This window comes from Trachinotus anak, unplaced genomic scaffold (assembly GCF_046630095.1).
Source record: "Trachinotus anak isolate AG129_WGS33_773 ecotype Australia unplaced genomic scaffold, CSIRO_AGI_Tana_v1 ptg000010l, whole genome shotgun sequence".
NCBI lineage: Eukaryota > Metazoa > Chordata > Actinopteri > Carangiformes > Carangidae > Trachinotus > Trachinotus anak.
In genome coordinates, this window is record NW_027273861.1 from 20,898,446 (window position 1) to 21,186,803 (window position 288,358).

The 288,358-nt window shown below is 40.9% G+C and overlaps 11 protein-coding genes and 1 long non-coding RNA gene across 30 annotated transcripts; 5 read left to right on the forward strand and 7 right to left on the reverse strand.

Annotated features, from left to right (window-relative positions):
* Positions 1-8,980: 8,980 nt before the first annotated feature.
* Positions 8,981-21,765, reverse strand: tdrd5 (tudor domain containing 5). Of its 4 annotated transcripts, none has more exons than XM_071486094.1 (18): positions 21,459-21,765; positions 20,182-20,415; positions 19,804-20,015; positions 19,112-19,418; positions 18,699-18,871; positions 18,164-18,247; positions 17,687-17,743; positions 17,308-17,470; positions 16,369-16,544; positions 15,812-16,029; positions 15,328-15,537; positions 15,158-15,224; positions 14,534-14,734; positions 14,162-14,296; positions 12,464-12,529; positions 11,744-11,929; positions 11,442-11,622; positions 8,981-9,663 (listed from the first exon to the last, which is right to left on the reverse strand). In XM_071486094.1, the coding sequence occupies exons 2-18, from the start codon at positions 20,408-20,410 to the stop codon at positions 9,596-9,598; spliced, it is 2,733 nt and encodes a 910-aa protein (XP_071342195.1). In that variant the 5' UTR covers positions 20,411-20,415; positions 21,459-21,765; the 3' UTR covers positions 8,981-9,595. The 4 variants fall into 4 exon arrangements, with proteins under 4 accessions (XP_071342195.1, XP_071342196.1, XP_071342194.1 ...); XM_071486095.1 differs by having other exon boundaries at positions 11,518-11,622; positions 20,182-20,418; XM_071486093.1 differs by having other exon boundaries at positions 20,182-20,418.
* A 1,237-nt stretch (positions 21,766-23,002) lies between these two features.
* nphs2 (NPHS2 stomatin family member, podocin) lies at positions 23,003-26,113 on the forward strand. Its single transcript, XM_071486111.1, has 5 exons — positions 23,003-23,529; positions 23,842-23,945; positions 24,680-24,752; positions 25,131-25,213; positions 25,307-26,113. The coding sequence occupies exons 1-5, from the start codon at positions 23,262-23,264 to the stop codon at positions 25,568-25,570; spliced, it is 792 nt and encodes a 263-aa protein (XP_071342212.1). The 5' UTR covers positions 23,003-23,261; the 3' UTR covers positions 25,571-26,113.
* A 436-nt stretch (positions 26,114-26,549) lies between these two features.
* On the reverse strand, positions 26,550-43,949 carry axdnd1 (axonemal dynein light chain domain containing 1). Its single transcript, XM_071486104.1, has 27 exons — positions 43,807-43,949; positions 38,349-38,419; positions 37,660-37,817; positions 37,461-37,564; positions 37,220-37,313; positions 36,705-36,790; positions 36,538-36,594; positions 36,198-36,306; positions 35,595-35,716; positions 35,170-35,310; positions 34,840-34,944; positions 34,315-34,435; positions 33,860-33,961; positions 33,559-33,725; positions 33,244-33,313; positions 32,440-32,659; positions 32,028-32,244; positions 31,627-31,720; positions 30,588-30,778; positions 30,201-30,291; positions 29,805-29,948; positions 29,387-29,470; positions 28,750-28,794; positions 28,437-28,538; positions 28,238-28,329; positions 27,655-27,794; positions 26,550-27,541 (listed from the first exon to the last, which is right to left on the reverse strand). The coding sequence occupies exons 1-27, from the start codon at positions 43,818-43,820 to the stop codon at positions 27,420-27,422; spliced, it is 3,063 nt and encodes a 1,020-aa protein (XP_071342205.1). The 5' UTR covers positions 43,821-43,949; the 3' UTR covers positions 26,550-27,419.
* Positions 38,413-62,192, forward strand: crb1 (crumbs cell polarity complex component 1). Of its 6 annotated transcripts, none has more exons than XM_071486097.1 (14): positions 38,906-39,411; positions 42,630-42,866; positions 43,844-44,039; positions 44,198-44,337; positions 44,747-44,929; positions 47,533-48,498; positions 49,985-50,535; positions 50,747-50,912; positions 51,495-52,434; positions 53,152-53,196; positions 53,841-53,966; positions 55,130-55,256; positions 59,385-59,654; positions 59,794-59,933. In XM_071486097.1, exons 1-13 carry the CDS (start codon positions 39,336-39,338, stop codon positions 59,622-59,624), a joined length of 3,993 nt encoding a protein of 1,330 aa, XP_071342198.1. In that variant the 5' UTR covers positions 38,906-39,335; the 3' UTR covers positions 59,625-59,654; positions 59,794-59,933. The 6 variants fall into 6 exon arrangements, with proteins under 6 accessions (XP_071342199.1, XP_071342198.1, XP_071342200.1 ...); XM_071486099.1 differs by having other exon boundaries at positions 53,844-53,966; XM_071486098.1 differs by lacking the exon at positions 59,794-59,933 and having other exon boundaries at positions 38,413-39,411; positions 59,385-59,787.
* On the reverse strand, positions 61,179-164,945 carry dennd1b (DENN/MADD domain containing 1B). 3 transcript variants are annotated; one of them, XM_071486105.1, is made up of 23 exons: positions 164,804-164,945; positions 164,121-164,185; positions 145,141-145,184; positions 125,915-125,964; positions 124,776-124,895; positions 119,363-119,432; positions 117,522-117,602; positions 116,151-116,210; positions 112,700-112,753; positions 111,966-112,076; positions 104,050-104,150; positions 101,648-101,693; positions 99,901-100,002; positions 90,946-91,071; positions 86,834-86,935; positions 81,021-81,111; positions 79,660-79,700; positions 78,238-78,273; positions 77,658-77,714; positions 76,186-76,275; positions 68,076-68,161; positions 67,377-67,599; positions 61,179-66,422 (listed from the first exon to the last, which is right to left on the reverse strand). In XM_071486105.1, exons 1-23 carry the CDS (start codon positions 164,818-164,820, stop codon positions 65,532-65,534), a joined length of 2,664 nt encoding a protein of 887 aa, XP_071342206.1. In that variant the 5' UTR covers positions 164,821-164,945; the 3' UTR covers positions 61,179-65,531. The 3 variants fall into 3 exon arrangements, with proteins under 3 accessions (XP_071342206.1, XP_071342207.1, XP_071342208.1); XM_071486106.1 differs by lacking the exon at positions 116,151-116,210; XM_071486107.1 differs by lacking the exons at positions 61,179-66,422; positions 67,377-67,599; positions 68,076-68,161; ... (1 more) ...; positions 77,658-77,714; positions 78,238-78,273 and adding an exon at positions 78,280-79,491.
* Positions 164,946-165,038: 93 nt separating this feature from the next.
* Positions 165,039-175,301, forward strand: cunh1orf53 (chromosome unknown C1orf53 homolog). Its single transcript, XM_071486112.1, has 4 exons — positions 165,039-165,200; positions 167,130-167,175; positions 171,574-171,675; positions 173,293-175,301. Exons 1-4 carry the CDS (start codon positions 165,145-165,147, stop codon positions 173,362-173,364), a joined length of 276 nt encoding a protein of 91 aa, XP_071342213.1. The 5' UTR covers positions 165,039-165,144; the 3' UTR covers positions 173,365-175,301.
* Positions 175,302-177,491: 2,190 nt separating this feature from the next.
* lhx9 (LIM homeobox 9) lies at positions 177,492-194,676 on the forward strand. Of its 3 annotated transcripts, none has more exons than XM_071486110.1 (6): positions 177,492-179,845; positions 183,611-183,849; positions 184,693-184,895; positions 186,265-186,659; positions 190,260-190,462; positions 193,715-194,676. In XM_071486110.1, the coding sequence occupies exons 1-6, from the start codon at positions 179,683-179,685 to the stop codon at positions 193,769-193,771; spliced, it is 1,260 nt and encodes a 419-aa protein (XP_071342211.1). In that variant the 5' UTR covers positions 177,492-179,682; the 3' UTR covers positions 193,772-194,676. The 3 variants fall into 3 exon arrangements, with proteins under 3 accessions (XP_071342211.1, XP_071342210.1, XP_071342209.1); XM_071486109.1 differs by lacking the exon at positions 193,715-194,676 and adding an exon at positions 191,095-193,285 and having other exon boundaries at positions 178,990-179,845; positions 186,268-186,659; XM_071486108.1 differs by lacking the exon at positions 193,715-194,676 and adding an exon at positions 191,095-193,285 and having other exon boundaries at positions 178,991-179,845.
* A 6,144-nt stretch (positions 194,677-200,820) lies between these two features.
* nek7 (NIMA-related kinase 7) lies at positions 200,821-273,588 on the forward strand. Of its 5 annotated transcripts, XR_011692067.1 has the most exons (12): positions 200,821-201,178; positions 220,632-220,719; positions 227,221-227,361; positions 228,339-228,401; positions 232,262-232,372; positions 236,210-236,318; positions 237,778-237,885; positions 244,513-244,607; positions 252,535-252,648; positions 270,215-270,328; positions 272,268-272,408; positions 273,490-273,588. XR_011692067.1 is itself a non-coding variant. In XM_071486117.1 (11 exons), exons 2-10 carry the CDS (start codon positions 220,660-220,662, stop codon positions 259,439-259,441), a joined length of 840 nt encoding a protein of 279 aa, XP_071342218.1. In that variant the 5' UTR covers positions 200,823-201,178; positions 220,632-220,659; the 3' UTR covers positions 259,442-259,471; positions 270,215-270,311. The 5 variants fall into 5 exon arrangements, 3 of the variants coding, with proteins under 3 accessions (XP_071342217.1, XP_071342218.1, XP_071342216.1); XR_011692066.1 differs by lacking the exon at positions 273,490-273,588 and having other exon boundaries at positions 272,268-272,588; XM_071486117.1 differs by lacking the exons at positions 272,268-272,408; positions 273,490-273,588 and adding an exon at positions 259,403-259,471 and having other exon boundaries at positions 200,823-201,178; positions 270,215-270,311.
* On the reverse strand, positions 259,506-271,855 carry LOC139625997 (uncharacterized). Of its 3 annotated transcripts, XR_011692064.1 has the most exons (13): positions 271,467-271,855; positions 270,082-270,117; positions 269,930-269,947; positions 269,428-269,697; positions 269,084-269,317; positions 268,869-268,982; positions 267,273-267,407; positions 266,993-267,151; positions 266,377-266,523; positions 265,614-265,695; positions 265,332-265,369; positions 261,947-265,122; positions 259,506-260,516 (listed from the first exon to the last, which is right to left on the reverse strand). XR_011692064.1 is itself a non-coding variant. In XM_071486113.1 (12 exons), the coding sequence occupies exons 1-12, from the start codon at positions 271,528-271,530 to the stop codon at positions 265,073-265,075; spliced, it is 1,347 nt and encodes a 448-aa protein (XP_071342214.1). In that variant the 5' UTR covers positions 271,531-271,855; the 3' UTR covers positions 259,506-265,072. The 3 variants fall into 3 exon arrangements, 2 of the variants coding, with proteins under 2 accessions (XP_071342214.1, XP_071342215.1); XM_071486113.1 differs by having other exon boundaries at positions 259,506-265,122; XM_071486114.1 differs by having other exon boundaries at positions 259,506-265,122; positions 266,436-266,523; positions 271,467-271,854.
* Positions 273,589-273,741: 153 nt separating the features above from the next.
* Positions 273,742-287,944, reverse strand: LOC139626398 (uncharacterized). Its single transcript, XM_071486712.1, has 10 exons — positions 287,893-287,944; positions 287,762-287,797; positions 287,612-287,629; positions 287,109-287,378; positions 286,765-286,998; positions 286,550-286,663; positions 284,969-285,103; positions 284,689-284,847; positions 274,579-274,725; positions 273,742-273,898 (listed from the first exon to the last, which is right to left on the reverse strand). Exons 1-10 carry the CDS (start codon positions 287,942-287,944, stop codon positions 273,813-273,815), a joined length of 1,251 nt encoding a protein of 416 aa, XP_071342813.1. The 3' UTR covers positions 273,742-273,812.
* On the reverse strand, positions 275,178-280,698 carry LOC139626375 (uncharacterized). Its single transcript, XM_071486694.1, has 7 exons — positions 280,499-280,698; positions 278,217-278,252; positions 278,067-278,084; positions 277,565-277,834; positions 277,224-277,454; positions 275,462-275,596; positions 275,178-275,191 (listed from the first exon to the last, which is right to left on the reverse strand). The coding sequence occupies exons 1-7, from the start codon at positions 280,560-280,562 to the stop codon at positions 275,178-275,180; spliced, it is 768 nt and encodes a 255-aa protein (XP_071342795.1). The 5' UTR covers positions 280,563-280,698.
* On the reverse strand, positions 281,823-282,878 carry LOC139626741 (uncharacterized). The gene is made up of 3 exons (XR_011692399.1): positions 282,796-282,878; positions 282,514-282,551; positions 281,823-282,304 (listed from the first exon to the last, which is right to left on the reverse strand). It is a non-coding gene; the product is annotated as an uncharacterized lncRNA (long non-coding RNA).
* Positions 287,945-288,358: the final 414 nt, after the last annotated feature.

Genomic DNA, 288,358 nt, shown 5'->3' on the forward strand with positions numbered 1-288,358 from the left:
GAGCAGCTTCGGTTCATGATAGTTTACAGCTGCAGAGCAGAGATGAAGCTGCTGGTTGTACAGCTCCTCATACGTCATGCGTGTTCATTCAGCTGGAAAACTGCCTTCACTGCTGTGGGAGGCAATGTTACCCTTAGTTGCCCAAAATACAGACACAGATTGGAAAGAGTAGTAGTGGAAATAATGCGGCTTTTTATAATGAAAATAAGTCGACGAATTAACAGGATGAATGTGAAACAGAGTGGGGGTCTTCATTAATAAATACGTTTTCAAGGGATAGTAGGGTTTAAGGAACCGCTCTGCAGATACTACAGAAGGGTGAGATGATGTGACACTTTACATGGTGCACTTACTGCTCATTGCTCCTTTTGTTGTTTGTTTTTTTACTGAGGCTGAGGTGCCAAACTATACACTAGTATACACATACACAAACAAGCATACGGTATTTTACTCCTTAAAACCAAAACCATCCACAACCTCAACTTCTACAAAAAATGTTTTTAGTCAAGAAATAAAGGTTCTGAAGCACTAAAACATGATTAATTTCAAGGATTCAATTTGTATTTTTCTATTGATGTGTTTTTATCTGAAAAATCTTCTACTTTAGTTAAGGCTTTGAGAAAGAGAACAAAAAAGCCTCTCCTAGATAAGAGCATGAGAGCATCAATAGTGCAGTATCAGCTGGAGCAGAGGTATTGCCAGTGCTTTGCGGGTGTGTTTGATTTAACTGATGGTACTGACTCTGGGGGAGGTGCACTGAACTGCCCAGGTGTGACACTAGATCTGAGCCTCAAATTGCTAGGTCAGTCAGCAGTGACTTTTCCTCTTTGCCTGCAGGACCGCATTCGTACAGTATTACATTTTAGTCAGACTGGCACTAGCTCATGCTTGAGTGAATAGATCACAGAAAGTGCAAAGTTCAAGGTTCAGAGGTGTTCATTGGTTTAAAAAAAAAAAACCTGACTGCATGTAACATTCCAGCAAATATAACAATACATAATGTTTAACTTTGGTTGAGAGAGGTTGATTTGGTGGTTTGGCATGGTGGTTAACGCTGTTGTCAGCAAGCAGGCTAACAGTTTGTGATGAGTATTAATGAGTCTGATTTTAACCATTTGTTTTAATAAGAGCCCGAGCAGATGAGCTTAACATCGGCTTGTTGGAATTCATTGATTGGTCTGCCAGACAAGCTATCCATTACAGTGATGAGCTCGAGCCCGAGGTTTGTGTCCCACAGTCAAGTTCACAGATGAAGAGAAACAGGAGATACTGTTCCATGAAGGACATTTTAAAGGTACATTTTATTTTGATTAAACAGAAGCAGGCTAATGGTGAGCATAAGCAGCAAAAGCCACCGTCATAGAATAGACAGAGAAAAGAGTCCAATCTACCAAGACTTTGGGATGAGGGAACTGGAAAAGCTAAAATGCTAAATAATTTCCAGGTTTTAGGACTCAGCTCTGTAGGTGCTGCCTCTATAAAATCTAATCAAGCAGTGGATATGGTGTGTAAATAACAGTCAGTATGCAATGAACATGCATCCATAAAAATGATAGTTACTGTACACACATGTACATATGCACACACACTAGCCTTCACATGGCCAGCTGTTTGCGAGTGTGTAAAGATGGAGCAATATCTCTATGGCAACCTGGGAAGTAAGAGGTCACTGTGTGTGCGCGACAACAAAGCTAATGCTATTTCCTGTGCTCCAGGCAGCTCTGACTTGATGCTTATCAGGACGAGCCCATCCCTGGTATTTTAGTGTACTGACTGGTGTCTCTCGGGCCATGTCCACACTAATGTCAATACAGATCAGTTTGCATGTCAATGTTTTCTGTTTGAAGTTAGTTTTGTAAAAGTTTCCTATCCACACTAAAAAACACACAAAGCAAAAAGTGCTTGAAACTCATCTGTTGGATTTATCTATATATGTTTATGTCACTAGAGTTGCTTTCCTCAATGTCAACCAAGTTGCTTTCAACGGTCAAAAGTTCCAAAGATTAATCACATAGTTGTCAGTTACCAGACATCAAACCAAAATCTCTGCCTCACTATGAAAGCTAAAATAGAGATAAGTTACTTGCCAAGAACTGTCTCCAGTGGTGGAAAGCAACACCAATGTTAACTCCTTTGTCACTTCTTCTAGCCCGGGCCCGTCTCTCGCTGACCTGACCCGACCGTAGCCTCCAATCATTGCTGGAGATGTAGCGTTGCTCAGAGGGTGTATTATAACTCTTACAACGTTGACGGAAGCTCTCGTCAAGCAACAGTCGCTACTGCCCACTCACGGCAAGAAACTATGTTGGGTGGCAGCACAAGCTTACAAATAGCCCTTTAAAAGGATTCAAAGTACCACTGTACTCAAAACCTTTTGAAATGTTTTATATGACTGTTTTTCAGTTTTCCCCAAATTTGAAGATCCCACCTCCCCATGCACTGTGGTTCCCATCATTGCTTACTCCATCAGGAAGGTGTAGACAGGCCTTGAGCTTCCTCTGTTAGTCATGGAGTTGCCAAACACTTCATTTTACGACTTGACATAAGTGCTTCACCAGCAGGGCATAACATATTCCTTATCTTTTACATTTAGCAAGATTGGTGCTACACAGGGTTTTATTTTTCACAGTCATCAGGATGTACTATTTACTGTACTCAAGATTTCCAGCTGGTCAATGTGACTTTAAAATATAACTTTGTAAACACAATGATCACTGGTGACATTTTAATTTCCCCTGTCCCTGCAAAGATAAATGTGGACATGGAGAGGAGGACAGAGGAAGCAAAGAGACGCAGGGGGTGGGGGTAGTGGGAGAGAAGCGAATGACAAAAATAGGGGGTAAAGAAGAGGACAAAGAAGGGAGAGAAAAGAGAAGAGAGCAGCACAGACAGAGAAAGAATTGAGAGGAGCAAAAGGAAAAAAGGAGTAGAAACAGGAAGGAGAGAGGAGTAAAGAAAAGAGAGGAGGATGAAACAGGAGAGAGGAGGTGAGAAGAAAAGGAGAGGCATGTGGGTGATGATTGATCATGACTAAGCATTATTCTGCTGGCTGTAAGTGAATCCATTCATCAGGTGACCTGCTGCTCTTCATTCAGTGCTGCTTTCTCTGAACACATCGTTTCATCATTTAAGCAAAGACAGACAACATCAGTTTAAGATCGATTACACATAGGCTGTTAACATCCACACCTATCTGTGCTAGCTCAAGTGCAGATGTGCAACTTTTCAAATCACAGCAAATGAACAGAACACAATAAGTCGACAGCAATCACACACACACACACAGGAACTCGCACTGAGTCATATTGTTCTCATTTGGTGGAGTGACTAATTAGAACGTCCCTCCATTGATCCGTTCATCTATTTTCTCCGCCACTGTGGGTGGAGGACATGACTGCAGAACACCGATAAAGTTAGCCAGATGTCCTTTTCCCCAGAACATGTCCTCTACCTGGGGTCTCCATACAGTTGGATATGAACATACTATGTCCACAGTGGGGTGTCCAGAAAGCAGCCTGATCAGACACCCAAACCATATCAAATGGTTCCTTTTAGCTCAAAAGAGCAGTGGTTCAACTCCATGTTCCTTAAAGCCCCCATCATGTTTTCAGGGATTAGTCAAGACACCCTACAACTAAACCTCGGTATGGTCACTTGTGTCTGCCTATGATCTAGATTCTAACCCTTGCCTCATGGAAATAGGTTCAAATTGGGTTCAGATGTTAAGCCTTCAGGCTGCTGGTCAATTTCACCCTTGTTAGTCTTATCCTCTCATTTTATCCACTCATGAACAAATCCCTCAGATACTCTGAACTCCTTCACTTGGGGAAGCTGCTCGCTCCTTGCTCCCAAGCCAAAGCAGGTAACACACAAGCCCGGCTGGCAGCAAACAATCTATGTTTCTATTCAACGACAACATACAACAATGTTGTCATTGAATGTAATGAGATTTTGCAGAATCAACCAGTATCAACTTTCTGTAACTCCTTGTTCCTGATTTTTTTCTATACGATAGCCATGTTGAATAGGGTTGTGTCCTTCAATGAGTGTCTATACTGAAGGTTTGTGGCGTCCCACTGCTGACAGTTACAGCTCTGCAGCTGTGGAAGACAGAGCACTGCTGCTCTGTTTGTGATGTTGTCTATATGAATGAGTTTGAGCCTGCTCATCCTAGATATGTTGTACAGCTGACTGTCTTTTGTTCTATAAATCCTGTGTAATGCACCACAGGGACTGCATATGGAGTGAGAAGAGAGGGTTTAACTACAGAGATTCGCAGTACTTAATAGAGGGCAAACACTCTTTACAGGAACATTCATACAGAGTATATCGTTTCTACCTAATTATACAATTTATATATTTTATTATCTTTTACAGGAACAATTTTCAGCACAAACTGAAGTTTTTGTTGAAGCAGAGAAGGAAAGCGGAAGGGGGGATGGGGTGAGGAAAAGATGATGAAGGAAGGACAGGATACAAGACAGAGAGAGGGAGAGTGAGAGAGGTCTATGGGGACAAACAATACCCAGTGATGGTGCATATTGTCTCTGTTGTCACTGAGCGTGGCAGTTTGATGCATGGCATTGCTGGACCAAAGACAATTCTGCGAATGCAGACAGCCTGGCATATCTGCATATCGATTATTTGTGGCTGCCATAAATATGGTTTAATGGAACTGTCAGTGTGTGCCATCGCATATAAACTAAGCCCTGAGCACAGCTGCAGCTGGACCCTGCTGGCAAACAACACTGGCCACATCTGCATCCAGGTGGAGAACAGCCGGAAGTGTAGTGTTTCCATTCTGAGATGCTGCTCTGGTTGAGGATGTCATGTCGCTCACCAAAACATAATAGTTTCCCAGGCTGATCCTCTTAAAACCAGATTTGCTATACAGGAGGAGGTCTAAACTGGCACTTCACAAATTAAAATTTAAACTGGGACACCACCAGAAAGTGCAGTCATAAGAGAGACCATCAAGCATTAATCTTCACTCATCTTCTCTCCCTCCATCCTTCTGTCCTTCCCACAGACAGCTCTTGTCTGCCCCCCAGGGTCTCTTCAAGGCATCCATTAATTCACAGAGCGATAAATTCTCACACTTGGAGTGGCAGGAGGCACAGCTGGAAGCGTGCCCCTTCTTTTGTATAAAGGCACACTCTAAAAAAACCCAAAACTACAAGAAAAGGCTCCTACAGCCTCTGCTATAACGCCACCTTTTATCTAGTACAGTATCAACTCAACACTAACAGTGCTAGCTAGCTCCAAAATTGTAGAGTCCTACATTTCCCATAACTCAACACAACACAACACTGTTTGTTGCTTGGGTTATCTGTTCAAGTGATAGGTTGGTTTATTTGACGTGGGGTTGTGTGCAGTAGTCATGCATAGTCAGTGTATTACCTGCAGTAGATTCAGATCAGCCCTTTAAGACTATTGTGAGTGCTGTGATTACAGGCCATACAAATAATCATGCCTTGACAGCAGTATGTCATAGGACAAACTTATAAAGTTGATTGTACTCAAGTGCTGTTTGGATTTGGGTGAAACAGGAAAACTTAACCAAGTGTAACATATAAATCCAACATGCAGAGTGTAAAAGCTTCATTTGGAGTGCTGCCTTCTCTGATATGTGCAACTAGAGGCCTGACGGATTGGTAGGAGAATGAAGCTCCTCTCCACTCTTCTTCCAATTGTCCTAAAATTAATGCAGCAGATAAGAATTTTGACACAGGGATAAAAATAAAGGCGCCTCTCTCCCAGAAATTATCTCTCAGCGGATGAGTGTGACTTAATACACACTCATTTACACACAGCATATAAATTCACACGTACACAGCTTGCGCTCACACACAAACTTCCCCAAATACTACACACCTTATTAGAACGCACACACTAATATCCAAAAAAAAAAAACCACACATACACACAAAGGTAAGCTACAAAAATCCAAGAACACACCAAATACAAAGCTTGCTACAAACTGAGCCGAGCTACAGGGAGGATAATAAAGAGAATAAAGAGGAAGGATGGCTAGAGGGAAAGAGGAAGAGCAGATTATGCAGCTAATCATTGCTGTGCATTTTGGTCAGGGTGTAGATCTGGTGAGCAGTCTGAAAAATTGAAAACCCGTGCTGGTGCCAAAAGAAAAATATGTAAGATCCGAAACCATAGAACTTCCTCGCTGAAAAACAAATAGCTGTTAAACAAAAGACACACTAGTCCACTGGCCAAACAGGATGTTTCTGTCCTTTGTATAACTGTGATTTGGAAACATATTGCCATGCACAGTAACCAGTTAACTGATTTTCTCTCTAGTGAATGTGAAAAGAAAAACATCATTATTCTGTCTACTATCAATAACTACAATAATATTGATTACAACCACATATTCAGAAAGACTTGGGGAACATCTAACTAAAAACACACTGACATATTTCAGGCAGTAAAACACACCCCCAGAAACCATATTTAAGGTCTTGCACAGTCAACATTTGACTGTCCCAGTAGTAGTGAACAGCCATGGTTAATATCCGTCTGGCTGTGACCTGATGATGTCATCACTGATCCACCTGATTGATTTTGTGATTAGACTATGACAGCTTTTTAGCCAGCTGACAGCCTCCGCTCAGGTGGGAATGTAAAGGAGAGCGAGGGCTTAATTACTGTGTAGTCAGCAACAGTAGGAGATTTTGTGATTGATCAAGAAAAGAAATTAAAATTCAGGTTAACAGAGCATCAATGGAGGAATTACAGTGCTCAACAACAAATGTATGAGAAAAGTTGAGCTCCTATCAACTGAAAGTACATAATTTAAAGAAGTTAGTTTTTTACACTGAGAAGTATTAAATTTAATGATTATTGATCCCGAATATTTTGATGATGCTTCTTAAAATTGACTGGAAAAACATATGGAAAAAAAAAACGTAACCCGTATACTTTTACAACATACAAAAAGCAGGCTTTCAAGAGTGCCGTCAATAAAATTGCTCTAGAATAAAAATATGAATGTAAATGGGGGAAAAATACAACAACAAAAAAAAAAAAAAAAAACAGAGACAAACACCCGAATGATCAACAGTACCAGTCACCAAGCCTGTGAGACAAAGGCAGTGTTCTTCTGACAGTCTGGCTCAGGGTCTCGTCTGTAAATCAAAGCCATCAGATCTTCATGCTTCATTCAGCTCACAGATGCTCTGCTGCTGTCGGCTGCTAATTCAGCTACAACAACATTACGCTGCTCCTTAATAAGGTTTACTGAGTGTCTGCCGTACCAAGCCTCAGCCTGTATTAAGCAATGCTTTGCAATGTGTGTGTGCGTTGGTAAAAGCTTTTTGTGGTGAACTGGTGCTGAAAAAAAGTGGAGTGTGTGATTAAGAGCACGCTAGTTAAACACTGCCGTTGTATGTCTGCTTGAAAATAAGGACAAGTCGAGTACGTGAAGGCCAATATTTGTCATTCTGTATTTGTCCTAAAAATCAGTGTGTGTGTGTGTTCACTGTTTCAATGATTGTCATGTACTACACAAAACTAATACTCTGCATGTGAGCTTATATGCAGAGATAAGGCTTTCCTCTTGAATTACAAAAAAAAGGACAGGTGTGTAGGTACAGTATTCATATATTTATCCCATATGTAAATGTAGGCTACAAGTTGTAATTTTACATCTGGGATGAAAAGTGTGTGTGTGTGTGTGTGTAGCTGTGTTAGAGTGAGAGGAGGAGCTCTTCTCATTAGGAGCCGTTTAAAAAGCTAATTGGCTGAACCAATGAAGGTCAGGGAGCCCAGCAGGGAGCACACTAATGATCTAGGACTCCACACTCTTCTTTAACCTTTACCACTCTATGAATAATTTGCTTACTGAGGTTTAGCTTTTAGTTTCAGTCTGTCTATGGGTTTCAGGAGGATACACGCACAAGCTTTTTCATTACTTCTATGGGAAAATGAAATTTTCCAGGTTTTGGAATTGTGAGGACAATCTGAATCTACATTTGGATAGCCCCTTAACTGTCAGCTCTGCTCAGTTTAAGGATCTTGATTCACAACAATGAGCATCATTGAGTTTCGAGATTATCGTCTTGTTTTGTTTTATTCATTGTTCCTAGCTGCTGACCTTGTCTCTTTAGTCATTCATATCACCTCAGAGACATGGCTTTAAGGTGCAGCTGTTCACACGCAGCCTCACTGGAAAAGCAGAGTCACGCAAGTCAAATGCTGAAAAACAGATTTGTATAAATGAAAAAAAAAAATGTCTGACTGAGTCAGCAGGATGAGGGAAAGTATGGATTAATTGCCTGGCTGAAGGTCACATTGACACTGTCCTAAATAGAGCCAGGGAGGAGGAAATGCACTACAGCTGCAGCTTCACTGGAGCTACAACACAAAATCACAACACTGACTGGAGCATTTTAGAAAATGTTTTTCCTTTTTTCAGATCAAATAGTAATACAAAGAAACACCTTGTTCTGATGCTCGTTAAGATTTCCTGGATCACAAATTTAAGTCACTCACTGGATTTGGAGATAAATACAGTATTGTATCCGTTTCAGCAGCAGGTTGTAAGATTCAGCTGCCAAACAAGAATAAGTGTGTAAAGCCGTACTAGCAGCTCTGTGAGGCTGTACTAAGTAACAGTGCTGCTTTGTGCTAAACGCTAATGCATGCTAAGCATGAATGTATTATAGGAAATGGATAATGGACTCCTCCTGAGAAGATGCCAAAAGAAAGTTGGAAAGTTAGATAATTTCTATGCTACATGTGTGGATTATATTAACCATTTAATTTAATACTGTATGTTTAATATTACTGCTGTAATTAATTTCCTGCACACACTTTACTGAGTGTTAAAATATTTCAAGTTCTGAAGAATAAGAAAAAATGCTTGGTCTTCATGTAAAGCAATGTGTTTTATCCACTGAAATGAAAAACATCTTATAAAACCCACTACTTAGAATCACATGACACAAATTGAAATACTAAAATATATTAGCAAATAAAATTTATTTCCCAAAATAAAATGAGATTTGTCACGACTTACATGTTTCTCTTATGTTCTTTATAACAGCATATTGAAATGTTTTAACCCTGTCCAGAACAACAACGTAAGGAAATTAAACCATTTAATGCATCTCAAGCATCTTGATGGCCCCTGGGAAATTTATAAAAAGCTTGACCCAAACAAAAGTTTTTTTAAAAACAAAAAGCATTCACAAGCTTATTCACATTTATAAAAGATCGGCCTTCCATTTCCTGTATTTTTTCCATTTGTCTTCCAAGACTAAACTGTTAGGAGAGAGGTACAATTACAGCGATATCAAACTAACAGAGCCCAACATACAATTAAACTGATCGAGATGAGATTAAAATGACATGAAAATTAACTTCTCATAAAAATGATTTTAACACTTTTTACTGTCTGAGTATAACTCGAGTCCTTGCTGACAAAATGATTCCATAACTGGATTCTCCAAGAGTGTCAAGACATTTTATCAGTTGTGTACTTCTTCAAGATTACTCTAAATATTCCTTCCTTTGTGTTTTGAGTCATTCATGCATTTGGGTTAGGAGTTGGTTTGGGGTAGACTGCAGGAGGAACGACCTACCTGGCCCCAAACAAAGGAAACAGGATGCCACTGTTTCGCAGGTGGAGTGGAGAAACAGGTACACCTGGACAATGGAATTAAACACAATATCAATATAAATATTCTATTATACTAAATATTACAATGTTAACATATGCATTACTACGTATTATAATTACAGATTCATATGAATAAATACTTTGCCTCCATATTATGAGTGACAATTGGTTGTGATTTATCATACACAACTCCATAATTGACTCTCATTTTATTTATTGTGTCACAGGAGAATATTTGTTGTGCTGATCAAAGTTCTCTTGGGCATGCCCTAACCACTTCTCGAGTATCAGTGTAAAAAAGCTTCCCAGAGGAAGCTCTGCCACAGCATTACCTCCATAACAACCAATGGGTCATCATTTTGATGACGCCCCAGGTTAAAAGTGAGTCACGATGCCCCTACAGTGAGTAGTGATCTAATGTGTGTTCTGCTGGACCAGCAGCAAGTGATGTCAGGGAGCACCAAGCACACTCTCAGTGCCCTTCAACATTATGGCAGCAAAGCAAGAACTTCAACCACTGGAGGTCAGCAAAAGCAAGATTCTCAGCTCAGTTTTAAGTCACTCTTTTGAAAAAACAAAACAAAACAAAAAAAAACCCTAACTACATAGGTAACCTATGAAACGGTCATTTTCAGTTCTGCTCCATACTCTGCAGAGACTTCACACTGTGTTTTCTCTGAGGAGCAGCTCAACAACAAGCTGAATGCGGAACCTTTCACAGGTAAAAAAAAAAAAAAATCTGCTGAGCAGACAAACTCAGCTGTAGGCACATCAAGAGAGATGCAAGAGAATCGCATCGATGGACAAGTGCCGGGGCTGCATTCGCGTGATAGTGTAATTTTTTTTGTTTGTTTTGGGTTCCAGTTACTGCAATGTCAGGTTTTTCAGGGAACCTAACATACAATGTCTGTGGTCATACTAAGACAAAACATAGAGAAGAGGAAGAGGAAGCTATTTAGTACAGCCATTAGCCTGTAGTTAATACACGTTAACTAGTTATTATATTACATTACATTAACTACAGGGAATATCGTCAGCAGAATGTCAAATTTTGCTGCCTTTATGTAGTCACGTACATTTTCAGAGCAGACACACAAACATCATACGTGTCATTTGAGCCGTCCTGCACCAATTCCAGTTTCTATCTTGTGTTTTTATCTGTATTTGTGCAGCTGTGATTTGAGTGCTATGTGCACTCAGCAACGCTGCCCTTCGCAAAAAGCGATTTGTGGATATATCTGCCTTGACCCACTCTTGTTTTGCTTTTTTCATTAACACTGGGCAAGTGGTGGAAGCATGGTGGAACTGCGATGTATCGATATCAGGACAAATGCAATGAAAGCAGCTTGTTGGGTCAAATAGCTCTGGTAACAGGTCTAATTGAATCTGTGTCAGGTTCTCAGTACAGGTACATCCACCACTGCAAGCAGAAGGGTGGAAATCAATACGCCCTCTCTGCATCCATGGATACACTCTAATTTCATTGAAGGTTTTTTTATGTGTGTGGCAGAGAGAGACGGAGCCAATGTGTGCACATGTGCAGGTTAATGAAGGTCATCGTATAATTACGTTAGAAAATGGCTGTGTGTGCAACAGAGAAGACAAGTCTTTGTGTGTACATTAGGAGATTTGTTCCACAGTGTTATTATTTTACAATACGGAGGAAATAATAACTACTCTTACAAATGATTAAAGGCCTATGTGAGGACTTGACAAATCAAATGTTTATACACGTCACAACTTGTGCGCATTGGGTACTGTACCTCCCTCAAAAAATAAATCAGTATGTGCTTTGCTTATCTACCCTGAGTGCGGTTCTGCATTTGGCCCAGGTCAGGGGTGTGGAGGCTCAGGGTCCTCAGGATCGGAGGTGGCCTCACCAACAAGGGGGCAGCAACCTTTGGCTGGTGCTGCTCTTCAAGTGTTGGACAGCAGGAGCTGGAATCAATGCTGGATGGAGGTGTCGGAGGGGTCATGCTCAACGGCTGAAAACAGAGTAAAGTTTCATAAATGGCCAAAAAACAACTATCACTTATTTTTGAGTTTTTAAAGTGCTTTACAAAGATTTTGCTTCCAGAAACCCAAAGACAAATGGTGCCTCCTCACTTTAACTTCAGCTTTACAGTGAAATGGGGTTGTCTTGGGTTGGGTCACATCAGGAGAGGCAAGACAGCTGGAAGTGGGACTTGTAGGGTTGGTAGAAGGGGACTGATTGGTCAAGGCCCAGCCCAGTTCACTACAGCTGAGGGTTTCATCATTTAGCAGAGCACTGAACGGGTTGACCTGCTTAACCTGAAGAAGACACAATAATAAGACTTCATCAGTGCTTTGTTCAGGCTATTCTGTTTTTGTCAACACAAAATCTTTTTGTCCAGATACAGACAAACAGCACTGTCTATCTTTATGTTGTAACCCATTTATTCTTTATAAAAATTAGGTGATTGCAGTGAAAGAGGCTACGCAAATCAGAGATCCAAAATCCAATAACCTGAGCTCTATTCCACAAGTCAGTTAAGATGAACATTAATAATTCAGTCTTAATCCTTTTAAGGGAAGTCATAAAATCTGTTTTGTTTATTGATGTTTTTTGGTGAACACGCATGATGAATCAAACCTGTGTTTACACCTCAAGATTTCTGCTCAGTCTTTATCACATTAAGTTTCAGCTGCTCCAAAATGCTTAGTTTACCTGTTGCTGTGACTGAGGTGTTGAATAAATAAGCAAAAACATGATGCCACACAAAAGCTAAAAGCAGCATGTCAAATTTAAGTTTTGCAAATACACAGAATGAAGGCAGCGGTGGAGTCAGTGTCAGGTGGTCATACCTGGATGTGTGGGCTGACCTCATTGTCTTCAATAAACTCCAGGGCGGGCAGCTCTTCCTCTTCTCCCTGAGACACCAAAAAAAACAATTAAACTCCTATATACTTAAAATTTCACAAACAAATGGTCTTTAGTTGGATTTGCTACATGTCGATTAATACGTCCATAAATCTACATACAGCAGATGTGCGTTATATTGTACATTGGTTATTAATGTGACAATAATAAACATTTACATAGTGGCTTTTCTTCAATGAACATAAAAAGTCCTGTGACTTTAGTCCAAACAGAAGATATTCATTCACTGCAGCGGATTTGTGAGCACGTTGACTGTAACTATAAGTGTAATATATGGTTCAAATAACTGCTTAATTTCCTGGAGCTGTTTGTGTTGGAGTCAGACTGCCTCCACCAAATTAACGACTGCCTCTATTACCATCAGATGAAACTCATACTTTAGGGAAAAGAGGCGCTCTTAAACGCTGCAAGTCATTTTCAATTAAGCTACTTAATTTAATTTATAGACTGTATAGATAAACAATAGAAGAGATACTGTGGAGATCTGTCAGGCTTATTAGGTGACAGTGAATAATGGCTCAGGCATATTAAAGTACACATTTAAGTAATTATTCAGAGCAGCATGTCGCAATCTTGGGTTACAAATTAAGTCAACATTCAGATTTATTACCCCATCCACAGTCAGCAGAGGCTCATAAAACAGTTCAAGTTTGTTCAAAAGTTTAAAAAAAAAAAAAACATCCGCTGAAGACACATTTCACATGCGACATCGCTCACATAAGCTTCAAGTTTGACATTTACCAGGTGGGATCCAACTTTCAAATCAGCTCCATGTTGACAGAATCAAACCCTCTCATCACAGGATTATTACAGAAGTGGTAACATATTAACAATTTCACCATCTATGAACGGTATCTGTGGGTAACAGGGGGGCTGCTTTATCCATGGGGGTTCAGTTCTTGCGAGCTAGTATCCATCAAACAGCCTGCCATGTTATTTAATGGTCAACAACAAGCTGTGACCTTCCAACAGCCTGGCTATACATTTAGCGGCACTGGACCGCTGCCGCCACCGCCACCTCCCACCCCTTCAGCAAAATGTATGTTTGATCTGAATGCGTGCAGTGACTGTGTGTTTGTGTGTGCATGCCAGTATGTGTGTTGAGGGTGCTTAGCGCTGCAGTGGGTCTGCAGCACTGACAGTATGGCTGGTAAGATAAGAGCTATGGACAGCGAAAAATGAAAGTCTGGTTCCAGCGACATTATAAGACTGGCTAAGAAAGAGGAAGTGAGAGAGTGCACTCATAGATAAGAAACAATTGAGACTTGCATTCGCCACGCATTTGCAGCACACTGCAGACAGTTGGTGGCGGTAATGCACCACAGCGTTCTTTGCTAACCGAAAAAAATAAATAAATAAATAAATTGGGAAATAGAAGGGGAGAGCAAGAGAAAGGCAACTTCTCTTCAAAACAAGAATCCATTTTGGTGGAACAGGTGCAGTAGCTGCGCTTGCTCTGCACAGTCTGCACAGTCACATATTTTAGGCTGCATGCGAACATTGTCCGTGTGGACCCTTGCGGATGTGGGCGGATGACAACATTTATACCACCCAGAACGAAGCAGACCCATGTGGACGCACAAAGTATGAATTGGCCTTTAGGCCCTGTGTGTCAGGATTACCTTCAGTGTGGCTGACATGGACTGTTCAGGAGTGTTTTCTGGCTGAAGGCAGGAAGTCCTCTCCTCTCCTATCTCCGGCAGGTGAACCTTTCCCTCCCCCAGGTAGAGACTCACTGGACTGACCTGGACACACAGCTGAGCAAATAATAGCAGTGAATTATCTGACGTCCTAGCCCGAATCAAAAATATTAATGATACAGCTAACTGTTATTACTCTTCTTCATAATGTGGTGCAAATCTCATACAGCAATTCAGTACTGAAACACTGATGTTTGATGGATGCTCATGTATCTTCAACATATTTAAAAGGACACCTGCCAGTTTATTGTAGTCATGACACAAAAAAGTTGTTTATGTGTGTGTGTGGCTCACAGCTGCACTGGCTGCAGGGCTGCAGGGTGTCCCATGTCCCTGGCTCAGCAGAACGGTGTGGATGTAGATGTCGTTGTTGGTGTGTGTGTCACACAGGTAAAGCTGCAGCACATCTCCAGTGTAACATTCCAGAGCTCCCACCAAGGTGCAATCAGAGCACAGCCTCTGGAAAGAAGCTGTGGCCACAGGAGTCCAGCTGCCCTGTGAGATGAATGGTCACAGCACTGAGGAGCACCTTGCTGGGTTTATATTTATTCACATATGCAAGAGTAAAACTTTGTGCAACTGTAAGTAGTTAGATTTAAGTAGAAACCACTTTCACATATGATTATTTCAACAATAGACCCCCTGACTAGTGTTAACTATTTCTGTTCATTTCCTAAGAAACTTTTAAATGATCATAAAGGGGCTGTATCTGCGAGTCACATGTTTTTGAACTATCACGATGGCTCTTTAAAAGTCTACAAAGTTTAACATGAAGTTCAACACTGTCTACAGTACTCAAAGAGGATAGAAGGTGGATAAAGCTGACATTTTAGCATTTACGAGATGGTGATGCAGAACTGTGCATGAAGGTTTGTCAGCCACTTGTGAATATAATATTAGATCATCTATCAGACTCACAGTGGTGGGTTTAATTCCAGCGAGTGATGATGGAACAGCTTGTGCTGGAAGAACTGAATAACATGACCTGAGAAATGGAGAGATGTAGCGAGCTCAGCCAAAAAATACACAAACTGACCAACTTACGAGTAGGACTAGATTGATTGCTTCAGTGTTTGCAATGCCCCTACTTCAGGAACTTGAGGCTGGAACTCTGCACAACGGTTGTATCGCCAAAGTCAACGTAGTACACTTCAACTTGAGTGGGGCTGATGATCCGATGGATCACCACCCGGTAGAACCACATTCCTTTAGGCGACACGCAGCACACCTGGCCCCGTCGGACAAACCGCTCAGGGAGGCTGTAGCGCTCCGACACCTCAGGACAGGTGTAACATCGCCTGTAGCAGAAAAGCAGAGAGGAAGGGTGATAGATTAGTGAGACCTGAGTACTCTTTTTTTTTTTTTAAGATCAGACATAGCTATATTGTTTGACTTAGAGGGAGCGTGTGCCAGACATTATGAAATGCTTAACACAGAAGGCCATTAAGCATTAGATTACTGATTAGACTGTTCAGTTCTGAAGGGGAGCCCTGATAATACAGCTGGCACAACAGATACAGGGAGTGTTAGTGTATTATCTTTGAACTAAGCTGCCACCAACATTTCTACCACCTCATCTCAATCATCATGTCATCCATAGCTTGCGCCTCCTTGCTCTCGCTGAAGCGGATGTAGAAATGTCCTGGCGACTCCACCTTTTCCACCAGAACTTCTACCAGCTCTCGAGCACCACGACGCGTCGGCGGTCTGAGGCGTTGACTCTGCAGGGCATCCAGGGGCACAGCAGGGCTGCTATACACCTGAATGGCAGGATACACCTCCTCCACCACCTACAGGCATTGATTTAAAAAGTGAGAGTGGTTTGCAGGACACACCAGTGTTACTCTATATTCAATATTACTCTACAAAACATAGTAAGTGATATAATGTATTACAAAAACTTAAGTAAATAAGTAATAAGTAAATAAGGTTTCAGGGCATCTAACCTGCATACACTGATAACGTAGCCATTGGTGCCTGCTTGTTAAGTGCACTGAAAATCAATGGTTTGCATTGGCATCACAGCTCGTTTATGCTCTTTATACTTGACAGAATATTCATTTTGGTTTCTCTCCTGTCCTTAGAGCCTGGAAATGTAAAATTATGTGATGAAAAAAAAATACCATTACCATTTCTTGGTTCTTGGAATTGTTACTGGTCTCCATCTCCTCATTCTCATCATCTGCTGTGATATCATCGTTGTCTGCTCCCATCTTGCCTTCCCATGGAGACTCTCCGCAGCTGAAGTAATAGCTCTTAAATGGCAGCTTCACACCATTACCAAAACTCCCAGATTCCTTTGAGTCTGCAAAATTAAGAAAAATAAATTTCACACTTAGTTAAATGCCATTGTTCCACAAGAATGTTCATCATATCTCAGACACCACCATTTATTGCAACAGGTCATTAGAAACATATTTGACTGCAGAAACAGACTGATATCCTGATGATACACTGGTAGTGGATAAATAAAGAGACAGAAAAAAGATCAACGTAACATTTACAGCTACATCAGTCAGTGACTGCAACCACCAAATTAATTGTCCAAAATTTTCCACAATTTTTCCAGCCTATCCTTATTCCAAGTGTTTGTCTTCCCAAGTGAAATGTCAAGGTGTGATGACTAACATGATAAGCAAAGTGTTGAGTGTAGATTTTGTACATCAAACCTATAGAAAATAAAGAAGTAAGTAGTAGTTACGGTGATACTGAAACTGGCTTCATAACCTGTCTGATGTGCTTGTTGGATAGGTTAGAAAAGTCCCACCACCAGACATATTAAGAGGGGGTCTCTGTGAGCCTACAAGGACAGCCACTTCACGCTGTGATTGGCCAGCTGTGTGGAGGTGAGAAAGGAGACAAGGATTTTAGTCCCCTATGCCTCTTTTTTCATTTTTTACTCAACTCTGTCCCTTCTGTTGAGGGCTTTCTGGAGAGACTGAAAATGTGCCCATCTTAAATAAATATCATGTCTCCCCTCTCTCTATGACAGCTGGCTTTTCACTCCACCATCCACAAACCATAACCCGGCCTTTACTACTGGTATTTGAACACATGCACATACACACCTGACTGTGCGCTGTCACTGTCCTGTATGTCCTTGACTATCCAGTGGTGTGCGTTGTCACCCCCTTCAGGTTTTAGATGGAAGGTGTCACTCATGGCACCAACAAGTTCAGTGACACTGACAAAGCCACTCTGTAGCAGCGGCAGCTCCTCGCCAAAAAGCTTCTGAAGAGCAAAAAACACCACAAGTGAGCTTCCCAATAACTTCACCATGTATCTTTCCAGATAAGTCAGCTGCTCAAAAAGCAATAAACAAAATCCAAAACAGTGAAGCCAATGCTTTTTTAATTTTGCTGGATCTGGGAAGACTGAATCCTGTTCCTCAAATGAGATGACTAATTTGTCTGAAACTCTAATGTGATGATATGAAGGTTTTTTTACCTTATACTCAGCAGGTAGATCATGCACTGATAATCCAGCGCTGGTCTGAGCTACAACCTGCAGAGTTATGAACATATGAAGTGTTTCATTATGAGACTTGAGACCATGTGTCTTGGTCATCTTATCACCAAAATTCTTCTTTTTTTTTTTTTTTTTTTTAATTTCTGAACTTGTTTGTTTTTCCCCATTCAGGGAGGAGATGTGGAAGTTTGCAACTTTATTTGAATTCTAGTCAAGTTCACCCTTACATTTCAGAAAACATCACTTCTTTAGATTTATGGATTTATAAAACTGATTTTTTTTTTCCTTAAAGAGAGCAACTAAAACAGGCCTGCACCTTGCCTCCAATCATACAGTTAGTGACCGCTTAATAGACCTTGAGGTAATTCTTGCCATGAGAGCAAAGCATATTAGAGACTTTTAATCAGCAATTAGCGACACTAAGACACCTGCTTATAAACTAGCAGGAAGTCTGACCTTTCGCAACTTGTCCTTCAGCTCCTGACTGATGGTGCCAGCTACTCCATTCTCCAGGATTTGCTGCCGAAGCTCCTCTTCCAGCTGATGTAGAATTTAAGTGGCAAGAACAAAGATAACTGTACTTAAATTAAATAAGTGCACAGTAAATTTTCCCTCCACCACAGTTCATTTAATCGTTTAAGTGATTCAGTGATAAAGTATGTGTTGCATTTCTGCTGTTGTTTGTCAAAATGAGCCCTTATAAGTAACACTGTGAATGCTTAACAAGGCTCCATGTGACCAAAACAAAAGTTTAAGGGTTGCAACTGCAACACAAAACAGAGGATACAGCATACACAAGAATTTTCTTTTGCTTCTTATAGATATCAGTTTTCTCTAAGTTGCCATTTGATAAAGTTTTGGTTATGTAACAAGACCTGGGAGGAACAGAATACTGAATATTGTTCCCTGATATTTTCATGTCTTGTTTTAAGCAACTCATACATATTTCATGTGCAGATACTACATTTCTGTGTTTTAAATGAGAACAAACCTTGAGGACACGTTTCTGAAAAAGTTGACCTTCCTGGCAGAGCTTTTGTTCAACTTGCTGGTTCTTCTCAACCATGTTTGGCTTGTTACTGATAGTTGTTGACTCTTTACAGTCAGGGCCCATGGTCTCAGTGGAGGGCTGGTGCAGAGGACTCTGCTTTACTGGAACTTTAGCTGACAAGCACGAAAGCATTTCAAAATATGAGGAACTCCCGCTTAGTGCTTTCTCTGCAAAATAATTTCATACACAGAGTTTGGACAGTGTGTTGGTTTGTCATCACTGACCTAATAACCCCACTGACACATAGCCAATCCATGCACTTTGGACAGATTAAACAGTGATCCAATTTCAAAAGAGTATCCAAAAATGGATGTTTTTACCACCAATGCAAACCCACCTCTCTAATAACACACCTGGGGATATTGTTGTTGTCTGACCTCTGGTGCCTGGCCCTTGGGATGCTGGCGTGTCAGTTCTAGGCGATTCTGGCTTTATAGGTCCAGCCCTCCTAGATAAACTGGACGCTCTGAGCAGTGGCCTGGGTAGCATGTGTTCTCTCAGGGTCAGAACTGAGCCCAGCCGTCCTTGCTGGATGAGGACCATGTCCCCCGCTGCCTCCAGCATCTCTCCTGTGGAGTAGAAGCCGTAGTTGTGGACACGCAGGGGGTGGCCGAAGCAACGCAGGAAGCTGGTCTCCAGCTCAGATAACCTAAGAGGACCCTGGGAGAGGAGCTGCATCATTACTCAAACAAGACAACATCTTGCAATAACAGGGCAACCTGATTTTAGTTAGAAAAATTTAAAAAAGACTGAGCAGTCAGTCTGGCCTCCCTGCCTCTGATTTAGTTGAGTATATGTTTGAATAGTACAAAGCACAACTCATTTAAACAATCTAGACACCACAAGGCTTAAAAAATCTCATCTCATCTTCATATTTTTATTCCGTTTCAAGGGAAGGAAAGTTGGCTTGGACAGTGTCATTCTGGCTTTTGTTAACTTTGATCAAACAGCTGAAAAACTCACTAACCAAACAGACTCAAACAGAAACACTCAAGCTTATTATGGAGAACACACACAATAGGCTTTGGTGACAAACAAATCATACCTGAGAGAGCAGGAGGCGGAGCTGTGCCCTGAGCTGGGCTGGGAGAGCTGGAGGAGCACGACCTCTTCTGGGAAGGACCACAGAGGGAGGCAGCTGACAGTAGCGGGGCGAAAAGCAGCTGACACCTCCCCTCCTGACTTTCTTGTTGGCCTTAGACGTGCGCTGCTTGGCTACCAGCTCCTCAATGTTCTGGGTGGACTCATTGCTAACAGCTGTAACGGTGGGAACGAATGTCAGAGCATGAAATATGAGACCTTATTCAGATGTTTGAAAGGCAAAAGAATGAGGGCCTGTGCATTAAACACAGTTTACTTAATTTTGATGCAATGTACTGAAACAGTATTCAAATACACGCTGAAATGAATAAAAAGACTCTACCCTTTAAGAATGGGCTACCATCTGCTCTGAAGTTGACAGACACCACGTCGGGCATCTCCTTCACCATATCCATGATGTTTCTGAAGCCCAGCTGTTTCAGGGGCATGGGATGCCCTAACATTGCAGCATAGTCTCGCCTGAGCTGATCAGGCTCCAGGCCCATCTTGGAAGAAATGAGCAAGGAGCGAACATCCTTCTTGAGCTTTGACATAATCTCTTCCTGGTTCATCTTGGCTGCTGACATGTGGAGAACACAGCAGGGAGCAAAATGTAATTTAACATTTTGTACATCCTGAACCCTGCCAGGTCTTACTGTGGCGTAAGTGTTGTTTATTAAACAGCGATGATGTGATGATGATGAAGAAAACTCCGCTGACACCGTCTTACTTGTATATAAAGAGGTTTATTACAAAGAAGTCCAGCATCGAATCAAGCACCATGGATTGCATGAGAGAGGAGTCGAAGCCAATATGATTCTCCTCTGAATAACTGCTCTAACTCCCCGTCTATATGGGTTGGTTGTCTTCATGAACCTAAGACAACGTATATGATCCATACCATAAAAGGCCTCATTTTCATCTCCCAAAACCCCTAGACCTAAGACCAAAAAAGGCCACATTTTCCTAAACAGAGAAGCACCCATCTCCCAGTGCATCCTCTGACCTGGGGCCCCTATCTAAACATACCAAACTTCAGATACTACATAAGCACCAGAGAAATGAAGTTCACAATATGCTAAAACAAAGTCTCAAATACTGGATTGATTTCACTCAGTCTTGCTGCTAAAATATATGGAATGAAACCATTAAGTCAAAATCGTATGGTCAAATTTTGCTTTATAAAAATATACACATATAGATGGATGAAAGTGATGGTAGCAGTTGAGGTCACGGCGCCCATCCAACCTTTTTGCTTTCAGCCATTTTTAAATTGCTACTTTATTCATATACCACAACTGCTACTTGGCATTTCATGTCATTATAGGTTCAATAAAGCACATTCAAGTAACACTACTGTCCCATAAATCGATGTAAAAAAGTAAAAAAAAAGCAAAAAAAGCTCTGATCTGGTCTGCACAGACACGCCATCGACAAATGCACATGGCTAACAAAGTAAACTGCTGTAGCAAAAGTTAACGTTAGCCTCCAGCTAGCAGAGCCGTAAAGCGTCTGTAACAGTTAACTCTTGCAATACTGACAAAACTCAATTTGCAGCGTATTTAAATACAGAGACACTGTAAGTAAATGGCTCCAAAAGTATTGTGGACATAACTTTACCCTGAGTCTTCAGTGTCTCTGCAGCATCCTCCCACGACGTCTCGGTTTACAGTTAGTTTAACCTCCACACCTGTTGCTAGCAAACCGTTGTGGACCTTTAACGTGTAAAAAAAACAAAAAACAAAAACAAAAAAAAAAAGGACTGCGTGTTTCTTGTCAACAGGAAAGTTAAACCAAACGTCCAAACCTATTTATTTTACTTAAAAAATAATAAAAACACGAAGCTGTTCTCCCGATTACCTGTCTAGTTCAGAAAAAAAACATCACTGCGGTATTACCGTGGCAGCGCCCTGAACAAAGATCGTTTGTTGCAGAGAGGATGATGACTACCTCAACAGAAAAGAAAAACCATCACGGAAGTGTGCACTGTGGCAAAGTTTGTGATCAGAGCAGTAATATTTTTTTTAGCCTTGGTAGTTTACAAAAGGATTGGGCATGTGGTGTCAGTACTATAATATACTATAATTCGCTTTTCTAGTGCCATATTTATTCACTATATTTATTTATTCACTAATCACTCTACTTATTTATTCACTTTTCAAGAAATTTAGCCCCCAGTTCAGCATTGTGCTGCTTGATCTGAGGCCCTCCCTTGTCTCTTACGGGACTTCCACAACAGAAGGACAGGTGGCCCACATAATTAATTTTCAGTGTAATTAGGGTTGCATTAGGGAGGATAGTGTGTGTCTTTTCCTGTAAAAACAGAGAAAAAAACTACATCAGCTCTTTGGAAAGGAGAGGCCTGATTCTGCACATTCCCACTGAAGAAATACCATGACCCCCTGAACTCCACTGACACAACTGGCCCAAAGGTAAACTATGACTGCTGGATTCCACACATCTCTAAATGGCAATGGTTTTTACCAGGGAAGAAGCACAAGAGAAGGATTTGGTCATATGAAGGTTTTAATGTAATTTGTGTGTATGGTCTGTGTGATGTGCACTCAAATAGCAAGTCTTGTTCACAGTTTAATAACAAAAATGCAACTATCCCCCACAGGACAGCCACTGGCGTGTGTCTCCACCAACTTTCCAAAGCAAATATGTTGGTGATTTTATGTGTATAAGTACAAATATATACAGTGGGTATACTACCATGCACATGTCCACTAAAACTGTTAGGCAAACTCTTAATTTTATACTTAAAGGGAAGAGGAAAATGTGGGAATGTGTAGGATTATTTTTACAGGCACCGATAGATTTTGATGTTTCTAAGATATAATGAAATGCTTCCAAGATGTAACACCTAGGAAAAAATTAGATTGACTGAATGAGACAAAAACATGATGTTGCTGTGTTTTTTTTTTACTCTTGTTAGAGCTTTTGGATAAGAATAAAAAGAGAATAATGCCAATAAATAAAACAGAATATTGCTTTAAAAAATCCAGCAACCCCCAGACGTTTTGATTTTCTGACAACAGATATCGAAAGTCATAGAAGTTCACTGACCTAAAATTGTTTGAAAAACAGAGAGGGTAGCAAGTGGCACTCCCACTGCCATCCTCCACTCCCACATTCAAACAGTCATCCTGATTCACCGTCCACATATTGTCTCATTATCACAGTAGACAGCAGCACCGCTGACTCCACTTACAGACCTCCAGCCAGAGGATTCAACTCACACCAGTAGAAGCTGCACAGTTTTTCCTTCCTCTCTGATTTCTCCCAAGAAGACAATCCTCCACTAACCCATCACAAAGAAAAATCTCAACAGCCATCACTTCTGTGCTCTTTACTCCAGAGCATCCAGCCAATATTGAGAAGTCCTCCAATGTCCAGGCTAGTCATCTATCAAGATCCAGAATGAGACCTCGGAAGGAGAGTGAGAGGGGAGCCAGTGTGCCTCCCAGAGGTCACCGGCAACGGGCATCGAAGGCAGCTCGCCTCCCCGAGGCATCGTCAGTGAGGAAAGAGGGGCAACAGAAGGAAAAACCAGGGACGAATGAGGTGAAGGTAGAGCAGGGGACAGAAGTGAAGTTGAAGTCCACTGTGGTGGACATAGACAGCGTGAGAGATGACAAGGTCAAGGAAGAAAACCTGGGGCTCCTGGAAGCAGCAGAGCAGGAAGAAGGTAAGTTGAAGTACGGAGAAAACACTGGCATTTTTATTTCTTTATTTCTGCTTATGTTATAGAAATTTGTGATGTTGACTATTTTGTCTGCAACTTGTTGCTGTTGTGAGTTTACTTTTGTTATGGTATTGGTAAAACTGTGATGTAAAGTGGTCTATCTTTGAAGTTTATTACAGTGAAATGTTTAGTGTTAGCCAAAGCTTTTAGTCCACTTTCTGAGTTGAGTTTAATGTAAAAATAGTTGTTTACTGCCAAGCTTGATTCTGTGTTATGGCTGGAGTTCTTCATACGAAGCACTGTGGCTCTCTGCAGGTTTGAAGCACAAGAACCTGGGAGTGTTTGAGTGGCTGCTGATGGTCTTTGTCTTGGCTCTGGTTCTCCTCTTCCTCCCTCTGTCCATCTGGTTCTGTATCAAAGTACGAACTACACCACAGTCCAAACAAGAAACCAAACACTGATCTACTTCACAACAATCAAGATCCTATACAGGAATTATGTAAATAATTAGGTTGAAGACAACTAGGCACATGCAGTTTGTGATGGAGACATAAACAGGTGTGGATGTCAAGGGATGGATGAAGTTTATGTTCAGGTTCCAACAATCTGAGAGAATTTGATATTGATTTAAGTCCAAGCTGCTTAAAAACCAATTACCTGAAACTGGTGAAATTGAGTATTTGAATTAATCTCAGTTGCCACAATCTAATTTAGCATGGAAGGAGCTGTGACAATTGTATCATTCATTGTATATTAATGCTCAAAATGTTGTTTCCACTATTTTCATTTCAGCAGGAAGTGAAATGTTTGGAGAAATTTGTGAATATTGCAGTTTTTAACATGAAAATGGGCTATTTTAGAGAGTCACACTAAGCACTTTCCCCTCATAGCCGTTGTTTGATTTCTAATCCAATGCACTATAGTACACAGCCAATACAACAAAGTGTTTATGTAACGTGTCTGTGAAGATTCTCAGTCATCCAGGTCATGGTTATCCATGGATGTCCTAATGCTTTCTGACTGCACTGCATTTTATTGTAAATAGGGATTGTATGACAGCTGGTTAACTCATGTTGTATATAAATTGGACAATACTGCCATCACTGTTTTCCATTCATGTGGACTGACTGATGTCTGTTATTTCGATTGGCAGGTAGTGAGAGAGCATGAGAGAGCTGTGATCTTCAGACTGGGTCACCTTCTGCGCGGAAGACCCAGAGGTCCAGGTCGGCACAGATCACTGTAATCTTTCACACTCAACTGTCAGTTGTGATTTCAAAACTGTACTTTTTTTAAAATGTTGTTTACATTAAGGATGCGTCAAAACAGTTGAATTGCCATTTCTGGAAGAAGATATGTGTCAGTGTTTGAATTATTGTTGGCTTTGGTTACCTAGTGATCATACAGCTACAGGTTCATGGCAAATTTGGAAACCTTACAGTTAGATAAACTTAAAATCATGTTAAAATAAAATGAATTAACTGTTTTAATCTGCGATCCACGTTTTATATAACACAAAACCTATGGGGAAATTATTAAGAAGAAAAACACAATAATTTATGTTAGAAATCTATAAAACAAATCTTTCTCTCTCCTCTGTCCAGGCCTTCTCTTCTACCTCCCACTCCTTGATGTGTGCCACAAGGTCGACATCCGACTGAAGATGCTGAAGGTTCCTCCCCACACGGTACAAAACACACAAGTGACATATTCGCATTCAGCTTCATATGTGAAAATGATTGATAATGAATGAACTGTTTACTGTATGTGAACCTTGCAGGTGGTGACAAAGGACTTGGTGAGGCCAGAGCTGGGTGCGGTGTGTTATTACCAGATAGAGAATGTGGCTCTGTGCAGCACAGCTCTGTCCAGTCTGACCACGGTGTTGCAGACTCTGGTGCAGGCAGCGGTCAGAGACGTTCTCGCCCAACACACATTCAGCCACATCCTGCTGCACAGGAGGAGGGTCGGCCAGCAGATACAAGCAGCTGTTGACTCTGTTGCTTGTCGCTGGGGCATCCGGGTGGAGAGAGCAGACATGTAAGACTGAAGACAGAAAAGTCCCCACAGAGTCTTCTTTCACTCTTACTTTGTGAGCAAGTGCTGTAACACACCTTTTTTTGTGGTAACCATTATAGCTGCATGTATTCCAGTTAGTGAATAACAGCATTTCATTGGAATTCAAGACCAAAAATCACAAACCACATGCCACATCTTGTTGCAGCGAAGCATTCTAGTCTACACTGTGACAGTGGGTGACCCTGTATAATTGTGACACTAGTGTAAAGCAGTGGCTGCAGGGAGAGGCTAAACAAAAAGTGGATGTTCACAACAAAAAGTGGATAGTACTGCTTCTGAAAAATGCATCACTTTCTGTGTGGAAAGGATTTTTCCTCTGCATGCAATGATTTTTCCAGGTAAACAGCAAACAGGAATGTTGAGATTTGTAGTTCCTGCTGACCAGGCTGGGTTGTGCTTGTGTTTGATTTTCTGTCAGAGATGAGCTCAGTTTTCCTGTGGAGTTACAGCAGAGTCTGGCTGCTGAGGCTGAGCTCAAGAGACAACAGCAGGCCAGAGTAAGTAACCAGTAACTTAATGATTTTATATTTTATATATTTCATTTTTATATTTTGTATTTGCATGTTTATGCCTCTGACTGATGTTTACCTATTCCTGTGAGGTCATTTCTGCATCCTCAGTATTTGCAAAGGAAACACTTTACATACGGCAGCCCTTCTCTCCTCCAGGCAAAAGCAGCAGAAGGAGAGACGACTGCCTGGGAGGGGTTCAGGGCCTCCTTCCGTCACCTCCATCCTGCCCTGGTCCTTCCATTCCCCCCAGATCTCCTCAGTCTGACCTCTGATCACTCATCCCTACCTCCACCACCACCTCCTCCTCCTCCTGCTGTAGAAGAAGAGGGAGGAATGACAGAGGAGGAGCCAGAAACAGACTCACCAATGATGTGACAGTCAACAGATAAAATGTTCACTATTATAATTATTATTTTTAAACACCATGAAATGATTCAGGAGATTTTAACCATATGTTCAAGAAAACACCTTAAGCCATTCAAGCAATGTTTGAAATATCAGTTTATCAAATTTCTTTTCTTCAAGCAAAGTCAGTGCTTGGAATTTGGGTGGTTTAGACTGCAGAGCTTTAGCACTGAAGGTTCAGAGTCTCGCATTGACAATTTACATGTCTTGAAAACAAGAGGCCCAAAATCAAAATCTAAGTAAAGACTCAAATTAACACTTTGTGGCTGTATGCCTCTGCCAATGGTTGCAATCTCTCCTTCCTGAGTTACAAGTGTTTTTGCAGAACTTTATGATGTCACAGTGAAATTGACCTTTGACCATTTGGATGTAAAATGTCATCACTTTATGGTTTTATCATATTAGACATTTGTGTCAAATTATGTCAAAGTTAGTGTATGAATTCATGAATTATGGCCAAAAATGTTTCTTTCTGGAAGCAAGTGAAAATAAAATTGCTTTTACATCACATCAAAAAACATATCATGATGTTAAACAAGGCCACAGCAAGCCATAATATACATGATAACATCACTAAGTGACATTCATTTTCATACAACAGCCATGCAATTCGAATAAAGATAACCTCCTGATACTGGAAATATTAAATGCTTGGGTGGCAGAGTTGGTTAATGACCATATAAGTTTTCTCCTATGTTTTTTTATTCACATACGCTACACGAATTTGAAAACCTGTGAGATAATACATGGACTGGTATTGTGTTCCAGTCTAGTCCTGTTCCAACAGAGAACACACAATACATAAAATCCTACAAGTAACTTGAAAAGCAGTTCACCAGACATTAATTGGACAGTCCCAAAACACAGAGTCGTAACATCCTCTAATTGGATGTCACATTAGCGTTTCTTGGTCCTTTTGGTGCTGCTTGTTGGTTTGGTCTCAGGAGCTGCTTTCTTTGGAGGAGCAGGGGGTGTTACTGCTGGTGGGGAAGGTGGTGGTGGTGGTGTTTTCTTTTTCTCTGCAACACAAATCATCAGAGAAAGACATGTACTGCTTCTACACTTTCACACTGTGTGTCACTGTCTCTCCTCGTCAGTTAAAAGTCAGTCAAATCAGTTGTTTAGTCGCTACCTTTACTACTTTTGGGTTCCAGACTGGGCCGACCCTGCAGTTGTCTCTCCAGGTCCTGAATTTTCTCCAATGCTGCCTGCAGGGCCTCCTCAGCTTTCAGGGCTCGCTGCTCAGCACTCTGGACCTGCAGCTCGGAATCACTGTCAAACACATGGAGAGAAATCTGGATGTCCTTTGCACGTACGTAAGTTAATATAGGTCCTGCCTCAATTTCTGAGCAATAAAAGAAACTTGGCTGATGTGTGGACATTCAACAAAGTTATTTCCACAGTGACTGATGGTGACACCTAATTATTTTTATAAATGGATATTCAACTATGGTGGTAACTGCTGCTCATAGCTTCCCATTTCTTGTTTTAAATAAAAAAGAAATAATCATTCAAAAACTGCATATACATCAATATTGTCACTGTTGTCCTTTTTTGGAAAAGTCATGGAAAAAACACTGACAGTTTGGGAAAACATAAGAGAGTAAAACCCAGGATTTTTACACCAAAAGCTGATCTGGGTGACATATTATCACAGTATTGGTAATATTTCAAAAATATTAGTGTCCCACACAATAATAAGGAAATAAACTTACTGCAGTTCCTGCTGCAGCAATGCTACTGTGGTCAGATCTCTAAAAGCTTTCTGAGCGTCATCCGTTGCTGGAGACACGACCAGTTCATCAGTCTGACAGACAGACAGGGACATGCAGATGGTCAGAGAGACAGACAGACATGCTCTGTTTAATACAAGGAGAAAGGCGTGTGTGTGTGTGTGTGATTTAATTGTCTGACCCCATTAAGATGGACACTGCTCTCCCCCAGTTTTCTTTGTGTGATGTGTCCATCATAGCCAATCAGCTTCACCACTGGTGTCTCACAAACCGTTAGCTCCCCCTGCAGGACAACAATAGTGTGGTTGACACAAAAATATGTGGAGCAAAATACAGTATGTTTCCCTGTAAACGTCACACCATGAATCTTAAATGTCTACTTTCACTGTTCCAGACAAGACCAGGATCTGTATTTTTTAGATCAGATTTCTTGTTTTGGCTAATGTGCAGACTATAATTTATTTAAGTACATTTCATGAAAGATGGATCAATACCTCACAAACTTCTTCTTGTTGTAATTCATGTCCTTCAGCAGTGCTCTGTGGACACACAAGTGTTCCATCAATGATGATATCATCATCTTCATCATCATCATCATCATCATTATCCAAACCAAACATGACAGGTCAGGGAATTAAAATTCTAATAGCTGTCATTTTTCAACCAACATGATATTTATTTATTCATGGGTTTAGCCAATCAACAATATGCACTTCATTATTACATTTTATACAACAAAGATTATATCAGCAAACAATCACTTGAAACTAGGTATAAAGACAATGACAGAAGGTTCAGAAATGCAATACTAGACTAGTAAAAGTGTAGATGTCCAGCATAATACAACCTTAACAGTTCAGTGCCTTCTTAGTGACACTTTCGAAGGGCAGGTATTTGACACAGCAGATTCAACCTTGATCCTCTGCTTAAATAAGACAGTGTCTAACTACAAGAACAACCTGCTTTACTTTATTATCAATGGCAATGATGCTTATTCTCTTCCATCAACCTTTCACTCTCCAGAAGATTTTTGCTATGATTGGTTTAGAAGTGTTCAGTCACATTGAACCATGTTCCATTTTCTAAATCATATTGTCAGCTTGTTGTTGAGTTTCACTCACTCCCACTCACATCTCTCAGTTCTGCCTGAGTCTCATCTTTGGCCTCTGTGACCCCACTGTCTTTTGTAGGCTCTGCAGAAACCTCTTTGTTTACCTGTAAACACACACACACACACACACACACACACACACACACACACACACACACACAAGCACAAGCACACACATCAGACCTTAACTACAGTCATCTCTGATATTTGAACAATGTCAATTTGTCTCTTCTGATGTCAGCTCCTCTTCATCATAGTATCAATATCAGTAACCTAACACCAGGCTTTCAAGTGAAGGTGAGATTTCTCCAATAATGCAGATAACTATATTAAAATATATAAGCAACAATAGTCACACATCTTGAGCAGATTTGTTTCTCTTTGATCGTGAATCAATATAACACATTCATGTGGGTTGTATTTGAGTTGAATCCTCACAAGAGTCTCCATGCTGTCTGCTGGAGAAACTGGAACATTACTCCTGGAAGTGGTGGCAGGCTGCCTGACAGGCAGCTCCACAGGACCACCTTTCACCCCTGAGAGCAGGACTGTACAGGTCTCCTTCCAATCAATGCATTCCCTCTGAGAACATACACAAACATGCACACACATTATGCAGGTTTGCTGAACTGAGCTTACCATTAAAGGACTCAACTACAGTATGGCTCCCCCTGGTGAAATGTTGTAATATCTGTTTCATGCAGGAGTAAAAGAGCTGTATTTTAAGCTCTTGTGCCTTATGTGAAAAATGTAAAAACATGCAGCCCAGGCATTACTGGTGATTCTTTGTTATATTTTTGGTATTTTGGTAATAATCTGGTGATTATTGTGTACCTGCAGCTTTCCACACTCATTCATCTCGTTTTCAGCTTCAGCTTGATGTGGGTCATGCAAAGTCTGCTCCTCCAGAATTAGCTTGCAAAAGCTAGATTCAAAAACAAACATTTCCTGATGAGTAAATCTGATGTTGATCCTCTCCTACTTAGATATCTTGTGTCACACTTATCTCCAATCTTAAACATTCTTTAGCTCTCATTTCATTTCTGTGTGTTATTAGTAAGTATGTATACTCTGAAGAGGTTATTACTGTACTCTAGTAAAGTTCAGTGCTGGTATAAGGCAACAGAGTTTACTTATTTTAATGCACACTGACTGTTAGTTACCCTGTTTGACAGCATCTAATTAACTTTCATTTGTAACACAGGTAACAACCTCTGGTACCTGGTGATATATCCTGAAAAATAGTCCAGTTTCTCAGCCAGGATCTTGGCATCCTCCTCCAGTGTCTGCAGTGAGATGTTTGTAATGTACTGGTATTCTGGCTCTTGGTTCTGGTCCTCACTATGGTCAGGTACCATAAGGAGCAACAGGTCCAACATCCAGCGGGTCTGAGCCATGTGAATAGAATTGACCTAGTAGGAAAGGAAACACAAAAATTCAAGACAGCATCTTGTAAATCTTTGATGTTAAAATGATGAGAAAAAAAAAAATCAGAAATATCTGAAATATCAATCTCCTCCTCCTAAAAAACCACTGTGGGCATGGGACAGGGACTGAAACCACAACCAAGCTGGTAGAGCTGCTCAACCAGTATGAAAAGAACAGCAGAAATCATCACACTGTGGAGGTACAGGGTAACAGTAACTGCATGAATGCATGACAAGGTGGTGTTGGAAAAGATGAACAACAAATGAGTTATACAAAGAGAAAACTGAAATCACTGGAGCACTAAAGAAGGTAGGGTGGTACCTGGAATTATGTAGAGTAAATGGCACAGAAGATCCACAAGAGAAATGTGGTTTAGAGCCACTGCTGCAGAAAGAACTCAGGAAGTGAAGCTGACAGTACAAGAACAAGGCAGAAAGAGGGAGGAGCTGGAAAGTGAAAAAAGAAATGTGGACTCAGTAAATAGATCACCTTTAATTTCCAACTCAAAATTGCAAAACATCAGATGTTAAAGTTTGAATGGAAATGGCATCATTAAGGAAAAACTTCAATATTTCTGAATGTAGTCACTAATTTGTTGTTGATAAATAATTCTGCAAAATCAAGTCATTCACAAAATATTTAGTAAAGTGAATCTAGCATTTTTAGTCACCTATAGCAGTTGCTGAAACTCAGTGTCTTAGGAAGGGTTTTGGTCATTTCACTGTGTTGTCCATGCAATATCTGAGCACCACATTTCATTGGGCTGTTTCCTCCACAACAAAGGCCAAAATGTATGCATTTGAGAGTTTGAATGAGCCTGGTTGGTACTCACCTCCTCACTGAGTCTCTGATTCTCACCATCAGTGAATTTGGACAGGCTGGACATGAACTCCTGCACTTTGTCTAACACCTTCTCTGTCTCTCCACTGTTTGAACAAACAAACACAACAGAGCATTTTAGACCAATGACAAAGAACTACCAGAGAACATTTAAATTTCACTTTTAAAACACATAGCCTCAATGTATTAAAATTATTTGTGAATCAAGAGTTTTTTTAAACATGCAAACACATAAAGAGTAATAATGTTTATTATAATGTAATAATGTTGTTAAATGAGGCAATGAAATCCATCTTTTTAATTTTGAGACAGATCAGTGTACACAGTTTAAACTTTGAGAGATATAACTGTGAGACGCCTATTTAGGGTAATGCCCCTGAAGGTAAAACGTACTATATGTTGGGCTTGGTTTTGTCCCTTTTGTTCTCTGTCTGTGTGCTGGAGACCTTCTGTAAGGCTTCTTCAGCCAAACCCTGCCAATTGCGCAGTGCCTTCTCTAGCTTCAACCAATCAGCGACAGGCATCATTTCTGGACAGGTAATCACCGCGCCGAGCTTGGAAACCCAGGACTCCATAGAGCTGAGCAGTAACATGATCTGTCCATGGACCCCTGAAACAGCAACATTTAAGTGCATATCATGAGGAATCCCCCACAGTGACACCCGTTAAAACATGAAGGAAACACAAGAGACAGCTGTATGAAGGTACTGTGACTATAGGCTGTAGGCCTCAAAAATCACCATTTTAACTCATTTAAAATTTCTCAAAAACAATTATTCAAAACTGTATCTCTATTGGCCCTCACCACTCTCTCCACTGACTTGTGTGTCCAGCTGTTTGAGGAGCTCAGATAGGACCCTGCCCAGCTGGCTTCCAAGAGGCTCTCTATCAGGAGAAGAGTGTCTTCTAAAGAGCTGAAGGCTCTTATCCAGCCATCTTTCCTGGACATGGCCAAGGTCGCCCAGTGTCTGCTGGCAGCAAAACAGCTTCTCACCTTGGTAGTGCCCACACTGGATGGCCAACATCTGAAGAGAAGCAGAACACAGAGGAAGACGTTAAGACATACCACTGACATATATGACCAACATATACAGTGGATATCTGGAATACAATCTAAACAAATCTAAACGACAGAGAAATACTGGTCTAAAGATTGTTTGAACGTCAATGCTAAGCTAAGAGCTGTGAAGATAACCTTTCATAGTTATTTTTTTGATTTTAAAACAGATGACACAGATGAGTAACGAGTGATCAGTGGTTGACACATATGACACAGATGAAATAAAAGAGACAGATGACAGAAGTGAAACACAGCAGAGAGGTGACAGCATGACATAGACGATAATCAGACGTAACAAGTGATGATAATTATGAGAGATGAGGCTGGTCCCAAGATGAAAGTGATTAGATGATGTGACTGGATCAAGACATGACAGAGCTGACACAGATCAAATACATGATGACAATGAGATTACTGTTAGAAATCAGAAAGATGTCAGAAATACTTCAGATTGATGAAAAAGGTGAGATATATCAGGTAGATAAAATCAATGACCACACACACACACACACACACACACACACAGAGGAAGTAAACATGGTGTCTTACATTTGACCAGTGCGTTAAATCAGCATGAATCTTTTCCAATGAAATTTTCTCATATTTTTGGTCAGGACACCTTGAAATATAGAAAGAGCATCATTGACAGAAAACACAGACAGATCAATGCCCTCTTCTACAAATTGCTCTTACTCTTCTGAATTAACCATCTACAGTATACTGGGCGATCAATCCCAATAAAAGTGCTAAATTAGGTTATTACAGTTTTTCGAAAATTATATTTAGGTTTTCTTTAGCTAATCATGTGATAAAGTAATAGATAATCATAACATAATCTCCTTTGGTATCACAACTTGTCCTTACTTGTTCTGTGTGGTGCAGAAGGCGAGCCACTTGGCAATGCCTTGCTGGATGGCATAGATTTCTTCAAACTGAGCATGCTCGGTCTTCTTCATCTGGGACATGAAAGCAGTCAGCTGTTCTTTCCAGTAGTCAGTAAGCTCCATGATGATATTTAGGTCCTCTGTGTCCTACAGCAGGATGGTCACTGTCATAGTCAGGGTTTAATTGAACCACCAGGGATACTCAAAGAGTAATCTATGGCTTTGAGTGTTTTTGCTTGAGTGATACAAAAGATGTCAAGAGGTAGGAACTGCACTGTTACCCTTGAAGTCAGGTAGAGGATGCAGTGCTCTGCTGTCTTGAACCAGCTCTGCTTGTAGACATTCAGCCGACTGACCAGCTGCAGCTTCTTCAGACTGATCACCTGACAATCACAGAGAAACATGCTGCACTTGTTGGGATCAACAATTCATATTGTTTTTACTGAGCATCTTCGATCCTTACAACCCAAAAATTATAGTGATGGAAATTTAAAGTCAAAAAATATTATCAGCCATTAACAAGCACATTGTGAAATCTTATTGGTAAATGTAGTGGGGATGGCCTTTTCATGCCATCTGCTTTAACACTTTATATTATTAGCTGGGGCCTCCAGTAAAGCAGCCTGTATCAATTCATACTAATAATTTTCTCATTTCTCCTGATTCCACGACCAAAGCCAGTAAATCTATTATGTATCATGTTGCCGACACATGAGGTGAGTCATGGCTCACTCACCTTGAAGGCGAGGCAGATGGTGATCTGGCTCCAGCAGTCTCTCTCCTCAGTCATCTGAAGCAGCTGAGCCTCAAGGCGACCTCTCTGCAGCTCATACAGCTGGTGGTAACCCTGGACCACACTGAAAAGAGAACATGGACCATGTGAAAGGGAACACTTGGTTAGAGTTTGTTCTTTTGTACTGCATGCTTACTGAATTTCGGCTGCACTTAGGTTTCAACATAATATTTTATAAAAAATCAGCTTTTTGCTTTCTCGTTGCATTTATTTGAAACTTAAATTTACTTTTCTTTAATAATTAAGGATACAGTAACTACTACTGTATACAAGAAATTAGGGATGTACTGCACTAAGTAAAATAAAACAAAGTAAAATTAATTACAGAATCTGTAATTCCTCATAAGTGAATAAGATCAGTAATGCTCATAATGTTCAAGCCAGTTCGTTTGGAAATGTATCAACTTGATGAAAATGAGACTTGGACTGAATGAACTCCAGTTCGGTTCAGTCCTACGAGGGACTGACTCTGAGTTGGTGTGCGTCTGATTGAGCGCCTCAGCCAGCTGCCGGTGAGCACGTTCTGCCTGCTGGGAAACAAATGCATCATGGTCTCTGATCTTGGATAGTTCCCTGTAAAGAGAACCGCCATGCATTAACACACATACACATGGACTCAGGCATAAGCACACATAGATTTCTCATCTTCACACATTCTAATGAGTGCTATTATTTTCATTTCTTGCGGTTATTATTTCCTCCTAAAATAGAGATCACTTCATCAACACCTTCCATAGCTTGAGAGCACACAGTAACTTCATTTATCATAACCCAGCTGCCTGACCCTGACCCACGTACATGCTGAGCTGCTGGATGGATGTCTTGATGCGGTGGATCTCCTCGGTGAGCCGGCGGTCCAGAGCCCGTTGTGCCACTGCCTCCGTGTGCAGAGCCTTCAGACGGCGGGGGATTCGCTCCAGCAGGGACTGGTAGCGCTTTCTGGATATACAAACACAAGAGCTGCTGGTAAAGGGCCTTCCTGCATCATTACTGGAAAAGATTCTCTGAAAATGTCGAATTTCTCCCAAACTATCTGCCAAAGTATGTTTCAGAATTCACTTGAGGTAAAAAAAAAAAGAAAAGGTAACACAGTTTATAGTTTTATACAGTATACAGGAACCATGTTTTACTCTATATCAGTTCTTATTTACATCTTTCCATATCTGGTTTTAACGGGTTTCAAGGCTTGTAAAACTAGGTGTGCTAATGTGCTGACAGCTGACCTGAGCTTGGCAAGCAGCTGTCCCCTCTCAGCACACCCCACGCTGACCTGCCTGATCAGTTCATGGAAAACAATGTTGTAGATGTTCTGCTCAACCTGCACCAGCTCCAGCAGACCCTCCATCTGTAAGACATTTCAATGCACTGTTTCAAAAATGTACAGATGGCTATATTTCTAGATACATTTTACATATCTAAGTATGTTGTGGGTAGGGACATGAATGTTACTGACAGAAAGTAGCACACTCTACAGTACACTCTGTACACTGTTTTTGACAAGCCAAGAAGTAATCCACACAAATATTCAAATCTCTACAAACGTAATCATTTCAGGTGATAAAACCATGCAGCTGTTTTGCGTAAGGATGAAAGACAATAAATAAATAAAGCTGTACATGACAACAAAAGATGTGTAGGATTGTTTAGCCTTGGCAGAGGTATTTGTCTAATGAGTGTCATTCTAGTTCTAAATGTTTTGGCCCATTCTGACATTCAAAAGTTGTACCAGTATGTATAATTATCTGACCATGAATGCAGCACAGCACAACAGTCAGCCATAGCCAAACACAGAAGCCTGTGTACATTCTGCTTATCTGTCTGCCTACCTGGCAGAGCTGAGTCAGCTCCTCACTCTGCTGATCCACTCCGGCCTTCTCCAGCATGTCATCCATCATCCTCATCAGCTGAACCACTTCAAGTCTGCCACTGGGCCTCCTGAACACACACAGCATACACACAGATCGGTATTACTACACCATTATAGGTTTCCCTCGACGATATTCACCCCTTATCTTACCAGCACTTTGCCTACGTAATGGTACATATTCTTATTTCCTCCTACTTTTAAGCTATACCATTACTAATTCAGACAACAAAATATCCTAGTGAAGACTACTCAGCTAAGGTTTATCTGTAAATTAGATGAAGTCTTATTCTTTAACTCACAGTGAAGGAAAGACCCGTAGCTTCTGTTCATCATCCTGCAGTTGTACTGTGAACGCACTGAGTAAAAAGATGCAACATGAGAGTTGACAGACAAACTTCCAATTTGACTATGATAAAATGAGGGTACACAATTAATAAAGTGGATGAATATAATAAAGCAGACTTACTCCTCATAGAACTCAAGGCTCCGCAGCCCTTTGTTTTTCACAATGTGATATTCTTCGGGGATCAGACTTTCTGAGATGCTCAAGTTCTGAAAGACAAGGTAGCTTTGATTATAACCTTACACTGCAGAGCCTACTTGTATAGATGTAGATGTGGGGCAATAAATATAAATTTAAACTAAGAACTGTTAAGTAAATCACAGTACTTTAAGACAACTTTACATCCTATTATTATTAAATATGGATGTCAAAGAAGAGACAACATATATTTTTCTTCCTTTTTCCGTTTTGGGGGACTGGACAATGAAGAACTGTGGTTGCTGTGTTGAGTTGATATTTTGCTTATTTGTCACATATGGTTGATTTTGTTACATTGTAAAGTACTGTTTTTGATATTGTGTTGTCCCACATACTTACAACAACTTACTAACACTATAAAGTAAGTTGTAATAAACTGAAAACAGTCATAAAGGGTTAAAAGGCCAAAGAGCCAACCCATCTTAGCTGAAGAAGCTTACCTGTGTGTCGCCAGTGCCACTCCTGTCAGTCAGTGGTGGGAGGGATGTTGTCTTCCTTTGCGTTACCATAGCATCACACAGGAATGAAATATCCCTGTATAAACACAGTTCAAATAAAAAATTGTTTGTTGTTGTTGTTTTTTATCTGATTAAAAAATTAAAAGTAAATCTCCAGAGAGAAACTTCACAGTTGTAACAACATTGTTTATGTTGCTGCATGTATCTTGTTTGCCTAGCTGACCTGCCTGCTCCAGTCAGGGACGTTGGCTGCTCCAGAAAATATTTGTATTTCTTGCGTCCAAGTGGATGATGCCAGACTGCATCTGGCCGTCTGATCCCACAGCCCTTTAAGATACAAAGCTGTCTTAGGAAGGCTGGTTTGAACTGATTTCAGTCACACAGAGATAAACCTCTTATATAAAATTGGGGCTTGAATGTACCTTGCAGTGCCGATGGTGTGCAGTGAGCCCCAGTGTGCTCCTGTTGGAGACAGTGGAAGTAAGGCTGACCAGCAGTTCATCTGGGATGATCTGGTTGTTGACAGAAGGAGGTTGTCTATTCCTGCTGTCTGCTGGGTCTTGAAAATTCAGTTCCGCTACTGAGAAAAATAATATAATAAAATTATATATATATATATATATATATATAATTTATTTATTTATTTTTTTTGGATGGTGGACTGAAAGTGTGACATGTTGTTTATTAGTTTCCATCAAGAATTTTTGCTTAACTCAACACAACCTAAATGTACGTATATCCAGGCATTCAGCTTTTTTTTTTTTTTATAATTGTCTTTTCTTCCATTTTATTTCATAATTGTAACTTCCATCTCTATTGTTTACTACACTGTAGTTATGCTAAACAAAGCGACAACATATGATTTTGTTAGTAAGACTGAGGGGGCAAATTGTAACTTGTATTTATATTTGAAAGACACAAAGTGAGCCCATTCTGTAGTCCTGACTGCAAACGTTTCAAATATAGAACTGGTGAAATGCTTATGTGGATCTATCTTACTCGATGTGTGAAATGATGTGTGGCAGTGTGAGTGATGTTCTCTTTTGTTTGTTTATCATCCACCTGTTAGCCCATGCTAGCCCCCCCCCCACTGCCTGTACAGTCACTTCACCTCTGGTGTCCAGCGTCTGCTCTGGCCTCGATGAACCTGGCGCTGAACTGGCTCTCATGGGCACAGACATCCTGGAATCACGGTGGAGATGTTACATCAAGATCTTGGCGATTAAATTCTCAAACTTTGAAATAGTCATTACAGGCAGAAGCTAGTTTTATTTGCCAGGACAAAACCGTCCCTTCCCCCTTGACTTCGGCTTCGACTTCCTGGTCGCGTTGCCATGGAAACGCCTTGCGCGGTTATTTTATTTTTTTTAAATCTTACATTTACACTGACTTTTTGTGGCCTTTAGAGTTGTACCGCTTGGTTGTTAAATATTATATCATAAAATATTTTACTTTTCAGAAAATCCGTTCAACTTATAAAACTGGGTGCACAGGGTGAGTGGTCGGTCTATTCAAAGTAGTTAAATATCAGTACTTATCAGTCACGCAGGACTATTAAAATAAATAAATAAATAAATAAAAATCACTGAACACTTCGCAGGAAATAGTTCACAAATATAGCCATTACTGCCTTGGTGTCTCAAAGGTTACCGGCAACTTTTAAGGTGGAATGTTTTCTTTCGTGTTACTGAATGCGCAAGTTGACGTCGTGAACCAATCAAGACACCTTAAATACCAAAGTGACAGCGTTGACCACTTAGAGTGTCTGTGTGTTTTTGGCTCTCTTTCCTGACACGCAGTAGTGACAATTGGATCTACCAGCGCCTAAAAAAAAAAATAAAAATACATATATATATATATATGAATTTCAACCGGATTATGCGAGTTGTTCCGCACTTGTGTGTTGCATCTTTCAACGCCGCGCTGTGGTCCGTTTTATTTCATGCGCGATGGAGGCTCTTAATGTTGCTCCAGCGAGAGAAGCGTGCATCAAGTGGATCAGGAGTTGAGAACAGATGCGTCGCCGCAAGGAGAAGCGGAGAGATCCGTGCATGAGAAGACTTCAACACAACGAGCAGGATGGTTTCCTGGCACAATTATGGATTTAATCAGTCATCATCATTTTGAATTACTTGCCTGCACAATTCTCATCTCATCACTGTTTGTGATAGACGGTGAGTTAGCGCTGCTTTCATCCCGTGCTTCTGAGTTAAGTTTGATGTCACACTGTGCTGTATCATCATGCATTTTCTGTAATCAAGTTAAAATCATGTGCTGTGCTGATTTATACGTGTTAAACATTGGCCACTCTGTCTTTTTCTATTTGCCCAGCTTCAAACTAGAGTGAGTTGGTGTTGCATCCCATCATCACGCCATGCAGGATGCATTCTCTCAAGTACAATATTAATGCAAAACACGTTTGTTTTATTAACACTTCAGTGCAGATGTTGTTTTCTTGAACACTGAGAGTAATCAAAGCAGTGTACAATTTGGTACTGGCCTCTGTGTGTTGAATTTGAGGCTTGCATTTCAACCAGCCCATGCTTGGAATTTCAATTACAAGACTGTGAGGTGACATCATTGCCTATAATGATCTCTATACACATTTTAAAGAATGAAAAGCTAAAATGACTGAAAGAGGACTAACTACAGGGGGGCAGTGTAGTGACCCATGAGGGAACAGGGGAATTGGTGGGGGGGTTGGGTTGTGTGGATAAGTGATGGGACAAAAAAAGGGATGTCTCTACAAAACACCAGTAATGACATCTTCTTATCACCACTGAAACAAACAGACAGACAGATACAGCGGCAACATGCATCAGTCCAGAGGAGATGTCAGGTGCCCCACATGGGCTATTTGAGGGCCTCCAGATAGGACCAAACAAAGACCCACAGAAGTAATTTGCATCTGAAAAAGACCTTACATGCTGTGGGAGGGGATGTGTGGTTGGCTGGAGATGGGTCTCAAATAGGCAACAGGCCTGGTTCTGAATACTCTGAACTCTGCCTCAGGGGAATAATACTGAAAGACCAGTGAATTCAGCAGAAAGCAAATCTCACAAAAGACACCACCTGCCTTGATTTTCTGTATCATACATGGTCAGTCATAGACAATTTCTTTTTCCATTGTTAGAAGCTTTTATTTTTTAAGAGTGACTGTGTCATAGTCTGTCTAACATATATATGCTGCAACATGTGTCTCTAATCTGGTCTGAATTTAATGGCTGATCCTTGTTGTAGTAAGTGCTAATATAGGCATATGGTCAGAGCATCGCCACTGATGATCCATGATCTCCATCACACCCCTGGGGCACTTGGCCCATACCTCTGTCACGCTGAGTCCAAGTCTAGACATGTATAAGCTGCTCCTGGAGAACCGTGCATGCTGCCTGTGAAATTGATTGACCTCAACCAGTGACTGACGATTGGTGCATGAGTTGGTGAAGATGGAGCACCAAGTGTGATTGTGCTCTTCTGAGTCTTTAGAGTCTGCACTCAGCCTGATTGGGCTCTTGAAGGATGATTACTGTGCGTGATTATTCTTTGTTCATATCACCGTGGCTACATTTGTGGCCCCCAGCTTCATAATGAAGTCCAATCTTTCTTGCAACACCCTTATACACTTTCAAGTATTGCCATATCCATCCAATATCCATATATTGCTTTCAAGGCTTTTAGAAATGCGGTGCAGTCGGATTATCATGTAATAGAAGCAACACTTGTGCAGCTGATTTGAAGCTTCCTTTTTGTGGCATCATGCCTCTGTGTCCCCTAATACACATTCCTCGGATTACGTGGATCATTGCCTCTGAGCTGGTCCCATTTGTTCTGCCTGGACTACGGCAATTTTGAGATACCTTGGTGGTAGCTATTTGTCTTTGATGTTTTTCTTGCATATGTAAGCACTGTAGGGGGCAAGTCTCAAGGTAGATGAGATTTTAGAGGGAAGAAGAAGATAAAAGGCAACACTTCATCATGGGGTTGACGTTCTAAAGATGTTTGGCTTCAGCTCAAAGTGAAACTATTTAGACTATTGAAATTTTTGCCTGACCAACTTGTACATCTTTATGAAATCATAATGTGCAACCACACTCTACTCACACCCAACTCACAACTTTCATTTAAGTTTTAAGATATCATGTATACTCAGCTGAATTTGGAGAAATGAGTCAAACTGATATAGAATTCATTTGTAATATTCTCTTTCTTTTTTTTTCTAAATTATAGAAACGTAAGTGGAGCTTTGGGGGGGAAATCTGAGGAAATTTGACAAAACTGTTCTAAAATTGCTGTTGTTTGAAAAATTACATTTGGGATTTGGGGCTCCCATAACTTCCTTAAACCACAGCAAGGTTTGGAATAGCCTTTGTCCTTGAAATCAACAGAATCAGCAAGTTTATATTGATAGTCATGATTAATAAAGATATTTTTACTTTTACAAGGGAAGTCTGGAGGAGTCTGACTTAAAAGCAACATTTTTAACTCTTCTTTCAAGTGTGGATCTTGTGGGCTGACTATTTATTTAGCGTGCTTAAAACAGTCTCCTGAAACACATTTCCATTTGTATTAATATGAAACAATTGCAGTGTAATTGTTTGAAAATATGTGATAACATTTATGATAATGAAAAGTTTATAATTGAAAGCACAAGACTCAGTTTATAACAAAAATATGAATAGCATGTGATTTGAGTGAGGTTAATGCGAACAACTCTCTACATAATATATATTAGTCTCTAAATAGAAAACAACGTGTTCGACACATGATTAAGTCATACAGAGCTGGAGAATGATTACTTTTCATCATTATTGCTGGGCAGGATGAAGCGCTGATCCTCTAATTAGTATGGATAGCATGCGCTGACTGAAAAGACACTCACATACAGAGCTCTAGCCATGTGGCCTTAATGCGCTGCTGATTAAAACACCATAAAGTGTAAAGCGGTAAATGCCTCTAATTACTCTCTAGCATTCAATCTATTTCTATGGAAATACATTTCCAAACAGTGGAATTGGTTACCATAGCAGCCAGCCATGACGCCTTGAGAGGCCCTTAATTGAGAGCATGTCTTCTTTTTTTTTTTTTTTTTTTTTTGTAATAGATAGCCATAGCTTCTTGAAGAGTCGGACCTCGTAACTGAGACTGAGCAACTGTCTTAATCTGATACTTAATACTTGAGTCACTTGTAGATACACCCACATGTTGCAAAGTAGAGTGCATGTTATGATAAGTCTAGCCTATATATCTTTCTGCTCTAAGATTAAAACAATCAACAATGTGAACAGTGGCATATTACAAATAATTTTTTTAACAGGACAATTGAAAATACTGGTTCAGTGGTAAAAATAATGATGTTCTGTGATACTAATATATAATTGTGATCTGTTCATAGGTGCATCTCCTGACAGGCTGCCTCAAACTGTGGACCTGTGCTCACCAAATCCGTGCCAAAACAGGGCAATATGCAGGGTCCACAGGGACGGCTACTCGTGCTTCTGTGTGCCGGGGTACCAGGGGGCTCACTGTCAGATTGATGTGAATGAGTGTATTTCACAGCCCTGCAGGAACGGAGCCACCTGTGTGGACAGAGTGGGCAGATTCTCCTGTCTCTGTTCTCCTGGGTTTACTGGTGAGTGGGAACTGTGCTGTGTCTCCCAAGAGCGTCTTAGGAGGGAGACAACATTTCACTCCTTAAAAAGCAGAAGGCTTTGTCATTTGTTAGGGGATTCCTAATAAATTTAACTCAGTAGAGAAAACTGCTGTGCTTTCCTGTTGTACATATTATGTCACTTCTGTATGGTCTGTCCATGCTTTTTACATGTCAGTCTGTCCCAGTGAGAGTACAATATAATTGAAGAGACACAAAAGGTGTAACCTTGAACCACCTCAAACCATGGCATCTAATGAAATGAATGGATGGATAATTAATAATGTCTCACACTTTTTCTAAACTATTACTATGAATGCCCGTAAGTCTTTTATTTTTATTACTGTCTTAAATCTCACTAAATCTACTTAATTGAATTAAGAATAAGTGAACTGGTTAAACCCTTACTAACGAATCATTCTGGTGAAAGGGCCACGATACTGTAGCACTGTGACAAAAAATAAGCCTGGGATCATATGAGTTATTTAATTGTTCACACAGCTAGTTTTTTAGGCAACAAAAATGTAACCTTACTAGGTGTCTTCCCCCATGTGAAACTTGAATTCATCATCAGATTGTTTAACATCTCAGCCAAAGGTAGTGGTTAATGACATGGACTACAATCTTAACTAAATACATCAGTGAGCTGTCGGACTTTTCTATTCTGAATTCCCCCAAGGGATAAATAAAGTTTCTTTCTTTCTTCACTTTGCATGAAGATAATGGTTGTTTTAGCATAACAGTGCAGAGATGTAGTACACTACATACAGTAGTGTTTTTAGGTTTGTCCGCCTCTCAGTGGGAAACATCTGCAGATCCTTGCTGTGAGATAAAAGAGCAGTCAACACATGATCACAGCCAGTCCACATAAAAGCTGTACTCATTTTCACCCTCTGCCCTCACTCTGTGTTATTCTGCTTACCTGCCCTCTGACATCTGTATTGCTTTGATGTGCACAGGGTCCACTTGTGAGGTTCAGATTGATGAGTGTCAATCACAGCCGTGTCTCAGTGCTGGCAGTTGCCATGACTACCCTGGTGGCTTCACTTGCACCTGCCTGCCTGGTTTCCAAGGACACCGGTGCGAAATCAACATTGATGAGTGCCAAGAGCGGCCATGCCAAAATGGGGCTTTGTGTATAGACGGGGTGAATGAGTAAGTAGCTCAGCACCTGTCGAGATATAGCGTATTCCAAGTTTAGACAAGTTGAACTATTGTGTATAATTACAAAATTATGTCTACTAACACAAACTGAGAAACTACTGTAAATAATCTAATTTGTGAATCTTAATCTTGTTGTGTGATTGTGTCAGATACAGCTGTGACTGCTCTCACACAGCCTTCAACGGCACACACTGTGAGACACCACTACCACCATGCCACTCTGAACCCTGCTTCAACAGTGCCATCTGTAAGGACGACCAGGGTAACTACACCTGTGAATGCTGGCCAGGTAAATGAAATGCTTTGGTGCAATTAACAGGGAAAATTATGTATTTCCGAGTTACAGAATTTTACATTTCAAAGCGATTTTTAAATGTCAAGATAGTTATTGTAATCAAGGGGGAGAGACTTGGAGATAAGAGGGAGGTATACTCAAAAAAGTAGTGGAATCCAACCATAATCAAGCTTACAGCTGCATAAAGCTGTATACAAATTTGTATCCTCACTGTGGTATGTTGTTGTTCAGACTCTCTGTGTTTACAGGTGTCTATGTGCATGTGAACGTATCTATGACAATAAAACTATGATGAGAGCACCAAAACTAGAATCTACCTTGGACATTCTATCACGTAATCTACATGCGATGTCAGTCATAAACATTATTCCCATCTGTAACACGGTCTGCTTCCTCATTTCAGGGTTTGAGGGGCATCAGTGTGAGATAGACATCAATGAGTGCAGCAGCAGCCCCTGCATGCATGGAGGCCGCTGCATTGAGAGGTCGTGGCAGGCCCTGTATGGCAGTGAGCCTCTGCTTCCTGAATACTATGACCAGCAGCGTGCTGCAGGCTACATCTGCAGCTGTCCGCCAGGAACAGCAGGTAATTTATTCTGAATAACCAAACTGAATTAATTATACACAGGTCTGCTCATATGGCAGTAGATAGTCTCCAGTACATTTGGGACTTATGTTGTTCAGTCTGACATACCTGCAAAGAAAAAAAAACAAAAAGATGTATTGTTTCAGTGAATAGTGTGGCTGTTCAGAGGTCTTATCCTTGGGGTAAGAAGTTTCTGCCTAGAGCAGCATTAGAGGGTGAATGTGTTGCTACTTCAAAATATTTTTAAATGTATGCCACACATTACATGCATGCACTGTATATTAACAGTTCTACCAGCTGAGTTCATCCAAACAGATCATCTCATCCCTCATGGTATCTTGTCATGCAGATAGGTTGAAATATTAAATCATTTAAAAGAAAATATCAGCCACTAAGGACCAACCCACTACAATGGGTTTCAATAGATTAGTTTGTTGTGTTCAGTACATAAAAATATTATGTTTACATAACTCAGTCCAGATATTACAGAGCAATAGCAATATCTTTAAAGTTTCTAGAAACAACCTACAGATAACTCATAGTTAAAAAGTTTCTCTGCCAGTGGGATTCCTACTGCACACATGGGTAAACTCCAGGACAGCTCCAGAATCAGCATCGTTGTGACAGAAAACAGTTGAAAGAGATGCTGTAAAGTCTGTTGATGACCCTATAACTTTGGTGATCTGACTGTGTAAAGACAATATTCTGAGTCTGGTTTGGCATTTTCATTATTTTAGGGACCCTCAATGGCACAAATATTTTTTCATACCCCCCCCCCCTTATTTATTTATTTATTTTTTAATTAACAAAACCCCAAGCTTTCATAGTATGGAAGATTTGATAATAACAACTGCACACAAATTTAGACAGGCAAAAAGAGGTCAGGTGGAAAACAAAACTTACAATCAGGCAAGGGAGACCTGTGAAAAAAAAATCCAAGAAACACACAGGAAATTCAACAGGAGAACACAGGGACAAGACAGAGAAAACTGGAGCAAAATAGACAAACTCACAGACAGAGACTTAAATACACAAAGGAGGCAACAAGGGTAATTGAACACAGGTGAAACACATCAGGACGAGGCAGACAATCAACAAGGAGGGAAACGCAAGTCAAAGACAGGAAGTAAAAACACAGTGGTACACAAGAAACTCTACTACAAAATAAAATCAAATTTCAAAACAGTCCACACTAATTACAAAAGTCCAAACATAAGGAGTCCTTCAGGGCAGACCATGACACTACAGGAAATGTAATTGGTATTGTATTACATATAATAATATTAATGTATTCACAGTGTATCTGTGCTTAGAGAAACTTTGCATTGTTGCATTGTTGGATGTTCAAATTATACAATTCAGTCACAGAAGCAGAAAACTGTAGTTCTCCTGCTTACACAAGACTTGATCTAGCGATGTAGGTAAGACTGTGAGCTGTTGCCTGCTGAGAGTTGTGTTCTAAAAATTGATTCCGCGCCAGTTGCAGTGGCAGTGACTCAGTAAGGTGGCCAAATAGCATTAGTTTAATCCCCAGGATCTGGCTTTGCTGGTCTCCTGACTGGAGCTATTCAGCCTTATGTGGTTGTAGAGAAGTTGACAAGAGCGGACTTCCACCGGCGTGGCCTGTAGACACACAGACTAATATGGTGCAGTCAGACAAGTTTGGGGCTGTTCTGGGGGAAAAAGTGACGGCATGATGTGGACACCTGCACCATGGATTTGGGGAATTTTGTTGCTTGGAACAGGTAAAATCAAAACATGTTTTTGTATAGCTAGATATTTAGTATTGGTGTTACATAATAGGAATTTAAATCCTCTGGTATTTTACTACTTCCTTCAACCAATATAAAACAGATAAATAACTTAATGGTTTAACAACATACACTTGAAGCAGCATTCACCTGTTGTTGCAGTGTTTTTCTACACTGTAGTGTGAAGTTGTAGCTCCATAGGACAAAATGCCTACTGGTGTGTTAGTTTTAGATTTTAAATCTGATAACATCAACACAAACAAACAGCGTTAGGAGAATAACACTTGGAAACTTGATGTCCTTTGTATTCCTATTATGTAATAACAGCTGAACTGAAGTGAACTGTAATAGTTGGGTTGATCAGGTGGGGCTAACCTGACTACATGTGTATCAGAGGAGGAACATGGTAGTTTACACTATTTCAAAGGACTAAAGACATCAAAAAAAAAAAAAAAAAATCAGGAACCATGATATACATGAGGAGCAGATATTGCCATATTTTGGAGGAAAATGGGGGAAAAACAACCTTGGCACATGTCAGTGTCTACGCTAGTAATCATTATGCAACTTGCCCACGTAATAGCTCAACACAAGTGCATCAATGTGACTTGTTACGGTTAAACTCACGGCAGTGGATTTTTCTTCAAGATTATTCAATAAAGAGAAATGGCCTGAGTTTTCACCTTTTTAGTCAGCAGCACAACCAGAATCAGCCCACAGAACACAATTTACATCTGCACTCAAGCTTTTCATTTGCTTCACAACTGTACTTCAGGTAGTTTAAAAGGACTTGTGTCTTCTTGCTTGACAAAACACAAACTAAGTGACATTATTGTTTGCTTGTTCTGACAGGTTCCCTCTGTCAGGAGGTGATAAACCAGTGTGATATCAGTCCCTGTCAGAATGGGGGCAGGTGTGAGAGCCATGTTGGGGGCTACATTTGCCACTGCCTCAAACAGAGTCATGATGGCAGTCTTTATGGAGGTGTAAACTGTGATGTGAGGCTGGTGGGCTGTGAGGGACACGAATGCCAGAATCAAGGCTCCTGCTCTCCTTTCCTATTGGATGGGACTCACGGTTACACCTGCTCCTGCTCAGCTGGTTACACTGGACCCCTCTGCAAGACCCCCACCACATTCTCCTTTGAACGCAGAGGCTACCTGCTGCTTCAGAGTCCCTTGGTGGATGCTGAGGTCTCTTGCAACATCACCCTCAGCTTCAAGACTGTTCTGCCCAGAGCGGTGTTGTTCCAGCGGTACAACAGGGGCCTGCTGCTGAGCCTGGAGCTGGAGGGAGGCCAGCTTCATCTCACACTGAGGAAGGAGGTTTCTGCTGGTGCTGAGGCAGAGAGTCCTAGCCACACTCTGGAGCTTCCACACAATGTCACAGATGGAGAGTGGCATTCTGTAGAGGCTGTGCTTGGAAACTGGGTGCTCAGTTTGAAGCTCTTGGATGACACTGGGAGCTGTGGGAGCCAGTCCTGCCACAGGGTGGCCTCAGTCCAAAGCACCCTGGCTGGGGTGGTGTCTCATCCTCAGAACACTTTTATCGGAGGAGTGCTTCAGGATTCAAATGGCCCCAATGAGGCCTCTCCACTTCCAGCATTTATTGGCTGCATGCGGGATGTGTTTGTGGACTGGCAGCTTGTCGTCCCTGAGGAATGGCTGAGCGACTCTGCTGTTAATGTGTCCCCTGGTTGCAGCCACAGGGACCGCTGCCTGGATGTGCCTTGCCAAAACAGCGGACAGTGTGTCAACCTGTGGCAGAGCTACCAGTGCTGGTGTCCAAGGCCTTATGAGGGGCACGACTGTGAGGAGGGTATGTCTACAACTGGGAAACAATAGACCACAGTATAGGTGGAGAAACTGGAAAGTCAAATAACAACAGTGTAAAAACTGTTTTCTCTAAATTAGTGCTGTCAAATAAGGTGTATTGCGGGGCGACCCGATAGCCAAATGGTCAGGGCGCATACCACATGAGCAAATGCTCTTGGCAGGTGAGTCGCCGGTTGGACTCCCGACTGGCCCGACTCTTTCCTGCTTGTCATTCCCCTCTCTCTGCCACTTTCCTGTCAAATCTCCACTGTCCTATCAAATAAAGACACAAAAGCCCCAAAAAATATCTTAAAAACTAAATAAAAATAATAAAAATAATAAGGTTTATTGCACAAAAATAAACAAAAAAATGTGAGGAAAAGTTTGATATATCCAGTCACCAAAAGCAGATATAAGACTCACATTTATGCTTTTGGCTTTTTGAGATAACCTAATTAATTGAGATCAGAGGGAAAGAGTATGAGGACACTCTCATCAGATTTTATCAGTGGTTAAAAAAAATAACATCTTCAGTTGCTGATATGTAACAGAAGACAAGGGAGCAGAAATGAGGCCAATCAAAAGCCACAGTAAAGGCCGGACGCAGAGATCCTCTTACCTGACGCGCTGGATTAAGGCTGTAAGAGATTCTATTTTGGAAATACACACAGGAACATTCAAGGAAATTGCCCGCCATTCAGTGAGCTGAGGAAAACTTCGATCAATACATCAGAAACTGAGTGATAAGTTGAATGAAAAAAATAATAGTTTGCATTTTTCATTAAAGTTTGAAAATATTGACTACCTTGAGTTTTCCACTGAGGATATCTATACACTTACTCACAGTCATTCAAAGTATCCTCATACATACAAATCCAAGCTTTTATGTAGCTGTTATATGACCTATCATTTTCTGCATGACCTCTGTGTGTTCTCAGTGTCCTGGCTGCCTTATCAGGTGGACAAACCACAGTAGAAAGTGCTGACAGAGGACACAGGTCGAACAGTTTATGAGGGCTGGTGGCTGCTTAGATTTCCTCTTTCTTTGTCTGTTCCTCTTGGGACCTCAATGTACACTGCTTAAATGTCATTTCCCCAGTTACCGTAGTTATAATTATGCAAGCAGCCAAATCTATCATAATGCTCTTTTAATTATAGATATTTCAATTACATGCTCAGCACCGAGAAGAATAAACAAACTAGCGAACTGAATAAATAGTATTAAAAGACGGTTCTGAGCTCTTTTTGTGTATTTGATTGAGCACGATGTTTTTCCTTCTTTCTTTGTGTTTTCAATGCAAACAAAGAATTGTAAATAAATTCTGTTCTTCTTATAAAATCCCTTTGAACATAACACATGCTGGCCAAGATGAAAAGTTTTGAAGATGTTTTCCGGATGCTGACACCCAGCCAACTCACTTTCCTCTCATCGTTAAACCTGACAAAACATTTTGTTGTCTCATCTTGATGACCTTTCTCCTGTTTTGCAGAGCATGTGACAGCGCGCTTTGGGAATGAGGATTCTCACAGTTACGCTGCGTTCACAGTCACTGATGATCTCGGTCACGACCTCTCCATCTCCCTCTTCCTGCGTACACGGAGGCGCAATGGACTCCTCCTGGTGCTCGCCAACAGCAGCAGCCAGTACCTGCACATATGGTTGGAGGACGGCAGGGTCACAGTTCAGCTCCATAACTTTGAGAGTCTGAAGGCAGAGAGCGCGATTGATGACGGGGAGGTCCACTTTGTGAGTGTAGAGGTGGTGGAGGATCGTATGGCGCTGTACATAGCGGCTCAGAAACAGGGTGATGTGGAGATCAGGACAGTTGATGTCCAAGCAGGAGACACTGTTTATGTGGGAGGTCTGTTGGAGAGCAAAACGACTTCAGAGTTTGGGGGATATTTTAAAGGCTGTATCCAAGACCTGAGGATCAATGACAGTAGGCTGCAATTCTTTGGGTTGGACACCTCGGTGAGAACTTATCCTTTGGAGGTTATGGAGAATGTGACCTCTGGGTGCTCAGGGGACAACGCCTGTAGTGTGAGTAAAACACTTGATTACAAATTGATTATTAATCTTTGTTAACCTTTTATTGTCTGCCTTTCTCACGTCTGATAATGTCTTTCTTTAGTGAAAAACAGTTTCATGCCTATAAAACATTCACATATAGTTAAAACTCATATCTAGCGCACTGAAATCAATCAGCAACATTTGGTGTAAGTAAGACCCTGTATCAATTTCTCATCCTCAGAGCAACCCTTGTCTCAACGGGGGGATGTGTTACTCCAAGTGGGACGACTTTACCTGTACCTGCCCCCCCAGCACAGCAGGGCGGCACTGTGAAGAGGTCAGATGGTGCGAGCTGTCCCCTTGCCCCACAGACTCAGAGTGCAGGATGCTGAGCCAAGGATATGAATGTAAGTAATTTCTAAGTTACATAAAATCCCTCAAACCCAAGCTGTTAACTCTCAGACCTATATATGAACATTATCTAAGCTTTGACCCTGTTTCTGTAATTATCATTGCTGACTTATTTGGTCACCACGTAACATACACTTGGTTATATAGCAGCCTCAGTCTTCCCACACAGTAAACCAAATGTGCTCCATAAACCAGGATTGGCCTCAGGCCAGATTATCCTTTTTTTGCTGGGATTAGTGATGATTTACCGTGTCGCCAGTCTGTCCTGTAAAGCCACCCCATGTTCAGTGATTAACTAACTGAAGAACAAATACCTGCTCCTTACAGGTATTTACAAGAAATGACCTCATGTAGTTGCCTAAAAGGATTTCAGTGTTATCAAACAGGGAAAGGCCATGCTGTGATAGTGTCTGTTGTCTTTTCGATCTTTGAATTAGAAGTCTCAATACCCCTGTTGTTTTCTGGTGTTTAAAATCTGTAGATTATCAAAACCGACAAAGCAACGGACAAAGGGTGCAACAAAGTGTTTAAATGTGTAAACAAATATACATGGCAGATATTTTCTCCTAATCTCCTAGGCTACTCCAATGCAACTTTCCTGAATGACAGCACTGTGCTGTCCTACCAGGGAAATGGCCACATATCCCGCAATCTAACTAACCTCTCCCTCAACCTGCGCACACGGAGGCGTAATGCAGCTATTCTACATGCACAGAAGGACTCAGCATTCATCACAGTCTCTGTCCAGGATGGTTTCCTTTACATGGAGCTTCAGAGCACCACTGTAGATGTCCGTGAGGAGGGGGGAGAGGAGGGTGTGTCCACAGTCAGCCTCATCAGCCGGAGGAGTGTCAGTGATGGTGAGTGGCACAGTGTCCATGTCTTCATGGCAGCACCGTGGGCACAAACCTCCCAATGGATGTTGGTTCTGGATGAAGACATAGAGGAAGCCAGCACCTCCAGGAGCCAGGGAGGTAACATGGACTTCCTCAGGGAGGGAGTGAAGATCTTCCTGGGCGGCCTGGCCCCCGGTGCCGGCTGGTCCCTGGCTGGATGTCTGAGCACAGTAGAGCTGGGTGGCATTGCCCTGCCGTACTTCAGCTCCTCTGATGTGAACCTCCCGCGCCTGCAGGAGGAGCAGTTCATCCAGACATCGCTGCAACCACCTCTCCTTGGCTGCAATGGGGCCCCAGTGTGTGAGCCCAACCCCTGCCTGAACGGAGGGGAGTGCCAGGACCACTTCAACACCTACAACTGTAGCTGTGCCGACGGCTGGGCTGGGAGACGCTGTGACTTCTTCACCAACACCTGTGCTTCCAGTCCCTGTGTCCATGGCAACTGCAGCGTGAACGGGCTGACCTACGAGTGCACCTGTGAGTTTGGCTACGCAGGTGTGGACTGTGAGGAGGAGGTGGATATGTGTGAAAACCACCTCTGTGCCCATGGAGGCACCTGTCTGCACGGGCCGGACAGGTACGCCTGCCTCTGCCCTGAGAACTACACTGGACCCTTCTGCAAGTAAGTTCAAGTGCTTCCTGGGTATCATAAAAAAAGGAGAATAGAATAGAATAAAAATAGCCTAGAAAAGTTGCTTTCTGGTGAATGCAACAGGCTTGTGGAAAATATAGACCAGTGGCAGAAGAGGAAACAATCCCAATATGAATATTTTATGCTTTAAGAAGCCTTTGCTCTTCTATGAACAGTTTTCCGAGCTTAGTTAGTTAGTAAATACAAAAAAACACAAATAAATGCTCCAAAATTGCACAGACAAGGGACTGCAGCACAACACAAAGAAGATCCTTCACTGTAAATGTCTCCGCGTCTCTGCCTCTGTTCAGCATTTCAACCACACCCGCAGTGAGCGTCTCAGAAGCTGCATTTCTATTCTAGTGTCAGGCAGAAAAGGCCTCAGTCTGCTGTGGTGTCTCACTACACAAGGCTCTCTGGTTCAGCACCAGTCTCTTTCCCCTGTCATCTACCGTTTGCCTCGGAGAACCAGCAGGGGAACGCCTCCAACCATTTATCCTGTAAACACACAGCCTCTTGCATTTTGCATCTCTTGCACAAGGAAAACCTTTGCAAGTGTCTCGCTAAGCAAGCCACCAGACAAGCTTCACGTCTCCCTTTACTGGGAACATCTACGCTGTAAAGTTTTCATCAAAATGACTTCTTTTTGTTTGTCTCTCTTGTTTGTGTCTCTTTCTACCCCCCATCTTGCCATCTGTTTCTCTCCAGTGAACGCGTTGAAGAAATTCCGTGGTACATTGTTGTCAGAAAAGTGTAAGTTGTTTCTTTTTTTTTTTCCTTCTTTTTCTCAGGTGTTCGCTATTTGTTTCCTCTTAGATATTTGTCTCTCAAATGTCATGTACGATGTCTCCTGTTTTTTTTTTTGTTCAACGCCATGCGACAAAATGCCAAGCAAAGCTAATATTGATGTCGCCTGCGACATTGTTTGTTTTAAAGGGAGATAACCACCGTTTCAAATGAGTGACAGCTCAGTTCAAAATGTTTGCTGTCGCTGAAATGAAAACTTCACCCACCAAAATTTTACACTTTTCAAAATGAAGAAGCGTGTATTTTGTAATTGTTGAGGGATGAATTTCAAATTGCCAGCAGATGCGTAACATTTTGGAACAGAGCTGCTGTGCTTCAGGCAAATACAAGGTTACACAGGCCAAAGAGAAATGGTTGGCTTTTTCATTCCTGTACATGTGATTTGACATCCTGCTGGTGAATAGTTGCATGAGGTCTTTAATCTTATTATCCTGGTCACCTGGACCAACTTTGTGTCCTCTGTGGAGAGCAGCAGACAGCCGTACAATACAGCTCCTGTCTGGCTGATTCTTCTCTCTGACTGTATAGCCTCAAGTAAAAACACAGGTCACACGTGCATTCACCCTCTTACATGTGTGATTGTGTTTTAGCAGACGACCTAAGCTTCCTGTTTCTGTGTGTGGCGATGACACCAGAAACTACACCTGCTTCAACGGAGGCAACTGCACTGACCGAGAGCTATCCTGTGACTGTCCCCCCGGCTTCACTGGACATCGGTAGGAAAGAAAAATATATGATTGTTGTTGAAAACCTGTAAATAAGTGAAAGCAGACTGAGATATGAAGAGAAAATGTGCTGTGATTTGCCTGCAGAGCATGGCGTTGGCTCAGGCAGAGAACTGAAGTCACAGTTGCTTTAGCTGACAATCATTGGCTCATTTACCACCTGTGTGGCCAACAGCTGACCAGTATATTCATGCAGGTGCACAGCATGGTCATTATGACCTGGTAGCAGTGGTAGAAGAAATAAATAACATATACAGCACTGATTGATATTTAATACTAATATATTAGTGCATAAGTAACATTTTACTGTTGTTTATTGTTGTTTTTACAGGTTGAGATGGAGCCAATTTTAACTACTTTATATACTGTTGGGTAGATTAGTCCAGTGGTTCTCATCCTAAGGGTTGGGTCCCTCCAGTGGGCCTTCAGATGATTAATAGGGATTTTTTAAATTAATTTTTTATTTCTTTGTAAAAATAATTGATAATCACCTATTTAGGCCTCAAACAGTTATTTAAATAAAACCATCTGAGAAGTTTAGAGGGCAAATCTCTTATTGGTGGAACTGCCAATGACTCTTGGACGTCTAAAAAACATGACAAGGAGTTTTTTGTAAGGGGTCAAAGATGTTGGGAACCACAGATTTAATCTTTAACAATAAATTGACTTGTATAACCATTAAATGGTAGATGATTTGAGTGATTAAATGATTTAATGTTAAATGTTAATCTGAAAGTAGTTACTATAGCTGTCAGGTAAACGCAGTAAAGAATTCTCAAATGTAGTAGAGAAGTAGCATAAGGAGTAAATACTTAAGTAAAGCACTAATACCTCAAAATTGTACTTACATACTTGAATAAAGTACTTAGTTGCACTTGATGGTGCACTCAACAAACAGTGTTTGCTGCTGCAGCTTCCTCCACCCCAACCTCCTCCATTTGTGCTGTGAATTTGTTATTGATTTAACCATAGTAAGACTGAATGTTAATGTATGGGGTTTATTACGGGGGATGCTCTCCCAACAGAATCGTTTCTTTGACAGCTCCCTCAAAGAGCAACGCCTCTTCTGCCAAACCTAACCATGAAATCCCTTAAAACCACCTGCTGTAAGTGGTCAAAGTGTCTCTGAGCGAACTGTGATCCTGTGTCTGTAGGTGTGAGCAGGAGGTGGATGAGTGCAAGTCCAACCCCTGTCTGAACGGAGGCTACTGCCGCAACCTCATCAACAAGTTTGTCTGCGTGTGCGACATGAGCTACGCTGGAGACATATGCCAGACGGACGTAAGCGACATTTACTTTTACGTGGCAGTGCTGCTGTGGCAGAACCTCTTCCAGCTGCTTTCCTACCTCATCCTCAGGCTGGACGACGAGCCAGAGGTGGACTGGGGAGGAAACGAATGAGTCTGTGTATGCGCGTGTGTGTGTGCGTGTGTGGGACTGTTTTGACAGTATGGGTGCAGAGGGGGATCTGAAGCTTTGTCAGTGCATTTGTGGAGGCGATTCATTGTTTAAAAAGCCCCAATAGTTTTCCATACACACAAATTGTCTGTCCAGCCCATTGCACATGTTAGCATTTGCTGTAGTTTGACGTGCAGTTAATGGTACCACATAGCTGTTTCTGTGCCTTAAAATGACACTTTGGTAATCAGAAGCACCTTATTCAATATAGTTATTTATATTACTCCATTTAACTCACTTATTGAAATAGCTGTAGATCACAGAGGCAGTAATTTCATGTAAAACCACCACAGACAAAACAATTTAGGGCTATAACAAAAGATCTATTTATTTATCAATTATTATGTTGATTATTCGACTAATTGTTTAATTTATAAAATGTGAAAAATGAGCATCACACGGGCCCATTCAGACTGTCTGTTTTGTCTGAGCAATTGATTGAAGCTTAAAGAAATTCAATTTTAAACATGAAATCAGAGAATGTTTGCTTCATAAATCACTAAAGATAAATAAATCACTTTTAATTGTCTTCAAGATTAATCTTGAAGGCAATTAAATGTCTGTAAATTGACTAATTGATTAATCAAATATTTGTGTCAGCACAAAACTGCAGGGTGGTTATTGTGTTCTGAAGGGAAGGATAGTCTACATTCAATAAAGCCCCTTTTTGGCGAAGCGAGGAACATTATAAAATATGTGTTATTTATAATGCTTCTCATTGAGGATATCCTGTCAGTCTCGTCTGAACTGGATTTCGGGAGCTCCGTACGGATGAATGTGTGAACTATCAAAAACAGTTACAAAAGCACCTAGAGGGGCGAGGAGACGACAAGATGTCTCTTTGTTCTTGATGTGCATTCAGAGCACTGCGGTGTCTGACTGACTGACTGACTGCTGTGCGTTGTTTTGCACCAAAGAAGAAGTTTCTGTCTCTAAACCTTCCTGTGTGAGGCAAAGATATTTTAAGCCTGAATTCTCTGCGGCTCTGCTTGAACGGTACCTATCAACATTTACCATGCTGTTGTGGTCAACGTCTCATAACGCTCTGAATCATCGCACTTGTCTGTTCCTCATGGTAGACTTGCATGTGTTTTTGTCTGTCTTTCCAGTGTTGTTGTGCTGACACTGCTGAGTGATCCATGTATGATACATGTGACTTCTGTCTTTGTCTTTTCCTCCATCATGTCCTGTCCTCATGTCCTGAATCCTGTGTCTGTCTCTGTTGTTGTCAAATAAAGACAAAAATCTTTCTTAACAACCTTGATTTGTTGTCTGTCCTCTTTTCATCTCTTCCAAGTAATTTTCTCTTCCATAACAAAATATTTGTTTCTTTCCCATTTTCACTTTGGTACAAACTTCTTGGTTCTTTCCCTGATCCTTTCATTCATGTCAGTGCATGTGTCTGTGTAAAGAAGTGGACGTGCTGAAGGCAGGTGGCTACCGTGACACCAAACATAGACACTTAATCTCTTTTAACAAGATGTATTGTGAGTATATCCCAGAATAGCCAAAGTTCATAGCTCAAGTTGCAATGCATCCATGCAAGTTTACCTGAAGTTAATACACAGCTACAGTAGTCTGACTTGGTTCCATCCATCCGGTATTTATACTGCTTATCCTTATAGCGGCGTGGGGCTGGAGCCAATCGCAGCTGACATTGGCGAGGGCGGGGTACACCATGGACAGGTTGCCAGTCTATCACAGGGTCTATCAACAGTCACGCTAACATTCACGCCTACAAGCAATTTAGAAATTCCAATGTCTTTGGGTCTGGGAGGAAGCCGAAGCACCCGGAGGGAACCTACGCAGACACGGGGAGAACGTGCAAACTCCGCACACTCCAGGGTCGAACCCAGAACCTTCTCACTGTGAGGAGAGAGTGCTAACCACTTCATTACCATGCCGTCCTCTGAGTTAGTTTAATGAAATAAATATCTTCCAGATGACACGCTTATTGACATAAAATCCCCTCGTGTTTCCAATGACACTGTTTCCCTGTTGAGCTGCACTGGAGGGATGGTAACAAACGAGAGTTGGACAGCTGAAGCCTTTAAACCTGGCTGAAACTTGAGTACATTACTGCAGAGGGTGAGGGCTGTAGATTTCCACCCCTATCACTAACACCAGAGGCACATTGGGAAGGAGGCTTTTAATGACCTGTATGAAAAAGGTGAATGATTACAGCAAAAAAAAAAAAAAAAAAAAAAACAGTTTCATATGTGCACATGACTATTTAAAGACGTACTCTCCTTTAATTAAAAAGAAGTTCTGAGTTTGGCCCCAGCCCTCATCACACAGCCTCTCTGATGCTGTTATGGCTGAATGGGATCAAACGCCTGCAGCCAGCTTCTAAAATCTTTCGGAAAACCTTCCCAGAAGCGTGGACAGCAGCACATTGATGCCGTGTAACGTTCAGGTATCCGCATTCTTCTTACCACGTAGTAAATATGCAATGGCACTTCTCTCTCGTACACCTGCCGTCTCGCCCCCATCTTGTCTTGTTTTTTTCAGGTCTATGTGCACGTGTGCGTGAGTGCATGTGTGCGTGTGCATGTGTGTGTGTGTCTTCTGTAGGCACAGCCAGCCCTAATGGTGAGGAAAGAGGGGGAGGAAATGGGAAGCAGTTTTTCATTGCTGGCACTGATGTGGCCATCCTTTGAGAGCCAGAGGAGCGGAGAGAGAGAGAGAGAGAGAGAGAGAGAGAAAGAAATGTGCTTCACCAGCAAAAACAGCAGCATCTGCCGCTGAAGTGCAGTTTCAGCAGAGAACTGGTGACATTCACTGAAGTTCGGTCTGCTTCACAGAAACGTATGAGGGCAGCTTATCTGGCAGGCACACACATAGACATACACACACAGAGCAGGTTGATAGTGCTGACAGCAGGGAAGCATAGCTGCCATCTTCCAGTATGTGTGTGTGTGTGTGTGTGTGTGTTGGGTGTGTAGCTGCTCTGTTGTGGCTTCAGGGTGGCCTTGCCATGTACCTTAGAGACTGGTTAGTTAGACATCTCCGTGTCTGTGTGTGTGTGGCAGTCAGTGACTGATGGCGGGTCCTGGCTGCAGGCTGCTCCGGCTCGCTTGTGTCACACTTGCTCTGACAACCAACTGCTCTGCGGTGACAGGTAAGCACTTTCCAGGAGTCAACAAAGAACCTGTAGCGAGGAAAAGAAAGTGTAATGTCTACAGCGCCGAGCGTGAGCGCATGAGTTATTTTTTGCCTGGGGATATGGATGGTTGTATTTTTATTAGAATTATGTTTCCACGTTGATTGCTCAGTGCAAAGTTTGCTGACTTCTGAGATTTTTTTCAGAGCCTTGTGTAAGCTGACAAGCTCAGTAAGACGCTTTAGTTATGGAGATAGTGTCAGCCAGAATTTTAAGTGCTATGGAAAGATACTTACAGCTGTTGTGCTGTTGGTAACCTTGTATCAGCCACTCAGAGTGTCACGACGATCACACCCACCACGACCAGTGATGTAAGTGCATCTGCTGCTCCGCCTCCTGCTTCTGGTTAATGAATGTTAACAATCACTCACCTGCTGCAATGGACGCTTTGATTCGTCTTGATTCACTGGGTTTGACTGGTGAGGTCAGAAATGTGTGTTTGCATGCAGGGTACTTGTGTTTCTGCTTGGTGGTGAAGCTGTTTGTGTGTTTTTGGTGTGTGAAGATCAAAGGGCCACAAGGCTGTGAGTTAAAAATGAATCTTAGCAGGTTTCACAAGTCATTAAACGCCCTCAGACACTTCATGTAAAACAGCTTTTCTTCCTGCTTGAAAAGAATCGGGTGTGTGTGTGTGTGTGTGTGTGTGTGTGTGTGTGTGTGAGCTATTTTTGGTGTGTGAGTGTTTTTTTTTTCTGGTGGTGTTGGCTGTGTATGTGCTGATGGGATCATCGGGCAGCATCTTGCCTGTATGTATTTGTGTGTGTGTATGTGTGTGTGATCCTCCACAGATATTGCGTGCTCCAGACAGCTCTCGGGTGGCTGCCGTGCTGGCGCCGTGTCTGATTGGCTTGGCGATAGTGGTGATGGTGGGGCTGGCGCTGGCTGTAGCCAAACTGCGCGAGAGGCGGCAGACGGAGGGAGGTTTCAGTCCACGGCAACTCGAGGCTCCTGGTGGTCGCAGCCCACCTGCTGAGCTGGGAAACACATCCATCAGCACTTTGGCAGCACGTGTGGAGCGCCTGGTGTAGTGTAAAGCAGTCAGGAGAGGAGAAGTGTGTGTAAGAGTGTGTGACTGAGAGAAAAAGTGTGAGAGAGACAGAAATAAACAGTGGACCCTGTGTATGAAAAATCTTTCAACCCACACATTTGCTCGAAATCTCTTGAAAGCATCTGTTTCTCTCTCCCACCTCCCTGCAGCTGACCTCTGAGGGTTTGACCTCTGACCTCTTACTGTCCATCAGTCTGGTGTCTGTTGTCCTGCTGCTGGTTCTCATCCTGACCTCTGTTGGACTGGTGGTGGCGCTCAACCGACGCGCCACCCACGGCACCTACAGTCCCAGCCGGCAGGAGAAGGAGGGATCACGGGTGGAGATGTGGAGCATCACCCAGCCGCCACCTATGGAGAGACTGATATGAGATGCGGGTGGAGATGGTGGTCTCAGTATTAGTCATTTAGGATCCGATACCAGAAATACACCTGATATCAGACGTATAACCGGCTCAGAGGGGATGGAATATCTGGATCCTGCATGTAAACATGGCTGTCACCTCACAATACCTCCATCCTAAAATGACAGCTGCTGTCTTTCTTCATTTGCAATGATTTGTACATGTAAATACGTAGCCCAGTGCTTCACCCATCTTCCAGCGATGTTTTGCACCTGGCTTCACCTCCCAGCAGAAGATCCATCTAAATGCAAAGATCTGCGTTCAGCAGGTATCGAGTCTGTCACATCTTTGTGTCCATATTATTATAACTGATGGACCAGTGAGCGCACACACACACACAGACACTTAAAACCTCATCCTGACACAAGCAGAATTCCTTATTTAAATTCCTAAAATTCAGTCCACGTGTATCTGAGCATTGCTGCCAGTACTGATTTATTTTTCATGCTGTAGCTCCTCCCTGACAGAATATCTGCCCTTTCAGGATTAGTTGCACTAGTTGAGAAGTTTCTTCTAGGCTGACTTGTATAGTGTTAGTAACCAGAACTGTCTGAGTTAAGTTGTAATTTTAATTGTATATACTGTTCTGATTTTTTTTTTTTTTTATCTGTGAGTTTTATTTTGTACCTTTAATTGTTGGTACTGTGCAGAAAATCTGTTGGATAATTAAAGTGAATTTATATGTGTTAATTTATTTAATATCTACAAAGTGTTATATGTCTTTAGGAACAGTGGGATTCTACATTTAGTGTTAACAGCTGGTCCCAGGTTTTCTGTCTGTTAGTGTCAATTTGATGAAAAACGTTTGTTTAGGAAAATGTACAGATAAAGATAAAGGTATTAAAAGTAGGTTCTGACATAATAAAGCAGGACCCAGCTGATATTATATTTACTGTGAGTGGTCAAACTGACTGAATGACCAATAAGCAACTGATAAACTGTGACCCTGGAGTTCTGGGGGCCAGGGGCAGTTTCCTGCTTTGCCTGGTTGGTGATCCAGTACCAGCTGTGTGAATTTTAAGTACAAAATAAACCACACTGACTATTATGTCAAAAATAATATTTCCTTTTCCACATGAAGCATTTCTATCTATGTTGATACGTCATAAAAAACGAGTCATGGGATGCCTAAGAATGAAACAGTATAATTTATTTTCAGTTCACAGTGCATACATTACGTGCAGTTGTACCAAGTTACTCATCAATAGCACATTAGATTGACCTCAGTTGTTGAAGACAGTTGTTTTCTCTGCGGTGAAAACATGCAAGTGTGCACAGAATCAGAAAATCAGTACATGGCAAAGAGAAGAGTTAATCATCATTACAATATCCAATCAAGAGACTGAAACAAAAACAAAAAAGTTGTTTACTGTAACATTCAGTGTACTTGTCTCTATACTAAAAATAGCTCTCCTTTTACATGTGTGGTTTCAGGGATGTAACATTAATACCTTTGTTAAGTTGAACCTGTGTTTTTTTTTTTTTTGTAGGTAAAAGCTGCTACATAATCTTTCATCTTCCTCTCACTTCAAATTTGCAATTTTAGGACATTTATACTTAATATATAATTACTAGTAGCTTAGCTGTCACAAGCCTGCAGACATTGAAATGCGAATCCCCTGACAATAATTTCTCTGTCGCTGTATGACATTAGTGTAAACGGGACCAGAGTCATGGTTAGATTTACAGTAGCCGCTTAACCAAAAAAGTAGAAACGCTTTCCTCTACAGAAAATGCAAGGCAGATGACATTTAATTCTACAATACCCACTGCAAGGCATGTTAATTCCCATCATTTTTGATTTGATGGACTTGCTAAATACGGAACTAATAATTAATACCAAAAGAATTGACCACATCTGTAAAACTAAACAAAACAAAATCATAGCATACAACACATACAGGTACAGACATGCAGACACAACAGTAAGCATTGTACCATGTACGAGCAAGCGTCTGTCTCTGCTCATTTAAAGGTGTCAGATGCTGAACATGAATGGCTACATGGGACGTTTCATTAATATTCTCTCTCTATTTTATTTCTCCAAAAATAAAATCTAAAACATTCAAATATTAGGTGTCTTTTTTTTTTTTTTTTTTTTTTTTACAACATTTAACATCAATCATATATTATCCATGTAAAATATACTCAAGCCAGAAAAAATACACATCTATTCAGTTGAAAATAATCTTTCATCAATATGAAATCAACTAGAGAAACTCCTCTGAGAAATGTTTTTAAATACAGTTAGCTCAGAATGAGTGTTAAAGGTGTTTAAAAAAGAGAGAGAACAAAAAGAAAAAGAGCACAAACTATACAAGAAATCACCTAATAGGACAATCGAAGAATGTACCTAACAAAAGGACAAATAACCCAGAGAAATTCAGAGATCCTCTCTTAAACACAGGCAGGAAGATTCCCACTGACCAGCGCAGCAAAGGAAAATACTGAATAACTCCAGCTGGACTGCAGCTGAGCCTCAGAAACAGAGCAGCTACAAAAACAATGCTAATACCCAAGTTCAATCCAGGTCAGTTTCTCAGGTCCAAGTTGGGCTTTTTGTGTCTGTTTATCATATAAATACCAAAATGTTCAATGTTCCTGACTGAGATTTAAGGTGGTCTGAAAACATTGCATACTCATTCTTTCTATAATACTGTACCTTGCTGTGATTATACTGGATGGTTTCTGACTGTATAAGGCACACCATACACTCCGTCTTTAACACCAAAGACACACCTCAGCTCACACACTTAAATAGACTCTGATATTTATTTATTCAGGGACACAAGAGGCTTATTCCCACTAGAAACTAATTTGATTGTGATTATTTTTCAAGTAGAAAAAAAACTGACCTTTCTGATCATTTTAAATATTTGCATAGTAAATTCATTTTTTTTAAAGTGTTTGCAATGAATAAGGCCAGTACAGAGATTGTTCTGGACTCTGTTTTTTTTTCCTTTTTGGAATTATTACTAGGACTGATTCCTGGGCTTTTAGAAGCACGCCAAAGACTTTATGAGCAAATCGTTAACGCAGAGCAGCACTCAAAAAGTGGAGAAATAGCTGCTATTAAACTGCCACACCGACTGGCGTCTGGCGTAAATCATAAGAACAACGAACCATAAATGTAATAATCCCAACACAAGCACATGAAAAAGCTTTTTTTTCCTTTCCTTTTCTCTGGGGTTTGTGGCGACGCAGAGAATGATGGGAACCCACAATCTCTGGACATGGCGTTTCTCTCCACAGGAGAGTCTGTTATAGAAATACTTTAGACTCTGTACACATTACATCCATGTAGCTACTCTCTGAGGAGAACTGTATTGCTTCATTACAGTACAATCATCAACCACTGCATTACATTACAGTGTGTGACTCTAACCTGGAAGGAGAGAGATTGCATTTCCTCATGTGAGACAGACAGAAGATAAAGACTGAGTTATATGAAAAGTCTGGTGATGCTCTAGATTTTCCTTAAATGTCAATAAACCCCATGAAAACACCAAGACAACAATGAACTCATACTAACTACTAATCTATAGATGAAAATGGCCGCAAACAAATGTAATATTTACTTAACTTTTTTTTTTAGACTGAAAATGGAAACTATATTCAGTATCTGTGACTCATTTTAAAAGTTTACATCATCAGTAGGAACAAATGGGCTTGGGGCTGACTGCCACAGACGTGGTAGGGAAGTCTGAAAGCAATGAGACAGAATAATGTATTGTTAGTTTTGGTCTTTCCATGGGATTTGTTGATAATAACTCAAATGTAGAGCATTGCCAGCCATATCCTATAAAGTTCACCCTTTCCACATTCACTCCAAACCTCACAAGCTCCGCAACAACTGGCCACCATTTTTTTTAAGGTCGAGAGTGAGAAGTAGATGTGCTGAAAGTAGAAGAAGGCAGAAAATGAGGAGAGACAACATGAGGAGCAGAGTGGTGACGGTGGAAAAAGAGAAAGAGGAGGAGATGGAGCAAGGATACTGGCTTTTTCAGATCATCCATTTTAACTTTTGAGTGTATTTGCATCTCTTCAGAGTGACAGAGGTGTCCTGAGGAACGCAGGAAGAGGAGAGAAAGAGGTTCCTACGTGCGCGTCTCATGATCTGGAATGCAATTACAAAACAGCAGCTTAAAGCACATCATATATTAACTATTCTATTCATCCAGATAAATACAGTGCTGTTTAAGTTCTACTAACTGTTGCATCTAAGATCTGACATTATTCTGATTACAAAGTACCTGTTATGGTATCTATAGATTAAGACACCAGAGTATCATAAACAAATCACATGTCCATTTAAGGCATGGTGATAAAAAACATTATATTACACAGTGTATAATTCGTTTCAAAGGCCCGAGTGGACTCTGTATCTGGAAAATCCTGTCTCACTTTGTTGTTCTCGCTCAAATCATTCTAGTACCAGGTAGTAATAACTGAGTATTATTTGTTAATTGACAAGTGCAAATTCAGTGTGATCATGTGAAATGTTTGGGACGCTGAGTAGACGACTGACATGATGGTTTGTTGAGGAGCTATCGTCCCTTCTTAACTCTGACTGAGCCTTTTTCTGAACAGTTCCTCCATTACCGGTCGGCTACTTACATTTTCCCCAAAATATAATTCATGGGTCATTGTTGGGTGTTGTTTTGTGAGTATGTTACAAGCTGAAAAATACAACACAAAAAATACGTCATCCAGAAATTTTGATGATTACAGGCAAATACTATGATGAGGAGTAAACAAATCTTTTGAACATGTCTGTTTTCTTTGTAAATGAGTTTATAGAGTTGTCTTTTCTTAAAACCACTGGAACAACAGCACTCCAAAAACCCCTATGGCCTCAGTTTGTGTTGTTGGAGTGCTGCTGTCCCAGTTCACAAGATTTCTCACTTCTTTTAAGACACAAACTATTTCTCACTTGTTTTGAAAAACCTGATAAACTCATAAGAATATTGTTACTTTCATCATGTGTTGGGTGTGAAAATTTACCACTGTAGTGAGATGACTTTCACCTAAAACAAGATTTTTGTAAAACCTTTGGAGACCTTGCTTGTAAAATTCTCTTTTTGCTTCAAGATACAGATCTTCATACTGGGAAAATACGAGAAACAAGTTTACTTCTACTGGAAACAGGCTCAAATACTCCTGTTACAACAGCAGGCAGTTGCACATAAAGTAAGATTTCATCATTTAAATACAAAGAATGATTATAGATGGAGAATTCTGCTGCGCTCCAATTCATCTCCATCTTTTTCCTGCCACAGTGGCTGTAGCAAACGCTTCGCGGCTGCCTGAATGACATCAAATTTATTTGTGACTTTTCCTGATGGCTGAGTGCTGATAAAAAAAAAAAAAACCTTCTGAACCGATCTTAATGTCTGAGTCTGCAGCTAATTGTTATAGAAGAATGACGGTGAACATAATTCATCAGAACCTGTGGCGTTTTACAGACTCTGAGTCTTTGACGTCCCTTAGGACTCATCTGTGGCTTTGCCCTGGACCTGGTGGTGACTGTTGTTGCAGTGAACCTGTGAGAGCTGCAGGCTGGTGTGGAGGACGGAGCTGAGGCAACACATGGACTCAATCTCCTCAAGGAGACCTTGATCCTGCACCACAGCCGCCCCGGAGCCTTTACCCTGACCCAGACACAGGCCGAGCCCCAGGAGCCCCTCCTTGGACACCTCTTTCTCCCATGGGACCGACATAGCTGACTGTCTGTGCTTCGATGGGCCCCTCTCACCCTCACCCTCCTGGTGGCCCCTGCTGCCCTGCCTCTGCAGGGCCTTTTCCTGGTATTGCCTCGCCGTCTCCTTGGACAGTACCTTCCTCCTCAGGACGCTGGTGGAGGAAGTCTGGTTCTGGGTCTGAGGAGGCTCGGTGCTGGTTTGGGGGTCTGAGATGGTCCGAGAGCGGGCCACTGGAACAGGGGAATAGTCTGGGTGAGAAACGGTTGCTGGAGAACTGTGGGTGTTAGAGAGAGTGGGAGATGGCGGCGTGGGTGTAAGTCTATGGGACAGTATGGGTGAGTAGGAGAAACGGTGTCCTGGTTGTCGTCCTGAAGGTAAAAGGTGAGGGGCTGGGTCAGAATTGGGCTTAGGAGGACGTGACAGGGGTTTGGAGACATCAGCAGCCTGCACTGGGGATGCAGCAGCGATCTCGGGCATTGGAGGAGCTGCTGCGGGTTTCTTTGACATCTTCAGGCTGCTCTTGTTGGGCTGTCTGCGTGGGGATGGTGGGAGGTGTTTCCCGTGGACTGCGCTGTCATCCTGGCCCATATTCCAGCCCCCCTGATCCCCACCTCCTCCTCCACCACCACAACTCTCATCTACAGGTTTAGACTCACTGGAAGGTGTCGGTTTTGTCTGCAGTAGAGGAAACAAGGAAATACCATTAAACAGAAACCTTTGTGAAGAGACCCAGGTGTCCCCAAATATCCACCCTCTGTGGGTGGAAACAGTATCTGTCAACCCCAGCTAGTGAGGTACACCGCTGTTGATTGGTCTATGTCACTGGAAGTCAATGTATCAATAGCCCTGAAAATGAGACATCAAACTCGATTGTAATTCCTCCTTGTGTGTCATAATAATGATGTTATGATGTACAGCTCTACCTAATGGAGGTCACTAAACAGTTACCTTTGTTCTTTATGACTTATGATGCTTTCATACTACTCACAATCGGCGTGTTTAACTTTGACCTCTATGAAGTAAGAAAGGTTAGTGACATGGATTGACTTGAGCAACTTGAGTTAAAGTTACTCTTAGTAAATATTTAATAAAATTCTATGATTTCTTTGATTATGAGGATTCTCTAAGCACTAAATCATGTAAACTGATATTATTGTTATATTTAACACCTTCAGAACTGCGATAAACAGGGTGAATCTAAACTCTCTGTGTAAATAATCCACTGTAAATCTCAAAGACAACTTTTCACATCCAGTATTTCCTCAGTGTGATATAGCCATGGTTACCCTGAAAAAGAAATGTGTAATACATCTATATCTAAAGCTAATAATAGACTTTATGAGGCAGATAGGCGGAAATAGTTTTGGCAAAGGTTTGGGCATGGAAGTAAGAGATAAAGCAATTAATATGCTGTGCACAAAAGCGACACATACTGTAAAAGACAAATTAATTAATCTGAGTGACAATGCAAATTTCATGATTGTCTTTTTGTACACATCTATCCTTAATCCATCAAGGTATCATCACATTACTGGACAATCTTTTCAAATTATGTTTTTTAATAGGATTTGTCTATAAATAATGATCAGTCCCTCCAAAAATCTTATGTGGTCTTCCTGTCTTGCGTACCGGGGCCTTGAAGTCTAAATTATCCATGGACCTGAAGAAGTCCAGGCTCTTGGCACCGCTGAGTTTGCCTTGCTCTAGCGTGGTGGTGTTCAGGGAGTCCAGTATTTCCTCCAGCAGATTCATCTGGCCTGAGTGGGAAGATTCGATGTCGAGCTCCAGTGAGTAGGAATCATCGCTGTCTTCGTTGTAGGAAGGAACATCCCCGCTGTCTTCTGAGGAGATTCTGTGGTTGGAGGAGAAGCGACAGTGACAGGCAGAATTCAACAAGTGTTATGTTTCATAAGATAACTCGGTTTCTAGAGAACAATGAATGCTAATCCATGATGGGAACTTTCAAATATAATAATTAATGTACAGTATATAAAGTATTTCTGTCAGTAACACTGAGAAGAAATCAGGTATTGCTCTGTCATATCCAGCATCAGGGTGGCTACAGTGCATGACTGACATTTCTGTTGATATTTCACCTTTTAATACAGTATGTCCACTTGGGGGCAGTGTTATCATGAGTAAAATACATTCAATCTGCTTGGAAATGCACTTCTCAACAGGCTATCAACTTTTTCTGAATAAAATGAATCAGTCAGCCAGTCAAAGTTCTCCTATCTTCAGTTACGTGACATGCATACCTTAAACAACATGAAAACAGTTTCAGTAACAACATACTGAGAGGCAATAGGTCGTAATAGGAGTGCTTACTTGCTTGCACTGTCCAGCTCATCATCATCGAGTCCATAGCCAAGATCTCGAGGGCCCATGCTCATGGGAGACTTGCTGAAGTTATGCTGTTAATGAGAATAACACAGCAAGTGGATGTAGTTAGACAAAAAGACTATGATAAACCAATAAAAGTGGACCCAGGGGGAGTCCCAGCTTAAAGATACAACATGGAGTCTAGACAGAATGTGGTGTTCTGCTGAGGTACAGCTTTTCATAAAAATACGACTTGGGACTCAGTAGAAAAAAGATGCAGGTCTGTGTTTGGTAGGTCCCCAAAAGACAGGAGTACTAGCTTGTTTTAATGAGCCTCAACCCTCAGGGTTGAGACTAAATTTGTCAAATTTGAGTCTGGGGATAAAAATCTTTAATATCCCCTGCAGTGTTTTATCAAACTCAGCATTACGTGTGAACTACAAGCTACTTACACACTGTGAGTTAAGATGAGGGCAACAGCATAAATCATTTGTATTACGGCACCAGTGCATGTGATTGTATTTGTCACTGCTGCGTGTTGAATGATCAGTGTGTACTGTAGTTGTCTGACACAGTTTAATAAGCCACCTGTGTACCATGTTTAATGGGCGGGTTAAAGAAGAGACAGAAGCTTTACAGAGCAGGGCAGGACTCTCCCCATGGGAGCCCAAATCTGCCCCAGGCCACTTATTAACATGCCTTCCACTACGACGCACATGTTCCTCCCTCACTGCGTGTGCATGTTCGCTTATGTTAATACTATCTTTCACTTTCTAATGTACACTCTTTGCTTTTTGCCCAGTTACCTTCTTATATATTGATGCTCACCTCTTATTTTTTGGTAACATCTCAAATGATCCTTCTCTGTGTTTTGTGCACATACAGGGGGTACAGTTAAGTTAACATGCTATCACATTCTGTGTGTGCATTTGTGTGCACTGCAATGTTTTCCCTGTTTTTTTTTTTGTTTTTTTTTATCACTTAGCTCCACCTCTCTTTTTCTCTGCATGTTTCTCTGTAAACTCACGTTAGCCACATTATCAAAGGCCAACACTGAGAAAAAGGCTCTTTACAACCCTAAAAGTGAGCGGAGCACAGGGGGTGTGTTTAAGAGGTGAGGATGGTAGTGTTTGTATGCTTGCATTGTGGTTTTGGGTCGCAGGAAAAATCAGAGACACAAAGGTGAAAAATAGTGAAACATTTATGATGAAAGGCACAAAAAAAAAAAAGACACAAGAACAAAAAGAGCAAGGAAGAAGGTAATGAATGAAAATAAAAAGACTGATGGAAATGTAGAGAGGTGAGGAAAGATTCCTCAAAGCCCCAAAGAATGTTGGGAATGGTGGGGGTGGGGTGGGGGTCAGTATTGGAACCGTGAACCAAGCCGGTCTTGATTAGCCGACACAGTGCCAGCCAGACAGGCGGAATGTAACGTGTGGCTGGCCTGGCCTCATTTAGGGCCTGTGTTCGGCCAGGGAAGAGACACACACACACACACACACACACACACACACACACACACACACACACACACACACACACACACACACACACACACACACACACACACACACTCAAGTCACATACGCACCCTATTACAAAAAAAACACAAAGAGTTAAAGTGCCATTTTCTCCATAAAAGTCAGCGGAGGAGATGTGTGCAGTAGCCACTTAAGCCTCTCAGCCATCGGGCTAAACACGAACACATGTGGTGGCATTGCTGATTGGCCAAGCTGCTCCCCTTCCATGGTAGCTTGGAGCTATAATGAAAGAGATTTCAGAGGGGCTCAGGCCTGGGATCCCTAAACAGCCTTTAATGGATTCCTGTGTCAGGGCAGTAAATCTGGGGCCAGGCCGACATGCCAGCCAGCCAAAGCGGGCCAGCAGAGCGGAGATGCACCTGTGAGATACTTGGGGAGGGTGGGCTTTGGACAGAAATGAAATACAAACACCACAAACACATGCACTGTATGTTTATGGTGCGGGCGGTAATTTAGTCTGCAACAGGGCTGTGTGCAGGGAAGCAGGGCCTCTCTCTGCATTTAGGTGTTTATTAAAGCAAGGTGAACCCAAACACAACCAGACACAGGTCATGAAGCCTGGCCCTCTGATCTCGGTTACAGCTTTGGTGCCGTCTACCTGAGAGGAAGTTCCATAGGGAGCAGTAAATGGATGGTACCTCACTTCACGGCTTTATCAATTTGTCATTCCCTCTCTTCACTGTGACCCTTTAGTGCAGCAGTTACGATTAAACTATTTACAACAACCGAGCATTTTACGATAGAAGCGCCAAATTTGGCGCAGGAGTAGGTTTATAACCTTTTTGCTTTTCCAAAATGGCCAACATATTGTATTCATTTCACTGGTAATGTGAGGTACAAAGTATGCTTTTGTCAGTTACTTGAACATAATATTACTGCTCCTCCAGAGCTGTCGAAAACAACAAGAGCAGTTAAACCTGAGATCTAAAATTAGATGTACTGTATGTCAATGTAAAAAACAACAACAACAACAAAAATATAGACTCTTCAAATTTAGACATTCACAATGAGATATTCTCAACCAGAGCAAACAGGTTCTGTGTTAAAGCTGTGACAGCTCTGCCACCATCCCATACCTCCCCAGGCCTGACAGGACAGTGGAAAGCATGAAATAGCAGAACAACAGATTATCATACTGCGCCTTCATTAGCTTCTTGCTGTCGGCTAATGGGAAGCTGAAAGGTGAAAATGAAAAAGCGTTTCTCCCTCCACGCTTTCCCGTCTCCCATTTTCTCCCTCCATCACTCTGCTGTCAGTGACAGATGTCATTGTCTGGCTCTCGCTTCCTTCCTCTCCACCACAAGTGAGACTGTAGAGAACGCAGAGAGCGAGAGAGTCAGGAGGAGATGCAGCAGAGGAACAGGCGTCATGAAAATAATAAAAATGGTCAGGGTAGTTCAGGAAAACTAGCGCAATCCAGTATTTTGGAAGAGGCAGGGAAACCTCTTGTGTTTCTTAAATCAAGGAAAAGACTTGACATCTCAGCTTCTCTTGCAAAGTCAATTCCTTTTTACTCTGCGGGTAGCATTTCCTTATTATTTTTATGTTATTTTGTGATTATATTACTTTGGCATCTGTGTCCCTGAGTATCTGGCTAAAGAAGAAAAAGGATCCCGACTCCTTCCAGTTTAGTTTTCAGACATAAAAAACAAACACATACTCTCCTGTCTTTCATAGAGATGACAAACCTTTAGTTTTGGATTGTGAGTGAACAAGGGCTGAATGGTCAACGTGACTAAATTATCCCTTGTTTTAACCTAAGACTCCAATAAGCAAAGGTATGAAATATATCTAAGGGGTCTTGAGAAAAGTCTTCAGATTTGATATAACAAATTACATTTCACTTCTGTGGTTATGGGGGGAAAATAGTCATCATCATCCATTTTAGTAGCTGCATTTGGAGAAACAAACTTTCCCCTCCTATTCCCTTCCTTCCCTGCATGACCGGTTATGCGGAACAACTACGCCTCTCTGTGACAGGGCCAAACGCTAGCGGACTTTAATAGCCAGTCTTACATTATACATTTCGTATGGTATTTCTGAGTGGGCACTGATCTCACAGCTTGGCAGTGTATGTAAAGAGATGCCGGTAAAATGCAAACAAACCTTGGGGAGAAGCAGAGGCTTTGTAGAAGTATGGCCAAGTCTGTGTCTGCCTGTTTAAGAGCTGCTCACTCGAAAAAGGGGGGGGGGGGGGGGGTAACGTTTGAGGCAAGATTCACTGCTTTTCTGTCCAACTGGCTGTTGCTGAAAGCCCACTTCCTTTTCGCTTAAAACATGAGCCATATAAAAGGAGGAGAATGTGCATTATGCTCATTCTGTTAGACTACACTAAACTCATCCAGTAAAATCACCAGGTGTCTTTCTGTGAATGGACGCAGTGCAGTACTGTGACGGTGCCAGGAGATGGCACTTTGGTTTCAGCGAGGAGGCCGCTTGAAGTGGGGAGAGACTGGGCAAGAGTGGAGACTACAAACGCATACAAATAACCATGTAAATACACACACACACACACACACACACACACACACACACACACACACACACACACACACACACACACACACACACACACACACAGCTATGGACACAGACACTGTGCTTTAAGTTCACTGGGTCCATCTTAACTATTCATTTAAAATATTTATCCACAATATTAATCTTACAATAAATATTATGAGCGTAACTATTTTCCATTTTAAAATCACATCAAAAACAACATTATTATGAATTGTATCAAACATGCGTAGTATGCTCTATAATCTATAGTAAGTGAATATGTTGTGAAATAGTTATCAGCTATTCAGTGTACTCACAAAGTATTTCTTTTACATATTGTCTATATTATAGCATTTTCAATCACACACAATGTGTGCAGACTGCAGTATGAGCAATACTTCAAGTTAAGTGTTGCTGTATTAAAAATGCACATTAATATGAGCATGTTTGAACTCACAGACACATGATAGTTGTTCATGCTGAAATCATCAACACACAAATGTGAATATCCCTGAACACAACACAGACACTTCACAAGTCATGTGTACAGTGTACATATGTGTCCACTGGCCATGAACACATGAGCTGTCTCCCACTGATGGAGCACACACAGATATCCACCCATGCATTCACACACACATGCAGCATGTACATAGTGAAGTATCCATGTGACTTTGTTCCTGTGGTTTACATCTGTGTTAGCTGAGCTGTGTGGTGTTTTCCGGTTTGGACTCTTCACCAGGTGAAGAGTCCAGAGCCTGGGGCTGAGCCCGGCCACAAGCCTGCTGGCTGTCATTGTCCATAACACTGTCCCAACCTCTACTCTCCTCTGCTCTCTTAACAGCTGTCATTCTGTTGCCTCCAACCTGAGGCAAACTGTTAAATGCATGCATGTTTGTGTACATGGAGTACACACACTAGAAAAACATGCTCATGAAAAAAAGGGCTGAGGTACAAACACACTTTCTATTTGCAGATGCTTATAGCACAATACCACATGAAAAAAAAATCTTACATACAGAATCTCAAAAACAAAAGTGGTACTCACACACAAAACCATACAGGAGCCAGAACAATGGTTGCTGTTTGTTTTATCAGACAAAAAGTCAGCAGTCCAATTCAGGCTTGTTTTTGTCAAACGAAAGGATTACTCCTACATTCTTAATCAACAAGCTCACCAAACACTACAAATCACCCACATTGGTGGATACGGCTGAAATATGTACGCATATGACAGCGGCACTTTCACTTTGGTACATGTGTTGTCTGATCAAATGGAATATGAATTTCAGAACTCTGATTATTTTTGCTATGATTAATTAAAGGAGCTTCTCCAGGATCATTCGTTTCATTTCAAGGACAGACTTAGAGGTGTTTGCTAAAAATGATGAATGATAAAAAAAAAAGTATCAGGATTTTTTCTGTCATACGGGAGTGGAGAACGTCTTTAATCAGATCACATTTTTGCAGCTTCTGATGACAACATGTTTGTGAATTTATCTGGCAGATGAAGGAGCATTTGTTTGTCACTTGGTCAAAGGTATGAAGTTGCAATGAGGACACAGGGTAGCAAAGGACACAATGCACAAGAATATGTCAATATGTCACCTGGTGTATATAATGCTTAAAATCTTTTTAGTGTAAAAAGGTTGAGGGAACAATTTTGTTCTTTTAGGTTTAAATAAGCAGGATCACTGCTCCTGTCATTTCACTTAAGAAAAATGAGATCTTTCATTTCTTATTTTAAGAGATTATATTTTTAAGACTGAAAAATAAAAGCTGTTATTGTCACGTGGAGACATATTTAGATTACCGGATTATATGGACAGAGACAGGACCCTGGTTTGTGTACACAGAGGAACTGGGACATAGTGTGAAGACTGAGGAGTTAGAAATAAGGGCAGGCCAAGAAAGAGAGGTCTGTGTGTGGGCACGAGGAGAAGAGGAGCTATGAGGATGAGAGGATGAAGGTGCTTTTTTTTCATGTTACTTAACCTTTATTTAACCAGGTTAGTCCCATTGAGATCAATTTCTCGTGCAGGGAACACCTGGTCAAGACAGTGGTGGGCAGAACAACAGTATAAAGATTTCATAGGAAGCAATCTCAGGCAAAATAAACAGGGAGGTGACAGATGGAGAGATAAGAGAGTAAGAACAATAGTTATGTTTTTCTCCATCATTTTTTTGGGCTGTCACTGAAATATAGGTGCAGTCAGGTAAAAGTAAAGAGTAAAGTGTAGCAACTTCAGAAACAAAAACCCTAAAGGATTCTTTATTTCATTACGTACTCGCCAAATAATTTCCAGTGGTATTTTCTAAACAAAAAACATTCTTCCTGAACCGAGCATACATTTGTTTTTCCTGTGTTTTGTTTTTTTTTCCACGTCCATTTCAAGTTTCTAACTAATGTGCTTTAATTTGTGTAATAACGACAGAAAGAAAACCGAGCTATTATGGCTGTCCTGAAAAACAACAAAACACTGAAAGCATCCACAATTTCCTGACAACATTTGTTTTGGAACAAATGTTTTGAAGAGTTTCAATCTTTCAGGGGTTACTGCACACTGACAGGCCATAAATTATCAAGACTTTCTTGGCTTCACCATTTGCAGTCTTGTTGACAGAAAAGAATCTTGGATCGCTCGACTTTACGAAACACGCAAAACAGGAGGGTGTGCAAGGGGGTTGGGATGAGATACTCAATTACCCCAACCTGGATTAAGAGCTATAAGCAGTTAAAGAATGGTGAAAAGGTAAGAATAGGACAAGTGTTGTGTAAGGCTAAAGAGAAATTGATGGACTATATATCAACACAAACACACAAAACCCGTGCTGTGGGACATGCTATCCTGTGTCCTGCATGTCCCCCCTCCAGTGGTCCCCAGGGACCCGTTACTGTGGCAATGAACAGGCCTCAGTGGCATGGACAGGGGTGTGAGCGTGTGTGTATATCCTGAATACAGTGCATGTGTGTTTGTGGGTGCGTGCGCACATCAATTGCATGTTAACTTTTAATCTGAATGTGTGTGTGTGTGTGTTGGCCCGTCTTTGTGTGTGCACTAGCTCGGGGGGAGGGTGTCCGAGGAGGCCTTTAGAAAAGCCCTAATTGCCGTTCCTCTCCTCTCCCCGGCCGTCACACCTTCCTCTGCGCTAAGACTTTCCAGCCTCATCACACACACAGGAAACACAACGCTAATTAGAGACAGCACAACCTCTCCTAATCACACTCTTACATGACTGTGACTAAAATGTCAGTGTGTGCATGCAGGCATATTTTTTTTTTTTTGTTTTTTTTTTTGGGTATTTTTTTTTTAGACAGAATTGGGAGTCCATTTGCCAGTTTTTTTCATTTAGCACTAAGAGGTGGAAAAGCTCCGGCTGGGATTACAGAGGTATAGATATGCAGTGGGAGATATGACTAGTATCCCCGAGGCTGTATGCATGTGTTTTGTACTGTACAGTGTGCAATTTTAATTACATAAAACTAAACTTCCAACACCAAGAAATATAAGTGAGCACATTCATTTACACTACACTGCAGTGTCTCATAATTTTCTAATGTTCTTAACTCTCCTGATGAATTTATTGATGAATGTGTATTTTGTGAGCGTGCATGTACTTGCTCATCGTATGCCAGCTCTGCACACAACAAAGAAGAAAATGTGCTATCCAGTTATGGTGCACAAGCAAATTCTTCAGAGGAAATGCTGACCAGCAGATGAGTTGCTTCTACTGTCCGTGCTGTTCAGAGAAAAATACTGAATGTACATCAGGAGTGTGTTGAAAGACAAAAATGCTTATCATTACATTTGGCGCCCTGACAAACTACTGTACTTCCAAGAGTTGTTACAAGAGAGAGACAGAGAGAGAGAGAGCGAGTGAGAGGGAGAAGGGAATAAAAAGGAGAGGGATGGAGGTAAAAAGAGACAAAAATGAGGGGATGGAGAGAGGGAAAAAAAGAGCAATGGCTGAAAGAGTACAGAAGTGGAAGACTGCATCCATGTCGGTCTGGCTTGATAAGTCAGTGTAAATGTAGTTAACTCATTTACTGATGTGAGTCTGTGTGTGTGTCATACCCTTCTCATCTTCTGCAGTCTCCTTGGAGACAGGCTCTTGGTGCTGGTGGGAGACCCTGCACAGACCGTCACCCCTTCTTCTTCTTCTTCCTGAGAGACAGATGAAGACCATGAATCTTAGATGATTTGTGTTTTAAATAGAATTTCAGCTAAAACATCAGTTGGTTTGGGGAATAATGTGCATTTGCATTTATGTGAATTAAAGAGATTTCTGAGTTAAATTTAAATGAGGATAAAATTTTTCATACTATCAACAAATCCCATGAAAAGATGATTTGTAACAAGTATTGTGTATCTACAGCCTGATACAGCTTATTCCTCTGTGTTATTCAAAGCCGATTAAAACCCATAAATAATAATCCATAAACTGCTGTATTTGGTGAAATGTTCCTTCATTATGATGAACATGGGCACTGTGGTTTATCGTAGTCAATCCCACATCCCACTATTCTGTTGCTGAGGATACTTGCTTCCATGTCAAATCTGCAGCTGAAATAGATCCCCCCCCCAAAAAATATACAGTTTGCTTCTATTTGAGTGATGTTTGCTTAAAACTATGGTATCAACTTGTTCTTAGGAAATTATTCTGGCTTTTTAAAAATGAAACTATATATTTGTGACCTGTTTTAACATTGGCTTGGGTCTGACAGCCACAGACACAGTAGTGAAGTCAGAAAATACTGCGAGGACTAAAGCATTGTTGGTTTTCATCTTTCATGTGATAAGATATATAGAGTATTGTCAGCCTTATACTCTAGCATGTTACAAAAATAATAACCAAGGTAACCAATTTAATTTCAATATGTTTGTGCTTGAGGTCTTTGTGCAGACCTCTGCAGCTGGAAGTTACACAGTGTAAATGCTCTGCAGATTAACTGTGATCCTAAGAAACTTGAATTCATTTGTCTTCTGACTGCACAGGAAATCTGACTTCAAAATCAAATAGATTTCAGCACCTCTGTTTGCCTCTGCTGTGTGTGCATGTGTGTGTTTGTGTGTGCACGCACGGCGCAGAACGCTGCGTGCTCCTCTTGTTCATGATCAGTGCCCTCTCTCCTCAGTTTCCCACTGACAGATCAAACTGCTATTGCCTTATCAAATCCATCAGGCTTATGGAAACATACACCTCGTTACATTAGCTTTGAGGAAATCACAGGCTCACTGATGAAATATGCAGACAATAAAAGAGAAAGAGGGGCTGGGGCTCGGATGACATGACAGGCCATAGCCAGAGGGGCGCTGGTTAAAAATGTACAGCTTGAACAAAGCGCTAAGCAGGCTTCAACAGTCATTAAAGGCCCCTGCGTCAGAATCACACACTCCATGTAAAGCAGCCTTTCTGTCTGCCTCTATGAGGGGGGTGTGTGCCTATCTGTGTGCCTCAGAACATAATTATGTGTACATGTGTGTATGTGTGCTTGTATGAGTGTGGGCATGTGTGTCAGAAAGGTGTGAAGGTCCACGCTGCTCACCCTTGCTTTAAGTCTGCCCTTAATGTCCCGGATGCCCCTCTTGGCATGACTCTTGGCCTAGGTGGAAAAACAACACAGACACACAGACACACAGACACACACACACATATTCACATTCACACAGACACACACGCAGATTACTAATCAAAACATGTTGCATTAACATTCTGTTCTGGTTTCATGTAACATCAAGAAATGCTTTGATCCCCGTGGCAAAAACACGGAGACAAAAGGTTGGATAAGAGAGCCTTGCACACTAACAGGAGGCGATAACATGAAAGGGCACCCTGACCACCTATTGTACAGCACATAACGACATGCTACTGCTCATCAAACACTGACTAGTCATGAACAATGCTCCCACTCGCTCCATAGACAATTCCAAAGACACATTTTGCATTAATTTTCATATTTTCATTCAAGCATAATGATTCATTTTCTCTAAAGAACCTGCAAAATGCCATGCGAGGTCTATTTCAATGGATTTTTACAGACTTGAGGATTCAATTTAATGTACATACAGCATTGAAAAAAATCACTGATGTGGCTGCCTATTAAGCAGTTTTGCAGTGAAACGTACCTTTGTCACAGCTGTGTTGATAAATGCTCCTCCTCTCTGCAACAGACACACAGTTATTTGTCAGACATGTTTTGAAGGAGTTTCCACACATATACACGCATTCTAACCAATTATCAGCTATTTTATATTAATTATTCATATACAGTATATAAATACACAGGTAGGCCTGAGTGATACTTCAGTGTTGTGTTCCAATTGTGACTGAAATTAAATCAACATCAACCTAAGTCTGAGGAGTTTTGACTCATATAATACATAACAGTGGAAGAGTGTTGATTGTTTTCAATCAGTCTGATTACTTTATGTCATTTTGCATACATTTGCAATACTGTGACGTACAATGAACTATCAATATCATGATCGATATTTCTACCACACCACAGTAGTCACTCAGGACCAATTTTCAATATCAAAAAGCCAAAACTTCCTCTGCAGCTCTGAATAGCAGTGTAATATCAGTAAAAAAAAAAAAAAAAAGTGGTAACATCAGGCAAAGTATCAAATCGCTGAGCCATGATAAACTGCACAATTCATAGCATGCAGGAGGTTTTTATTTAGAAGGAGCCTAAAACAGCGGTGGAAGGGACTGTGCATGATTGATTTCTACTTTGAGCTCTGCAGACTGACATTATGGTACCCAATATCTCTGTGTGCCTGTCTTCTTTTCTCTCTCCGAGTTGCTGCATCTCTCCTTTGGCGTCTCACTCTTTTTCTCTCTGTTTGGTCTTTAGTGTAAGCACAAAGCGTCGGCTAAACGGCTAAACAGAGTAAATGGCAGACAGTGTTTCAGAAGTCGGCGGAGGGAGAGGAGGAGAGGGGCCGAGGTGAAGGCCCCTCTTATAGATCCCTGTCAGTCAGGAAATGTGAACTTTAACAAACCTTTGAAGAGCACTCTAGAGAACTAATTCAGCCTTAGCTGACGGCGTGGGGAGAGAGGGAGGGTGAGGGAGAGATACTCAGTGAGTGAGAGAGTGAGAGACGGAGGGGGGGGGGGGGCTGTGACAGAGATGAAAAGAGGGAGAGAAATAAAGAGAGAAAGGAGAGGAGGAAAGCGACAGAAGGAGATGAAGAAGGAGGGAGAGATCTATGTTCTTGGGTCGGTTCAGCGGAGTAACGCCGGTGTTTGCTGCCAGATCAACATGTCATGTTGGAGGACGTCTTGTCACGTCAAATCACTTCTGTCTCCCTCCCTGTCTGTCTCCACTGTCCTGCTGCACGCGCCGCTTCACACACCAAACTGCACTCGAGCCGGATCTGTACATTCAGACAGCCCCTTCATTCCAAAGGCAACACCAGGACTTCAAACGGAGTCGTGTCAATCACGCTTTCAATTAAATATAACTCTGGAATAAAATGAGTGAAACATAAAAAAGCCACAGATAAAAGCATTTAGGTGTGATATGCACGACATTCGGCGAATACCTTTACAGTGTGCATCCATTGCTGATAAGACCTTGAATTACCTGAAGGGATGTACAAAACAGGAAATATGAATTATCATTTTGCACTCAATAGCACAGTATGAACATCACAAAGGTAACTATGAATATTACATTGTGACACAGCCATAGAGCTACACACACTTACACATTATTGAATATTTTAAATTGTGTTTAAATCTATATTTGTATTGATCAGGAAAAACATAGTGACAGTGTCAGGGGATATGGTTCAAGAAAATAATGTGATATATTATTAAAACTGTGCTCTGCAACAAATCTTTGGTCTTATTTCTGTTAAAACTCTTCAGTAAACTTTCAAAGTTAAAAGTTATTTTCTTCTTTTGTCCCCTTTGTCCCCTAACCAATAATAATAATAATTATTATTATCATAATAAACTGAGACATTCACTGCTGAAAATTCACCTGAAATAATGGACTTGCAGAATGGAGGACTGTTTTCTCATATGTTTAGAGAACATAATTACAGACGACAGTGTGGGTTTGGGTCAAGATCAGAATAGATAAGCCTAATAATATGATGGGTATTTAGCTGCAGCATCTGGATGGCATTTCTTTTTTTCTTGTCGTGTAGATATGACTCAGACCTGAAGTGCTATGATCAAAACAACCTAATTTGTCTGAGCATTCCTGTGGGAATTGTTTCACACTCAAACTTCTGATGTCTCATGCACAGTCTTCACATGCAATAATGCACATTCCTGCCAACATATCATTAATTCTTCTGTCAATCTTCTTTTGCCTCAGTCAGATTTACACGTCACCCAGCTCCAATAAAGACTTTTGCAACAAATCACACACAAGATGCACAAGATGCAATTTACTCTCAGAGACTGAGCTTTGCACTGATTTTAGAGCAGCTGAGAGCAATGCTTAAATATATTAATGATATATTATATAATGATATATACATTCAATTCTTCAGAGGACAGTAAAGTTCATTGGTGCATTTGTATTTAAAATGCCTGCATGTTTATGAGAAATTTTGCAGAAGCCTTCAAGAGTGACTGAAAAAATAAGTAGTTAAGGACCATAATTAACATTTTATAGAAATGTATATAAGAACACAACAGAATACTATATAATTTACCATCTCTTCCTTCGTTCATCCTTGTGTGACTTGCCTTTTTGTACATTTAACTGGTGTACAGTTTTGAGAGACAGAGCTAGATTTCACTTGTGGAGTGGAAGTGTCTTTAAAAGTTGCTCCTTATTTTGTTCAGTTTTATATCTTACTGTACTACAATAATTTCTGCCTTTTGCATGAAATATGGCAAATAAATATAATGTGACTAATTGATAGACAGGTCCAGCACTACTCACTTCCACAGAAGCCCCCCTCTGTGATCTCCTCTTCAAACACGTCGGTGAAGCCGCGGCCTGCGTTCAATTTGGCCAGCCGTCCGTCGATGAACTACAACCATAAATTACAACGTGCTTATTAAAGAAGGGAGGAGGTGGGGGGGATGTGGACACACTTAAACAGACACACACCCACATACACACAGATTCAAACACTCCAGCCACAGTGGGGTGTTATTAATCCTACCTGACGGAAACTACATCCTAAGATTAGGTGGGTTGCAGGTAATAGGGATTTGGTAATGTGGAGCAGATGAGGGATTAGGGCAGCAGACTACATGCTGCACACTGTCTGAGACATGAGGAAGTTTCATTTCCTCCCTTTGTAACATGGAGCGCATAAAACTCCATCTCATAAATATGGACCTAACAGCCAAGACAGCTACACATTTCATGAGCACAGTCACAAACGCACATAAATATGTTATGCAGGTACGAGCAAACATGAGCGAACACGCACACAGACATCGACAAACACACCAGAACATTTGTGATTAACACAATAAAATAACAGTAAGAGAAATAACTTGAGAGTTTCTACAGGCCATGACCAAATAAAATCAGGGAAAAACAAAATGATGTCAATAATTCTTGCAAACATACCGAAAGTTTTTTTTTCTTAGCATTTTGGCTCATTAAAAGAAATATGGTGCCTTCTCCCAAACAGTTTACAGTTTACAGGCTCAGTGATCTGACTGTCCGCTGCATCTTTTTCTTGAAAAAAAAAGAAAAAAAGAAAATTATATATCATCTTTCTAAATACTGAACATAAAGAAAATCTCTGAATTTCACCAAAACAATTACGTGACTGTAGATCACTCAGTCACACACATGGTGCACTGTTTTCTATTAACTAAATCCAACCACATTGACCCACAAGTTGCTGTTAGTTTCCTGTCCCATCTCTTATAATATCAGCAAATCTCTGCGTGGAATTCCTTCTGCTGACATCCTGACTAATTTTGGCAAGTTTCTGGTGTAAAAAAAAAAAAACAAGCAGCTGCAGTGAAGTATTTATTTTTATTTTCAAGATGCAGGTCTAAGGTCTACTGAAGTTCTGAAAAAACAACTTTCTATTAGTTTGTGCGCGTATTTGTTTTCAACCTTAAACTTAGATCTGTCCTATTAATCCATTCAGAGCTTATCTGTGTAAAGGTGGGAGGGAAAAGCAGCTAACAATCAGCACTGGTGTCATTTGGATTTAAAGCTGAAATTAATTTTGACTGATGACTGCATTAATTAACAATCACCACCTCCTACCTTTCAAACACTCTTTTGTCTTTTTAAGAAAAACAACAAATGGTACACTATTCTTTTGAATAAAAATTCTTGACAGCAACACATTGTCAGATATTTTTTAACAGTAGCAATCCCACAATCACCCCTGTGTCCAAAGTGTAACAACAGTGTAGGTTGTTTTAGGGTGCATGTCCTCAGGGACAGCCTGCTAACTAGCAACCGACACGGCCACCCGCTCCTCTGGTCAGAAGAGCTGGAAACTCATCATTAGATCATTTTAATGAGAGGTGAGACTGCAGGTTCCGACCACTGCTCCGCTACTTGGCTGGTCCAATTAGTGCAGATAATCAACCCAAATCATCACCTAGCCAACCCCCCCCCCCCCACAGCCCCCCTCCAACTCCCTCCACACACCCCAGCCAGATTACCTGCCTCACCATGGGCCTTAATTAGACATTACTCAACAATAGCAGACCGTAATCACCACACACACACAGACGCAAACACGACACCAGCACTCTCTCATGCACATGTGCATGTACACAAACACAAGTACACAAAATAGGTGCTAATTTTCTTTGTTTTGTGAGTGAGCCACCAAAAAACAGAGAAACTTAAAAAAAATTAATAAAACAAGCCAGAACCAGCTTCATTCAGACAAACAGCACAGTGGAAGATTGAAGAATTATTGTGGTCAACATGTGTGAATCCTGTGATATGAAGAACAAATTTACTCCATAAATCTCAAATGCTTTTGCTTTGTTTTTTTTTTTTTAACCAAACAAGCTCAAGCCAAGCTACATGTGTAGATAAAGTCAAACCAGGGAATGCAGTGCAGATTCAGGCGTACCAAGCTTCACACTTGGAGTCAAATCCTGCTCCATCTCTTCATGTCTACACGTCATCTTGCTTCCTGTTGCTGCTGTAGTTGCAAACAGCAGAGAAGGAGAGTTATCCCATCTGGCTACCAGCATGCTGACTCACTCTCGGGTCGGTCACAGTGGTCTAGATCTATTTAAACTCTGGAATTGTGGAGCCTGAAGTTCGGATAAAAACACTACAGGGGTTAATTTAGAGAGATGTACAGAAAGAGCCTTCAGGATTTTTTTTTTTTTTTTTGCAACCTTGATCTTATTTGTGCAATTTTAGCCCATAAACTGTAGATGCTGAGGGATATAGCAGAAGTCATGTGGCTCATAGGCTTCTAAGGGGGAGTCCTGAAGGTTGGATTTGGGTTTACAGCTCACCACCATCTTTTCTAGTTACTAGAGCATTGAGCATATAAATGATGATTCTCTAAATCGCCACCAATATTTATAATCTACAATCAGATCAAAATAAGATACATATTTCTTCAAGAACAAACTGTCTCTGTTTTGAGAGAGAATTCTGTACAGTAAGAGCTTTTTGTGGCGTTATTATCTTTATCTATTACTCTCATTGCTGTTATAAGAGCATTTACTTTGCATCTTACTATAACTGAGTCTCATGGACTCAGTTGAGTGGATGGAACCAACACATGATCAGATTTTTAAATTATTTAGTTTTGCACCTTTCCCCCTTTACAAGAATGGCTCAGCAATGATGTTCATATACACCCAGAATGATGTATGGTTATTGACTGATGGGAGGCATATTGTCTACAAAGACATTATCAGGTTTTGTCAGTAAGAGGAACAGTGTGTGTGTGTGTGTGAGTATGTGAGTGTGTAGGAGCTGAGGATGGTTGATAGGAAGCAGGTTAATGTCAACAGGTTTTCCTCCGCATTCTTGTGGCTGATTTCTCCCACTTGTTTTGTTCCGAACAGAGATGGGCTGGTGAAGCGAACAGAGAGGAAAACGTCTGGGAACAAAAGTGTGTTAGAGGGAGAAACTGTGACATTATAAGCGCTGTGTGTGTATGTGTATATTTATTTTAGGATTGGCTTAATGTCTAAAATTCATAGTGGCACAAGATAATCAGCCTGGATCTGTGTGCATTGGAAAAAATGCAAATATTAAGTATAAGATTAATTCAAGGCCCATTTATATTTGAGTAATTTAGCAGCTGTGTTTATCCAAAACAACTTACAGGAAGTCAGTCGTTAAAATAATAACATTCAATAATGATATGAAAAGTTATTACTGGCCTTGAGAGTCATGTGACAGCACAATGGTCTTTTTATGTCCACTGAGCCTTTCAACTTCCAAAGTATGAATAATGTTTGCTGAATTTTCATCAACAGCTCCATGCTGTTCCCTCTGTAAAACTGGAATTACTTGTGGCTGATCATGAAGCAAAAGAGCTGCTTTACAGGGAAAGAAAACAAAACCACTAAATAAAGTATCTGTAGAAAAGCAATTTCCTGCTGCGATGGTAACACCTCAAACTCAGGTAACACCTCGACATGACACGTGTGTGCTTCCAAAGGAATGTAACGTATGTTGTGGTCTACAGATCCAAATAATATGGTTTAAATTTGGCACAGGTTTGACCTGGTATTGCTACGGTAAACTACAATGAAAAACCCAACACCTTGGCTATAGTGTGTGACTGAATAAATGCTATATATCATTAAATGTATTCTATTAGATCAATTGTTTCAGTATAATACTGATGATTTACTGCTTTATAATGAGCAACCCAACCTGTTTGTTTACACTACCCAAGCTCCTAAATGACAAACATGATGCCCTGAGGTTTCCTTCTCTTACCAATACCATTGGGACACATGGCACAAGTTGTTCACTTTAGCTGGAGAATATGGAAAACACTCAAACAAGCAAAGAAGCAAAGTAAAATAATTTACTAGTTTCAAAAAGTTGAAAGTGTGTTACTGTGAAAGGTTCATTCCTGCTCCTATTGTGATGTTTACAATGCAACATTTGTGGTTTTTAATATTGACTGTATGTTTTTTAATTTATATACTAGTAAGACAACAGTTCTACTTACAGGCTTATCAATAATGTGCAATTTACTGATAGTTAAGACAACAGGACAAAAGGCTTAAAATATAATAACAGCTGGTATAAAAACAATCAATAGCAATATCAATAGAACAAGAACCAGAACTCCTAGACTCCTAGAACTCCTAAAAAATCCAAACACCTCTAGTCTGAGAGCATGGACTTATTTTTATAAAAATGTATGAGTGCATGTGTGTGGCCGGGCAAGTTGAGTATTGTTTGTGTGTTTATGAATGGATATGGGTCATGGCCAGAGCAGAGCTCGGGCGGACCGCTGGCCTCCCTCACTTTAGTCAAAAGAGGAGTGGAGGAGATAAGCTCAGCCCATCCCCTGTGCTGGAGAGGAGGAGGAGGAGATAAGAACCAGTTTCCCAATGCTACTGCTGAGGCAGGAGCCAGCCGGGAGGATGCTTTGAACTGATGCTCGCTATCTGCTCTGCCTGGGAAAATTATAGACGGGGCAGAGTGTCCAGAGAAACAAAAGGCTGATTGAGGGCTGCTGTGCAGTAACTCTCGGGGGTAAATCACACTACTATCACAGGTCAGAGAGCACAAAGAAAAATTCAAGGGGTGAGAGGAAATTTTCTTCAGAGCCAGAGGTGTCTCTTCACTTGGCTCTGGCTCGGCTAAGTTTAGTATTGCTGAAGGGATTTGGGGGGAAAAACATATTAAGTATACATGAGTGATTTTAAGTGAAGCTCATGTAACCACACATGAATAAAGGATACCTGCTCACACACTTGCACACATTCTTTACATATACTGCACATGAATACACACAGGACCACAGTGGAGATATTCAGTTTTCCGAGGAACAAGTTAAAATTCTGGCCACATTTTTTGCTCATACAGGCTTGTATATACATGTCGATGACAGAAAAGAACTGTGATATGGTTTTATACAGTAAAAATAACTTTTAACAGGCCTGACTTATCATGGATTTGTTTGTACATTAGGGAAAATTGTGCAAACAGAGAGACATTATGATGAGTGTAGAGAGATAACCACAGTAAACAGTTTCTAGGGGTCAATAACCGTCTATAATCGCAGGCCTCTCTCTTCTCCATTTCTCCTCACTCTCAACAACTGAACTGTCAAGATACTAAATACTAACTTTACCCATTTGACAGTTTGCTGAGCACAAGTGGTGCTGAGAGACATTTTTTTTTATCTATAAAAATGAAGACTTTCACCCTTCTAAATAAAAATCTGCCCAAAAAATAAACAGCTTGGAAATAAGCTGACATTGATGGCAAAGAACCTGGCAGAAGCACCCTATCATCTTTTTCTATTTGTGCTCGCCTATAGCTTACAGGACAGAGCTGTGCATCAGCGTCAATGTGCCCGTGACAGCAGATGTTTATAGGATAATTATGATGAGCAAATGAGCAAAGTTCCTGTTTGTACACATAAAGTCAAATATATGTCCACAACCTCGACATTTTTAATGGTCAGATCAATTTTACTGGTTATGCTGGGCAACATGAGTGGTTGACACACACACACACACACACACACACACACACACACACACACACAGACACACAGACACACACAGACACACAGACACACAGACAGATGTTTGTACCTGTTTGAAGAGCTGCAGGTTGACAGCCATGGACAGGAAGCTCCTCATGGTGCTCGAGCGATGGTTCACAAAACTCTCCTCACAGAATGTGATTGGCTCCCCCTGAAGAGTCCATGGAGACATTATTGGCAAAAATTAAAATAAACAATTATTTCTAATTAATTTTGGCTCACTTTTCTTTGTACCAATCTGTTTTTCACCATGTTTACTTAGTTCAGAAATGAGCCACAGGAAGGAAGGCAGATGCGTTTGGTGTCTTGAAAGGCAGGGGGTCTAAACAAAAAAAAATGTGGCTTGTAATATAATTCATAGCTCTATGACACATCGTGTCTTTTTTCATTATGCACTGTAAAAGTCTTCTCTAACAAAGAACTATTTCAACTGATTTCTTCATTAGCAAGGCTGAAACAGAAAGTGAGTCTAAAAGAGAGACAGGAAGGAAAGAGGAAGGAAGGAGAAGGAGGAAGAAGAGTATTAGTTAAAGAAAAAAACAGAAAACAGTCCCTCATAAAACAGTTCCCCCGGCAGAGTGCACACAACCTCCCCCGGACCAGAAGACAGTGTCCCAGTAAACTCCCCAGTACTCCACACTAACACATTATTACTATTTCTTACATCATGTCTGTCGGCCTGTGAGCTATAGACACGGCGGATGACAACAGAACTACTGCAGGCCAATCACACGCAGCCCCACGGTCATTTCCAATTCATGTTTTCTCATAATTAACATAATTCTCACATATTTCAATGATGCTCTAAATTCTTCTGCTGTAAAACAATGTGCTTTGTCTGTTCCAGGCTATGAGCACAGTGTGGCACATAAAAACAACTTAACAACTAACCCCATTTTCAGGGATGATACTAGTGGCCCAAATTACATCACAGCAATACTGCTCCACTTACATCACTGAAAGTTTTCAAGGCGTGTTCTCGTGTAAAAGCCGAGTTGAAAGTAGCTTCAGTTGTAGTTTAATCAGCTTTGCGGTCTCCATCCGGCTACTACAGCCTCGGACCATACTGCAGCTAACAAACCTGAATAGCACTCTGAGAATAACAACTATCTGCTACTAAAAAACTTTCCAAGTCAACTTTAAGACTGAGTCTGTGTGCACATCAGTATCCGACAAAATCCTGCGATTCACACAGGCCTGCACAAAATGCTAGTGCTGCTAAACATCAACATCAATTTCATTTGTTTCAACAGAGTCACTGAGCACAAAAAAGACTATGAAAACAAGCCACTGTCAATTAACTGTATTTAACCAAAGAAGTTAATTTAAAACTACCAGAGCAACAGCATGGGGCTGGTGCTGCAACTGCATTGTGAGAGACAGTCATTCTCACTCACACCTGGTTGCTGCGTGATGTTTTACTGAAACATGTAAGGATTTAGTGCCATTCTTGAAGATGAGTCATTTTACGTTAAATGCCGAGTGATAAGTGAGCATTACTTCTTAACTTCCCCCAGGGCTGCTGTCATCAGCCCCACTGTGCTGCCAATCCCAGTGCTGAACCACACCCATACATGGCACATACATTCAATACTAAAAATGTGTTGTTGTTGTTTTTTTTTTTTTAAAGACCTCAGACTTGATTTTATCACATTATTTATGCCTGACAAAGACTGGACCATCCTCCATACATGTAAGCAAGAAATGTATGTGTAGCAGCTCTCCACGGATGAATGTTCTGATATGGGAGGAACTGAAGCAGTGAGTGGAGATCAATAAATAGAGTTTAGGACATACAGGAATGTGGATGCTGCTCAATCTGTGCGCTACAGTTATTTTGCTTTAAATTCATGTGTTAGTCATGTGCTGTAAATTCTGGCAAATGTGTAGCCATTGTTTTGAGATTAACAAGTGAGATTTGTTTGACAGCTGTTAATGAGATCTTGATGAAAGATTATGGAAATTAATGTAAAGTGATTGTTACAGATGGATTTAATAATTAAAAAGAATATTGGTATTAATTGGTATTTCATTTAAATGACCAAAAATATCTTTAAATTTAAGACTGAACTTCCAAAAATTCTTTAGAATAAACAGTGATCACTGTAGTTTAAATGTAATTTTTCATTTTTTTTTTAATCTTGTGTCATTCTTTGATTTCATGCTGTTCATAGTTTGTTTTATTTGTAAAATCTTTATTTGATAATATAATATTTTGTGATTCTGTAAGTCCATGTTGTTTCATGTTGGACTGAATCTGTCTTTTTATTTGTTTGTTTTTTGTTGGGAATTTGGCCAAATGTGATTTATGTACAGTCAGTTGCTTTAATATCAGTAAAGCAAAACCTGATCAACCTTGAGGTGGGATTTATTGCAGGACTGTTGTTTTTAGCTTTAGTTTGGTGTACCTAACAAATTAACAGCTGAGTGTATGTTCCTCAAATCTATCCATCTGCTATATGTAAGATTATGCACTGGAAAGATTTGTTTCTAAAATTGTCTACTCTACTTTTAAACCTGATCGAGCCCCCCAACCATCCCCCACACCCAGGTTTTCACACCACACCTGGGTGGTGATATGAGCTGGTTCCATGCCTGCGTGAGTACAACTTCGGCTAAGTCTGCCTTAAATAGGTACTGAGCGCAGAACCATGGAATATACACACCCACCTACCCAACTTGGCTTCGTCAATGGTGGTGAAAAGCTAATTTGAGTTGCTATTTCGGGTTCCTTTGCCAGACACGTGAGCTTTCTAGGCTGGTGAGAAGTACCTGGGGGAGCATCGACGTGTGCTGAAATTGATGACCTAAGAAATGCTGTTCTAATCAGCTGATTGCTTCAACGCATTATTATTTTCCAGTATTGTTTCATTTACAACTCAGCAAGACTCCCACTAAGCATCCACACCCCTCCTTCTGTTGAGGCATATGGGCCTGTGAACCACGGCGCTCTGCTCAGCTCTCTCGGCTCAGCTCAGAACAATAACCAGCAGAGTGATATTCCACAAATATCAGAACACAGGGAGAATTATCAGTATCTTCATGAACGCAGATGTGCAGTTTGTGCATGTCTATGTGCGTGCATGTATGTAAACTCCAAGGCTTTTATAGAGATCCCATAGAAAAGAAAACACTGTGTGAGCGTGACTGTACTGTGAATTTACTGCATGTTGTGTTCACACACAAAAATACACACGCACACACAAACACACACACCGAGTCTCAGTGCTTGTGTCAGAGGGGAGGCAGTTTGTTCATATACAGTCTGTATACAGAAAAAAGAGAGACAGCATCAATAATGTAGCATCTTGACTCCGGTAGTCCACAAAGTCCAATTAATCTCAAAGCCAAAGGAACAAAGGGCTCGCTATTTGACAAACAGGACATGCTGTAGTTTGCTTTGCTCTGACTCAGACTTGATAAGCAGAAAAGATATAGAAAAGAAATGTTAGGGGGGCTTAGTAAAGCAGAGTAAAACACCAAAGGTGGCTAAAAGGGATCTTCAAAGGGAACGTCCTGACTCTTTTCAGTTCCTCTGACATTTCACTGCCTCAGACAGGCCCACCTTAGCTCTGCACTCTGACTAAAAACACACCTTTTACCTTCAGTCAAAACTGCCCCAGTCTAACCAGATGCCAGTGAAATTTGAGTCAGTTCACCCAAACTGAGATCGCTACTATGTGCTGCACATTCTGAAGACCAAATATTGATGTCTGCATATACTTTTGGATAAAAATACAGTCTGTGGCCTTTATACTCAGCACAGGTTGTTTATTTATTTAAATGCATGCATAGAAGTATAAGCACTTATGAAATGTGGTAGCTAAAAACAATTTGGGGATTCTTTTTGTCTGTTACCTGTTGATTATCTAGATATAGATTTCTTTTAACATGACAAATTTAATTTCAGTGCTCTAAGCACCATTAACAAAATTTCTTTAACCTCTCTTGTACTGGCATGTTGGTGGAAATCCACTGCACTGACAGACACAACTAGAGGAAAGTTTTTTTTGTTGTTTGGGTGAACTGCCTCTTTAGGTTAGCTTAAACACTGTGCCTGTTTGATGGAAAACAAGTATATGTTCCAAAATTCATTTTAGTATATATAGGCCCTAATATGACAGAGTGATGCTATAGTGATTAATGACACTGGATCCTTACAGGTTTATATCTGAGGGCATCTCGGTAGGATCCAAACAGAGCGGCCTGCGATCTCAGGAAGGCCCTCGCCACGCCACTTCCTGTTGCTGTTGACTGCTTCTTCAGCTTGCTCTTCAGAGAGGACACCTGGTGAAAACATAAAGAGAGAATGTGGGAGAGATAGATGGAGGGAGGGAGGGGGAGGGGGAGGGAGGGGTAGAGGGGTAAAAGTTAAATTATCACCTCTGAAATTGGTGGAGGAAACAGCTAGCCCATTCTGGGTGTGAAGTATCACATTTGCAGGTCATCTCAAAAAAGGAAAGAAAAGAAGGGGAAAAGCTTCAGCCTTTCCTCCAAGCTTATCTGTTGTGCTGCTGGGAGCACCTGCTGCTTTGCTAATTGAGCAGAGGACGGGGGGCGGCGAGAGGGAGGGGACAGCGGAGAGGAAATGGAAACTCGCATCCTCACTCTTCCTCTTTCACCCTCTCTCTCCATGCTGCCACCCCCGCTTTCCTACCCAGCACCTTCTTGCTTTTCCACTTCTCCCTCCATCTCTTTACTCCCCTCCGCTTTCTTTCCAGTCCTCTTGTTTTCACCTCCCCTGTTGGCTCTCCTGGACTCTCTCTAGAAAGGGACTCTTGACATAAAATGTCTTTAATTATTTTCCTCTCTCCCGGCTCTGTCTCCAGGACTCCAGGCGAGAGTGGAGAAGCAGCAGGCCCGAGCTTGTTTTAGGATGACAAAAGATTCACCCTGGCCACTGGGCCCTGGGGAGTCTGGGAAGGAAGTTGTCAAGAGCCTCTCCTCACCTGCTCAGCAGTAGTCTGACTGTGTTGTGGCAGAGCGAGGAGGAGGCAGAGATAGCAAGGGACTGCCACTCTCTCTGTGTGGGCTGTGCCAGTTTCGCACAAAAGCATGATTGGGTTGCATAGGAGGTCTAAATTACTGTATTGTAGTTTGGTGTGGGCTGTTAGCAGTTGCACAGGCTTGAGTCATGATTTTAAAAGAAAACCTTCAACCTCAATTAGTGAAAAACAGATTAATTCCTCTCTGAATAACTTTGCAATGTTTTGCTGTATCTTCTATACTGTCCACTAGCATATACATATGCTAAACGCTTAGTCTTTCTGTGTAGAACTCAGGTGAATGTTGCCTACAGACCGGTGCCTGTGGCTGGTAAGGATTCAGTGTCTAGCTCATGGGCACAACAACAGGGCAAAGTTTTCCAGGCACCTTCTTCACCACTCTGCTGCCTTAATATGGGGAGAGAAAAGTGACTACAGAGGAGATAAAGCGTATGTGAAAAACAACCAGGAACAGGACTAAATTAATGTTTTTGGTTAGCAGTCTGCCTATTAGATTTCACACTGCACTGCATATTTCACCAGTCCATTCAATCACCTCCTAATACAGTGTAACAATCAGTGGTGTGTGCTCTGTTGATTCTGTGAGCAGTGTATGTGTCAAATATTCAGGTGTTTTTCCTGCCTTGTTTGTCCACCTCCGTAAAGCAACGGAGAACATTTATCACATTTATCAATATTGTTATTAATTTTAATCCTGTCATCAGGAGTAGCAGTATTTGTTGGCAGGAAGATAAGGAAGAAGAGATGAAAGCAGGAGGTTGAATCTATCACTAAATGGCTCCAGTTACTCTGCAATGTGATTGCATTTTGATCAGGTCTGTTTCAATCAGAGGTGGCCAAAAATGTCATGCTGTGAAGCTGCAGCGTTAGAAGGATATCACGGTCTGGCAACTGCAATTAGCCTGTGTGGAAAACTTCAGGGAGGAGAAGCAAAGTGTGAGCACAGCTCACACAGAGGACAGGCAAAGAGAAACAGAGAAGCTGAGAGGGAAAGAAAGAAAGTGAGACAGAGAGAGTGGCAGTCTTAAACTGGGACAGAGACAAAATGAACAGCGTCGATTCCTCTCCCCTGGGCTTTCTCACTCTCCACAACGTCCCTGTGCTGCCATTGCAAATGCTCCCAGGCATCAAATAGAAAGTTTATCACGGTTAAATTAACAAGTGTCATCTCCATATTCACTCATTGTGCTAAATGCTTTTATGTTTATGTAAAGCCCTTTCTGGAATTAATATTTCATGTTTATGTGCATTTTCACTGATTTTTTTTTCATCCTTGTAAATCATTAAACTGTCTTTTTCGGGGGGGGGGAGAATCAAAGCGAACACAATGTCAGTCTAAGAGGGGGAGGCATACCCCAAAGACTGTCAGAGAAGACAGGATAGCAGAGTTTACTCTGCACACAGAGTTCTGTACAGCAGCTTTGAACGGGTGAGAGCTCTGCAGTGGCAAACACTTTTTAATGAGGTGGGGACACAATCACTTGTGTTTTGCTTCCCAGTGTTTGAGAAAAATGGGTGATAAAGCGATAAGTTCGAAGTTTCACATGTACTCACGAGTAAAATTAAGCATGATGAAAAATATTCTTCTTTAGTCACATTTGGTGATTAATTAATTTGTCACATATAACAAATATAGTAGCAGTGCATGACAAATACCAGCGTTGCATTTTGCTAATAGAAAAGTGAAGCACACTCTCCTCCTTCACATATCCAATACACCAAAAAAAAGATTTATGTTTAGTAATTGGATTTTGAATATGGCGCCTACATCACAATCATCAGGTATGCCTCCACGGTAATAGCTCTGTCAAACTAATTAACTTGTACAGTTTGAGTGAAGCTAACGAGATGCGTACAGGCATCAGAGGAAGGCCAAGCTCTACAGGTGATAACCCTATTTGGCAGTGACATTTTTTAGTGTAAAGTCACAGTGGCGGTGATGAGATCAAAGGCAGAAAGTCCCCCATTGGGTCCAATTAGAACTATAGCATTGTACAGAGAAGGGGTGGCAGGGGGAGAGAGAGGAGTGGGTGGTTGGGGGAGAGGGAGAAAAAAAAACTGTTGAGTTATGATATTCATAATCTATGCAGAGAGGCCTTTCCAGTACAGGTCTTCTCCCCATAGCTGTGATCTTTTCAATTTACATCAAGGGAAGATGGTCGGGGATGAAAGCAGGGCATCCAAGGCGCACAGCCCACAGAGGGCAGACATGGGGCCTCATTAAGGCCCAGCCCAGCCAGCCCCAAACAGGTTTTGAAGTGCGTCACATAAAGAGCATGGGGTCAAAGGTCAGACATAGAACAGATCTCCATTTAACTCTCCAGCTGGAGATGGTAATTAGCAGGTGCAATGATGATCCCTGCCTGACTGTAAGGGATGATACCACTGTAGGTGACACCAGGCATCTGTGTGAATGTGTGAGTGTCTGTGCATGTGTGTGCACACACAGTGCCTCGATGCATTGGTACGTACTCAGACATCTACTGGGGGTCCCAACATATATCATACTCAGAATATGCAGAATACACAGGTGCGGTATGCAGTATATAGTCCATTTATACCAACACAAGGACATGCAAACTGACAAAATAATCTTAGTTTCACCACTTTATGTTGTGCATGAGCATGAGCAAGCAATATTTCAATACAAAGTGATGATATAAACAGACAGACCACATAACATATAAAGCCTGATCACTGCTGTTAGTTAACAGTAAAAAAACTGAAAACAAAACCTGCCAAAATATTATATTTACTATTGAGTAAATTGTAAAAAAGAAATTTTAAAAAATCAGTAAATGAGAGAAAAAAGTTACACACAAACTATGAGAGCATATTTAGAATTTTCCACTAAATTTTCACTAGAGCATAAAAAGCCTCCCAAATAACGACCCTGACACTTGTCTGTTGTTAAAAAAATAAAAAAATAAATAAAAAGTTGGGTTTTCTTCTCACAAAAAAAGAATGTTTTGTTTAAGATTCTGTCCAGGGAAAGAAAGCCATGGGGACGCAATTAAAGAACTACAAAGAAAAAAATAGTTATGAAAATCTCCCACTTTCTTTTGATGTGCTGCAGTCTGAACTGTACACACACACACACACACACACACACACACACACACACACACACACACACACACACACACGTATGCACAAACACACATACAAATCTGAACAAAGACACACTGAGAGCCAGCATATATACTCACACATGCACATACGGTATCTACATGCACACAGTGAGCACGTAATTTGAAATCTAGAAAATTCATTCATTCATTGAATCTAAAACAAAAATTAGATATTTTATGCTTTGTTATTAAATTAACTCCTTTTTTCAGTCTTACGATAAAACTGCACAATTATGGGGATATTACTTAAGTTGATGGGGTGGAGTCAACTACAACCTCTTATAGCTAACCACATAATATCATGAACTAAAAGCCTGAGGTAGGATTTTTAAAATAACTTCAATGAATATTAAATCAGCAAAGCGATGGAATGAAATGAATATGTAAAAATAGAGAAAGACTAGTATAGGTAGATTATTAAAGCTTATAGTGAGACTTATAATTCTTAGTCATACTGTATGTTGATCTGCTGTTAAGCACATGCAACACAATACATTAGTCAGGCGAAATGAAAAAGAGTGAGAAAGCAAAGGGGAGGAAAAGTCTATGTGTGTGTGTGTGTTTTAATAGGGCTATCTCATTGCCATGAGATTCTCCCCGGTGTGAGGTTACTTTGTCAAGCTGACCTCTTATAGCAGCTGAGCGGCTGAGTTTTGCATACATAATTAACTACAGCTAAATGTCATCTCTCACTTCAATAACTAACACAGTGGGTGATGCTGCTCTCCCTTTTTGACTTCTAATCGGGAGTGAACCGCCGGCAGAACAACTATGTGAAAATGAAGTGCAGCTTTTAAACTCCACACGAGTAAATGAAGGGCTGCTAATGCTGCGGAGAGTGTATGCACAGTTCAGCGCCATTTAAAACAATCGTAACCTGTCAAATAATGTTTCAAATGAGCAGATGTCGACGTTTGCAGTTGGTGAAGTACAGGCTCAACAACAACGGCAAAATCAGATACTTTGCTTGGAGCTTGTTATTATCCACTGTAGCGCCGAGACTGTTTCTGGTAAAGTACAGTATGTGACTGAGGTGGAGCAACAACATTCCCAGCACTGAGCTACCATGTAGTTAGTACAGCATGTGAGGGGCTTTACTGTAGGTGGCTCCGCTATACTGGGAAGACACCAGTGAAATGAAACACACTTGGCTGCATCGAAACTAAAAATGGGGGGATCTGGTGGACAAACCAAAAATCTGTGAGTAGCAAAAGTTTACTTCTGTACTAGATCTGAGTGTCATTGATGTACATTCCTGGCCGACAGTGTGTAGGTGTTTCTGTGTGTGTCTGTTCATCTGCGTGCGAGTGTTGCTGCTGTCGGCTGTACTCTGTTGTAGATGATGATGTAGATGTTGTTTTCTGGGAGCGTCGGAAGCTGAACACCAAATTAAAGCCGCGATGTTTGATTAAGTGTGCCAGGTGATCTCAGGAGAGGCGCGCAGACACAACCTCAACCCCCTCATTCATTTGTAAACCTCCAAATGCAGGCTTGAAATACAGGAAGTAGGAGTGTATGCTGTAAATTCCCCCCTTGATTGGGAATACAAATGATCAAATGTATGAAGGCTTGGAATGTATGGGTACACGGTGTCAGCAAAGTAGCGAGAGGCAGAGAGGAGGAGAATAGAAGGAATTAGGCTGTGATCTGAAAGGGAGCATCTGAAAATAAAGATGTAAGCTGCATTGTAGCACCTCACCTTGAATATGTGGCACAGAAAGAATAATACATGAAAAAATTCTTCCGTCATTGGTTTGAGATCAATTGCCGGGATCAAATACAAATCTGATTCAGTCACACACTGTTTGTTTTCAGAATTAACAGACTCCTAATTTGCTATTCTTGGATACTTTTAATGACTAGCACGGTAAACAGCTCCACCAACCAAAAGCCAATTATAACTTTATCAGCACAATCTCTGTGCGGAAGAGGAACTGTGGATCTCAGAAAAAGAAACAAAAGTACCTTGATCTTCCAGGGAAAAACTACATTTTTTTTTTTTTTTTTTTATTGACTATTTCTTTTCAGTGTGGTTGTCAACACATTGATTTCACTGACACAAGCACAGTCTCTCTGAGATTAATATGATTTATTAATGGGTAGAAACTATTGAAACTTTCAGTTCAAACTTAAGCAATCTTAAAATATACAAAATCATTCTAAAAATGCACGATGTCAAATAAAAAAGGATCTATTTCTCCAATAATATCACAATGTTTATTTAAAATAAACTCAAATTAAGAAACAGCAAAGTCCTTTGATCTCCTTGATTTTTTTATACAAATATACTAAAATATACTAGTGAAAATAGCAAATATTTAGACTGACATTTAATAGATGTTATGCATGTTACAACAAAAAAATTAAAAAAGGAGTGGGGGGCAAAAAAAAAAAAAAAAAGACAAATTCAGACCAAAAGCACAATTCATGTTGGGCTTCTGATTCATGTGACATTTCAATTTAACAAATGTCCTAAGTAACAAATGTCCTATGGCCTTTATTCTCAAAAGATTGTTGCATCCTTTTTTGACCCGTTACCAATTACTCTCTTATTCAGATCTTTCTTTTTTTTTTTGCTAAACGGAACCGCTACTGGCATGGTAGCATTTGTAATAGTCAATAAATCAAAAATATTATGTGTGAAATTGTGGGAAAAGACCATTAAGGGGCGGGCACTAGTGGAGCCGGTGTAGGGGTCCTGTCTGAAAGAGGGCAGCTAATTCAGGACAACTGTGAACTCTGAACCTGCTAAAAGCACGGCCACTGGTCAGCCGAGCAACGTAATAGAGTCCACATGTGCTCACAGCCTGCGTCGCCATAATTAGACAGATCTCTTAAGGTTTGCTTAAATCAACATCAGAGTGCTTTGTTTTGCCTCTTAGTTAGACTTGAAATACGCAAAAAAATCCCCCATGGCCTTTATGTTTTAAACTATTACATACTTTATATATTCATACAAAGTGATGCCTGGCTTTTAAAGTGAGAAGAATCATTACTTCATGAGTCTCAGGGCTTCTGTTTCACACTGAATAAAGCCTGAGTGTTAAGTAGCCAGTGCTACAGTGAGAATTAGAGAGAAATGAAGAGTGGTTTTAATAGCTCAGAAACAACACATGGCTGCTCAGCTCAGGCAAGAAGAAGCACTCAGCATTAATCAAGATTTCAGGCCTCTGTTTGACAAACTGCACAATGCCTCAAACATCTCCGTGTGTGTAAACACAAACATCAAATGCCATGTGGCATGTCCTCATCACTAACAAGCAAACTAACAAGAGACCTGGAATTCCACTCAATTAGTACCTGCTCGCTTCCTTATTAATCTACTAGCCCCAGTGAAAAGATCAGAGGAGACAGGAAAAAAAATGAATAGGAAAAAAAACAACAACAATTTGTTACAATAAATATATTAATGCCAGTGAAGCTTCCGTTTTCAGGTTGTGTAATTTGACATGATATGCGGGCTATGTTCTGTCATTAGTCAGGAAAAATGGTGAGTAGGGGATCAAAGCAAAAAGGCTCTGAGCCTGCCACTTAATTTATCACACGGCAAAGACAAAGGCTTTTCTCTCTGCTTCTGTCGCGTTTCAAAAGCCCTGACTCCTTTTTATGACAAACTCAGTTTGCAGTTTAATTTAGGACTTAAGTCCCTGGGTGCAGAAAAGCAAGCAGACAGGAAGTGAGAAGATGATACTGCAGCCAGACAGGCACACAGGCAAAGAAGCCTGAGAAGCAAACAGCGGGTGCAAGAAGCGTCCAGGCTGGCGGTAAGTAATCTAAGAGCGAGAGACAAGAACGCAGACAGGTGTCATGAAACTCCAGCAGCCAGGCTGGCGATTAGGTGGGCAGGAAAACAGCCTAAAAAGTAAGCAGGAAACGGTATAAAATGTAGGCAAGATCACACTAGTGCAGGTAGGCAATCATACACTAGCAGTTGTAGTAAGCTGAGCAGTGCTAAATCAGGAGAACCAAAAAAGTGTGGGAGTGTGAGAAGGTCTGGAGTCTGCTGGGCAGTGGATTGAATTATATACTGCTGTTAGGGCAGGAGTTCGGTAGGCGGTGGAACCTGAGTATATACTGTTAGCAGCGTGGGTAATAGTGCGTCCACAGCCTCAGCAGGGCCTCAGTGCCTCACAGAGGAGCTTTAATACACACACCAAGAAAAACAGCTAAACAAACAGATTCCTGCTTTGACAAAGACAGGGAAGACAAGCAAGTGTGTTGTTCTGGATGTTTGTGTGTGTGTGTGTGTGTTTAAGTGTGTGTATGAATGTGTGTAAATGTGCAAGTGACCCTGATGCCGTGGTGATGCTTCCTGTAGCACTGACCGGTGTCAGTGCTCCATTAATTAAAGAGATGATGCGCTGGCAGGTGGCTTCACGGCCCACACTGGTAATTGGCCCCCTTCTTCCCACTCTCTTCCCCTAGAAAATCACCCATCTCTGCCTTTTCTTTTCTTTTCTTTTCTCTGCCTCGTTCCCTCCTCCTATCTCTCGTCCTCAGAAACGTGCCAGTGGGCAGGCAGAAATGCAAGACTTTGTGAAATAATGATTAGAATGGATGGAGATGAAGGGAAAGGAGTTGCACATTTTCCCACAAGCCTCTGATGGTCGGGGAATGCTGTTCGCCTTCAAGCGTCATACAACGCAACGGGAGTTTACTTTAGACAGCCACAATATGAGGAGCCAGTGCAGCAGTCATTAATGATGTGGGGAGGGGACAGAGCTGTACTTTGACAAGTTTCTGCATGTGTATGTGTGTCTGTGTGTTTTTTCTGCATATATATGTGTGTGTGTGTGTGTGTGTGTGTGTGTGTGTGTGTGTGTGTGTGTGTTCGCACATGGGCACGATTGTGAATATCTGAGCATGAGAGACATTGGAGGACAAGAGACTTTGTATTTATGCAAGTGAGACATTAAGTAAAAGAGTTAGAAAGAACCTTCTGTGTGTCCTGTGTGTGTGTATCTGTGTGTGTGTCTCACCACGTCACTGGGCAGGTTGTGCAGGTCATCAAAGGGACTCTCCATGGTGTTGGTATCCACATTCAGAATGACCACATCCTCCAGTGATCGACTGCGTACTCTCTAAAAGAGGAAATGTGCAGTGATCAGCAACAGTTCACTGTCTCACATTATTGAACAAATCTCCACCTGTAAATATTAATACAACATGTCAAATGTAAGTTTATTTAAAATTAACACAAAAAAAGTTTTTGTTTTTGCATAATAAATTTACAACCAATTCCAAAAATGTGATCTAGCACAATTTTTCACACATATTTTTTTTCTTGTCACACCAGCAATTCATTATTTTTCATTTTTACAATAATTATTATACTAGTAGATTCCTGTGTGTTTGGCATATATTGGATAATAAAGTAATAAAGGTAATTTAATGTGGTTAATAATTAAATCATGAAATTAAGGTAACATTTTAAATTCTTAGTTTGGCCCAAACGTGTTTCCCTGCAGACAAAGTCACTGATGTCCTGAAGCACCAGGGAGCAAAAAACACAGTGGTCACATTTAAAACCACACTGTCATCACAATCCTTTACGATTAACAATGAAAAATGGCGTGTAGGAAAAAAAATATTAGAACATCTTTACTGTAACACACAGACTCACAAAATGAAGAACGACACTGAGAGGAAACATTTGGATTGCACAAACATTTTCTCCTGCACCAAAACCTCATACATCAACAACAGCACAGTGATGCTGTGCTGTGCTGTGTGCATCCTGATGGCGACAAATTCAACAATTATTTCAGTGTGGTGCAGGATGCAGGCAGGTGTCGGGGGTGGGGGGTGGGGGGGTGGGGGTGGGGAGACAGCATAGTGTGTGAATTTCTAGTTTGTCACTTTTGTGACAGCCTGTGCAGTGGAGGCTCACATGCTGATCTGGACTAATTATGTAGTGGTGGAAAGGGGGTCTGTCACGGATGCAGAGTGTGATAAATACTGCCACTGCCGCAACTGTCAGACAAATATCACACACACGCACACACACACACACACACACACACACACACACACACACACACACACACACACACACACACACACACACAATAACATATGCATTTGCACAATTACACACACACACACACACACACACACAGACAAACACTTACATACTAACACTTACACACAAGCGTAAATGTGCGCGTGCTTACAACATGCATTCACACACGACAGCAGTGCTGGTGACCCCCCAGCCAACACACAGGGTTTAACAATGAAGTAGAAAAGCTCTTTGTTTGCAGATGCTTTTTCTGCCTTTCTCTCTCTGTCTTTTGTACTTCTGGTTAAGAATGCAAGAGAGGGAGATAAAGAGGAAAAAACATCCTGTCAGTTTTTTTGATTCAATGTGTTGGAGATGCCAAGAACTGCCTTATAGACATTTTAAATATTTCACACCAAAATTAAAAGCATATTTCAGCATACCAGGTGCAGCATTACAATATAAATTTAAAGCACCTTCCCTAAATGTGTTTTTTTTGTTTTTTTGTTGAAAGAAAATCTATTGACCAGGACCTTGAAATTCATGATATATATGTGAATAAAATATGGAAAGATCATTTAACTTTTGATGTACAGAGTTTGCACAAATAGACAGCCACAATATCAATTTGCAGCAGCATATATAATTATGCATATACAGTATAATGATGTATACATATATGCAGATTCATATGCATACACATCCCCACAGATTAACTAACGTACCTCCAGGAGACTAAGATGAACTCCCACAAAGTATGGCATGGGGGCACTGTGGATGGAGAGAGGAAAACAAAGCTGTGAGCATTATCAATATCAGATGGTTACATGCAGTAAAGAAATATTTATGGAGGCTGCACTAGCACAGCACATTTCACATACTCATCTGAAAAAAGAAAAACTTTGATGTCGAGGGTGCTATTTCATTAACGGATTAGTCTGCAGAAATTTATTAAAATACTGTTCTGGTATTTGATGATTCTTTAGCTATAAAATGGCATAAATTACAGCTTCTTCAATATGATGATTCCTTACGTTTCTCTGTATTATGTAATTGTAATTGTAAACTAAATGCCCTGACAACACGACCTGACTGTGATATCACTTAACATCTGTGATTATTTTAACATGTTGCAGACAGAATTATTCATTTGAAAAAAACTTAACAAAATTTATGTCAAAAAAACACAAAATAATAAACGCTAAGACTATTTTAACACTAAAATATATTTATCATTTCTGGAGATGAAAACTGTTGCACCATGACAGATGTGCAGTGGCTGTATTAAAAACAATAAAAACTGTATATTTCAATTTAGCTGCACATGTCATAACATACGCATAACACGGGCAATATGTTGTTTTAACCCAATCATATTACATGTAGGGCACGGCTGCTGACTATCCAGAACTATTTTCTCAAGCACCACCGTGACTCTAAAATGGTAAAACAACATTAAATTAAGTGACGTGTGCAGCAGGACAAACAAGCAAATCTGGTGTTACTGGACTGGTTTTTGAAAGAGTTAAGGTTACATGGTAAAACTTTCTCCTTTATTCTGCTGCTAATGAGTAGTTTTGATTTTCAGTCACTGAATGTGTTTCCAACCAGTTTTGTACATTTTAAATCATCTAAAACTGTCACACATCAATAAGCATAAATTTACCAGGGAAGACATTAAAGAAAAAAATCACACAATAATGTTGCAACTGTTATTTCTACTACTATTATAATGATAAAAATAATATTATCAATAACAATAAATGGTTTTAAAAGACATTTAATGGAGTTTTCCTCTAACAAGATGGTAGATTCAGAAAGAAAGGAAAGACTTGGAACACTGTAGAGAAAGCTCAAGGGTATAAGTGTCAAATGTTTTCTTTTTATTCTAAAAAAATATACCATGAATGGTCATTATGGTGTAATCTTTATTTTATGTCATATTTATCTTCATTCTGAAAGTTGGTGGCAAGGAAAGGTTGAATCATAGAGTATGATTCCCATCTACCAAAGATGAATAAAATCAACAAAAACAGTCAAATAATAGAAACCATTTTTATGATGAGGTTTACAGAGGCAGCAATAATCAAATAGCTTTGGGTCAGTGTGTTTCTGGTCAGAATGATTCAGAAGCCACAGGCTTGTAATCAACTTAAAGTAACTGCAAAACAAACAGCAGGCCTGCAGCTCAGCACTGGAGCCGCTGTCCTCTCTGGTTTATGAATATACAGTTCTGACTTTCATGGACATTTACACACAGATGCATGCACATATACAGACCAGCCTGTGCAGAAAGTCAGATGTACCGCAAACACACACACACACACACACACACACACACACACACACACACACACACACTCAGCATGTAATATTATTTAGTTATCTAATCAGTGCTTGGAGAACACCCCATGTGATTGAATAAGATAACGATGAGTCTTCACAGAGTGTTGAAAATCACATTTTACTGTCAGTGATGAATAGCTTCTTAAAGCCGGTGTGTCCCTCATGGTAAAGCCCTGTGCTGTATAAGCTATCAGCACTTATTCAACAAAAAACAGCTCCTTTTACATAAGCTGACTTCCCCACTCTGCTTTTTCTTTTAACATGTACAGATCTGAAGTTGACCTGAACACACGTAGGTTTGTAGATGAGCTGTTACTTCTGCTCTCCATTCAGTTTCAATCAAGTCCATTCAGATTTGTAGGATTTGCGTTGGATGGGTGGTAATGAACCCCTGAGAGGGCTACGATGATGAGAGCGTGGAGCTAGCACTGGTATGAAATATGGAGCAAGGTGATCTGGGCTGTTCATTATGTTGAGGGGCCGCACAGGAGAAGCCGCACCATGAGAGGAATCGTGAGAACAACTCCAGGAATGGGTGGGAGAACGTGTGAACATGTGCATCTGCAATTTTACACCGAGGTTTTAGCGGTAGAGCTCAGTGCATGACCAGCACACATGGCGTGGCATGTGTTTACGTGTCTATGTGACGGGCGGGCATGCGTGCATGTGTGTGTTTCAAAAGGTGGCTGGAAAATGAGAGAAAGAAGGAGAGAAAGTGGCAGAAGCGAAAGAGATCCTGATTGTGTGTGTGCGTGTGTCTTTCAGAGGTGGTCAGCCTTACCAGCAATAGTCCAGAAGATGCGGGGGCAGCACAGGGATGAAGATGTGCTGCCAGTACATGGGAAAGAGCAAAGCAGCCGCACCATGGACACACGCAGTTAACTACAGAAAGAGAAAGAGACACGACGACAAAGTCAACAAAACTTTCCACAAAAACTGAGACAAAAATACCATTCTGCGCTCAAAGTTTGGTTGATTTCACTCTTGAGAACTGCCCCCAGGAAAGAACTGCAGCAAACTGAGAAAAGAATATAATACATTTGCATTAAATACACTGTCATTCCTTCTTTTCTTGTTTCAATTGCATTTCTCCAACAGCTCTATTTCCATCCAAACGATATCCCGTTAATATCCTGTTTTTAAAAAAATGCACATGTCTGATTGAGCTGGTTGATGTTGTGATGCCTTTTACTGATGCGTTGATGTACTTTGATTTCACTGAGTTATCACTGACAAACATGTTGCGAGCCTTTAACCCCGCTCACAGACGAAAGCCCTCAGAAACACACGGCACACTGACGTGCCTCGTGCTGCTGTGATAGTGATGAGCACACGACCTGCGAGCTATTGTCGGAGAAAGAGAAGAACAGACTGAGAGCTGGAGATCAACCAGTCGACAGGAGCCCGGCTTTAACCTCATGACAGAAACGCAGCGGAGGAGAGGAAGATCGTTGAGGAGGTGAAAAGAAAAGTATAGAAAAGACTGACATGGAGAAAGGCAACAACTCCTTTACACACACACACACAGAGCATGAAACCAATATTTCCTCTATATTGATTCAGTTGTGGTGTGTCATCACTGCAATACTATCACTACTACTGCACATGCCAATCTGAATGAAAAAATAATTTAAAGTACATATTCTTGCCTCTTTTGAACACGAGAATGAGCGCAAATACCACTGTGTTCATAATTAACTGCTTCTCAATTCAACGTCAAAGTAAGAATTGTGCTGCGACCTGCACAAAAGCAACAAAGAGAGCCCAAAACAGTGCTGACAGTAACCATAAAAATCAAAATTACCCCAACTACTATGACTAGGAAATTAAAGAGAAAATATGGAATAATTAACCTCTTTTTTTTAACAAATAATGAGAAGCAATCACATGAAGATGACATTCCTTTTCAAAGAAGCTCTCTACATTGTCAAACCAACATTACACATAAAATTAAAGTCATTGTCTCACAGTGTCTTAAAGCAAGCATCCCCCTCTTGACATCCCATCTCATGAAAATCCAGCTATAGTAATGACCTGCAACACACACGCACGCACGCGCTCGCACACACACACACACACACACGCACGCGCTCGCACACACACACACACACACGCATGCGCATGCGCGCGCGCACACACACACACACACACACACACACACACACACACACACACACAAGGCAGGAGAAAGAGGCTTTAGCTCATCCCCCAGATTAAAATAACATGATTAAATATGGAAAGAGAACAGAGGTCTGAGGGGCTCCTGCGGGACTTCATTAGGGCAAATTGCCAAAGAATGAAACATGAGTTAGCCAAGAGAGACTGCGGGCTAGGCCAATACCGCCGGGACCCCGGAGCAGCAGCCGCTGTTATACTGCTGCAGCTTCACAGTCAATGTGTGAAGCGGACACACACTATCACACACACAAGCACAACTACCAGGAGACCCCCTGCTCACTGACACACACAGTGTCACAATTGACCGGCCAAAAGTGGGCGAGCTTGGCGGCTGAGAATCACCACTGCCAGAGAAAAAGAAAGAGGGCCCCACCCCTCACAATCCACCCAAACATCAAGCCTGGACATCTGAAAGGCTCACGACAAAAAGTGTGTGTGTGTGTGTCTGTGTTCGTCTGTGTCCATGTGCCTCCCTCCCTGCGTGTTTAACTGCATCCATTTTTCATATCGGCCAGAAAAAAAAGCAATGATCTTTTTTTTTTTTTTATTGTCTCCATGCAATCTCTCATACACCCAGTCCCACAATAGTTAGGACTTAATCAACATTTAATTGGTGTCTTGCTCTGTGTATCTGCATATGCATATTTACACTGCCTGCCGTCTTCAAATAAAACACAACATTGCCACGCTCCTGTCAGGATTAATTCCCTGGCAAACAGTTTGTTTTTATTGTTAATTCTGAAAATAAATCAATGCTATGAATATTAATGTGTGAAAGTGAAGCACTTGGTGGAGGAGCTACTATCAAAACCAACACACCCTTCTCCCTTTTCCAAAGCAGTGACGGTAACAGGCCATTAAATTGTGATGAAGAGAGGTCAGCAATCCAGCTATGGGTATACATACACACATACGTACATGTGGCACGCACGTGCGTAGAGAGAGAGACACACACACACACACACACACACACACACACACACACACACACACACACACACACACACACACACACACACACACACACACACACACACACACACACACACACACACACACACACACACACAGCAGAGAGCCAACAGGCAAGTGTATTCCTCCTCTGGGAGTGCGAGACAAGCCTCAGCCATTCTCTGGTACCAGGAGGTAATGGCACAGAACACCTCGCTAACCAACTCCAATTATCTCCACCAGGCCTCAAGGTGAGTCCCCCAACTGGCATGATTTACTCTCAGGTTGAAAGGGAAAACAGGAGTCTCTCTCTCCCTCTGCTTCTCTTCTTCTCAGGCTGGGTGGCTGGCTTCGGGGAGTTGGCTGAGAGGGGAGGGGGGGAGATACTGAAACTAAGATAATGATTTATAAAGCAAATCTAGATTTCTGTTTTCTTTTATTTCCTATCTCCAAAGCGATGGAGGTGGCAGTGTGCCTGAGATAAGGTAACTTGGAGGGAACTGCAGAGGAATAGTTCACATATTTGCTTCTCTAATTCAGCTTAATACAAATCCCTGTGTCCTTGTTAAGGCTTTAGAACGAATGAGGCAAAAAGTAAAAGGAAGATAAATTGGAAAAAAGAGAAATTGTATTCCTCTTTTTTTTCCCGTTCATTTAGAGGGGGGCTTCACATGAGAGTGGGTCATGAGAGGCTAAGGCTGATAAAATATTTGCCAGGCTGATAAATAATAGATGAGTGGAGCCAAATGGCTTACACGCTCCACAAAAGACCTGGGTGCTTAATATTCCATTCAATGGAGAATCACAGATACAGTCCCCAAGAACAAATACAGGATTAGGTGCTGGGTCCAGTCCTCAGGGACCAGGGCTCTGCCTGGTAATGAGGGGCTGCCTGCCTCTCATACTGTGTGTGTGTGTGTGTGTGTGTGTGTGTTGCCCCTTCCTCTGAGAGAAGCTAACCGATTATACAGCGACAGCCTGCTTCAAAAAACAGTCAAGGTCTTTGGTTTTGCCCTGAGAGCTTTCTTAGTGCGCTGTATCTGAGACAGAGAGTGTCCATACTAACACTGGCTTCCCCAGATCCATTCAACGACACTAAAGGAAGAAGAGACAGAAGGAGAAAGACAAGAGACTTAAAGAGATGAAGAGGAGGAGGTGAAGAAGGAAGGATGAAGTAAAGAGAAAGAAAATTTGCATTGCAACTTTGAAGTAGGTAGAAATAAAGCTAAGCTCAGAGGTCACACACCAGGTTTGTCAATAACTTGGTCTGAGTGTGAGTCAGAAATTGTGTTTCAATTCCAGACTATGTACGAACAGTATACAGTAAGTACTACATGATGTCACTGACAATTTAACTTCACAAAAGAAACATTATGGTGTTTTTCCAAAGATCTTATATTTTTGTTTTCTGCTCTTTTACCACCATTTACAATGTGTTTGAATATTTTCCAGCTGTGAGCAGCTCCTGTTTCCTTTGTGCATTGTATTGTGGGACAATCATGTCCATCAACAGTACACTCAAAAAGTGTTTTCAGTACACAGACTTGTTTGACACAGTATTTAATTTTGTCACTTTTGCACTGTGTACATACCACAAAAAATGTAATATGTAAGTACAGTTAATATGATTTTTCTACGGGAAATTAACTAATGAGCAAAATTATGACACACTGTTTAAAAAACAATGTTCCTTATATGTGGGCTGCTGTCGCAACTGTTCTGCTGAACTGAACTGCTCTGCATGTTCATACGTGATCATATTTGTCCTTCTACATTGTGAACATCAACACGAGCCTTCAACAGCGATGTTTCCTTAAAGAACAGAACCCACCAGAGACCTCAGATCTTTTCAACACTGCAACTCTGGGCTCTGCACACTCTTGTCAGTAAGCAGTGTGTTTCCTCCCACACCATTCCTCTTTACCTGAGCAACTGGACATGTTGAAGTGAAACAGACAGTAAAGAGAAACAGCTACTGTGGGGGCCTACATACACCACTTTCACATATTGTTTTACACATAAAGGGGCAGTAAAAAAAAAAAAGGTGATTGAGGCCATTTACCAAACTGAGAATATAACCAGCACCTGTTTATGCTCTCATATGTTAAATTACAGTGAGAGCTGAGTGTGAGACAAACAGCTGCGGCAGGCAACGGGATTCAATTTGACAGGAGGAATGGTATCAACAGAGTTGTTCTTGACCTCCTCACACCAGCCTTAAACACTCATTTCCCCTCCACTCAGTCCCTACGCACCCTTCACATTCTCGGTTCCTGGTCTCATTTTCATCCCAATTCTTCATTTCTTATTCTGTTTTCTGTTTACCCCCTCTCCTCCCGCTGCCCTTATGTCCGTTGCCACTTCTCCCTCGTTTCTCCTGTTTGTTTATCGCTGTGTTGGCCTTTCTCTCTCCCCTCCCCTCTGTACGGAGTAAGTAAGTCACCAATTACCTGCTCTCTGCTTTTCCCTCTGTTGACAAACACCGGTGTCAGGCCCGGCGCAACGCAGGTGTGCCACAAACAAGTAGGTGGCACAGGGAGAGAGAGAGGGGGCACACAGGACAACGCAGCTAACAGCTAACGCCAGGCCTCCCACACATGCACACACAGTCACTGACGCTCACAGAAAGACATACAGCATAAGGTACAAACACCTGTGACTTCAGTAGACACACACAAGCAGATGCATGCAAAAAAAAAAAAGCACACAAACACCCACAACATGCACATATGCACATACACGGCCATGGCGGCACAACACAAACGTTAAGTCAGACACATGGCATGGGGCTGAGATAAGTCTATTGAGGGGAGGGGAGGGGAGGGGAAGAGTGGGAGAATGTCCCGATGTTCTGTGGATGCCCAACAACAGAGAGACACATTAAGACACCCAGGAAGAAGGAGGTAAAGTCAGAGAGAAAGAGAGGTGCAGAGTGCAGAGTGAGTGAGAGACAGATGGACAGAAAATAATATGTCAGCAAGCAGGAATAACTGAGACACAGAGAAATAGAGAGAAGTCAGGGAAAGAGAGGAGAGGAACAACAGAGGAAAAGGCAGGAAACAGAGAGACAGCTGGCACTCTAGGGCATGGTGGATGGATAGCTCCTTGTTAGCATAGGCCTGACAGGCTGATGAGAGGGCTGCTGTCAGCTGGTGCTGGGGCCGAGCTGTGTGAGTTTGGGCGATAGGCAGGGCAGAGGCTGGGCTCGAGAGCTGGGGGGCCTCGGCAGATGAAAGACATGGAGGGCGGTGGGGCGATGGTGGTGGTGGTGGTGGGGGTCCTCCCAACTGACTAGTTAGAGGAAGGGCCGATGCAGCCCTATTATACGGCCCTGTGACAAGGCTGCACGCTCGGCTGGCTCCCGCCCCTGCGCCACCGCCGACCGGCCTTTTAAAACAGTGGTACCATTCACCTCTGGTCACGAAACAGCAATAAGTCAACTGACGCATTGTTGTAAGATCATGATTTATTCCTTTGCTGTTGGCTGCTTGCGAGACGCGCCGGCCGTGTACCGACAGACTGACACAGTGGGTTCACCGGGGGCTTTAACACAGGCAGCACCTAGAGCAGGCAGAATAAATGCAGTGTATCTGTGTGTGTGTGTGTGTCTTTCATTCTCTCTCTGCTCTTTCCTTTCCCTGTTTCTCTCTGCTTGGCTGAGAGGCTGGACAGGCGGAGGTGGTGAAAAGCAGCTGGATGGTACTAACGATGTTACTAACAATACCCTCTCTCATACATCCTCTATCCGTGACAAGCAAACTATAGAAATATTACCTGTCTATCTACTGACTGCTAACACTGCCTTTAACAAACATTTTGACAAACTCTGACATAAATTATATATTTCTCATCCTTTAAGATATTTGATCACAAGACAGTGGTGTGGATAATGAGCTGCGCTCTTTTCAGTTAAGTACATATACATAGCTGGCTTCAAGAATCATGGCAGCCATTTCCACTTGAACTAGGAGGTCAATCTACCCAACAGCAAAAAATAACGCATCACAGGAGCAGTAATAACACTAGGCCTGCTAGTAATCCCAGTGGAGATGTGAAAATACCTTTGTACTACAGTGCCTGACATATATCGCTACCAAACCAAAACACCTCTCCCCGAGGAAGATGGATGGATAGACAGATGAGTGGATGAAGGATTGCAGAGGATAAAAGGCTTACAGAGGTAAAGGTCTGACGTGGAAGCTCTTAAAATATCCTGTCGGCATATATTTGTTAAAAAAAAACAAGCCAAGATTTGTCTCCGAGCTGCAGAAAACTGTAAATCACAGACAAAAATCACCTCCACCCCCTCTTCCTTCTTAAAAGAAAAACACCTTCACCCTTGAGTCTGATAATTTACATCGTGTAACCCTTGTGTCACAGCACAGTGTGCTGCCTATACCCTGAGTGGAGGTGCTGCTGGTCTGAAGAGCTGAGGGGAGACAGGTGAAACTCTCTGAGGGCTGGATAATATTTTACAGCTCATGCTGATTATAGCTCCTATGGGATACTTTGGTACAGTCTCTCTCAGAACCCGTCACCACCACAGGCCCCTCCGGCTGTTCAGCGTTCTGCAGCCTTGTACATACAGAGGCAGGACCAGCTACACTACAGATACAGATAGGACTTGGATGACATCACTTCCCTCTTCCATCTCATCTGTCATAAACATTTGGCTCTGCCTCATCAGTCACAAAGATAACGGTGGGGGGTGGGGTGGAGGGGTGGGGGGGTGGAATGAAGAACAGAGGGAGGAAGAGGGGGAGAATGACACAGAGAGATTTCCTCCCTAATGCAGAAAGAAGTGACTTTAAATTATGTGAATGAGCTAAGACACGTAATAACGGATAATTTAAGGCTTTGTGTCCATTAATATGTTCCAGTTACAAGACAAACAGTCAAATATAAACCAGCTTTAGTGCAGATTTCACAGCTTGTCAGAGCTTGGTGATAGTGTGGCTGTCTGACTGCAGGATGCCTGTGTGGGGAGGGGTGGTGAAGAGTGGAGGGTGGGGGGTGGGGGGGGACAGATCAGTTCAACTCTCTCCATACAAGTAGCATAGCCATGTCAGATAAATATTCTCATCGTGCTACTAAGTGTTTGATATCCTGCTGGAATATTGATGAAGAGAATCGTGTTCAATCTAGGAAACAGTCCCAACATTTGAGCTATATACTTTTTTGGCAGAGTACTTCGATATCTGAATTTGACATGAAGCCAAAAATGGCAACTATGACTCTATGACTGTAAATTAGCAACATTCTCTCATATTATGATATCATTTATTTTGGGATGCAAGAGAGACAGTGTGCAAGAATACAGCAGCATCAAACATGGCAAACTGAAAACACAAAGCCTAACATTTTATGACTGAAAGCTTCATCTAAACTTGAATGAAATGTTTAGGAAACTTTATGCCAACACACACCAACAATGTTTTGACATTAGTCATCCTTCAAGTAGTTGGGATCTTTTAACTGTTTTCTAACCTATTTTCCCCCTTGTGTCTGACAGGGCAGAGCTGATAACTGACTGCAGCGGAGACAACGACTTGGAGGGAATGGACTCACAGTGCTAAGCTTGCTTGAGGTAATGATGATGCGCCGTTCGTGCAGCATACTGGCGTAGAGCTGGAGCATGTTGTTGACGTCCACAGCCACAAAGTACTCTGTCAGGTTCCTCTGGAGACAGACAGGAACAGAAGGATATGCAGGTACATAATAAACTGTCTTTGCTTGCAGTAAAGTGTCAGTACTACAGACGGTGAGAGTGCCACAGTGTGCCATAACGAGAGACATGCAGTACTGACTTGGACTTCCACTTCTGCACATATTGCTTTGCAGTAAACATATGTGGACAAGAAGTACAGATTCAAATGACAATTAGATCTTTTATCCATACTGCATAGTCATGTTAAGAAAACTGATAATGTGTCAATCAATATTGCCTAAAACTGCCAGACTGATTAGTGTTTTCCTCTGGCGTCACTTGCCATAAAGACTAAAGATGATATGAGCTATGAAGACTTGGGAAGACTTGGGATGATATGAGCTACGATTTAAATACTCAACAAAGGACATGTGTTCAGTTTGAATCCTCTAATACCCATGGTGATGACTGAACTTTGACATTAAAAGTAAAAGTACCACAGGAGATAAAACTGAAACAAGAGGATGATGCAATAATTTCAAAAGGTGACAAGTGTATCTGATTAAAGACGATTAGAGGCAGAGATTTCTAGAGGAGAGGGATCTCTCTTTGTCTCCTCCTGTCTCTTTTCCTTTCTTTTTCCATGAATACTTACACTCTCAGGGATAGTTGGCAGTCCATTGATATCCGGGGCGATGAAGTAGGAGTGCTGCGAAAACACAAACATGCGGGAGAAAGAAGAGGGAAGGTCACAAGTGAAGCAAACCACTCACACAGAAGAGAATGAGGGGGAGAGGGGGGGGAAAGGCCGTTCACTTTGTTCTATGATTTATGGCTCATCTTCAGCTCTGTCTATATGAATTGCTGAGCTGGTGTCTGAACTGTGGCAATGCTTTTATCAGGCCTACAGAACAGAGAAAGCTCAATAGCAGCTCAGCTCCCCATAGACACAGACTGGGGTGATGTCTCCGGTGGAAAACTGGAGTCTTTATTTAAGCATTAAAAAGGCTTGTGGAGCACCAAGGCACAGACAAAAGTATTCGTGCACGTGTGCATCCACACAGACACACACTCACACACAGGTTGTTTAGAGGATCACAGGGCTGCCTGTCTCACTTTGGGAGAGCAGGGCAGGTTCAGTGTTCAGATCAAAGGGGCCTGAGAGAGGTGCTGTTTGGAGACAGGTAGACAAACCACCAACTGAAACACACTATCATGTCTCTCTCTCTCTCTCTCCCTCACACACACACTCTCACTCCAGTATCCTTAGTACACCTGTGTTTTTCTGGGCCTTCGCTCGACCATCTGTTGCAGGTCTTCACTTAAATCCACTCCAGTGTGTACAGTGCATTCTCTCACACTGTATTTTAAGTAACATATTACAACTTATTCATCTGTACAGGGTCTGCACTTGTGACTACTACTGACTTGCAAATTGTTGTAATATTAATGTCAGGCTCTTACATAGTCAGTGTTCTAATCTAATCTAATATTAGAGAGTTCATTTAATTTGTGGCCCTTGCAGGAGGAAGAATGGCATCCAACACCTGAGAGTTGGTTGTTAAAAGGGCATTGAGTTCATTGACCTAAGCCTGATAAGGAAACACATTTTTCCAATTTAAATGACAGGACATTAATGCACCTCTGTGGCAAAGTTTTCAGTCAATATGCACAAATAGAAAAACACTGATTTACAAATATATTTAAAATGTCAGCCAAATAATCTCTGTAGATAAAAAGACAACATGACAGTTACACATTATATCACAAACAACATGATTAAGAGTGTGCAAACATGGAGACCCATTGCAAACCAGCCACCCAACCGAAAGTATCACCACCAAGAGAGAAAGATGTCTCTGATTATAGAGACACAAGACCACAGGAGGAGAGAGGAAGCCCAAAGGAAATTCCATAAAATCCATGAGAATGGAAAAATGTCAGCTTAACATTCTGTGAAAAGTCATTACAGTTGGTTTTGAACATGATACAAGCTCAAAAATTTGGATTAGTTATTGTCATTTTGAAGAGTGCTGGCTTAACCCTGAGCCATGGCATTATCTTGACTGAGTCAACACTTTCCAGGAGCTACAATGTTAAACATGAGTACATATTACTTCATAAAGTGCTACTGGTCTGACCAGTGTTATTCTGGTGCCTGACACTGAAATTTCCCTAAATTTTATATTTACTCCATTATAACCAGTAAAAAGATTGATTCTAGTTAGTCTTAAGTGAGATAAATCACTAATGTAATAATTAAAAAGAAATAACAACACATAACCAAGTACTTTTTGTCTGTTGTTGACTTTGAAATATTTAGTTTAATGTACAACAAACAATATTTCACTCCCCAAGTGCTTGTGTATTAAGTGTATTAAGTGAGAAAGTTGTAGGAAAAAAAAAAAACCATAGTAAACAACTGTCACATTCCCAAACGAAGGTCATTGTTGTCGAATGAAGCTTAGAGGAGATAAACATGTCACACAAACAAAGACTAAACTGGAACTAACATCCAAGACTTGGCCTTTTGACTGTTTTTCCTAGGTGAAGGATATACGTTCATGAGTGTATCATTTGTCGACTCCTACACACTATTTTTTATGGTAAGTGAATCTGTAAAAATGTTTGAATTATTAGAGCCATGTTTTATGAATATTTTATACAAATGTGAAAATCTACCTACAAAAAACAAATACACTATTATTTTTGACATGGCAGTTAAAGAACTCTAAGTCTTACTCTAAATTTAGCTGCAACGTTTGCATTAAAGAGGTAGGAAAAAGTCCCGAACACGCATGCAATGTAAGAATTTATTCCAGCTGCAGCATGCTAAATATACATGTTCAATATATAAGTTGATATTATGTTAAAAATATGAATTCGTGGCAGGCAAAAATTTTCCAACATCAGCCAAACAACTGTTTTTTTTTTTGTTTTTTTTTACAAGATGCTTCTTGCCAATAAGCAGGACAGAAGCAAAACCAGCAGGTTTTTCTGCCCTGGAGAACGTGCAGCTGGAAGAGTAAGTAGGACTTGATTGTTTTAAATTTGTTTATGCTGATTATTTTTCAATTACTGTATCTTGGGTCAATTTTGAGGTGTTTTGCTACAGAATTTTCTTTTCAGGGTAAATAGCCTAGTTTGTCTATATACTGTAGCTGAGAAGCAGAGGTAGGCTAGTTAGCACTGCAGCTAATGGTTTACTGTGAAACCATTTCTGCTACTGCACAAATAATCAGAAGATTTATTACAACCACGTGAAATACTAGATGGCTAGACAGCTAATGAACCTCAGGGATTAGCTGTATGGATTTTATGGCACACAAATACTGAATAATTGAGAGTGTACAATTGTGTGTACAGCAAGTGTTGTTCAAAATTTTTGTTTCATAGTCATCTTTGGCAAACCTATATTTAAACCCAGTGAAAAGAAGACCAGTAATAGGATAATCAAAACTTAACAAGCCAGACAAATAAATTATTGTAAAAGATCAGGGACTTTGGGAAATACTTTTGAGGTTAAGGATACCCCCTGTAACTGCCACGCATACAGTGAAGTATACTCTCTTGGCATCTCCGTCTTTCTTTTCCTTCTCTCTGCTAAATAATGTTTCCTTCCCTGTTGGTCGACAAATTCGTGGCATTGTGATAATCACAAGCCATGCTCCTCAACTCAACCCAGGCTTTCATTGGCTGTTTGCTTGCTTATCTGCTTTTTTCATCTTCTTTCTATCACATGTTTATATAAAAACACTGAAAGTGGGTTAACTGGAAAGGCATCAAGGAGATTTTTTGAGCACAATTGCGTTTGCTTTAAACATAAAGAGAAGGGGGGAAAAAACTTTTGATATTCAGAGAGAGAATATAGCAGCGTGGAATGGCATTAATCATTTACAAAGTTTGATTGTTTTCCAGAGGAGAAGAAACATACACCAAGGCCCAGGATAGTTTGTTTTTGTTATATTTAAAAAGATAGCGCAGCTTATTTGGCCAAATTGGAAAGCCGTGGCTCCCATGCGATTAGTACAGCAGCAGTTTCATATTTCACAGCAGCCTCCTTCCCTCCTCCCAACTCCGCTGTTCACTCATTCCCCTCCACTCACCGGCTCCTTGCTTTGCCGTTCTCGCAGTACTTGCCCAGTGGCAATATACAACTGCTCATTCTTGCACAATGAGAGAGGGAGAGAGAGCAAAACAGGGTTCACACATGAAAGGGGACAATGATCCTTCTTCTTGGCTGCCATGATAAAACAAAAACCACTCTTTTAGGGAATAATTCTGCTTCATCAATTAAATATCAAACTAGTGGCTTCTACAGAAAAGAGATGAAGCTATCACCTCTGTTCTCCGGGGCTTCTTTTCCAATGAAGCTCGCAGACTCAGATGAAAAGCTTTAGTTTGCATAGGGAGTTAAAAAAAAAAAAAAAAGACTGACACAAAGAAAATATAAATCACAAGGAATCTTAACTGACCTTGTTAACCTTCATAGAGATGTATTGATTACCTCATATTAGTCTTGTTATGTTGTATATTCATCTGTGTAATTAGATGCGTATCCTTCTGAGACCTATGCCGCAGAAAAGACCCAGAGTTGCTTGTTTAATTTGTTTAAAAAAAAAAGGAGCCATGGTTCTCAAGGACAGAGGCTAACAGTGAAACTCTTTTGATCCCATTACGGTGTGGAGTCCACGCAACTCAAGATATTACTGAACAAAATACTGTGAGTTTAGCAGCCCCATTGAAAACCATTACATTCTACTTATATCGGACAGGTTTATGGTAGCCAAGACCGTTTAAGAGTGAGTGTTTTATGTAAGAGCTGGAAACACACAAGGAGAGATTGTGTCAGAGTTAACACAAACACAGGCCGACTTTGTGGGACCTGGGATCATTAAGCCATTTCGGTTTTTGATAAGCAGGAGACACGACGAGTTGTGAAAGGAGCCTTCAAGTTTAAACATGTCCAGCTCAGGCTTATCACACAAAAACCTGTTAGCGCCACTTCTTGTTTCTAAACAGAGTGTCAGTCGTGGGTCCTCTGTGTCTCTCTGTTCATACCTTGTGTATCTTCACCTCTTCCTGCTCTCCACTTTCTGTCTGCTCTGCTGCTCCCTAATTTATCTCCTCCATCTCAACCTCTTTCCTTTGTTGATCTCTCCCTGTTTCTGCCCTATTTTTCTTTTTGTCTGATTTCATGCCATCTTTGTCTCCTCCTCTCTTCTTTGTGTCAATTTCAATTTAGTTCTCACTATTCCTCAATCTTTGTCTCCACTTTTTTCTATTACACATTTTTATCTTTAGTGTCTTTCGCTCTACTTTTAACTACTCTAGCCAACATGTTCTCTTCTTCTCTACACTCTCCTTCCTGATGCAACTCACTACTTGAGTAATCTACCTGGCCCTCTCTCCTTCTTTCTGTGTCTACTCTTAGTTGTCTTGCCTCTGATAAGGGGGAATATAAGATCTATACCTACCACACTCAGGTTGACTGGCGTGAAGGGCTTTGGCACAGGCAGATCATAGAGAGAATTCAGCATGTCATTCAAGTCATTTTCCTGGGGGACAGAAACAAATAAAAAAAAGAAAAACATAAAAACATAGGACACATGAATTTCATTTACTTGTGCTGTTGATGTCACGAGTTTTGTGTCAATCTCAGCAACAGTGTTGGGACAGGCACTGTTGCAGACCAGAGGGCAATTCTACAGCGAGGCCTGAAGGCCTCCAAAACATCCGACTGACATATGTTTAACGAGCAATGCTGAGGTTAAAAGACGGCTGAGCGTAGGGCTGCAGACGCTTATTATCCAGCAGCGTTGATTTACGGCTGAGAGCGGGCTGTCAGTAATTAAGCAGGGGTCTACGCTCTAAAGACAGGGGCTTTAAGAAGCCGTCAGAGAGCTAGCTTGACCACAGAACAGGCCCCGAGATTAATCTTCCAGCATTTATGAGCTCCACGACAAGACTGTTATTTACGCTCTCAGGCCACTAGCTGGAAAACTGAGGGGGACAAAACTTTGTAACTTGTATTTAAACTAAACTAAACTGCTGTGAACACAGAGGTTGGGCACTGTTTGTTTTAGCTTCTTTTTCTCTTGCCCTCTCTGAGAACTTTGTTTTGGTCTTGGCTACGAGCTGTTGCTTGTTTGAAGAAATGTGCATGTTGTTTGTGTGTGTTGTGTGTGTGTGTGTGTGTGTGTGTGTGTGTGTGAGCCACAGAGAAAAAGAAACTCAAGAGGAATGGGCGGCAATATACAGTAAAGAGAAGAAGAAGGGTGGGAGGAAGTGGTGTTAGGGTGTGTGCAATCGAACAGCCTCCTGTCATGAGAGGCTCAATGCTCACACGCATGGTCAGCAACACGGCCTGGGGAAACAGTTCATTTACCCTTCGCCTTAAACCCTCATCGCTCTTCTGTCTTCCCTCGTCTGTCAACATCTCCCTCTCGCCTGGAACGGACAGCGGGGTAAATAGAAACCAAATCATGCACACTAACACTTCAGTCACCCAGGATTTCCAGCAATCTTTCTGTCTTTCTCCTCCTCACTCTTTCCCACACACAAACTGTCCTATTCTGCTCCTCTCTCTTTATATATTCGATTATCCTGCTGAATTCCTTTCAGTCACAGAAATGCGTGTATGTTTATGTGATTGTCTACTTTTGCGAGACTCTTAGTCCTGATCACTGCTTTCTGAGGGTCTCTGAGGGAAGCAGTGACTACATGACAATTGAAAGCGGTCCCAAAGCTCTCTGCCTCTCTCCCCTTGCTCTGTCTTCCTCCCTCCTTCTTCCTCTCTCTCTTCAGTCTAAACATGGGAACATCACCTACACCCTCTGCGCTAGACACCGCACATCTCCCCAGTTTGTTGCATATTTTACATTTCCCCTCCCTTTGCTAGTACAATGCAGTGAATAGTCAGGGGAAAAGACTTTTGTGAAATGCGAGCATTTGTGGATGTGTGTGTGTGTGTGTGTGTGTGTGTGGTTTTTTTTTTTCTTAACGATTTGTTTTCCAGTAAATCATCAGGAATAACTTCCAGTGTCAGATCAGCGTTTGGTCTGTGAAATGTCAACATTGTTGCTGCTAACAACAGAAGCCAAGTCAAGCCCAAGACGGCGAACAAAACTTGCACACAAAAGACAACATGCACCATGCAGAGGAAGAACAGAATGGAGGAAAATATTTTACCACGGTACCGTTTCAAATACACAGAACTGTGTGCTCGTTTCTCAGTCGTGTCGCGCTACCATGTCTTATTGTCAGATTATGTCCTGGTAAAGTGCTAAATGTATAAGCATCCAAAAGAGATCATTACCTGTTGTTTCGTTAGGTAGTCTGCCAGGGTATTTAGCAGCTTGTAGTAGATTTCAAACCATGGTAGATAACTGGAAGAGACGGAGAAACAAAAGGTATTAAAACTCTACAAGCAAAAATTATTTTATCATGTACAATAAACAAATAGGATGTGCTGAATCAAAGTGGATTAACATGTAATACTGTGTGTATCACAGAGCCTCTATTCCTGCTGGATGTAAAAGTACAACACATGCAGAGGGATTCAGTCCACTGAAAAGTTTTTGAGTGTCACTATCCAATCAACGTCTATAAATAATTTCACTATGTGCTGGACAGTGCTATAAGTCTGACCGGACGTATGTACTGGTTAATGTCAGTGACCTAATGCTTCATACATCAAATGTACAAAGGACATTGAAAAATGTATTGTGCTCCCATCTACAGCTGATCCAAAGCACAGAGTCATTGTTACACTGGAAAAAAAAGTAAGTGCTATCTAGTCCTTATTTTGACATTCTTCGTAACCAGGGCTCCCAGCATGCTGTGAATTCCTGTCATGTCTGCTGTTTCAGCCAATAGGAAAGCAGGACAGAAAAAAAAACAATAGAGTTTAGATTCTTTAACGAAAGAAAAAAAACACCATAGCTTTCATGTGATGCGGAGGGATGCTATGGTTTACAAGCATGCTGCTCCCAGATGCACAGACTTAACAAAAATGCAGCCCAAGATGCCTCCTGCCTCCCTCCTTTCTCCACCTCCTCCTCCTGCCCCTCTCTGTGCTTCTTTTTATGCCCTTCACATATAAAAAAAATCTTTGCCTTATGTAATTAATGTAAAATAAATAAATTCATTAACAAGCTGAAAATAATTTATACTGCAGTGTTTGTGCTAAAGCTAATCACTAAGTACACCCACCATAAGCTAAAAGCATCTGCAGCATGGCTTTCTTTACAAAGTTGACATATTCTTGGCCAAGTCGACTTGCTTTCTGGGTGGAAGATGGCCAACATTTTCTTTTGGCATAAAAACTGTGAGGGCTCAGTTCATTTAATGTTATGTAATCAAATAATAAAAACATGGTGTCCTATCAAGGTATTGAATTTTTATTTAGATGGGGGTTTAAACATGCAGGTTTGAACATTGCATGAATAATGATTCTGGATAAGGACTTCTTAGCACTGTAATGAAATAAACAGAAACTCCCATTAATGTTTCATTAACTTGCCCTGATGCAAGGGTTGAAAAATAAATTAGTGGCCAAATGAGCCAGTCAATCAAAAGTGGACTTGCTCACTGAATTTAGTGAATATTTGTGGATGTCAGTAAGTGAACAACGTCTTAAATACAAATAATTAAAACTATAATTTCATTAAAATTAAAAATCTGACAAACAGGTAAAATCTGCATTTCTGTGGTTATATAATAATACATTTGTATAAGCAGAGTTTTGAGTGAGTGAGTTTATAAGCCAAAGTCCTGCTCAGGCAGTTAGCAGGAGAGTGAGGAGTTTCGAGGGCATGGGTCACTGGCTGCTCTGTAGACTGGAATTAACAGACAACAAGAAAACAATAAAGTGAACCTAATGCAAATTTTCATATCGCTAAATCCGCAAGGGACCAATGACAGGCCGGGTTCCCGGAGAAGTGCAGCCAAGCGCACCAATCAGAGGGGCTGAGTGACCATTAGTCTGAAACAATCAGCCTCTTAACATGCCAATATTTTGACATCTGCATGAAGATTTACTGCAATCAGGTCACACTCGCAGGAGAACTAAGTCAAACATGCGTATGTTAATTCACATGCTGACCGGATATCAACCTGAAGACCTATTTCTGCCACATCAATCGACATACAACACAAATATCTGCATATGGGGTCATTGTACATTTAACCATTACACAAAAAGTTCAGTCTGATATAATGAGCAAAGGGGAGAACAAAGCCTTTGTATTATCTGCCTCTTGTAAGCCTGGTATTTAAAAAGCCAGGCTCCTGGACATTAATCCTTCATTTTTCACAGTTGAAGGGGATGTAAATAGGACTCTGGCTGTCAGAGCAGCCGTCAGGCCTCACAGTTCTCACAGTCATTACACTCCTACACCGAGGTGCAGTAAATCCTTTGTTTTAGAGGAAAATGGATGATCACTGGTGGAGGCAGCCAACCCCAAATTATCAATATTCCTCTAACGTCTTCCTACAATAGTGGATTTATATGCTTTATTCAAATGCAATGGAATAAATATAACTTAAAGATGTATTGTTTTGTTCTACTTACCCCCCACCCCCCTGCTCTGCTCTCTCTGTTGATGTAACGTTAAAGTTTGGAAAGCTTAGAGAGATACTCCTACTCGTCACAGTTCATTGCTCAGATCTGTTTGTGCTTCGCAAATCCTCCGATAGAGAGAAGCATCCATCACTGGAGTGCTCAGTGCGTGGGGGCCCCGCAATCTCTCCTGCCATTTTAAACACACGTCTTCTCAAAGTGCCATGTACTCAAAGAATGAACCAGTTAATCTGCAGCCCACTCACAGCCCGATGTGCTCTCTCCATCCTAGACTCAGACCACCTAACAGCACAGAAATATCTAACAGAAGACAGGGCCATGGGAGCGCCTTTGGAACTTCTAATTATGCCGTTATGGACAGGAGCACATGCAAACACCAATGGAGATGAAATAAGTCTTTCAAAATTTGTTTTGACAAGCATTGTATACATCCACAATGAAAATCTAGAGGGAAATAACACAAACATCTACAAAATGTCCAAATATTTTGGACCCTCACACTCACACATCATGCCTATAAACCTCAGTACTTCGTTGTTTGATGAAACCTTAATACTAGAGCACTTCTTTCAGCCCTTTTTGCACCATAAAGTACCAGTTAGGTGTTAAGCATGGCATTTATTCCTGCTCTTTAGATGAGTCTTAAATTTCCTTTAATGCACAGGCACCTGTAACCGTAAGTCATCGTACACTTTGTAGACGGCTCAGTGGAAGATTTCATTACATCTTTACTTTCTCAGGTCAAGGGTTAAGTACAGGGAAGGAAGTGTCCTCCGGCAACCCAGTAAGTGACCACTAACCAGAGCTTTGCAGTCTCTGAAATGTATCCTAAAGCCCCAACCTTTAAATAAAACTGAGGAAATCCATATTTTTCATCTTTGAATTACTCACATGTTCGACAGAAAATCCTTCAAAGTGTGAGAGACAAAGAGAAGACAGGGGAATAATAATATAAAATAGAGCAAGTTATAATTCTCTGTTTTCTTTTGTGTGCGTGCGTGTGTGCGCGTGTGTGTGTGTGTGTGTGTGTGTGTGTGTGTGCGCGTGCGTGCGTGCGTGCCTTTTTTTTCTTGGATGTTTTTCCTGGCCCTTTTGGCCATGGCTTTAGCAATGAGACTATAAAGGGCTGTACATATAAAACTGTCCTACTCATTAAGGCACTTCCTCCCGTAAGCAGAGGTGACAATTTTATGGTCCCAGCACTTCAACAATCACACAAACGCAAACTGTTTTAATTACTTTTATTTTACATCCATGGGATATAATAGATAAAATTAATAAAAACTAGCAGGCCTGGGCCTTCATGTTTTAGATCTTAACCAAGCAAATTTGAACTGATAATTCTTCATAATCTGTATTTTTGCCATTCCTCTATGGTCACAATATTTTTTTAACAGAGTCAATCTGTTGTAATTTCTTTAATACTGGCTTGAATAACTAATATGTTGGAATGGAAGCAGCTTAGATAATTATAAGCAAAGAAAATAAACTTTTGACCAAGAACCTTGAACGCACTTAATTTACACATTTCTCACATTTCTTCAATGAGATATCTAGAATGTTCACTTATCTTTTCACGACACAGTGGGGCTATTTAAGATCGCAAAGGGATAAAGATCAGCGGAAAAAAAGAAAATGCAACTGGGAAGCACAAAAACAATTTCAAATTAAAAAAAACAAACAAAAAAAAAAACAAAAAAAACTTCCTATACGTTATTTTATTATAAATGAAGTAAGCCATGCAAACTACTCAGAATGCATAATGAATTTTATACATCATATGTCAAATGAATTAGCATGTCTAACTCAGCGAGAGGGACAGGGGAGCCTCTGCTAATTGGCAGCGAAGCTTCATGCATAATTATGGGCCAAGCGTCTTTGCTGTCGCACCATGGCAGTAGCCGAATAACGAGGAGAAAAGAGAGAGAGGGAGGAAGAGAGAGAGAGAGAGAAGGAGAGAGAGAAGGAGAGAGACAGGGAGAGAAAAGAAACACAAAGGCCATGGAAGCTGGCCGGGAAGGGTGGGTGGTGTGGGGAGGAGGGACACTGTTCTTCACAGCAGCTCATCAGGGCAGCGACAAACCCACGACTGTCCATCAACAGCCCCACACACACACGTACACACAGAGGCGAGGGCAGCATTTGCAGGAGTGCCGCTTTACACTGAGATGAAGAAAAAGGCTTTGTGCTCCTTTTCCAGTTTGTTGTTTGTTAAACTGCTTAATACAGTCATTAAAAATGGATTTATTTTGTACATTTTCCTCAGTTTAGTCTAAAGTGCATAAGCCTGTCAACTGAGATTAGCACTGGAGAGCTCCTTCTTTGTAATGGTAAGGTAATTACATCTGTAAAAACATTGTGTCAACATGCAATTACATGGGAATTAAATGATAATAGCCTTTGTTGGAGTGTAATTATGTGAAGAAAATGCAATTTTCCTGGGTTTGGTGTCCTCATTTATGTATCCTGTGATAAGATAAATCCACCTATGAAATATCAAAAACTGCTAAAGTTTTGGATAATTATAGGCACATCACTACCATATTTGTGTGGGCAGATAAGAATATAAATTTGTTATTCTGGCATAGTGCAGCTCAGTGTGAAGTGTGAGAATGAATGAAAATGTTGTCTCAAAAATCTGTTTTCACTTCTAAGATCTGGTAAATTAATTTTCTTCATCACACTTGAGAAATAAATGCAGATATTTAAAAAACCTGGTTCTGACAGTGATTCACAGATAATTTGAAAAAGGGCAGGACAGGCCAGGTCTTGGTTATTTGAATGAGTAAATAAAGACACTGGTGTTTGAACAAGTCTTGTTTCAGAAATTCCCTTGATTCTGATTCAGGAAAGAAACTAAGAAAGGCTGAATTTAAATGTTTGAATTTGTTCAGAATAGCTTTTAGGACATCCAGTTGGCTCTGTTTTGTCTTTGGTTTAATTTATGGACATCAAAGATCATTCTTTTAGAAATTACAAAGTGTATGATATGTAAAAGATTGCAATGAGACAAAATGATTTTGAATGAAGAATACAAAAGAAATATATGGACCTTATTAATTTCACACAAAAAACTGTAAAACGAGGTTAAGAGAGCATGCGTGTGTGTGCGCGTGTGCACGTGTGTGTGTGTGTGTGTGTGCACTACCTGAGCAGACATATGCAGACCCGGCAGCCTTGAGTGAGTCGACAGAAACCAAACCTCTGTTTGCCGTCGATGTCCGTCAGCACAAAGGTGAAATTCTGCCCCACCTGACTCTGGGAAACCCTGGGACCAGACACAAGACACACACACACACACACTCATAAATGACCAAACCACATAAAGGCATAATAATCAACAGAATCCAGTAGGCTCTAGTACGTAAATCTATGAAATCTTGTCAATTTAAAATACAATATCTCAAAAACCAGTTTGGGCAAACTACATCAGAAATGAACTCTATTTAACAGTCCAGTCTCACCATGAGCTAAAAATCCAGTCAAGGTCCAAATCTGATGTCACATATTTCCAGTACGGCTGCTTGAAAAACTGTAAAAAGCTTTTCTAACCCCAAGGTAAATTCCAGCAAAACCCAGTACATCCCTACACCACTAGATGGCAGCAGCTCAGCTTCAGTAAAAGACCATGCGGCCTTCCCCTTCCACTCCCCCCCCTCTGTCTTTACAATGGGAATTTTAACATGTCATTTTCCATGCTGAAAATGAGAGCCCGGTACTTTTCAGAGAGCTGGTGGCCTGACCGGGCCTGTGTTACACACACTTCCTTATATTCTGAATTCTTTCACACACATGCACTCATAAACATGCTACTGTAAATGACATATGATCACTGATGACCACTGATGGTCACTGATGACCTCATCATTATCACTAACATGTGTCCTCCCCATCACAGCATTTACATCTTGGGGGGATATTTTGCTAACGTCTGTGTTGTTTTTCTAAAAACGTATGCAGGAACATTTTGTAAGGGTTTAACATCAGAAATGCCACTTGTGATTGCAAACGCACTCATCATTAAACTGTGACGGTCAGTAAATATCTCATGTGATGGTATCAAAGAGTGACATTAATTCAAAAGTTCATGACATGAGCGAGTGATGCACAACACACACATCATCTCATTTCCTTTTTTAAATGCATGTGTGTCTCTGTAAGTGGGAGGAGAGCTAGGTGTACATAATTTTATGTATCTGCGTGTGTGTGTGTGTGTAGATGTGTGTGCTTGCTATGTGAAGCTGCAGTGCTAAAAAACACGGAAGCAGGTAGGGAGAGGAATCGTACCTTTCCACGTCAAAGGGAAAGCAGAACTTTGGTATCGTCTGAAGGACCTCCTGAGAAACCAGAACAGAGAGAGACACACACACACCCTTTTAGAGAAACACATCACAAGGAAAACAATAACTGTGTATTTCAATATAAAGATCTCTTGGGCTTCCACTAAGTGGGTGCTATCAACTGGCTGAACAAAATGAGGATTAATGTTAAACGGTGCTGATAGCAATCTGACAAAGTCTTCACATCCCAAACACTGCAGCCTAAATGCACTTAATCCAAATGAATGGGCAATATAAAGCACTTCATTTGGCAGACCACAGTGGAAAGACTCCTTTTTTTTTTTCAAGGATGGGGAGGGATCCTCGATCCACAGCTTGAATAATTAGCAGTTAATAAGTTCATCGATTATCTGGTGCCAAAAGGAGATGAAAAGATGAAGGAAGAGAGAGAAAGAAAGAGAGAAAGAGGGAGAGAGAGAGGGGAGACACAACACCAAGGCTATGGTGGCAGATTGTAGTGACAATGGGCTAAGCAGCTCTGAGGGGTTAAGAGGTAGGAACGGGAGGGGGAGGTGGAGGGGGGTGGGGGACAAGCCTTCAGGGCTTTACCTCCCAACACCTCCCTTGTGGGTTGGGGGGGGTGTGGGGAGGGTGAGGGTCTGCATGCTCTTGAAGCGAGGTGGTAGGGAGGGGAGGGGAGGTGGGGGAGAGGGGGGCACCTTTCCACCAGCGGCATATGGATTTAGACAGGGAGCAGGAACAGAGCGGAGCACCATATGGGTGAGCCACTCCAGACCAGCCACGCAGCCACCGAGCACCAGGTCCCCGCTCTGTCTGTCGCTCTCTCCTCATCTCTCTGGCTGCTAACCTGGCCCAGAATAGACGCCAGGCACCAGGTCTTTTTAGCCGTCTGTCTTCCTGCTACCTCTCTCTCAGTCCTGGCCAGGCTCTGCCAAACTCACACACTAATCCTGGGGACTGGGTGGCACTCTGCTATGCTCTGGCCTCTCTTGCTGTCTCTCTCTCTCTTCCACTTTCGTGTGCCTGCCAAGCTCGGCCACTGAGCCCAAGGTCTGTCTCTTCTTTCTGACTGGAGACATCCCAGTTGAGAGTGATGCTGCTGCTCCACTATCTCTCTGGCTATCTCTTTCTCTCTCTCTCTTTGCCTCCCCCAGAGACTGATCTGGACGACAGGTTGGGTGTCTGCTGCTGCTGCCTACTGTTGCTAAGACCTCGCCGTGGGGAGCAGTCTATGATTCCTCGTGCCCCTCCTTCTCAAAACTTGCTGCCACCCCAGCACAACACAACCATTGCAACAGACAAGCAAGCAACAGCAACAATGAGCTATGACAGAAGGGGGTGTGTGTGTGTGTGTGTGTGTGTGTGTGTGTGTGTCATGTGTATTTGTGCATTTGACTGTATGATGTATGTGAGTGCCTGCCTGCTTCAAGGACTTTGTGCATTCAATGTGAGAGGGTGGTTAAGCATGTACATTTGTATGTGTTTGTGTGTGGGTGGGTGGCTGAGTTTGACTCGGCTATATGTTTGTGTGTGCATGCTCCTACATACGGCGTGTATGGGAGGGGCCGGGGGCGAGGCAGGGTGGGTGGGAAATGGTTGTTTTTACTTATGAGGATCTGTGATAAAATTGAGAACTCAACAAAGACAGAGGGCTCGGTGGCAGAGGAGGTCTCTGTCTCTGCTGTGGGAGTGTGTTTGTGTGTGTGTGTGTGTGTGTGTGTGTGTGTGTGTACATGTGTGTGACTGTGTCTTGGCGTGTGCGGCTGTAAAGCTGTCACACACATCAGAGCTGCCATTGCTGTATGCGTTTGCTACTATTATTAACCACTATGTACGCACACCAATATGTTCCAGAGAGCCCTCCCTGGCGCACTGCATATGGCACACAAACCCAAACAGACACACACATGCGCACATACACAGACACTTGCTTTCCCTACAAATAAAAACATTTGACTTGCCAGATTTGAGAGTTGTCACAGCCCCGCCCACATCAGGTATTTGAGTTTGAGTGACAGTCAAGGGGCTGCAGAGACTCTGATCTCATACAGGACCAATGGGAGGTGATGTGTTTTTATGTGTGTGTGTAATGTGTCACAGAAACAGCAGACGTGTGTGTATGTGTGTGTGTGTTCTAAGCACATATATACATATATACATATCAGTAGCATGGATATACCGTCATATAGCCCATAGACATTTTTAATCTACTGTCTTTAGCCATTAAAGAGACTAACCAGCTGAGCCTTGTGAGACAGATCCTGGGCTGTAACTTATAATTATTGTCTTTATCAATTAATACGTTGATTATTTTCTCATTTAATCAATTAGTTCTTTACAATACATCAAATTCATCAAATTCAAAATTCATGAGAGCCTGAGGTAGCATCTTAAAATGATTTGTTTTGTCTGACCAACTTTCCAAAACCTAAAGATATTCAGTGTATAATTATAAAACTGATTCCCACATTTGAGAACTTAGAAGCTTTGAAAGTGTGGAATATGCACTGGAAAAATGTCAAATGCCTGTTGGCCTCTCTCAGTCTGCAGAACACTGTCAAATGCACCAAATGTGGTAAGGGGTCAGTTCACACAAGTTATAAAAAAAACCCAAACATTTTCTTGCCAAGTGGTATCTACCCATGCAGATAGCTGTGTCTTATGTTTTGGTGGTGTTTTTGAGATATCCCTGGCTGTAATTTCTGCCTCCATCCCAACACAAAGGAGACAAATGGAATTAAATTTAGTGCAGAATTGAAAAGTGACGTTTTATTAGCAGCATGTCTTTCTGGAATCTCCATTACTCTGGATAATCCACAGACTTCACTGTCAAAAGTTTTCATTGGGTCTATTTCTCTGGCAGAAAGCAGTTCCATACACAAAGAGACCACAGAGACTAATATCTCAAAATATATATATAAAAAAAAATGATACCTCAAAATCTGGGCAAATAAAACCAAAACTATCTGCATGGCATACAGTACCACTAGAGGTAAGTGAGCAAATGTGTTTTTTTGGTTATTTGGATGAATCGACCCTTTATACAGCGCTCAACAGTGTTACTGTTCCAACACCTCTCTCTGTAAAACCAAAGATGTAGACTGTATGTGATATGAAACTCACATTTTTTCTTTTCCTCAGTCTGTTTTCTGTTTCCCACATAATACCTGTGTTACTCTTTCTGCTTCCCTCTCTCCATGACTGGGCCCTATACCATGGGGATATCTAAACAGGAATGGCACATGGGGGTGTTCTTCCACAGTTTCTTAGTATAGTAAGGACCCCACCACTACCACACGCACACATGTACACACACATGCACACACACACATGCGCGCGCACACACACTCACTCACACACACACACACACACACACACACACACTCCCCCTGCTTCCCATTTTCCCAAGACAAAAGAAAAAGAGGCAGCTAATACATTTGCAGCTTTGTGAGGGGCGGTGGTGGGGGGTGAGGGAGGAATCTGCTGCTAGGTTGGGCTTGGCAGACACTGGTGTATGTGTGAGTGAGGGAGTGTGTGTGTGTGTGTGTGTGTGTGTGTGTGTGCTGTTTATCGTGAGTGGAGACAGGGGTATCACTCAGTGAGACAGAATGCTCTGGGTTCCCCCAGCGGACGATCCTGCTATCAGTGCACCACAACACTACAACAGCACACACAGCAGCGCCGTGCAGCTTTGCACCATACCCCAGCAGAATAGCATGATACAGCAGGGAAGAGCAACAAACTTTGCAGCACAGGGCGACACTCATTTTTTTTACTCTTAAAAAAAAATAGGCCTAAACTTCACTTTTATTCCTGCTATACCCTGATTCTTTTAGAAGTAATTGTAGCATGTTAAGCTATATGTGTCTAAGGCGTACAGCAGGCACTGGGGGGGATCTGACACGTGACAGATCATACTGTGTGGGCTCAGCTTGACTGTTTCTAGCACACATACACATGCACCTCCCCTCTTGGCCACTCACCATCACTAAAAAGGGGAAAACCAGCTTTTAAGATCAGAGCAAGCAAGAGGACAGAATGATGTTAACCAGTTAAAAAAAAGTGACCTTTATAAATGGATTAAATACCAAAGTCAGCATCAGCCACGGCTTTTTAATTTTGGGTGTAAACTTCATGAGCAATATTCACTTTCCCATATGCTTGCAAATGTCGAGGAGACAGACAGAAGAGCGTGGTAGAGAAAATGTGGATGAAAGGAGGGAAGGAACGAGGATGGAGTTAAAGGGCAAAATGCTGAAGTTAATAAAATATAGGAGAAAAAAAAGACAAGAAATACAGTCAGGGAGAAAAATGGAGGCAGACAGAGAGACTGAAAAGAGTGAATGTCACAAGGAGGAGAGAGATGGAGAAGATATTGGATGTATGGACAGAACAGCAGAATGATAGAGGTAGGGGGAGAGAGAGAGAGAGAGAGAGAGAGAGAAGCAGCCCGGTTCATGCCCCTCTCCCCATGCAGTGAGGACTCCTCCCTGGGGGGAATCAGACTTTAAGCCCCTGCCCTGCTTTATATTCCCCTGGCTACTGCAGCCAGATCAATCTAGCTAGCTACCCAGTGTAACTCAACCTAGTTCAGTGCAGCCTGGCCCCCAGAGCCCTCGATACAGGATGTAGTTTTAGGAGGAATGGAGACTGGTGTCAGGCAAATTTGTAAATGTACCACTAGTATACCAATATTAGAAGCAGACTCTGAAAGGATTGTATCAGTGTTTCTGCATGTGTTAGCCAATTACTACAATTCACATGTACTTTACATTACTGTCAGCTGTGCTCAAAGCCTGCTGTACTGTTTTATATTTCTGAATGTCCTTTTCACTGTACAGTCCATCATAATGTACATCGTGTCTGCTTTTATTTTTTTGTCACAGTTAATTTATTATTTCCTGGTAATGCAATTAGAAGTGCAGACGTATTTGAAAAGCCTGTGCTACATTACCACACAAATAAAACATAATTCAGAATAATGCAGACAAGATGTTCACTGCGATGACTTACAGCACTCAAGTTAAGTCTCTGCAAGTAGATTTCTTTTTTTTAACTAAATGGAAATGAATAGAAATCTATCAGAGCTGGGAAGGTAGTAAAACACGTTCACCTAAAACAGCACGGTATGCTTCACATCTGTGCATCTCCATGACAATTCAGCTGTGAACTACACTCAGTTCTGGAGAAGTGGAGCACACAAGGTCCAAAAATGTGTACAAGTCATCAAAAGACTCGGGCATTAAGCAACTTTGTTCTTTCTAGGGGTTAACAACCTCCCTCCAGAAATGTGAAGTTTGAACTTGCTTTCTGTGCAATGACAGCATTAACAACAACAAAAAAACCATTAAAAGTATGGAGCCAGAACATTTCAGGAAGGGTCACAATAATTCAACTCCTATCAACTAAAATTAAACTATGATCAGGTAGATTTATGTTCACTGCTTCATAGCTCTCAAACTTATTCCATCAGGGGAAAAGTATGTGTTGTCAGATAACTCACCTAGGCTGCAAAAACTTCAGGTTCACATCACAGGGTCTAATTAACTACCCATGAAGCAAAGTTTTGAGCCCTATGAAAGCCACAATGTTTCTACCCTTCTCAATCTTAAAGCTACAACTGAACAAACCCCATCCATGGAGGAAAACCACAACGTACGCTTGAAAACCCCAGAAAAATGCCAGTGCATCGATCTTGAAAGAAGATATTTTATTGTCAAACTGCTTATTTTTACCTTCAGTCCCTACAGATACCAGTTCAACGCTAATGTAACAGTTTAGTTTTAGGAATGTGGAGATTCATACACCTTGTTACACAAATACATAATCTTTGAAATAGCCCAGCTGGTCCCTGCTCACAACTCTGTTCAAAATTCATTACCTCTTAGTTATATTAAATCTCTATCATGATCCAACATAATGGTGACACCATGGTGCAGTTTTATAGCTGTGTACTGGGCGGCTGACTTAAATACTTCACATTAATAATGTTGCACTTCTCAGGGCATTTTTTCTCAAATTAGACATCTATATGAGAATATGCCTGCTCTGTTTGAGTCAAAGATATGCCTGAAGACTTTGAGGTTGTAGCTACTGTTTGACATGTTTAATAACTGCAAGGAAATTGGTTTGTGCAAAGCTATCTCATCCATATATGTCAACCACAGTATAAAGCTACAGTGGTTTGCAGGCGGGGACCCTGGTTATCCAGCCAGTGCTTCAACAGTATAATGACATAGTCAGCAGGGCTACTAACACATCAGCGCTGGAAACCACAGTGTCTCCACTCACCCTTTCTTCACCTCTTCCTCGCGCACGCTCTTGTGCCCTCTTCATCACCTCCCCTCTTCCTTCCCTTCTCTCTCGTTCCCTCCATCCCCCATCCTCCGTCCTCTTTCACCTCCCTCTTAAACCCCCTGTCGTCATCTTAGATTCCCCCCTTCCTGCATACCCCACCTTTTCCTCACCCTTACCAACACCCCTCGTCCCCCCTTTCGCCCCCCTTTTCCCAATTAGTCTGTCTGTGTGCAGCTACCCAGCCGATCTCTGCCCATCCTGCCGGTGCTGGTTCGCTCACCCAGCCCCTCTGGCGAACATGACAAAGAGAGATTCTCAGTATTCAAACAGACACACTGCTTTCAAATGCCGAATGGCAGGGTCGACCTGGGTGCAGCTTTAAGCAAAATATTCAAATTCTCAGCCTTTCTTTTTTAAGAATTTGCATGGATATGCATTCATTTGCAATGTGTAAAGGCACAAGGACAGCTGAGCCTTGGTTATGAGAGGGGAATAAAATAAATAATGCAGAATAAAAATGTATGATGGTATGAAACCTTGATTGGATAGACTGCTGGATTAAAACTAAGCTCAAACTGCATAAAAACACAAACGACTCAGATGCATTTTTGGTACCAAGCAACTGATGAACTGATGTACTTTAACTGAGAAAAGAGAGTGAGTTCGTGTGTGATATTATATACCGTAAACAACAAACTTCCTGAACAACTTCCTGTTTCTTCAGTGACCTCCAAACTGCACCACATGCCGAAAGGTTACTGGATGTGATTCTTGAGTGAGAAAGACAGACAGAGAGAGGAGGAGACTGAAAGAAATACACAGGCAAATGCATGAAGACTGAAAGAAAGAAAAAAAGACAGACTGAGGGTGAGACAGAGGCTGTAGTCTGTGGTGGAGTTGACAATTGTCAAGTGCCGGCCGTACAATCTGCTGAGAGAGTTCATCACTGTTGTTACTGTAGTAGAGAGCTGTTCAGCGACATCACTAATTCACAAACAGCATACAGCGTCAAAGTTTTCACCATCGCTGGTGACCTCAATCATGCAAATTTCAAAACTGTTTTGTAAAATTTCCACCAACATGTTGAGTCTGCCACAAGAGGAGAAAATACACTGACACTTGTTTACATCCAAGGTGTCATCATCATCAATCTATTTCCATACTTGTACCTTTTCATACATTCACAACTGACCAATAAATATGGAAAAAGGACACAAGAGATTAATTTCCTGTCATGTTACAGACTGCTTCATATTAATCCAATGCTTTACAAGCATCAAACAATCTATATCAGCAGCCTCTGCTTCCAATAATGTCTCCCAGCCCACTACATCTTCCTGAACAATGCCATTATTTTTCTATCTTGAAATAAATGCAGGCACGGTGGCCACTGGAAAATGCTGCATGACTCATATTAAAGTTAAAAACTGCTTGACCACAGACAGACATACACTGTACACTCTGATCAGGGTACTCAATTCATGCTACTCAATTAATACCAGAGTGATTCCACATTATAAGGTGGTCAACTGGAACCATATGTCAAAAAAAGAAGGTGATCAGTTATGTTGAAGGCCTTACTGGACAACATGCAATAACAACAGTAATAGGAAGGGAAACTTAAGCCTTCTCTTGAATTTCCACAGGAGAAAACAACAGAAACTGTTAAACTGTGCACTTATATGAGCCCATAGCTACATTTTAAGGGCAGCTCGGTTTATAGAAGTGAAACATCATTTGAAACACACCATCTGACGCAAATGCAGGTAGAGTGTAACATAAAGATGCAGAGTAAAATAGGGAACAAGACAAAGGAAAAGACAGAAAATGAGCGAGAGGGACAAAGACAGTGACAGACAGATACCGAGGAGACAGAAGAGAAGCCAGATTTAGAGATGGGATGAAAAAAAAAACTACAGAATAGTGAGGAGAGAAGCAGAAGAACAATGGGCAGAGGCACAGCCTCCTCTGGCCGCTGCAGACCTCAGACCCTGCAGAGATTCCTTTCATTAGGCTTTAATAGTATGCTGCTGGCTTGCCATTCTGACCTGCGCTCTGTGCCGGTAATAAGAACGGCCTTCAGAGCCGGACCAAAGCAACAGAGCTGCTTGAGAGGGGGAAGATGGAGAGGGGGGCGGTGGAGCGAGGTGGAGGGGCACATGAGCCGATGAGGTTCACTTTCAAATTGACACGGGGGCGTTACATTTTCACATTCTTGCTCACTCTGCCCAGACTGATAGGTGAGGGAGACGGGGGAAGAGGGAGTTTTGTCTTTCTGGATTTTTTTTTTTTCTTTAAATCCCCTCAACAAGTTTCTGTTCCCAGTGACCCCTCTGATGCAGAGCGTCTCTGGTGAGGAAGGTTATTTTAGTTAACAGTCTCGTGTTACCAGAGCCCTTCTTGGAGATGTGATGAAGGTGGTAGATTGATCTTCTGGCCTGTTCAAGCACATGACAACACCTGACAGGTATATGTGTTCTTATATTCATATGTGTATCTGCCACCTCTACAGCAAGGAAAAAAAACCCTGTTTGCTGAAAATAGTTGTCATTTTTAAATCTGTACTTCTGGACCCTTAAGGACATCACAGATGCCTCAACCAAGGACAAAATGAATGAAGGCCATAGCTCGAGTCTCCTGTGAACCACTTAACAGCACTCACGTTTCCACTGGCTTCAACACTTTATATCCATCCTCTTGAATGGAAATGTCACTGTGAAATTAGCTGCCCAGAAGCCACTGCATTTACCAACAGTGTTGTCTTTATTTAAGTTTAACACAGAGAGGGTAAAATGTTTCAATTATTTATTTATTTTTTGCCCCTTTAGGCTATAATGTACATGTAGGACAATCATAATTTGTGTTAACCTCTGATGTCCAGTTCATTCCCCTCCTATCAGCTGTTAATGAGTCACCTCTAATATAACATTCCACTGGGGTAGAACACATTTCATCCAGTGTACTGCACTCATTTATTTTCTGCTTTTTCCACAATGGATGTATTTATGTTATGGGGTGAGGGGGCATACTGCATGGAGAATAAGTGTGTGGCATCAACAATAACAGTGCGCATTATTCCAGTGCTAATACCCTGTCCTGCTGATGTCCTTTCTACATATCACAGATGGGCTCAGACAGGGGAGAGCGGCAGTATTATGCCTCTGCCGAGATCTTCCACTGAATATATTACCATGTGATAGGGGGAGATGTCTCACTCCCTAACACACACACACACACACTTGTAGTGTTGGACCAAGAGAGCTGCATATGCCCCAAACATACAAGCATGGGCTTCATTAATGAAGTGCCAGGAGGAGAGGGAGAAGGATAGAAAGAGAGCGCGCACGTGTGTGTGTGTGTGTGTCTGTGTTTGTGTGTGTACGAAGCAGCCGGGGGGGATTTCCTTCTTTAAGCTTTCAGCTCCCACTGGGCTTAGCTCGACTGTATGAACCCTGATGTGGGCCTGCCTCTAACACATGGCGTCACACACACACACACACACACACACACACACACACACACACACACACACACACACACACACACACACACACACACACACACACACACACACACACACACACACACACACACACACACATTCATGGACTCTCACACACAGACGCGCACACAAAGAATGTATACATTGAAGCTCAGCAGGGGAGCAGTAGTGCAACACTGGCTCCTAAACATTTGGCAGTGGACATCTCATTGACAGATGTACATGGAATCTAGCAGAGAGGGTTAGGTCACCACTGCGCCCTCCTCCTCCTCCTCCTCCTCCTCCTCCTCCTCTTCCTCCTCCTCCTCCTCCTTCCCCTCCCTCTCTCCAGCCTTCTCTGCTTTTACACAACAACCCTATTTGTTCTGCCATTGCCTCTATCTCTGTCTCTGACTGGTGGCTGCTGGTTGTGCCATGCATGGGGTAGTTCAGGAAAAATGCATGCAAATTGAGCCACAGCGTTATATGTGTGATAGCTCTGTTGGCAACAGCAGTATTTGGTTTGGGTGAGTCTGGCATATGATACCGTAAATATGAGCTCCATGGTTGACAGGCACAACCTGTTTCCAAGTGATGCGTTCCTTCTTCCTCTGTGACTGGCGTCATAATACTGAGCAAGTTTGGCAGCAGTCTCAAATATAATGTACATACATTTTGGAGCATATGTGCTGCAGCATTACACTAGTCCGGTTAGAATATGTTAAACCAAACAAGGAGGTTGATGTTAAATTCAAGTTTTCATTATGAAACAAAACAAGGTGGAACAATGTTTAACCACATGACTAACAATCTCCCTGTTCCCTATTTTTAAATCTCTGTTCCGTTACTGTGGCCATGTGTCCAAAGACTGTTCCAAACTGGCCACAACAGCAGCTACATGTAAGCATTTGTAAAATCTCTGCTAAACAAAGAGTGCTCTGATTGAAGCCTGAGTTTAACTTTATGAATGCTTTCTGTTTATTTCTTCCCCTGTAGAGCTGTCTGGTCATCCCAGCTGCACTGTGCCAACACCAGTGCTCCAATTCTGAAATGTGGAAACCTTGAATCTTGTGAACCATCACCTGTTAACCATCTTACAGCGTAGCCTTCAATCCTCAAGATTAGCTGCAAGACCTGAGGGAAAGGTTTACATTTGTGAAGACACTCACAACACCTCAGTTTATATTGCACATATTTAATGATTCACTGAGCCTGAATTCACTGTTCACTGCTTTCAGAACACTTCCTCTTTGGAGCGGAATGGCAGAGGAGCCAAAGTGCAGTTAGCTTTTACGATGAGTGACTTGTCGGATGGGTACATCTGTAGCTGAATCCACTACTGTCCACCTGCAGCTTGGGAAAGACAAGCAGCCAACGGCTCTTTACTCCACTGCCAAAACACACCACCGCTTTCTTTTCGCCAGTCACTGGGCAATGCTGGAGAGATGTGAGCAACGGGGCGTAAAAACACTTCCCCTGCTCTCGTCTTCCACCACCCTCCTTCTCCCAGGAAGCGAGCCCAGAGGTCAGCGCAATCAAGACCCATGAGCAACAAAGGGCCCTAGTTAGGCGTCCAGCTCAGTGCCTGAGCAAAAGGCCAGCTTAGTGGGGCAAGACTGTCCATTAGGCAAGACCCTGGAACACCCCAGGGATCTGAGGTGAAAAGGGTTAGAAAGAAGAATAAAACCCAACCCAGAGACATACACACACATATTCTCAAAGACATACACAGATCATATGAGGCCTTGTTTGACACTGCTGTCACAGTGCAGTGAAGGGGAAAGACGAGAACCTGTGACACACTGAGACATCACACACATACATGTACGCAAATACACACACACACACACACACACACACACACACACACACACACACACACACACACACACACACATTTAGGCCTGTACCTCAAACGCAAACAAAAAAAGGAATGAATTTCCATCTTTTTTCATCTCTCAGTTTCCCACTGCTGTTACAGCTTCATACAACTGGCTGCAGCAGCACCCAGAGAGCTGACAAAATACTCACAGCTCACCACACAACATCACTACATCTCTGTCTCTTATCTGTCTGGAGAATGGGTGGGGGAGATGGGCTTCGTGTGCTGTGACTGAGTTGCTGTATTTTCGTGTCCAGCATCATCCCCTTCACAGCTATCAATCCATGCCTTCCTCTGTCAGCCACACTCATGTAAACTTTACGATGTGGTGAATTAGTTTTTCATTGAGAAAATGACCTGCTATAGTATATTACTAATTTGTGGCATTTAACATCTAACTTCATCACAACCTGAGTAAGGATGAAATGTCATTTTTTAAATCATCTGGGGTTTTAAGTTAAGGCTACAAAATTTACACTTGACATATAAAAACATGTATATTTTTGGATTTCTGCAAAAACAAAATTGCATTCCTAAAACTTTAACTGCTAAACTCATTCACTCTGTCTGTCTGCTTTTCATTGCGCTCCACTTTTTCTCAATTTCTCTCCCATTTTGTAATTCCACATGCCTCTCACCTTCCCTTCATCTTTCTACCTCCCACCAATATCATCACTTCTTCACCTCCTCCCACCTTAACCGTCACCCTTTTTGTCATACATCCCCAACTACTTCCCATTCTTCTCTCTCTGTATCCTCTTAGGTCTACCTCTTCTCCTACACAACTTTTCTATATTGCTCCCGAAGGTCTCAACTGGGGCCACATATCATTGTCTATAAGTTAGCATCTCTGGCCCTTTGCTACTGGACCCACCTTGACTTCTCCAACACTACTCTCCCCCACTATCTCTTTCTCTCCTCGGGGTCAGCACTCGGCTCCCTTAGGGCTGAAGCCACCAATCATGTCTCCTTCACCTCAATCCCTCAGACCACTGCTCCCTCACCCACCCACCTGACCTCTCCTCCAAAGAGCCCCCTCCCTGCCTCCCCTACCCAGGGTCGGTCCACAGAGCTGTGGCCACCAATCACAGCATGTCAGGCGGGCTGTCCTGATGGAGCACGGTGTCAGAGCAACACTCAGAGTTGCTGAGGTTGAAGCCTCGAGAGACCATCCGCCTCTCTTCTTCTCTTTCTCTTTGTCTGTCCCTCCCTCACCTTCAACCTGAAGTCATGACAGCCCAAACAACTTGACAGTGATTACAACTAAATAAGCAAGAAGACAGGGACATAAATATATTTATAATATATTCATAAAAGAGAAAAACAAAATTTACTTGGAAACTGTTAAAAAACATGGCTACAGGCAGAGTAACTGGCAGATTTTGAAAAGTGTTGCTATATTTGCCTTATTCTCATGTCTAATTTGCCAAAGCCTGATGACATGACATTTAGTGAAGACACTGACCACTCTGCTACAGTGAAGTGTGACACAAGCAAATATTTCTACAATTTAAAACACCTGCTGTAAACATAAGGTATTGGTGTAAGTAACATTTATTCCTTTTAAGATCATTAGTTAAAAATTCAATTTAGAATCAAGACATCGTGTGTCTTAAGTAAGGCCAGTTTTTTCAACACTCTTTGCTACAGTGATTGCTCTCTTCATCATTTACATGTTCCAAATGCAACAAGCTCACCAAAACGGCATCCTCGGCAATGCAAGAAGTCACAAAAACATTGCTCACATACACTCCTGGAATGCATTTATTATGACCTATTCATTATACATAGTAGTGCATGTGCATTAAAACACAGACATTTCCTCTTAGGATTGAATCAGACCTACTGTAGCATGGAATAAATTAAAAAACAGCATGTTATGTGGTCAACTTGATGCAGTATGCAGCAAGAATAGCAAAGGTTCTCTATTGAAATGTGGAATGGCCATAGAGAGTTAACATCAAATTAAGTTAGCTAAGAGAAGTAAATCTTCTCATAATTGAAAATTTCCTTTATTTCCCTCTGGATATTATGTCGCAACCAGACTGGCAACCAAAAAAAATGTAGTATGTGTGTAATTTGTTATTTCCTGTGATAGTGGCTTGTGTGGGGAAATGTGAGATGCAGCTTTTGGAAACAAGAAGGTTGATGAACTGACTGGGAGTAAGAGATATAAAAGGGACAGAAGGGATGAGGGACACTGCAAAAATAGAAAAATGGACTGGAGAACGGCAAATAGGGTAAAGGTTTGACCAGAATGACGCATAACAGTGATATGCCAGGAAGGCAAACACAACGTTATCTCTCTGTGTATGCATGTGACTGCACGTATGATGTGCAGATAAACTGGGGGAGGAAGACTACATCTAAACTGTGAGGAAGGAATGTGCAAGAGGCAAAATGAAGAGAGAGATAAGGAGAAGTGTACGAGACGATGAAGCATAAGTCAGAGTGTAAACAGAAAATAAACTGCACAACAAGTGTGCAAGCAAAATACAAACTAATCGTGTCTATTTCCTGGGAGTAGGAATCCTATTTCATCCATTTCTGTGGAGCAAAAATAGGTGACAGTGTCTGGGAAAAGGATCTTCATCAGGTAGATTTCACTTATATTATCCTTAAAATATACACTTTATTAGGAACACCATGCTAACACTGGTTAAGAATTCCCTTTGCTTCTTCACGGGTTTTTTGTGGCACTGATCCCACACAATGTTGGAAACATGATTTTCAGATTCTGCTCCATGTTGGCATGATTGCATCACATAATTTCTGCAGATTTGTCAACTGGACATTCACAATGCCAGTCTCCTGTTCTACCACACCCTAAAGGTTTCCTACTGGATTCAGATGTGGTGACTGGGGAGGCCACTGAAGTTCACTGAACTTGTCGTCATGTTCATCAAATCAGTTTCAGATGACTTTTGCATTACAAAATGGCAGGTTGTGGTTATAAAGAGATGCACATGGTCAGCAACAAAACTCAGATAGGCTGTGGCATTCAAACTGTGATTGACTGGTATTACGGGGCTCAAATTGTGCCAAGAAAACATTGACCACATCATTACACACGACCACCAGCCTGGACTGTTGACACACGACAGGTTGGGTCTATGGATTCATGCTGTTGATACCAAATCCTGACCTGACCATCTCCATACCTCAGCAGAAATTCAGATTCATCAGACCAGACTTTGTTTTTCCAGTCATCAACGGTGCAGTTTTGGTGAACCTGTGCCCACTGCAGCCTCAGAATATGCTTCTGGCTACAGAGTGGAACCCAACATGGTCCTCTGCTCTTGTGGCTCGACATGGTCCTCTGCTGTTGTGGCTCATCTGCCTCAAGGTTCAACATGTTGTTCATTGAGATGCTTTTCTGTTCACCACAGTGGTGAGGAGTGGTTATCTGAGTTACTGTAGCATTTCTGCCAGTCTAGGCCATCCTTTTCTGACCTCTCTCATCAACAAGACTTTTCCGTTCGCAGGACTGCTGCTCACCAGAGGTTTTCAGTGTAAACTCCAGAGACTGTTGTGTGTGAAAATCCCCCAGAAATACTTGGTTACCAGACTCCCCGTGAGATACAACTCTACAGAAGGAGATCATGTCACATTAAGTAGAATGTGAACGACATCTGTTGAGACCTACAGAACACAGGTACAGTCCTTGATGATTCAACTTTTGCTAAATCCTTTAATTGTAAAGTGGGCTGAGCTGTGATGACTACACATACTGAGAATGACATGGCAAATATCATTCAAGCCCAAAAACTAACTAAACAATGAGCAGAAAGACAAACACAGATATATATGTGACAATAAAAACATAAAGAAATAATATACTGCTACATAATCAACTGCTGGAGGCTGGACGTATTAAAAATATGCTGAGTGGTGCAGCTGCTTCCAAGAGCATGTGGAGTAACTTCACATTTTTAAATACTGTGGAGTTGCTCACAGTCTCTATAAGTTTTCAAATGGTGTTCTGTTTGTGGAGCTTGCTGAGTGTTTATCATATTATCTTCTGTTCTCTACAGAGAAGTGGGCCCTATACAAGCCACACTGTGGTTAGCTAGAATTAACTGGCAGTATCATTTTCAGTTTGTGTATGTGTGCATCAATGTGCGCGTGTGTGCATGTGTGTGTGCATGTGTGTGTGTTCTGTGTACTGTGTTTTCCCTCAACTTTGGGATGAGATCTGAGAGGAAACGGACAGATTTCCATCTGTCTGCTCCATTTGCAAAAAAAAAAAAAAGAAGAAAAAAAAGCCCTTCTTGCGATTCAAATATATGCTTTAGCCACCTCTCTCTTCCCCTCCCTCTCTTCCATCTCTGCCTCTCTATCCAAGTGGCATCTGCAGATGACCAGGGCATCAAGAGTCTCAGGGGCTGAGGGAGGAATATGGGGAGCAGGAGGGGAAAAGAGAAAGAGAGGAGAGAGAGAGAGAGAAAGAAAGAGGGAGCAAGCGCCTCTCACTTCATATTTCCCCAGCACCACCCCGGCGTGCCAGCCAGCCTGCAGTCTGTTCTCCTTTGAGCTTTCTATTCTACCACAGAACAGAAAAAAAATCAATTCATATTTCCATAATCCACACTCCTGTCTGTCTTCATGTCTTCGCCTCTCCCCCTCCTTCCATCCCTCTCCCTCTCTTTCTCTGTCTTTCTGTCTCCTTCTCTCTCCCCTTCTCCCCTGGGGTAGACTAACCCCTCCACCCTGATCCTACGGCCTACAAATGTCATTACGCTGAGCAACAATAACGGCCTAAACAAAAGGAGGCCTTGCTCTGAGCTCTGAGCTCTGAGCCCCTCTGCGGAGACTGTTGGCTGCTGCTGCCATATGCTGGCCAGCTCGGGCCACAGAAAGAGACAGAGACTGTGGCTACAGAGGACTCCAGCCTACAGCCCCACAAAGGAGGAAAGGAGGCCTAATCCTGGTAATGAGGCTCGTGAATACAGCCTTTATGTATACGGGGGAAAGGGCCAATCCCTCTGTACACAGCACGCTAACTAGCCATCTTAAGGGCCATCTTATGCACACAAACGATCTGGTCGACAACAGAATGAAAGAAAAGTAAGGTTGTGGGGGGCTAAAAAGAAGAGACACGCTGGAGAAGAACGATGAAGCAGGCCCATGTCCACATATACACCATGTTTACACAATTTTTTGACATGATATAAATAAATATATTTTTTTAATTTCATCTCTGTTGGATTTAGATGCTTTTTTCACTCCTCTTCCTTAATTTCCATTTCCTGTGCCGACCTCTGTAAGGCTGTAATTTGTTGCTCACACTCTCGTTCCCTCACTCCCTCTACCGCTTACTCTGATAGCATGCTCTGGTTCTTGTGGGGCAGGCAGACATCGCCTGAAGCATCTTTTTACAAGCCCGTTTATTCCTCAAAGTGGATCAGAGAGGCAGGAGAGCTGCTTAAACTCACTGGCTTGGTTGCTGTGTTAAGAAATAGTTAGCCTACAAAAATATTGTTGTCTATCTCTCTATTTCCCCCCCCCCCCTTCTACTTGTACATTTCTTCCCCTCTTTCACTGGTGGGCTGCTGCAGTCATCTGTCCAGTGATTTGCTCCAGGTCCTGTTTTGTCCTGTGGCTGCTCTTGGCACAGAAACAATGCGCTGCATGTTTTTTTTCCTGTCATATCTAACTGTCACTGCAAGTTTCACACACACACACACACACACACACACACACACACACACACACACACACACACACACACACACACACACACCTCTGAGAAGTCACAGCAACAGATAGCAAGAGTCATCACATGCTGGAGCAACAACAGGAGAATGATTCTGTCGACTCATAGAGTGACATGCACAACGTTGAAATTCATACTCATATTTTTACAGAATGTGTGGTCGTTTTGATCAAGTTGGATCTAGACTGTTTGCTTTGAAGGTGAAGCTAGAGATAAAAAAACAAAAAAAACAAAGACATCCTGCTGAGACTGCGTGTTTTGCTAAGGGTTAAGAGCAGGCCTTTTAAATGAAAAGCATATTAAATTCAATTTAAATTATTCCAGAGTGTGTATATTGTCCCTCTAAGATAACTGAGAAGATTTATGACTGGCTTACAGGATAATTCAGGTTCATGACCGTAGGTTTGGTCATCATTTCTATCAGTAATGATAACTTTGTGCTAATCAAGTTAACTGCAGTGACATCACTAAAAAGAAGTAAAGACAGGGTAATACACACAAGCATTCAAACAAGAAACTGGTTCAGAAAACCTCCAGCTTTTGATCTCCTAATACCAGTGATGCTGATACCAAGAACCAATCTGATACCACAGTTTTAAAATCTGTTCATCTCATCGCATGGAGCTTATTGGAATCATTTTTATGTAAGGCAGCACGAGGCTGGGGACTGAGCTGGCAGCCCAACACGACTGAATGAATGTCAATGATAGCAGAAAAAGCATTAACAAAGACAGTGTATTTAATATGGATTGGTCATGTTGTGGCTGATTCTAATACACTGTATAGGAATGGTGCATCCCTAGATCAGGGGAATCATGAAATATTACCCAAACAGTTCACTGTAAACATCCACTACATGTAACAGACACACTTTCTGGTTAAACTTTGACCGTCTGTACTGACCATGGTTGTGCGCACACACAATAAAGGATTACTACGGGCATTTAGTAAAGATTTAGTTTCACTTTTGCTTCCAAATAAAGTTGTTTAGATGATTGTGAGATTGTGAGACTTATTGCAAACTGTTAGCTTGTTTATAACCTGTGATCATCTGACTGCTTGTGTTTCTTGCCCCTTCAGATTCATTGCAGCAATGTTTCTGTGTTCCCAGATCACAGCTATTTCTTTGGTGAGTACAGTGTTATTATAATCAATAGAAAGGATATACCAAAATATAAAAATAAGAAACCATCCTTTAAAATATGTCCTCATCTGATTTCTTTAGCTGTACAGACTAGTAGGAGATATTAAGGTAAAAGCCTGCAATAGCAAGAACATAGTGTGCCAAAAAGAACTGCAAAACAGCATCAGATTCTGCTTTCAGATTGAAAATGAACCCGATATTGCTATAAATGTGAAACAAAAGGAAGCAGGCAGAGTAGGACAATGAGAGAGAAAGCAAGAGATACAAACAGAGAGAGTGAGAGAGAGAGAGCGAGAGAGGAAAACAGAGGTGTGCATTCCTGTCACGGTTGCATGATAATTACTGATTCGTCGGTTATTGAAGACCTGCTCACTGCTTTTCATTACCAGCAACAGACGTACAATGAAACAGAGAGGAGGAGGAGGAGGAGGAGGAAGACAGAGAGAGAGAGAGAGAGAGAGGAGAGGGAGCACAGATAGGGATGAGGAGGAGAGTAGTGGTGGTGATAGGTGTTGGGGGAGGTTACCACGGGATGGCAGGGTGAGTAAGGGCATTAGGAAAGGAAGGGAGATGGGAGAGGAGGAGAAGGTAGAGGTTGTCGGTAACAGTGAACGAGTGAGAGAGCGAGGTTTGGAGAGAGAGAGAGAGAGAGAGAGAGGAGAGAAGTATGAAAAAGCAGAGTGTGTTCCAACCTGGTCTGTGTGGTCCTGGGGGAAGCTCCACAGCACGGTTGGATCTAGAGGTAATTGACAGACAGCATTAATCAGCTGGTGAGAAACACACCGTCTTCGCTAGCTGCCTCAGAACACATACATATTAATGAGAGGGGTGGGGGCAAGGGTGGCTGCTGCAAGTGTGTGCACGCGCGCACACACACACACACACACACACACACGTATATACTCACTTACACATACACACACAGACACACACACACACACAGAGTAGCGCACAGTGAAAGACAAGAGAGAGTGTGTCTGGGCCGTATGTGCTGTAAATATGCAAATCTATATTCTCAGTGTAGATATGATAGCTTATATTATACTCCAAATCATGCACGTTTAAGAAAGTCATATCAGCACATACTCTAGTTTATTTGCTTAATTGGTGCTACATTTATACAAGCCTGGATATTTGCTAGAGGTTTATTATTATAACATGGGTCTGTTTTGGTTTGGCTTTGTTTTTGCAGTAAACATTCATGCTGAGCAATTAGCAAAGCAGATTAACTGATTTGTAGTATTTATATTTGTATTTGTAACTGTAACTGGGTTCAAAGGTGTCAATGTAAATTGAAGACTTTGGGGGTTTAGACTTCAGACTAAATACGAAAATTACTAAATGTTTTTCTTTGGTGAGCTGTGATAGGTATTTCTCATTCAGCACACTAGTAAATGAATTAAAAAGAAAGAACTGATAGATTCATCTACAGTAAAATAATCAGTTGTTGCAGTCCTAGAAACTTAGAATGGTCATTCTTGTTTAAAGAAAATGTCTCAAAACACATTCACAATTAGTACAGGTTACTCATGTTTACTCTAAATCATAGAAGACACAGGAGACAGAAAATCAACAGACATTTTTCACTTATTACTGATGTGTGAAGATGAGCATTCACATGAAAAATATACCAAACTACATAAAAGGGCCATATAATTTGACTTTGTAAGCTGCCAGCGTGTTATTGCCTTAATGTGACTCTTGCAATATGTTTACACCTCCATTAAAGCTAACCTCCAACCTAAAAAGTAAGCCTCCTTTTTCTCAGGCTTATACAATGTGGTTGAAAGGAAGCAGCCACCCAGCCACTGCCTGAACACAGGGGTCTCTGGTAAACATGCTTACCACAGCTCCAAGGTCACCCTGTGACCTCAGCCGGAACAGCAAGGGTTTGAAGAGACGGGTTCTCACATGCCAGGTTCACTGTCATGGACGTACAGAAGATCTACAGGCTCATGAACACACCTGACTTCTGCCTCAACAAAGCTATCTGAGTGGAAGAGAATCTGGAGGCAACAAACCTTTTGATAGAAGATACTGAGTCGAAAAAACAATAGCTGTGAGTTCAACAGGTGTAAATTATGAGGTTGATTTATGTAAGACCATTTTAACGAGTGCTATATCCTACCCTAAAGCAAACGCCCAAAAACCGAACGTCGACATTTTAAAGCCAGAAGAGAGGGCCACTAAAGAGGATATGCAATAAACCACAATGTGTAGAGTGGCTTGTAGTAGCAGGCTGTCTGAGAGAGAGGGGAACACAATGGACAAACGGATGACAGGACGCAGCAGAATCCACGATGCCTTACATAATCCTGTTGGATAATTTCATGGGCCCCATCTTGAAAAGAGCAGCACAGGAAAAAAAAAAGCAGCAGAGCTCAAAGCTCGACACCACAACTCCAACCCCCCCCCCCCCCCTTCTCCCAACCCTATGATCTGCCACAGTTAGGGCTATTTTATGCTGATTTACTGGGTGAGAGGATGGGAACTGCTGCTGAAAATTATACAGGACAGAGGAAAAGGGACAGGAGGTGCGGAAGAGAAGAGGAAAGGGGGGGTGGCCTGTTGTACCCGGTGTTGGTAACTTTTGGCAGCGCTGCCTACTTTCCGCACTCACTGGCCAGGTGTGCATCAGTATGAAAACAGAGAAAATTCTAGGTGGAAACACACACAACTGAATTCAAGACCAAGTTCTGACATCAGCTACAACCCATATGTACCAAAAAAAAAAAAAAAAAGCCTCTACTTAACACAGAAACAACAGAAAATGTAAAATATGGCAGTATATGAGCTGTAAATGCAATAATCTGTTTGAGTTACCTTGATTTTATATCCTGTTCCATTAATTATAGTACAAGCTTAATGTCCTACATGTTAGGATAGCCACTCTAATAAAGTATTTACTACTCAGCTGTTCCGACCCAGTGAAACTGTAAGACCCAAAATAATCCTGTGTAATGCCCTTTCTGTTTTCCCGGCTCTTTTTCTTTTTGTCCTGCTCTCCCTCTACATTTCACTGACAGTTATTCCGCTGCTCTTCTCTACTGTCTTTTCTTTAACCTGTTCCTCTATTTTTTTCTCTATTAGTGACGCATTTCCTGTCCTCCTCTGCTCTCCCTGTTTCCCATACTTGCCTTACTTTTTTTTTTTTATACCTTCCACAACCTTTCTTCCCCTTCATCCCAACCTCCACTGCAGCTCCGAGTCCTCTTCACTTTTGCTGTCCCCCTCGCCTCCCTGCCCCACCCCACCCTTTATTTTTCTCACTCTCTTGCGTTTGAATGCCCCTCCCTGCAGACGTGCTGGGCGTGCGGTGGACGCGAGAGGGAGCCTGAAGGGGGTTAAGGCTGAAAGTTGAAGGTTACAGAGGTGAAGAGGACCCCTGCTGCTCCGCCAGGGGACACAAATGTCACTATGACAGATCCTGCACTGGTTAATCCACCCTCCCCTTTTTCAAACACACACACACACAATAAAGCTCTGTGACACTGACCAAAAAAATAATATAATTCACTTCTGAATACTGCAACACCAATGTCAACTGTGAAATATGCAAAAAGGCTTATACTAAAGGCTTATACTTATTGAGCACATAAAATGTATGTGAAGTGCAAATTACTTGCTCGTAATTTTCTCAGTTTAAATGTCATAACAATTTTTCAACACTTGACTTGTGAGGCAGGGATTCTGGTCAATACATTTCTGTCTGCGGCCTCCGAGGATTTGGACTTTTTGGGGCTGTGGATTTTACAAGTGCACTGTAGAAATGTTTTGGCCTGCTCGCAAGGTCATAAAACATTTTCTGCATGCAACAGACAATGGTAGCTGTCAGTTACGATAAAACATGACGAAGCTGGAGAGAAGGGGGTTTTGAAAGACCCCCGCAATGGCATATGCAGGCGTGTGCACATAAATACACACAAACACATGCACAACTAATAGCACTTACGCAAATGCAACTCTGCAACCAGTAGAAATGCAATGCCTTGCTAAAGCACTCCTAAATGTCTGACAATGTCTGTTTGTCCGATACATCTGTCACGCTAACCGTGCTCTGTTCGGCCTGCCTGCACCTTAACATCAGCCTCTCTCTCACCCATCTCCATCAAAGTCAAAAATGCAAAGGATTCAAAACATTGTTTATTGTATTTCCCACTGCTGAAAAAATCTATAAAGAGCTGTTGCAAACTGTATGAAAACAGTCCATTTGATGTGTCACCAGTGGCAGCTGGAGTGACAAGGGGAAAACAACCTATAGCATATTTCACCCCTGGTGGAGCATACACAGATCCTGTGGGTGAGAATTGAATTGAAATCACCTATATCGAGAGTTAGATTCCTCCATTCACACCCCAGGAAATGGAGGTGGGTAGATGTGACGACAAGCTCAGGGAGCGACCACCGGTCTCTGATTGCAAAGTGCAAGTGTGTCTGTGTGCAAGTACATGAGTGTTTACAGATAGATAACAAGCTCGGGAGTGAATATTTACTGTACAGTAGCATGTCCGCTGATCCCTGAGGGCTTCAAGCGTGGGTGACCTCCAACGGTAACAATGGGGGCAACATGAAAGCAGCCCTGAGCCGTGACACAGATACTGTGGAGGGGTTGGGGGCGGGTTGGGGTGTTGGTGGTGGTTGAGATGGTTAAAAATCAATGTTTTTGCTATTCCTAAGACACCTGTCTTTAAAAGTCAGAGGAGGAGAATGAGCGAGGAGAAAGGAGGGTTAATAGGTGAAGGGTGCTGGGAACTGAGAGCAGGGCAACAGGGGAGGAGTGGGAGGAGGGAGGATGAGGTGAGGGAAGAAATGGAAGGATGCCTAAGAGTGGGAGGTAGACCTCTTCTCTCTCAACTGCAACCACTTCCTTCCTACCTACTCAGGTGGCTCATTAAACATGGTGGGATTAAACAGAATAAATTAACAGGATATCGTATTTGCACTGAAACATGAGAAAAACAAGAAATAAGCCTACCCCTTCATCTCTCACTTCTTCAATTCTCTGCATAAATCTGTCTACTGGCACTTCCAAGTAGGCTAAAAATGAAAAATACTGGCATCTTCATCTTGGCATAAATCTATGCTTCTTGGGATTTCCGAGTAGGCTAAAAAGAAGCTGTTGGCAGAGGATGTCATTCCTAATGCTGCCCTAATGCTGCTGGCTGGAAGAAAAAGTTGGCACATAGCTCTAGTGTATCAGAAACCGCACACTGCCCATCGCTGCACTGCAAGTTATTCAACTTAAAGCCATTCTGTCACTAATCTAAAAAAGTAACTTGCTTATTTTGAATGACGTGAAGCTTTAGAAAAATAACCTCTGGAAACTCCTGGAGAAAAGCCTATGATAAACATGATATATACCCACAGTGCATGCACAGTGTTTCTATAGGATCATCTTAGCAGCTCAATAACAGTGGCCTGAATGGATGGTTTTGGCTTTAAAACTGAGAGAGACTTCAGTAACACACAAAAAGGCCTAACCCTAAATCCAGTGTGAATACACATTTAGATGAAAGCCTCTATTTTATAATTCTCTATACTATGTGAATCAAACACAGACTTAGAGCCCTCATGGCCATCCAATGTTCTAAAGGCATAAAAAATGCACTTTTTTCACCTTATTCCATGAACGGTTGAATGTGTGTTGTGAGTGAATAGGGGGCCTGTTTGTTAAGAGAGGCCAAATCCCATATGGTGAACAGCAGCTCCTCTGGTGAGAAGAGAGGCTGTGAAAGCCACCGGCAGCCCCTCTCCTCCATCCGTGCTCCGGAGATGAAGGGATGTAGCGCCTGCCTCTCCTTGTTCCTCCTTTCTCTCGCTCCCTTTGCCTCCTCTCCTCCCTCTTTCTTGGCCAGGGGTTAAACTGCTGCACTCTAACCTCCTTGGCAATGATTTCATTCACTCCGCTTCTCTCGCTCCCTCTCTCATCTCTGAGAGAGATTTATTTCACAGTATGTAGTGGATTAGGCCCCCCTCGTATGCCCCCGGACAAAAGCATTGTTTTAGCACTAGCCTGTTCGCTGTAACGGGAGGAAGCTACCGCTACTAACCATCTACAATACGGCCATTGTGGACACAGGGCTGGAAGGACCCTGCCTCGGAGGCCGTCTAGACTTTGAGCCCGGGCCGATTGGAGAAACAGAGGGAGAAAATCCCATCAGGCAGTGGAGTGAAAGTTAACTAAGGTAACCTGCTGTGAACCTGATGAAGATGTCAAGCCAACATATGGCAAAAAATGTCTATTGTCAGAACAAGGAGCTTTCTTCCCTCTGAGGGAGGGTACGGTGGAGGAGGAGGAGACGAGGGTGGCTAAAGAAGACCAGGGGGGCTGTACAACCTAAAGGAAGGAATAACTGTGGTGGTCATCGTTTTACTTCTGGATCAGTAGCCTTATTCTAGCTGGGAGGAGGCCCAACCCCTCCACTCACAATTAAAGGAGTAAGCAGATTAACTGGCGTCTTTCAAAGGCCAGCAGAAAGAAAAACACACTCACAGACGTTTAAAACATTTTTTTTTTCCTTTTGCCTATCAAGTCTCAGATTGCACACTGCAAATGGCATTACATTTCATGCTGATTTACTGAGCAGAGGTTTTGAGAAAAGAGAAACTTCTTAAACGATGATATGGTCCTTAAGTTTACTAAAACTGATTGGTCACACTATGTTGTTACAAATGAGGACTTGGGACTGACAGAAATAGTGAAAGTCTGATGTAAATCATTAACTACTTACATTCAATTAGAACATATTTATGTTTGTTATTAAATTGGTGATTAGATCTCAATCAAAAATGATGAAACTCTCTAAAAAGGTACATTTCTCATAACATTTCTTATAGTAGACACTAATAAATACATCACAACACTGATCTATATTAGCTCTGTAAATAGGTCTAGATTTGCAAAGGAGTGATAAAATTTAATTCCAGTGCTTGGAAATTTGAATAAACAAAAAGAAAACAACCTCTAAGGTAGAGCCTGCTTTACCAGCCAAAAAAAAAAAAAATCAACTGGCAGGCTTCACATGTGAGAGATGCTGGCCTCAGGGATTTCTAAGCCATTTCTACAGCTACATCTGAAGAAGATAAACAACAGCCTCAGCCTCACTGGAAGGAGAAGAAAGAAAGAGCTGCTTGGTGATGATGTGACCCTATTAATGCCACATTAGTTGTTCCGTCTTCCCAGCTCTAAGAGAGAAATGCTTCAGTCAGATGAGCTCAGAGAGCGAGAGAGCGAGAGAGAGCGAGAGAGAGCGAGAGAGAGAGAGAGAGAGAGAGAGAGAGAGAGAGAGAGAGAGAGAGAGGAGAAGAGGTGGAGAGAGAGACAGAAAGAGAGGAGTGAAAGCGATACTGTCTCCAGGCTAGTTGGGATGCAACCCAATTTCACAGCTTCACGAGTGAGTGGCACAGCATATGGATGCAACCTTTGTGACAGCCTCTGTGTATCACCACATATCAGCGTTGATATTCCCAGTCAGATTCCATACTGGTCCAACATTATGTCAAACACCAGCTCCGCATGACTGCATCTTCAACACAACACACAGACAGCATGTTTGTTTGGGGGGGGGGGGGGGTTGTGTGTTAGCCTCCTCAGATAAGAAAAAACAAGCCAGTGTCTCCCGAGACAGACTTCTCTCCAACTTTCTCTATACTGCCTGTTGTTCAGCTGCAGCAGAAATCAAGTGCTCGCATTAAGGCTAAGATATAATTTGAAATCTGAAATCCCAGACATGATCTTAATGTTTATTTCTGAATACATGGGGAAATAGAGAGGGAAGACTGCAGCAGCACAGGTAATGGTGATTCCATCACTTCTCCATGTAATCATACATTTCTCTCCATATGGTCCAACCATCTGCCTCAGTCAAACATAACAACATCTATAAAGGCATAGTAAAATAACATGTCTTTTATTAAGCTGATATGCATTAAAAAACATGAATATAACCTGTACCAAGAGTATAACTCACCTAATGAGGTAAGTTAGTTTCACTTTTAGCCTGAACCATGTGGAAATTATTGTGGAAACTTTTGAGGTTGTTTTTATGCCTGGGCAAAGACTATTTGTTACGGTTGCACACTGTTTCTGAAGCTCTACTGTCAAAAAGGAATCCCTGATTTTTTTTGGTGAGGCCTCATGTGACAGAAATGGCACCTTAGCCCGATGAGTCTGACAAAATGTAGTTTTTGGATAGACACAACTTCGAAAGTTTAAGAAAGCTGGAGATGAGGTCATTGTCAGTCTGCTGCACATGCTTAGGGGAGAGTTCCTTTTCTAGTCTTTGAGGTGGTGGTTGCAGCATCACAGAAGACACTGTGTGTAGCGCAGCAGCTCCTTGAGGTGTGGAGAGGATCGATCTCAGTTAATGTCATATGGCACAGCACCCAGAGGCAGCCGTGTGGTGCTGATGACAGTGTAAAGCCTTGCCTTTGGCGGCTACATGCTCAGTGCTGCAGAGCTGTGATTTGAAGTTCACATGCAAAGGCTGACAGACAGACAGCTCTCAGTCAGGCAGGCAGATAGTCGGTGAGTCAGCCAATCTTTCCACAGGGATGACAATACATCTGTATCTGTTAAAAGCGAACAATAGCACCTAATCCTGAACACATTCACAGGGGTCTCAGTGCTCTGCAGGACTGATGGTGAAAATGCTAGCAGAAAACTGCTGGGTAAACAGTATACAACCACCGACACTCAAACATACACTGACACATAGACACAAATCGCCCTAATATTCAACTGTCTTCGGGAGAAAGAGTAGAAGGTGTAAGGTTTTACAGAATCCTAACTTCAAAGGGGGTTATTAAAGGAGCTCTCAGAGTCCAAAAAAGTCAACCACAGCTCCTCCTTTATTTTTTTCTCGATTTTCTACTTTCCAGTTTTATCTTTAAATTAATAAATGGCTTCACACTGTTACACAAACTGACTAAAATGTATAATAATGTTTCTTGTTCACTTTGGATGATGTCATTTTCACTGCAAACCAACAAAGTGAGGCAACTTTATAACTAAGGTGTTGGATGCTCCGTTATCTTTGCTGCATCTTTTTTTTTCATTTATAACCAGCACATATTCATGACACTTGAGTCAAAGCCAGCAACATGTAACTTTATTATTACCAGTGCCAACAATCAACAAAAGAACGTGACTAAAATTTGCTTCTCTACTAGTCACAATGCATTGCCATGCTTCATCAAGCATCTTCTCTGAATCTCATAGGAACGGGAAGAGATGGGCATAGCCAACAAGTAATTCATCAGACAGCAAGATATGACAAACTACACACACTTTCACACACAAACCCCTGTGTTTGTGGTGGGTTAATAAACACACACTCTACCCGCTTTGGACCCATTAATTTCAGGCTGTTTTCACAGCTTTAATTCCTTGTCATCCACATTCACATTCACACAGGACCAAGGTTTACAGCAATCGTCTCATGGAGATGACTGCTAAACCGTTAAATTACAAAAGACCTAATTAGAACAGCAACCAACAATTATTTCAAGATAATTATTTCAGATTAATTAATTAATCATTTAGTCTATAAAATAGTGAAAATATCTTGCTTTACCCTACCAACAGCCCAAAACCATATTGAAGAAGCTAACACCAGTGAATGTTTTACTTGATGAAGGTGTTTCACAAATAATTAATTATCAAAATTGTTTTGGATTAATTAGTCTAAGATAATAAATGTAAAGGTAAAGTGTTTTAGCACTACATCTAATATAAATAGAGTATTTGCTTAACAGAAGTCTGCGCTCCATGTTCAGTTCATTGAAAGTGATTGCTGTTGTGTTTACACTCACCGCTCAACACTGAAGACAATAAGGGCAAAGCAGCCTAATTTTTAGGATTTCTTTTCCCTATTTGGTCACTGTATAATGAGTGAATGCTTATTAGTAATGTCATGCTCCATTATCTCTTGACACCACCATCTACAATGATGCATTTCTATGCCTATTACAAAAACACATTTGCATCCTTTCATACCAAAGCCAAACAGCACCAGACCAGTTCAGTCCAGGTCAGGAGCAGGTCCTGAGGCTCAGCTCACCTGTTAAGATTGACTACAAAGACAGTCAGTCTTATCTTCACCAGTTCCCATGCAGCCAGTTAATTAAGGAGCATCTCACTTTTAGGATACACTCAACAATAGAGGTGGTCAGGAAGATTTGAAGGAAAGATTAAGTATAAGAAAGTGTGTGTGTGTGTGTGTGTGTGTGTGTGTGTGTGTGTGTGTGTGTGTGTGTGTGTGTGTGTGTGTGTATCTGTCTATACAAAAACAAAGACTGTAGATGAAGAATATGATTTGCTATGATAAATGGTCTCAGACACTCACAAAGGCATCAAGCTTGACCTATATTTTCTGTCTTGAAAAATAGGCCAGAACCCAAATTAAGGGCCGTTAGGGCAATACACGCATGTAAACGCCATCATCTTCACAATAATTGTGTGGTGTTAGGCAACATAGGAGCAGCCTTGAGTGGAGAGACATAGCCTAAGGGTGTAGCTGTTGACATGTAAATAGTGAGGACAGAAGCTGAAATGACAGCACAGACAGTAGGCTTGCACTACTGGCTCTGCTTGACTTGGGTCTGGCCTTGGCCATAGAATTAAGGTCTAAAGGACAACAGTCTACATGTCAAGATACCAGTACTCATATCATGTCAATAAGTAGGTTGATTTCCTTAATTGCTGGAGAAAATACATTTCTGTCTTTTCGGTCGTTCATCTTTAAGACCACTTTACATTAGTCTATGTGGCAGCAGCCACGTGACTCCAGAATACAACCTGAGACTACATCTTCTTTAGCACCCTGCTGCCTTTTCCTGCTGTTTGTCTACAAGCACAGTTCACAAAGTTACGGGAGATCCCTTAAAAAAAAAAAAAAAAAAATGTGATTTTAGATATATTTATATATAGTGACTATTTGTAATTTGCTAACAATACAGTATAAAATGAAATGTATCTATGATAGTCAGACGACAAACAATATACACGTTTTTGTACCAATCTTTGACAGGTAAAGGTTCCTGCAGGAAAAGACTCAGAGAAAGCGGCTTGTTGTTTCATATGGTTGGAATCCTGGATGAAAAGCTGTATGATCTTGTTATAGTGGCCATCATTCCCAGTGCACACGACATGAAAATTGGGCCGATTGCTGTAGTCATAAGAAGTGACTCAACCCCAAATCCTGTTAAAATCCTGTCATCATAAAATCTGCTCAACATGACATGCCATGGAAGTCAACATATTTTTGAGACAGGCTTTTTTTTTTTTCCTCAATGAAATCCAATTTTCAAGACTGGGGCAGATTACCATCACTAAAGCTACATTAAAGCAGGAGCTACACTAATCCTGTTCATTTGTGGGCTAAACTAGGCCACATTGGTATTACATGCATAAGAACCAGCCAATCACTGTTCTTTGACTCAGAATAATTGGTTGCGTGTGTTTGTGGGCGTGCAACTGTGTGTGTTTGGTTGTACATGCTTATGCCATCTGCTGTGCTGAACATATACTGTATACTCCTGGCCATCAATTGTCATCTACTGACATGATACATGTAAAGAAGAGCGTGGAGCTTCAAGATGACAGAGATGGAAGCTAAATTCAACTGGACATTAACTTAGCCTCTGCTTCACGTATTTATTTTTAAACATATCAAATTCCCACAGCTCTCAAGAAAAAAAAAACTTAAGAGTGGTCACAAGGGAATAAATTCATCTGCCATCAGACAAGGATGCATAAGCACATGCACACAAACACACACACAAACAAAAAACAAGCCACCAACAACAATGCTGAGAGGCTCCAAGCGAGGGTGCTGTGATGAAATTCTTCTGCATTCATCAAAATCATCTCATTTTAAATTATTGATCAGGTCCCTACTTTTCCCCCACTTATTTGCCGTGGAAAGGGTAAGTCTAAAAATAGCCTGTGAGCGTCGGTGCCTAGAAGTCTTTCCATGTTCTCCCAGTCTGGCAGCATTAGTGAATTCAGATGAGCCTCCTGCAGCTCTCACAGCTCCAGTGTCTCTTTCTCATGCACAGCCACACACATCCACACAGCCATGCACGCACGTACACAGCCACCTATACACACCATACACTTAAACGTGTACCTGTTATCACACACTTGCACAAAAAACTGTCTGCCCCTGGAGTTTCAGTACTGCGTCAGTGAGTGGGAAAAGCTCAGCCAGCAACCCCCACAGTATCTCACCTCTCAGTCTATAGACTACTGCCATCAGCATATCCACCACCCCCTTCATCCTCTCTCCCCCATCTCCTTCCCTTCCTCCCTGCCCAGCTCCACATCATTTTGCCCCCGTTCCTCACGGTTGGCCAATAATAACCCTGTACTCTGAAGAAACAACAGTAAAGTCCACTTGCAGCTGTCTTGATGGAGGCGGTGGATGCATGTGTGTAATGTGCTTGCCAAAACATGATTGTAGCGAGGTCACATGGCACCACCTGAAAAGTCCCAGTGACCTGTTCCCTCCATTCCTCCCTGTAGGGCCCGTCTGTCCCTGTCATAACGAGTGATAATCAGAAAAGAGGGTGAGAAGGATTGCGCCTTGTTTGTGACTGTGCAAAAAACGTGTGATCGTTAAGAAAAAGTTCATATGCAAGAAGCAGAACAGGTAGAGACAGGAGATGTGCGAAGTGAGTAAAGCATGTATGTGTGAAAAAGACAGCTGTTCCTGGACAGAATGACTTAACAGGGGACAGCAGCGACAGTGAATTTTGTGTCCACACAAACAGACCCTGCTTTGAAAGTGGAGGAAATCATGACAATGTTTTGTAATATTTACTTTATTTATGCTTCTACCAAAGATAATACAGAGATAAGAGAAGAAAAATCTATTGCATGGGTCTGCATCTATTACATGGGCCAAAAGCTAGCTCACACAGTGCTAAAAGTCATATATATTTTCAGTGTGAGCTTCTCTATATGATCTGAAACAAAACAGACCGGGGCGAAATGTGAGGACACCACTTGCTGCCATCTCTTTTAAATAAGAAAGGAGCTGGAACTGGACCCAGTAAGCAGCAGGCCACTACACAGTCACTGAATGGATGAGTGACTGCAAGCAGGGAGCTACAAATGACTCCAGACATGAACAAAAGATCAAGGCTGGAGAGCACCGAGAAGAGCATCGACACTGAGTGGCCAACTTTGTCATCCAGATAGCCAAAATAAAAAAACACCAACCAGTCTTATGTTGTAGCCTAGTGTGCGATGTACTTAAGTACCTGGGATGAAACTGTGGTGAAAAACATAGCATTACTCTACCACAGAAAATGAACTCACACTGCTAATCACACCAAACAACAGTCTAGACTAGATTTGTAATATACATAACAAATACATTCTGAGTGAAGCAGATAAAACAATATTCTAATAATAAATTGTGTTTAATTTGATCCGACTGAAACACTTTAATGTGGTTCTGATTTACAAATAGTCATGTACTACGAACACAGGGCACTAATGTCTAATGTTTCTGTATGTCATGTCATGAAAAGGACAACAGTGCGCAAACAAATGGGCCCACATACCCATTCACCTACGCCCTGAATGCAGACACAAAACGAGGTCAGGCTGCTAAAACTTTGTGAGTCAGACATGATCCTACAGCCACTTAGAGGACATAGAATTAAAGGGGATTTCTCAAAATTCACCCACACTTCAGTCATTGCCATACCATAGTGGGGAAGTTAAGACACTTCCTCAATTTGTTTCAGAAGAAACAGATAAAAGACAACAACGACTTGGTTGATCTCCGATTCTGTGTAAAAGAGCCAATTTAGCAAAGTCATATGGGCGAGACAAAAGAGAAAAAACAGAAGGGTTGTGAGATAAACAAAGTGTGAGACCCTGGGGTGCTCTCAAGAGTGCGAGTAGAGGAGTGTGGCCTCTCTAATGACCAATCAACACCCTCCTTGTTGCCATGGCATCTGTTAGTACTCCAATGGCCTCCCGTCTGAGTGCGAGCCGTGAACTCGACGCGCAGTCGGAATCCAATCAGACTGCAGAACCGGCTAACACTTGGGTCAAGGAGCAATTCTGACATTTTGCAGAATGTCAACGTTCAACCTTTTCTAAAAGTTGTACTACAGAGGAGTTTTGCTCTACGACTATGAAGGGTGGAAATGGTATGTGGTGAGAGCCAAAGGGGGAAAAAAATGGATCATCTCAGTGCTACTTGAGGGGGGCTACAGCAGAGAAGGAAGCAGATTGATAATAACTAGCGAACAGCAGGTGACACTGTGAGACCTCCGGGTCGCAGCGAAAATGTTCTTAGGATACAGAACAAGAGTAACTTTTCCTAATTGGACAAAGTGAAGCTATAAGGCCACGTGAATGAAAGGGTGAAATGTGTCTACTCTGTACTTTTGCTTTCTGGTTTTTCTTTACGAATATGTGAAGGAGAAGTCCCAAAACCTAAACCTTTCTATTTTAACAGTTAAACCTCCTGCAGCATATTTTAATACACTAACAAGCTATTTTGAAATACCAAAGCAGACAATAAACCTGTTATTTGTCTCAGACAAAAAAAAAAGACACATGCTGAGTAGCATATAACTGACAGGCACAAACATGAGATGGGGACAAGGTAACAACAATCCTCTAAGGGTAGAGGGTGTCATATATGATACTAATTCCACAGCCCTTTGAGGCAAATTTCTGATTTTGGGCTATATAAACAAAATTGACTCGACTTGACTCCATAACTGGTTATTCTTGTTTGTTGTTATGAGGGGCTGGGGACTATGCCAGCATGCATGGGGGGGGTTCAAGGGCAGGGAAAGACCCAGGGCAGAATGTCAGTCTATCCCACAGCACAGAAAAACATCCATTATAACTCATACATAAAGACAATGAAGAGCTCCCAGTTCATCTGAGCTGCTGTCTGAACTGTGTGAGGAACACAGAAAAAAAAAAGCGTGAGAAAAAGCATACAAGACAAACCACACAGAGAAGAAGCAGGGCTTGGTTTCAAATCCAGTGAGGCACCAGTGTTAACTACGCTTCCCTCGTTGAGGTGTTTTGTTTTTCTTCTTTTTTTTTTTTTTTTAAACAGTAAATCGTTCCCCTAATTGCAGCATGAATGTTGTGGTAAAATTGATATGCTGATCTATTAAGTTTATTGCTTTGTTACTGGGAACAATCTGGCTGGAGGGAGCAGGCGAGGACAGGTAGCATCTGTCCCCACCTACTGCCTTGGCAGCGTTAGCGTCATCTGCTAGCTGTGGCAACATCTTGGAAGCACATCAATATGGCTTTATGTAGCCAGGGCCGCTAGTAGCTAGCATGCCAGTCACGCTCTCAGGCAATGCTCGCTCACAGCCTGAGCATCCACAGAGCACTGAGCCAACAGAGCTAAGCGGAACTGAGCTCGGGCTGAACAGGGAGGCCAGGTCTCCATGGACCTGCATGAGGAAAAAGGGCCAGTGTCTGTCATCTATCCACACATCCATGGTTAGAAGTGTGGGGCCGAGCCCAGATATGAACACTGCCACCATTGTAGCTGTCAGCTTTATTTTCTTGTTTTTTTCCCCCAGCAACACTTCAGTTATGGAATGTTGATGCACTCATCAAATCTAAATTACCGATCAATTTCAATGAAGTGATTACAAGGAGACCACTACTCCAACAGCCCAGAAACATTCTTTACTACCTACTACCATTGTCGGGTTTTTATTACTGGAGTAACAAAATGTACTGAGTTGGTAAATGCCACCTTTGGACTAACTAACAATTCTATAAATGCAACATTTTTATTGTCCACAATAATGATAAACCATATATTATTAAAAATAAAAACGTATTAATCATTAGAGGCTTATAAAACACACAGTGATATGCTGATACGTATTGGCATGATGTTAGCTTTTTTGCAGCACAACCTTGCTACATGCTGTGCTTGAATAAACACAAGTTTAATATTTGAATCATCAGTTTAAAAAAAATAATGCTGTGACTCAAAACTGTCCCTCCCACTCTGCTGCTCATTTTCAGTAATAAATAGCCACAGAAGATACATACAAAATAAGCTTACCCAGTATATGAAATATACATTTTCCCAATCTGACAACAGTCAATTGGTTCTTATTTTAAAATATGCACATAGTCAGGGATGGATTGGGCTGCTTAGTGTAACTCAAAATATCTGGCTATCAGCGCTGCAAGAGGCTTGGTAAAGGAACAGAAACAGGGCAGAAACAATTACCCAGTTTCAGATGAAAAGCTGCATGTGTGAGTTTGGGTGAAGTCAAGGTGAGCAAAACTTTTCATCGTGTTGTTTCCTGTTCGAAAGTAAATGTAAATCCAGCAACTGAAATTAGCCCCACAGATGGAAACAGTTTCCCAGTTACACACAATTACTGTCTGACACGTTTGTCTTATATCTTGATTAATTATTAATATCAGTATTAATAACATCATTATCATTCAAAACTCAACTGTGAACCTGTCACATGAAGAAACGTTCATTTGTGGACTTAATCCTTACACAGTTTCTATGCCAAAATGTTAACTTTATAATGAGTGAGCAATCTATTCTGAGACCACTGGTTGAAAACTGGTGAAACAACTTAATAAAAAAAACTGGCTTTTTGCAGCCCTGTCTGCAAACATGTGGGTGTCATCTGCACACACAGTGCTGACTACAGAAGGTGTGAAACCCAGTTAACACAGGAAGTTGAGGGAAAGGCGTACTGACCATCTATAAAAGGGTATGGCTATTTTCATCTGACTGCACTACAGGTTTTTTTGAACTATGCAGTTTGATCATGACTACTATTAACAAAGAGAACTACTGTCTACAAAGCAGCGGTATCATGTCATGCTGTCGCACATGGATCTAGTTTCAGATCTGCAGGACCAGGATGTGGTGAGAGTGGCAAAACACACGTGCAGCATCAGCAAAAGCCTGCACACACCAACCTTTACCAGTCAGTCAAAGAGGACACCCTTTCACTCTCTTTGGAGCACTGCACAATGAACCGACTTGCTGGTAGACGGAGTACACACAAATTGAAATTCAGCCAAAATCAATCTAAAATTAAACTTGTATTCCCTAAACTGTAAGGAGGAGATATGAGAAATATGAGCAAGATGAAACCTTCCACCACTTCTCAAAATGCTCCAATGTTCTACATTATGTTGCTATGACAATTTAATTATAGTCTATCAAAGCTGCACTATTGTTTGTTCGCCTCTGTGAGGTAGTGGGATGATTGTGTGTGAAAATGAAGTGGTGCTTTCTTGGCAAAGTACCTAATGTTTGGCTGTAGGAGAAACAGCTCGAGTTTGTGGTGACTGTAGAGGTTTCACAGAATGGCCAAAGCCTGTCTGCTATGACTCACAGCATTAACCCTTTCATCTCTTAATACAAGTATATACCATGGCATTGAGACAAATGCAAACAGAACTATGGGATATCTCATATTTTAGAGCTTGACAAGTCTACAAAAATAATATTTGTGCAAGATCAATATATTCAGGCCCTAAGAGTCTATTCAGCACAGTTTAACCATTCAAGAAGCATTTCATTTCATGCGGACTGAAGCTAAGGCCAAGTCAAAGAAAGGGAAATTGATCAGATTCAGAGAGAAGTGATTCATTCCTCATATGGTTATCTGAAACTGCTCCTTTAAAAAAAACAATCCACCACAACCATAAGCCCCTGCTGGCAGATACACATCTACATCACAACAACTTCCTCAACAGGGATGTTCATCTATCCAATCAGGGCTCAGCACGGAGCCGAGAGAGCACTTCAGTCAAATGACGGAGCAGAATGCTCATGTTCCATTTGACCTGAGGGGTGTGCAACCGTTGCTCTGTAGCTGTGCTCCAGGGAGCAGGAGTCCGGATATGAGTCTGACCCTGGATCATACATGGGGGAAGTTAGTTATTACAGCACAGGCTGGTGGTTTATGAGTTTGGTTTAAAATCCAATATCAGAACTACATCCAAGGACAATGTTCAGTCTACTCTGGTCAGCTCAGCAGCTGCACCAGTGAACCGTCCACATCGCACCTCTTTAATGTCAAAACTCAGTGGGCAAAATAAGACAGCTGGTGTAATATGCAGTGAAAATGTTTTTACATGATATTTGACTCATGGGTGACACTGGATATTGATGTGAAATATAGGTTATTTTACTTCCCATATTCATAAAGGTAGAATATTGCGTTGTTCTTCCGTGGCCACAGTCATTTCCCTCTTTGTCCTGACCAACACTGCTGGAATGTTTGACCACTGCAGCAGTTAATGCAGTTTGCTGACCCCAGCATGATCTCTCTAAAACAACCTTTGTGGGGTCACAGTCACAGGAGAAAAAGCCTACAATGGTGAACTCAGAGTCAGGCCTAATAACAGAACAGTACAGACTGAAAAATCTGTCAAATAAATAAGGAATGCAAAATGCTGATACAGATCTTAAAGCAGCTAACATGTCTGAGTTTGCCATTTTACAGCTAGAGTCAGTGTTGACTTCTCTGGTACTTGGGCTCTTGAGAGGAAACTCTGGAGCACACATAATAACACCACAGACATAATGATTGCCCTCACTGTGCCGGACTAGTCTCAGTCATGCAGTGTAGTTCTGTGATGCTCACTGTCTGACTTAAAATACTATACAAGCGCATTCAGTAAACACAGCTGCCAACATTGCATGACATCTTGTCTCAAGAGCCTTTTCAATTCCTGTAATTACACGACTAATAGTCCTTCTTTTTGCAAACAAACGGTGTAGAAAAAAATACAATTGGAAAACATATAAAAATCTTTATTAACGGGATGTGAAGGCCAACATTTGTAATTCTTTTCATTGTTCAATACTTTGTCACCTATTTTTAGATAAATCAATCAATTGTTTTGGTTATAATATGTAAGATGCTTGTGAAAAATGTGCATCAAAATTTCCCAGACCACAATGTGACATCTTCCCATATAATGTTTTGCACATCCAACAGCCATAACCCAAAGATGTTAAATTTACAGATATATGAAATTGGCATTCCTCCTTGATAAATGGCTGGAAAAATGAATAACTGGTAACTGGAACTGCTGGACAATCAATGTCAATTGGCTAATCACTTTAGAACTGATCTATCTAATCTAACATGCATCTAATAATCATATAGAATTAATATACTGTGTTTAGGAGTGCAACTAACATTATAGTCACTGTCACATAATCTACCAATTACTGTCTTAATTTTTCAATTAATCTTTAATTGCTCTATAAAATGTTTGAAAATAGGGAAAAGCCCATCAAAATTTCCCAGAGCCCAAGGTGACGTCTTCTGAAGTGTCAGAACAACAATCCTAAAACCAGAGATATTCTACATGCATTAATATACAACAGAGGAAAGCGGCAAATACGAATATGAGAAGCGCGAGCCAGTGAATTTTTGGGCATTTGTAAATAAAAAATGTCTTGAATTATCAATCAATTATCTAAATAGCTCCCAATTAATATTCTGCTGATCAAATACTCAATTAATTGACATCATCATTTAAACTCTCGTTCTATTGAATCATGAATGTCATTCAGAGGCTCAGAACCTTTTGTTTTTAACTCTCTGCACCAAGAAGATTACAGACAGACACAACATTATTAATGCAAGTAATGAAACCACCTACCCTCATTTTCAGTTGCTGGACATGCCACCTGTATAACCACATCAAAAGTTCTTTCTGGGTTCTCCCTGCAAAGAAAAACACCGTTTATTATGGAGAAATAATAGTCAGCTGTTTTTACACAGAGTTACTGTCAACAAGTGTCTGTATTCAGCATCACAGACACAACGTGTTCCTCATACATTCCTTTACATGTGCAACATATTCGTATTGCTGAAGTGGACGTGTGCTCACTTGTCCCACTTGAGTTTACATGAGTCACACTGTCAAGAGCCGACTGTGTCAACAACAGCAGGTTAGCTCAAGCTGACGCTGCTCTGCTCAGCCTGCGAGGACGACAAGTTTCCTCTTATCTGACCACATGTTATGCAGAGAAACTTGGGTCGCAGGACCTGCTCGCCCGATGTCGCGTCCACATGTAGCCTATTTAAAGCTTGTGTGCGCCCCGGCTAGCGGAGCTGCTAATTGGTAGCCAGCTAGTCGGCGGGGCGACAGACTGACTGACCCAAATGCTATGTCGAGCCAGCTGGCCTCGTCGGTTAAATCCACTGCTGGAGATGATGGCTCACATTACGCCAGACATTGCTTCGTGTTTCACACGCAGCTCCGAGTTAAGCCTTGACTGAGCGACACTTTAGCCGTTAGCTCGACAGTTGGACATCGAGGAGGAGGGAGAAGATACTTACTTTATTCTGCTGTCCATGGTTTAGCTACAACATCGCGACAGCTCCGAGCTATCGGCGGCTCTTGCTCTGCTGGCTGTCCGCTAATATCCACCCCGTCCTTCCTCCGGCTCAGCCGTCACTTCTCCTGCCTTATCTGATACCGGTCGAAAGCCGTCGTGACCGCATGCCTGGAGGTGGGATAGTGTAGTAGTTTGTGCCGTCCTTCTTGCTCTTAATGTGGCCTGAATCTCTGTTTCCCCCCCCACCCCCCTCCCTGAGGTCCAACACTACGGTGGTTATTTCCCACAACAAACGCCACTCCAGGAAGTGCTGTCAAAGATTTGGTGACGTCAGCGAGTCAGATGGGTACCTCTGCCTTGTCCGAGAGCGGCTCCTTTCCGCCTAACATGAGTAACAGGTATGATGCAAAGCAACACAGAGCCCAGCCATGTTGCTCACGCATCTGATGGAAAACGTGTTTCCCCGATGACACTGTGTTATTAGGTCAGTCAATGTAACAGCGGCTGAGAGGGGTCCTGGGACCATCAGGGTGACCATGTAGAAGATGTATTCATAGATGCAGATGATTGCTGGCTGCAGCCTAGTTGCAGCCCAGTTCTCCTATGATGGTACTTGAGAAATCAGAAAATAGTTCTCTGTGGATTTGTCCCTGCAAGTGATCCGTTTTACATCATACCCAGTTATTTGATTTGTGAAAATAAAAAGACTGACTGGAGCAACTTTGGGTTCACCAGTACTTTATTCCACGGATGTATGTATATTAAGTGAAAATAGAAAAACAAATGGAACATTTCAAATGAAATTCAGAGTAACAATATTGATAAAATAGGAATTCATTTTTAACTGGGCAAAGCAAGCTACCACACTGGAGCCACAGACCTCTCAGAGACCCAAGTCCCAGGTGTCAGTCGTATCTGGTAATGTGACTGAATGCAAATTATTTTTAAACATTGCACCGTTAAAGTATAAAATCAGTCAATGTGGGTTTTGTGCCCCCCTCTTAGAAGGTCCTTGACATACAGACAATTAAATGTTATTCCAGCTCAGGATCTCTGTGGATCTCTGGATAAATAGTGTGCTGGAGCCACGTGGTGTTTGCTGTGTGTGTGCTGGACTTCAGGGGAACTGACATGACAGTGTTCATACACAGTTTGCGGAGGGTGGGAGGTTGGTTCTGGGGGTCAATAGGGACCCAGAGGCAATTTTTTTTGCCTCTAATAGGTTAATCTGGAACATGGACACATCTTATCACATGTGGGTTACGTGTGGTAAGATGTGTCATACAGTTGGTGGAAAGAGGCATTTAACCAAAGTTGTTGGTTCAAATTCCTTTTGGGTGTGGGATATTGATATCCACACCCTCACATTTCTTATCCAGCCTCAAGTTGCACCTAGGCAAAACACTCCATCTGGAGTGCTAAAAGGTCAGCTTCTCAAACCTTTATTAGTGCTGGCGTAAAAGCTTTGAGAAGCAAACTTGTTACTAGAAGTTTGTCAGCTTGGTCTGAGTGGGGGAAAGTAAAACAACAGTGCCCTTTAGTGAAGCCTTGAACTCTTAACTGCTCAGTGGCCAACACATCCAACCGTGGTTCACAGCAGTAGACTGGGGGAGGCTGGCATGAATACTTGACTTTCCCCTGCATAATTACAGTGTGTCATGAGCATATGCTACTTACAGTAACCATGTTAGTCTGCAGTTGTCCATGCATGAAATAAATGCTGAAGTTGCAATGCATAAGTCAGCTACACTGTCTGCGTCATACTGTGTGCATGATGTATGAAGTCATCCTACTGTATATAATTATTAAAATCTGCTCCAGGACTCTACATTAAACACACTGATCATGAATCAGCTGAGTCACTGGTCTCTTAAAGGGGAATCCGCCCTAAAAAAAACAAACTTTTTAGTACTTTCTATGACACTGTACAGCTCAACAATTTAATTTGAAAGGGCGCAGCTCCTTGTTTCACAGACACCTGCTGTGATTCACTGCTGTAAACTGTAAAGCCATTCAGTAAATCTAATCTGGGTATAACAAAACAAACACAGTCGACAGAGTCAGTCTTTAATTCGTCAGTGGACCAACTCCCTAAAGTGACACCTGATGACATAATCAATTAATATTTAGAGGCTTGAGGGAGATATTTGTCTCTTTGTAACTGCTGATTTTCCTTCCCACAATCACTGCATTTCAGTGCAATGAGAATTCAGTTTTAGGGTGGACTTTGATTTTAATGTTTGCATTGAATCTCATGTTTAAGCAATATTTGTCCCATGGTAAATTGAAACCAATAGCTGAGATGTACTTCTCTCTCTCCTCTCTAGAGAGGCTGTCTGGATCAGAGCCAGATGTCTTCAGGCTGACTGGAAGGTAATTAAGTGGCAGCAGACTGGGACATGCTGTTTCAGGCATCCGTATGAAATGATAATGGCAGGGCTGCTGCCTTAACATAATAAAAGACATTATGACAGACACACACACACAAAGACACATGTACATATAGCTCTTATGACTCTTGCGCACTGCAAATCAGTGAGGTTTCACATTCTAAGGGACAGTAAACAGTCCCAGATTATATTGACTGAAAAAGGACAGTACAGTGTCCTATTATACTTCTCCGGCCTGGAAAATGTTTTTCAGAAGGGCTTCAAACATTTGATCAGTGGCTGAGTTGGACATGATTAATCTTGCTAAATTGAAATGTCACTGACAAGAAAATACACAACAAAGCCTGGGCTTAATGCAGTCAGCAGCAGTATAACCACAAATTCTTGCATTGCATTCTGGGGTTTATTGCAGTGTAATTTATAAATTTATGAGCACTTGGATTGCAACGACATCAAATACAGAAAGGTTAAGAAATCTTACAATAGAAAAGGAAAAGATACACATCTACCACTTTTTTAATGTCCACCGTGCTTCCGATAGTAGGTCTGCATAAATATTTTTACCAGTGTGATGTGTAATTTGTCTGAGGGTAAATTGACCCCACAATGTCAGTCAAAAGACACTTGTCAGGTTTCATTACCCAGAATTCTAGAGTAGTCACATCATCAGAGGTGGCTTACAGCGGTGGATAACCTTGAACGGACTCATTAATGTCCACTCATCAACCTTGCATTGCTTACTCCAAGTCCCCATATTACTTTATTATCATGGGAAGATGTCTTTGTTTCTGCTCCTCTGCAGCCAAGGAGAGGAAAGCCAGGCATTCACAGTCTGTAGCAGGGATAGTGGAGTTTTACCTGCCTGCTTCACCGCCTATACACATATAGAATAATATGGCTGACAAAATGTCTTATGCATCATGTTAAAAGGTCACGTCACACTGTTTCTATTGATAGTAAGTAGTTTGAATTAAAACTGTCCAAAGCTTGACTTATACAATATCTCAAGACTGAAAATATAAAACCAACACTAGATACTCGGTTACTGGATAAATGACAAGTGTTTTTTTTTTTTTTTTCAATTTGGGTAAACTGATCCTTTAATTATAAAACCATTACCACCTTTCTTCTAAGAAAAAAAACGCATCTGGGAGTTTGGATTTTTGTCTGGCGGTTGTTATCTTTTTTCTGATCCTTGTCACAATTTATTATTTCATTTTCTATCACTTTAGTGGCATGAATGTAGCGATAATGAATCTATACGTTTTTTTTATTTTTTATTTTTTTTTGCCATGCATCCTTCAGTAAAGTGCAGGTATCTTCAAATCAACAGGGAGTCCTTAGTAGCTGCTTTGAAACAGCAGGGGCGCTGTGTGGACCAGCGGATTGGTGTTGTGAGATGGTCACATGTCACCAATGTGACGAGGCAAACAAGGAAGTAGAGCAAACTTCTGTGCAGGCGAAAACTGAGAGGAGGCGGCAAATTGTAAACATGCACCATAGACAATCTTTGATCGGTTATCGCTGCATTTCATGAATAGATGGTGTGTTTTTCCCGGGATCTTTTACCTGCTTCTACACCACTGCAAGACGAGAAGAAACGCTAGAGTGATTCTCCGGAGTGACAAGTTTTCTCCGTGTATTTGAAACTTGGAAGTTTCACAGGAGCATGTTTCATCAAAGTTACCCGAGTAAAGCGTTTGTCAGCAGATTGATTCTTCTCCGTGTCCGGTTTCATAAACGACTCGTAACGATGTCAATACCGAAGCCCTCAGAAGAAAGCGGCGGCAGCGTGTCACAGATCAATGCGGGCTTCAGTGACGCGGGGGCGGGCAGCGTGGGGGGCGCGGGGAAGTTCACGGAGGAGGAGCTGGCCATCCACAGGATCCATAGAGAGGCCTGTGAGGTAAGATGCATCACTTTCAGAGACTTCAGATTCAATGATGTCATGTTGTTCAGTCAGATTACCACGATTAGGCCTGATGAATGAGGAGCATGTGTGTGTGGTTGGTCAGGATTTTCTGATGAAGCGCGGTGGTGGAGGAGGAACTCAGATCCTCTTCTGCAGAGAGAGCAATACCACAATACTGGAAAATACTCTGAGTCTCATTCAGACTTAAGTAAAAGTATTTGGTGTTATCAGCCAAATGTACCTAAGTACAAAAAGTAAAACTACTCATGCAGAATGGCACCAGTCAGAATGTAATTTTTATGTATGTATTATTATAAAGTCTATTCAGCCTATATGATTATGCTGGAGATTAGTATGTAAGCAAGATTCTTACATATTATTTTACTTTCTTTTATTCAAGTTTTATTTTAATGTTGTAGCATGTTGTGGGTTATTACAGGGTAATATGATCTATAACAATCAACCCTGTGTGGATGTGATATGAATGCTATCAATATTGTATGCTGATATTTTGCTAATGGCTAACATTCCATGATTTGACAGAAATCAATTCTTCACAGATCTAAAACAGAAGCAGCCAGTGGCTGCACAGTGCAACTTCCAGGCTACTGTTTTAGAGCAGAGAGGAAGAACTGATTTCCAGGAAAACTCCTATTTTATCCGGGCGTGAAACTATAAAGTTTATTAATAAGTTATGTAGTATTGGATTGGTGCAAAGACTCAAGTCCTTGCCAATACCCAATAGAGTATTTTAGGCAGTATTGGAGGCATTTCCGATCAGTATTGGAACAATTCTACTCAAAACTGCACTTTCGTGCACTACCTAACCAAATGTAGTTTTAAACTCTTTATTTTAGGCTGTAGCTGAACACGGTTAAGGCATGTGAGCAAAACGACACTGATGCATTCTGTCATTAGCAAATGAAATTCCAGAAACTAAACTGAAGTGCGACAATGAAAATGTAATAAAAGTCTTAACTACACAAGCTGAATCTGTTTGACAAAACAAAGTCAAAAGATGTGAGGTCAGTTGAAATGATAATGAAGCTAAAACCAATATTCAATATTCTCTCAAAAATATTGACCATCTATTTTGAGCTTAGTGCAAAACAGACTGATGGTGACAGACATGCCTGTCTTCAGGTAATAAGGAGTTCAAAGAAACACCATGTTTAGCCTGTTGTAAGAGACCTGCTCCTTGAAAAAAACAAACCCAAATGTCAATTCCACAAGAGGCCAAATGTCATAAATACAAATGATGTTGGACCAATACCAACAATTGTTAAAACTGATACTGTACCAGCCATAATATCAGAGTATAATAATATGCTACTTGTGGTGCATCTTTAGAGCCCATCTGTCCCCAGGGCAGGATTCCACATGGGTCCTTGGCAAAATGAAATGTGTTTGCAATTTTAATACTAAAAGTGTGCATAATGGAGACTTCTTTGTTTTGACACAAGATTTCACTCTCCTCATTCTTCTCTCTCTAGCTACAAGATTTAGTATTTTCTCAGTAATTTAACAAGGAGATTGTGGGTAGATCAGGCCTATGTGTTGTGAAACCCTGTCAGATGGTAGCCTGAGGCTATTTTAGGAAGATCCCAGTCTCAACAGTTTTGTTACAATTTTACTTAAAGGCAAATCTACCCAGTGCTTTATACACAGTACATGTCATATAAGTAATGATCATATCCATCATATTCACCGAATCCTACTTGCTCTTCATCAAACAGAAGCAGTGCGCTCTCGGCTCTGTGCTGATGACAGTCACGAATAGGTGTCATCTGCATGCCTTTAGGCTTATTTGTTGTAAATACTGTGCTTCTGAGTGTGGGTGAAGCTGAGGCAAGTTGGCCGCGACCTGAGGAGAGTGGTAGGGCCTGGGTGGGAAAAGCACAATACAGAGGGGGCCCAGCTATGCCAGCTTCACTATGTGGCCCTGCAATGCCATGTGAAATGACAGGCCGTGTCACCAAAAGGCCTGGGGCCTTTTTCCCTTTGTAGCCTGTCAAAGCTCACCAACTAGTGGGCTCTCAGTTTGAAACAGACTGAGAGATGACATTTTCTAACTTCCTAAGGGATGGCAGAGGAGTTCAGTGTCTTTCACTTGCAGAAGGTGTTTGTGTGGCTATACAAGTGAATAATTTGTCCAAATAAAAGAATGATTGTGTCTAAAATATGTTTTTAAGCATCCTGCTAGTCTGCGCTGAATGAAAACAAACTTGTTACAGACTGTCTTGCATCTGTTTCTATGCATAGAGGTTATCCAGTCTCTCTTCTAGTTGACCCAAAGCAATCTGTCTCTGTGTATATGTTTATATTCAGTATTATGTTTGCAGGTGCCTTTGTGTTTAGGTGTGTGTGTGTGTGTATGTGCTGTATATGGTTAAGTATGCAGGGGTCACACATCCCCATATGTGTTTGTATGTCATACTAATTAAATACTAATATCTTCATTACATCCAGGCAAAGAAGCAGATGTATGCCGACCCTTCCAGTGGGTACAAGGTGTTCACAGAGTATGCCCACCTTCAGAGAGGGAAGTGCTGCGGCAGCGCATGCAGACACGTGAGCTCTTTGTTTTCTCTGTTTCCAGGCTGTTTGTCCACCTTACTCTGGTGTGTTCTGTGCACTGTTGTGCTCATCATCTGGCCACAGCTGTATAGTTTTGTCCCGTCGTGTTCTGCTCAGTCCTGCCCCATCTTGTTTGGTAATTTCTTACACCCAAAACATCATGTAAAAACAAGTGTTATGTTTTTGGCTGTTAAGGGCATCTTAACATCAGCTGTCCATGGTGCTGAAAAAGGATGAATTAATGAATTAACAAAAATAATTTAGCTGTATATTTCTGCCTCCCAAAAAACACAAGCGCCTATAAATCATTTCACTTAGTGTGACAATGCACCTTAATGTTCAGTCAGCACTCGGAGCTTCCAGCTTGTTGCATTCTATATAATACATGTGACTCAGTGGGAGAAAGTAAACTTATTGTACTGTGATTGATTGGCCTGCTGCTGGAGACAGATGTTGTCCATAAACACAAACTGGGAAAATCAAATCTATCAAACTAGAAGTGATGATTCTTATAGTTCCTAGATGTGAGCAGTGTTGGATTTCCTTTGCCAAATCCACTCTCCTGTATTTAAACCCTGTGAATAAAATTGTCAGTCTCTAACAAAGCAACGCAACTAGACAAAATGCAGCAATATGGTAGTTCAAAAAACAAGAAGAGTGGCACTTAGGAACATAAAATGTTTAAAACCCAGCTTAAAGGAAACACTAACGGACAAGGGTAAAATGAAAGTACCAGACTGCAGACTGCATCCCCAGTAAAGACCATGGATGACTGTTCTGTATATCAACCCTTACATGATTGAGAGAGGAAATCGGGTGAGGATAGTGACAGATGAGTGGATGTAAACCAGACCAGGGCTGCACAACACGTGGCCTGCTTGGTGGGCGTCAAACATTTTATTGAAGTTTTCTTTGAAAGGAAAATCATTTTAACTCTGGTGGCTTCACTTTTTTCAGTTAATACCAACTCAAGCTGTGAAGCGCTAAGGTATCGGCAACGGCACATTTACGCACAGAGAATTACTGATTTAAAGTTTAAGTCGGATATGAAGACCACTGGGGGAAAAAAACACAGCTTTTTAAATGAAACACACAGTTCACAGTTAATCCTATAACTGTTTGGACTTTGTAAGATGCTTCTGACCTTTTACAAGTTGAGAGGAATTGATTTTTAGTTTTTATGTCTTTAGTTACAGCTGCTTTTTAACGCCCTGTAAACAGAGGTAGGTGGAGAAGCAAGACGGGTTTCGTGATTACATTAGCTTCATGGTACTCTTTTGTTGTGTCCTGGTGAGACTTGTTCTGGTCTGTCTAGTTCACATCCTGTCCCATCCCTCCCTGTGCCATCCCGTCCAGTCTTGTCTTATATTCTGTCCTGCCTTGCCCCATCTCATCCCACTCTGCCCCCCCCTGCTCTGTCCTCTCGTGCTCTGTGTGGTCTGGTCCTGGTTTGGCTCTAATTCATCCTGCTCTCCTCTGTTTTTGCGCTGTGGTCTTCTTCTGTTCTGTGTTGTTCTTTGCACATGTTTGTGCCTTGTTCTCAGTCTCAGCAAAGATCTACTCCACATGCAGCCATTTAACACCATTTATTTCTTTATTTTTCTCCTCTAGTGTCCGTATGGCCAAGTCAACGTGAAGGACCCTGCAATGAAGAAACAGTTTAATTCTTTATTTTATGTATAGGCCTAACAGACTCGGGCCAAAGGTAAAATGTTAGACCCTGTTTAGAATGGAACACACTACATGTTGCTTGTCTTCTGCCTGTCGTTATTTGGACTACTTGAGTCATTTTTTAGCAGTGTGCTAAATGATGAAATATGGGTAGTGTCTGTGCAATACTTACCTCCTATGAATCACAACTATTCTTAGGATTATTTTCATTCTCACAAGACAAGGGAAGAGGAGGAGGAGGAGGAAGGGTTTGTTCACTAGAACCTCATGTAAAATAGTCTTTTATCACACTTTTGTTTTGTTATATTTTTTCAGATGTGCTTCTCGAATGTCCAATGTAATGCCTTCAGTTTCATTTTTCATTTCTCTTTAGGAGTATTGAATATTTTGTGGTGTTCGGCTCCTCTGATGCATTTACAAGGGTTGTGGGAGTATGGAGATGAAAACTGAAAGAGCATTTTAGATCTTCGCCCTCAAGATAAAGGGCATATAAGCGAAAGTAACTGTAGATAGTCAGATGGAGTCTTGTGCTCTTTTGCTTTGCATCTCTTGTTATTTTTTCTCCCAAATGTACGACTGCATGAATATTAGCATCATTTACACTCCACAAGTGCTCGACTGAACTGTCTACCTTTGACAGAAATACTGTGTTGTTAAAAATAGGCAGGGGGGGCCAAGGGTCAAGCCTTACACTTGGCTGCGCTTCTTTTACAACACTTGATGGAATCAGGCTGTTAACAAACATGCCATGGACATCAACAGCAGCTCTCCCCACCGGACTCAGCAGCTCAGCCTCCTGGCAACACTTGGCTCCGGCGCAGCTCCCTGCAGCTGCTCTCCTGAGCCGCAGCCTAATGAACTCCTGGGCCCTCTCATCCCAGCACTGCACCAGATCCGCTCATGTTCAGGAGCATGCTTAGACGCACACATGCAGAGGCAGGCTTACTCCATTAGAATACCCTGTGGCTCCTAATAGGGCCAATATAGAATAAAGGTTGCGCTAAACGCCGCGCTCCGTAGCCCACAGTGACGGTGCACGGTGGGGTCAAGCACCCGCACAGCTCCACCTGTGCGTGCAGAGGACGCGGAGGGGAGATGTGCCACTCGGTCTGTGAGCGCATGTGGGCAGGCGGCGCGATGCCTTCAGGCGCTGGCCCTGGACCTGCCACACACACTCACCCGTCTCCGCCTGATTGGGCAAACAGCGCCGGGATGAGAGGATGTGTCTGCCGCGGAATTTCCCGTCGCAGCCGCCCACCGGCGCGACCGCAATTTTCCCTCGGCAGGTGGGTCCCAGAGGCAAGTGCTTAGTGATCGGAGCAAAGCCCTGTGAGCGGCTACAAGGAGATTCATGATCCCAACAGTGCTGGGGAGGACAGGTTCTCGGGGACGCGTCGTCAGGCGGGATGAGAGGCGAATTTATTTGGTGGTTTTCTAAACCGAGGCAGCGGGGCGTGCGGCGGCAACATTTCTGCGGCGGGACGGTGAAGGTGTCACACTCGTCAAGTACCTGGGCCCGCTCGCCTGCCGCGGCTCTGCGGGTTTTGCCTAGGGACTTGTCTGTCACATTAAAGTAGATGCATTGCCATTCAGGGCCTCGGCGGTCCCGCAGCCTGACCATGAAATAGGCCAACTTTCATGTCGGCTTCATCCCTCCACGTCTTCCCAATCCAGTGATGGCACAGTTTGAAATGTATTTTTTTTTTTTTTTTTTTTTTTTCATCATTTTCTAGCCGAGCAGTTGGTGACTTAGACACAAACAGCACAGCAATCCTTCCGACAGATTTATGGAGAAGTTTACTTGAAAATCTACTCCCCCTGTCAGAAACAGTGTGTTTTGTCTTTGGCATTTTCTTGAATGTAAACGTATGATTGATAGATGCCATGCACTGTATATTCGCAATGACAAAGCATTTAACTAAAAACTGTCAAATCATCCACATTTTTTTCAAATTTCTTGTCCTGCAGATTTGTTTGTATTATTTTTTTTTTAGTTGATTTTATTTGACAAGTTTGTAATATTACTCAAAAAACGCCTTACACATGAATAATTTCAGTTTGTTGGTCTTTGGCTTCTCATTTTGAGTGAATGTATAGAAACATGCACATACAGGCATGTGTGGTATTCCCACAGTGCAGATGTGCTCCCACGTTGCCACAGCCAACCAGACGTGGGGTGTTTATTTCAGGCGTTTTGGACTGAACATCTCTGACCTTCAGCTGGAGCATATGCTGTGCTGGAGCAGAGTGGCAGCGATACACCGTGTGCCTTTCTACAGGATGATGGCACTAGCCGCAGAGAAAGAGGGAGCTGTCCAGTTTGGAACTGTGACCAGACAGGCTCTAGTCACAACCAGTTGACAGGCCAAGCAGCCCCCCCCCCCCCCCACTACTCCCATCTCAAATAGGCACAGCAACCCTGCGGCCAATGGCCCCAACCACAGTCAGTTACAGTGTCTCCATCACTGTTGGCCAGACCAGCCAGGAACTGACACAGGGTTGGTGGGGGGAGAAAAAAAACTTGAGTGTCAGCCGTATGATTGCTGAAAGGAACATCACTCTCAGCAACTGGCCAGGCACTGCTTTGTACATTTGTGTGTGTGTGTGTGTGTGTGTGCACGCACGTGTGGATATGTGCACGCGTGTCTTGATATTCAAGCAGCATTTGAGCAGCCTCTACATCAACGTCTGGTCGTTCTACACAGACAATGTCAGCTTGCCTCGGGGCAGCAGCCTCCACAGTGGTCATATGGACAACCAGATCCCTGTGGTTGAATTAGTGATAAAAAACACACATGGCCACTGAGTGACAGTCAGCGCACCAGATTCCTTTGGACAGACAGGGCTGCAAATAGCACAGAGGAGCAGTTTCTCCCTCAGACCGCAACTGGTGGTCAGGCTCATGCCAGGCCAAGTCGTGGCTGCCAGATGAGCCCAGATAAAAGGAGAGTCAGGGGCAGTCACAGGCACCTAAGTGCCCAAGGAGCACTTTGGCCTGTTTATTTCCCTCCAGGTTCTGCACTGATGATATATCTCTGATTTCTTGTCAACACTTACAAGACATGTGATGCCATTGCTTTTATTTTAACCTATTTCACAGTATGTTTCCTTCTGACTCTCTGCCCTCAATTGAAGTTGAAAGAAGAAGCCTGTCAATATAGACAACATACACAAGCATCACCTAAACCAGTGTGTCTCCTCCAAAAAGCCGCTTTGCCCCAATGAGGTTATATAGCGATAAAGAACATCCATCTATTATGTTTCCATGTCCTTTCTAGTGTGGCCAGATATGGACTAATACGTGCACCATTCCCCAGGAGGATACTCTGTCCCCAGAGGAGATGGGGGGGGGGGGGTGGTTTAGAGGTGGCGGTGTGCAGTTGGAGCTGTTCTGGAGGCAGGGAGGGGAGGCAGGCAGCAGTTGGTGTGCAGAGAGCTGAGGCTCAGGCTGGCTAGTTAAGAGCTTCTCTCTCCTATCCTCCATCTGCCAGGGACCGGGGTTGTGATTTGAGCTCCAGCAGAGCAGAGCAGGGAGGAGATCGAAGGAGGGGGTGGAGGGAGGTAGGGGATGAGGTGGTGGTGAGGGGGTGGGGGGTGTTGAGAGGGGTGAAGGGGAGGGGAAGCGTTGGTTGGAAGAAACAGAAAAGAGAAAGTGGAAGAAGCGGGGAGTTGGAGGAGGAGACGGGAAAAAGCGAGGGAGAAAGACCTGGAGAGAAAATATGAGGACGGAAATGAAAAACAGGATGCATGGCGATTGAGAGGCCTCAGAAATCTATTTATATGGTTATTCTTGTCTATTATTATTTTTCTAAATCACTGTTAGACATTTTAATTCTAGGTATCAACAGTTTAAAAAAAAAAAAAAAAAAAAGGTCCTGTGGCTATGTTTCATCTCTGCTTGTGCACTGTGATATTTCCTCTCCTCCAATAATCATGAAGTCATGTCCACTGTGTGTTTGTAAATATTTCCAGGATGTCTCACAAGCCTCTCACCCACCCACCCACCCACCCACCCAGGCTCATGTGACTCGGGTACATGTGACTGGGATACAGCTTTACAGTGCTCCACTCCTCCCTCTGTTCCTCCTCCTCCTCCTCAAACCCCCCCTTCTCCCTTCCCTTCCCACTCCTCTCCTTCATTCTGTCAGTGTTTAGCCTGTGGTTCCCTGCACCACGGTGGATCCTGGGAGAGCCTTCCCGCCTCCTCCTCCTTCCTCCCCTCCTCCTTCGCCTCTCTCCGACTCCTTGCCTCCTCGCCTCCACCTCTCCTCCGCTCCTTTTTCTGGCCATGCTTTGGGAGTGACTGAGAGCTCCCTCTGTGAGACTGAGTGTCACTTGAGGTGACCCAGAAATGATAACTCCAGATGAACCCTGGATGTGTGGTAATCTAACCACCATGCCCTACAGCAGAGAGGAGCCAGGCAGCCAGGGAGGCAGGCAGGCAGGCAGACAGGCAGGCAGGCAGGCAGGCAGGCATCCCGGTCGGTGCTGTATCTGTGCGGTTTCGCTGTTGAACCAACCACGCTGCAGAGCCTGTCTGGGTATCGTGCTCGCAGAGCGCTGCGTGCACAGTATGTGTTACAGTACACAGTGAAATGGATCTCAGTGGCGTTGCATTATTGATGAGATACATTGTGATGTCAACCCAGGCGGAAGGAGCAAAGCAAAATGACTGTTAGCAGTATGGCACATGATCATTTATGCAAGCAGTACAGAGGTGTAATTAATTGTCACCCTTTGCTCATAGCCCCAGTGCTCACTCACACAACCTACTATTCACATGTCAATTGAAATCAGTCCATCTATACCTCAGTGTGTTGTTCTCCAAGTGGCCAGTGTGAGTAGGTTTAGGACACCCTGTCTTGTGGATGACCTCCCTTTGTCATGTCAACAATAAATATACAATCCAGGTGGAGCCGACATGTCCTTTAAGCTGTTTTACATTGTATTATCAACGTCATTATCATTTAAAAGCTTGTTGCCATATTGTTCAGCCTCTCAGGTGAATAATGATCCAGCAAAGCGGAATGAAATTACAGCACCAACACCATGAAAATAATATTGTGAATATCTTGGTCACTGTGTGACACTAAAATATAGTCTCATTAGAGGTCAGGCACAATCAGACCATCTTCAAAATCTAAACTAGGTCCATAGCCTATTAATATTTACTAAAATCTTGACATTATTAAACAATGGTGAATTTTTCATGAACATTTCTTTATTCATTAGATGTTGCAACACCAGGCCAAATGTGTGTAGAATGGTTCATGGCTAAATACACTTGATATTGCACTGATTATATAAATATGATGTTTGTCAGCAGGAGTCTCCATGTGAGAAAGATGGAGAAACATATGTCACAGTTCAGTGGAAACGAAATATGAACCTAAAAATAAAATAATTTAAATATATATATTTTTTTAGATTAATTCCTAGTTTATACCTAATGGGGGGAAAATTAGTCCGACCAGACGCTGTTCACCGTCATAAACGTTACCTGTGAATTATTTTATTTACATCTGCACTGTTTTGATTAGGTAGATCAAAAAACAAAAAAAAACAAAAACCTAGAATCCGTAGTAATTATCAGCCCACCTCTGTTACTCTCCCATCTTTGGATCCAAGTCCACCTGATTAATGAGACCTTTTATTTCGAAAATCATTTCGGTTTGATATTACTATTAAATCCTTCTCTCCACAGCCATGTGTTGTTGTGCTCCATGTCTGCGTCAGATTGATTGATCTGGTTTGACTATAGACACACATCTAATTACTCATTCACTCAGACCTCTGCTCTGCAGCCAGTGAAATCGGAGCTGTAACCGCAGCTACTCCTTCGACATGAGGCTCACACAGTATGGACTCGCATGTCAGCGATAAGCCATGACACATTTTGGGATTATAATTTTTGCAGAGCTGGCCTGTACAGCCCGTGCTTGAGCTCACCTAGGCCGCCGTTTTGATTGCAATGTGCGGGCTGCACGTCTTTCAGGGCTAAAATAAAACTTCAGGAGCTGAATTCATGCATTAGTTGTAAAAAGTCACTGCCTTTAAAGGGGAGAAAAAAAAACACACACACACACACAGGTGATATTGTCAAAGCCGATATCATGATAGTAGTTTGCCATTTGGCGACCACCGACTCCAGGTCTTGTAGACTATCCTTTAATGTAGGAGCACATCACACATTATAACCTACATGCTGAGTAGGCCACTGGCTCATGGCTTCCCATTTCCTCTGTGTGTGTGTGTGTGTGTGTGTGTGTGTGTGTGTGTGTGTGTTGTGGGGTGTTGAGGGCTGTCTGCATACGGGAGAGGAATATTTAAATGTCTTGTGTTTTAATTGACGCTCGAACTCGAAGTGTGAGCTCAGGAGCGAGGAACAGCCCCCATCTACCGGCAGCGTCTCCTCTGTCCGCTCCGCACACTGCGCCCAGTCCGGAGCTGCTCAGCCTGCGCGCTGCACGGGGATCCCGCCGCACAGCCTCAGGTAAGACCGCTCCTGTGTGTCTTCTTGGGAAAATGATAATACAGGGTAGGCTTTTAACAAAAAAAAATGTAAAAAATAAATAAATTAATTAATTAAAAAAATAAAAAGCGTGTGAAGTAATGCGCGACAGATCTGATGCTCGATGAATACAGAGGCATGGGTAATGATGATCCCTCGGATAAACATGGATGTGGTGGGAGGTGAACGCACCTAAACTGATGCTACCTTTGTGTTTATTTGCGGAATGTTGTAAATAAATCTTTCTCTGCCTGACATTAATCCTAATTGTTTAAATGCAGATGCAACGTTGGGGCTTGGCAGCAAATCGAGCTGAGCGGTGCAGGGAAAAATGAAAAACGGCGCATTTCTGAAAATACAGACCAATTAACTGTGTTTGTACTGGTGTCTGATATTTGAGATTTTATTCTCTTTATTTATGGGACAAAAGTCAGAGGCTCTGAGCCATACTGGCTTTCCTCGCCATTTTAACCATGGCTGTTCATACTGTTTTTATTTTTATTTTCTCTCTGTTTTCTTTCTGAAAGCGTCAAGGTTTGAATAGAGCCAGCGTGAAAAAGCAGTGGTTGTTTATTATTTCGTGTTTTTAAAAGCCTCAATTTGGTCAAACGAGTTCACGAATCTTAAATTAGGACAAATCATCCTCAGAAGCGAAACGAAAAATGACACAGAATCGCCCAGATGAATTCCCTTCACTTTATTTAAAGCCAGTGATGAAATATGAAAGGTAACATACATAAGGAGATTGTTTAATTAACAGGGCTGATTTAGAAGACGTCTCAAATGCGGACTGTTATTTTAGCAACTTTTTTTTTTTTTTTTAATTTTCTTTTTAATAAAGCGTGAATTCATGTTTGGGCTTGGGTTTTAAAATCTCTACATGCTTTCCCCAAATGTGACTCTATGGAAATCAAAGCTACAACAAAAAACGAGTCATTAGTATGTATTTATTTGCAGGTAATATCCTAATTAGATACCAAAAAAACAAAAAAAAAAAAAAGGGGAAACGAAACACAACAAAACGACAACACAAAAGACATGATTCCCTCAGCCCCTTGGTGTTCACTGACACATTGTTAAACCCACTTCAGTCAAATGAAATGTCACTGCTGGAGGCAACGGGTCAAAACAGTATTCTTTATCGACATTAACGGTGTGATGGATGTCTTCATAAAAAAAAAAAAGGAACATGCACGTATTATAATTGCACTCTACTGTGTGAATAAATCTAGCTTTTGAATTCATACGTCGCCTTTATTTAATTTCCGGGGAAGAAGCAGAATGAAGGAGGGGGAAATAAAAAACAAGCAGCAGTTAGGAGCTAGATTAAATATCACACAGAGCTGAGCTGATCATTCCTCTCAGGGTGTCTTTGCCCAGGTGAAATGAAATCCTTGTGCCCCCCCCCCCCCCCCCCCTCTTTTGGAGTCTCTCTCGCCGCTCTGTGGGCTGGTGCTGAGACACTGACAGAGCGCAAATTAACGCTCCGCTTTTCAGAGCAGCTGCAGGTCCAGCTCGTCCAGGAGGGTTCAAGCCTTGTCTCCGAGCTCCGCTATCAGGGGGCCTCCAATTAAAGCCAACACAACTTCATGCTGGGGGGTGGAGAGGGAGGGGTACACATGATAATGTAACACGTCTTGAGATGAAGCATCCACACCTGCAAACCCCCCCCCCCCCTCTCAGTAAATCTATTAATGGGAAGGAACACCGAGCCACAGATGCGGACAGTATTTGTACTGTTTTCTGGTTAGATTCTCAGCCAGAGACCACAGCCCGCAGCTGTAAAGGCCTGTGCTGTGCTTGTCTTTGGTTTGCTGTCACCATATCTGGCCTGAGCACCGGACGGTCTGAGCCGTGCAGTCCGCCTCCTTTTATTTGCGTTGCAAAGTTCTCGCACCCTTTAAAACTGACACAGATCTTTGTTGTAGCCTCGCAGTCGCCCGAGTGACGTGGGATATATAAAGAAAGATTTATGGTGTTTGAAAAAGAAAGAAAAAAGAAAGAAAAAAGAAAAATATATAAACGTGAATGTCTGAAAATATGTAACAACTGGAAGTGGTTTCGTTGTAGTCACCACTTTTTCTCTCTCCTCTGTATACCTCCCCATCGCCGGTTGTTATTGCCTATAAGAGAAATGAAATATGCACACAGATGCAATGCTGGTTCTGCTGTGATCAAAACAACTCTCCCGCAGGTAAACAAGGTTTTGGCCTAGTTCAAGACGCAGAGTAAAGACCAGGGCCGTGTTAATGAATGCTCGGCAGTGTGTAACTCTTGTTTCAAATGAGCGTTTGACGGAGAGAAAATTGATTTTGCGCAGAGACGAGTCGCCTATATTCAAAGGTGGATTCGCTTTGTCGCCTTATCAAATTAAATCTGTTGTCTATACATCATCATCATAAGAGCCTCAGCAAAAAAGCAAAAAAAAAAAAAAAGCAAAAAAAGCTTATTGTCTTATTTGGGAGGAGGTTGTCACTGAGAGGGATTGTTTATATAGGCCTATATTTTTTTATCTTTAACCAAAAATCTCAGTTATTTGTGTGTTGCTTTCAAATTGTTTAATGCAATCTGTCCCCGCCCTCTAGCCTATCACTGATCACTGCCCCGCCCCAAACAATACATTCATACCACACACACACACACACACACACACACACACACACACACACACACACACACAGTCATTATGTTATTTTGGGACGACCAAACACTCGATTAAAAACAAATTAAATCCCTTAAACTGAAGCTCTAATAATATAATTTCATAATAAAACTCAGATCCAAAAATGGAAGCTAATAAACTCTTCTTAAATAACAGAATGATTTATTTCTATAATTCTGACCCATTTAAAAAAAAAAAAAATAAAACTCTAAAGGCTTTTATTCTTAATTTAGATGAATAGTATTTGTTTAAGACATGTTGAATAAATACAGCGTTTACACCTCAATTATTAAGTTCATTTCAGTTTTTGCAACGTGTGACTGTACTCCACCATAGTCTCCTGTAAATGGGGGAATAAAAGTAATGAAAATGTCAATACCATAAAGTAGTGGTCCTTCGCGCAGCCAGAATCGGGAGATTTTGAGGGAAGAGTGACAGCTCTTTGTTGGTGAATAGAAATCAGTGGCGAATGGAGAAAGAGAGACGGGCAGAGAGTGAGCGGAGAGAGAGTGAGAGTGAGAGAGAGAGAGAGAGAGAGGGGGACTCCTCCTACCAAATTATTCAGACTGGGCAGGCTCTGCTCCCTTCACAAATAGGACACGGTTCTCAAATCCAGGCAGTCCCAACCTGACCTCCAAGCGCCGAGGAACCCCTGGCTGGGAAACCGGGAGAGAGAAATCACCAGAAAGAAACAACAAAAACTCTGTGCCATTATTTTTGGCGAGTGTTCACATTGTAGCCCCCCTCCCCTCCTCCCTCCCCACCACCACCACCACCAACACCAACACCACCACCACCACCACCACCACTTCCACACCGGTTTGTCGCATCATTGGACTATATATTTTTTCTGGAGGAGAGACATTCACGGGAAGAAGGAAAAAGCTGGTGCAGCACCACCACCACCACCACCACCACTCCTCCTGTCCCACCCATGTTGTAGTTTCTTGGGTTTTTCTTTTTTTTTTTTTTTTTTTTTTGGTTTTTTGTTTTTTTAAACTTTTCTTCCAGTTGCCTTTGCGCTCAGACGAGGAGGTGATCTGAATCTCTGGGGTTGTGCTGTTGTTTTTGTGTGCCTCTATCAGAGCCTCGGAGCCCACTTGGATGCGCTGAGAGAGCGGGGCGCAGCGCTGCGGTGCGGTATATGGAAGTTGTGGGCTGCAAGACAGAGGCAGGCAGTTGCACGTTGCGTCCAGGACCGGGAGCCATGCTTTTCCACGGGATCTCCGGGGATCACATCCAAGGGATCATGGAGGAGATGGAGAGAAGGTCGAAAACGGAGTCGCGCCTGGCGAAGGGCATGCAGCTCAACGGCAGAGAGTCGGTAAGAGCCAGGTCGACCTGTGTGTGAGTTCATGATCAAACTGAGCCTCCGTCAGGGCAGGAGCGGCGACCGAGGCGCAGTTAGCATGCGAGGAAACGGGCGGTTGTTTTGGGGGGTGAGTAGGAGACTGGGGAGGAGGGTGTGGGTCAGGCTACTTCTTCGTGGTCAGTTTGCTAGGATAAAATATTTTAGTCTAAATCTTCATGCAAAAAGCCGCTCTGGTTGGATGAAGTGACGGTTTAGATTTCCAGTTATTTCAATAGCTGCTCAGTCATCTGCACAGAAATAATTAGCTAGTGAAACATGAGCGAGCTGCAGCTTTACATCCAGGAGTCCAAATAAATGAGACACATGCGGAATTACTCCTGGCATCAAGTAAAACGTTGTACACTACAGCGGCAATGTTTTGTTTAATGTCTGCAAATTTAATCATTTACAAAAAAAAAAAAAAAAAGTCACAGGCTATATTCAGAAATAACTTGACAAAAACACGATGAGCTATTATTTCTACTGTTATCGTTAAACTTTCATTTGTACTTTTTACTTTAAACTGACCCCCCCCCCCCCCCTTGATATTTAATTCATTTTAAAAACACAATTGCTTCACTGTGTTTGTTCCTTCACTCGGGGCCTATGACAACATAAAGCTTGCATTTGTTTAAACATGTGTTCAAAGTGCTCTTCACGAGGCCTCGCCCGGGCTGCTTTTTAAATTAAAAAAAAAAAAAAAAAAAAAGTTTAATTTCGTGTCCAGAAAGTCGCTAAAGGCCTGTTTTTGCATCATGCATGTCTCAGTCAAAAGTAGGTTGCAATGAGCTCTCTCCCGTCTCCCTCTGAACCCAGACCATGCCTTCCATGAGCCCGGAGAAGCCTGCTCTGTGTGCCGGCTGTGGCGGCAAGATTTCGGACAGATACTACCTCCTGGCCGTGGACAAACAGTGGCACCTGCGGTGTCTCAAATGCTGTGAATGTAAACTAGCGCTGGAGTCGGAGCTTACGTGTTTTGCCAAGGATGGGAGTATCTATTGCAAAGAGGATTACTACAGGTAAGAAAAATTAAGGTTCATTTTTACACTTTGGTCCAAAAAATGATGTCTGTCACGCACACACACACACACACACACACACACACGCGCGTGTTCAATCACCCACAGAGGTCCGGTTCTGCTCCTGGCTTCAGAGAAAATGCATTTCAAGCTCTTAAATTAACAAACTACTATTTATTTTTTTCGATTTCTGTATTTCTTTATTTGTCTTTTTTTGGACAAAAATACTGCAGAGCCACTGTTAGCACTGACTCAACAGGCTGTGGCTGTTCACCTGGAATTATGTTGAAGCCTTTTTGGTCCAATTAGGTCTCATTCTAGTCTAAATAACATGATAACAGTCTCCCAGGGCCCCTGCAGGGTGTTAATTGGGAACAAGTTAGGATGTGGAATTGTATTTTTATTCCTGTTTGGTTCAGATGTAATGGTCTCTGTAGCACTGAGTGTAACGCAAACTACATTCACTTAATGTATGAGTCACTTTCTCACAAACAAAGGAGTAGGCGTACACTATTATACATTTCTGTTGTTTTCGTTTTAGAGTAACCTACCTCAGTGGCTTATGTCATCATGTAGGGTGGCTTGCCAGAAAATAACTACTGAAAAAAAGATTTTGTAGGTCAGGTTATGACATATTTTAATATACATTTATATAGCCATGCTGAGGCCAGACTGCTATTTATGATGCACAACAGAAGTAAAAGAATCCTAGAAAGCAAAACTGTCAAATGTTTGCTCTATACAGGAGAAACGAGTTAGCTTGTGTCACCATGAAGAAGTGGCCTGCAGCTCAGCCGTTAGCCCGCATGTAGCCTCTTGTGCTTAATATCAACCACACTGGGTGAGCAATTGTAGTTTCTATCGCAAAAGCCGTAGACTGACTCTCTTCACTGAATAAAGCTGCTTTTTTTTTTTTTTTTTTTGAAGAGATAAAATATTGGCACACAGAAAATATTTATTTATTTATTTATTTATTTTTTTACACGAAGCAAAAAAAAAAAAAAAAAAAGTGGCCCATTGAAGCAGGCGTCACTGAGCTGTAGCCCAGATGTGGCTGTTAGCTCAGAGTGTGCTGGCATGTTATAGTGGACCTAGCCTCCATACACCGGAGGAGTAGGATGGGGGGGGGGGGGGTTGTGTTGGAGACAGGGGCCACACATATATGCGTATGTGCCCCCCCCCGCCGCCAAAAACAAAACAAAACAAAAACAAAAACAATAAAACAAAAAAAAAAGCTAGTTGGGCATTTGGGGTAAAAAACTTCCCTCCCGTCCCGCCCTGGTCTCCGGTGTGTGTGTGTGTTTGTGTGTGTGTGTGTGTGTGTGTGTGTGCGCGCGCGGGGGGGTCCTGACGCTTCCTCTTGTTCCAGAAGGTTCTCCGTGCAGAGGTGCGCGCGCTGCCACCTCGGGATCTCGGCCTCGGAGATGGTGATGCGCGCGCGCGACTCCGTCTACCACCTGAGCTGCTTCACGTGCAGCACGTGCAGCCGGACGCTGAGCACCGGGGACCACTTCGGCATGAAGGACAGCCTGGTCTACTGCCGCCTGCACTTCGAGACGCTGCTGCAGGGCCCGGACTACCACCCCGGGCTCAACTTCGCCGAGCTGGCGGCCAAGGGAGGAGGCGGAGGAGGCGGCGGAGGAGGCGGCGGCGGCGGCGGCCTCGGCCTGCCCTACTTCAACGGCACCGGCGGGGCGCAGAAGGGGAGGCCGCGCAAGAGGAAGAGCCCGGCCATGGGGATAGACATACCCAGCTACAGTACAGGTGAGGCGGCCATGCTGCTCGCAGCGGTGGCGGCGCGTCAGAGCCCAGTTATGTAAATGTACAGGCTACGGAGGCTGCATGTGGCCCTCGAAAAATAATGTTGTAAACGCTTGTAAGCTTCTCGTCGTTGATGATGGTGCAGAGGCAGCCTACAGCCCCCCACCCCCCTACCCCACCCCCCTACATGCTGTATAGGCAGGCCCATTACTAGAGACGCAGTGAGCTTATTAGCTACCTAACAGTGTTAACGTCTAGAAAATTATTAATTTCTCATCTGAGTTAAATCCCCCTGGAACCCACTGAAAGACCCCCAGTGGTCCTTGGACCCCCCCCTCCCCTTTTTTTTGGGAACCTTTTGCTATATTCTGGTTTAAATCTAAATCTTTGCTGATCAAAGTATCGTCGTGTCCATTTAATTGTGCTTTTTAATACACGGCAACAGAAACAATTAAAGTTAGATCCAATCCAATCAAATAAAAAAAAAAAAACGAACAAATAAATTGATTTTTTTTTTTTTTTTTTAATTCTTAAAACAATCTGGACAGTTTTTCTTTCCCCCAATACGCAGAAGATCCCCGCTCTCTAATCCAGACGGTTCCTCAACGCCCCAGCTGTAGCAGCCGTAGGTCAGCCTTCCTTGTCTGATATTAAAAGCCCACATCTGTCCTCTATGCAAATATGGGTGAAGCCGTGGGCTATGATCTGAAGATTTCTCCACACGCGTCTTGTTCGCACCGTCCTGTGCTTGCGACTGTAGCGTGTGTTGCACGGAGATTGATCGAAATCTGACCTCGCCGTCAACCTGCTCGTCGACCCCTGCAATTAAGACTAATTTAGGTCAAAATAAATGTATATTATGGGCGTTTGTCTGTAAATGTAGTTTAGGACTGCTGCGTAAAAAAATCGAGGCCGAGTAAACATCAAAATCATATCATGTTTTGCGTGTGTTTGACCTTTGATGGAAGAACAAAAAAAGCAGCCATCGCAGTGTACACTGAGCTACTGTTAAAATGTAGGTTTCATTAAAAAAAAAAAAAAAAAAAAAAATCTCGTATTGAATCGCTGAATGTTACAACCCGACCCCCCCCCCCCCCCCCCCTCACTCCCTGACCCCCCCGCAGCGTCCCCATTTTGTTGTCGCTTTCTGCGAATTAGTGTGCGGTTGAGAAAGTTTGTCATTGTGCGCCAGGTTTCCTCTGTTCCCGGTGAATAGGGAGGAATAAGGGTAATCTGCGCGTTAATTGTTCTTCGCTAATTGAAGGTGACGTTGGAATCTCTGGCCTCCTGCGCGGCGGTCAGCGCGGTTCTCAGGGACACAGCAGCGCCGTGCAGAGGGGCCTGCTGCAGGGAGAGGCCACCCCGCACTGTGCGCTCTGCGCTCCGGTTGAAAGGGCTTTGGTTTGTTATCCGTAAACACAATTCCAAGAGGTTATGCAGATCCTAAACTTCTCATGGATGCATGGCTAGGAAAATAATCACTGTGGTTCTGTAATGTTTTCTTTAATGGGACAATATGCCCTCCTCAGCAAAGCGTTAAAATGTACTAATGCGACCACATCAGGTTTGAAATGAAAAAAAATTAAAAAAAAAAAAGAAATGCATAAAATAAAGGGACATGATGTCCCTGTGAACTCGTTATCAGGCAACACAGACACAGTAAAGGCCCCACTGGGAATATTATAGTTTTCATTAGGGATATTTAAATAGAATAGAATAAAATAGAACATTTTTAAATATAAGTAGAGGCTTCTCGGGTTTTTATGCTTAAGTGACATTCCTTTTTCAAATGTTAATTGTTCTAATTATATGATACATCTATGACCACTTTACAACATTCAAAATGGCTGAGTAATTAAAAATACAAAATGAAATGGAAAAAAAAAATTCAATTTATGCATTTACAGAACAACTTTAAGATTTCGTACTGATATTTTCTCTTTTCCAGTGTGCTTTCTTTCTGTTTGTTATTTTGCTATAATGTCACAAACACAGCTGTTGCGCCTCTCTCTGTTCATGATAATGTTGTTCTGCAGATCAAGAGACTCACATTCAAGACAAATGGGATGAGGTTTTGTTCTAGGTTTTGTTTCTGCTTTAGCGAGCACATACATGTTTGTTTTCACCAGGGAAAGGTGTGGGCCTACTGAGTATTCTGCACCACTCTGTAAAGTTTGGTCTTGTTTGGATATAGAGACCCCTAGTGGGTAATATCTAGTGAAACACGATCTAGTGAGGGCTGGAACAGAAGATCAGAGATGTCTATGACTGTCATGTTAATGGGTCTTGTAAGTGTCACAAGGGGAAGTCTCGTATAACAAAAACATATTTCACACCATAACACAATGCCACACATGTAAGATCCGATTTGTAATTTAACCCAACAATTCGTTTGTGGGAAAACTGTGTCCTCATGATGAAGTGGTGATATAATTCAGTCGATATTTTATCAGCCGCAGAGAACAACTGATCAGCACTTTGGTCACAAGGAGACAAGAAAATTACTACAGCTCACTATATAATTTAGAAATCTTATTGTTTGTTGGCTAGCGTTCCTCTGCATCTGCAGTAAAATAAGAGACGAGCTCTTAACATAAATACTAAATTCTTTGGACAAATCTAAATCAATTCAGAATAAATTATCAATTGGCATTGATGATATTTTTACTGTATGTTTTGGTTGAAATCACATAAATATTCTAGTCAGTCACATGCAGGTATTTATTAGACAAAGGAATTTTCTTTCTTGCAATAGCACAGAATTATGCAAAAGTCTGATTTAAAAAACAATATATTACTTAAATGGTGTGTTTCTTTTAAAGCTGTGATAAAGGTTTCATTTGCAATGTTGTCATGCATTCGTTTAATTTATGCGTTTTTGCATATCACAATCTTTTAAGTATTTTACCCACTAAGCTATTGACAAATGAGGCCCATTAGGCCTATTAGTCTCTGCAAACACAAGCAGAAATAATTTAGCCTAGTCCCACTCTACCGTTAAAATACATCATTGAGCTTTTTTTTTTCTTTTTTTTTTTTTAGTCACAGTTTACATAAAAAACATAATAATCAAAACTTTCAATGCATTATACATATGTAGAGAGCTAAAATTAATTTCAGTTGTGCTATGTCAATCTGTTTCTTGACTGACCCTGATTGAAATATTCTAATTACATATACAACACTCTCATTATTAATGATGACATATAATAATACAGTAGGCCAAGGTCAACAGAAACATATGACCGTACTTGCGTTCATATACAGTGTGACAGGCTGGATCTCTTTTTCTCTGCAGACCTTGACCATGTACCAAGATATTTAGTTTAATATCGAGTCCTAAAACATTTTATTAGTCACCAGTGCCAATAATTGTATTGAACAGTTTCTTGATTTCAGAAAAATTATTCTTCCAGTAGTGAAGTGATTTGGTTTAGATGGAGTTAGTTGTCTATCAATTTTCTCTAGAAAATTCTTGTTGCAATTGCAAATTGATTTTAAAACAGAGGTTTAAAGACTAAAGCATTTGCTGAACTAAAATATGTAAACTGTTGTTCTTTGGGACTTTGAGCCACCCCTGTGTCCTGCTCTCTGCCCTCTCAGGCTGTAATGAGAATGACACTGATCACTTGGACCGGGACCAGCAGGCCTACCCTCCAACACAGAAGACCAAACGCATGCGGACCTCCTTCAAACACCATCAGCTGCGGACAATGAAATCCTACTTTGCCATCAACCACAACCCAGATGCCAAGGACTTAAAGCAGCTGGCCCAGAAAACAGGCCTCACTAAGAGAGTTCTACAGGTAAGCAGAGAGCCATTCTTACTGATCTGATCACCCCATATCTGTGTCTGCACCCCACTCCTCCACCATGTCCCTCCCATTTCACACCAAAATTATCACTGAAGTCATCTTTTTGGTTTTTGTTTGTTTGGTTGGTCCATGTAGTCATTAGATATATATCCAGGGGTTTTTATCTGAAATTTTGTAGAATCATAAATGTTTTTTTTTTTTTTTTTTTTTGGGAAAGAAAGGAGAAAAGTAGTTCCTAAGCGCAGAAACTTGAGTTTAAAACTGTTGCTAATATTATTAATAATGAGAGTGCACATGTCCTTTTTATCTGTGGAACAGAAAAAGTTGTAATTCAGCTTTCACAGATAAACGTTTTATGAGGATAGGACTATTGTTTTGATTTGCTATTAAAATCCACATTTTTGTATTCAGTGTTCAGAAGGTAACTGGTTCCTTGATATCTGCCCCTTAAGCCCAAAATAATGTATGAAAATTGCTATATAAAGATTTATATATATGGAAAGAGCAACTTGATACAGTGATAGCTGTGATAACTTCATATGTAAACAACTGTTCAAATGATTCTTTTTAAAAATTAATACTTAAACACAAAAAGTAAAAGCCACATTGGGATTGGTTTGCAGGTTTGGTTCCAAAACGCAAGAGCCAAATTCAGAAGGAACGTTTTGCGACAGGAGAATGGAGGTGTTGATAAGGCTGATGGCACCTCACTCCCTCCACCCTCATCCGACAGTGGGGCCCTGACCCCCCCCTCCAGCGCGGCCACACTAACAGACCTGACAAACCCCTCTATCACTGTAGTGACCTCCGTCACCTCTAGTTTGGACAGCCATGATTCGGGGAGCCCTTCGCAAACTACCTTGACAAACCTTTTCTAACAAGCTATCTCTAGCAGACTGATTTTTTATTTTATCTGATTTTTATTTGTTTTTTTTTGTTTGTTTTTTTGTTGTTTTTTTTTCTCTCCTCAATTTACATTTTATTTTTTTAAGTGACACCTTTAAATCAAGCAGAGACAGCTCCTTGGAACAGAAAGTGCTGTACTGTGTACACAAACAAGAACAACAAGAGCAAGAACAGCAGCGACCACATTAAAACACAAGGAAATCATTTTAATGTGTAGCATTTGATACCGCATGGCAGCCGTGTCTGTAGTTGACTTACAGTATGCAGAAACTGATTTTGGACAGGACATTTTGAAGTGGAAGGCATTAGAAAATTGTCATGTATTCCACGGTTTATTGGAAAAAATAACTTAACTTGAAGCTTGTCTGGAAAAATAGTTTTACTTGATTTGACTTGATTTGTACATTTGTATTGAATTATGATAAAACGAGCCCTTCTAATTTATGGTTAATTGGTAAATTTTAAAATAATATGAATATTTTGCCCTCAGAAATCTGTATATGTATGCACTGTGTTCGCACTATCCGATTTAAAGATTTTTTTTTTTTCTGTTTTGGAATAATTTGGGAAATAAACTTGTAGAATGTTCTGTATATGGGTAACTCCAGAAAACAGGCTTTAATTATTTCCGAATGTTTCAGTCTTTAAGACTGAGTTGGATGGAATCAGACATTGGGATATCTCACAGAGCTACATGTAGAACGTCTAAATTGCATTATTAGCACCTAACCATTGCAGCTTATATGGCAGGTAGATGCTGAAACCACCCACATTTTTTTTTTCTCTTGATTCACAACTCTACTGTGATGAAGAGAAAAAAAAGCAAATCCCACAATCTGTACAGTGGTAACTGATCAACATATAATGCAGTCACATTGATAGAAATTGCTCAATAATTAGAAATCAGCAAGAGAAATTAAGATTGGAGAGCAGTTTATGGGCACTGTTGTAATCGACTGTTTTCATGACAGAGCACTTTTTCCAATTTGTTGGCTTCATAGATTAACCGTAGTCAAATGGATAAATCCTAGTAAACATATCCATAGATCCACAGCTAAACTCAATTGCACAGTGACAATATACTGCCCAGTGAAAAGTGCATTATCGTTTTTATCATGTTGCTCAGGGTAACAATGTGATTTTAAAAAGGGAAAAGGAAAGGAAGGGGTGAGAAATTGAGTGGTTGCGACGTTGCAGACTAGATTTGTCGAGCTGACATGAACATTCAAATGACCTCAGATAGGTGGAGTCGTAAGAGGCAGCCAGTGGGAAATCATTGTCCATATGTTCTCTTTTTTGGCCATATTTATACTTTCTTTAATGACACTTGCCACTGAACAGACCAAAAACATGATTCTTCTGGCTGAAAGATAGAGAGAAAAGAAAGAAAGAGCAAATCTTCAATGGAGTTGATACATTTCATTGTGAGCGTCACAGTTTGTTCTATTGTAGAACAAAGTGGTACTCTAGATCTACTTAATGAAGTAGATGCCTAACTCAGTTCTACTATGTGCCTTATGCTATAACTTGGGAGAAAGTTTGTGAAATTCAGGATATATGTGTTCTTTGTTAACTGATTCACATCCTTTTGACGCCTCACTAGTTTTGTACTGTTTTGCATCTTATTTCCGAAGATCTTTTTATGGTGTATCCTGTTAAAAAGGGGGCAGCGATGTCATAGAAAGCATTTGTGCACTCTTTCAGATATAGTTGGGTAATCCAAGAACCTTATATATTGATCTTCGTGTTAATAGTTGAGTACAGTAAGTGTTCTATCAAGATTGTCCATGTTTCCCTGTTTCTTGATAAAGATGGTGTATAGAAACTATTTCCCCTTAAATATTTATGGACCAAACGGTTGTTATATATCTTATTAAATTTGTGTGAATAAAAATACTTTGCTTTAAATGGGTTTTATTTTTCATTACACTTGCCATTTTTGTGTTCTTTCTTGAATACAGTTTTTGTTTATCACATCAACAACTGAGAAAGCATTCAGTTATTAATGACCAGTTAAACGTCCTCATTTTTGCTTCCATTTTTAATTTCTATTTCCTATTTTATGATGTTTATGGTTTTTAACGTAATGCCCCATGGATTTGCATCTAAACCCTGCAGTCAAAAATATGAAATTGCTTTTTAATGCATGAACATGGCTTTAAAATTTAGATCAAAGTAATGCTGCAAAGCATATATTGATATATCTCTATATACATATATAGTATATATTTATGCATAACATATTGGTAAACCTAAAATGAAGTAAGAGTAAATGCAGACCCCATAAAGCCAGGTTGCTCTGTAGTTAATATATTCTTACTCTATCATTTCTTTCAGGGAGAACAAATCTTGGGGCATTACAGCCATACATCCCGACGTTTGAAAATTCCCTAAAGTATTAACAGAAGGGGAAAACTTTGATGGGAATTCCTCACCATTGAAGACAAAGACAATATTAGGATAAGACGATAGCAAATTGAAAACAAATAAACAACCACCATAAAACCTGTTTCAGTTGCAAATTTACAACAGATGATTTTTTTTAAAAACAAAAGTTTGTCCTGAATGTTTGAATCCATCAGCGGAGGAGACCCACAATGTATGAAATTTATGATATCAATGTGGAAAAAAATCTTTCTGTATTGGAATGGTAAATGCAAAAAAAAAATGATAATAAAATGTATTGTAACATAGTGGAAAAAAAACAACTCACAGAAAGGTACAGGATGTGATTAAAAGACAGCAGGCATCCAACATGACAACAGTGTGAAACAGAGACGGTATGGATGTTACTGATATGAACACAAACACACACACACACACACACACACTGCTAACACAAGCTTTTTCCCACTGCCTTGCCCCTATGTAAGCACAATATACACATTCCCAGAATCCTCATTCTACACCACACAACACCACACACACACATACACACACAAATACACACACACACACACACACGCTGCTGCCCCCATGCAACCCCACCCAACACTCAGCTTGCTAAATAGAAGTTTTCTTTTGTCACAAGTGTCATTTCATAAACACATGGCCTCCTTGAAACTCGGCAGCAGGATGCCCATCAAATGTGATGAGTGTATGAAGGGGACTGCAGAGCTGGAGCTTTGCCATCTGGCTGTACCGAGGGAAGGAAGTGAAAAAACAAAGCAGATAAAGAAGAGATTCTCATTTTGCATGTGCCTCATCATCTTGTTAACATTTTCCTTGAGATGTATATTATTTCCTTTGATTCACTGTATGATTCATTGTCAGCTGCAAAATAAAGCATATGAAAATGATGTCCCTGATGCACATATAGTACCTCACAGTGGAGAAAAAAAAAATGTCATCGTGAGGACATGGACAGCACTGCTTCAAGCTTATTTGTTCTTGGCATTCAGCTTACTGTAGAGGAAAAACATTCTTGGCTTCTTACCTCATTATTGTGGATATTTGCAAGAGCAGTATATCTCTAGTGCATGTCATAACATTCCTAAACACCTGACCTCTGCTGCTCCTATAGATTGTATGACATCTGGCATTTTCACTATTTATAGTATACAGTAGTTCTTTTCAGTTCTATTTAAAACTTAAAAGTGTATCCACACATTTGCACACATAAATGTTTTTGTAATAAAAGTTAAAAAAAAACATTCAAGCAATATCTCATTTACCAGTGTGATTTGAATCATATCCGACAGTTACATTATATACAAACTGTTATATGGGCAAGAACACAATTTCTTCATTGTTTGGCAGTGTACTGTCTCACTACTTAGTACAAATGCTATGTATGTGATGTAAAGAAGGTGTGTTGTGGAAACAGAAAAAAGAGAGAGAGAGAGACTAAAGCCACATGGGGACCAGTAAACGGGCTGGTGTTGAATTCCAACAATGTGGGAAACAGCAAACACTTCAGTCAGTCCAAGAGGACTGAGGAACCTCAGTTGCTGGGGTGCCTGTGCGCTGTGGCAGCAGGGCTGTGTTCCCCGGGTCTGATGGGAGGACGGTGGGCGGGTTGACATCGCAGAGCTACAGGAAGTGGGGCTGGAGAAGAAGCACAAACAAACACAGCCTGGCTGCCCTGCTCAGTTTTTGGAGCTGCAGCGTGAAAATTCTGGACAACATCATGGCCCCGCGTTGACAAGAATTTCAGGGGTTTGCTGTTGGTGGAATGCATCCTGTTGCAACATTAGTATGTGCCTGGGTGTGTGTGTGTGTGTGTGTGTGTGTGTATTTGTATAAGCAATGCCTGATCGACTACCGTCTTGCCAATAGGATTGCTTCACCCTAGATATTTCATATTAAAGGATTTGAAGGAATGAAAAAATACAGATGGAGTAAATATGAAAATATGGAGAGCTGAATGATGTTCCCTTTTGAATACATATTGCATTCAACCATTTCAACACCACATGTATCTTTGGTCCATTAACTTACTGTAAAAAATCCAGCTGATATAGTGCGATAAACCTATTTTCAACCCCTGATCCTGCATTAATCAGTGCAAAAAGATTAGTACAATACTGTCTGTCTGTGCAGAGACCTCTACAAGTAGGAAAGGAGGGCCTCTGCCAACTGTCATCCTCCTCCCCCTCTCTTATCTCCCCCTCCTGTTAAATGACAGCCTCTGTGTACTATGACTGTGCAAAAACAATGTAGACAAGGCTGCATGTTTGCTGTCACACAGGCAGTTTGTTCATAAAAGCCTGGGTGATCGTGATTTATGTGACGCTGTGCTTTACCGTTTCAGCTCAAATCCCCAAATAAAAGTTGGCCATTGACTAAAAATATAACCCACTGCATTTATGGATGGCATGAACGTGACACAGCCCCTGTGCAAAAATGTAAACACACAGGTGTTTTCCAGTCCATCAAAAGTACAGACAAAGACAAAGCAGGGTATATTAGATTAATAAGTGCTTCATGTGGTTTGGGGCCAAAAATGAATCCTAATTTTTCCACTGGTTATGCCTTTGTTGGAGACATCCAGTCAAATAGACCTGTAGTGCTCCAGATACATGCAGGTTTATCAGGGTCGGGTTAAAAACCTTTTCAAACTTGTGACATTTGCAACTGAGGCTTGCAATTTGGTCAATTCTTTAATAAAAATGTGCTAAAGGACAAATGAGAAACTCTGCCTGCCAGCACAAAAAAAAAAAAAAAAAAAGTGTCCATTCATCGTGTAGTGTATTAGATTCTGCTCCATGACAACTCAAGTAACCAAATCAGCACAGCATTCAAATCAACACTGGCCAACACTTGTAGGCATCAAAGTTATTCTCAACACGGGTGAAAAGCAACAAGTTTGTGGTTATTTTCAACATATCACAAAACGGAGTTGTGCTAACTGTGGTTGGCAACACCTGGAATTCACGCTGCCTTTGACAACCGAATGGAGAATGAGCTCCCCTCTGAGTGATCTGTAAACTCCAGCATAGTGTGTCACCGCAAAGGACGCGCACACACACACATACATATACACGGTCACACATGTTACCACACATTATACACACACAGCGACAGGCGACAGGGTCAAAACAAAGCATGGAATGATCACTGAGGCATAGGACTTCACTCTGCCTGAACCTTCAGTCTACATGTTTCTCTGATAGTGTTGTTTCTATTGTCTGTGCGTGTGTATGTGTGTGTCTGCGTGTGTGAGTGTGTTTGTGTGTGTATGTGCGTGACATTCTGCCAGTTCCACCTCAGTTCCATCCTCTCATTGCTAGGCACCTATTTAACCTCACCTCGCACACCAACCACCCTGCTAACACAAATGCACACCGACACAGACACACACATAGGCAGATGTCAGAGGGGTGATGATGTGAATGAGACGCAGCTCAACTGCTGTGTGTGTGTGTGTGTTGTGTGTGTGTGTGTGTGTGTGTGTGTGAGACTGAGGCCTGGCCCCTGGTTGATGCAGAGCAGGTGGAGAGACCCACTGTGCTGGGTGTTTGCCAAGACAAGGAATACGCTAACAAATACGTGCAGGTCCACTCTCACACACACTCACCAAAACACAAATACAGACACACAAAAGCAGCCACTGAAAAATAGATTTTATAGAGTGATCTAGGCAGAAATAATATGCCAGTTTTGTCCTTCACATTATTACCGACTATCTCTCCTGTGCCTCATTTGCGCACTGTTCTCCACATGCCATAAATCCTTTATTTCTCTGTTGTGCTGTTATTCTATATTTACACGTATTTGTTATGTGACGGCTCACATCCAGACAACCTTGAAAATGCTGCGATCAAGGCTGATAACTATGGGTTGCAATTGCGCTTTGAAGACAAAACAACATTAATTAGTGAGTAAAATGGAAATGCAGGAATCACATGCTTGCTGCCTCCAAGTTCGCCTGGGTATATGAAGAGGGAGACAACATTTCATACATATTTCCATCTGTAATCCCTTTCTCTTTCCCTCTGATAGCTGTGCTCTGTGAGGTACATAAACAAGAAGCTCGTCTGCATTGATACGGCATGTTTCAGAGTGTGACAGGTCATCTTTGTACTGGTAGAGTGTAACCTCTCAGTTCTTGCTAAACCTTCAGGATGCACGCAGCGCCTCTCCCCTCCATCTGCTGGTCTCTATGAAGTCTGCACCCGATCACAGGAGCTTTGACTGTAGCTTCTGTCTCTACCACATTGCAGTCATACCTAACCCCTGAGCCAGATCAACAACACAGAGGGAAATATAAAAGACATGCGTGAAAACATCAACATTTTTTTCTTTTTAAGTGTTTAAAATGTGCTTTCAGCCTCTGGGTGCAAATATGCTGCATATTTAGCAATGAAAAACCCAGGTGAAATTGCAATGAAATGTGTATGTTGAAGGAAACACAAACTGAATTAGTGCGCATGTGCTATAAGACTACTACATTTCTTATTCACAATGTAGATACATAGCGGTTTCACAATTGATCTGAAATTAGAAATGAATTGTATTGAAATGAAGGTCAATTTTGGCCTTATGTGCTCCTAGATATTCTCTCCTGGTGATCATATGCATAAGCAGAAGACATTAGTAGCCAAATTCTTGTAAATGCAACTTAATGGTCATCAGATTACATTTTTGGGCAGTTTCATTCAACAAAAAGGCCCAAAATATGAGCAAGAATATGTCCCAACACATCAGAGTTTAATGCCACATTTACGGTAAATTGTCCAAAGCATCTCTATGAATCCGCAAACCTCCCTCAGTTCACCTGGGAGGAAGAACCTTGCATCACGGTTACCTGCAAACGACACCAGAAAGTTTTAAGGGGACGAGAGTGAAAGAGAAGACAATTCCCTCCTGATGCTGAAAAAATATCGCCAAATCAAGAGGAAATCCTCTTTGTTAAATAAACAATATCAGCAAAAAGAACACAAAAAGTTTGCCATTGGTTTAAAGCACCAGATCAGTGCAGAGAGCCACTTTTAGAACAATGGAAATTCAACACGATTATTAAACAGTTTTCTACCAAACAGACGTGGAAGCACGCGTGTTGAACTAGAGGATCTCCGGGTGCAGCTCCCTTCGCAGACTGATGCATTACTTTTCATCCATCCATCTAATTATTCCCTCAGAAACCTGAAATTTGAAGATACAAAAGACCGTCCCTATCTGTCACTGAGCGCCATTGATCTTATTGAAAGAAAATGTGGGTGTAGAGGAAACCCAATATAACTCATGCCATTAAATTCCACACAGCATTATTCACATACAGAATTGACAGATTTCTGTGAGACGTTTCTTTTAATCTTCAACTGTTGTTGAAGAAAAAGGGGGAGAAATCCTACACTCCAGGCATCTCTCCCTTTTCCATATTTGCAGTGAGGTTAACAAAAAAAGGCTATTGAAGTAGGGAGAAAAAACACAAACCTACCTAACTTGTTGATTATTAACAATGGGGATGGGAAGAAGACAGATGTGTTTCTTGTGTATCAGCAGTGTTTGAATTGTCAGTCTGAAATCAGTGCTGAAGCTTTTATCAAAGCACAGTAAGCTGATCAATTCCAGATGCTCTCGCTGTCCATGCGAGTCAATCTGCAATACCATTTCTGTCAATAAATTCTCGTGATATTCCCAATTACAGACTGTGCGTGTCTGTCATGGGATGTGTGGGTATTCTGCATGCTTATATGTGTGATAATAGCGAGCAAGACTTTGTGTCGATCTGTGTGCATATGACTCTGTGTTCAGGAGAATCCATTAAGCCGTAGCTGCTTCTATCTCTTTCCTGCATGTGTACACACTCACACCTACTTACACACCCTCAATGAATCATCACACGTATTTCTAAACAAAGTTGGAAAAACCAGTCTTATTGTTCTGTCGCAACTTAAGTATGTGTCACCCACAGCGGGTGAAAGTAAGTTCATTTACGATACAGTAGTGAAATTTGGAGATGAAGTGCTTGTGTTTTTCTTGAATATCTCAATCACATGCACATTTATACTTCTACTTCAATTCACAGAGAAATGTTGTACTTTTCACTGCATTTCTCAGCTATTCTTCCTTGCTACTTTGAAGATCAATATCTTACGATCAGCTTATAAAATATGATACACTAATAGATTAAACTACCAAACAGCATAGTATTTGACTCTGCTCATTTGTTACCTCCATGAAATGTGCTGACAGACTAATCAAAAGCTGTGGAAAAAGCTAGTAAGTGGACCCTGAATTAAGACTGAATTCAGACTGCTTTGACAAAGTCATGTTTTCAGGGCCCAGAATGATTTTTTATGCTCAAGTACAGAAAAGACAAGGTAAAGTGACAATACATTAGGCTGGATTATCAACTGGGCACAGCAAGCAACTTTCCTGGGGTCACACAAACCCATGGGCCCCAAAAGACCAGCACTGTTTTTCATTGGTTGTAATTCTAATCAGGGAATTAGCCCCACTGACGTGTGATGTCCACTGCAAGTAAAGTCAAGTAAGTTTGATTTAATTTATATAGCACCAAATCATAACAGAAGTTATCTGAGGGCACTTTTCATATAGAGCAGGTCCAGACCTTACTCTTTATAATTTATAATCCTGAACTATGACCTTATCTTATGACCTTATATTATAGAAGGCCCCTGTATTAGATGCCTTAATTTTAGTTCACTGTTTGGTGTCTGGCTCTCTGCGCTCCCTTTTTGCTGCTAATGTTTCTGTATATATTTTACTTGCACTGAGGATTTTCTTTTTAACATTTGTTGAGCGTGTCTTCGACCACTGGTCACCTAAAATATTCAGAACCGGGCCTACAGCCCACAGCACTGCAAAGCTAGTAAGTGAACCTTGTTTCCTGGTCAAGAATGAACTTTGACACTCTGCATCACACATTTTCTCTCAGTAAATATCACGGAATGAAAAACATTAGAAATGAGGGTTGGTGTGGTGAGTTGTGTTTGAGCTTCTCTGTTGAATCTCGCGGTATTTGACAGCTTCCCTCCACTCTTTGACACTTGCCCCTCCTCTGCGCCCCGGGAATGCTGGGTTGTTTACATTACTGGCAGACGGGTCAGGAGTGCGGTGATGAAGGGGGGGGCGGTCGGGGAGGCCTAGCGGAGAGACTGTCTGAAAACACGTACACATCTCGATTGGCTCTACAGCACAGGCACTGTCTCCTCAGAAAAGTTTTGAACGCTCAGGCTCGGCAGTGCCACGCAGGAAGAGAGGCCCGCCAAGTCGACTTTTTGTAGCGACCTTGGAAAGCAAGAGAAAGTCAAACAAAGACAATCGCCATAACATCAGGAGAAGCTCTCAACGTCAAGAAGGAATAGCTTAGCAACAGAGTTCCACTTCCTGGTAAGAACTGAGACAGCGTTAGCTGACACTGAACTTGTGAAACTGAACTACAGCTAATGAACCCCCTCTAAATTGTTACCCCCCCCCCCTAATTTGACACGGTTACTAAACTACTAACAGTTGTTGCTAGTTGTTGTGCAAACAGGAGCTTGGTACTCACCTCAAGAAGTTTCTACGAAGTTCGCTAGCTAGCTTAGCCTGTTAGCCTACTAGCATGCCGCATTGCTAACTTTCACTACCTATAAATGACATAGGCTGGCCGACGATGTCAGTTAAAGTTAATGTTAACACTGTAACGTTATGATTACAGTGTGCGAAAGAACATGTAAGGCAACTTTCTACACCTCACAACAAAGCCAGAGCTAAACCTTTTGTAGAAACAAGACGGTAGTCAAACAAAGTAGCCACTTATTGGTGTCATGCTACAGTTTTACACTGGTGTTACAGTACACGCACAACACAATTACCAATTCGTTTGTAAGTTTTACTCTGAAAGTGCGGAACACGTCTCTTTACTCTGCATTTTTGCACTCATGTTGGTTTATGTATGTTTGCCTTTACAGCGTAGACATGTTTGTCTGGTGTGTGTTTGTGGTTTGTAATAGTACAACCTCTCAAAAATGATATACCAGTAACAGCTAACATCCATTCAGCTCAACATGCTTACTTTTCTTTGGATTACTATGTAATACACTGTCAATGGTTGCATTTTTTTTCAGAGAAAGACTATGTACTCCAGTAGAAAACAGATAGCATCAGGTTGTGCCATCATAAATCAACAGGTCCATGTTGGCCACATATGCTGCTTGTCTAATTAATTATTTAGGGGAAGTGAGTTGCAAAAGCCAGTGGATAACTTTCTTGGGCTTCTACACAACACTGGATGAAAGTTAAATTTGGTGATAAATACGCTTTTTTAAATTGTAACTTGGATGAACTGACATGATTTGATAAAGGCAGAGGGGTGAGGGATTTATTTAAGTTCCCATACAAATTGGTAAATGTTCAATCCTTCAGTGACAGATAACATACATGAAATGAACAATAAATATATTAAATAAATGCGTGATTTAAAAAAAATACAGTAAAATCATCTTAATCTTAATTAAAATGTAAAAGGTTGAAATTTAAGAGCAAATATATGAATTCATTTATAATTTAACCAGCTTGATCGGGCTGTGTATTTCTTCTAAACTGTGAGACAGTCTCACTACCAAACAAATGTTTCTTAGCCATTAAGTAATTTCCAGCAGAAATTGTGTCAGTATGTTTTTCTAACCCATGCAGTTTAAATGTGTAATGTATCCTGATACATCTCTGTCTGGAAAAAACACTTGGCCCATGTGCTGCTTGCAGCTCCCTGTTCCAGACTGTTTAACACAATGAGAATTATAGCCTGGAAGACAAAGTTTATTTGGAGGACAACTACTGGTAGTTGTAAAGAGGTGTCTTATTTGAATGTAAAATAAATCTACAAGTCTTCTTTTGAGGTGAAAGTTTTTCTTGTGTGACTCACTGCTTTTTTTGTGAGTAAGAATGCTTATTGCAAAACCTTGTCACACTGATTTCATTCACAATTCTGTTCAGACTTGAGTGGACCATTTTGTATTGTCTCATCTTTGATAATGTCAATAATGATGATAATAATAATAATTGTCTTAAAAAAAAAAGAAAAAGAAAAGAAAACTCAGAGATAAACCATACAGGTGTTTAGCGCCCTGCCTCTCCCCGGCCTAAACATTTGTGGGTCACACAAAGGTTGAAAACAGTATCTCATGCCATGTTGCTGTCGCTGCCTGTCACAGCCAAATATTTCAGGCGTCATACTATCACATTTGGCAACACTGCAGAGAGATGATTCAGACAAGAGTTAGTGGGAACTGACATACCTAGTTGACCCAATTATTACTCACTTCTCTGTTGCCGCATTCGATCATCGTCAAAGACAACAGGCTTGAGTGTGCCAACGTCATCAGGTGATGGAGATGAACACCGGCTGGCTCTGTGAAGTTGACTATCAAGGAATGTGTCACGAACCGGGTGATCAGCAAATTGCTGCCAAATGTTTGTATCAGTCTTTGTGGTGAGGGATTTCTGCCAGTATACCCCACTTTGAATTTCAGCTGATGAGAGGTGGATTACTTTTGACAGGCTTTGGCAAAACTTAATGATTTAGCCTTGTTCTAGTGTTTGGATTTATTATGAGTAGCCAGACTAGGAAGTTGTGATAGCAGTGGTGATCATTAGTGTTTAGTCTGATTGAATGACAACTCCTGAAAATAGAAGCACACAGAAAAAGAAATGTTGTCATCAGACATTGATCCCATTTGACTTTTTCCCTTCACAAGCTATTTTACTTGATCATTGGAAGAGGCACTGATGATACCATTACTTCATGAGAAAGAAGTTGGCCTTCTTGGGAGCACAGATATTTATTTACCAGGCTTTGCCCTATCTCTGATTTAGCCTGGGCTAAGATGCATAAATATTGGCCAAGGCCATACAGTTCATATCTTCACTGTCAGTGCAGTTTTAATGGCTTTCTACTGCTAAGACATTCAGAGAGTAACCTAAAATGCTATTCATTGGTGTGGAGAAATCTGCTGTACCCACAGCAGTGATTTAGCGTAGTGGAATTTACCAAATCGCTCTATCCTGTGAGAGTTTCCTGTTTTAGCCCTGGAGCTGGCCCCTCTACTGGATTAAAGATCAGAGACATTTGTCATCTGACCACTGTAACAGTCATCTTGCCTTTGGGTTTTCACAAAGAACAAAAAATGTTAGCTCCTTTTTTTTCTTTCACAAAGCATATTTGAAGGAAGATGCTTCCTTAGGCAATTTTTGAGCTACATTAAACACTGTCTTTTGCATGATGTCAAAGACCTTGGCCAAGCATTGTACAGAGATGATACTGGCAAAGGTAGCAGATCACTGCTTAGAATATAGGCTACTTATGTTTTCTGGCTTTGCAATTATTTGTTACATTATCAGATGATAAAATGCAAGAACATATAAAAGAAAGAAAATATAGGCTAGATGCCTTCCCCAGAAGAATTTAGAATTGAGTCTTTCCTTTCCAGGCTCAGTTTGGTTAGGGTTTAGAGTAAGGTCTTTGGCAATGAGAGTGGGCTGTCTGAGCAGCTTTTTACACCCTGCTCAAACAGCCGGCCTGTCAATATTTTTCATATCATCTCCCTTCTATCTCATGAAGGGTCACTGATGTTTTAAGCATTCAAATATCCTTGGAGGATGCCTTGCGGCTCCTCATGTCACGTGAAAGTTCTCAATTTCACTGTGGCATTGATGCCTTTTCTCATCGGGCTCTATAGTGCTCTGGGGGAAATGGACTACAAAGACATGCAAACACAAAAATTACTGACCTAAGACCCCGTTTAAAGTTTATGAAATGCTTTCAGTGCCCCTTGGTCAGCTTATGCCATGACCACACAATATCAGTGGGTTATTTCCCTGCAAAGGATGACTGAAAAGGTTTTATTCATGCTCATTTTTTCACAATCATGGTCTTCTCTTTAGCTCTGAAATCCTGTTTTATATAAAACAAGTATATAATATAAAATAGAGGTATGAGCCTATTAAAATAGTGGATTAATTAAAGCTGTAACATTAAAGGCATTTTTACTTGCACTAGAAAGCCTTTAATCACAAAAAAAAAATTAAGCAAAAATTAAAAAATAAATAGCTTCATTATGCCTGTCTTTTTCCAGTGCACATTTGAAAGGTTAAAACAAGGTCTACTTAGAAATTATGTTACTATTATTAATAGTATTATTATTATTATATATTATTATCATCTCTACACAGAAAATGAGTAGATATTTGATGAATTTGATGTACTGACAAAAATAGCATGCTACTTGCTGTTTGCATTATACATACTGACATGACTGAAATGACTGTGTAATAGAGCTATTATAATTATTTGTTAAAGTACACTCTTTTCTCATTTCTGCACAGTTTGGTTATTGAGTGTGCCTTTTTATTTGAGAGTCAGGCAACATATGCTATTTGTGGACCACCTGCTCATGCATTATACTGTAGAAATCAATCTCTACCTATAGTAAATGAACTGTGCCTGTAAGTTACCGCATGTTGACGAATAAGCTGCAGTTTGTTGCCATCTAAACAAAGCTATATATTGTGAACTGCACTGGAAAGATGGCTCCCAAGCAGTAGCCTCCTTTTTTATTGGAGATCACTCTCCAATCGTCCCCTCTCCCGCTCTATCTCTTTTGATTATCCACATGCAAAAATACAAGTCCCTCAGGATACAAATTCACTTTCACAGAATAATTACAAGATGCTGTATGCCACTGTAAACACCACATCAGTGACAGTGACAGTATGCATTTGTCATGAGATGAGACAAAAGCAGAATGAATTTGCACTCATGAACAGAATGAGAGAGGGAGAATTTTTTTTGTGTTGCTTGCTGACTGTGCTATGGGCGTTTGTTCCAGCCTCACCACAAATGAGCGTTAATGTTTCACACGGGATTTGCTCCAGAAGAGAGCAAATTTGTATGAGAGCATCTTGTTTTGACAGACTGTCTGTTTTACCCTCCCCCCTTTCAGTGTGAAAAGCCAGGGACATTTCACTGTGTCTCTTGCACTTTTTTTTTCTTTCACGTTTTTTCTTTTTTCTTTTCTAGTGACGTCAGGAGTTGAACTGCATGATAACAAACAGGGTTGATGAAAGCATCTTTTAAATTTATCTGTATCAGGTTTGTAAGGCCAGATGCTTTATTTATTGTAACCCATTTTACTCTACAGCTGTTATAAATGCCTCAGTGCACTTCGTTAACACACAGTGTTGCAAGCGACTGAACTGCTAAACTGCACAGGAAGTAGTTTCAGTTAATGGTGTTCACATTCATTGTTCATCCACTAGTGGACAGAAAAAGCTGCAAGGAGATCAAACAAAAAATGTTTTGTTTCGACTCCATTTTTTTTAGATGCACCAGGTAAACAAGTGCTGGTGGTACTTGAAATCTGTGTTGGAACACAATATTTTGCCCATGCTGGGACCACATACCTTCCGCCATATCTTCCAAAGTTCCAAACCAACACTCCTCTCATCATGGATATTATATAAAATATTATAGCACACTAAAACAAAATATCATGGGAAACTATTTAAGAAAAGATTGGGATACAGGCTTGTAATTTCTTAATGCTGTGCTATTCAGCTTTTGGATTACAGGAAAAAAAAAACTTAATCCATATTCTTTTTCGTTTCTCTTTGTCTCATGCTGCCTCGTTTGGGTGCCGGGGACTTCTTTCACCCGCTCTCCTCCCCTCCTCTCTCTGCATTTGTAGCTTGACTCACAGCAGTCTTCTGTGGTCCCTCTGGTCCCTTGGTTTGGCCTGGGGCTTTGAGGTTGTGGTCAAGGCCTGGGGGCATGGAGAAAGGAGAGAAGTCATAATGAGAAGCTCCCCTCAACTCCTGCTGCCTAACTTGTCCTCGAGCCCCTTTTGTCCTGCTCACTTTCCGCTTCCATGCCACCCACCTCTGCTCCCCATTCCGTTTTACTGCCTCATGTTTTAGAGCCTCACTTCTTGCTTACCAGCAATCCTCTTCCCTGTTTAGTTTTCACCATTTTTTTTGCCTCTTCCTACCCCTCAGTCTCTGTGACTCCCAGTATGTCCCCCCATTCTTGCTCTCCCGGGGGTCTTCTCTCTCCCCAGGGCCTCCCCTCAGCCTCCTCTTCCCTGCCCAGCCTGGCCCACTGTCAATGGGAGGCAGGCAGCCTGACTCCCTCAGAGCAGCAGGAAGCTGCAGCAGCAGGGGTTAGGCCTGTATGGCGCTGCCGGCTGGCTCTGTCAGAAGTCCTGCCAAGCCAAGGATGAGAGACCTTTGCCAGTGCGGTATTGGGGCACCGAATAAAAATATTTTACAGATGTCTGAAGGCAGGCATCAGGAGTCAGCAGAGGCTTACTCAGGCCTAGAGCAGAGGTGTCTTTTAAGTGCAAACGATATGTGTGTTCATATATTTCTGTGTATTTATTTATGATAAAGAAAATTTACTTTAAGTATGAATGGAGTAGTTGAGTTGAGTTGAGTTGCATTGGAAGAGGGAGAGAATCTAATGCTACTGTACTGTGAATGCCTGGCTGGGTTCCCAACCAGTTCTGGCTTGACAGTTTAACAGTGAATATTTAACATTGCGCCACACTGCGGGGCTTGGCTGTAAACAGCAGTCAGCAAGCAGCATAGACGCAAAAACCTGCGTGATGCTGGGCCTGGGTTGTGAAGCCCACCTAAAAACAACACATAAGCAGAAAGCACATCTTGAAGTTCTGATTTTAGAAAAGGCAGATGGCATGGGCTGGTAGTGTCACACTGTAAAAAAAACACCAGGATCCCCTGATGAAAGCAGCTCCCGCTTGCTTTGAACAGTGAATCTGTCATGGTTGGTGTCTGCTGTGTGGCTCCGGGTCAAACTGTGATACGCAACTCCTGGAATTTGTGCTTTTTAAGTTTTTCATGTTCAAATCGTCTAAGGGGAAAAAACAGAGGGGGGAAAACAGGAAGTCTCATTAATATTAATATTCTAATATGTGAAGGAACCAGGGAAGACCTCTTTGGTTTAGCTGCTTTCAACCCCTGTTGTGGAGCTTTTTTCTCTCTCTTTCCGTCTCTCTTGCTCTCTTTCTTCCCTTCTGTCTTACTCTGTAATTTCAGTAACTGCTGTTTTAATTTTCTGATTATTGTGAAGACTGTTCACATGAGCGATACACATGAGCCTATACTCAGTTTCCTATATGATATGATGATTAAAATATCTAGCAAACAACAAGTTAGACTTTCACCTGAAGTATTATCAAATCTCTGTGTTTATAGTTATTATTATATAGTGGTATGTTGTATCTAACAAAGCAGATTCTTAATTAGGTGGAAGCACTGTATGAATGACCCAAATTTCCACTGGATTTGGATAGTGTACCCAATCAATGCCCAATCTCCTGCAATCAATGGGTAACACAATGTGTATTTTTAAAAAATCTGTGTTAAGCATTGCTAGAGATTGAATTACTCCTTTAAACCAATGACAATGCTTGAGTTGTAACCATGTTTTGAACATGTGGGGACTAAGGCTTGTTTTTTTGACCAACAGTCCAAAAGAGATTCAGTTTACTGTTTTTCTCACTTTTTTGCTTGAAAAATTACTAAAGCAACAAACGATTATCTGTTGATTGACTTATTGATTAATCAACTAATCAGCTCTAATGGGAACATTAAGCCCAGGTTTAAAAAATGAAACAAAAAGCCTTAATGGTGCCTCAATGGACCAAACTCTCCAAGGCCTTGTAGTGTTTTGGATTCATTTTGTGTATTTATGTTCAAAGGGGTACAAAAGTATAAGTGTGGGTTTTAATATGCAAACTGCTGCCCTCAATACAAGAAGGCAGTGCTGTTTTTGATAATGATTTGAAGAAGGAGTTTCTGATGACTGGATGAAGATGTGGGAAAGATAATGATGTTTAAGCAGGGTTGTGTAATTGTAGAGTGGTGGACTCCTGAATTGATCTCATGATGAGAATAGAGTGGGTTATTATGGGCTGCATAAAAGTGACTGTTTACAAGTTTGTGAGATTTGATTTTTTCCTGCTTTCCCAAGCTCTGAATATGAATGTGAATGATCATTTATTGAGTTCACTTATTTTGGGGTCTAGTTTTTAGCCAGGGATTCCTCATTGTTTGCTCCATGTCTTTGAATTCATTGTGTGTCCAGCTGATATTAATTAATACCCACTGGGAATTAGGTTAAATATGAACAAATAGTGTGTTTAATATTAAGTTGAAGACATATTTTTATTTAGCTGTGTTCCTGTTAAGCCTCACTTGGAGCTGATATCTAGAAATGAGGGTGATTGGTGGACTTTTACAGATGTTGGGTGACTGGAAGGCAGAGTCCAGCCTCTGTGTGAGGGATGGTGGAACAGGACTGACATCTCTCCTGAACTGCAAAGGGAAATCCCTGCAGGCAAAGAGTGGAGAGGAGGGATAAGGGAGGAGGGCGAGAACGGAGAGAGGTGCGACCCCTAAGGGGTAACGTTATTCTCTGATCGTCAGCTCCATACACACACACTCGCACACATACCGGGATGCTCTGTCGGTGTGCTGGCTGATGCACTCATGCAAAAGAAGCATGACTGTGCCTGAGGAATAAAAATAAACATTTGTCTCATGCTCATTTGTGTGTCTGCCTATGCATGTGTGTGCTCACATGTATGTTAGTTTATATATGCCTATAAAAATTTGTTTCCAAATGTGCATTTTTGTGGTGTTTGTGGTATTTGGCATGTACTCTTGGCCGAAGTTATCAGGAGCGGTTTAGAGTTAGTGAAACAGTAGAATAAGCTTCATTTCTCACTTTCTCACTCCATTCCTGTGCACAGAAAACAGACAAAACAAATATTTCTGTCCCGAGAATATTGATGTGTAATAGAGAAATGGTAAGCAAAGAAATAGAAGCCCGCAGATTTTATTTTCTCAAGTACCCGTTCCAAAAATGTTGACTGGCTTTTATATAGTCGCATTATTCCTGATTTATTTTCAGTCCTAAGTTTTTTCCTCAAAGGTACACCTACTCTTCAAGACCGAGCCATATGTCTAGAAATGAACAATGCTTTCCTGTCTGCACCCCTGTTATTAATCATCCCACTGTTTCTTTTTTTCAAATTCCAAATTCAAAAGTGTAAAAACAAAACCTACTTTGAGCTGTTAATTTAGATTTGCTTTGTAGATTTACATTATGTGATTAAACTGAATCGTTTCTATGTGATGTGATCATAAGACAGGATAAATTATGCTACTGGCATCTACTGAAATAGTTGTGTTATTGTTGGTTTCATAGTTAGGAATCGTCCTCTTTGGCAGTAAATAACAACATGCGTGTATACACACGCTCATATGCAGTATCAGTACTGTATTTGACCTCTGATTGCGTAGCAGTGCTCTGGATCTGGTTAGAATATTGTGTTTGCGTGTGTGTGCGGCAGCCAGCAGGGCCCACCACAGAAGCCACAGCAGGCTGAAAAGGAACCAGAGCCAGACCTAAGATTGATTTTTGTGGAGCCAGGTTCCCATGGGCCCACTATTAGTATGTATTCAGTTTAGGCATTCATTTTTAAATTCATTTCTGTGTGAGTTTGTGTGTATTACATTAATGTTTGGACCACACTTTGTGTTTTGGTATCTTTTCTTCTCTGAATGCCAGGGTTGTGCTAAGGTTGTTTTGGGTTCAGGGTCTTGGATGTTTCCATTACTGACTGTGGAGATGCTGAGGGGTTGTGGTCCACTTTCCCCGCCCCCGTCAGAGTATATGAGAAGGCTTGGGCTCAGTAAAGCCCCAACACGAGCCTTAGCCCTCACGTTAGCACTCAACTATGTAACGAGACATGCCTGGGAACTGCTCCTCTCACATTACTAATGATTTGGACATCTTGCTCTTGTCATTTCCTTTTAGACAAACTTCGATGCTGACGCAGGGTAACTGCTTCAAACTATCCAGAGAGAAGGGGGGAAAAAGGGAGTATGAGAGACTCCTGGTTTTGTGTGGAGGGAAAATATACTACATTCACCAGATGTTTTTTAATGGTTGTTTCATAGATGAGAAACTCAAATGACAGGCCTCATCATCTCCAAACAACACAGAGATGGGTCAGCAACTGCTGCTTTGACACTGCTGTCTTAGAACACAGTCACAGCTCAAACTTCATGCAGGGTAGCTATGTAATCTCCCTGTGTGCCCCTATTATACTGTAATTTCTAGTGTAAAGTACAGATGACACATGAAGTCTTCTTTGTAGTTGTGTTTGCGTGTTCAGCCAAATTGTGTATTTGCTGTTGTACCACAGAAGATTCAAGTTTCTATAACTGTTGGTTGTTTACGTCTATGAAATTTTCAATTCACATGATCCGTGTCGAGCTGCCTCTGTCTTTGCTGCTTCATCCCCTCCTTTAGAGATATTGCCAGAGGACAAAGAAGGGCAGCTGCTCTCATCTGTTGACTCCTGTTAGCATGATCACAAGGTTAGGCTTCAGAAAACACAGCTGAAGACCATGATGAAGACCAGACTCTCAGTCGAAATGCTGTGTAAAACAATCCTTTATTTAGAACGGAGTGAAAAACTGAGTGTGGCATCCCTTTGTTTTTTCGTGAAATTCCCTCATTTGTCCCCATTTTGTTTGTTTCTCTTTTTTTCCATTATAAGCCCTCTAGCCTTGCAGACAAACAAAGCCCCAGCCCTGCGGTACAGAATGTCACATCCGATATCATGGTGCCAGAGGTGATGAAGCTAATTTAGTGGTCAGTCAGTGACATGGTTAACAAAAAAGCCCTTATTGGTCCTGGAGCACTGGGAGCTCTACTCTGTTGTGCAATGCTCTGTTTTGCATTGTGAAAGACCATGAGTTGTTGCCATGGGGTGCTAATGCAACCTAAAGCCTTGGGGTCTTCGTCATGCTGTGGTGTGTAAATCTGGGTGTGGATATTTGGTTCAAATGTTTAAAAGAACTGAGGTATGTGCCTAGAAACATTTAAATAATGGCTTTAATAATCAAATACCTAAATAATTATAGATTTGAGCATTTTTGGGTCCACTTTTTTTTTTTTTTGTTGATGTCTTGTATGTTACACTGTTAAGATATTTCAATATCATTCTGTCTATAAGAGCTGACAGAATGGTCAACTATACAGTGCTTTACGTATGACTCAGTCTGAACAGTTTTAACTACTTAAGGGCTTTTATACTTAAGGGCTAAAAGTTGTAATTCTGCTCTCAAACCATTTACAGCCAGGAGCTGGAAGCACATCCATTATTAGAATGTTCTTATTGCACTGACATGGGGGAAATACATTTTAAAAAGTGGTTACAGTCCTCTGACTTCTTTCAAAATCTTGCTCATTCAGTCCCTCAAATATCCCAAAAACTTATGGCATCACTTTACAGCTCGATCAGCCAACGTAAATTAAGTGCTCTTGATTTTCCTTCACACATTATTATGCATTCAGTTTCTACTCTAACTGAGGTGTGATGGTGATATGGCATTCTGAAGGGCTGTGAATTTAGTGAGGATCTGCAAGTGTAGGCCAAACCCCCAGGGTCCCTTCTCCTGCACGCCTGGGGGGTTCTCTCCTTCACACAGCCTGCTCCGTCACTCACCAAGGTGGTTTCTAAGGGATCACACAGCTGTCTTAAATGCAGCCCTGTTTTTGCATACTTTACCTACAGGATTTTGTCTTTCCTTACACAGTCAGCAATTTGTCAGTATACCTTGTTTATTCTCAGTGATTGACAGTATGAATTGGTTTCACCTAGGAAAAGGGGGGTGGTAACTAAAAAAGAGAGAGGGGTAGTGTGGCTGGTGGTCTTTTTTCGACTGTTACCATGGCTGTCTCACTCTTCTTTTATCATTGAAATTGGAGTTTATCTTTTACAAGCTTGAGTGGAATGTTTTTGTTTTTCAAGTGATTATTAGCATCCTCCTTGGCTGCCGTCTCCGGCTGATGAAATGAGCACATCAAACGGTGCTGTGCACTAACGAAGCGGTGCGGGCTGGCTGGCTGGCTGGCTCCTGCCTTTTGCTGTAAGGCACCTGCTGAAGTGACAGGTTGGCAACAAAGGGTCCCTTACCACAAGAGAGTCGTCAGTGGCGCTGTGGAGTGGGCAGGACAATAGAGCAGAGAGGTGGCCTGGGCTTTTAGCCACGTGCCAGCTCGTGTCGACAACACACAGGAGCGGCAGAGCACAGAGGGGCATGAAGGGGAGGAGGTGGGGAGGACGAGAGTGAAGGAGATGGAGAGAGGGGAGGAGAGTGTCTGACACCTGCATGTGCTTGAGTTCTTTTCTCAGTGGTGGACATCTTTACTATACATGGTAGCTGAGAATGCAAAACGAGAACTGAGATAGAAGGGGGATACAAATGTGCAGGTGTGCATGTACAGGCAGACACATTCAGATGAAGACAGAGGAGAGTCCAGTGTTTGTAATGGGATTACTAGTTCATGGAAGGTCAGGTGATAGTGCAGATGTGTTTTATAGAGGCTGCAGTAGGTGTAATGTACACACACTGGAGCAGAGCACTGTGCTAGTTTATTTGGGTTGTTGGGGAATAAATCAATTTAGGCCTCACATGAAGCCCAGGCTATTTGTGCTGCGCTATTTACTTCTGGAGTGAAATAATCATTAGCCTATAAAAATTTGAAAGTGAAAAATGTAAAGAAGGGCTATAAATAGTTAGCAAGCAGCATTATGGATCACTGGCCTTGTAGTGTCCCAGTGGACCTCAGCGGTTTTCTTTGTCATAATTCCCTTTTTTTTTTGTTTTTTTTTAATTTCTCTGTATTCCCTTTGCTAGAGAGAGGGTGAAGCATACAGACATATACACGTGTGCAGAGCAGTTGTTTCTTGTTTAGCAAACTCTTCATGTCAAACCTAATTTGCAAACACATCTATGGACACACCTTGCTGTAAGTAGAACTAGACATACAGTATAAGCCAACTGGGCTCCTATAGCAACTGGTTTTAGTTAGTTGTACGTACACCATATCAGTATCTGACTCCCAATATGTAACAAGAAAATGCTCTCTGTTTAATCTCTGTTTACAATACAAGATACAACAGTAGCATCACCATTATTAGATTTTTTTAGAATATTGACATCTGTGTTGGACTCAAAAATGCACTTTTGGCTGTATTTGGAAGAGCCTGAAAAGCCAAGTTTAGTTTGATCAGATACATTGATTTGTACATTACACTTCCAACACACTCAGAAACTAGACATGTACATACTTTGTGCAGTCTGAAGAGACCCGGTCATTAATCCAGCCATGTTCTGCCTGTTGAATAATGAATCCTGTTTGATGTCCCTGTTGTTGTTTGGGTCGTCTGTCTGACTATTTGAGATTCTGTAATATTCTCATGGCAACTTGCTCCCTGATTAACTTTATGCTTTTGTAGCCAGATTTGTGGAAACAGAAAAGTCTAAATGGGTTGACTCAGTAGTGTGTTTGGCTGGCTTTGCAAAGCCTATTTTCAAAGTGTTCTCTTTTATCTTCATGTTGTGTTTTTTTCTTTTAGATTGAGAGACAATAAAGTTTCCTCTCTTCATTTTCTATTCCATCAAGTCTTGTACCGTCTTAGTCGAAGTCCTCAAAGACTGGCTCACATGCTGAGGTGTAATTGGTCCTCTCCCACTCTCTGCCTCTCTCTCGGCTCTTGGTCCAACGAACACGAGTGCTCGCACATTTAGGCTAATGATTTTGAATAGTGATTAAAATGAATTGGAGAGTGCGCTGCTTCTGTAGTATCCAGACCCCTCCATCATTAGTGGCTCTCTTTCTCTCTCTTCCGCTTTTTCTGTTTCTGTATCATCAGTGTTAGTCAAGCAGGGGTTTCAGACGAGGCCTGGGGTGGGCTTTCATGAGCACAGACTCAAAAGATTTCTCTACTTCTTGTAATCATGGACACCACTCTTCTAGCACTTTTACTGTCATCTTCTGGCTTCTCAAAGGTGCCTTTGATTCCCTCACATCCTACACCCAGGCCGGATAGTGTCACATTATATTTTTTCTCTCTCCTTTTTAACTACCCCCCCCCCCAACCCCACTCTTCACCCCCTTTCTTGCCCTTCTCTTTTCTCTCCTCCTTACACCCAAGCTCATCAGTGTGCGTTCATATTTATTGTCCTCGATCGGGAGCTGATTTAGCACTCTTCTTTTTGGGACCGCTTAATTCCAGGACCCTTCCCCTTCGCTTCCCCATTCATCCCCCCTCCCTCCCACTCTGCCTTGATCCACCTTTTTATAATCGCCTCCCGCTCTTTGTTTTTCCTCTTCTCCTGTTTTAAATGAATAATGCAGAAGGGAGGAAATGGGGATTAAAGAGGAGCTAAAGCCAGTGCCAACTTCTGTGGTGCACAGCTCCACGCTGTCTCTCACATGACCAGGAGCACATCAGGGCTAACAAGCTTCTTTTTTCTCTCTCCTGGCATTTTTCTCAGTTCTGCATCTGTCTCACTCTGTCCTACCTCATCCCTGCTGTGCCCTACTCCCACTCAGTTTCGCCCTAGTTGACTGAAGATATGCTCTTTCATACCGAAGTTGGACGACTTGTTGTCCACTGTGTTTATGGAAAGCCAACTTGTACATACTTTTCTAGAGTGCCTTTTTGAGGCTGAGCAAAGCTTATCATCATACTGATATGGGAAACGATAAATTGAACAAGTCTTTGGCATAATAGGTCAACAAACATGCTATAGAAAGTAAAATATTGTATTTACAGCTTGAATACAGTTTTATTTATTATTTTATTTATTTACAGCTTTTCCTAGTGAAAGCTTAATGCAGATTGCGAGGTCAATAGTATATCTGCTATGAAGACTCAAAGAAGAATAACATTTCATTAATCAGAAGATTAATCATTGAAAAATAAAGCAACAAATAGCTCAATGTTTTGACCTGTGGTTTGCACAGTTGGCTGTACAGAAACAAACTCTATAGAGACCCTGATCATCATAGCATGACTGTAACAACTAAAGACAGTCACCTGTACCAAGCAAGAATGATCCAAAACAGATCTGATAATAAGAGATTTTATTTTGTTTGTAAATTGAATTTATTCTATAAGAAAATGTAAGCGAAAAAGACTTTTTTTTTCCATTGACCTCAAAGAGCACTGTGATTTTATTCATGAAGTACGGTTTACTTGTCATGAGTACAGCTGTATAACATCTTCTGTAGTTCTGGAGGGAGTCTTGGATGATGTCATCAGGTGTGTTCACCAACTTTATGAATGTGCAACACTAACACTTATTGCTGGAGTGCCCATTTGATTGTAGCCAGTATTTCATGGCCATCTGTGGAACTCTAGCTGAAAGTGACTCTCCACTCAGTCTATTTGTTGTTGAGTAGAAGGCATAGAGTTTTGCTCAGTGCCAGTGGAAAAAAATGATTTCAGATGACTATGATAGGAATTACGTGAGGAATGGAGATATGTCTCAAGCACGAGAAAAAGGAAAAAAATCAACAAATCTAGTGTGTGCTGGAAGTGTAAGAAGGAGGGCTGTTCACTGAAAATTGCTGAATAGTCTTGTTTTTCTTTCCTCCTCCAGTTCTGCCTCACTCTGTTTCTGCCTTCCCTCATCTATCATATAATTACCTATGTGTGATTGGGCCTGCTGTGAGAATGTCGGGCTGGAGTCTCACATTAGATGGAACACAGTGAGAAAATATTGTTTGTTTACACTGAGTGGTTGGTGGTCTGGATGGGAGAGTTTTTTTTCTTTCCTCAACAGAAAAACAACCATCAGTTTGTCTGAAAGATAAATTGGGTTCTTGGTAGCTCACTCACCAGTATGCTGTCGATCACCTCATTTTGAAAAAAAAAAAAAAGAAAATTATATATTCACACCTGCCAGCCAAACTGTAATGGAAGAATGGTTGTGTATAATTTGTTCAACACTTTGTCTTTCAAAGTTTAACAGGACAATAGTATGAGCCTAAGATCTTCACCTCACAGCTATGAGATGACACCAAAGGCCCAAAAACATCAATCTATATACATTATGATTTTAGGTACACACTACATGCATATTGTGTGTCCATGTATTTAGTCTGTATTGAGTCTTTCCCGCACACCAAACATGGGTTTATCCTGTTGTATATTTGCAGCTGTCTCAAACTAAAGCTCCATAGTAGTCTCTGACATGCATCTGTGAATAGTTAGGGGATTTAGCTTTTAGCTGCTGCTGCCCTGCTGCTGCCAAACTCCTAGCCAGCCAGCCACCATTTCTCGTCCACATGACAGAAATACAGGCAGACTGGTACCTTGAGTTTCCACTGCTGGTCATGCCAGCCAAATGTTTTGGAAGTCAAAAATTCCCTCCTGTGATGAGAACAGGACCTTTTGTGGGACAGAGACAATGAGAGAAACAGTGGAGTGGGGTTTGTGGAAAGAGTGATTCAGGGAGATTTAGGGTTAACATGATGAAAGTTTCAGTTTTCATCTGTTTGTTGGATTGTTCCAATCACTAGGATAAGTCTTTGCTTTTGATTGGTTGCACATTACTTGAACTGTGTGCAAATGGGAGCCAAAGAGTGTGACTTTGCCTCGTTTACTCCACTTGATAGTTAGCTTCGTTAGCTGTGCTGTTTGTTGGTGTGTGTTAATCTAACATGGCAGTCTTAATTGATCTCGTTAATGTGGGACGTGGGAGGTGAAAGAACGTCAGGGACATCAGATGCCTCCTGGTTATTTTGACAAGTAGACAGTCAGAAACAATAGAGGGTTACAGAGAGGCGTAAGGGTGCCAGCCCCAATCTAACAAAACACAAGGCTGAAGTGCAAAGAATCACGACAAGAGACAGGAAGGCTCGCTGGCTGGGTGGATAACTTCGAAGTCCCCTGTGACACAAAAATCAAAATACCACAACACCCAGTTAGTCAGCCATCCAGTCAGCCTCTGTCTAACAAGTCCTATTTTCACCTGGTATTAGGTTCCTCATGCATATCCTGGATGTTTCCAGTCTTACTGGGCCCTGAAACCAAATGAAAACAAAGGTACAAACATTAAAGGTTGAAGTGCATATTTATTTATTCATGGGACTGCTGTTTTCTGTTTTTACCCAATTTATTTAAGTGTTACATGACTTATTCAAGTGCTAACTGGATGGAAAAAAATGTAGAACAATTTTTAATGCTGTTTTTATATTGGTCGACATTTCATTTGATTATAATGAGAAATATTTGATCGTCACCGCTGGTGTTATAATAACAGTCTTTAATACCTTACACAATCATTACATTTTAGTAAAACACTCATAAATAAATACAATAAGAAACATTTTGCCCTGTTACAGTTTAATATTATTCCATCACCATGGTACACACTGTCAGTATCATATCATCGTCCAAAAGTCTGCGACACCTTGCATAGATCTGCATATAAATGAGGAAAGCTGATTTTCTTGACACTACTTCTTATCCTTAATGCTTCTAAGTGCCAACCATTCATTTAACATGTGAAGATAAACATACTGAGATAAATGTTTAATAGGCAATACTTTTATTACCTGATCTAATAACCACATTAATGTGTTTAAGATGTTATAGTGATTGTGTGAATAGTTTTTGTGAATTTTTCTACCCATTTCAAACCATTAGTCCAATTCTTTAGTCTCAGCATGGGAACAACATATGCTATGATTATGGGTAATGTTATTGATATATGGGTAATGTCTTCCCACTTTCTGCGGATGTGCTTTATAAAAAGTTGTTTAGTTTTCTTCTCTTTTGAAATGATTTTATTATTGCTCAGTTTCATGGAAACAGATAAAAGCTAATCAACATGAGTAATGTGTCAGTGGTATGTTCATGGCAGCCTAACCAGAGTTAGGCCCTTATGCAAAGTCATGGCAATAGGTGGCTTTCAGAAATAAGTCAAAAATGGGGTGCAAAAGATTTGAAGTGAGACATTTAACAATATTTTTCTACTTTGCCTCTTTTGCCTCCAGTGGTGGCTGCTTTTATATAGTAACCCCTTTTTTTAACATCTGAATTGATATAAACTTGTTTGAAGCTTTTAATGTAAATTTCAGGAAATAATATTCCCAATATAGTCAGTGAAATCCCAGGAGACATAGTGTTGTGCAAACACTTATTTTCCTGATCTTCAAAGCTCACACGAAGGCCAGTGAACCCCCTGAAACAAAAGCTGAACTAATCTAAAATAAACAACCACAGTGTTGGTACAATACTTGCCTGCTCACACGCACACATACACATCTTCTTACATACACATATTAAAGCCCCCCAACACACGAATGTGCACTTGCAGTGCCATTTACTTATTTATTTATTTGCTGTGGGTGTCTAATTAGCATTATTAACCTTTAGTGAATGGGACTGACGACATCAGGTTGAGACAGCTCCTCAGTGCAGTTCTCCTCTCCATTGTACCAGGGGTTTTTTAATTGGCTGGGGAGGTTTGAGGCGACAGAAAGGAGACAGTTACTAATATACAAATGACAGACTGACAGATCTGCAGACAGACCTCCTTCACTCTAGTGGAAAAACATGCAAATGTGCCACTGTGAAGTGTGATTTATCCCTTTACCTTTGTGTGAAACTTAAATGTGTGTTTGTCCATTTGTGTTTGCATGCATGTACAGTATCCATGTAAATAAGACATCGCAAATAGGCAACAGATAGTGGCAGAATCGATAATTCCCTTCACTAGAATCTGGATTGGTAAACCAGCCAGATGCGGTATTAGTCTTTGGTCATTTCTTTTCCCCCTCCTTTCTGACTTTGAATAAGCAAGGTCTGGACTTTTTTCTCTGCTCTGTCGATTGCTCCTGCTTGTTATTGCTTCGCAGCATTAGCTATTTCCATTTTCTCTGCAGGCACCTAGCGTGTGTGCAGACCCATGCGTGTGCCTGCATGTGCATGCAAACACACACACACTCAAACATCACAGCAAATATCTATGCACACATATCCTTAACTTAATTTTGAATGTTGAATACATGAAAACACCTCACCTCACATATGCGTTTGCTTGTGGGTGACACACGGTTGCTGTTAGGCATGCACTGTATCGTGTATAAATTATGGGTGAATTGGTCTTAATTGTTAGGATATGTAACCATGTTATGTGAATTACATTGTGCACTGGAAATGATCCTGGAGCATCTGTCAGAGTCTGAGTTCTTCCCACATACATGAGTTGAGAGGAGACTCTAGAATCATAAGCTAATTGCATGTGTGGAAATAATTTTTGCATCATACTTTTTTTCAAAGATTTGTGTAAATTATTCATTCAGGTAACATTTCATATTATGGCACTGTCTGTTTTAAGTGTGGTGATAAGCCAAGCAACTGCTTGTGGAGTATCTTATGCAATTAGCTTGCTTCTAGGCTACATGCCAGAACATGCAATTATACAGCACCATGGCATTCACTCGTACCCAACACACTCACCTCTGTGTGGCCTATATTTTCTCAGTAAACGGAAAATGAAGTGGAACAGCGTAAATGCTGGTATAACCAGTAATTCCCAGGAAAGGTTCTTTGGAGAAGTGCCAAGGAAATACAGAGCGGCATTATCTCTGCTTTGTTCAGATTAATATAGCTGCCTGCCATAGCTGTGCCATGCTGCAACTTGAGAGGGACCCAGACAAAGAGTGTCAAATCCACAGGCAAGACATGGGATCCAGTTGAGCTGAAATTGGACACTGCAGCAGCAACCAGCATTCAATAGTTTGTGCTGAACCACAACAAACGTTTGTCCAGTTGACTGAGGTTATTATTTTTTGCTGTGAAATGTTGTAGAATGTAGTGGTATTCTTTTTTTTTTTTTTTTGATTATTTTGTCGAATGGTCAATGTTGAGGTGGCTAACTTGTATTTTGTGTGTTTTTTTCTCAGAGGTGTAAAGGATCAAGCTCCTGACACCATGGATATGGACACGCAGCCACAAGGACAGCAAGCAGCTGTGCCAGTGTTCCAACCCCAGGTGACCCCACACAGAGACACACACACATGAACACAACTGCAAACCAGTGTTGTGAAGTTAGGTGTTAGCTGCCTGATATTCTGTCATACTTTTGATACTGAGGTAAAGCTCTGGTATAAGGCAGTCTTACATTTACACGGTTGTTGCATCAATATAATGGGGGATCTTGATTTTTCATATATTTAAGATCCAGTCAGCTCAATTTATGTATAGTTTCTCATTTTGATTTTTAGAAATTGTATTTCATCATGATTATGATATAAAACTATAACTGCTGTGATAAAAGATTTATCTGTGTGGTCTGCAGCTAAGGGTTTCTATTTCAGTAAATGTTTTATTGCAGTCATGACAAATTTCATATAGTGTTGTGTGATTTTTTTTATTTTTTATTTTTTTTAAGTTAATAAGAATTGTGGGCTTACAGATTGTTTTCCACTGGAGTAATTGAAATAGGGAAGAATTTAATAATATGATGATATATCCCTCTATCCATTCATTGTAAGCATACTTTCCCACCACACCTTTGAACTGTAAATATTCTGTATTGCCCTTTTTTCCCTGCATCAGTCAAGATGTGCCTTTCAGTCCAAACATCCTTCAGACCACTGTGTATGAGATAGACAGACAGCAGTGGATGAATGTTGAGTTGTTTCTATTGATCAGAGCTCTGGAGGCTGCCAGGGCCTGGCCTCCCTGCATGCTTCTCTTGGTTCAATACAACTCAGGTTTCCTCCGTGCAGATCTGGTCATTGTTGGATTTTAATTCCGCCCTCCAACATCAGGCCCATTGATTTCTTTCCAGAAGGATGTTTTTGCCTCCATAACTATTGAATAAACTTTAAACAAAGAGGATCATCCATATGCCCCAGAGTAAATATTTTTTGAGGAAGAAACAACACTAAAAATAGGTCTATACTCTCAGTTGTTGTTTTTCTTGTGTTTGCAAGGGCACTGCAACATTAACACTGGAATTGCCAAGGGGGTTAATTTATTCTAAGATTTGTAATTGCAAAATTAAGGATAATTGGGTTGCACACAGAAGAAAGTCAGATAAAAGCTCTAATGATTAATTTGACTTAGGCAGCACGCCCCCACGCATACACACACAGACACTAGGTCTTCTGCTGATCTCCCAACAGTTGACTATGTGTTATTGTTCAGGCGTAATGATCTCTCTCTCTGTTTTTCAATCTATTTCTAGCAGTTTACATCAGTGTTAATTTCAGGCCTACTTTTCCTGCTTAGGTTATTGGAAGCACAGTGAACTTTCTATCTGGCGTCGTGTTTTTTCACCCTCACAGAGCATGTCTGAACTGATTTCACATCTAGTGGGAGATGGAGACAGAGTCAGTTAGTATATGTAGATGGCTGTCTAGCCAGCATCCAGATGGGTGTCTTTCAACAAGTCCTCTATCCGTTTCACACTTTCCCAAGGTTCAGTCTGCTTGGCAGCACGGGAGAAAAAAATCCACCAGCCTCCTCCTGAAGAAATCTGAATTGTATATGTGATGAAGGATATTCTGTATCGCTTGCAATATCATTTCTCTTGGTCCCGGAGGTATGATGCATATGCATTAGGTAAACGAGATGAGCTGGTAAGATGTGCATTTTTAATGGCGCATTTGCTCTTTGAGTGAGTGGGAGGGTTGGTGAGGAGGCCCCCTCAGATCAGATTTTGATCGTCACTGCAGAGTTTGACAGACACGGATCTGTCTGTAAGCGCTGAGACAAGGCGGTGCGGTTGTGCAGCAGATTGAGAGGAGAAAAACGAGAAGCACCTTTGGGGTGAATCCTGCTGGTTTGACTGCCTGGCTGCCTCAGTGGCTGACTGGCTGAGGATGAATATTGCATGGTACCGTGCTCAAGGGGGCTGGTGACTGGTGAGGGTGGGAGTGAGCCCCCCTACTTGCCAGTTTCTGTTTCTGCCTGTCCGTGTATCCCTCCCTGTCTCTCTTGGAGACTACAGCCACAGTAATCCGACTAATTTGTAAACATTGTTTACATATTAAAACAATTTATGTCCACACTCAAGTTCTGAGGTCATATTGGTGGAGATCCTCATCCATACTAAAGCACTTGAACAATAAGAAAACAAAACATAATACAAAATCTCTTCTTCATTCTGTTTTGGTCAGCAAACTGCAAAACTATGTATCACAGCCAACATCTGGTTAACAGTAAGAAAGACAGCGCAGTGTTTTAGCTGGGTCTCGCCAGGATAAACATTTGTTGTTGGTTCTAATGTGGAGAAACTCACAATTTATTTGTTCTTATGTATTCACTTCTTAGTTTTTGTTGTTGGGGTGTTTGAGTTAGTTGAGGTCTTATTTGACATTGCACGTCCTGCGATGTGACATATACATCACAATCAGTGTTGTGCATGAACACAGTAAATGAGCGCTTTCATTGAACATGCTAATGTTTTGGTGAACTGAATGTATTATACTGCAAGCAATGAATGTGAACGTGTGCCAGGACTTCAGCTATGGTGCCCGCTGGATCCCGTCTGGGTGGGCCCTGCTGGGTCGCCTCGGCTGGTGTCGAGCAGCTGCTTTAGAAGTGGTGCTGACCAGGGGAATCTGACTGTTGAAAGAAAACAAAGCTGTGTGTGATTCTCTAGCAGTGAACAGTAATTCATTTAGTTTGTGAAGTGGCAATGATTGGGGGCTGGGGATGGATGGATAGAAGGAAAAAGAACTGGCTTAGAGCAGCTCATTAAAAAAATGGAAGAAATGAACACAAACTAGTTCATTTTTTGGGACTTTTAACTTAGTTCAAAATTCAAAATAGTGAACTGTGAACGTGAACTACTTCATTCAAATCTGTGTGAACTGAACTTTGAGCTAGCTCTTGTGAAGTGTGAACTAGCACAGCACTGATAATGATGTTGAACCATATACTGTGCAGCCCTGTAGGGTAGATTAACATTTAAAATAGTGATCACAGGCTTCCTGATGGCCTAAGAGTTAAGACACCAACTATGAACCACAATGTCCTCAGTTCGTATCTGCTCTCAGACCTGTGTTAATTGTCATTTCCCCTCTTGTGCTGTCCTCATTTTCTTTTCTTTTTCTGTTACTGGATATCTAATTCCCACCATCCACACCAAAATGCCTGGTCACAGCGTTCAAATTTATTTCACCTGCAAATAATTTTTTCAAAGCTCAGTGTTCAGGTGCTGGCTCATTCTGGATGCTTTTTCAAATTTCGCTGGCTTTGTGTGGACGTGCCCCTAGTTTCACTCTCTGTTTCTGCATCTCTCCCTGTCTCTCTCCATGAGAGACAGCACCTCTCTGCCGCCGCTGGCCTTTCTGTGGCAGCCGTTGGCACTGCTGGGCTGTCACATCACACCCTCTTCCCTCTGCTGCTTGTCTTCCCCCCCTCTCACCCTCTTTCCCTCTCCCTGTCTCCTGCATTCCCTCTTCCACTCTCCATGTGTCTTGTCAGTTGTGTTTGGCAATGGTGTCATTATCGGGCAGCCCGTATCACACTTCCTCCGATGAGCTGTCTGTCTGCTCTCTCTGTCTCTCTCCTTCTCTCTCTCTCTCTCATTGTCTCTCTCTCTCTCCCTCTCCCTCTCTCCTTCTCCCTCTCTCTCCCTCCCTCTCTCCCTCTCTCCCTCTCTCCCTCTCTCTCTCTCTCTCTCTCTCTCTCTCTCTCTCTCTTTCTCTTTCCCCCTCTCTTTCAATCCCCCTACTAGTGAGTTGCCCATGGCGGTTGTGAATCACCTTTATACCCAAGACATGCTGTCCCTCACAGACGTTACCCATAATGCTTTGCATGGCTGCCGCTTAATCTCCATCCTTTGCAGCTTGTCTCCATCACCAACCAGAATGATGGGAGTGAAAAGAATAAGCGCGCCACATGGCACAGCACACAAATCTAAATTTCGCAAAAGAAGAAGAAAGTCCTTATTATGAAGATCATAATTTAAAAAGAGACAATAATAATCACTAATTGTTTCTTTGTCTCAGCCTTTATTTATTGTATAGACCTGGAGTAATATCATACAGTCCACTAAGAATTTTTCAATGATTTACTATTAGCCATTATTTGTGGATTTCATATATTGGTAGACGTAAGTGACAACTAAATTCAAAACAAAGTGATTAATTAATTTCAGGTAAACATGGTCCACAAGACCTGTTCTTCTGAAAGGTCCACTAGGCAACCCCTCATCCATCTTATTTAACATGGATTCTTACAAGAAGTAATCTTTGTTACCCTCCCAATTCTGTTCAGACACTGACCCTGCGTCATTCAGGGTCATTCCTCTGTGACTTCCCTTGTGTGTGTGTGCGTGTGTTTGTCAGGGCTTTGTGTTTCAGCTGGGAGCTCCTGATTGTGTGACACCCGTGTGCGGCAGATGAGACGGCCTGTCAGTCAGCTGTGGCCTGGCTGCCCTTTGAAGGCCAGGCCAGGGGGCGAAGAGGTGCCGCAAATGGCCTGTGAAGTTTACATACACTGCCCACTGCTAAACAGATTAGCTCTAATGAAGTGTCTAATGCCGGGGCCGCTGGCTGACATAATCCTGCCTGGCAGCCCGGCCCCTTGGCTGCCAAAAAAGCCGCCCTCCCTCCAGCCCTCTCTTCCGCCCTCGCACGGCCTCTGCTGCCACCCAGGGCGACTCCACACGGGGAGGTGCCCACTGTTAATCATGCCGGACAGTGTGCGATCTGACATGCAAATGTAGGTCATTGCATATGTAAATGTGTGATTACGGGGCTGGCATGCCAGGACACATTAGCGAGACTGTGCTCTCAGCAGGCGGTTGTCACAGCGCTTTAGAGGCTCATGCTAACATTTGTCAAGCTACCACGCAGCGAATGAAAGCAATGCCCTCTTGTCCTCTCTCTCTCTCTTTTTCTCTCTCTTTCTCTCTCTCTCTCTCTCTCTCTCTCTCTCTCTCTCTCTCTCTCTCCTGTTTTGAATTGTTTGATTATTATCAGTGTGTATCAAACTAAAATAAATATTTGGTACTCCACCTCTCATGCAAGAATTTCCTTTTCTCTTTTATATCACTTTAGATTGCTTTTTCATTGTGAGCTGTTGACTCAACTTAACTAGCAATTTGAAAGTCTCCTTGGGCTCCTGGAAATTTTCTAGATTTTCTAGATTATTAGTTACAGCTCTACTAACCACACAGCTAAACTTGTGTCAGTTGTTTCCTTTCTTTGTATTTTGGTTGGAATCTCATTGTCTTCCTTGGTGGAGAGTAGACAGCTGAGGGAATCCTGTATAGCCTCTGGTCTGCTCAAACTGTGAAACACAAGTGAAGCGCACAAGTGTGATGACACTCCCTTCTTGTGTGTTTTAGTGGTCAGGAGATTAATTTTTGACCTTCTCCCCCTCTTCATATTCCCTCCGTCTGTCCTAAGTCGCTTGCCCCTGAGCTGCTCCCACAGCTACACTGGCAGAAGCGCTGGTGACATGTGGCATTCTGATATCTGTCACCTTCTGTTTGCTCCCGCCGACGCCTTGTACAAGTTTACCAAAAGGCTGGAAAGGTCATGCAGCCTGCTCTGTGCTTTTTTTCACACATCATGTCCAAGGGGCTCATTCTGGTTTATTTTTGAGTTATTTTTTTATTTTATTTATTTATTTTTTAAATTTTGGTTGGTGAGTGTTTCAGTCTGCTCAGCCAGTCCTGTGGCGAGGAATCTTGTAGTCTTGTGGTCCAGTGCCAGACTGTCAGGTGATAATACTTGGGAACTTAAAACCGAGTTACTGCTCCTTCCTTATTTCAGGGACGTCAGTGTGTCATATGAGCCATAGAGCAGCACCCAGGAAGCTAAGTGTAATTATTAGCTTTCCTAGCAGATATTAGGTATCAGCATTGGGTTTAATTAATTACATGAGAACATTGTCAATCCATATGTAAAAGTAGGATTAAAAAAATTATTTCTAACTGTGGTAATCAAACTTTAATGTCTGGTGCCAGCATGGCAGCCACTTCCAAAAGACACTGTCAGGCCCTGCATGTTGTCTTACTGCCTGTCAAAAGTTAACTCAAAAGTTTACTCACCTCTTCTAAGTTTACACTTAAGAATTGATTAAGAAAAAACATTTGCAACAACCTCAAGGTGTTTTTTGGTTAGCTATGTAAATAACAGAAAATAAGTATTTCCCTCCGTCTATGAGCTTTTAGTGAGGTGATGTGGTGCTGCAGTTAAATGTGTACACATTCCTCAAGACCTTTCACAGCGTGACACATCAGCCTAATGCCAGTCAAATCATCAGAAGCCTTGAGCTGCCTCTCAGCAAAACAAGCTACAGACGCTAATCTGCTAGGCCTCACCACAGTTTCACCCACACCCTTCAGCCCTCATCCTTTGGCTCTTTCAGGAATGTAGAGCTGTTGCATTTCAATGGCAAATACACAGGTACCACAAAATGTCTGTAAATTATTTGTTTTTTGTTTCTATCGTGCGTGGGCAAATTGCTTTTTGAACATGTCTGTGTGTATAGATGTTTATAGAGTTGTTTCTTTTTTCATTTCAGAAACCACTGCAGCCAGATATGGGCCATAATTCACTGGCTAACTTCCAGATAGAGAAGAAGATTGGTCGTGGGCAGTTCAGTGAGGTGTACCGGGCGAGGTACCTGCTTGACAACACATCAGTGGCCCTGAAGAAAGTTCAAGTAAGGCACATTAAATGAGTCACTTTGGATACCAAGTGCAGCCCGTGTTTTCAGTGAAAATGAAATGTCAAATTATTCTTGTGTCTCACGAGTTTTTACCATCTGTTACGTTTTTTTGTTGTCCTAATGAATAGTCCACCTCAGACATGTTGTCTGTCAGCACAAACAGCCAGCAATATGTATACTCACAATTACAGGCAATTTAGTACTGGGAATATATCTCACCTGCATACAGGATATTCTGCTGTAGTAGAAAGTCATGAATCCACATACTGATACATAAGAAAGCTGAAGAAAGCATCATAAATCTGAAATAAACTACTATGCTGAAAAATTTAAGAAAAGAGGAAGAAATTCTTTTTTGTCACTTTTTTGATTAAAAAGTGCTCATTGCTAATAACCAATGATAGTGAAGACCTCCACCACAGAACTAACTCATGCATACAATTAAAACATTAATGTGAATTATTTGTATTTTTTTGTTTTGAGATTTAGTGCAATACGTCTGTGCAGGCTAATCTACCTTCCTTAGTGTGACTCTGCAGTTGTCATGGTGAACATGAACATACACAAGAGATATACATACACACACACACACACACACACACACACACACACACACCGTTCATTGACTTCTACACACACACACACACACACACACACACACACACACACAACTAGTAGGGTATGCTGCTCTGGTTGAGTATGTATACACTTACACAACACACCTCACACGCACCTTACACTGTGCGTGTTACTCAGATGTGAAACACCTGTAGTCACTCTAACGCCACCCTCTAGATAACAGCCACCATGTTTTCCGTTAAGTGTTTTTTTTTTCCTGTTTTCTCTACATCTCTCCATCTTACCATTTCTTGAATATGTCATAACACTCCTCTCTGTCCTCTCTCTCTCTCTCTCTCTCTCTCTCTCTCTCTCTCTCTCTCCCTCTCTCCCCCCTTTTGATCTCTTGATAGATATTCGACTTGATGGATGCCAAAGCTCGGCAAGATTGCATCAAAGAGATAGATCTCCTTAAGGTAAAGAACCAGAGAAGAGTGAGACGGCGTCATGCGCTGCGCTCTGTTCTCTTAAGGTGCCTCAGCTGAGACCTTCCACCACAGGAAAACAATTGATCTGCACCAGACAGCTTGGATGTGTGTGTGTGTGTGTGTGTGTGTGTGTGTGTGTGTGTGTGTGTGTGTGTGTGTGTGTGTGTGTGTGTGTGTGTGTGTGTGTGTGTGTGGGCACATGCACATCTATGCACGCTTCCTTGCATGGTTATGAATGCAGAAGGGTGTTTGTGTATTTGTGCACACAAGTAAAAAAGTGAATGAATACTTGTGTGAGACTGTACAGTATGTGTGTATTGTGCAGGAGTGTTACATCCCTCCAGGCTCACATTGACTCTTTTTTAATGCCAGAAGTATTGTTTTTTTAAAAAAAATCTTTTTGTGATGTTTAAAGCTGGGCAACAGAGCATCAGCATGGAAATTTAGCAGCGTCCCTCATGTGTCTCTTGATGTTTTACCTCCTCCCTTTCCTCATTCCTCTTTCACTTTTTTATTTTCCAATGATGAGGTTTCATTTATCAAACTACCTTAAATATGTGTCAGCTGGGCTGCTCTCAAATACTAACGAACAACTAATGACAGCTTCAATATTTCCCCCTGTCTGCAAAATTGTACGTGTGTCAAAGTTGTGTGAGTTTGCGGTTTGATTGTGTGCGTTCATGCATCCCTGGTAGTGTTTCCCTCCATATATGTGGCCTCTCTGTGTGCGTGTGTGTGCACTGCAGGCAGTTTGTGCACATATGCGTGCTCACACGTACACATTAGGGAGAACAAGAAAACAAAACTAATTAGTTTGTGCCACTCAAACACTTCAGTAAAGCTCCTGGGGCTCTTTGGGCCAATCAAAGACAACAATACTCGGATTCAGGCGAGACCCTGTAGAGAGCTGTAATGCGAGTAGCAGATCATTGAGTTGACGGCACGAGACAGTGGAGTTTGCCTGGGTCCATATCTCTGACCTCCTAAGAGGGGTCAGGGCAGGGTTAAATGTCACACTCTGCCAGGTGACAACATTTCTCATTTCCTTTTTGCATCTCCTATGTCTCCTTCTGTCTCTCTCATTATATGGATGCTCTTCCTCCATACCTTTCTTCAGTGTCTTTCCCTCCTGCTTCTTCCTATCTCTTCTTTCTATACCTTATTTACCCAGTTGCTACGTAGCTCCGTCCATCCTTCCTGCTTTCCCTCTTGTTTTTTCCCCTAAAGAGCTTTTTGTTCCCTTCTTTTCATCCTGTAAGCTGATTGCTAGTGAACATGGAAGTTATGCCTGGCCCTGTGCTACCCAGCCAGCCTAATAATAAAGGGCTGAGTATGAGAGAGAGACAGTCCTTCTGCCTTATCCCCACTAGACAGGCCAACAGGAGACACAGGCAAATCAGAATAATGAGAGGCACACTGGCATGGGCCGACTGGAGTGACACACATACATGTGCGTGGACACACGCACACACGTGCGAGCGCAATCACATTCACACATACACACACACACACACCCACAAACACACACGCACACGTACATACTCATACTCAGTCATGGCCTTTCAACAGTTGGCCTATTTGTTTGTCTGTCTGTCTGTGTTTATGTCTGCTCATTCATCTGTATTTTCCTGTTCTGGCATGATGATTTCAACTTGAGAATCTCACTTCTCACTCGGTCCTTTTGTCTAAATCCGCACTGATAGGAATGTTGGTTGCAGAAATAGCCTGCTCCCTGCCAATCTGCTAGTTTCACCATTCTTGAAATCCCACAGCTGTGTATTCCTCTCACTTGTGGTTACTATCAAGACTGGATTGTATTCTGAAGACTAATGATCTGCCCTAATTAGCAGTGAAGAGCTGTAATGATGTCTGTGTGCTTGCTTCTCTGTGTTTTGTGTGTTAAAGTGTTTGTGTAAAAATGTGTGCTGTGTGTGTGTGTGTGTCTGCGTGCATTTGTGGGTTCTGCATCTGATTAGATTATACCAGCGGTTTACTGACAAGACAGAGGACTGGCAGCAACCAGCTTCATTTAACCTGATACACACACTATGAATTCACTCTAATCTTTATGGCTGTTCATGAGCAATATACTTCTTTTTAAGTTTAATACGTATTTAGTCTATCTTCCAATAGACAAACAACCCATAAATTACATATCTACTCATTTTCTTACTCAGTGCATTGAAAAATATGAATGTCGTGCAACACAAGGCTTCATGTCTGCTGGTTATGGGCATTGGAAGCTGCTTTTACTGCATCTTTTTCAGCTTTCAGCCATTGTTCTCATTTCATCCAGCTGCTTTATAAATACACTATAAACTAATTTGTTATCCTGGTTAATTTTGTGTCTTCAGATTGAATTAGTCAGTGAGTTGTTCTTCTTTGTAACACATCACCAGCTCACCAAATACATCACATAGTCTTGCATGATTAAGTGATTACACACACTGGTGGGTCTCAGCCAGCATGTGTAATTACATAATCAAGCAAGACTCTATGTGATATTTCCCAATGAGTGATTGTTGTATTGCAGTAGGCTCCCATCCATCATTTACATAAACATCTGCATGTGAACATATCTCCTCATTTCTCTGTATCCTCCGCCTGAGGTTCAAGTTGTGGAAGTGGAGTGGGTTGGGATGGGTGGAGGAGGGGACTTGTCATCACTCCCTGGCTGTGCTGCAGTGTGGAGCTGTGCAGAACTGCCACTCTCAGCCAAAAATACATCTGGCAAGAGAGGGCAAGGCAGGGTGAAGGAAAGATGGAGACACGAGAAAGGGAGAGAGAGAACGAATGAAAGAGAGGATTGTGGAGGGATGCAGAGATGGAGTGGAGAGTGTAGTGTAGCGTAGTGTACTCTACTGTTCTCTCCTTTCCCCTCTTCTCTGCATCATCCAGAGCATGAACATTTCTTTAATCACAGCAGAGAAAGCAGAGCGGAGCCGAGTGGAGGACGCCTGTCACACCGCTCCGTCTGCTTGCTTCACAGCCCCCCAACCCCCCCAACCTCCACCCCCCCACCTCAACATCGCCACGCCACACAGCTCCATGTCTCCAGCTCTCCACATATCACTGTTTCTCTGCCTTTTCCCTCCCCCCCTTTCTCTAACTCTATTCTTTTTTTTTCCCTTCTCACCTTTGTTCCCTTTCTCTACCTTTCACCCTGCCCTGTCTCCATCATTCCTTTTGCTTGTCTGTGTCACTGTGTCATTTGTCTCTTTCCCTTCATTGCACCTCCCTCTCCCCCTTTTCTCTTGTTACTCTGGATGGATAGAGACTTTTTGCTTACTAGAGGGAGTGCTGTTCCTGCTGTATTGACCAACCAACAGGAAGGAATCTCAGCCAGAGATGAGCCCGGGATGCTTGTTTTTCTGACTGCCAGTCATGTCAGACTGTCAGACGTGTGTGTGTGCGTGCATGTGTGTGTGTGTGTGTGTGTCTCACACATGGGTTGTTGTCATCACAGACAGAGGGGTTGTTGTGACATGTCACCCAGCTTTGCCACACTTGAGGACAAAACCGTCTCATTAGGTCCACACTTACCAAATATGGCTTCTGAATATGGATTCAACTGTTTTATTTTAATTGGTGGTGAAAGAATAGTTAATTGCACAACTCATGACATGAACCTCTGTTATTCAGCAGGTGGTAGGATGTTTTGATATAGATATAGGAATAGGTATAGGAAGTTTGTAAGAAGATACTGCTGTCTATAGCGACTACAAGGAAGGATTTTCACTCCTGGGCTAGGTAGCATGACCAAGGACACTCTGAATGTGACAAGTGTCACCAACATGTCATGTGCTTTTTATTTACCTCTGTATGACATGTCCTTTTTTCTCCCACAGCAACTGAACCACCCCAATGTGATAAAGTACCATGCATCTTTTATTGAGGACAATGAGCTAAACATAGTCCTGGAGTTAGCAGATGCTGGGGACCTCTCACGTATGATCAAGGTAAGGAATTCAGCACAACAGCTGCCCTGCTAGCTCACACTGTTGTCAGGCAGCAGAAAGAGCAGTGGATTTGTGTGTGTGGTTATGAAAAACTTTGACTAACACTCAACCCAAAGAGGCTTTAAGGACACTGATAAAAATATACAGTAATTTAGCTCATCAGATTTCATTCTATTATGAGGGGAAATTCTGGGGCCAACTTTGATAATGGTTACCTTGGTTTTATAGATTGTATGTGCGTTTGTAAAAAATCTAAAACTTTGAGCATTAATGAAAGTGCAGTAGATATTAACAAGTCCCTGATTATTATTGTGGAAATGAATTTGTTTGTGATTTATGCAAATGTAGTACTTCCTTATTTACCATGTTTTAACAGTACTTCACTTTAATAGTGAACATGTCCACACCCAGACAGCAATCAGAGATTTAGTGATCACAAAAACAATATCTCACAAAAATGACAGCAAGTCCAGCATCCTATCTCGCATGTAATAATAATGCTAATATGGAAGCAACAAGCTGCTGACGTGGTCCTTTTCAACTGAAAGAATGGTGGCAGGGGGTCTGTGGTTTGTGGTTGTTACGGGATTTTGACTACCTGGACACTGAGTCAGTCTGAATCATCCATTCCACAATGAAACCAAAAACCAACTAATATAAGGCCTCCTGCAACCTTCTTTAATCCCAATAGTCTGTGGTGCGTGCCTCGACTGTGAAAGGGAAGTTGTTAAAAATCTAACTATGATTAATTGTCATAAAGCTCCAGCCTGTGTGTGTGTGTGTGTGTGTGTGTGTGTGCGCGAGTGCGTGTGTGTGCCTGTGTGTGAACAAAGACTGAGGATAACTTATCTGGCTTTAATCTTAAATTGTCTTCATATCTTTTACATATTCCGTCTTGAGGTGTTATTTGTGGTAACATTTTAATGAAAGATTTGGGAAAACCTGAGGTTTCAATAGTTTTTCTTCCCATATGTATATTATACCATACGTATCTCCAAATACTGGCCACATGTCTGAAAAACAAATGTGCCCAGCAATTCATCTTGGCTACATCTTCCTCGGAAAAGAGATGTAGTAATTTCTGTGGTTCTAACCAGTAAAAAAAATTCTAACTCAATGTTGATTATAACTACTTAACTACTTAATAAGCTGATATATAATGGAGTAAAACACATAATGTGTAGCTTTGAACCTCATAGGTGTGTCAAGTTGACCTCAGTCTATTAGCTTTTCAGTGCAGAGATGTTGTTGAAATTGGAGGAGAAGCAGGAACAGGGCTGGTAGAGAATACATCCCAGGCTCACCCTGTTATTCGTTTTTTGAGTTAGACCAAATCCCGAGTTATTATAAAAACCTGCCAGTATAGCAAATTAGTGGTGTGCATGTAAAAAGCCTGGTCTTCTCCCATGCATAAATGATACCGCAGTGCTGTATCGGCACAGCTCGACAAGCTGTTTGCAGTCATACTCAGCAGCTCCACATTCGCATAGTTCAACACAGCAAATTAGGAGAGGCGAGGATTAGCGGTACAAGAGAGTGAACATGGCAGGCTCGGCACACACACATACACACACTGCTATATATCCTGTACAGACACACACACTTACACACACTGAATACATACGTATGCCATACTGTGTAAGCAAAGAATGTGCAGGCACAAGCATGTTCATAGATGCACTTTACAAAGATGTAACATGGTAGCCTGAAGAGGTAAGATAAAAAAATCACAGGGCATCACTGCTACTTTAGCTAAGCTACCAAGGATGCTGGGAGCATTCAGACTGTGTCCTCTCCTTATGGCTGCTGAGAACACACACTCACACATACACGTATGTACACGCCTCTCCTCCTTACCATTGGTCTCCCGCACAGTTTTAAATGATTTGTTTTTCTAATGTAACAGTGGCAGTCCAGAGGTGCATGCCAGGGCTTAGCCCCCACTTCTCCCACTGTAATGTGAAGTAAACACATTCGTACAGTGTTCCATATGTAAAACAGAACGCCCCTCAATGCATGAATTTAACATTTTTTATTCTTTTTGATTTTTCCTCTTCCATGCAGCTCTCTCCTCCTTTCTCTCTTTCTCCCTCATTCTCTATTACTCTCTCTCTCTGACCATCTCAGAATTCAAATGAAATCAAATGGTCCTTGATTTGCATGCACTTACAGAATATTGCATGTGCAGTGTTTGCTGTTAAAGGCATGGAGAAGAGGGTGGTGGTGGTGGTGGTGGTGGTGTTGGTGGGCGTCTATGTGCTCCCCCATTGACATCAAACAGTCCTCTGATATGGAAATGGGAGGGCAAGGGAAGAATGGCTCCTCACTGACGCTTTGTTTGGATGTAGGCCAAGGTCTATCCCTCCCTCTCTCCCTCCCTCCATCTATCTCTATCTCTCCTTCTCACATACCTTTCTTCATTTTCTGTATCTCTTACCGTCAATCTTTCCTTTACTTCATTCCGTTTCTCCACTATTTGCTCTCATTTCATCCATCTCCCTCTCTGTCTTTGTTTTTTCTCGTTCTTTTTCCCTTGTTCTTTCTCATGTTATTTAGTAGGCTCACGGGCCCGAATTTGTAACAGTTCTATTCTTTCTCCTCCTTGACCCCTGACCTCACTGGAGGCGACAGGTTATTCTGTTTTTATGGCAGATAAACCTACAGCTTCTACTACTATACACCCAGCCTTAATGTAGTGCAGTAAATATTGCAGCCTCATTAAGAGAACACCCTGGAGAGAGGTAGGATAGGTTGGAACAGTAAGAGTAGAAAGGAGATTCCACACAAGGACTCTGCATATCTTCCAGCGCACACAATCACACAAACAATTTCTCAAAATTATAGTTGTAGCAACAGTAGTTGTGGTGCTACAAATCTTGAAAATATACACATATATACACAGTTACCCTGTAGTATACCATCAATAATATATAAATGAAATTATTGTCAGGGAAGTCATTTACGAGATTAATATTGGATCACTCGTTGATTTCATAGGATTGATTTATATTGCTACCTTGCTGTTGATGCCCTAGAAATGTTCACTTATTGTACTGTTGGTCCTATTAAGTTTTTCTAGGTAGGAGTCTTTGCTAAATGCTGTAGGACTCTCATCCAAGCTGGCCAGATTCCAGGCTTTTCTTTCCTGCAAAATGGACCCACAAGGACATTCCATAAAATTCTCCTGGTAGCCATATTTCTTACATCTTCTTAGTCTTCCACACTGCTGTTTGAGGAGGAGTTCCTATCATCAGTTGTTGATTTTAGTCACAGTGGATCAATAAGCCATTATGTCTAAGCTGAAGCTCTGTCATCACTGTGGCTTTTCTGGAGAGGGACCAGGGTCTTGATGATCCGGAACAACTCACTCAGCCCTCCAAAATAAATAAATAAGTAAACTGAAAAACAACTGGAACCACTGTGCCACTGAAAGCTGTACTTAACAAAAGAGCTGTGTGCCAGATGGGAGAGTTTTGGAAGGTACCACAAATTTCTTCTCTCTGTTCCTCTGAGTGCATGTGCTTTTCATTGTAGGCCATAGAGAAAATGAGATGGAGCTTGGTTAGGCAAGGGACCGACCAAGAGGAGAGTGGTCTGGATTGCATTAAGAGTGGAGTCACAGAGCTAGGGACCGAAGCCGGGGATAGATGCTGTATAAACACACGCAGACATAATCACTTTGCTACCATCTTAAAATTGTATTCCGTGCCACACAAGACCTTTTCCCATCCCTATTAAAATATTTTATGTGTTCCTCCTTTCAGGTATGCTGATGTTACTTTGATTTTTTGTGTGTGTTCCTGTGTGCGTGTGTGCGTGCTTGCATTTACTTTACAGCACTTTAAGAAGCAGAGGAGGCTTATCCCAGAGAGAACAGTGTGGAAGTACTTTGTCCAACTCTGCAGTGCGCTCGAACATATGCACTCCCGGAGAGTCATGCACAGAGGTAGTGTTAATGCACACACACACGTATTCATGCATAGGTGTAATTGGCTTGTTTTTGGAAGTATAAGAAACTGTAGATATAGAATAGATAGAATATAGAATCTCTTAAATCTGGACCAGGCTGATTTTACAAATTGAGCCACCATGAATGTTTAGAAATTTTTTTTTTTAAAGAACTAATGGATGATACACACAAGTTGGAGAGACTTGTACTAATGCTGCAACTGCTCACATCTGGTCTCAGCTCCCATGAATGTTGTAATAGTAACAAGAAAAGCACTGGTATAAAACCAGTGTTTACTTTTCTAGAAAACAAAGTTTGAGCAAACCACATAGATACAGTATGAGCAATGTCCAATTATTGACTCTTAAATTATCGCCTGAAAATACACTGAAATAAAAAAAAATCATTGAACAGTAAACCAACACGAGGGTGGTAAGAATTTTCCTGCCACTTGTCTGGGACTGGTCCTATTGTCTAGTGGGTGTTAGGCCAGGAGACCTAGGACATCACAGAGGAAATGAGATGTGTTCCTGAATGCATTGTTGTACAACAGTAAGAAAACCTTGGCAAAGACTGAGGGGAACAAGCTGGTGTGATGGATTATCTGTCTCGCACAATTTAACTTCTCTGCGTGTTAATTTTTAATAGCATAAGAAATTGAACTGAAACTAGTGGATGTCTGTGAAGTGGGAAATGAATCTTAAGAAGTTGCAGTACATTTTTTGGTGTTATTTTAAGATTATACACAACTCCTACTTAACGGAGTAAACCATGCTATGTAAGGTCCTCTAACAGAACAGTAAGTCAGTATTTCACTGTGGATTTTCTTTAGTGTGAATGACCCTGCTGCATATGACAGAAGGCTTAAGTGCAGGTGTTAAACAACACATAGACCAGAGAACACAGTGTTTATGGCCCCACATGCTTTCAATAGGGCCTAGTCAAATCAAGTCCTGGATTCATGTACGTAGGCTGCTGCACTCACACACACATCTACAGGTGATGTACTTCCGTTGGACTGACTCTGATTAAGGCACAGGGACACTAATGAACCCTGAGCTCTGAGTTTTAACGACCACTTAACAGAGACCGCCAATTCAAAAGCCGCTCACAATTATACGGGAGCAGTAAATTTCAAAGGCTGATGCGGGTCACATTAACGTTACTTACTTACCAGAAAAAGCCACAGAAATGGTTTTCTAATACCCACATTAACTGAAATTTCAATAACAGACATTAAGGTTTTAGTGCTGACACATTTTCTGGGGAGACAGGAGGTTTTTATCATCATAGATTCCAACCACAGGTGTTGCTTCTAAAATTCTGTCACTTCATATTAGCTATTTAACCATTAGCTATTTAAAAAGTAACTCTGAATTAAATTCATCCAGTTTATAGATACACTCTCATCTCTTTTTCACTTTTCTGCCTCCTCTCCACACTTTTCCATGTCCAGATATCAAGCCAGCCAATGTATTCATCACAGCCACAGGAGTAGTGAAACTAGGTGACTTGGGACTGGGACGATTCTTCAGCTCCAAAACAACTGCCGCTCATTCGCTAGGTAATTTACAAGTCTACACACACACACACACACACACACACACACACACACACACACACACACACACACACACACACACACACACACACACACACACACACACACACACACACACACACACACACACACACACACACACACACTGGCCCCAAGTAATCACCCAATGTTGGATGTGTTTCATTAGGCATGTTGAGCCCAGAGCCATGTGTCATGTAGTCCTGCTGCCTGGCTATACCCAGCCTCTTCATAGGCCACTTAGCCACTTCCTGTTGCCTTGACCTTTAACCCTAACACAGATGAAAACTGGGCAGAGGCGGTCCAAACACAGCTCTGATTGTGACTGTGCCATAAAACAAGCCAGCCAACTTTACAATCAGGGTCATTGTTGGCATTGATGGGTGTGTTTGTCACTTGTAGGAAATAAAGTCATATAACACTCTTTTTTTCATTCAAAATGGTGAGAATTGTATCCCAGAATTGCCACAATAATTAAGATTGACAAAAGATTAACTTAAGTCTGCACAAACTGACAAACTAAATGGAACCACATGTTTAAATGCATGTGTTTAATGACTATGGGAATTACAGTGTAAATCTTTAGGACTCAAGCTTGCAACTTTGACAACAGAGTGAAACACTTAAATAATTCTTGATTTTGAAAGGAATAGACATAAACCTTTCTACCACTTGAAGCTTTGTCTTGTCAGTGAAAACCTGTAGCTTATGTCACTTTACAGGAGGCATTGGGTTTAACACAAATACATACACTCATATACACACGTCTACCTCACTTCAAAGGTGTCGTAGTGTTTAAAACACAAGCTCACCTCTTAACAAATTTGTTAACAGTCTGTTCCTACCAGCCTTTCCCACTGTGCTGTATTTCCTGCACCTTTCTGTCGATTAACACAACATTGCATATGCTGCAAAGTCAAGAAAGAGTCAGAGCATAATAGATATCTTGTTATGCACTGGAAGTGAGAAATAAATTAAACAAAAAAAACAAACAAACCCTAAAATCTTTCCAGAAATAATCAAATATTTGGTATCAGAAAATGTGTTCTTCCCTGTGTATGACATGATTTACTGCTCAAGCCATTAAATTAAAACATTGTTCAAGGTGTAATTTTAAGCCACCATCACTGAGTACCTGTAAACTCTGACAGAAACAAGTGTAAAAATATTCTGCTCAAGGTAAACCAAGACAGCGCAAATTGTCCAGTGTCTTGAAGGAGTCGTGTAATGGTCATTGGAAGAAAAATCCCAACTTTCTGTTGTTATTTTCCTAATTTCTGTTTTGGTTAAACTGCTTAAGCAACAGCACAAACACAGAATCAAGCAGTGATTTCTTGTAACATGCTGTATATTAAGTATGTTTTAATGACACAGTAAATTTACACAATGATAGAATTGATAGTGTCTTAATTTCACTAATAATACACTAAACAGTTGAATGTCTAGTATTATACAATGAAATGTGGTCACTACAGATCTACGCAAAGGGTGTTCTCCAACATCCGGTCTGCAATTTCAGCTGCTTCATAGATTGGAAAATGTAAAAAAAAAAAAAAAAAGGAATTCTGTAGACAAGTATAAATGCTATCATACTGTCTCCCTTCCCTGTGTGAAGCTGTTATTACCACAAACAGCATGTTATTCTGTATAGCAGCCGCCCAGCCTTTCAGAAAGTGTGAATCACATGATCAGGTCAACAGAAGCTCTATCAACTAAGCAGCCTGCAGTGCCAGCAGAGCAGGGTGAAAGCGTCTGTGATTGCTCATTAAACGTTGAGTCCACAGCACCCTCTTTAGGCTGACAGAGGATAGACAGCCCCGCAAGCAGAGGGGTCAACTGGAATACTCAATCAAAACTGCTTAGTTAATCTACACAGGTTAATATTTCTTGCAGCGCAGAGTGAATACTTGTCACGTGTATTTTCTTTTTACGTAGATGCATTTGATTTAGAACAGTTACATTCACCATGAGATCATAAGCATGAAGTGAGTTGAGTATGCATTTGAGGTTTTTTTTTTAAAGATGCATTTTATATGTACTCAAGTCAACACATCACTCAGTCCTTTAAGAATAGTATAACAGTATGAGGATGTCAGTAGAATGTTTTCACTAGATGATCTTTGTACTGTAGAAACTGATGATGTCCCCAGGGTAACATGACCTGTCGACAAGGGATTCAGAGTGCGTCATTCTTCCACCCTCTATCACTGACTTTCGCCTTGACATTTCATGCAGTTTGTTTCAAACAGCAGATCGCCTTTCTTTCTTTGTCACCTCTCCCTCCTTCCTGTTGCTGTTTCTCTATCTTGCATTTCCTCACTTTTCCTTCCCTCTGTCCCTCCCTCTGGTGCCTTGACTTTTAACCAGAGAGAAAGACAAAGGTGAAGGAGAGAGAGAGGGAGAGAAGGTGTGAGAAAACTACAGTTGGAGAAGGGAAGACAGCACACACAGTGTGAGAGTGAAGAGAGAGAGGAGAAAGCAATATGACAGAAAAAGAAAGGAGCATAAGAAATAGAAGAATGGGTGACAAAGAAACAGAAAAAGAAAGGCAGAGTGTGCCAGGTGCGAGAGAAGAGAATGTGACAGAGTGACAGAAAAAAAGAGGAGAAAAAAGAATGTGGAGAGAAAGAAAAAAGTTCGGAGGAGCAGAGAGAATATGACAATGTGACAGAAAAAAATGGAGGAGAAAAAGGAAACCAAGAGTAAGAGAGAGGGATAGAAAGAAAGAATGTGAGGAAGAGCTGTGTGTGTGTGTGTGTGTGTGTGTGTGTGTGCGCGCGTGCGTGTGCGCGCGTGCACATGCACGTGTGTCCAATCGTGTGCCAGCGTGGGTTTGTAATGAGCCGAGCCACCCAGCTGAACAGAAGAACAGGGTGGTGGAGCTGAGATAGAGGTCCAGGCATACAGCCTGTCAGGCTAGGCTTTCAACTCAGCTGCTCAGCAGCCTGCAGTCTCTCTCTCTCTCTCTCTCTCTCACACACACACATACACACACACATACACACACACAAACACACACAAACACACACACACACAGTTTTTTTGTCTGTTACACATTTTGCACACACTAAGAGACACACAGACTCTTTGTCTCCTATACAGATGTAAGTTGAGCCACACATGCACATCCATATGGGCCTGAATGCATGCACACGCACATACATGTGGATTAGCAACATACATGTATACCTACAGACACACAGACACTCTCAATGTCACATATAGATACATGCTCTGGGACATAAGATAAAAATACCCACAAGCATGCAAACGACACCCACTACACACTGTCTGCTTTCCAGTGCCGAGGATGGGTATGCAGGGTTATGGCAAGAGTTGGATTAAAGAGAAAAAGAACAAAAGAACGGTAGTAAGAGGAAAGCTTATGCAGTCATTAGAGGGATGAGAAACTAGCCAATTGGCAGTAATAAGTAGAATAATATACCTGCAATTAACACGTGTAATGAGAAAGGTGTTAACGATGAGTACCGGGGGAAAGGGAGGAAAAGGAAAAGAGAGGAGGTGAGTGAACAAGATGGAAACAGAAAGATCTCAGAGATGCTGATGTGGGAAATAACGATGACTGGTTATCTTATAAAGGCAAGCGAGTTGTGAAAGAAAGAGGGGTAGGCAGAGAGCCAAATAGGGGGTGAGGGCTCAGCAGGACATATAGAAAACCAAGCGAAACATACTGGGAATATAAGGGAATACGGAGAATGCCCTCTAACTATGAGATCATGTTTATTCTGGCTGTGCTCCTACCTAGATGTTTACGTCTTTTTTCTTTGTTAAAACACGATAGAGTGGGCTCCAAACCCCTACCCTGGTTCTGAATGAGAAATTCAATGATTATCTTTGAGATTCCATCAGAATCTCATGCCCTGTTAAAAACACAGAAACGTAAAACTGTTAATAGCACAGATTAGAGAAGGCTTACGCCATTAATGGGTACTCTCCAAGAAATCCGTCATTGTGTTTAAATGGTCTGTTTAAAGCCGTAGGGTTAACAGAAATTGCGGCAATCAAATCAGTAAAGGTAGTGAAAAAGACACAGGTTTTGGTTCATTTTATGGTACATTCAACAGGGCTTAGAAGAGGGTGGTTCTTTATGCTGGATAGCATCTCACCTCCTATACAACAGTGCTTACCCTGTTACACAGAGAATAAAGTGTTGTCATAGCCATTCACAATAATGGAAATCAATCCCAACATGACTTTCAATTTATTTGCATGAATAAGTAATGTGCCCTTAATTTAGCATGCTGAAGGAGCCTGAGCTCAGTGCTGCTGCTTTTTTTCTGCAACTATTAGCATAAGAGAGGCTGATTCTTTTTAATCAACTAATAATGAATGTTAGGGGAGCTTGTTCAGACCGCACCATGAGACCTCACAGCTCACACACACACACACACACACACACACACACACACACACACACACACACACACACACACACACACACACACACACACACACACACACACACACAAACCACAGTACCAACCTGATGACCAATTAAAACGGCAATCCCTAGTCCCCTGTTTATTCTTCTACGTGCTCTCTCTTGCTTCTGCTTGTGCAGATGCTGATTATTTTTGGAATGACAGGTAACACTTCATTATACAAAACCGCACATTTAAGATAAAAGCGTGTTTTCTCAACCCAATTAGATGTGCACCAAAATTAAAAGTGCTATCTTTCATTACAGTTCCCATATACTTCAAATCTAATATCCCCCTCTGTAATAGTTTTATTAATTGCAATTACATCAGTTGAGTTTTCTTCGACCTGTTAATGTGCAGAATGGCTCTGGAGAATTTGTGTGTGTGTGTGTGTGTGTGTGTGTGTGTGTGTGTGTGTGTGTGTGTGTGTGTGTGTGTGTGTGTGTGTGTGTGTGTGTGTGTGTGTGTGTGTGTGTGTGTGTGTGTGTGTGTGCGCACTCAGAGTACTCACATGTACATGCATGTACATGTGAGTACTCTGAGTGTGCAGTTATGGCTTTTTCCTTCCATTTTCCTGCAAGCCGACTTCTCTCCTGAATTCTTTCCATCCTGGAGCTGTTCTCACCTACACAGCTCACTCTCACTGTTTATCAGTTACCCTCTATAAAAACTCTTCCTCATTCCTGCACACTGAGCACAGGGGGGAAGACTGTGTTTGAGTTATTTAAAAATGTAAGGTGAGATGTTCAAAGAATTACATTGGATTGAATTTGAAATTTTTCAATTTCCTTTTTTTTTTATTATTATTATTATTATTATTATTGCAGAAGATCTATGGGAAAGTTCCCCTAGTTTTCTCTACCATCTTCTGGTGTCTAATACTATTTAAGATTTCAATGCACGAAAGCAAAATTCGTTGTAATGTTTGATTGGACTGAAAACCTGAGAACTCCTCCATGATGCAGAACTGGACAGCACCTGCTTGAGAGCACTGGGCACGCTGCATTTTAAACAAGAGGTAAATGAGAGTTTTAAGACTTGAAATTCAGGTAATGTCACTTAAACAGTTTAAATGTAAGGGGCTTAATTATTTCTGTGTTTAATATTAATAATCAGCATGGATCCCAAGAAGAATGCAAGAATGCATTATTTTGACATTTAAAGTACAAGCTCTACACAGACTACACACAGTCATATGCAGCGATGCTATTGATGGAGGTGGTGCACTAGTTCAGCAGAGCCTGTGTAGCTGTTGTCTTCAGATTTCAGTAAGCCTTTCACTCACATGTTTGCTAGAGAGGACTTGGAATGAGCAGAGTCTGAGAGCTGCTCAGCACAGGTTAAAGGGCTGGTAAAATTTCCATCCTTTAACCATATGTGATTAATATAAAACCTCTGCTGGATGTGCTTGATGGACTTTTACATGGGAAATCACAATAAACAGAAAGCAAATGAAAAAAAGCAGCCAGTCATATTCAGCTAAGAAAGCAGCAAATCCCCAAAGCTTCCTGCAGTGTGCTATGGATGTGATGTTGAGCTGTGGTTCTTCTTTGTGTCCAGTTGGGTGAAGATCTGATTCTTTGGAGGTCTGCCAGTTCCCGTGGCAGTTTGGGATTCTTGAGTTTCAAAACCAGAACCAGAAACTGACTTTTAAGGCTCCGCCACTGCTCCCTGGGCGTATTCACTGACTACTGTTTCAGATCATTACCAAGCCCCACTAATCAAAACTGATTCATGTATATTTTGTGTGCGCGACTATGTCTGCTGTGCATATGTGTGCAACTTTGTGGTACTGACACAATTGCATGCACTGTATGGGTGTACATGATGATATCTAACCTTATTAAATGCCATCTTACATAGAATTAACAGAGGCAGTCCACTTTTAAGTCTCCCTGTAGTTTTCTTTTCTGTGCTCTTGCTAAAATATGGTGAGTATTGCAACGTCTGAATGTGTCACAGTTTGAGACTGCACCTCCATTCCTCACCTATTCCTCAGTACTGTGTGAGCTGTGTCAGTGATGTTGGTGAACTGGGGGAGCATGGGTTTGCAATGCAAAATGTTAGTACTCACTCTCTCTTTTTGTCCTGTTCTCATTTTCTGCCTCTGTCTATCTCCTTCTGTCCTGGCTCCCTCTCTCCCTGGCCCCCCCCTCCCTCTGTGTTCCAGTGGGTACTCCTTACTACATGTCACCGGAGAGGATACATGAAAACGGATACAACTTCAAATCTGACATCTGGTCGCTAGGATGCCTGCTCTACGAGGTAAACTATGGGAATATGTGCACACACTGTCACCCTGCAGTCGACTGTGGGAGTGACGTGAGAACACAGTGGCTGAGACACACACATAAACAAACAAACCATCCTCAATCTCACATATAATGGAGTATTGTAAAAAAAAATATATATATATACAAATAATTATACTTATACTAGCCACATTGTGATGCTGTATTCACAATCAGTCTCACTACACGTGCAAACTAGAACAATGTCCACTCTTTTAATACAGATAAATAATAACTGTGAATGGTATGTGGTATTTCTTTACCTCTTATCCCTCGTGCTCCTCACTTCTTTCCCTGTGGCTACGCTGAGCTGAAGCCTTAAGACTCTTTGAGTTAAAGTTCTTTGGCCAAGGAACCTGCTAAACGTTGAAAAGCTGGTGAGTGAAGGGAACTGACATGGCCATGTGTTTTAGATAAAGCCACCCAGTGACACTGACTAGTTTGATTAGTCAGGAGCAACACACCACAGGGCTGTAGACCACACTGAGTGGAGACAAGCCCGGGAGGAGCGCGCGGCAGAGGGAACAAAGGAAAGAGTGAGGAGCAGAACAATGATAGACATGAATGATGGCAGTCAATCTGATTTTTCACCTTGCCAACCCTCACGTGCGCCGAATACAAACAGACAGGCACAAATTCAGAGACACACTGTCGGCCAAGGAAACACACACTTCCCTCCCCTCCTCTCTCCGAACTCCCCTGAGTTGCTGATCACTTGGGCTGCATTTCAACGCACCAGTGACTGCACCTTCTCTACAGTGCCTCAGGCATAGAGGTGGAGATAACGCAAGGAAGAAGTTTGAGCTCAGCTTGCAGGTCATGGTTGCTCAGAGACCACAGTCCTTCATGCTAATTAGTTCCCCACAATGCACTACGGTAATGTGCAGCTGTGGTTGGCTGAGAGCGGTGGGGGCTGCAGGTCACATTCTGTTTTTGTACTTTTCATGTGTTGTACGTGTGTGTTTAAACGGAAGATGCTACTTTTACTGTTAATAAAAAACAGATTGTGAGTTATATTGCTCCTGTTGCATAGTTTCTGTAGGTATCATGATTACGTAACCACACAAGCAGTGAAGGGTTTTGTTTGATTAAGGTCATATTGATGTGGTTAATTTTGTTAGGATGAGTTGGGTTTAATTTTCACTGAGTCAGGTTTAGGTATTTTGATTCAGATTTAGTTAAAAACTAATAGTCATATCAATTTCTATATATTTGGACACAGTTTTTACTAATTTACATATTTTATACATCCTTGAGATTTTTTTAAACATCAAAGGTTCGGCTTGGTTGTCATTCAAAATTCTGTCCATGGTGACTTTTTCCAAATTCTTTACATTTTTTTTAAGGAAGTTGTTTAATATAGTACTGCATGTATAGCCTGAGCATTGATTGTTTCACAGTTTCAGTTGGGGTGCAGCACATTGATCGTTTATACCTTTCACCCTTAGGAGAACTGCGAGGGGTCACAGACTAGACTAAACGCTGAGAAAGCAAAATGGGGACAAGTGATGAGGAAAGGGAAGGAGAGGGATGGAGAGCAAAAGTGAAAAGTTAGAGGGAGACCTATCACTCCCTGAGGAGGTCAAAAGACAGGGAATAAAGATATAAGGTGAAAAAGTTTAGGAATCTATATAGGAACAATATAGGTAGCTAGAGAAGGGTAAGGGCATAGGCAGTGCAAGTCTTAAAAGAGAATGAAAAGAAAGAGGAGATAGAAGGTTAGAGAGAGAGAAAGAGCAGAGGGGGAGAAATGGAAGGGGAAAATAACAAATAGAGAGAGCAGGGTTATAGATTGCTGGAGCGAAGAGAAAGATGGGGGGTGTTCATTCAGAGAGAAGTACTGCAGGTACAAGAGCACAGACAGAACTCCAACCATCAGGTCAAGGTGAGCCATGCAAGCAGCCTGTGGAGATAAAGATTTTACAACCTTATTGTTACCAGAGGATTGCTCACCACATCATGCATATTCTCTTTGAAGAACAGACCCTTGCTTTCCAACTTCTTGGTAAGAGGGCTCCACAGTACGTACAGTGTCAGGAAACTTACCTCTTTCTCTCCCAAACTCTCTCCTGCACTCCTCTTTGCTCTGTTCTCCTCCCCTCTGCTATGTTCCTCTCCGTACGCCTTCCTTTCCCTCACTTAACCTTCAGGCATAAGAAATTCACACAGAAACCCACGCCTGATCCCTTTGGTTCTCATTGATTTCGCTCTGGACGTACAGTAGGGGCTGAGGTTTTGTGTGTGTGTGTGTGCGCATCCATAGTTGTGTGTGCTTGTGTCCAAGGGGAGTTTGGTTCCTTATGTGTAAAACTGCTCCATTTGAGAGAGTCTGCATTTTTCATTTTTGTGCCCGGGGGTTGTGTTAGGGTCTGAAGGGTCCATCTGTCAATACCTGGTCATTGTATCAGCGTCTGTCTTCATCTCCCATTCTGTTTGATCCATCTCTCCTCGCGTCCAACCTCATTACATCACCTGACCCTGCCCTGTGCCCCCTCACTCAAAGCCCCTCACCGTAAACAGGGATGCTGTACTCATCAGGGTCTCCTATGGTGACCTGGAAAGTAATGAAGGAGTCACATGCTAGTCAATGAGATTGCTGTCTCCTAGTGCTCTCTCCCTCTGCTCACAGTCAAAGCCACTTCATATTTGCATGAGTAATTCTCACGCACTTGCTCACCGGGCTCTGTGCATTTTACACACACACTCTTGGTCTCCCGCTTGTACAGATGTGTTGTGGTTGTATAAAGGTTAGCAGAGGAGGAGAATATATTGAAAAAACTTTACAGGAATGTGTCTCCTTCCTGTATGGAGCTCAGCCATCCATACCTCTGACTGTGCCCATGTCTCATGCTTCCTGCCTCATTCCTGTCCCTCCCCTCTTGTTTTGCTGTTGGTTTTATGAGGCCCAACAATGCTGGGTTCTCAGCAGCTGGTGTTTGCATGCCATGAGCTGCTCCTGTGGCTAGCTAAAAGTGCGTGTTTTGCAAACAGAGACTGGGTAACCTTAAATATTTTTTCCTTTTTTTGACACATTAACACACGTTCTTCGTATCAATTCCGGTGCCCGACAGTATCTCAGACCCTTTTACATTTCTATACATTTGTTGATCCCAAACCTGTTTTACTTACCCATGCTCTCCTTCTTGCTCTAAAGAAACTCTTATTTTCTCCTTAAAGCATAAAGCAAACTTTCATCTCAGTTGAACCAAAAAGTTGTGTCAAAAGTTGGTAGACTATTTAAAGGTATAGTTTTATATTTTGGAAAAGACACCTATTTGACCTCTTGTGGAGAGTTAAATGAGACGACCAAAACTACTCTAATGTCTGTCCATTAAATATGAAGCTAATAACCTGCTGTAAAACCACAAGTTATCATTTTTACACGAGACAAACTAGATAAAATGTTATAATTAGTGAACTTTAGAGGGGCAGGTAGGCAGACTTTGTTACCTTTGGACAGAGCCAGGCTGAAACTGTTTACCAAGTCTAAGCTAAACTGGTAGAAGCCTGATTTTTAACTAACAGATAGACAGGCATCAATCTTTCAGTCATTTAACCCATAAGCATTTTTACCAACATGTTAAATTTCTTCTTTAGATTTCACAATTCAAATACCAACACTGAGTTTAGATGGGGACATTAAAACACACTTTTTATCAGTTTTCCTCAAAAGTTCAGCTCCCTGGAATAATCTGGCTCTTTTAGCTCATGTGTCTGTTTTTCTTCTTCTTGTCTTTTCTTCCGTCCTTCTTCCCTTTTTAGTGTGTTGAAGTAGAGGAGTGATGACTCCACTGGGTGTAGGTATATTTTTAATGACTGTCCCTACCCTGTGACTTATTGCCTTGATTAATATATCATCATAAAGCCACCATAAAGGACCAGTGAGAACATAAAAAAGTCATGCTTTCCACACTTTTACAGTAATGTGTGTGTATGTGTCTGTGTGTGTGTGTGAGAGAGAGATAGAGAGAGAGAGAGAGAGAGAGTGTGAGAGAAAGGAAGAGAGAGCAAGAGAGAAAATGTACAAAATATACATGTGTTTTCCATGTGTGTATTAACATTTAGGTGTTTATTTTGATGTGGCATATGCCTATAATTGTATGTGTGTTTATAAATGAGTAAGTGAGAACTTGTGAGAAGCCCTTTGGTCCCAGGCTGCAGGGCTCTAGGGATAAAGGGGGGGATAGAGGGAGAAGACGAGAGTCTCTCGCAGCTCTTTTTAATTGGTGCACAGGGAGAGAAACTGGAGAGAGAGCTGGATCAGTGTTAATTAAACTAGAAGACCTCATCCAGACATTTTACACGGACAGAGATGCTGGCTTTACATGCCTGGGCTGAGGAGGGCACAACCTGGCCAGCTGAAGATGAGCTTAGGAACAAAGGAGGGTGTGTGTGTGTGTTTGTGTGTGCGCGCCTGTGTGTGTTTGTGTGTGTGTGCGTGCGCGCGTGCGTTTGAGAATGTGTGCGTGTTCTGCCACCAGCAGCTCACACCCCTCAGACAGACAGCAGGCATGCGTGTGCATTGTATGTCTTTCGAATATCAATGAACCATACACACACAGACACACACAGAGTCTCACATTCACACACCAGGGACTCAGAGGTCAGAGAGTGAGTCAATCATCTAACCCACTGCGACGACACAGTCTGAAAAAAGGAGTAAGTGTGTGTGTGTGTGTGTGTGGGCATGCCTCTTTATACTTGTATGTGTGTGTATATATATGTGTGTGTGTGTGTGTGAGAGAGAGAGCGCAGGGGGCCGGCAGCTGTCAGGGGCTAGGAGCAGCAGGCACTAATGAAGCAGATGAATAGTGCAAAAACTCCCAAATACAAACAGGACAGTTGACATTTTTCATCTGTCAAAAGCAGAAGATGCATGAAAATACGATGGGGTCTTGTTTAACCCTTTGCCTCCTGGTGTCTGTAGCTGGCTGGTTTTCTTCTTTATCTGTCTGTTTCTGTCTCCCCCTCTTTTTCTTTTACTTAGTGAGAAATTTATTTTATTCAGAAGCACTATCTAGCCTTTACACACAGCCCTGCAAACATGAACACTACCTCCCATGCAGTTGTAAAAGGTGTGTGTACATTTGTTATAAAGCAGTTAAGTATGTTTTTCCACATCGTCCTTTCTGCAACATTGAAGTAAACTTTTACAATGAGTCGTTTTTTTTTTTGCAGACATGGGCACTCCGAACTGACTCATTCCCTTTTGAAAGAAAGCCAACAAGGTCTGAGTCTGAGTTTGTTTTCCCTCTCTGAGTCCACCTGGCACTGCTGTCTGGGTTTTACATTTTTAGAACTCTAAGTGTGGTTCTTGGAAAGTGATTAGTCTCCGAAATGAAGTGCAAGATGTCCGTTGACCTTAGTGGTAAATGTGAACGACGTGAAGTTTTTGGTCTCACTGCACTAATGATGTATTGATAGGCTGCAGTAAATTGGCCAATTAGCTGTTGATTTAATTGCTGGAGGTTTAGACAGTTAAGTTCAAATTCTATTTGTTATTTTAATATTCCTGCAGCTGTTGTTATCTTCGATTAATGAAGGTCAAGCTTTTACTGGGGGACCAGGAAACGTCCAATTGTTTATTCCACGTTATTGTTATCAGGAACATGTTGGTAGTATATCAAAACTATGGATTCATTTTAAGTTTATTTTAGTTTTAAGTTTTCTGTACCCTGAGTTTTTTGCTTGAAGTTGTCTCTGAAACACTGGCGCTGTCCCTCTGGAGATACCATATTTGTTAATTCAAATTTTTGAAGGATGTACCATTACTGCATACATGTACATGTACCCATGCCTCTGTGTCTGTTTTTGTCTCTTAATCACTGTACGATCAAATGTGAAATCTTAGGTTAAAGATATGAGGCTTCGTTACTAATGGAAGTGCATCATTGCTGACACACACAGGAATAGACATTTCCACAGACATCTCATCACTGTCAACCACCTGCTGTGCCAGTCGCAGTAGTAATCGTTGGAGCAGAGGGAGAAGGGCGTCCAAGGAGAAAGAGAGAGAGGGAGATCCTCTTTATGTACTATTCACATGCATTTTGTTAGGATATATGGTGTTAATTAGAGTGAGTGATTAAGGGAGCAGTTGAGTGAGAAATAGTGAATTATGTCCAGGAGAGAGAGAGAGAGAGAGAGCGTCCACTGAAATTCTACTGTCGTCATCGCGACTTCCCACTGGAAGCTGTGACAGAGACTCTGAAAAGCTGCCTGATAGGAAACAAAAACTTTTCTGTCTCTGCACCGTCAATGTTTGACTCATTTTTCAGTGAAGACTAAAATGAAGAAGCCTCTTACAAATTGGTGCTGTGCTTGGTATTTCTTGGGCAATGTCAATGGGTTACTCTCATAGCTACAGGCAACAAAGTGAGAAATTCCCCACTTAGCAAAATTTTGTTTTTGTGGTCGTAGCACTAGTAGTAGTGGCTCTTATGACTTTACAAGTGAGCTAATGAATAGTAACTGACCAATAACATTGTTCTATTATTCTGCGGGCAGTATCCTTAAACAGTCCAATGAGTTTGTTTCTGTAACTTACAAACTCTCAAAGAACAATCAGAAATCAGCGTTCTGCACCTATTTCCCTTACGGTTGTATTTACACAGAAATTTGTCTTTATGGTGCCTGATATGGAGGCACATTCACACTGACCTGCTGTATTCTTTATGGAATGATTCCAATTGGATTCATATGTGGAGATGTTCTCATCTACTTTCACACTACCAATTAACAGGCTGTCAGACACATACTGTCCATTGTCCAATAATAAAGCAGGGACAACAAAAAAAAAGATGATGTTCAACAAAATTTCTTCAGCTTACGATGATAAACTTGTGATGTTGTTTTCTTTATTTTGTCTTTTTATAACAGTGCATGCTCCTTAGTCCAATTTGCCACAATTCCCTTGTCAATCAACACACCCAAAGTTTACAGTCATGGGGATCACATTTAAGTTGGAAATGTCGCACAGTACTGACATCTCCAAACAGCTCATCATCATCAGCACTAACAGTTATTCTATCTATGCTTATTTATCATTAGTTATGCCATTTGGCCCAACACGTAAGCCTAACATAAGCCTAATATTTTTGAAAGAAAAGTTGAATATGCTGGCTGTGCAAGTCTGATGTTGGCTTCACCTTGCACACACACATTTTAACAACAGGAACTGAGTCAGTCACTAAGCCTGGCAAAAATGGCATGGTATGTTTTCTACTCTCAGAAAGGCAGGAGGGATTCTTCACCTCTTTCCTCTCACCAGCAAAAGTCTCCTTTTCCTTACCACTCTGCCTTACCATTCCCCTTTTCCCTCCCCCTGCTTCGCCTGCTTACATTAGTTTTGGAGGGGATACAGTTTTCTCGCTACTCCAGCAAACAGATAAATTCTCTCCCATCGCATCCCTACACCCCTCTTCTCTCATACTTTACCTTTCTCAGATCTTTGTTTCCTCTCATTTTCATCTAAGACATCTAAGTTTTCGAAGCAGCGCAACAGAAGGGGCTAGCAAACTAGAGGAGTACACATAAGGGAAGCTTTTATGGATTTTTCTGTTTTGGTTCACTTGAATTTCAGACCATTGCTCATTCCACTACAAAAAAAACATACATGACTGTGTACTGATTTAATATGTACACACAAATTTACACATATTGATTTGTTGTCTTGCTTTATCTGTCTCTCACACCCAATCCATTTTTAATCATATAGCTCGATAACAGTAAACTGCGAAGGATCTAAGTTTATCATACTGTAGTGTTTCTTGTGTAGCACCTGTTGAGAATTTGAATGTGTTTCAAGTTTTTACCTTGCCCTCTCATACACTGTCCTCTTGTCTTTTCCCTATTTCTCTTTCCATTTCATCTCCCTCTTTCCTCATATCTTTATATTTCAGATGGCAGCCCTACAGAGCCCATTCTACGGGGATAAGATGAACCTTTACTCCCTTTGTAAGAAGATAGAACAGTGTGACTACCCCCCTCTTCCTTCAGATCACTACTCAGAGGAGGTGAGTATTATCTCAGCTGCCTTTTACTGCTATGGCACAAAGTAGACTTGGTCCTGCTCAGTGTTTTAAAAGGGCTCATGATAGTCTCTACTCCTTTACGCCTTTAAAAGAAATGGTAAAAATATTTCACATTTTTGAAGTGCTGTACTATTTCAAGCAGCAGTGGCCAGTCTCTCTTTTTCTGTGCCAGTTCACTGATTTTTATTTGTTCTGACTATTAAAGTTATTTTTTTTTATATGTAAATGTAATCCACCCAACTGTCTGAGCTATGATATTACTCTGTGATCAAAAGACCGGCTATGATTTTAACCAAAAATTAAATGCACATATCAAAAGCATCTGGCCATGCTGCAGAGTGGGGTGAAGCTAAATGGGCGGGAGTGTCATGTTTCCCTAACTAAATGTTAAATCATCTGCTGTAATTCTGCGTGGACTTATCCATGCACAAAAATGTAATGTAGTCAGGCTGTGGTTAAAAATTGCATTATTGCTGATTGCTGGTGACGTGTATGAATGTGCATGGCTTTGTGTTGCATGCCCTCTTTGTGTGGGTGGCATTTTTTTATTTATTTTTTTAACATTTCTGCCTTTTTTTCTTAAATGTATTAAGTCAAGTGTACACACGCAAAAACTCTGACTCATAGGCACACATGCACATAAAAGGCAGGTATTGGATTCATTTAACACTGTCACTGTGATGTGCACTGTAAAGCTTTGTGAGTTACTGCATTTGCTAACTTGTAGTTACCACAAAGTTTCCCTGCACAACGTTAAAAGGCGGAAGTCATCCCCTCATATCTCATGTGTTTAAAGAACCATGCCAGTTGACATGGACCAACAAATATTTTCATGACTGATTAATCTTTTTACTACTTTTTTGATTAATGGATTCGTTTTTAAATCTATCAAATTTCAGATTATTGAGGGAAAATGCTCATTCCACTGCTTCATCTTCAAATATTTATATCAGCTCAACCTCACAATTAAGAGCCTGGCACCAGAAAACATTTTTTTACTTTAACAATCCATCCATGATTAATCAATCAATACATTTTAATTAATAAGTTCTTCCAGTCTGGAAGAAAAAAAAAAAATTCTGCACAGTAGGAAAATCCATCAGTGGGCTATTGAAACTTGCTTGTTTAATCCGTTCAAGTGTACATCAAGTAAGCGTTATTTTTAGTTACATTGTTGTTGTGTTGGGAATCTAGGATACCTTGAGAAATACTGGTAGGGTCCTCACAAACATGAACATGCTCATCCTATTGTGTCCTTTATCTCTTTGCCTTCCACTCTACTATCAGTGTATCTGCATACGGAAGTCCACAGTGGCTAATTTTAAGTGGCTATCCTGATTCATGTCTCTGTAGTCAAATACTAAACCCTGCAGAGCCAGGCTTTTATTATATTCTGGTATTTACTTCATTAAGCTGAAAAAGGCTAATTGCGAGGTGTTTCTGTGTGTTTTTGTATATGCAAGAGCAATTGTGCAAGTGTATATTGGTTACAAGAGCTCCCTCTCCACACACATACACACACACACACACACACACACCACGCTGAGCCTCTGCGTTGCCCCACATGTCACCCCCATCCAGGAGAAAGGGAGACAAAGCGAAAGAGAGAGGGAATGATAGAGCGAGAGACAGGGCGATGGAGAGATGGAGATGAGGGGGGTGCCTGCAGCGCCTGTCTGGATGTAAACAATGCTCCTGAAGGATCGGCAGCAAACTGTCAGCTGCTCATCTTTGTTGTGTCATTTAACCATCTCCATCTATGCTTCCCCCCCACGCCTCCTTTCACTAGCTCCATCTCCCCCCTCCCTCCACCTGACACTCCCCCACCCCACTCGCCATGCAAAGAAGCGCATGAATATTTTACATATCTGCATTCCCCCCCCCCCCCCCAATCTCCATTCTGAGGGACTAATTCTCAGACTGTCTGAATTTGCATCTTTTTCTCACTTTCTCACTCACACGCACACGCACACACGCGCACACACACAGCGGCTGACGAGAACCCGTCCAAGCCGGTGCCATGCAACAGCGGCCGTCGGTAGATGGTTACCATAGCGACCTTGCGTAGATGTTATGTTTTTTTTCTTTCCTCTCCATCTTTTATTCTCTTCTTTTTTTTTAATGATGGTGGTGGCTGTTCCGCTTGCGAGCCTGTCTATCTATCTGCTCCAATCAGCCGCTTCGCTCGGCTTCAAGTGTAAGTGCTGTCTCCGGATGGCAATGGAGTGGCAGCAGTGTGTGTGTGTGCACTTGCCGGTGGATGTGCATGTGTGGGCTTGGGTAAAAGTGCATTCAGCAGACCAATGAGTGATTAGCACACTAACCCAGCCTCATTTCTTTGTCTTAGCTCGGTTACCTGTTGCTTTATTGTTGCTTTTATGGAACGAGCTGATCTAGAGGGCAATAAAAGACGAGCAGGTCTGTGTTAGCGGGGGTTTTTTAATTTCTGGAGCTGCTCTTTTAAAGTCAGTCTCACTTTAGTGTCATTGACGATATTATTTCTCTCTTTACCTTCCATCCAACACCCCTCTCACCCTCTCACCAGCTGAGGCACTTGGTAGATATGTGCATCAACCCCGACCCGGAGAAGAGGCCGGACATCACCTATGTGTACGACATTGCCAAACACATGCAGAACCTCACACAGGGCAGCTAAGCCTAGAGTTACACACACTATAGCTTGCGGAAGATTTCCCGACCTCCCCCTTGCTTTTCATGCTGGACTTGTACACATCTATCAGCTTTTATACAATAATTCACTCCAGAGTTCAGCTCCTTCTGATAAATAGTATTTGTAACATATTTTTATTTCTAAGGGGATGATACAGTCTATTACATGACTGACACCCAAACCTTTTCTGCCCTCGGGTGATGATAAAGATTATAATTTTTTGTCAGATGGACCTCCCATTCCTTAGATTTACATGTTACAGCAATTAGAATCAGTGTTTGGTAAATCACTGATATGTTTGTTGCTATGGCTTTGAAATGCATGTCCTCTGTATTTTCATGTAGAGAACTAAAGGTGTGTCTTCAGCAGCTGCTACTAGTAGATGCTGTTTAAAGCAAATATACTGAACAGTAAAATTAGCAAAAGATTGTTATTGTGTTGTTACCTTCTTGCCTCAAAACAGTAAATCCACTTGCAAATATTAGAAGAAAAAAAAACATGTAGGCTTTTGATGTGTCTCATGTGACCTATGGTCAGCAAATGGTACAAAAAAGACCATGAAAACTTTTTAAATGGTAACATTGGAGTTCGAGATTTTCACTCAATGACAGCAAAACTGAGAGACGTGACAGTGTGTTATTGATGGCTGAAGTGTTGTTGTGTTGCACTTTTTATTCTGGTAACAGAAGGCTGGCAGGGTGATCATGTCTAATGAATGTATTAGGAAAGGAAGGATCATCTAGAGGGTAGACTAGAGATGTGCTAGGGGGAGAACATGGGCAAATGTCTCCACAACACTTTGAATGTAAGTCATTTTGAGACGTACGTATTGTCTTTGAAAAATTCAGAATGTCTCTTTCTGACAGCCTAGAAGGAGTGGTAGAAACTGTAACAAAAGCAATTTTACATGTGCTGTTTACCTTAGTCACTGACACCAAAATATCTTCTCCTTGGTTCAGCTCAAAATGTACTGTTATTACATAGTGTGAGGTTTTTTCGGGCTAGTAAAATCACAATGAAGACATGAAAAAATAATTAAAAAAATTAAAACATATAGTTCTCCATCATGGTCCACCAGAATGGTAGTCTGTGTAGACAAAATTTTGTGATTGTTGCTGTGTAAGTTTGCAGTGTATGTGTCTTGTTAAATAACAAATATGTTTGCCTTTGCCTAGTGTACCGTCCATGTCATGAGTAAAGAGTACATATATATATATATATATACATATATATATACATATACACATGTGTGTGTGTGTGTGTGTGTGTGTGTGTGTGTGTGTGTGTATGAACAGTATATCAAAGACTTGTACTGAACAAACAAAGAAAAAACAAAGAAACAAGCACCAATGCTGTTTTACTGTACATATTGAAGAAGTTTTAATGCTGTAGTGTTTTAGTGACCCTTTATTAATTTGAATGGAGGGAGTGGTGGGGATTTTGATGGAGGGAATTGGTTTACACCAGTGGGTCACAAATGACCATCACTGACTACCACTGTTTTACATTATGACAATGATACCACATGGAAGGTATAATAAGTAAACAAAGATTGACAATACTTTATTTCAGTGTCTTATGAATTGTCTTTTAACATTATCAAATAGCCTGTTAAGTTTTCAGCTGAACTATTGTACATGTATGCCCATATTCTCCATGTTGTTTTCTTTTTTTAATTAGCATTTAATACTATTACCATGTGTTAATTACAAAATCAAAGCTTATAGGTGCAAGAAAATGTAAGTTATTTTGTCATGTTTAACAGAATATTTTGATAGTGTGTTGCTACTAGTTATATGTCAGACGTGCAAATACAGTGTTTGCAATTTTTGTTTGCAATTGTAAGCTGTGTCCTGAATTTTGTTTCTTCATATCGCTTTTCTCTCCCGCTGCAGTAAAGCTTTTTTTTTAAATTTAAGTATTTATCTTAATTTTTCATCATTTTCATCCACAGTGCTGCTTACCCTTTATCTCTACCCTCTCTGAACAAGCACCCTCTATAGCACCAAAACCTTTCAGTATTTTGTTGTAATTACAGGGGAGCAATTAAGGCACCTTCTCTATGATTTAGTTTCTATAGAATTCCCTGAAGAAATTGTTTTTATTTAACAGCAAAATACCCAAAATAAATTATCCAGTGGTTTAGGGGAACAAACTCTGAGCTTTCAAAAATTCTTTTAAGCATATTTAACTAAAGCACCTGATGCTTTTGTATTGGCTCGAAAAATACATTAATGTTTATGCCCTTTCAAAGAGCAGTATAGAGTATTATGAGGATTTTTTCTTTTATCCTTGGGGGGGTGTTTAAGTCGAAGTTTAAGTCACTTTAAAAATTATGGCTATGTCTTAATAGGGAGTTTTTTGTCTTTATGTAACTTGAAGCTTTTTACCTTGGCTCACTTACTTTTCTGCACACTCTCCCAGTTGCTATTGAAGAGTCCAGGTGTTTCCCAGAAAGTAAAATATTGACAGTTAATATTTAATGTTCTGGTAGTTTGGTTGGTTTCTGAACACATCATGTCAAATTAAAGACCATCATTACAAATGCCTTGTATGCTAACTAAATGCAATAAAGCTTTCAAATTTCTTTTGGATATTAGAGTGAGTGCTTCAAGCTCAGGTTTTAATGGGTTTCACATCTCATCAAATCATTTGAAAAGTTTTAAGTCACAACAGGTTTTGATTGTACACATACCCTTCAGGGCATCAATAAAAAAGGACAAACATGGTAACTTTTATGCACACTGCCAGAAGCCCAGCAAACACCATCCTGTTGCGGAGCTGCAGTTTCACACCTGCAGTTCAGGACCATTTTGGTCCATTGTAAAGAAGGTTTCACCTTTATGGACTATGGTGACTACTGGTGAATTATACAACCTTACTGGTAAGTACATGAGTCATTTTTCTGCAACACACCATGATAAAGAACATAAGCCAGACTGATGCTAGAACATTTTGGTTTTGGTCTTGGTTTCTGTTAGTTCTGTATAATGTGATTTTGATGAGATATTTTTTTCTGACTGAACAAGTTGATGAGGATGGCCTGAATGAACTATGTCTCATGTCCCAGCCTGGTCAGGTGCGAGAAAGAGCTGATGAAGCCTCTTGGATGAGAGATGAAACGTCTTCCTAGACAAATAACCAAGTACAATTGCTTTCAATTTAAAACTCCTTTGAGATATGTCTCATTGTATTCACACTGACCACACAATGGATTATGGGATACTAGTGGCTGTACAGTATGTAATGTTTTACATTTACAAGCTAAATAGTGTTTCATTTTGAGTGTTTAGTGTCCAGCAGAGGCCAGTCAGATGTAATGTAAATTTTTTTTGAATAAATTTTGTTATGAACATAAATAATATGCCATACAAATATAAAATGGGAACATCTCAGAAGCACACAAAAAAACACACACTTGTAAAACTGTATCTGTAACATTAATGGTCTGCAGGTGGCACAAGTATCAGGACTGAACAATAAAACACAGGTTTTGATTATGTTAAAGCCAGGCAACAGAAGCTTCATTTTAAAATATACATTCTCACATATTCTGCCAGTCTAATATTACACTGTTTGGTAAACTGTTCATAGCTTTACAAACATAGCCCCAACTTCTTGGTTTGCTTTTGACTTATGCATATTCAGGACCTAAGACTGTAATTTACTTAAATTGTTTAAATTTTGATTTTACAGAGTTTGTCTCCTGATCTAACACAGTGTCTGCAGGTCTTCAAAAAGTCTGAAAAAGCAATGAATTTTTTTTCCTTAAAAAAAAGCCTGAGTAGGCATTATAAAGTCTTAAATATCTTGTTTTGGCTGCTGCAGACACTAATGTTGGTTATAAAATGTTTTTGTATCTGATTACGGGCTGAAATGCACAATACTATGGTAAGCATTAGTGAATTCTGTACAAGCAACGATAGCGAGGAAGGTCACTGTCTCATAATGGGCATGTGTTTTAACATTAACTTGAATATTTTTTTATTTTTAATTGGTCCAGCCATCCATTTTCTAGGTCCAGGATGCACTAATTTAATTAATTAATATATGTGTGTATTACAGTATGGGAGAATGCAGCTCCATCAGCCCGCTGTCCAGTAGAGTGCTTCTAACAACGCCAGACAGATTCAGGTACATTAACATAAACTGAACAAGAACAAAAAAATAGGAAATAGTGCAACTTATTTTTGGGCACTTATCAAACTATAGAACACATTATATCCAATACAAAGACTTTGTCCAGGCTACTTTAAAACTACAGGCTGTAATGATTTGAAGTTACATGGAAATACTACATTGTTCTTAATGAATGATCTATCAATCATTTTAAGTACTACATTATAACAGGTGATATATTGATCTAACAGCTAAAATGTCATTCAGAACATGTAGCTGCTGAAGGTGTCAGCTGTTTGTTACATACATGAAGAAAAAACAGGAAGCCTAAAGTCTACTTACTTGCTGTTGTTTCCAACATCACATCACTGTCACTGCAGAGAAAATACATCGTGAAGGATGGCTTTAAAGATTTACATTCACACTGCATATACCATAGTATACTACACAGAGCCTATTAAGTGTATTGAAAGAATGAAACTGAACAAATGTGACAGTCAAACTGATGACAAGAGATTAGGTGCAAAATAATCTTTACTTTCTGGGATTTCTGCACCTCAGTTTGCAGATCTTATAGACCAAGGCTGCAAATGGGATGATGATGGTGATGATGATGAGGACCAGGACACCAGTGACAGTGGGAGGTTCTAAAGTGAACACAATAACAAGAATAGGAGAGTGGGGGCATTTATTTATGATCAGAAGAACTGTCTCTCAAAGCAAACTGTGTTCAAATGACCTCATTAGGCAATGGTACTGATTTGAACAACACATAGTTGTAACAGTTATTGTACGTGGGTTGCTCTTAAAGCGTCCATTAAAAGCAGTCACCTAGAAAGACAGGATGGCACACACTGAAATATGAGCAAATAGTGGTGGTTTTCATTTGAATTTAAAAAGTTGGATTATACAAACCTCCACTGTGTAGGTGTAATTATCTTCAGATAACCAAGGTGTGCTATGTATTTCTCCTCAGGTCCGTTAAAGTGTCCTCTACAGAGTACTATCATCACATTAGGCTCTGGAAGCATTGTTCTTAGATGAGTAATATCTTCTGGTACTGTAAGAAAGTGAGAAAAAACACCATATTTTCCTTCAGATATCAGACTGCTCACTCTCAAATATGAGGGAAATAGTTAAACATGTGTCTCGTTTGCTAGAACACCAGTTAAATGACTGTTACTGTACCGGTTTTGCTTTACATCAGTGGTGAACCAAATACAAAATACACAAACGTAAGTAAACTTATCTTAGAAGTTGTGACCTTAGTTATTTTGTGATCAGTGTTTTGTTAGTGTAGTGTCTCAGTTTGTCTGTTTTTCTAATAGCAGAAAAAGGTTTAGGAAGAATAAAAATGATGTAACAGAAGCTTTTTAACACAAAAAAGCTGAAATGTTTCAGAGAGTAACAGCACTGCTTTTAAAGGCTCACCGGTCACCAGATCTGAATCCAGTTGAACACCTTTGGGATGTGGTAGAGTGGGAGATTGGCAGGATGAATGTGCAGCTGACAAATAATGTGATGCAAACATGTCATGATGGAGCAGAATCTCAAAGGATTATTTTTCAATATCTTATGGAATCAATGCCAAGAAGAATACCCAGTATTACTCAGTATTATGAGTTTATCTTTTATTCATATTTCTTATTTTATTACTTTATTATATATTATATAATTATTAATATGGTGTTCTTAATAAAGTGGAACACCTAACTTAAACTAATGCAGTCTAATAAAACAGTCCTGTGATAAATTCTGCCCTCATGAAGGTTATAAGTTTTTAGTTTTTCAGTTTTTATCAAAAGAGGCGTTGATTTAACTTTATTATGGAGGATATAGTCTTCATTGCATAATCTGGCAGGTATTCCTATTATTCTGTCCACCCCTTTCAAATCAGTGGGCTAATTAACAGACACATCTCTTTTTATTCAACTCAAGAGCACCACAAATTGCAGCCTCTAAAATGATCTTTTTGGATCAACACCTGTTTAAAATAGTGTCAATAAAAACTGAAACTGAACATTATAACCTTCATGAAGGGAGGATTTATTGGAGGGCTGATATAATAGACTGCATTAGTTTAAGCTATGTAAAGTGTGTCAGTGGAAATTGAAAAGTTGTGCAAGAATCTGTATTTATACTTAAAAGAAAACTGGAATGGGATAAGCTACACCATTTTTATTGAAGTTATAAAATTTGAGTTCACTAAATTTTGTGTCAAAAATTTTGCTAGTTAAAATAACTCATAAAGTAAAACATCTAAACATAGCTATAGTCAGGACCTCATAGAGTTGTATTACAACACACCTGTTTTCTCTGAGAATACTGACCCTGCTCGAACATGTTTCATTACTTTTACTGCCACACAGACATGACTCAATATTTAACATGTATGTGCAGTACATACTTTCAGTAAAAAATAATCAGAATAGTCTTGCGTCACAGATTCAGATTCTAAAATCTACTGAAATAATTTTGTTGGTTACTTACTTCCAACATCAGTCATTTGGCTCACTGTTTTGGCATCTCTCTTGATGTTGTTGTAGATGATTTGGATTTCACAGTAGTAATCAGTGAATGGTTCCAGTCCAGTAATATGACATGTTCCTCCTGATGGTTGTTTGGTAGCTTCAACTGCAACAAGTTTTCAGTAGTCATGATGTCTGAATAATAACAGGATGTAGCTTAAGTGGCAACAGGGAAAATAATGACATTTAATGACATTTCTGTCTGTTTCATATTGTGTAATGTTTTAAGCTTCTCACTAGCCTATGACTTAGTGTATGATGAAGTTAAGTCATGTTTTACAAACCCCTTTTCCAGAAAAGTTGGGACACTTTCTAAAAATGCAATAAAAACTAAAATCTGTAATTTGATAATTCACTTGAACCTTTATTTAACAGGCTAAAGGACAGAGAAAAGATTTTCAGTTTTCTATTTGTTAAACATAAACAAATTTAGAAATTGATACCTGCAACACATTCCACCAAAAAGTTGGGACAGAGGCCAAGTAAGACTGAAAAGGTTATACACATAACATTCTGGAAGGTTCCTCAATTACAGGTTAACTGGTAACAGGTGTGGGTATCAAGATAGGTATAAATGGAGCATCCACCAAAGGCTTAGTCTTTGCAAGCAAAGATGCACTTTGTGCTGAACAAAGCAAATGTTTCTCAGTGCAAGATAGCAAAGAATTTAGGTCTGTCGCCATATACAGTTAATAACATTGTGTAAAGAGTCAGGGAGTCAGGCAACGCCTCTCTGCGTAAAGGCCTGGGGCAGGAACCGCTGCTCAGTGTGCATGACCTTTGAGCCCTTAGGTTGTATTGCAATAGGAACCGTCATGCTACCGTGACGGACATAGCCACATGAGCTCAGGAGTGCTTTGGGAAATCATTGTCTCCAAACACAGTCTGCCGCTGCATCAAGAAATGCTCCCTGAAACTGTATTATGCAAAGATGAAGCCATACATCAAGTTTGTGCAGAAACGCCAGCGAGTTTTCTGGGCCCAAGCTCATCAGAGATGGACTGAAAGACAATGGAAACGTGTTCTGTGGTCAGATGAGTCCACGTTTCAGCTTGTTTTTGGGAAAAAAGGACGTTGGATTCTACGTGTCAAAAATGAAAAAGAACATCCAGACTTTTATCAACGAAAGGTGCAAAAACCAGCAGCTGTGATGGTATGGGGGCACATCAGTGCCCATGGCATGGGGGATCTGTATATATGTGAAGGCACCATTGATGTGAAGGCTTACATTGAAAATTTAGAGAGACATATGCTCTCATCAAGAGGACGCCTTTTCCCAGGAACTCCATGTATATCCAGCAGGACAATGCCAGGCCTCATTCTGCACAAATTACAAAAGCGTGGCTTCGTACACATGGAGTCCGTGTGCTTGACTGGCCTGCCTGCAGTCCAGATCTGTCTCCTATTGAAAATGTTTGGCGCATCATGAAGAGGAGAATCAGACAATGGTGACTGCGGACTGTTGAGCAGCTCAAGTCTTGTATACAGCAAGAATGGGCAAAATTTCCACTTGCAAAACTGCAACAATTAGTTGCAATCTTCAGTTCCCAAGTGATTAAAAAGTGTAATTAAAAGAGAAGGGGATGTGACCCAGTGTTCAACTTGCCTCTGTCCCAACTTTTTGTGAGTATCTTGCAGGCATCAATTTCTACATTTGTTTATGTTTAACAAATAGAATTAAGTTTGTCAGTGAAAACACTGAAAATCTTTTCTTTGTCCTTTTGTCCATTAAATAAATGTTCAAGTGAATTATCAAATTGCAGATTTTAGTTTTTATTGCTTTTTTAGAAAGTGTCCCAACTTCTCTGGAAATGGGGTTTGTATTTTTGTATCGCAAAATCACAAATTTCCCTCATAGGATTTACAGTCTGTACAGAATACAAAACTCTGTTCATAGTTCTGATTTGGGGGTCTAAGGACTGAGGGTATCTATCACTCAACATGCTCAAGTGTGATTCAAATATCTATAATTCACTTATTAGATAAATCTGTTTTTACTTTATTGCTTCCTTTTTATATTTGTATCAGTCTGTGAATATGAACTGTATATGCTGTTGTAATTGAATTGTGTTTTAAGCGTGAGTGTTTGGTTTGTGAGTCCTTTAGACACATGATTAGTGCAGTGTTGGTTTCAAACCCAATGTTTAATCACAAACTGACAGATATATTTAAGCAGAGTTGGAAGTTTGTTGATCTTTGAGGCCTTCTGTCTGGTGTCCATTCTTAAAATTCTGCAGTGTCTTTTTACAGTCAGTTATAATCTCGTTCATATGATATGAACATGAAATTTCCTGACTTTACAGATTAATGAGGATCATCCAAATGCACCATTAAACAACTGATGGACAACAGATCACAGCATGTTAGGGATGACAACGGGAGAAACTGAGTGTGTTCTTCATTCATGAAAAAGATGGCTGCTACGATTGGAGGAGTCACTGTTTACTTTGGATTAAGAAAGAAAAGGAAAGAGGCGTGTTACATCAGGATGAGGAAAGTAAACATTAAAAACAAAATTAGCAATGTACAGTAATATTTAGTGTAACAGCTGTTTGACAGTGTAACACCTCAAAAACTGACAGATGCAAAAAACTGAAAAAAAATTTTACCTTCAACTTTATCAATGGGCCGTAACTGCAGCTGCTCTTACTTTACTTTTCTATAGGTGGTGTTTGTGAGTGAGTTAGTGAGCGAGTCCCAAGCCAGATCCAAAGGTTGATTCACATCTAAAACATTATTTATATAGCTTCAAAAATGCCAAAACTTTGCTTTTTATTTGTGAGCAGCTGAAGGGTTGGCAGCTGAAAGGTGTTAGTGAAATGATCAGCAACAACTTGTTGGGAGTGTGGTTGGGATATAGTTGCTATAACTTTATTTATATTACCAGGGGTTAAAAACATCAATAAGATCAATAATCAGTTACATTAAACATAGTTATGGAGATTTTAGCTCATAAAAAGAATTTAATTCAGAGTTTTACAATAAGTTCTAAAACTGGAAAAAGACTTGCTCCATACTGAACATTTAATAATCAAGCAGAGTAAAGACTGAATGGTGTTTTGTTCTGCAGCTCCTTCATCATTCTTCATCAGCTGTCTTTTTTATGAAGCCATCCAGGAGTCTGCACATTAACATAAACTACAACAAAAATCCAACAGAAAATACTGCAAGTTAGTGTTTTTATTTGGAAATTTTATAATATCCCAATACAGAATTCAGGCTCGATAACAAATGATCTAATAACTTAAAACACCAGGAATCATTTGTCGCTGCTAAATGTGATTGTTGTTTGTTGTGTACAGTCAAAGACAAATGTAGGAGAGACTGAAAACCAAAAGTCTACTCACTCGCTGTTGACTGAAGCATCACATCTTCGTTCACATCACTGTGGAGAAAGTAGTGAAGACAGGTATTGAAGAGTTACATTTATATGAAGTGTAATATTGAATGTAACAATGAACATATTTCATTGCTTTAGAGAGTAGAGTTGATTTGCTAAACTACCTCTCTCATATTGTAAATGAACTCTCCTGCATGACATATTGTTTTATCAGTAAAGTAATTGATAAAAAAATGATTGTCCCAATGTGACAGTCAAAGTTATGCAGGAAATAAAAGATGATCTTTACTTTGTGGACTTTCTGCACTTCATAATGCAAACCACCACAGCCACCACAATAGATGCCATGATGATGAAGAAGACCAGAAAATCTGTAAAATAATGGATATAACAGAACAATATTAATGTGGTGTTTAAGATACAATATAGAGAATTAAGGTTTTTTTTTTCAGTAAAGACAGTTTGAGAAAGCAAAATAACAGTAACAGAGACAATAACTAACGATGTTGGAATTTAAAGTCTATAGTTTCAGTGCATTCCTGATACATATTGTGTACTTGGCCCCTACTTCACTAATGATTGGAATTACATTGCATTGTTGCTTGTAATGGTTTGGAGTGTGTAACGGATACATTTTCCATCACTTATTGAATATTGGTAACGATATGCAGGGATGATTCTTTCTAATGATAAAGAATAAGAAAAAATGCATTTGGAATAATAATTGTAATTTGCTTAAATAATGACAAAATCATTAATTATAATAAATATTGTCTTGAAGTTGTTAATTCAAATGATCATGCAGTGACCATATTTCTTGTACAAGACCTTTTAGAGTCATAATACGTCACATGATATCAGTTTCTCCCAAAATACTGAAAAGTGTTTCAACGCTGTTGGTCATAAGAAAGTGCTTCATACAGATAATTTACAGTCGTACAAATGTCTTAACTCGATATTTAACATGTATGTGCAGCAGATAATTTTGGTGAAAATAGTTTGAATAGTTTTTTATTTCACAGTCAGCTGTAAAACTTTTGTTGGTTACTAACTTTCACCCCCAGTTCTCTCTGAAATTCCATATGATCGTGTAACTTGATTGTTGTTGTACATGAGTTTGATGTCACAGTAGTAGTAGACGTGTGGCTCCAATCCAGTGATATGACAAGTTCCTCCTGATGGTTGTTTGTTAGTTTCAACTGTAACAAAGTTTCACAAGCTGTTAGCTTCTGTTTAGTTTGAATAACAAAGCAACTGAGACAAAAATAGGAGTATATACAGCAGCAGATTGTTTTGAAAATGGAAATTGAAAATGAATATCAATCAGTCAGTTAATATCATCCATGCATCACTGGTAGATCTCCAGCTTTGGTCCTGCAAGCTACTGCATACATGATGTGCTAGTAGAGAAGCAGACTGGGACAATTACAATGTGAAAACTGAAAACTTTTGTTTCCAATAATTTAATACAATCACGATATTATTTCTGCATCATATAGTATGGAGCATAGTATGGAGCAGTGTAGCTCAATGAATGGTTCAAATGTCCACAGTGTATTTTACTATTTAGGTAAACTGACAAGTAAAAGGATCTCCAACAACTTCCAAAAGAGAATTTTAGTAAAAATAATAAAAGAATAGGGAGTTAATCTAAATAATTGTACTTACTCCTGTGTGTCTGATTGTAGTAAAAAGGATCACAACTGCAGTCGTATGAAAGCTTGTCAAGTTCATGAAGGACATCTTGACACTTCTCACTGGTTATTTTCCAACCTAAGTCAATGGATTTACTGGTTGCTCTGCTCTCTCTGTTGATGATTGTAAAATCTGCTGGAACACATCAGACATGTGTAACAGACCTGAGTACTGGTGCTACACAGTAATTCACTCCACAGTATCTGAGGATAAAAGCTTTCATTGGACTGAGGTGAAGTGAACATCAACGTACCACAGTCAATCCTGACGTGAACAGCAGTTGTGTTTTGTATGGTGTCAGTGTTGTTCTTGATCTGACCAATACAGCTGTAGTCTGTGAAAGGCTCCAGCTCAGACACCAGCTTAGACTCACTGACTCTGCCACGTTCTGAGGAGACACAAGGATGACAGCATTTCTTCAACAACTAGTATTTATACCTCAGAGCTGATATAACACTATGTCTTGTGATTAGAAAAGAAAATGATTTTTTCTACTTAAGATCAAAGCAATACCTTGACTCATTTTACACCACAGGATCGTGGTGTTAGGTCACCTCAGTTTAGTGTGAAATAGAGTGTCGTGCCCCTTGAAAGATAAAAATTTTCTCTACTGCACATCTTCACTGGGTTAGTTTTACTGCTGTATGTGTCCATTGATGGAAATTGCAGATCACCATCCAGTGTATGTATCTAAATCCATTCATGGGTGGAGGTAGGGGTGGGGCTGGGGTGGGGGCTTTCTGCTGTTTACAGAAAGATTTTAAATATACTCCTATTTTATACATCGATTTTATTTCATTGGAACATCTTAGTTCTCAGAGTTTTTGTCCCATTTTATCGCAAAGTACGACAAAATTAAGATTTTAGCTGATTTTAATGTACATGTCTGTTTCCCCTCTAACACTTTTATCCCTGATTTTATAGACACTTTGGACTCACTCACAAACCTCACAATACAAGAACCCACACACTCAAAGGGTCGCACTCTTGACCTCGTTTTTTGCAAAGTCCTTGACCCAGACAACTTTCTGTTTCAGGATATTTGTGTATCAGACCATGAAGCAATTTTATTCAATGTAGTTTCATCCCATCAACCTATTAGTTATAACACACCTGTCCGCCATCGCGTTTTTAACTCTATGTCTGCAAGTAGGTTTTCAGAGGTTTTTAGTTCTGCTTCTTTAACTGCTTTTGATCAGCATTTTATCACAGAGGAGCTGGTCTCCCATTTTAATCACACAAATTCAATACAGCAACAATGAGATCTTTGAGAAATTTCACTCTGGTTTTAGGGCTTTTCACAGCACAGAAACCGTCCTCCTAAAGGGAACCAGTGACCTCCTTTTAGCAGTTGGTCACCATAGGTAATTATTGCATTACCTGTGATGTACCGCAAGGTTCAGTTTTAGGCTCCATGTCCATTTTAGATTGATTTTACTTTTCACTTTTAAAACACATCAGGACTTGGCCCTGAGCTACATTACAGAATTGTTGACCCCGTACGAGCCAGTACGCAGCCTTAGATCCTCGTGTGTGGCCCCTGGGGCCGTTCCAAAGTCAAGGCTGAAATCTAAAGGTGACTGCACTTTTGCCATCAGGGCCCCTGGACTTTGAAACAATCTGCTTGAGGAAATAAGACGAGCAGAATCAGGAACCTCTTTTAAGTCACTTCTGAAAACTCATTTTATAAACTTGTGATGTTGTCTTTTTATTCTTATTATTTTTATCTTTTTAACTTTTTATTTTCTCTGTGATGTCCTGTACTGTTTTTACAGTTTTTTTGTATGTGTGTGTTGTGTGTGTGTGGTTTTGTTTGCCTTCCCTCTGTTGTTTTTGACTTTCCACTTACCCCAGCAGGTGTAATTAACGGAGAGGTTTTTACAGTTTGGAGGTAACTTTGGTTCCATTTTTGCAGGAAGTTTAGTGGAAACAATATGATTTATTTCACTTGGATTTAAGAAATCTGTGGAAAAATAAGAAAAAATAGGACACACATAAAAAATGATGAAATTAGGTCTAAAGCACATGTATAAATAAAATAAAGGAAGACCCTCTTATACATACCAACGGGGATGTTTGTGGTGCGGTTAAAGGAAACGTTCGGACAGTTTTCCGATGTGAAGCTTGTAGTAAAATCTGAGCAAATGTCATCGTAACCAGGTTTAACACAGAATGTTTTATTGTCACATCGCACAGATGGATTTCTATTTGGTGTTGACAGTGAAGAGCTGATGTCCCAATCACTCCGGTAACAAACATGTCCAGGCAGGCAGCTGACATCTTTAATGTCATCTTTACCTGAAATACACAAGTGATGCACAAAGGTTTCCTCATTATACACACAGTCTCATTTCTTAAATGAAAAGAAAGCAAGATGCAATACAACAATATAAATTATTTTTACTCACTTATTTCAGTTGTCCTAGTTTTTTTTTCAGTGTAGCTACAGGTTTTTTCTTCACCAGCACCATCACGATATGTCACAGAATGCTCGTAGTCAGTACAGGGCTTCAGGTGTTTGATTTCATGCGATGACTTTTGATTGGATTGCTGGACGGTGATTGGTCTCCCAGTGCCTGGTCGGCCTTCTTCATTAATGTTAATTGTGTAGTTAACAGGGGTAGAGCTTGTAATGTCGATCTGGAGGCCAAACCTGATGGGTGTTACAGTGTAAGAACCTGCACACAACATCAACACAATTAAAAAATTAACAGTCTAGTCGCATTAACCACCTGGTAACATTTTATAACCTTGGATGCTAAAAAGAAAAAAGAAAAAAGTCTTTTAATGTGATCCGCATGAAATCCATCCATCAGTGTTGTAAAGCAACAAAAGCAAATGTATGAGGTGTAATAAAATGTATTTTATCAAATCAAACACATAAACCAACAAAAAGACAACAGTACTTACACTGTAGAGGCGAGGAAGCTAAAATACAAAACAATTTCTGGAGATTATAAAACAATTCAAGAAAACGTGAATGTGTGCTGAATAATGTGATGACTGTGAAAACACATTATAAATATAGTAAATGCATATATTTTATATATTTTATTACTTACCTGTAATCTGTTGCCCAGCAGTTGTAGTAATCTGACCTGAAGTAAATTTTAATCAGATTATAATTATAATAACATGTATATTTAAAATATATAATATCAAATTAATAAATTTAAATTAATATTCTTCTTGCAGATGATCCCAGCTGAAAGCAGCAAAGTCTTGAGGCTCGTGGGACCTGTCATTTCCAGGAGTTAGAATAAGTTGTGAAACACCATCGTAGTGGGGACCATGAGAGGATATTCACACGTAAATAATTTCCTCTCTTTATTAAATGTGAGAACTGATCACAGAATTTTAAGATGCATATGTTATATAATTCCTCATCAGTGGTCATAGCCTCTGGGTCTTGATCATAAAACCTTTTTTTTTTCTTTTTTTTTTTTTTTTAAACAGCTGCTTCATGTATTAACTTGCCTGTTAACATCATGTATTAAGATAATACAGAGTTCAGATATCAGCTCTCCACTTCAGGATGTTGCTGAGCTGCATTTCTCTGTGGTTAACACATTTCTGAAAACATCTAACCACTCTGTTCCAACCTCCACATTAAGTGTTCCAGGTTAAGTCTTTTTCAGATACTGAATTACAGACATGTATTTCTTCCTGATTACATTAACCCAGTCTGTCTACTGGTGCTGCTGGATCAGATGGAGCATGAGGACCAGTCGCATAATGCTTTGCAGAGCTGCTCATAAATGCATGTGGCAGAGGATCCAAATTTGATTGATTGATTGATGGTTAACTTTATTTTACCTAAAGGGAAATGAATTGACGTTGTGGGCAGAGGAAAAAGTGCAAAACAGTTTCTAAGCACTAGCAACGTAAAAACAGCAAAAACAAAAAAGCAAAAAGTTCCCATGAAACGTCAGTGAAATTAGTGATAAGTAAAATTAAAAGTATTATTTTGTTATTGCTGACTTATTATCACATTATGTAGAGAAATTCACTGTATACTTCTAATTTACATAAAATGTCATTTGTTAAATAGACCACTTTGAAACCTAAACACTGTAAATTAGCCAGTTTAAAGTTGCAGAAAAACTGTTTTTATTTTGACGGTATCTTAGTCCCCCTCTCACCGACTTTATTGTGTAATTTCAACTCTTGGACCTCTAACAGATTAATGTTGATCAGAAAATACAATGTTCTAAAGTATTGTTATTATTTCAATATTTAAAATTACAGTCTTTCCTCATTAAAACAATCATTCTCAACCATTTGCTGCAATCTGTCTTTAAAATTCAGTATAGAATAAGGTATTTTATCACCTGCAGCTGTTGTTCAAGTTTGATGTTATGAAAAAAAATTATAAGAAAACAAATTTTGTTCCTACACTACCTTCATAAAGGTGCACATTAAATCAACATTGAAGACAGTTACTTACAGTTGGCCAAAGTGATGATCCCTGCCCAGAGCAGCAAGACCTCGAGCCCACAGAGACCCTCCATGTACAGGAGTTAGGATGTGTGCAGTTGTCCAGTTGGCAAAAATTCACACTCCTAAAAGAAGTTGTATGTTTTATTTTTGTTGACTGTTAGAAAGAAATGTTGTCTAATTTTGTTGTCGCACACCTTAAACCTCAACTCTGGTTTCCAGTTAAGTGAGCGGGAGTGATCTTATATAGATCGCAAAAGTACACCCAGAACCTGCCTTCAACTTCATTGACAGGAAGCTTCATTTCTGCCATTTCACTGTGCTCAGGAAATCTTCTGTTATCTTAACCTCACATCTGTTTTTACTTAATTGCTTCCTTTTTATATTCCTATGAATCAGTCTGTTAATGAACTGTATATGCTGTTGTAATTGGATTGTGTTTTCAGTGTTAGTTAGCGCTTGCTCTTTGTGGGAACTGTTGGGTTTATTCTGTAACAAAGTAAGGTCTTGACCTTACCCTGTAAAGTGCCTTGAGATAATGTATATTATGATTTGGTGCTATACAAATAAAATTGAATTGAATTGAATTGAGTGTTTGGTTTGTGAGTCCTTTAGACACATGATTAGTGCAGTGTTGGTTTCAAACCCAATGTTTAATCACAAACTGACAGATATATTTAAGCAGAGTTGGAAGTTTGTTGATCTTTGAGGCCTTCTGTCGGTGTTCATTCTTAAAATTCTGCAGTGTATTTTTATAGTTAGTTATAATCTAGTTCATATGATATAAACATGACATTTCCTGATTTTACAGATTAATGAGGATCGTCCAAATGCACCATTAAACAACTGTTCTTCATTCATGAAAAAGATGGCTGCTATGATTAAAGGAGCCACTGAACTTGGACAAATCTTCAGAGGATCTCTAACTTAACACAGTAGTCGACGCGGTGATGTAAGTCATCTACAGGCAAGGAAAGTAATAGCAGCTGCAGTTTGGACACTGGTGCCACCTGCAGGCAGTGAAGGTTCCAGCTGCTGAGCTGCTGATTTTTTTTAGGTGTGTTTGTTTTATATTTTGGATTTTATATTTTAAACCTACAAAATGTTGTGTTTGATCAACTGGAGCATGTGTATTTTCCACAGGAAAGAGTGAACATTGCTCTGTGGGATATGTGGCCACTGTCTTCCTGTTTACTTTGGATTAAGATAGAAAAGGAAAGAGGCGTGTTACATCAGGATTAGGAAAGTAAACATTAAAACAAAATAATTAATGTACAGTAATATACTGTAACAGCTGTTTAACAATGTAGCACCTCAAAAACTGACAGATGCAAAAAATGCAAGAAAAAAGTGTACTTTCAACTTTATCAATGGGCCGTAACTGTAGCTGCTCTTATTTTACTTTTCTATAGGTGGTGTTTGTGAGTGAGGTAGTGAGCGAGTCTCAAGCCAGATCCAAAGGTTGATTCACATCTAAAACATTATTTATATAGCTTCAAAAATGCCAAAACTTTGCTTTTTATTTGTGAGCAGCTGAAGGGTTGGCAGCTGAAAGGTGTTAGTGAAATGATCAGCAACAACTTGTTGGGATATAGTTGCTATAACTTTATTTATATCACCAGGGGTTAAAAACATCAATAAGATCAATAATCAGTTACATTAAACATAGTTATGGAGATTTTAGCTCATAAAAAGAATTTAATTCAGAGTTTTACAATAAGTTCTAAAACTGGAAAAAGACTTGCTCCATACTGAACATTTAATAATCAAGCAGAGTAAAGACTGAATGGTGTTTTGTTCTGCAGCTCCTTCATCATTCTTCATCAGCTGTCTTTTTTATGAAGCCATCCAGGAGTCTGTACATTAACATAAACTACAACAGAAAATACTGCAAGTTAGTGTTTTTATTTGGAAATTTTATAATATCCCAATACAGAATTCAGGCTCGATAACAAATGATCTAATAACTGAGCAGCTAAAATACCAGGAATCATTTGTCGCTGCTAAATGTGATTGTTGTTTGTTGTGTACAGTCAAAGACAAATGTAGGAGAGACTGAAAACCAAAAGTCTACTCACTCGCTGTTGACTGAAGCATCACATCTTCATTCACATCACTGAGGAGAAAGTAGTGAAGACAGGTATTGAAGAGTTACATTAATATGAAGTGTAATATTGAATGTAACAATGAACATATTTAATTGCTTTAGAGAGTAGAGTTGATTTGCTAAACTACCTCTCTCATATTGTAAATGAACTCTCCTGCATGACATATTGTTTTATCAGTAAAGTAATTGATAAAAAAATGATTGTCCCAATGTGACAGTCAAAGTTATGCAGGAAATAAAAGATGATCTTTACTTTGTGGACTTTCTGCACTTCATAATGCAAACCACCACAGCCACCACAATAGATGCCATGATGATGAAGAAGACCAGAAAATCTGTAAAATAATGGATATAACAGAACAATATTAATGTGGTGTTTAAGATACAATATAGAGAATTAAGGTTTTTTTTTCAGTAAAGACAGTTTGAGAAAGCAAAATAACAGTAACAGAGACAATAACTAACGATGTTGGAATTTAAAGTCTATAGTTTCAGTGCATTCCTGATACATATTGTGTACTTGGCCCCTACTTCACTAATGATTGGAATTACATTGCATTGTTGCTTGTAATGGTTTGGAGTGTGTAACGGATACATTTTCCATCACTTATTGAATATTGGTAACGATATGCAGGGATGATTCTTTCTAATGATAAAGAATAAGAAAAAATGCATTTGGAATAATAATTGTAATTTGTTTAAATAATGACAAAATCATTAATTATAATAAATATTGTCTTGAAGTTGTTAATTCAAATGATCATGCAGTGACCATATTTCTTGTACAAGACCTTTTAGAGTCATAATACGTCACATGATATCAGTTTCTCCCAAAATACTGAAAAGTGTTTCAACGCTGTTGGTCATAAGAAAGTGTTTCATACAGATACTTTACAGTCTTACAAATGTCTTAACTCGATATTTAACATGTATGTGCAGCAGAAACTTTTGGTGAAAATAGTTTGAATAGTTTTTTATTTCACAGTCAGCTGTAAAACTTTTGTTGGTTACTAACTTTCACCCCCAGTTCTCTCTGAAATTCCATATGATCGTGTAACTTGATTGTTGTTGTACATGAGTTTGATGTCACAGTAGTAGTAGACGTGTGGCTCCAATCCAGTGATATGACAAGTTCCTCCTGATGGTTGTTTGTTAGCTTCAACTGTAACAAAGTTTCACAAGCTGTTAGCTTTTGTTTACTTTGAATAACAAAGCAACGGAGACAAAAATAAGAGTATATACAGCAGCAGGTTGTTTTGAAAATGGATATCAATCAGTCAGTTAATATCATCCATGCATCACTGGTAGATCTCCAGCTTTGGTCCTGCAAGCTACTGCATACATGATGTGCTAGTAGAGAAGCAGACTGGGACAATTACAATGTGAAAACTGAAAACTTTTGTTTCCAATAATTTAATACAATCACGATATTATTTCTGCATCATATAGTATGGAGCACAGTATGGAGCAGTGTAGCTCAATGAATGGTTCAAATGTCCACTGTATATTTTACTATTTAGGTAAACTGACAAGTAAAAGGATCTCCAACAACTTCCAAAAGAGAATTTTAGTAAAAATAATAAAAGAATAGGGAGTTAATCTAAATAATTGTACTTACTCCTGTGTGTCTGATGGGAGTTAAAAGGATCACAACTGCAGCTGTATGAAAGCTTGTCAAGTTTATGAAGGACATCTTGACACTTCTCACTGGCTGTGTTCCAACTCAAGTCAATGGATTTACTGGTTGCGTTGCTCTCTCTGTTGATGATTGTAAAATCTGCTGGAACACATCAGACATGTGTAACAGACCTGAGTACTGGTGCTACACAGTAATTCACTCCACAGTATCTGAGGATAAAAGCTTTCATTGGACTGAGGTGAAGTGAACATCAACGTACCACAGTCAATCCTGACGTGAACAGCAGTTGTGTTTTGTATGGTGTCAGTGTTGTTCTTGATCTGACCAATACAGCTGTAGTCTGTGAAAGGCTCCAGCTCAGACACCAGCTTAGACTCACTGACTCTGCCACGTTCTGAGGAGACACAAGGATGACAGCATTTCTACAACAACTAGTATTTATACCTCAGAGCTGATATAACAATATGTCTTGTGATTAGAAAAGAAAATGATTTTTTCTACTTAAGATCAAAGCAATACCTTGACTCATTTTACACCACAGGATCGTGGTGTTAGGTCACCTCAGTTTAGTGTGAAATAGATTTCTGTGCCCCTTGAAAGATACAATTTTTTTTCTTCTACACATCTTCATTGAGTTAGTTTTATTGCAGTATGTGTCCATTGGTGGAAATTTCTGCTATTTACAGAAAAGATTTCTAATATACTCCCATTTTATACATCGATTTTATTTCATTGGAACATCTTAGTTCTCAGAGTTTTTGTCCCATTTTATCGCAAAGTACGACAAAATTAAGATTTTAGCTGATTTTAATGTACATGTCTGTTTCCCCTCTCACACTTTTATCCCTGATTTTATAGACGCTTTGGACTCACTCACTAACCTCACAATACAAGAACCCACACACTCAAAGGGTCGCACTCTTGACCTCGTTTTTTGCAAAGTCCTTGACCCAGACAACTTTCTGTTTCAGGATATTTGTGTATCAGACCATGAAGCAATTTTATTCAATGTAGTTTCATCCCATCAACCTATTAGTTATAACACACCTGTCCGCCATCGCGTTTTTAACTCTATGTCTGCAAGTAGGTTTTCAGAGGTTTTTAGTTCTGCTTCTTTAACTGCTTTTGATCAGCATTTTATCACAGAGGAGCTGGTCTCCCATTTTAATCACACAAATTCAATACAACAACAATGAGATCTTTGAGAAATTTCACTCTGGTTTTAGGGCTTTTCACAGCACAGAAACCGTCCTCCTAAAGGTAACCAGTGACCTCCTTTTAGCAGTTGGTCACCATAGGTAATTATTGCATTACCTGTGATGTACCGCAAGGTTCAGTTTTAGGCTCCATGTCCATTTTAGATTGATTTTACTTTTCACTTTTAAAACACATCAGGACTTGGCCCTGAGCTTCATTACAGAATTGTTGACCCCGTACGAGCCAGTACGCAGCCTTAGATCCTCGTGCGAGGCCCCTGGGGCCGTTCCAAAGTCGAGGCTGAAATCTAAAGGTGACCACACTTTTGCCATCAGGGCCCCTGGACTTTGAAACAACCTGCTTGAGGAAATAAGACGAGCAGAATCAGGAACCTCTTTTAAATCACTTCTGAAAACCCATTTTATAAACTTGTGATGTTGTCTTTTTATTCTTGTTATTTTTATCTTTTTAACTTTTTATTTTCTCTGTGGTGTCCTGTACTGTTTTTACTGTGTTTGTGTGTGTGTATGTGTGTGGTTTTGCTCCCTCCTTCTTTACATTGTAACATATTGTTTGTCTTCCCTCTGTTGTTTTTGACTTTCTACTTACCCCAGCAGGTGTAATTAACGGAGAGGTTTTTACAGTTTGGAGGTAACTTTGGTTCCATTTTTACAGGAAGTTTAGTGGAAACAATATGATTTATTTCACTTGGATTTAAGAAATCTGTGGAAAAATAAGAAAAAATAGGACACACATAAAAAATGATGAAATTAGGTCTAAAGCACATGTATAAATGAAATAAAGGCAGACCCTCTTATACATACCAACAGGGATGTTTGTGGTGCGGCTAAAAACATTGTGACAGTTTTCTGATGTGAAGCTTGTAGTAAAATCTGAGCAAATGTCATCGTAACCAGGTTTGACACAGAATGTTTTATTGTCACATCGCACAGATGGATTTCTATTTGGTGTTGACAGTGAAGAGCTGATGTCCCAATCACTCCTGTAACAAACATGTCCAGGCAGGCAGCTGACATCTTCAATGTCATCTTTACCTGAAATACACAAGTGATGCACAAAGGTTTCCTCATTATACACACAGTCTCATTTCTTAAATGAAAAGAAAGCAAGATGCAATACAACAATATAAATTATTTTTACTCACTTATTTCAGTTGTCCTAGTTTTTTTTTCAGTGTAGCTACAGGTTTTTTCTTCACCAGCACGATTACGATATGTCACAGAATGCTCGTAGTCAGTACAGGGCTTCAGGTGTTTGATTTCATACGATGACTTTTGATTGGATTGCTGGACGGTGATTGGTCTCCCAGTGCCTGGTCGGCCTTCTTCATTAATGTTAATTGAGTAGTGACCAGGGGTAGAGCTTGTAATGTCGATCTGGAGGCCAAACCTGATGGGTGTTACAGTGTAAGAACCTGCACACAACATCAACACAATTAAAAAATTAAAAGTCTAGTCGCATTAACCACCTGGTAACATTTTATAACTTTGGATGCTAAAAAGAAAAAAGAAAAAAGTCTTTTAATGTGATCCGCATGAAATCCATCCATCAGTGTTGTAAAGCAACAAAAGCAAATGTATGAGGTGTAATAAAATGTATTTTATCAAATCAAACACATAAACCAACAAAAAGACAACAGTACTTACACTGTAGAGGCGAGGAAGCTAAAATACAAAACAATTTCTGGAGATTATAAAACAATTCAAGAAAACGTGAATGTGTGCTGAATAATGTGATGACTGAAAACACATCATAAATATAGTAAATGCATATATTTTATATATTTTATTACTTACCTGTAATCTGTTGCCCAGCAGTTGTAGTAATCTGACCTGAAGTAAATTTTAATCAGATTATAATTATAATAACATGTATATTTATAATATATAATATCAAATTAATAAATTTAAATTAATATTCTTCTTACAGATGATCCCAGCTGAAAGCAGCAAAGTCTTGAGGCTCGTGGGACCTGTCATTTCCAGGAGTTAGAATAAGTTGTGAAACTCCATCGTAGTGGGGACCATGAGAGGATATTCACACGTAAATAATTTCCTCTCTTTATTAAATGTGAGAACTGATCACAGAATTTTAAGATGCATATGTTATATAATTCCTCATCAGTGGTCATAGCCACATAAAACAGTATTTTTGTCTTTTGTGCATTTTTTTTTTTTTTTTTTTTTTTTTTACAGCTGCTTCTTGTATTAACTTGCCTGTTAACATCACATATCAGCTCTCCACTTCAGGATGTTGCTGAGCTGCATTTCTCTGTGGTTAACACATTTCTGAAAACATCTAACCGCTCTGTTCCAACCTCAACATTAAGTGTTCCAGGTTAAGTCTTTTTCAGATACTGAATTACATTCATGTATTTCTTCCTGATTACATTAACCCAGTCTGTCTACTGGTGCTGCTGGATCAGATGGAGCATGAGGACCAGTCGCATAATGCTTTGCAGAGCTGCTCATAAATGTATGTGGCAGAGGATCCAAATTTGATTGATTGATTGATGGTTAACTTTATTTTACCTAAAGGGAAATGAATTGACGTTGTTGGCAGAGGAAAAAGTGCAAAACAGTTTCTAAGCTCTAGCAACGTAAAAACAGCAAAAACAAAAAAGCAAAAAAAGCAAAAGTGCACTCACTTGCTGCTGATTGAAACGTTGTATTTTCATTCACCTCCCTGTGGAGAAAATACTAAAGGTTGACTTCAAACACTCTAATTGATACAGATGGAATAGACCAGGCTAAACAGTGTTTACTATGAGATTTGAAGACATTGATTATTAAGTAAAGACTGAACACTGTTGATTGTTTTGTCTTTATCAAGCAGGAGATTAGATGTAAAGTTATCCTCCTTACCGAGACGTCCTGAGCTTGTGAACATGCTTCTGAACATACATCTTGTAGATGACCTGAAGTACGGCCGCAGACGTGAGGATGAGGAGAAACACCAGAAAACCAGTGACAGCTTTGTCATTGTCTGCAAAACAAGTGTTATGACAGAAGGATACAAGATGTAGGAAATGCAGGGTTGGATTATTTGTATTGTATTATGCTCTGGAGCCTTCGTGGACGGTTCAGTAATATCTTCTGGTACTGTAACCACATCAGAGAAGATGCCATATTTCCTTCAGACATCACTCTCTGCTTACTCTTGACAAAAGTGACACTCTCGTTTGATATAACAGCAGCTGATTGATGATCATTATATTTTTTGTAACATATAAATTATGTACAATATATAAGATATATTAATTTGTTGTTGTGTTCAAACAAACAAAAAAAAAAAAACGCACACCTGAAACCTCAGAAGAAAGATTATTAGAGTTAAGAGGTTAATGTACTGTGGTGTGTTTTTTTCAGGACGTTCAGTGGGAACAGTCAGATTTATTTTTCTTGAATTTAAGAAATTAGTGAGAAAAAAATGTAAATGTAAACTGAACATATTATCACAGATGTGTTGGTGGAGCAAAAAGTTCCCATGAAATGTCAGTGAAATTAGTGATAAGTAAAATTAAAAGTATTATTTTGTTATTGCTGACTTAAATAAATATGTATATAAAAAATAAATATATGAAACATCTCATGCGGCCATCAAAACACAGAATTATCCCATTATATAGAGAAATTCACATTATATTACTTCTAATTTACATAAAATGTCATTTGTTAAATAGACCACTTTGAAACCTAAACACCATAAATTAGCCAATTTAAAGTTGCAGAAAAACTGTTTTTATTTTGACGGTATCTTAGTCCCCCTCTCACCGACTTTATTGTGTAATTTCAACTCTTGGACCTCTAACAGATTAATGTTGATCAGAAAATAAAATGTTTTAAAGTATTGTTATTATTTCAATATTTAAAATTACAGTCTTTCCTCATTAAAACAATCATTCTCAACCATTTGCTGCAATCTGTCTTTAAAATTCAGTCTAGAATAAGGTATTTTATCACCTGCAGCTGTTGTTCAAGTTTGATGTTATGAAAAAAAATTATAAGAAAACAAATTTTGTTCCTACACTACCTTCATAAAGATGCACATTAAGTCAACACTGAAGACAGTTACTTACAGTTGGCCAAAGTGATGATCCCTGCCCAGAGCAGCAAGACCTCGAGCCCACAGAGACCCTCCATGTACAGGAGTTAGGATGTGTGCAGTTGTCCAGTTGGCAAAAATTCACTCTCCTAAAAGAAGTTGGATGTTTTCTTTTTGTTGACTGTTAGAAAGAAATGTTGTCTAATTTTGTTGTCGCAGTGTCTTGACTTGTTGCCCACACCTTCAACCTCAGCTCTGGTTTCCAGTTAAGTGAGCGGGAGTGATATTATATAGATAGCGAAAGTACACCCAGAACCTGCCTTCAACTTTGGTGACAGGAAGCTTCATTTCTGCCATTTCACTGTGCTCAGGAAATCTTCTGCTATCTTAACCTCACATCTGTTTTTACTTTATTGCTTTCTTTTGATTATCTATTAATCAGTCTGTTAATATGAACTGTATATGCTGTTGTAATTGGATTGTGTTTTAAGTGTTAGGGTTTGTGAGTCCTTTAGACACATGATTAGTGCAGTGTTGGTTTCAAACCCAATGTTTAATCACAAACTGACAGATATATTTAAGCAGAGTTGGAAGTTTGTTGATCTTTGAGGCCTTCTGTCTGGTGTTCATTCTTAAAATTCTGCAGTGTATTTTTATAGTTAGTTATAATCTAGTTCATATGATATTAACATGACATTTCCTGATTTTACAGATTAACGGGGATCATCCAAATGCACCATTAAACAACTGATGGACAACAGATCACAGCATGTTAGGGATGACAAAGGGAGAAACTGAGTGTGTTCTTCATTCATGAAAAAGATGGCTGCTATGATTAAAGGAGCCACTGAACTTGGACAAATCTTCAGAGGATCTCTAACTTAACACAGTAGTCGACACGGTGATGTAAGTCATCTACAGGCAAGGAAAGTAATAGCAGCTGCAGTTTGGACACTGGTGCCACCTGCAGGCAGTGAAGGTTCCAGCTGCTGAGCTGCTGATTTTTTTAGGTGTGTTTGTTTTATATTTTTGATTTCATATTTTAAACCTACAAAATGTTGTGTTTGATCAACTGGAGCATGTGTATTTTCCACAGGAAAGAGTGAACATTGCTCTGTGGGATATGTGGCCACTGTCTTCCTGTTTACTTTGGATTAAGATAGAAAAGGAAAGAGGCGTGTTACATCAGGATTAGGAAAGTAAACATTAAAACAAAATAATTAATGTACAGTAATATTTAGTGTAACAGCTGTTTAACAATGTAGCACCTCAAAAACTGACAGATGCAAAAAATGCAAGAAAAAAGTGTACTTTCAACTTTATCAATGGGCCGTAACTGCAGCTGCTCTTACTTTACTTTTCTATAGGTGGTGTTTGTGAGTGAGTTAGTGAGCGAGTCTCAAGCCAGATCCAAAGGTTGATTCACATCTAAAACATTATTTATATAGCTTCAAAAATGCCAAAACTTTGCTTTTTATTTGTGAGCAGCTGAAGGGTTGGCAGCTGAAAGGTGTTAGTGAAATGATCAGCAACAACTTGTTGGGAGTGTGGTTGGGATATAGTTGCTATAACTTTATTTATATTACCAGGGGTTAAAAACATCAATAAGATCAATAATCAGTTACATTAAACATAGTTATGGAGATTTTAGCTCATAAAAAGAATTTAATTCAGAGTTTTACAATAAGTTCTAAAACTGGAAAAAGACTTGCTCCATACTGAACATTTAATAATCAAGCAGAGTAAAGACTGAATGGTGTTTTGTTCTGCAGCTCCTTCATCATTCTTCATCAGCTGTCTTTTTTATGAAGCCATCCAGGAGTCTGCACATTAACATAAACTACAACAAAAATCCAACAGAAAATACTGCAAGTTAGTGTTTTTATTTGGAAATTTTGTAATATCCCAATACAGAATTCAGGCTTGATAACAAATGATCTAATAACTTAAAACACCAGGAATCATTTGTCGCTGCTAAATGTGATTGTTGTTTGTTGTGTACAGTCAAAGACAAATGTAGGAGAGACTGAAAACCAAAAGTCTACTCACTCGCTGTTGACTGAAGCATCACATCTTCGTTCCCATCACTGAGGAGAAAGTAGTGAAGACAGGTATTGAAGAGTTACATTTATATGAAGTGTAATATTGAATGTAACAATGAACATATTTCATTGCTTTAGAGAGTAGAGTTGATTTGCTAAACTACCTCTCTCATATTGTAAATGAACTCTCCTGCATGACATATTGTTTTATCAGTAAAGTAATTGATAAAAAAATGATTGTCCCAATGTGACAGTCAAAGTTATGCAGGAAATAAAAGATGATCTTTACTTTGTGGACTTTCTGCACTTCATAATGCAAACCACCACAGCCAGCACAATAGATGCCATGATGATGAAGAAGACCAGAAAACCTGTAAAATAATGGATAAAACAGAACAATATTAATGTGGTGTTTAAGATACAATATAGAGAATTAAGTGACGTGTACTAAATGACAGCATGAGATTTATGTAAGTTATTTAACTGAGCAATATTATTGTGAATATTAGTGTGTTGTTGTACTGTTTGTCCTGATCATCAAGAGGTTTTTTTATTTTTCATTCTTTTTTTTCCACTTTTTGTCCCTAAAGACAGTTTGAGAAAACAAATTTAACTAATTAACAGCAAAATTGCTGCTGTTTATTTAACTTTTTAAATTCTTCCATTACCTCATGAATCTTTATTTAATTAATCAACTTAAATGTTTTCTAAATGTTCTGTGTACCAACTGATAAAGATTTTACACTAAGAAAGTCAGTAATTACTCTGGCTCCACACTCCAGGCTCCATATTCTACAGTGATGAATAAACAGGTCAGGACAGACTGAAGCTGTATGAGTCTGGAACACCAACTTACCCCTGGTAGACATCTCACCATTGATACCTGTTTTTAAAAACAATTAAAAGATGCATTAATAACCAGATGGGAATCAGGGTAAACTAATTGTGTTTTTGTTCTTGTATTTTCTTTTCTTTATATTTATGGTTGATGGATTCCTTTAAATATTTGTATCCCTTCCACTGCATATATTGTGTTGTTTCGGTTGTTTACTCTTTTACTTTTTAACTTTCCTTCTTTCTTTCTTTTTTTCTTTCTTAACAAATAACAGAGAATGACTGCCAATGTTGGTATTTAAAGCAGGAATGCTGTGCTGTCTGTCAGTTTTCAATGTCATTAATTAGAAAAGACAAACAATGAAAAAACTTTAATTTTTACAATGATAAAGAACAAGAAAAAATTAATTGTGAATGTAATTTGCTTAAATAATGACAAAATAATGAACTGTAATAGATATAGTCTTGAAGTTCCAGATTCAAATGTTCCTGTCTGTTTGGTCATAAGAAAATGTTTCATACAGATACTTTACAGTCTTACAAATGTCTTAACTCGATATTTAACATGTATGTGCAGCAGATAATTTTGGTGAAAATAGTTTTTTGAATAGTGTCACAGATTCAGATTCTAGAGTCAGCTGTAAAACCTTTGTTGGTTACTTACTGTCAGTCCTCTCTGCAAATATATATGATCGGGTGACTTCATTGTTGTTGTACAGGATTTGGATTTCACAGTCGTAGTTGATGAATGGTTCCAGCCCAGTAATATGACATGTTCCTCCTGATGGTTGTTTGTTAACTGTAACAGTAACAAAGTTTCACAAGTTGTTAGCTTTTGTTTGATTAGCAAAACAACAGAGACAAAAATAAGAGAAGATACAACAGCAGATTGTTTTATATTTTTGGTCAAGTTTCCTCTTAAGTGACAAGGAAATGGATATCAATCAATCAGTTAATATCATCCATGCATCACTGGTAGATCTCCAGCTTTGGTCCTGCAAGCTACTGCATACATGATGTGCTCGTAGAGAAGCAAACTGGGACAGTTACAATGTGAAAACTGAAAACTCTTGTTTCCAATAATTTAATACAATCACAATGTTATTTCTGCATCATATGTTATGTAAATTTTTTTCACCAAACTGTGATTTGATATATCATCTAACCTTATTTACACCCACTAACACTCAACATAGAGCAGTGTAGCTCTATGAATGGTTCAAATGTCTACAGTGTATTTTACTATTTAGGTAAATTGACAAATAAAAGGAACTCCAACAACTTCCAAAAGAGAATTTTAGTAAAAATAATAAAAGAATAGGGAGTTAATCTAAATAATTGTACTTACTCCTGTATTTCTGATTGGAATGATCAGGATCACAACTGCAGTCGTATGAAAGCTTGTCAAGTTTATGAAGGACATCTTGACACTTCTCACTGGTTGTGTTCCAACTCAAGTCAGTGGATTTACTGGTTGCGTTGCTCTCTCTGTTGATGATTGTAAAATCTGCTGGAACACATCAGACATGTGTAACAGACCTGAGTACTGGTGCTACACAGTGATTCACTCCACAGTATCTGAGGATAAAAGCTTTCATTGGACTGAGGTGACGTGAACGTCAACGTACCACAGTCAATCCTGACGTGAACAGCAGTTGTGTTTTGTATGGTGTCAGTGTTGTTCTTGATCTGACCAATACAGCTGTAGTCTGTGAAAGGCTCCAGCTCAGACACCAGCTTAGACTCACTGACTCTGCCACGTTCTGAGGAGACACAAGGATGACAGCATTTCTACAACAACTAGTATTTATACCTCAGAGCTGATATAACACTATGTCTTGTGATGAGAAAAGAAAATGATTTTTTCTACTGAAGATCAAAGCAATACCTTGACTCATTTTACACCACAGGATCGTGGTGTTAGGTCATTTCAGTTTAGTATAAAATAGAGTGTCGTGCCCCTTGAAAGAAAAAAATTTTCTCTACTGCACATCTTCACTGGGTTAGTTTTACTGCTGTATGTGTCCATTGATGGAAATTGCAGATCACCATCCAGTGTATGTATCTAAATCCATTCATGGGTGGAGGTAGGGGTGGGGCTGGGGTGGGGGCTTTCTGCTGTTTACAGAAAGATTTTAAATGTACTCTGTACTACTTTATTTCATTGGAACATCTTAGTTCTCAGAATTTTTGTCCCATTTTATCCCAAAGTAAAACAAAATTAAGATTTTAGCTGATTTTAATGTACATGTCTGTTTCCCCTCTCACACTTTTATCCCTGATTTTATAGACACTGTGGACTCACTCACAAACCTCACAATACAAGAACCCACACACTCAAAGGGTCGCACTCTTGACCTCGTTTTTTGCAAAGTCCTTGACCCAGACAACTTTCTGTTTCAGGATATTTGTGTATCAGACCATGAAGCAATTTTATTGAATGTAGTTTCATCCCATCAACCTATTAGTTATAACACACCTGTCCGCCATCGCGTTTTTAACTCTATGTCTGCAAGTAGGTTTTCAGAGGTTTTTAGTTCTGCTTCTTTAACTGCTTTTGATCAGCATTTTATCACAGAGGAGCTGGTCTCCCATTTTAATCACACAAATTCAATACAACAACAATGAGATCTTTGAGAAATTTCAGTCTGGTTTTAGGGCTTTTCACAGCACAGAAACCGTCCTCCTAAAGGTAACCAGTGACCTCCTTTTAGCAGTTGGTCACCATAGGTAATTATTGCGTTACCTGTGCTGTACCGCAAGGTTCAGTTTTAGGCTCCATGTCCATTTTAGATTGATTTTACTTTTCACTTTTAAAACACATCAGGACCTGGCCCTGAGCTTCATTACAGAATTGTTGACCCCGTACGAGCCAGTACGCAGCCTTAGATCCTCGTGTGAGGCCCCTGGGGCCGTTCCAAAGTCGAGGCTGAAATCTAAAGGTGACTGCACTTTTGCCATCAGGGCCCCTGGACTTTGAAACAACCTGCTTGAGGAAATAAGACGAGCAGAATCAGGAACCTCTTTTAAATCACTTCTGAAAACTCATTTTATAAACTTGTGATGTTGTTTTTTTATTCTTATTATTTTTATCTTTTTAACTTTTTATTTTCTCTGTGGTGTCCTGTACTGTTTTTACTGTGTATGTGTGTTGTGTGTGTGTGTGGTTTTATTTGCCTTCCCTCTGTTGTTTTTGACTTTCCACTTACCCCAGCAGGTGTAATTAACGGAGAGGTTTTTACAGTTTGGAGGTAACTTTGGTTCCATTTTTACAGGAAGTTTAGTGGAAACAATATGATTTATTTCACTTGGATTTAAGAAATCTGTGGAAAAATAAGAAAAAATAGGACACACATAAAAAATGATGAAATTAGGTCTAAAGCACATGTATAAATAAAATAAAGGCAGACCCTCTTATACATACCAACAGGGATGCTTGTGGTGCGGCTAAAGGAAACTTTTGAACAGTTTTCCGATGTGAAGCTTGTAGTAAAATCTGAGCAAATGTCATCGTAACCAGGTTTGACACAGAATGTTTTATCGTCACATCGCACAGATGGATTTCTATTTGGTGTTGACAGTGAAGAGCTGATGTCCCAATCACTCCTGTAACAAACATGTCCAGGGAGGCAGCTGACATCTTTAATGTCATCTTTACCTGAAATACACAAGTGATGCACAAAGGTTTCCTCATTTTACACACAATCTCATTTCTTAAATGAAAAGAAAGCAAGATGCAATACAACAATATAAATTATTTTTACTCACTTATTTCAGTTGTCCTAGTTTTTTTTTCATTGTCGCTACAGGTTTTTTCTTCACCAGCACGATCACGATATGTCACAGAATGCTCGTAGTCAGTACAGGGCTTCAGGTGTTTGATTTCATACGATGACTTTTGATTGGATTGCTGGACGGTGATTGGTCTCCCAGTGCCTGGTCGGCCTTCTTCATTAATGTTAATTGTGTAGTGACCAGGGGTAGAGCTTGTAATGTCGATCTGGAGGCCAAACCTGATGGGTGTTACAGTGTAAGAACCTGCACACAACATCAACACAATTAAAAAATTAAAAGTCTAGTCGCATTAACCACCTGGTAACATTTTATAACTTTGGATACTAAAAAGAAAAAAAGAAAAAAGTCTTTTAATGTGATCCCCATGAAATCCATCCATCAGTGTTGTAAAGCAACAAAAGCAAATGTATGAGGTGTAATAAAATGTATTTTATCAAATCAAACACATAAACCAACAAAAAGACAACAGTACTTACACTGTAGAGGCGAGGAAGCTAAAATACAAAACAATTTCTGGAGATTATAAAACAATTCAAGAAAACATGAATGAGTGATGAATAATGTGATGACTGAAAACACATTAGAAATATAGTAAATGCATATATTTTATATATTTTATTACTTACCTGTAATCCGTTGCCCAGCAGTTGTAGTAATCTGACCTGAAGTAAATTTTAATCAGATAATAATTATAATAACATGTACATTTATAATAGATGATATCAAATTAATAAATTTAAATTAATATTCTTCTTACAGATGATCCCAGCTGAAAGCAGCAAAGTCTTGAGGCTCGTGGGACCTGTCATTTCCAGGAGTTAGAATAAGTTGTGAAACACCATTGTAGTGGGGACCATGAGAGGATATTCACACACAAATAATTTCCTCTCTTTATTAAATGTGAAAACTGATCACAGAATTTTAAGATGCATATGTTATATAATTCCTCATCAGTTGTCATAGCCTCTGGGTCTTGATCATAAAACCTTTTTTTTTTTCTTTTTTTTTTTTTTTTTACAGCTGCTTCATGTATTAACTTGCCTGTTAACATCATGTATTAAGATAATACAGAGTTCAGATATCAGCTCTCCACTTCAGGATGTTGCTGAGCTGCATTTCTCTGTGGTTAACACATTTCTGAAAACATCTAACCGCTCTGTTCCAACCTCAACATTAAGTGTTCCAGGTTAACTCTTTTTCAGATACTGAATTACATTCATGTA

Bases quoted from the DNA above. Each gene is read 5' to 3' on its own strand.
- tdrd5 (XM_071486094.1), bottom strand. From the start codon at position 20,410: ATGAACCAGGAAGAGATTATGTCAAAGCTCAAGAAGGATGTTCGCTCC. The intron at 18,248-18,698 runs GTTTGTTCTCAT...ATTCTACATCAG, and splicing joins TTCAGAAACGTGTCCTCAAG to CTGGAAGAGGAGCTTCGGCA. The intron at 11,623-11,743 runs GTGAGGAGGCAC...CTCTGTTTTCAG, and splicing joins ACTGTAAAGCTGAAGTTAAA to CCGTTGAGCATGACCCCTCC.
- LOC139626398 (XM_071486712.1), bottom strand. From the start codon at position 287,944: ATGACAGGTCCCACGAGCCTCAAGACTTTGCTGCTTTCAGCTGGGATC. The intron at 274,726-284,688 runs GTAAGTACAATT...ACTTTGTTACAG, and splicing joins TTCCAATCAGAAATACAGGA to TTGAAGCTAACAAACAACCA. The intron at 273,899-274,578 runs GTTAGTAACCAA...ATTATTTTACAG, and splicing joins AGAGAGAACTGGGGGTGAAA to ATTTTCTGGTCTTCTTCATC.
- dennd1b (XM_071486105.1), bottom strand. The intron at 104,151-111,965 runs GTGAGTCCATTC...CTCTTTCTGTAG, and splicing joins CCTCAAGCAAGCTTAGCACT to TTAACTGCGTGTGTCCATGG. The intron at 66,423-67,376 runs GTACGCAAGACA...CCTCTACTGCAG, and splicing joins ATTTAGACTTCAAGGCCCCG to ACAAAACCGACACCTTCCAG.
- nek7 (XM_071486115.1), top strand. From the start codon at position 220,660: ATGGATATGGACACGCAGCCACAAGGACAGCAAGCAGCTGTGCCAGTG. The intron at 220,720-227,220 runs GTGACCCCACAC...TTTTCATTTCAG, and splicing joins TGCCAGTGTTCCAACCCCAG to AAACCACTGCAGCCAGATAT. The intron at 244,608-252,534 runs GTAAACTATGGG...TTTATATTTCAG, and splicing joins TAGGATGCCTGCTCTACGAG to ATGGCAGCCCTACAGAGCCC.
- crb1 (XM_071486098.1), top strand. From the start codon at position 39,336: ATGGATTTAATCAGTCATCATCATTTTGAATTACTTGCCTGCACAATT. The intron at 39,412-42,629 runs GTGAGTTAGCGC...ATCTGTTCATAG, and splicing joins ATCACTGTTTGTGATAGACG to GTGCATCTCCTGACAGGCTG. The intron at 44,040-44,197 runs GTAAGTAGCTCA...TGATTGTGTCAG, and splicing joins TGTATAGACGGGGTGAATGA to ATACAGCTGTGACTGCTCTC.
- lhx9 (XM_071486108.1), top strand. From the start codon at position 179,683: ATGTCTTGTGTTTTAATTGACGCTCGAACTCGAAGTGTGAGCTCAGGA. The intron at 186,660-190,259 runs GTGAGGCGGCCA...CTGCCCTCTCAG, and splicing joins CATACCCAGCTACAGTACAG to GCTGTAATGAGAATGACACT. The intron at 190,463-191,094 runs GTAAGCAGAGAG...ATTGGTTTGCAG, and splicing joins TCACTAAGAGAGTTCTACAG to GTTTGGTTCCAAAACGCAAG.
- cunh1orf53 (XM_071486112.1), top strand. From the start codon at position 165,145: ATGGGTACCTCTGCCTTGTCCGAGAGCGGCTCCTTTCCGCCTAACATG. The intron at 165,201-167,129 runs GTATGATGCAAA...TCTCCTCTCTAG, and splicing joins CCGCCTAACATGAGTAACAG to AGAGGCTGTCTGGATCAGAG. The intron at 167,176-171,573 runs GTAATTAAGTGG...CATTACATCCAG, and splicing joins GTCTTCAGGCTGACTGGAAG to GCAAAGAAGCAGATGTATGC.
- LOC139626375 (XM_071486694.1), bottom strand. From the start codon at position 280,562: ATGGAGGGTCTCTGTGGGCTCGAGGTCTTGCTGCTCTGGGCAGGGATC. The intron at 278,253-280,498 runs GTAAGTAACTGT...AATTTACTTCAG, and splicing joins GATCATCACTTTGGCCAACT to GTCAGATTACTACAACTGCT. The intron at 275,597-277,223 runs GTATGTATAAGA...GTGTCTCCTCAG, and splicing joins CACCACAAACATCCCTGTTG to AACGTGGCAGAGTCAGTGAG.
- LOC139625997 (XM_071486113.1), bottom strand. From the start codon at position 271,530: ATGGAGGGTCTCTGTGGGCTCGAGGTCTTGCTGCTCTGGGCAGGGATC. The intron at 266,524-266,992 runs GTAAGTACAATT...ACTTTGTTACAG, and splicing joins CTACAATCAGACACACAGGA to TTGAAACTAACAAACAACCA. The intron at 265,123-265,331 runs GTGAGTAGACTT...TTTTTGTTGTAG, and splicing joins GATGCTTCAGTCAACAGCGA to TTTATGTTAATGTGCAGACT.
- nphs2 (XM_071486111.1), top strand. From the start codon at position 23,262: ATGAGACCTCGGAAGGAGAGTGAGAGGGGAGCCAGTGTGCCTCCCAGA. The intron at 23,946-24,679 runs GTACGAACTACA...TTCGATTGGCAG, and splicing joins CCATCTGGTTCTGTATCAAA to GTAGTGAGAGAGCATGAGAG. The intron at 25,214-25,306 runs GTACAAAACACA...TGAACCTTGCAG, and splicing joins TGAAGGTTCCTCCCCACACG to GTGGTGACAAAGGACTTGGT.
- axdnd1 (XM_071486104.1), bottom strand. The intron at 36,307-36,537 runs GTGAGTTAAAGA...GTGTGTGTTCAG, and splicing joins CTACGGGTCTTTCCTTCACT to GAGGCCCAGTGGCAGACTTG. The intron at 29,471-29,804 runs GTGAGGATTCAA...GTGTGTTTACAG, and splicing joins CAGACAGCATGGAGACTCTT to GTAAACAAAGAGGTTTCTGC.